Genomic DNA, 288,358 nt, shown 5'->3' with positions numbered 1-288,358 from the left:
GCCTCTCTCTTATGGTAATCTCACCATTCTTGTCAACGCGAACGTTAAAAGTGGAGTTTCATTTATTACTTAAATTTAATTTCAATTAAAACCGGGCAGCTCAAAATCAAAATGCCTTTCAAAATCCAAATTCATTAAAGTTTAAAAACATCGTCATTTGGAAAACAATTCTGATGGCAAACAGTTTCTCCGTAAAGTGTGCTCTTGAATGCAGGGTGTAATTATTAATACTTACATTTTTTTCCACGCACCTAAAGTGCACATCCAAGGACATGACCCCATGATATTATATACCCTTTGTAAAACACAATTGATTTTCTTATCGTTTATTTAGTTACACATGTAGTTTTGTAACTCTTCATGTTCGGGACCCAGATTAATTCAGCAGAAGCAAAAAAAATGGACAGGAGCAATTTAATTAAAATAAAAGCCACGAGACAAATTTCAGTCGAGGCTGTGAAATTAGTCGCAACTGCACACAGCGAATCTCACGTTATTCGAATAAAATGGTCCTATACAGTACGAATAAAAAAAGGTAATCCAACTTGGGAGGGTTACTATTTTATAATTGCCAGCTATGGGGAGCTCAATATTAATTGTATGGAAAGGGGAACTCTTCTTCTTTCCACAGATACCTAATTATGCTGACAAACGTCATGCATGACTGAGCACATGAACTTTAAAGACAACAATGACAAATTGCTTTTTTTTCTTCCAAGTTTGCGTGTTATTGTGAAGGAGCAATGCATGTCTCACTGCATGGATGATTCTCAGGCCAGCCTGCACGACTGCAGATTCGTGTTTATGGTTTCTTCTAACCTTTTTTTGTTGTTGTTGTTCATAACGTTCAACATGGCCTCGTTGTCGATAACTTGGTCCTTCTCATAAAGACTAAAACATTATCTATTTTTCTCTCTTCATATACTCAAGACATGGTTTGTCACTGGGAGCTATGTGTTGAATATAAACAGAGAAAAAATCGACTGTGTGGGTTGGCCTCTGTGGGAGCGACCAAGTTATTGGACAGATGGCCATGTTACAGGTTATATGGACCATAAAATGTTAGAAAAACGCTAAACACAAACCTGCATTCGTACATGCTGGCCTACTTGGCCACTTTCATCGACAGTGAAATATGCACTGTTCCTTCACAATAACACGCAATCTTAAAAAAAAAAATGCAATTTGCTATTGTCGTCTTTAAAGTTCATGTGCTCAGTCATGCATGACTTTGTGGACATCATTAGGTATCAGTGGAAAGAGAAAGGGTTCCCCTTTCCATACAGCTAACATTGGGTTCTCCCTAGCAGACAATTATGAAAAAGTAGCCCTCCAAATTTGGATTACCTTTTTTTTTAATACGCACTGTAGAAACACTCCGTCTTACGTGAACTTTGATTTACACAATAGAATATTAATTCACGCATGCTTAAGTCATTCAACTTGGCAAATATTTCGATTTATTCGAGGTTGAAATGTGTGAAAGACATGAGCTGATAACTGCATGCCGCCCTAGTCTTACATTGACCTTCGGATAAAAAGTAATTGCTAATTATTATAGGCCTACCTTTTGTTTTCACGCAATAAAAGAAGAAATATGGTGTGTTTTAATGAGAAGGGTTACTTTCACCAGAAAGGCGTTTTATATATACACTCAACCAAAAAAGAAAGTAAGTTCCCCCTAGCATGTTTGGATATATCTCAAAAAGCATTTTACCGATTTTCATAATTCAAACGGGATTGGATTGGGAATTTTATTACTCATAACATGAATGGCATATCATTGCCACCAGATATCATTATTGGTGTGAAAATGCATGGAAAAATGTTGCACTTTAGTGATTTGCATTGACTTTTAGACAAATAATCAAACAATCACGCATGATTCTGAATTTTTAAACACAGTTTATTGCATATTTTTCTATCTCTTTTTTTTTCATGAGCATACAGTGAAGTATTTAATAATTGATATGTCCATTCCCCATCCGCTTCAATGACCAGCCGGCATCTCTTCCTCATACTGTTAACTAAAGTTTGTACTTGGCGCTGCTCAATGTTGGCCCATGTTCTCTGCAAGATGCGCTGAAATTCTTGCAGTGAAGTGTCATCTTTCACATTCATATTGGAAAGGCCTGTTGTTTAGAAAGTATGCATAACATCTGTTTAATAGGGAAGCACATTGTACCTGAAGACACTTCATAAGTTGTTCATCACTGCAAGCGTATCCAAAAACCCACTTTGATCATAGTATTACAACCTTTATTTGGCATCTAAGATTGATATTATGACCATTCTAATTACTTTCTGTAAGACGACAATGATGAAATGAAAAAATAATAAAACAGATCTGCGTCTATTAAAACAATTGAAGAAATGCATTTTTAACTAGGGATTGTATTCGTGTCAAACTCAGTGAGTCAATAATATAAATGGCATACATTATGACCTCTCTCTAATGTATATGATAAATATCAAAACCTATTGAATTAACTTGTAAATTATCGTCCTAAACATGTGAAGATATTTAAAATTAAGATGCGCAGCATGAGTATAAGATAAGAGACGTTTTGTTTAATAACCATCAATATCCAATAGATAGAAATGCACATAACACTCTCTCCCTCTCTGTTTCTCTCTCTCTCTCTCTCTCTCTCTTTACATGTATATACACATATATAATTATGCATATATAAACATGTCAAACTCATGCATATGCATATTTATATATAATCATATATACATATAAGAAAAAGCAATGGCCTTCGTCGCCGATAGCGGCTCCAGAGCCATCTGGGCGTCGAGTCTCGACAATCTCAACTTCACGAAATTCATCGAGGAGGGGCAAGGACCCGACATGGGAGAACCAAGGGTCATCGCTTTCGACCGCGTTGACCAGATGTTATACTGGTCAGATATAAGATTGGAAACGGTCTTCAGGGCTAAGATAACTACGAGAGAGGTCGAAGTTGCGGTAGCAGCGAAGGCGAATGACTCCGGTAAAGTGTTTGGTTACTCTATTATTCTACCCTCTGCACCTGCCGCAGAGTCTCAGTTCTGACGCTATTTCTTTCTGTATGTTTCTCTCTTTCTTGCTCTCCGGACTTTTCTTTTCTTTCTCTTTTTCTCCTTGATTTCATATTCATTAAATTTATATAATGGACATATTAATAATCTCTGTATACGTGTACAGCAATATGTAAAATACATGTTGTAATAATTATAATGATTAATAAAATATGTTTCATTTTATGTCATTGTATTTCATTTTGGTTTGTTTAATTTGCTTTAATTTATCATTTATCATTGATTTTGGGTCAGAGTTTGCAAAATTAATTGATAATTTGGAGTTACAACTTGCAAAACATCTCTTTTATTAACAAATCGTGTTCACTTCAGGTACAGAATGTCAAGTCTCTTTTCAGTGAACGAAACCGAGCGCATTTCTGATATCTGTAAATATTCAACCACCAGCCGGTAGGAAGCCCCCCGCACCCCCCCCCCCCCCACCCACGGTGAATCGCTCCTCAAAAAGAATAAATCTGTCACTGAAGCATGAAGAGAATATCGTTTTTACCAATTAAGTTGCTGGATTCGGCTTTTGTCTGTCGGTGCGATATGTATCATGCATAAGTTTCTGTGAGCAGATCTCTGCTTGATTGGATGTGATTTTCACTACCAAACGCTGGTTCAAAATTCACTGATTCAATGGCTTTGTTAAAAAGTATACCTCTCGCAGAGTGGATTTGCACTGTTTCGCACGTGACAAAGGATCGTACAAAAAAAAAAAAATGAAAACGAGGATTGTATCTTCCGTTCTTTTTTCCCTAGGTAATCTACATATTTACCAAAACGGAACTCCTGCGGCAGAAGGAGAAAAGAGAAAAGGTAAATTGGAGTAAATGTTCTAAGGACAATGAAACAAACTACAGGAAAAAAAAAATTGCTGATAAAATGGTGGATAAGTTGGATATAGTATAATATAGTATAGTATAATGAAATATGATATACATGTATATATGATATGATATAACGCAATGTAATATAATATAATATACAATATGATACAATATAATATAATATAATGTAATATGATATACAACATGATGTATTATAATATAATATGATATAATATATATGCATGTATGTGATACATGTGCTTGCGTTTTATGTGTTTGTGTGTGTATGTAGAGGTAGATCGAGATCATGAGACAGACTGTATGATGCATTGATATGGTGTATCTATGCTCTCAACGATTTTAACATAAATATATATTTCCAGAAGTGCACGGAATTGCGATAGACGAAGCAAATAGGACGCTCTACTGCGCCTACATCAATCAGAATGTTATCACTGTGACTCACATCGGGGACCCCAACTCTGAAACCGATTTCCTTACGGGGCTGGCCTATCCACGAGCCTTACAGATCGACCACGTAGGAGGGTGAGTGATTGCTATATGGATAGGAATTCTCTTGAGCTTGGACTATCATCACAGCAAAAGTATATTATTTGATGATTGTTGTTGATGATTTAAATTTCTATTTCAAGTTATTTCTGGAACATTTTATTCTCGAATACACAAACGACAATATAACAATGATAATTACAGAATTTCTAAAGTAATTTAGAATTAGATTTTCTCCCCAAAATAAAGTTTTACAAAGAAATTCAATTAATCGTTTGAACTTAAAATACAGAAAATTTGTGCATTTTCTGGGTGACAATCATGTTCCTTGTTACTGGGGTAATAGACATAATGATGCTCGATCACATGATAGTTTTTTCCTCAAGACAAAACGACATTAAAGGGAAAGTTTACCAAATATACATTATTATAATATATTATTATATTACATGATTAAGTGAATGCAGCAACGTAGAACACATCAGTGAAAATGTGAGGGTGATGTCATTGCAAAACAACGATTTATAAGAACTTCAGAAAATGTGTTTTTAATGTAATACTAATTACATAGATTATGTTAAGGGAATATAACTTCCTCTGTATTCTAAAAGAAGTACGCCACTTGCTCGTTCATCATCCTCGACAAAGGGAAAGGAAATCGGATAATACTTGACATTTTGCAAATTCATTTGTAGGAAGATAAAGATTTCTAAGAAAGACTTTCACATTATGTCGCCAATAATACTGACACTCAATTTGAAGCTGTTTACGCAAGCACTACCAGTATCAATTAGTTCCATGACTGAAATACATTTATATTGATTTTTACACTCCAACCTCAACAAAACAACTACAGCTAATGTACTGTATGTCTCTTGTAAAAAAAAAACCCCACAATTCTCTCAATTGTCTTAATACCATTCTAAAATCCTTTTTCCTTTCAACCATTTCTCTTAATCCTCTATAACATTTGTGGAAATTCACATTTATCCAGTCACCATAGCCCATGCTTATCTACTTCGTAGCAAAATGAATTAATTTGAAGTAGATTAAGCAAAAGGGGATAATTTCTTTCGTCATAATCTCGCAAAATGCGTCCTTGTGTCTCAGCATCCAGGGCCAAATTGAGGTATACCCTTTTACAGCACGATTGTCATACGATGTGAGTATAGGTTCCCGAAATACCCCTGCCAATTCCGATCTCCCACCATTCCCAGCCTAAAATTGGCAGCGTTACTATGCATCTAAAAGTACTTAACCACACTCAATGTTTACTTTTCTATGGAGTATGCAGTAACATTTTTACGACAACATTATCGACATCATAGAGCGAAATGATATTTACGTCTTAGATGTCAATTATAAAGTAGATGTCACTTTCAACAGGAGAGTTAATAATTCACTTAAATGAAGTGTGTTCATTTTCAACCTTTTCACTTTTGCATTCATGACAACAAAGTGAAAATTCTTTTTCTAGCCGTATCTAACTGGACATTGTCAGTCAATATGAAATAATTGCCTATACACAAGTAAGGGTGACTTGTTTGATTGTTGGTTTGAGAGATAGGTCGGCTGGTTTTAATTCGGCATTTTTCAACTTTACAGTACAAAATGACATCATTTAACATTACTGACAACAGAATAGACAGTGTAAACAGGCCTTGCAAATCTATCATCAGCGATGACTAATCGATGTCAAACAAAATGAATATTCATGAAGGGAAAAATGCAGCAGACCAATCAACGTAAGCCTATATGTTTGAAATAAAGGTGGACTAAGAAAGCTTCAGATTATCAGATAAAGTACTATCTTACTGATGTAAAGTGATGGGACTGCATACTAACATCTGTCCAGCAAAATCAGCATTGTATTTCATGTCACTTTTCCGCTTAAAAAAAAATTCTTCATGACGTATAAACGTTAAACGGTGGAATCCCAACAATTATAGGAATTAGCAAATTAAACTCATGAGCGTAGCCTGCAGCACCACCCAATAATAAATTGCATGTAAAAGGGTGATATGTTGTCAATTAACGACGATACTTCCTGTATTAGATTTGTCCTATGAATTTGATTACCCTTTCGATTGCAACTTCAATGGGTAATTAGCAAGCCAGTCCATTATAGGCTGTTGCAAATGAGAAGGCCCTTCGGCGACACACTCATGAAATTTATGATTTCAGACCGATGTGCAGTTCTGCAAGCATTGTTGCGTTCATATTGATATCAAAATGATGTAATCTCTTTGATTAACTATGTATATTGTGCAATTATTCTTAAAGGACAAGTTCAACAGCAATATTTCAGAATACATAACTTGGAAGAAAATCAGTCAATCCGTTGTAATAAGCAAAGTTTTGAATGTCAATGTTTCTGTGCAGCCATTGCTGAATATGAAGATTACTACAGTTTGTGAAGTCACTTGCGTACAACGATAAAGAAAATGAACTCAGAATGAATTCAACACGTTTTCATCTTTCTAGCAAGTGGAAAAAAGAAATCAGGGAGAACATATCATGCTTACCCTGAACATGCGGCAGTAACGTCGTCGAGTGAATGTGTACTTTTCATAATTATTATTTTTTTTTTGGTGGAATTCTGTTGGTGTTTTCTACACATTGTTGTACATACGTGGCGTCACAATCTGTAGAAATCTTCTCATCCACCGATGTCTGCACAAAGGCTCTAAAAGTCCATAAACTTTGAGCGGATTGTACGATTACCTTCAAACTTCCACTGATGTGTTCTACTAATATTGCCCACTCTTTGAGTTAACACATTTTTGTGTGAACTAACTGTCCTTAAAATGCTTTTCACGTGCTTTCATTGTCGGCTTTTTGACGAGCTGCTCATTAGCCTCATTTGCCTAGTGTCTAGCTCGTGGACCGTATAGCTCGTGGGCTTTGTTTACCTAATGATTAGCTCGTGGGCTGTATGACTCGTGGGCAGAGTGACTCGTACACTGTATGACTCGTGGGTGTTGGGCTCGTGACGTACACCCCAGTGTTCATATTCTTACATAAACCCCTTGTTGGCAAAACATGTCTAGATGTGATGACATGAAGGTTATAAAGAAAAGGCGGAAGAAGTGGGATAACAGATAGCACAATATAAAGATCATTCGTACCTCTAATAGAGAGAGAGAGAGAGAAAGAAAGAAAGAGAGACGGGGTGTGTATGTGTGCCTGTGTGTAAGAAAGATATAATAAATGGATTATATTTCTATATATATATCATACCTATTTTATTTGCAGTCATTTAATATGTAACAAATACGATAACAAATGGATATATATGTTTTACATTTACATTTATCACAGCTGTTCCATTTGCAATCAAATCACATTTTTTTTTTGAACAAACACGATAACAAATGGATATACGTTTTACATTTGAAGGGGTCGGTGCAATATAGTGCTAACCCACACTTCTGTCAAAATTGAGTTACATGCATTTTCATCATCCTTATCCTTCACTCTAACCTCCGTGAAAATATCATATTTGAATTCAACCAACAAGATGGTAAAAAATGCATGCATTCATGTTTTATAATGTACAATGTATGGACTTTCCAAACATTCAACAGCGATTATCTCTAAATGACTATTGTGTGGGTTAGCACTATATTGCACCGACCCCTTCATTTATCATAGCTGTTCCAGTTGTAATCAAATCATATTTTGTTCCAGATACTTGTACTGGACAGGACACCATGGGGTGTGGAGACGAGCACTGAACAAGTCGGGAGAGAACACCAAACTGTACAACAACCAGAGCATGGATGGCATATCAGGCCTTGCCATTGACTTCCTTGGTGAGTATACTACCTGGCAGGCAGTAAGCGATGCTCTGCCAATAATGATAAATATCAATATTCATGATAACGATAATGATAATGGTAATTATGATAACAATGAATAATGACAGTGATATCTATCAGGAGCAATTACTCCTCTCACATTGTTATAATAGACAGTAAGCAGGGGCGGATCTAGAAATTCTGTAAAGAGGGGGCGCGTTTACAAAATTAAAGGGGGGGGGGGCGCACGCACCCCTCCCCCATTTTTTTCTTTTTATTTCTTTTGTTTCAACAAAAAATAAAGGGGGGCGTGCGCCGGTTGCGGTCCTCCCTGGATCCGCCCCTGAGTAAGAGACAATAACAACCAGAGGAGTAATTGCAGTCAGAGCAATGATTTCATTCTCATGTGTCTATACACAAACTATCAAAACGTTCAGATACAAAAACCATCATTCAATATTTCTTTCTTTTCAATTCTTTTAGTAAGAATCCTCTGACTTCTCTGCCGCAGACCCAAGTACTTCCCAATCGGAGGACCCGAGTTCGATTCCCGCCTAGCACTTACGTCCTTGGACAAGATGTTTTTACCCACAATGTCCCTCTCGACCCAGGGGTGGTATTCTGAGACCGTTTATAAATGGGTTCCTGGCAACGCTGGGGTAATGATAATAGCAGGGCCCTCTGGTAGAGCAGTGACAACACTGAAGTGGCTACCCTGGATAGATAAGACCTTATCATTATCATATCATTATATACAAAGAACTCACTATAAACAGTTGGAAAAAGACAGAGAATTATCAATCAGAATAAACAATGGACAGTGTACATACCTGCATTTGTTCTAGTGACAAGCACTCTCCTATCTTATCTTCATTCAGGAAGAAACATTCTATTTTGCGACGTAAATGACGGGAGGGCGCTGTTCATGAGCATGGATGAACCTGAAGAAGTGGTGGAACTCAGAGGTCTTGGATACCCGTTGGGGGAGGGGGAACAGATCGTATTTCCAGCCGCCTACGGAGGGACTGTCTACTGGCTCAGACAAGGACATGAAGGAAGTCCAAGCGCTGTTGGCGTCTTGACAAATTACACTTCATCTCAACTGTCATACACCCTCTTTCCTCAACGGTTTAGTGCTGACGTGAGAGGGATTGTTATTGCTGATGTAACTACCCCCTGATACTTTTCGATAATGCTAACAAATCTACAGAATAAAATAAGGTTGACTGTGATGATTCTTACGAGTAAAAGCAAAAAAACAAAACAAAAAACAGAGCAGCAAGTTTTTCATGAAGATACACCCTCTGAAATTCCCTATGCATTTAAAGAATAATAACATGATATATTGTATAAAGTACATCTATTATGTAGATAAGATATATGCATAAAAAGGAATATGTTCTTGTATATTGTGTAGTATACATGCGGTATACATTTTAATCTAAAGCTTACTTTAGTTGTGTTTGTCTTAGTGGCATTTTAATATGAATACCTCTTAATATATATGCACACAAATATCATTGTTGGTCAATCATAAATTCTATTCTTTATTCCATCAAACAAAAACGATACATAAATACAAAAATATAAATTTGTCAGACAGATTATTGAACCATTTACAAAAATAAGTACACGTCATTAATATAATATAGATTCAAGGTTCAAATTAATTTCATTTCTATAAACAAAGAAATTATATACAATGTAAAAGTAGAACATAGTTGTAATAATTGCAAATACGTAAATTGACAAATTTATATGAAAATGAGTAACAATGAAGAAAACACAATTGTATTATTTTTTTTCAGGAAGATGGGAATGAAAATGCAGGGACCCACTAAGGAGCAAAGCTTGTATGATATGGGATCCTGAGAAAATATATAGAACAGCGAATAATGAATTAGCGAAGCTACAAACCAATATAAAACAAAATATGATAAATGCATGTGTGGAGAATGCTGGCATCCCTTGCAAACATTTCTCTAATTATGATCACATTTGATAATAGTAATTATATTGTATAAATACATTGAATATATTGTTGTGTGGAAAATGCATGCAAAAATCGCAATCATGGCGATGCTTGCGTTTGTATGTAATGAATGTAATTGTATCATAATGTTCAAATTCAAATTCAAAGACTATTTGTTTGTCGTGGGTAGAATCCCAATCTGAGTAAAATGTATGCATGTCCATATTTATTTTTTACTTTTTAATCATGGCTATTGCGGGGTAAAAGACTGTACGAAACAGTTTTATCCCAAAACGAGCTAACTCCATTCAAGTTTAACTCCAAGTTGAGATATTTGTAATTAAAGCTGCTAAAGACAAAGACGGTGTATCTTCAACAATTAATAACGAAATACCTACCCTCCCGGAACTGGCGGTCAAATAATTAACAAATCACTTTTAATATCTCATCCTGTTAATACCCAATCTTACGGTTCACGATCTTTTCAGTCAGCATCTCCTCAACTTTGGAACAGTTTACCTGGATGCATAAAACAAATAGACTCGATAGACAAATTTAAATCCATGTTAAAAACGTATTTGTTGAGTAATCATACGTCCGAAGTATCTCTAGAACTGTACCTTCTTCTTCCTTCTGTCTTTCTTCTTTCCTTTTCTAGTTTCCCCATAGCGATTAGAGACATTTCATGTGATAATGCGCTATATAAATGCTGTGAATTATTATTAAAGAAAATTATGAGAACATACAGGGTATTTTTAATCATAACTTCTAGATTATTTCTGGTTATGTCACAAGTGAGGTATTACTACTAGAAGGGTTAAATTTTGCTCTATCTGATGATAAACTTACTTTGAAATGTTAAAAATGGCGCTTAGCTCATTTTGCAATAAAACTCTTCATATAATCGGTATGTGTTTAAGTAAGTGAAGGGTAATTTGTAAATCCATTTAGTGCTGCGCAAAATTACGTTGTTGAAGGATGTACCTTCTCTTCTGCGTTATTTGTGTGAAGTCAGCCAGTCTATTTTGAATTGGTGATGTACATGTACATGTATACTGTATACGTAAAGCAGTGGGTGTCCCTAAATAGGATGCGGACAACCCATGCCAGGACAACTGCCTTTGCCCTAGCATGGCTTTGCAGTCTGGACTTACCACTCTAACTATGCATATCATATCATAATTTCTATGATAAGAAGAAAAAGAAGATACGTTTTTAATTGAAAATTTATTAATCAAAACTTAATCACATACCTTAATCACAAACTTAATCACATATATATATATACATATATATATATACATATTTTAATAGATATGTGCCTATAAAGGTAGAGAGTTATACATGATGAATATTTTAAGATTGATATTTAGCAGAACCTTTTATAGAAGCGCGTGGTTCCATGCTTAGAAATTACCCATGGATCAAAATTCACGCAATTAGTGTTTGCCTATGAATATTCATATAAGAGAAGACATATAACTATGTTTTTTATGTATATATGTCTGTAAGTATGAGGAATTACTCTTGGAAGACTATTATTGGGAGGTTTCTATCAACCCCATCCTACCCCCTCTCTATTTCAACACTCTTACACGAGCATCATATTTTGCTGTATTTATGTTATTCATCATCGGTTGTCAAACAGTCAAGCTTTGTGCTTATTCTTTGATTGGCGATCATACTGCATGGAAATTAAACTGTTACGCATGTGATTATATAAGTCTGCAGGGTTCTAGGTCAATTACCCACTGGACAATTACCCCAGACCCTTCCTCCACATCCTAACTATAACCTTAATCATGAACCTAATCCTAACCCTAATCCCAAATTTTACTGTAATCCTATCACTAACCGGTATCTACGCGGGGGGCGGGGGTTGCTTTCGGGGTCTACAGTTGTATCTATATAACTATTGTGACAAAAGTTGTTGAAATCGTACAAAATGACCATACTTTGTGTAATCTCATCTGTAAAACTTGATGTAATAGTAGAGAAATGTCATAATAGAGAATAAATCAAAGTGCAACAAAAATGGTACAAGTTTCCCTATCTGCCTATTAAACAGTTAAAGGAGACTGGAACTTCGTGAATTTTATAGACGTATCCTTTGGATGATCTTTCAGTGATAATGGATTATTCATTGATGTTAATATTACCAGATTCATTTCCCTCACAGTAGCATAATTTGGTTCCAGTGCAAACAAAAGAAATGCACTGGGCCTGCGAAACGGGGGGGGGGGGAGCTTTTTTTTACATAATACATTGTACATAGTAATGCATAGGGTTTTACCACTTGTCCCCCCCCCCCCCCACACACACACACACACTTGTTTTTCCCCCGTAAGTCTTCTTTTCTTTTGAACCGATTAATCCCGGAAGTGGCACCAGAAAACATGCTTGCCAGCTGATTAAACTCGGAAGGTGGTGCCAGAAATATGAACAGCCCCCTCCACTTTTAAAAACGCATCGCAAGCCCTGATGCAAGCTTAGTGAGGTAATTATAAATTATCAGTTCAGGTAAATTTGATTTATATATTTACGGCAAGGCATAGCTTTGATATCAGACACAGAACTAAAATAAGAGACATAGAATATCGCAGTGACATAATAAGTGACAATCACTGTGTCTTGTGACAGGGTTGACAAAGGACAGGGAGCCCTAAAATTTATTTGTCAAAAAATAACTGTTGGTATTGACCACAATAGTCATGATACATTTCTTGAGTTCTGAGCCCTGTTTTATGAAGAGTTAAAGTTGATTATAGAGTTGATTTAAACTGTAAGTCTATGGCAGCCTATCATGTGATAGGGAAATTTAAAATCGATTTTACCTTTTGATAAAACGGGCCCCTGTTCTATTTTGATACCATTTATACGTGAATATATATATATATATATATATATATATATATATATGATATATGTACAGTATGATAAGTGTGTGCATGATCATTGTATATATAAATATACATATGTGTGTGTGTGTGGGTGTGTTGATTTCTTATCTTAGTTTCTGACTTATTGTCTATGGGGAACATATCTAAAAATGTGAGACTTTTGAATATCATTCCGAAAATGAAAAGGAGCGCCATCACAGTTTGACGCTTGTTCTCTAAACATGTTCTTTGCTATTGCGCTATACAAGACGGTTCCCTGATATTTCCTCCAGCGACAATTGCTCCCATGGAATATCTGCACACTCAGCCAAATATAAATTCTACCCACAAATAATCGAAAAACCCCAACACCTGTCCTAATCTTCACATCAACAAAACGCAAATCCCTATCTCAATCCTAAACCCTATAACTCTAAGTCCTTGGAGAAAAAAATAAGACAGGAGCGAGATATCATGCCATCCTACAAACTACAGTCCATCTAAGAATTCAATATTTAAAAAAACGAGTATAATATATCATTCATGAAGATCTTGAATATATCGAAAGGGTCCTTGGAAATGATACCAGACGAAAAGGAATTCCTTCGGCTAACGCTTTCATAAGATGTAAACAGCCATAATTATGTCTCTTGAATTTAACTCAATTGTAATTATAACCATAAAAATAAAATAAAGTAATACGTAATACAAAGTATACATTTATCAACTCACATTGTTAAATAAATTGGAAAAGGGAAGGAACAAGCCATGAATATAATTCAAAATATTTGTTGTGATGATTTTAAACGGGAAAGAAATGCACACGTTAGCGATAGTAACAAAGAATAAATAGAACGATGGAAATGACTGATCTACTGAGAAGCTGAGCTTGTAAAAAGTAGATCACTCGAAAATATCAACAACAATATACCAAGAGAATATATATATATATATATATATATATATATACATATATACATACATACTTGGTGATTCTATCCTTCTATGAAGAGTGGTCGATATCCTCAAAGGAAGAGCTTTAGACAGAAGTATTGGGACAAGTTCACTCGGTTGACAGTAAATACGGATGAACCTACTGTCAACCGAGTGAACTTGTTCCAATACTTATATATATATATATATATATATATATATATATATATATATATATAACATCACGATGCTAATCATATGGGGTATCGTACATAGCACTTGTTTTATTTGCATCTGTCAATAAACCAATTCAGTGTCAGCTATTGTCGCAACACATGTCCTAATCAAAGGAATAAGGTAAGAAGGAATAAGATGGGTTGGCAGAAAGCAGAGATAGCTTTAGACAAGCGCGATTTAGCAAAAGTTCAAGGATAATCAAAACTACTGAGGCAATAAATGAAAAAATAAATTCTTTGTCTCTCAGTCGGTGATGATGGAATAAAGAGTGTTTACAATTATACTATACGAGATGAAATATTAATGTGTATTATCAACAAATTAAACCCTTTAAAAAACGCTCCCTCTCTTTGTGAAAGAAATACGTTAATGCGCTTGAAATAGTAGACCTAATTTCACCAATTAATTTGCACTTAACGATGCAAGTAAATATTTAATACATGTATATTGTTTCATCACTGTTCAGAGATGACTATAATATTACTACGTCTTTGGTCGTTCCTATATAGCTTTTTCCTGCGGCCGTGGTCGCGAATGATTAATTGATGTACAGATTGGTGATGTAAGCTCGTACTCTCATCAGGCAGAACAAGGCTTCGTACCTTTCACTTTTTAGGAAAACCCTGTGGACAAATTTCATTTCTGTCTGGAATCAGAGAGTTGAGAGGGTGGATGGTATTCTGAACTTTCTCTCTTAAGGGTAAGTCTCTACATTCTCAAACATCTGTACAATGCAAGTAAGTATCAACTATGTATTGGATTCTTGTTTTTGTTTTCCCTGTGTTTGTTCGTTCGTTTGTTTCTGTTTGTTGGTTGGCTGTGTTTGGCTTGTTCTTTGTTTTGTTTGTTTGTTTGTTTTGTTTTGATATGACTGTGTCCCGTTCTGGTCTGCTCTAGTGTATATTCATGCCGACGAATCAAACGGTTGAAGCTTTCCTAGAGCCTGGATGGTATTCTGGACTTTCTCGTGAGGCCAAGGCTCTCTATTCTCAGACATTTTTTTTTTTTTGAATATCAAATTCTCTGTTTTTTCACTGTATACATGGGTGTTAATTCTTAACTCCACAAACAGCGGCCATATGAATATAAATGCATGGAGGGTTTTCCGTATCAAAAGTCTTTCTCAATAATTGTGACTGCTACAGATAAAGAACGATCGCAGTTGTTCGCTTGAATTGTTTGTCATCGCAAGAACGTTTTAATCCCCTTTGGTCAAGGAGTACTGAGGAGGTCACATCTTCTGTAGGTGCGTTATGTCTTCCTTAATGCGGGTTCCTCGACGACCTGGGTGTGGTTGATATTGAAGGAGTAACAGCCTTTGTCTAGTGATTTATCTTATTATGACGGCATTTTACAGAAAATTTACTTTTATTTACGGCGTCGTGCGTGTTGCTCTGTAGATCAGGTAAGATAGTTTGGCGAGCTCTCCAGGCCGCACTAAATACCCGTAATCGGCTTAGTCAGACGTTAGAAAAATATGAGCCAAAAAAAAAAGAAGAAGAGAAAAAGATCATCGTGTTAGACACATCAAGCAGCAATATCTAGGTTTCATAAGATCTTTTTATTTCTACTTATTCAATATTTGATTTAGTGTGCACTTGGCTGCACGGAGCGCTCTTTTGGCTTTGAATCTCTCTGATACACATTTCTGAACTTTGTCGTTGCTGCTGTTGTCCTTGATACATTTAAACTTCCTGCAAACTTCACTCATACCACACACAGCATAACTTGATGAGAAGCTGTTTCTTAAGAATTTGTTATGAAATTTTACGTCATTGTTTTGTTGTTGTTGTTGTTGGCTGACAGAAAATGGCGCCCTCATTGATCAGTCTGTCAGTTCTGGCGGTCGCAGTTATCCTTAGTAAGTGTTCAAAATATTTATACGTTTGGAGTGGAAATACGAAATATTTTGGTCGATATTGATGTCTGTATTTATGCAACCCGCGTCAGCATCTATGCTGTATATGCAGACAAGTAGGCCTACTTTAGCGGTTCAGTTTTGAGTCATATAGAATATTATCAAACATAAATGTTTCTCATTGAAAATACTTAAGACTTTACATGCATTACGATGTACATCTGTGCTTTTCTTAGATAGCTATTATATATAGTGAATTTTATCACTTCTGTTTTCACCGTAAAATCAAAATCGAATTTGTTCCTGAAATACACTGATTGAGAGTAGATGAAGAAATTGCACATAACATTGACAAGGACTTGATACATCGTCTAGGTATAACAGGCTAAACGTTAGCAGGTAAGGTTATGTACCTACAAACGCATATTGTGTGTCCTAGAATTCTGATTTACATTCACATTATTTTATAAACTCATGTACTTTATCGTGATTGTTGCCCTCGCTATATTCTACAGAAGATCCAAACGATAAAAGCTTTAAGTATCTTTAGGGCTCTCAATTTAAAATGATTTATGTCGTACCCTGAATCTTGGGAGATTTGCTGACCAAATTGGCAGTGAGTGTCACTATTTCAACATGTCTGTGTGGTTAATCTATTTTGATTTTCACACACACACACACACACAACCAAAAATGACAGTGTATAAACTACAACGCTTTCTTTATGTATGTGTCATCGTTAAAGTGATGTCAGTCATCATAATATCAACTACAAATGTTACATTCATTTTAAGACTCATAATAATAACTATATTCGAAACACCTGTACCGGTGTCATCTTTTGCAGATGACTTGATGATAGTCGTGGAACCGACTGCCTGTTGGACAAAGAAGAGTATGGAAACGGAGTCACGGCTTTGCAGCGGGATCGTCACGGCTACGAGCGGGACGTCGATCCAGTTGTCGCCTACTCTACTGGACTCATCCTACGGCCCACTGCAAGGGCAATGGGCGTGCAGGCCGCGGGTCTCTCAGTGGAAGAAAGCCAGTAGGCCTAATAACCTCTATGGCGCGAAACCCGTATTCACATCAGTGGCGGATCCAGGGAGGACCGCATCCGGCGCACGCCCCCCCCCCTTTATTTTTTTGTTGAAACAAAAGAAATAAAACGAAAAAAAGGGGGAGGGGTGCTTGCGCCCCCCTTTAATTTTGTAAACGCGCCCCCTCTTTACGGAATTCCTGGATCCGCCCCTGCACATGATTATAATATACATTAATATTATACAGTATAAATACTGACACATGATATGACTAGGATGACTAAATCGACTCTATATCATGCTACAGAACTGCAAGCCAATTTTGCCTGCAACTAGCTGAATTTTCTCTTTCTTCTCAGTGATGTGAAAAAAAAAGTTGAAGGAGCGTGGCTACCGTCTACTCTACGCATTCTATTCTTTTCTCTCTTTTTTTATGTTGACAGTATCTATATCGAAGAGGAAAGTGACTCTTAAGAAAGTGCTCAACAAATCGGCAGTCACTTTGCAGCCTGAAACAACGAATGAACAGGACGAAGGTTTGTAAAATCTTTATGCCTCAGACGTTGTTATCTGGCACTTGTCTGGGAGAAAGCGTGGTTTCCTTGACTACAGATAATCCCTGAACAAAGACAATTTCTCTGATGTAGCAAGTTCATAATGGCGCAGTGGCTGCAATTCTTTTCGATTCAAAGATTTAGCATCTAATGCCGCAAACACCGTCATAATTCCACTATAAACACTATGATCTCTGCCGTACTATCAGTAATAGACTAGTTCTGTAATGGAATGTGTTCAAGATTTTGTTGCAAGCTTTGTTCACAGAAGTTGCCCTTAATAAGCACAAAGCTCGCCGGAGGCTTGCCCTACCTAGCAACTGTAACTATTCAGCCCACGGAACTTGATGCTATAGGGAGCAGTTGAATGAAATGCTTTGTTTGTTTGTTTGTTTGTTTTTTGGCTGTAGGAAAAGGAGCATCCATAACATTATAACTGTAATACATTTTTTTTTTACAGAAACGGTCTGTCGATTTGATCTCTTGAACCTCTATTTCATTTTTTTGTGTATTTAAAAAAAGAAGAAGTAGCTGCTGTCTTCGTAACAGACCTCAAAGGTGAGAAGATCTGGGTGTCAAGGCTGGACGACCTCGTCTTTACCGAGTTCCTTACTCTTAGCTCGAACCCGAGGGCCATCGCCTTCGACAACACAGAGAAGATGCTATATTGGTCGGACGTGGCCGATGATAGGATGTATCGAGCTGATACGATCACCAAATCGATTGAAATCGCGTCGAACGCTAGCGCACAAGGTAAACGTAATCAACTGACGTTATTTCTGTCAATGGTTCCTTCTCACTGATTCTTCGTACGCTCAAGAAAATTATGATCGCGTCTCAAATTTCATTCTCGAGTTCGTCTCCTTAAAAGGATGGTACACAGTTTTGGTTTTTGGAAATCGGTTTTGAAATGGCTGAGATATGTAAAAACTAAGTGGTCCTAACAAAAAGTGGGAGCCACCTATCATTAGGACTGCTTTGTTTCGTCATTGGATACACTGTAGCTATCTCAGCCATTTTATAACTGATTTTGATCAATTGACTTTTAATTCTTCTCAGATTATTGTATGCTCTGTAATATCTTGTAGAAGTGGTTTCCAAGTACTAGTATCTCGCAAAAAGTTAAAACCTCCATCCCCATCTCAACTAAAACTATACCCTTTAAATTATCTTACTTACCATGCTTTTCTGGTGTTTCGATGTGCGTATCTGTATGTGTGTGTGTGTGTGTGTTTGTGTTTCTTTGTATTTATGCTATTCCTTTCCTGTTTGCTAGCTTGTTGTTTGTTTTCTATATACAAGGTTTACTTGTTTCGTAGGCTCTCTGATTTAATGAATCAAACATAAATGGCTCTATTTGAGGGGCATTAAATATATATTTAATTACCATTTTACAAGACGTCTTTTTGTCACATTTGGTATTTGTACATTATTCCATAGATATACATGGAATTGCAATCGACGAAACAAACAGGACGTTGTACTGCACCCACATGACTGGAAACAGCATCGCATCCATTCGAATCGGATATCCGACTTCGGAGAGAGCATTCTTGACGGGTCTGTTCTATCCGAGAGCTGTCCAAGTCGATCAGGATGCAGGGTAAGTGTTTGTCATCGCTGAGGCGTAGCAATAATGAAAACTTAATTGTTAGGTTTGGTTCTTAGGTTTAAGATTCCGCACATATCTATATGCATGTCACTGTGCGTCATCAAGCTGTAAGCCTGTAAGTACTTTCGTAAAAGCAACTCTTGAAATCTAAGAGTCAAGAAATCTAATCTAAATCTAAAATCTGTATTTTCTAATCTGTAATTGACATTTGATGAATGGGATTCTTCTGAGAAGCGGCACACTGTTGGGCCGATAATGCCAAACGACGAAATTATGGAAAAATATCCATAGATGAAGGACGTGACGTGGATGAAGTTTCCAACAAACAAGGTTAAGCAAAGAGCGTGGAAAAATCTACTTCGCAGGAAAGACCACTTCGACCTGAAGTCAGACTCGCGTATTTGTTCGAGACATTTCCACAAAGGAATGTACGATGTAGGATCCTTGGTATGATTTTCCAGAACCGCAAAACCGGAAGTATACGTCCAAGAGCGATCGATCAGATATCGGTATCGCGAGGTGATATCGCTTGATATCGGCTATATATGCACTAAGGAGAATTGCGTTCCCAGTGACCTCAGTCATATTGTACGGTCAACAAAATCTTTCTCTCTCCGATTTGTCGCTTTCCTTGCAGTTTTCTCTATTGGACACAGCAATATTCGGTCTACAGGCGAGCTCTCGATAAATCAGGAAATAACGTTCAACTGTACCACAATCCAACCTATTCCTCAATATCCGGTCTTGCAATTGACACAGTAGGTAAGTGAAAGCTATTTTCTAACTTACCCACGTTTATTGGTTGAAAGTGAACCACAGCGGGATTATCCGAAAATTAGTATGGATACTGATCCAACAACGCAAGACTTCATTCGGTTTCAAGCATCCATACACGAAGCGATGAAGCTGAGTAATCATAATTATTTACAACCGCATTAATGTATTTCAGTTGAGTTTCATGCCGCAGTTTTTAACTCAAATGATTTAATGGTGATACAAAAATTCTGTTAGAACTTCTGCGGATGGTTTCACGGTTTACACTTACAGTTCAGAATAACTTTCAGACTGTGGCAGTTTTTCTTGTTACTAAACTTATTTCAAAGGATTATTATGCGATAGATATAAGGACACATGATTGAAAGGAGAAGCTGTGGGCAAACGTTGCGACAAAACTAGGAGAAGATCACGTTTTGCGAAGTTTCAAAGGAAGTTGTGAATATTCAACTCACGACACTGCGGGGTTTTTTTTTTAAGGGTGTGAATTGTCATTATACTTTCGACATTATCTCCAGCGTCATTCTTTCATCATATACATCACACAGTGCACCACCGTAATATTGAACACGATTTCATCGAAATTCTCGTCACAACGAAGTCAAAGTTCGGGTCCCTAACTTATCAATTATATATACTGTTCGGCCGTGACGAAATTTCGACGTAACAAAAAAGAACCATCGGTCCCGAGGACTTTGTTATAATGGGATTGCACTATATAGGTCCTAAAACCATTTCCTGGGAGTGAGATAGAACGAAGTTGCATAAGCCAGAGTAAAGGTGCAAAAATGAAATCAATTCATCTGAACTTACTGTTTTAATTCCAAGAATGGTTTCACGTCCGATCCTGGACGCTTCATCAGCTCGTTTAACAATGTCAGAGTATAAAGGAAACATTGCCACAAGCATATATCAAGAAAACAGTAAATTCAGATACTGGCATGGTTCGATGGTTGATAACATTCATTTCGTTCCAGATTTCTTTAACATTCTTGAATAATGCTCAGAGTTTCACTGCTGTCCTGAATTCTGTTTACTTCATGATGGCGTTCGTTGTGGCGTTATAAGCCACGATGTCTAGACTGAAGAAAGAAATTAAGGCCCTTGCCTGCCGAAATTTTCTACCAACTCTTGTTTATTTCGTCTTTCTTTCTCTCTTTCGGCCGCTTTTTTTTTCTTTTGATGTGGGTGGGGGTCAAAGCTCTAGAAGTCAGATTATAACGTCTGAATACTCTTGTTTTCTGTGTCGGATATCATGATTATCTAATACATTTTCAAATCTTTTCCTTAGACACAATGTATCAGAGTACAAATGTGACATGAATTTCATAGACGTTCGATCGACGTTTATCTTTGCATTCGTTTAACCTGCAGAGGGAAACCTAATCTTTTGTGACGGGCAACACCGGCAGACATTCTTCATGAGCATGGATGGCGCTGGACCAGCAGTAGAGTTCGCAGGGCCTGAGATTCTGTTCGGCCAGGAGAGATTGCTTTTTCCAGCGGTATACAAAGGAACAATCTATTTTGCCAGCAGCGAAACCTTCAAAGGCGTTTCGGTTATTGCGGATTACGCTCATCCCAACCGATCTTACACTTTCATTCCGCAAAATTTTACGACTGCCGTTCAGATCGCTGTAGCTTATCTCGATGAATATTAAGTAAATTATAACGTCTTGAATCAAAGACACATTACCCGTGCATTATACGTTGACAGGAAGACATTAGGCTGTTTGCTTTTAACATTTTCATTTGAGGGACCTTTACTTTTGGGTTTGACGTTGCCTAATATCTGTACACAATATGATTCCGAGGTTGATGGTAGCCTAGTGTTAGGAGGGGCGGTTGTGCGTTAGAACTAATAAGACCAGTTTAAGTCTCACAAAAAATGGTATGTGAAGAAGGAATAATGCAACTCTGTTGACGCTTGACAAAAATCTTCCCGAATTTCCATTGTTCAACCTTAGATGAATCTAACTGTTAAACCCTCAAGTGATATCTGAATAGTAACAAACGAGATGAACTGTCAGAAAATGTACGGGTTACATAGGGTATCATTCTTTAAATGTAATTGCATTATTCTTTCTTTCTCCGTTGAAGGTTCAGTTTACCTTTGGGAGCACTGATTTGAAAAATGTTAAAGATATCACCTTTCATGCATTTGTGTATGTCTGTTGTACCACAAACACCCTCAAATATATATTTTTTCCCAATAAAACCTAAAATATAAGGAGATGTCTGTATTTTTCTCAATAACCAGTAACTGTAGACAGTTTAGTCTGGAAACACTTTTAGAACTATCGTTCACATTTTGTATATCTAACAATACTTAACATCGATTTTACTGATTCAATCTATCTCAGTGGTTGTTTCTATCCCTAACTCACATCTTAGAACAGTTTTAAAGCATTAGTGCTGCGTTTTTGTTTCATCTGCAAATGTTAAATTATGCATTTCACTAATCAGAATGGCTATATCAATTAAAAGGAGCAGTGATATTGAACATCAGATGATGGTTCGGCTAAAGAATACTTTTCTTTTTGCTTTTACTTTTTTTGTACTTTTAATTTTCCACGTAATATGAAAGCACCAGATATTCTGACTTTATCATTTTCAAAGATTGAGAGTTTATGGGCAATTCTTCAACACTGCATACAAAATAATATACCACTCAATGAGACATTGTGAAAGTGTATAAGGCTTATGTGTGGTCTACTTGATACTCTAGCAATGCGTGTGGGTATCATATTATTTCCATATACTTCTTCTTGAACTTCTCTAGCAGGTTCTATGTTCATTCATATCTTTGTTTACTTCAGTCATTAATCTTGTATTATAACACGCACCAATAATGATTTAATGGAATATCATTTAACAAAAAGTCAGCCAAGAAAGCTTGAAAACAAAACTGTTGAAAAGAATTTACATAATGCTTCTTTCATGAAGCACTTTAAATTCCCATGGTGAGCACTATTTCATCGTTTAAGATTTGATTTGATTTGATTTGACAGGACAACTCTGTTTGACTTGAGACACAAGTGTATGATATAAATCGATCCTCTATTTAACTTTCCTCAAAATTTTTATTGTACTCTTATACACACTCAGACCAGCATACAAATCATTTGAGCTAAATCTGTGAGGAATTCGTAAATAAAACAAACAAAAATATATTAAAAATACAACGTTTGTTGGGAGAACCAAAAAGCCTTTCTGAGGTTTTTAGACATTTCATCACTTAATATATAGGCTCACTAGATTATTAGTAGTGCACTTAAGTAGTATACACATTCACATCACGTTTTTGCATACTTTAATTATGTGTATTAACATTTGCATGTTTGAGTGAGTAAGCTTGTGCTTGCACAAATAAAAGCAAAAACAAAAGCTTTGCTTCATTAAGTTCATAGTATAATATACATTATATCATCTTGCAAATTAGAATACATCTATGAGTAACAGTACCATTAGGAATATTGTATAATAAGATTCTTGTGTAATTAATTAATGACAAAGAAGTTTTGTTCACCCTTACATATGTGAATAGTTAAAATATGAGTGACATAAAAACATTTTTGTTTCTGAATTTTAAATAAAATCGTTCAGATGACGCCTAACTGAACGTCTGGTGTCGTATGTAGTATGATATCTACGGGATTCTCACTGTTTATAGGCCACAATAGGGTCATAAGTAATTGATTACCTTCAAGTTCTCGAAAATAATTTCAACTATATATTAAAATCATTCTATTTTTTCTTGACATTCACGAGGAAGTCACGAGGAAGTCAAGTGATTGACATGATGTAATCAGATAACTAAAGTTCCAAAAAGCACATAGATAATCCCTTTCAAGACTATGTGGTAAGTGCAATGAATATCTATGCCGAAGATCACTTTTCGTAATGACATGTTATGTTACACTTCAGTGTACTAAACTATTTGTGTATATACGTATCTTTATGTTATTATATGTATTCAAATATGGCTTGCATAGACACCAAAAGTGACTAATCATACTCTTGTCCAATGACGAATGACCAGGGTATCATAAGTAATCACAGTAAATACTACACTATTTCGGATTTCAATAATATGTTCAAATCTTCACTTGATTCCACTGCAAGTCATGTTAATAATTCCCGTAGTAATTCCACAAATAGGAATGATGACACTAATTATAACCCCATTAAAGATTTTAGCTTATTCCACTGGAATGCTAGAAGCTTAAAGAAAAATTTTGATTCATTTGAACTACTTCTTCTTTCTTTACAAAATTTTCCCTTTTCCGCAATCGGTATAACTGAAACTTGGCTAGGGCACACGTCTCCAAATTTGTTTAGCCTTGATAGATATAAAATATTTCGCTCTGATCGTAAGAGAGGTAGAGGGGGAGGGGTAGCCCTATATATATATAACGAATTGCGAGTAAAAATAAGAACTGATATTGATATTGAAGGTTGTGAAAGCCTGTTTGTGGAAATCATTAATGATAAAATGAAAAATAAGATAATTGGTGTTATATACAGGCCACCAAATCATAAAACCGAAATGTTTTTAGAAAATTTTGATGAATGCCTCAACACGATTACACAAGAAAATAAGGAAATTTATATTATGGGCGACTATAATATTGACATGACGAAAATAGATATTTTAGCGGTAAAATTAAAAACTATTCTTTTTTCATATGCTTTCCATTCCCATATTGATAACCCAACAAGAATATCCCAAACATCTAAAACATTGTTGGATAATATTTTTTCTAATAACTTTTCTGTAAATAAATTCATTAATGGTATTTTATATTATGATATATCTGATCATTTACCGATATTCATTATTCTTCGTTATTCTGAAAACGTCAAAAGTATTTCAAAACCCAGGCCGATAATGTACAGAAAAGAATCAGACGAGAATATTGAATTACTTAATCTTGATTTAGTGAAGGAAGAATGGCAAGAAGTGTATCTTCAAAATAACGCCGATAAAGCTTATGATATTTTCCTATAGATAAACTTTTATATTATTATCGAAAAAACATTCCTTTAGTTAAGAAAAAAACACGCAGAAAGAACAAACATCCCTGGATTACAAAGGGAATCATCAATTCAATAAAAACCTGTAATAAATTGTATAAACTGGTGATTACTACCCACAATACAAAACATTTTACAGATTACAAAAAGTATAGAAATATACTCAGTAATTTGATTCGTATTTCTCGTAAAATGTATTATTCTGATAAGTTTGATAATCAAAAGGATAACGTAAATGGTTTATGGGAAACTATATATGAAATAACAGGTAAAAATAATAAGGAAACATCGTCCGTTTTTTATAATGACAACAAAGAACTCATAAACCCTGATGAAATATCTGATGCTTTTAACTCATACTTCGTAAATATTGGCCCCCAATTAGCTTCAAAAATAAAAAACAAACATGTTCGTTCAAACTTTACTGAATTTCTTCCACCAAACTGCGACAAATCCCTTTTCTTTACCCCAACAGATGAGGAAGAAATACTGGAGATTGTTAACAGATTAAAGCCAAGTAGATCTAGTGGCCATGATGAAATAAGTGTTTATATACTGAAGAAAATCATCAAACAAATAACCACACCTTTATCTTACATTTTTAATCTGTCACTGTCTTCTGGAATATGCCCAAACTCATTAAAAATTGCGAAAGTAGTTCCAATTTTCAAAAGAAAAGACGACCCTTCTCTTTTAACAAATTATAGACCAATATCGTTATTACCTAGTATTTCTAAAATTCTGGAAAAAATTATTCATAAACGCCTGTACATTTTTCTTCATGTAAATGACCTACTTATACCTAATCAGTTTGGATTTAGAAAGGGCCATTCCACCGATTTAGCTATAATTCAATTGTTAGATAAGATTACTGAATCTTTTGCAAATAAAAAACATTTTATAGGAATTTTCATGGATTTATCAAAGGCTTTTGATACCATAGATCATGATATATTAATTTACAAATTAAAAAGATATGGTATTCGTGGTGTAGCACTTTCTTGCATTATTGATTATTTATCCAACAGAAAGCAATATGTACTATTTAAGTCATCTAAATCTCCGAATTCTAATATTGTATGTGGTGTTCCCCAGGGATCAATTCTTGGCCCCCTACTGTTCCTTGTATATATTAATGATATAATAAATACATCAAAAACTCTTAAATTTATACTTTTTGCGGATGATACTAATATTTTTTACTCCCATGAGAACCTTGAAACACTGTTTAATACTCTGAACACGGAAATAGACAAAGTCTCCCGATGGTTTATATGTAATAAATTATCCCTTAATGTCTCTAAAACAAATTTTATACGTTTCAAACCTACTGCTTCACAGAACATTAACAGCAGTTATAATATCAATATTGATGGATTATCTTTAACTGAAGTAAGATTTACTAAATTCTTAGGAATCACAATTGACTCGAGTTTAACTTGGAACGATCACATTCATAATATCCACACGTCTGTCTCAAGAACTGTAGGAATTTTATATCGACTGAAAAACTTCATTTCTCAAAATTCCCTGACTATTCTATACAATGCATTGATCTTACCACATATCACATACTGCAATATCGCTTGGGGAAACTGTGGCTCAACTAAAATTAATCCTATTTTTACTCTCCAAAAACGTGCTGTACGTTTGATTACCAATTCCCGTTACTTATCCCCATCCAATCCCCTATTTCGTCAACTAAAAACATTGAAAATTGAGGATCTTCACACCTTTCAAACTGCTGTTTTTATGTATAAATATACATTTAATTGTCTTCCAAAAATTTTTGATGGCTTCTTCACTCCAAATTTCACCGTTCATTCATATCCAACACGTCAGTCGTCCGATTACCATCTCGAAAACCCCAGAATCATTTTAGCTCAAAAATCATTAAAGCACAATGGACCAGATATTTGGAATTCTTTACCCCCTAATTTAAAACAACGTACGTCGTTGAACATTTTCAAACGAGAACTAAAAAACACCCTCATAATCCAGTATACTTCTGACACATAAATATTCATACCACCTGGTCAACAAACACCCTAAACAATGAGTTCACGGCCATAACTGAAGTAACATTCACCTCATCACACTGATACACAAAATAATCACTCAACGTACAAACCAAGATTCATCCCAACACAATGCACACCGCACTGCACCACACGCCCTTCGCACAATTACTTCCCACTCAGTGAGTGGCAAGATTTTCTTTATGTATCTCTTCGTTGAGCCCATTGCACAATTACCCCCCACTCAGTGAGTGGCAAGATTTTCTTTATGTATCTCTTTACCTGGGGCCATCATCCTCGTCAAGCTTAGCTTATGATGATGGTCCCCTGCATTTCATTTTTATCATTTCCTATTGCTTCCTTTCATATATGATATTCGTTCTTGAAAAAAAAAAAGAAAATGTATGTAAGATCCAAACGTTACGAATATTAGCTGTGTAAATGACTATGTAAGTATTTTGTTGATTTGTTGATTTGTATTGATTTTGAAATGCAGAAATAAAAACTGAACTGAACTGAACTGAACTGAATACTATACATTGTATTTTACGTTATTTAAGGCCATAATGAAATTAACCTGACATAATACAGTATAACATTTAAGTAAGCAAAGGTATGTCTTTAAATTCCGACAAACACGAGCAGCATTGATGGAACAAGAACAACAACAGGTTATCTTTCTCGTTAAAGACTTGTGTTAATTATAGACTATGCCTTTCTTAAGGCATGCTTCCGCTGATTATTAGTGGTGTTTATGTTCACCTTGAGAATAATCGTACATCACAGAATAACCTAAATAAGGTACTGTTTATTTCAAGAAACGTTTTGATGGGCTATGGCCCCAACGACAGCAATCGTGAAACATTACTCGAAAGGACCACTGCAAAATATCCAATGTGTTATCATGTTCATGAAAAACAGGGAAGAGTAAATTTGTAAACTTGTGATTACATAATTGCCAATGCAGTGACTTTAGTTGTATCCGCACCACGCTTGCTGTCTTAAATTGCAAACTCGTACAATGTTCAAGTTAGTTTTAATGCAAAAGTATAATTATTTAAGCTAGGTTATAAGGATGAACGTTTCTTTTATGTGTTTTAGAGAGCAATGATATTCGGTCGGAATACATCTGGTAGTTAGTTGAAGTATCGATCAGTGTTGCCAAATCATAATTCTCTTATTTGAAAGTGTTCATTAAAATCATATTTGGCCAATTCATTTTTGTCAGATAATTCAAAAACTAGAAGCCTTTTCCCCTTTAAACGATAATATTGCTAGTTTACTGCAACACGCACACACACACACTACACAAAACATCCTAAACAAATAAATTTCGTGGAGATTGTGCGTTGGTGAATGCGCGTCTTGTGAGGACATGGCATTATTCTCATAATACTTAAAGTCTCATACTGTGATTAATAATATAGTCAATATTTCATGGAATCATGGAAACTGAACATTCCATAACATTTGTATTTCATGTATGATTTTGAAGAAATCTCTAAATATTCGATTACTCTGGTTTTAATTTGCTGACGTACAACAACTTAAACGTAGTAAAAGGACATGCATGGCACAATCGTTTCTTGTACAAGAGAGGTGAGACAATCGCCTTCTTGCTTGGACAGATTTATCGGCATCTTTTGCAGAAGAGCTGAAAGATCGTTTCCCGGATCAGTGGCTGCGCCATGGCATACGCCAGCGGGTTGAACATGCTGTTGCTGAAGGACATCCACCTCGCTACCTCGTTTAACTCTATGGTGTCGTTCACCTTGTAGTACACAGATGGAGAGATGCTGTACAAAGAAGTACTGACGGCGAGTGGGAGCCAGGTCACAGTGTAGGTTAGCACGATGAACGACAGTGTCCGCATAGCTTTGCGGCTTTCCGTTGGTGACTCGCCCTTGGTCTTCACGGGCTCTTGACTACGTTTTCCCCTGTTAGAGTAGAATAGTTTCAAGCCTTTACTTTTTCCTTCCCCATCGATTTTAGAACAAAGGCTGTTCCGTCGTTCTTGCTTCGGGGCACTTCCTGTGGTCGTATCTCTACGCTTCTCCTTAGACACCTTAGCTGATATGGTGGTGATTCCCTGTGAAGGTCCTTCGTTGCCGTTTTGCTCATAACTGTACTTTTGGGAGATCATGGCCGATGACGTAGACAATCGCACTCTTAGAGCCGTCCGGACACGAAGATAGATCCTTATGTAGAGGGTTATGACGATTACGAATGGCACTGCGAATCGGATGCAAAAGACCATAAGAGCAGAACCAAATGCCCTTGAGTGATTGGGCCTTGGTAGCCCGACAGCCGTGGTCTCACCTGTTGGGTCCAAAAGATTCCAGACCACATTCAAGAAGAGCCAAACGACGAAAGGTAACAGCCAAGTGACACAGTTGATAACCTTTGCTTTCCCAATGCTCCTTTTCGTGTAGTGCTTCATGGGATGGAACGTTGCTAGGTAACGGTCAATGGTAATAATCACCACGCCCATGACCGAAACACCCAAACTCGTATTTTGCACCATCAAGAAGACTGCTCCTTCCACATCCCCAAACACCCATCTATCGTAAAGGATGATGGTCGAACGAATGGGCATGACCATGGCGCCGACCAGTAAATCAGCAATGGTCATATTAAAGATGTAATAATTGGTGTACGTCCAGAGCCTCTTCTGGACAGCGAATGCCAGCACGATGATTATATTGGTAAAGATGGTAGCGAAGGAAAGGCACACAGTGCTTAGAAAGCTGTAGCTGACCATTGGTTCAGGAGCACTGATGGCTATTGTCCCTTCTGATCTGTTCATGATTCCTTAGAGTGAACCCTTGGAGTGATGTTTAAATGACACGGACGAAGAATTCGATTACTCAGTAAACTGGTCGTGTTGTTCGCATATGGAGTTGCTGACCATTGGAAAGAAAAAGAAATGAAGTTAACTTCCATCTTCAGAGAGCATAACGCTTTCGGATCATTCATTGAAATATGGGTGTGTGATTGTGTGTGTGCGTGTGTGTGATTGTCCTTGACTTAACTAAAGCATCAAGATTCAAGCCTTTTTTTTAAAACGTAAATAGTATTAGGGTAAATCTGTAGCATACCAGGCACATCAAACTAATATTGATTCCGACACGAAATAGTAAACCTGACTGCCTTGAGCAATCAATCGAAAGTGATCACTGTACAGTACTGGATAGCCTCGTGTAGACCTTCCTGGAGATATCAAATAGATCTCAGCAAGATACAGCATTCCGGTATTTTAGGTTATTTTATGGTATAGGAACAGACTCTTCAACGGTACAAATAAAAGATGCATTAACCTATATTCTTCATCCCAGCGGAAAAGATTCTGCATTCGTAAGAATAAAAGATGCATTATTCTCTACTTTTTGCAAGCTTTTTCTCTAAGACAAGGTCAAATTTTGGCACTAAGAGGTATCACATAAGTACGAGCTTGAAGGGACCGGGCTTAATGTATATAATTCATAAATCAACACAACTTGTAGGGTTATCTTCTACTTCAAAATCACCATTAAGACAACCAAGCATAGGCACAAAAAATACTGATGATTCCCTTTGATGTGAGAAACTCAAGAAATATTGACATAAGAAAATAGGAAATGGCTACGAAAAAAATAGGTGGTAATCGTGCCTATTTGTGGCTGAAATAGAACATATTAAATGATCACCAATATCTGCTCGTTTCCTCTCCTTTACCTGTTTTCGGAGCAATTTTAATTGGCCTCCGGTAGATCGTCTCCTGTAACAACACGTCTGTTTCTTGCTCCTCACTTGATGTCGATGAAAATGCTACCTCAGCAAACTTAACTCCGGCGTTAAGAACATCTGAACAATTATCTGGTAAATTTGAGAAAGGCAGAGGAAATATCTGCTACAACGGTTTTCTTCGAATGAGCTGGATGGCACTCTGAGGCTAAACTTCCTCGCGTCTGTCTTATATGTTTACATCATGTACCACAGACAGACATGAAATATGACCGATGACCCATTGTTACCCCCCCCCCCTCCCCACCCCGGTGAATGACAAAAAGTAGGGAATACAAACAATATTCGGTGTTTTAATGGAACTGTCAATTCATCGCGCAGCCCCCCCCCCCCCCATCATTCGTTTCTGTTTGTTCTTCGTGACGCGTGTACGTTTGAACAGCTCTGCATGCTGAAATGACTGAGTTTGCGCACATTAATTTGCATATCACGAATGCCAGAGAACATCATCTTCACTCTTCTTGAGCGCCGTTTTTTGATTGTCTGGTTCCCAATTTACTTATTGATTTCCATGTTATCAATCGAATTCCTCTTCCTTTTTTATGGCAGAAAAAAGGGCTGGACTTTGTCGGAGGGAATTTCACTGCTGCTAATCAGATGTGCGACAGCACGTTGCCTGTCATTGGGATTTGTCGAGCGCCTGTGAACATGGAGAACCACTATGGTCAATGCATCTTAAATCTGTAATCCCCTTATAAGTGTAGCTTTCAAAATTCATTGAATGTATTCTTTAACCTGAAATAATTTCTCTTTTATTTTGATTGACAGGACTCGATCGCTTCACATCTGTTTTTATGCCATCGTCACGCAGTGTCAACGGAGGCATTAAGTTTTCGGGTTGTTCGTCCATTCTCCTTTCCGTTCACAATCACGCTATTTTGTGAAAAGCGTAACTTAATCACCGTTTGAGATTTTAGAAACGAAACTTGGCATATGTATGTATGAATGGACGAAGAGTTCTGTGCTTTTGAACTTGAGACCACAAAAGCTCGAGGTAAACGCTCTTAGGTTAAATAATGATAATAATAACATAATGTATAGAGTGCTTATTACTAAAGTTTCTGAGCGCTAAACGTCTTTAATGTAGAAGAATTAGAAAGGAGAAATTAGGTTATGAAGTAAATAATATAAGATGAAACAAAATACGGAATACATATAACACACATTACATTCTTACTTTCTTTCCCCATATGTCTGCAATGTCTGAAGGTGTTTTCCTTAAACCTCACCACGTAATGATTCTCAGAGGAAGTTTTGAGGCATGGGTCAAAGGACAAAGGTCAAGTGAAAATGCTTTAAACGCTTTTCTTCATTGAAAATATTTCAGAAAGGCTCACGGCATTTCCATGACACTTAGCACATGTACATGAATGTGTTGTCTGGCAATGATTCTCTTGGTATATTTTTTGTTGTTGTTTATTTATCTATTTATTCACTCTATAATCACAAAGTACGATAAAACTGGAATAGAAAGTGAAGATAAATGGATAATGATAATAATAATTATGGAAATAATAATAATGATAATAATAATAATCATAATCATAATAGCAATGATAATAATAATCATAATAACATACCCTCGATTGCCTCTTCAGTGTTGCCACTGCTCTACCAGAGGGCCCTGCCATTATTATTACCCTATAGCGTTACCAGGTACCCATTTATACACCTGGGCCGAAAGGGACACAGTGGGTAAAAATATCTTGGGCGGGATTCGAACTCGGGTCCTCCGATCGGGAATCGGGAGTCTTATCCACAATGCCACAACGGTCCCATAATCATGGATGGATTTCCTGTATGCTCAGCTCGGCCTACATGGTCGTGCTAGTCTTCCAAGGGATCCAATCTTACATGAGTAATCATATTTGAAACTCAATACAGTGAAATCAATAAAACTATCCAAATTTGATATATACACACACATACGCATTCAAACCTACACATAATGATATCCTATAACATTGAAAAAGCCCATTAAATGTTATCCTCCCATCCCGATTGCCAATATTTCCTTCCAACCCAAACCCCACCCATAATACAACATAATCATCAACATAACATAGGGATACCTAATCACGTATCATAACCACGATAACCTCCAATGCAAAACATAAGCATTTATTGCGTTCTTAAATGAAAGGCATGATGACGAGGATGTTATATCTAAGGGAAAATATCAAACATGCATGGCCCACAATAGACGAACATGCGTTTACAATATTCTGATCTTGGCTTTGACATCGAAAGCTTTCCATAGGAGCGTAAAGAGTATTGATGTGATACTTGAATCAAAAAGCCGTCCAATGAATAAGGAGCGCTACAATTATCAATTGTACGGCCTGCTTTTAAAAACTCCCAATATTTTTTTTTTGTACGTCTGATGAATAAGCTGGCTCGAAATATCACATTCATTAAATTTTGTAAACGATCTGCATACTTTTTGCATAGACAGAGTCATAAAGTACATCTGCATAATCAAAACAAGTTTTTATTATGGAACTGTAAATTATCTTGATACAATGTTCATTGAAATTATGGCGGAGACGACCAAGAAACCTTAAATGTTAATCATCGGTAATGTGGTCAAATGTCAAGGGTAGAAGGTCAGGTTATAATGCTAAATTTACATCTTTTACCAATGAAATTATTACATGAATTGTATGAAAGAAAAATTATTACATAAATCTGATACATACATCCAATAATGTGTAATGATTCTGTGGGGAAAGATTTGGGGCATGTGGTCAAAGGTCAAGAGAAAATACTGCAATTTCACAGTTTTTGTCCATATCTTTGGAATGGCTCAAAATTGGTGTAACACCAGAAAATTATTATTTGCCAGTCATGTGGAATCACTCTTACATTGACAAAATGTTCTCTAGACTTATTGGAAGAATAACGCACTAAAAGTGGAGTTTAGCCATAATGCTCATATGTTACGATAGAAGCTCTGGACATCTATATAGCACCCCATCAACAGTGTTTTATTCCAATATGTGAATAAACGGTTCAGGAGTCCAGAAAAAATGGGAGCCTAATATAGATCATCAGTTAATGCCTACATATAAAAAAAAAATTCAGATGGTTGTTTTAAATGACGTGTTAGATTAGATACTTGTTATTCACTTTAAATCATATATTTCTATGATATACATAGATATATATATAAAGAAAGAGATAACAATTATACATATTTATGTGTATGTCTCCATTATGTATGTGTGTGTATGTCTGTATGTATGATACACATATATAACGTGTGTGTGATATGTTTGTAGTTGTTTGTTTTGTTCACGCAGCTCTTTGAGGTCATCTTATATAGCGTGGTCAGATAAACAAAGAGATGTCATTTCCGAACAGTCTCAGGGTTGCACGAGTTCGTGTCTCTTCTTTCGCCAGATTTCAAAAGACTTTGTATAGCCATTGAAAGCTGATATCGTTGGACACACAATGACCAACAGCATGAAGCTAAGTCCTAGCAGAGAGAAGAAAAGAGATACTGAGGAGATGGATCGTATCAAAGTCATGGACATATATCGAGATTTCAAATATATGGCTAACAAAGTTCAACATATAGCCGCGCCTAAGAAAATTCCTGAATCGCGAAAGTTCGTTAATAGGAGGACTTTCAGTTGAAGAAAAGTCATACAGCCATTCATTTGAAAACGAACGTTCATGAAAAAGAAAGATTTTTTCTTCATGCCTTCAATGAATAGCGCTTGTGGCTCATGACATTTTACTGTCAAAGAGATTTACCGAGTAAAAGATGCCAGATTCTTCGCTTCTTTTCTTCTTCTCCCGTGCTGTTTTGGGAAGATAAAATCCAGCTCTCTCTTTTTTCGCATGGACAATCATTCATATCCTTTCATATTTATTACCTTTCATCAATAGTAATTGAGGGCATTTTGCCTGGATTGCTTTGAAATACAAAATTGACTGAGACAGCGAATACTGAAAAGATAAGAAAATGATGAGATGAATCGTTTGTTATTCCTTCTCAAAATTATAGTTCAGGGTTTATGCGTTGAATTGGTGTCTGTTTATTTCACGCGGTTGTTTGTTTATTTATTTGTTTGTTTTGACGGTAAATTGTGGGTTTGGGTTTTCAATGAAATTTTACTTGAAATGCTGGAGTCATGTTCTCTTTCATTCTATCATGTTATCTATTTTTTTACCCGCATCAACATATCTAATGAAACAAAGCGATATGGTTTAAAGCCTTAAAGATGTCGAGCTTCTTCAGCTTTTTTCTTTGTTAAATTCTGCAAAAGATGAGGATCATCTATACTCTTCAGAAAGATTATGCAGATTTTCCATTGGGAAAGATCGTGAAAAGTCTGTAAAGCGTGAAGCCTGTCACGACTATAGTATTGGTAAACAGGTTAAAATGGTTATGGTAGAAAAATTATCTTTGACGGGATTTGACAGTCATTTCAAAACCACCATAAAGCGTATATCTGTTATGGAGAGGGGGAGGCTTTGAGAGAAAGGAGCTGAGGTTTCGACTTGACGTATAGCCATGCATGCATTTTTCCTCATCAAATTTTATACCACGTTACCGCTTACTATTCCATATTTTAGAATTATGATTCTTCATTGAGGGAAAACATTGACTTTTTCTTTGTTTTCTGACTTATTTAATGTTGGAATCATATTATCATTACTGTTGTTGTATAATAATGTTCAGATTTGTTTGGTGCATTTAATTTTGTATATATTTTTACAATCAAAAAACTGTTACGAAGATTGATTAATTTGAAGTAGTTATATGCAGAAGTTTATAAAGAAATATGTTTATGTTAGTATTCGTCCTTCAACTGAAGTGCAAAAATGTGTTTACATCTGTATGTCCATTTTGTTTGAATTGTCTGTTTTTATATTTGTCCAGACGCATATATCTTCTTTCCCTTTCTTTCCTTCCTTTTCCCCTCTACTCACTCCTCTTCTCCTTCCCTTTATCTTCTCACATTTGTCCTGCTCTCGCTTTGTGCCTCCCTTTTCTTTTCCCCCAGCCTTTGCTTCTTTTTTCTCCTCTCTCCCCCTCACTCTGTTCCTGTCTCAGCCTCACACTTCATATAGCATCCGCTGTCTCTCTACATTCCTCATTCCACGCCCCCTCCCTTATTCTTCTATACCCTCTTCATTAGCTTAAAGGGTTGTGATACGTCACTACTGGAGGATACATGTATAAGGTTCATAGTATGTATTATGTAAAACGGGTTTTTTTTTTTTCACTCAACTCTGTTTTTATTGCAATATAATTTATATACTGAATGTATTTCCACTACTGATGCTCTGATGATTTGTGTTTTTGTTGTCGTAATGATTGTATTTTGTTCGTGTTTTGTAGACGTAAGTTATTTTGTCTAATTGTATTTTTATCGATGTAAATCAGACACAATTCAGCCCTTTGGCTGCGAAGTTTGATCAATAAACCATTCCATGCCATACCATACCATACCATACATAGGTTATCGTAAGACTCGAGCATTCATCACGCAGTTTAATGAAGAATTTAGATCGTTTTCTCATTTTCACTGCTCAACAGGCAGATACTGTTCTTTGAAGACTTTTCAAGTTAGATATGCAACACGTACTGCCAACGTGTTTTTATCATTTTGATTCTTCTTGACGTTGATTAGTGATTTGAGAGAAAAAGTTTTGATTGTAATCTCTCTTTTTATATATTTTAACCTTGAAACGCATCTCTTACTTGGCTTTCGTAACTTATGGACTGTGTTTTTCCCCTCCCTTTGGCGATAGCTCTATTCAGTAACTCCATTCAATCGTAAGGTTCGATGATCTCTTCATGAGCATCGTATAATAGCTCATCAGTGTACAGTGAGCGAATTCGCTCTCTCAATAGTTGTTCTATATGGAATAAAAGAAGACTTCATGGCCTGATATTTAGATGGAAGCCGACTATATCAAGCAACATCCGGGAGAACAGGGGATAAAAGGTGTCGTAAAAGACCGCCAAGAGTTTCCTGTATATCACGTGAAGCGAGCATAACAATAGATGAAATGGCTGAGACTTCATACGGGAACAGACTGACGAACAGACCATTTGCACCGACTCCGTTATAATGACGGGGGGCAAAAATATGACGTAAGGGTAAAAGCCTGGAAAATATTTACAATGTGGACTTACACACACAGCACATAAAGTTTTTTTTTATATATCTGTCATTGTCATATGCATAATATATATATATATGTATATATGCGTCTGTATATATATATACATATACAATACAATGTTTATATTAACTATATATATATATATATATATAATGTTTTTATTAACTATTATATATATATATATATATTTATAAGTAAATAAAGTAACATATATAGGCCTATATATAGTGACTTGGTGATCAAACATGTACAATCCTTTGTGTGTGTGTGTGTGTGTGTGTGTGTGTGTGTGTGTGTGTGGAGGTAGATATCATTTGCTGCACAGAAACAAATTTTTGAAATACTTCTTAACGACATACGTCAAGCTTTCTAAGTCATAATTTCATTTCAAGCAGCTTTTACTTTGGCGCACGCAAGCAAAACAAAATTCATCTAGTCTTACATCTGCCTTCTCTGGGAGAAGATTGGGCAGAAGGAGAAAAAGAGTAAAGATTTGTAGGATTTTATTATTTCTGAAAGGAAATTACCTTGCAGGTGCACAACAAACTCTTTTGAACGAGAAACTGAAATGATGCAATATATTCGAAAAATCATATCAAACCTAGAAAATACCAAGTTCACACACACACACACACACACACACACACACACACAAATGTTATCACAGAACCTTGCTATCTACGTTAGATGTCAACGTGTTGGTCAACGTGTTGCGTTCTGGCATGCAAATAAGGAAGTGCTGCACGGCACTGCCAATAAGCTGACAATTAGCTCCATCTTCGTCCATTTGGTAAGCTGTTTTTTTGTTGTGTGTGTGTGTGTGTGTGTGTGTGTGTGTGTGTGTGTGTGTGTACGTGTGTGTGAGTTTGTTTCACAGGACTATGTCACCGCCTATTCTAGAATCTTCCCACGTAGTGTTTAAGTTTTCAAGAATGGCCCAGTGTTTCCGATTCATCTGATGTTAGGAAAGCAAAGTCCTTTTGTTAGGCACATTACACTCCTACTCCTACTACGTCATACATTTTAAATTGATTACTCATTTTGAATTTACGCACCACCTTCCCATAGAGCCTACTGCAACATTGTCGGTTTTGTCCGATATATTAATCATTCATTCGGCACGCATAATCAAATGTGCTTTGCTGGACGTATATATACTTAAATTTCAGTAACGGCAGTAGGCCTATATTTTGTCATTGAATCCTTGAATTTGCATCCTTGCATCTCATAATTAGGCAACACTTGCAAGAATATTGACTTGTTATATTTAAGCGCTTTCTCAGTTTACATCCGGCAATGCTTATTTCTTTCCTAAACACAAACACACATAACCTGGTTGACATTTTATACACCTTTAAAACGTCATTTATTTCTTATCTCAATCCACGCTTTTAACAGCTTTAATATCAAGACATCATTATGATGAGGGAAATATATATTATACATAGAAATCCTGTGATTCAGAAAATAAAAATCATTACGATTGAGTATCGTCACGTATCCTAAGGAACTGTTCTGGTTTAAGATGTAAGAAACACAAGAGCGTGAAAATAATCCTGACGTCTAATTCAAGCTGATGCTTTGACACGGACAAGATGAAGTGCTAGATATTTTATCTGAAACGCATCATGGAAATCATGTCTTTGCTTAATGACGCAGTAACTGCAACCTCGCGTCATTTAGCTCTTTCGTAGCCATTTTGATAAAATTCCATTCCATTCAATTCAATTTAGTTCAATGTTTTCTTCAACAGAACACAGCAACAGAACATAGGGACGTGACTCACAACATACCATCCATTCTTCTTTATTTTATTTTCGAACACAGGATATTATAAAGAAGACTTATGATGGCCTGAAATCCCATTTAACCTCATCACCTCATTTAATAAAACCAATACTGAACGTTCTCGTTTATGCGTCAGTTAAATAGAACTTTTGCTGCTTGCTTTATTTTGTTACTGCACCCATGTGAACCATCATTTTGATGTGAGTTTGGACTTGTTTCATTCAATAATGGTTAAAGGATATGCGAGCAGACCAAAAAAAATGCTTTTCAGCAACCTCATAAGCTAAATAACCGCGTAGCAACAAAAAAAGAATACAAACTGAATCATTACACAAAGGAAAAAAGAAAAAATTGTAAAAGTATGTATAGGCCCCTATCGTGCCTATGAATGTACAATGAAATCAACATTAAAATCATGTGTCATTACAATGGCAATAAGAGGAAAAGCTAATTGTATGGGGGAAATCGGAAAAATACTTATGATTTTGAATTGGGAGCTGTAAAATTGTTTAAAGAAGAAAGTTGAAAGAGTTTACAGGTCTGCTTTCTTGTGTAAATGGATCACATGAAATGGACCAGCCGTATGAGGTACAGTTAACAGGCCTGAATAAATTCATGATAATGTCATATTACGTAGTTTATAGGAAACTTGTCTTTTATCAATACGGACATTACAATTCATGTTAACCATGTTAACATGTTTCCAAAAGAGTTTACAAACGTGGTGATCGCTTTTCCCAGGATCAGGGAGACAATCTTCTCCTCATAGTTGTGTACAATGCTTGACTATCATTTTTCAATAGCTACACTGTTCTATGTTTTACTTCTCTCGTTAGACATAATAACGTATACTCTCCTCAAATCCTGCCAAAACGGGGTCATCCCGGCAGACGAGCACCCCACGAGTCATGTAGCCCATGAGTTCGACATTGGGAAAAAAAAGTCCATTCGAGTCATACCGCCACACGAGTCATACAGCCCATGAGCTCGACACTACCTGTAGGTATAGGGAATTTGCGTGTTTCGGATTAACGACCCTTCTTCGGAATAGCGAACCTTCGGAATAACGAACAGCACCTGAATTCTTGACGTGCACCCTCAAAACGTATAATGCAAAGACATGTAACATGCTATGTAATAACTATCCTGCTGCACAGAGTAAGACGAGTTACTATCAATAAACAAAATATTGTATAGCAGTGCCTATCATGCCTACTGCGGTCTTGATGACATTTGTTCTTAAGACAACAGCATGATAGCTATTTCACTTGATACAATTTCTGAAAAGTTACGAAAAATTAGTAATAGGTCTGCAGAATCATACTGAATTGTTAATGCTACGTCAGTAGAAAAAATGTTACTCAAAAATCTTATAGGTAAAAGTGCAGACATAATAAATGTAAAATATAGCCAGTGATGTTTTTGTTCTGTTCATTCTGAACACACGTGCAGAAAGGTGATGACGTTAAGATCAGAACATGTTTAGCTGTGAATTTGAAGTAGATGTGTTATAGTACATACGGTACACGTACTTATTACCTACTTTCACCATCATTTAGACACAGTGTTTGCCTATGGACAGGATTTTTATGAAATCTAAAATTTAGTTTTAATTCTTTTGAGAGCATCCAAAATGCGTCTTGATTGCGATATTGTGCCTAATTGATATTGCGAAGATTTTTTTCTTTCGCCAAAAAAAGAAAAGAAAGAAGGTGCCACTTTTAATGTTATCGAATATTGCATTGATCTTTTTTTTTGTCAGCCCTGTAGAAAGTGTTGACATTATCTGTAATTTCTTTTCAAACCCTCTACACACGATCAATATTTGAAACAATTGAATGGCTTACTCCAGAAATCCCATCCAAAATATCTGAATTAGGCCTTTCTTCGAACTTGCATATGCAAATCTAAACAGAAATCAGAAATTTGTCTTCTTTACAGATCACCAAATCATTATGGTTACATACACGTTCTTGTTGCTAAATACAATCTTCTCAACCCATCATGGTGTGAGTGTTCTCACCAAAAAGGGCTAGAAGCATTTAGCCATGCAGTGGCATCTCTTGCAGAATGTCAAAACAATTGTCCGACGAATCAAAGGCTGCGCCATGGCGTATGCCATTGGGTTGAGCATACTGTTGCTGTAGGTAATCCATCGTGCCACTTCTGTGTAATTCATAGCATTATTAATTTTCCTGTACGTGGCTGGTGATATACTGTAAATTGTGAAACTCATGATATTCGGCAACCAGGTCAACGCGAAGGCAACTACAATGAAAGTTAGTGTTTTCATGGCCTTTCGTCCTTCCGCGGCAGATTCGCGTTTGACCGACGCTGATACCTGGACTTTGCCTTTGGCTTCGGGGTAATCCAGGGTAGCGTTATCCCGGGGAGCTTCACAACCAGCTGGTTGATTCCTCAAACCCGCTACATCAAAATCTCCGAAGGACTGCTTTGAGACCTCCTTTGAAATGGTCGCTATTTCGGTCGGATCCGCCATTATGTCCGAGGTGCTCTGACAGCTTTCTTGAGACACATTTGATATCTCAACTCGCCAATGTCTATCTGTTGATTCCCCTCCCAAGCACATTTGTTGCTTTTGACGGAGATTGGATAAACCGCTGGCTAGCAATTTTGACTTTCGCCTTCTATGGGCAGTGCGGATCTGAAGGTATACTCGTAAATACAAGATCATGATGATAAACAGTGGACATACAAACCGAATGGTATTTGTCATCACCGCCAAGCCCAATGTCCTGGTAAAATTAGGTCTCGGTAAACCCTGGGCGGTTGTAAGATCGTTAGGGACGAGAAAGAACCACACCAGGTTGAAGAAGAACCAAAAGAGGAACGGTATGAGCCAGGTAAAAACGTTAGCAACTGTCGCCAGTAGCTTGCTCCTTCTCATGTAGTGCTGCATCGGATACATCGTTGCTAGGTAACGATCAATGGTGATGACCACTACACCCATCACAGAAACGCCAAGACATCCATTCTGCATCATCAAGAAAACCGCTCCAGCTACCCGGCCAAACACCCATTCGCCGTAAAGGATGATGGTAGAGCGGAGGGGCATTATTAGGATGCCTACCAGGAGATCGGACAAGGTCATATTGAGGATGTAATAGTTGGTGTAGGTCCACAACCGCCTCTGCCTCGCGAACGCAACTAAAATTGCCGCGTTGGTGACGACGGTGGCCACAGATAGGCTCAAAGTGAGGAAAAGCCGATAGCTCACGATAGGTCTGGGGAACACGGAAGCTGTCATCTCCGTAGTGTTGATCATATTAATGATTTATGTGTAGACTTCTAACTTTAAAGGTGATGGAATGGGGTTCCTGAGGAAATAACACAAGAGAAAAGAACGATGTTCAAAAACTCTTGCATGACCTCTTAATCTTAGGAAACGGATTGTTCATACTTAAGAAACCTCAGCTCAGTTTCTGAAATTCTAGATTATAGGACCTTATGAAGAAGAATTGGTTCCTTGACATATTCATGTACAAAATTCGTCGCTTGCCTATATAAGAGGGTAATTGAAACATATGGTATACATGTACTTCCTTTTACCTAAATTGCAAAGCACATCAGTGGGGCATTATTGAACCAAGTTTATATGATTGGAATGGGTTTATCCTACATTACCATATGTTTCATATCTTATTTTATTTGAGTATGTAATCCGTAACTATCATGAAGTACTCTGAATTAAACTCCGAATCTGTATTTGTATATTTTTATGTATTCAACTCTACAAAGGGATCACATTTGGCTCAAGCCTTTGGCTTTCTTTGTGAACTCCCCGACACATTCTACGCTGGTTATACCTCAGTTTTATGATTATCAATAAAGTGAATTGAATTAAAATTGAAATTGAAATAGAAGATAAAATTACAAATATGATAAAGCAAGTTACTTCGAAACAGGAGCTCAGAGTCTCCTGAAGAAAAAAAAAGAGAAGAAAAAAAAGCTATAGAGCAATGGAGTTGAATTCTAGCGCCTGGACCTTGGATATTACCGGACCCAAAAACTTGCTACCACACGATTGATATTCCTCGGTCTTTTTTCCCCTGAGATAGGGAAGCTCTTTTAATCGGAGCTGTAACCTCTCCAACAATTTTCTCACATCGTCAAACAAGATACTTCATCAAGATCCCCTCTCTTGAATCAGGTTTACGAAAGTTTGTTTCCAAAATGAGGTGTGTGTTTTTGTTTTTGTTTTTAGGGGGAGGGGAATTGAGATTTTTGCAATAGATTCTGCTAAAAAAATAATTACAAAATATATGATGTTTTCAATTATAGATCCAAGAATATTCCTGATAATGTAGCAAGTGAGGTGTCACTGAAAGGTAATACTTTTCTCTATTTGACAATGAACTTAAATGACACTTAAACCATTATCATGGTTATGTGATCAAACTATTCATATGAAGCGTCCATGATAAAAGAGGAATAATAATTACAGCTATACGTACCCTTAGAGAAATGTCATACACCAAACAGATAATCCTTAATAGATAACACCACGTTGCTACTTTATTAATGTTAAAATATTTGCCAAACTGTACAAACCTTTCCAAGGATGCGGTTTACCCTCTGGTGTCGAAAACTATAATGTTGCTGAACAAACAGAGTCGAAAGAAACACTGGCGATAATCACATTAGGTGTGAATTACTTATATGGAGCTCCAACGCCGTCATCCGCGCACTCAATGTGAGGAAAGTAGACAAACACGTGACCATGGTAGTTGTTACGTAGATGGATTACTTAGTACCTTAAACATCTCACCAGATGATTATTGCTGTGTGATTGTGCTCGCCGTGGCGCATGCGCATTTCGTAGTATCCAAACCTGATGTCTTGCCTTTTCTTTTTTTATCGGGTAAAAGACGCTGATGCTTTTGACAAGTTTTATGAGTTAATCTCAGTGTGATGGCGATTCTATTCTTTTAATTCGTTCTCACTATAGAGCCACAGCACGAATACCAACATGCTGAAATTTGATAATTCTGACCTTATATTATAGCTACAAACACAGAATATGAAGGGGATGGATATGTTTATAGACAGGATGTATTTAGGGAGCTGTCAGACATGTTAACTTATCCTTCAAGAGAGCTGTTTGCGACCGCAGAACTGATTCCTTAAAGGACAAGTTCATCTTCATAGACATGTGGGTTGAGTGCATGCAGCAATATTACCAGAACACATCAGTGAGAGTTTGAGCAAAATCGGACAATCCTTTAAAAAGTTATGAATTTTTTAATTTTCTGCTCAGTCACGGCTGGATGAAAAGACTACTATAGCTTGTGATGTCACATGAGTACAACGATATAAAGAAAGAATAAAGAAAATTCAACATGATTTCCATTTTTCTCGCATAACAAAAGAACACTCGACTTCTCTCTTTCAGAAGGCAGGGGGGAATAATACTACCCTTAACATACGTCAGTAGCAAGTCGAAGAAATGTGCACTTTATTAAAAAAGTAGAGTTTTGTGAAATTCCCTTTTTATTTTCCTTATATAGTTGTACGCATGTGACATCATACACTGTAGTAGTCTTTTCTTCCAGCAGTGACTTCACAGATACTTAAAATATTCGTAACTTTTGAACGGATTGTCCATTTTTCCTCGAACTTTCACTGATGTGTTCTACTAATATTGCTGCATTCTCTCAATCCTTATGTTTATAAAGGTGGACTTGTCCTTTAAATGGCCAGAGAGTTTATGAGGTTATATGTGTCTCCCTTTTCAATAGAATACAATGGTCAAATTCTAGAGTCGAAATAGTGACGACCATTCGATTGGGTTAGATACTGTTTTATGCATGTTGAACACCATGCGTACAGAATAACGGTGAAGCCATCAAACCCATGACAATTGAGGCTGCCAACATCAAAATCCCCACTAGCTTTTAGCACATATGGATCAATACATACCCTTTTTTTCAGTTTGGTCGTGGATGAAGGATTTGCCCCTGTTTTATCAACATCCAGTGAGAAATTTTTCTCGGGTATGACCTGAGCAGAATTAACAATCAAGCAACAAAATTCAAAAACTGAATTAAACATTCGATTATAAAAGCATTTTATCGGAAATTTACACGGTCCCACTTTCTGGATGTATAATGTGCTCGGAGTAATTTCTTCTACATTGGATTTAATGAGTGCAAGTAATAACGTGCTAATAGTAATATCTAAATAATAATGATGTCTTTTTCTAATGCGATTGTTTCAAAAAGATCTTATGTAAATAAAACCTTGAAGAATTGTTTCCCTTAGTTTTACTCCCTCCATGCTGGATTTCTTCTTTTTTTTTCAGCATTTAAGAGAATTTGTTTACAGTCACATTATATCAGGCTGAAATATTCTATCGATCTGTGATGCGTGAAATGGTGATACCATAATCTTGATCACATTTTATTTTCTTATTGTAATATGTTGACTGATTACTTTTGTACGAAGTAAGATATGATTTTGCACTTGACTTTTGAACAAACAAAAATCGCTCAGAGAGAAAAGTTCCCCCAAAGTACGATTCAGATACTGTATACGTAGAATTTGAGAAACGCATTTTAAGGGCTGTCATTTGCGCGGAAAATTTGACACGTAGAGAAATTTACTTTTACAAATGAGCGAACTTTTTAATTCTATTTAATCGTTCAATACAAACAGAAAGCAAATTTTCAATACCACAATGGTTCTTTTCAAAATGAATCGGTTCAAATGCAAGTAGCGTTGACATCAGTACAACGTCAGTAACCAGCTGAACTTTGAATTGCTTTGTCATCTAAAAGCGTGTACGTCGTCCATTTGCGTTATTTAGAGGAGCTAATAACACTTTAATAAGCTTTTGTGTTTCTACCGCGCTCTGCAATTACCACTGGAGGCTAAAAAGAGATGGAACCTCTTCTTTCCGCTCCTTTATTGTGAGATGTTTTATTCATGAATGCCACCATAGATGGGTCTAGACGAGCCAGATGAATTGAAGGAAACCTTTTCCCCTTTATCCGGTGTTTTTAATGGGCAATTGAATGACACACAGTGGTTTGCAGGTAAAGTGATCCCTGGATATGGATATGATTACTTTTATCTGTGGATGTGGATGTGTGTGTGTGTGTGTGAGTGAGTGTGCATGTGTGTGTGTGTGTGTGTGTGTGTGTGTGTGTTTGTGAGTTAGTGTGCATGTGTGTGTGTGGTGTTTTCTGTTTTCTGTGTAATTTATTTGCAGGCATGACTCCTGATGCTACACTGACATGAGTATAAATCAACGATGGCAACACACACCCACATAAACTTTCGCACACCCACATACACACACACACGCACACACACACACACACACACACACCATAATATCATTATATATATATATATATATATATATATATATATATATATATATTATATATACATACATATAGATATGTATATAATATATATGTGTATATATATAATATACATTCAGAAAAAAAAAGCAAACACTTTTTCAAGTTTATGTTTCTCATAGAATGTTTGGCTCAAGTTTAACGTATCAAAATATTAAAGGGGATGGCTAGTAACTGATCAGTGGGAATCAGTGGGAATACTGGAGGATGATTGTTCCAATCCTAACGGGCCGTTAACGATCGCCCCGTCACTGTACAGGCATGCTAACCTAGAAACATTAAACTGCACATTACTTGAATATGAGACCATTCTGAAGCAAATAATTTTCACACAACAATTAGATTATAATGTACTCTTAAATGAATCCCACAAAGATTGGAACAATCATCCCCTAGCACTCCCACTGATTCCCACTGTTCAGTTACTAGCCATCCCCTTTAAAGGCAATTGATTTGGCTCTCAACCTGGTAGGTTAATAAAGAGGGAAACTTTATGCATAAGTGAACACATTTATTTTTCTTTTCCAAGGCACAAAAGTAAATTGCTGAGTGTGTGTGTGAATATATATATATATATATATATATATATATATATATATACATACATACTGTAAGTAGCTACTTCCACACATATACACGCAGAAAGTTAATTATGCTCTGCGTTATTTGTTCTTTCTCTCTTTAAAATAAAACATTTCAGCTTGGTATCAGGAGAAACGCTCATGCTGCGAAATATTTGGAATTTTTTTTTGGTGTGTTCGTTTTATTTTCTTTTGTTTTATTTTTTGTTGGGAAGGGGTTGCAAAAGTGGTAGGTGTCTATAAAAACTTCCCCCTGCTAAAGACTTTGGAGGAAAGAAAAACCAAGACGTTTATCTTTACCCCATTAATTCATCTATTCTGTTTCATATAATTATGTCTAATCATATTTTGTTTATACGCAAACAAAAACAATAAATCATACAGAGTACACATGTCAATTCATACAACTAACCAATTTGAAAATACAAGTCGCAAAGTATGACACAAGATATAACTAAGAATGGTTATATAACGAGAGGCAATGTAGGCATGCACATCGCAATGGTGACAAAAAGGTAAATATAGAGACGGAAAAGAGTGATTTATTGAAAAGTGGAATTGGATCACTCAAAAAAACACACAAACAAGCATAATACATATTTCATGATATGAGTGCATGTTTCTTTGTGTACGAGTTACTGAAAGTGAGGTGAGGTATACATTATTGAAAGCACTTTTCCTCCAAAAATATCGACCTATGTTTACAAGACATGTCAAAGTGAAAGTGTTTGAAAAGCGTTACGACATGATATGAGATGAGATTTTATCACTGAATTAACAAACAAAGAATAGTTCGTTTGATGCAGCATCCCTCCCCCTCCCCCCCCCAAAAGACCACTAAAAACCGAGGCAATAAAAAAAAAAAAACAGCAAAAAGGACTCATACTGGCATTCGATAATGTCATGGCCGCATATCCTGACAATGGCGACCGAAAAAGTTTATTCTGTGCAAATTCTGGAAGATATTAAAGAGAAATTCCTTCCCAATAATATGTTGTTTGGGTGAGATAGTCAGACGAATTGTCATTTCAGTGTGACGTATGTGTCGAGCAGCTCTCCAGTCAGTTTGTACACAAGGAGTAAACAATTTTCATTTTTCTTCAGAAATGTTTTTGATAGTTGTTTTTAATTGTTTTTGATATAGTGACAACCGTTGTGCATGTCCCCCTCAGTGGATAAGTTCTGTCCGGCAAAATATTAAGAAAAATAAAATTTGCGAACTTGTGCATAAAATATCAGCAAAATGATTGGAGAACTATATAAATACTTGAAACCTCTATCGCAAAATACTAAAAGTTTTCAATTTGCCTTACTCTCTAAACTTCAATAGTTCATAACTTTGTTTGTGTGTATGATGTTTTCTCCCATTTTCGCTGATCCACTTGTGTCGGTCTCATGGACCTTTTTTTTTTCTTTTTTCTCTCTATTTTCCCCTATTGTCAGACTCATGGGCCTTGATTGCCTTATGTCGGACTCATCTCATGGGCCTTACTTGCCTAGTGTCGAGTTGGTGGGCCTTTTTGCTTGGTGCCAAGCTCATGGGCTGCATGACTAGTGGGATGCATGAGACATGGACCTAACATAAATAAAACAAACTCAAAAAAAAAATACACAGTGATCTTACTTTCACAGAAACGGGAGATCTTGTACATTGACGGCTTCATTAATTTCTACCGAAATGTTGTGAATCATCGTGTACTTAGCTTCAAACAAATAAAAGATAACACGAAGTATTGTTTGAGTGGATGCTTCGGCGTCTGTAACTTCCTCCCATGCGAATTCGCCTGTTCCGGTTACTTTTGTACAACTGCGGAAGGATACATATTTGATGCAAGGGATATGTATTCTATTTTAAACCTGAGTACCATGTTTGGTTTAAGCCATCACCTAAGTCCATTATTCTTTAAAGGTTGTGCAATTCTTATACGTGGTTTTACCTCTGTGCATTTTGAAAATACCGTAATTCCTGCTACAAAGCAGACAAGAGTCTTAAGAGGCCCACGTTCATTTGAACATTAGCGTCAAAAATGGAAATCTAGTTGTCGTTATTATGTCATCAAAATGATGATATCTCTCTTAAGTGGTTACATTAATTGAAATTCAACGAATTCTCAACTTTATATTTTCATGTTGTTTTCTTACCTTTCTTGGTATGACTTACTCTATGTTACACATGTACGCGGGTGAGTCCGGAAAGGTGATTTGACCTGATATTAGGGTTTTGTTTTGTTTTGTTTTTTTAAATTTCCCAGACGCTCAAAATATTCACAGGGCTTGCCTGTTGGTCCTGGTCACGTGACATTCTCGATATTTCTTTTTCTTATTACCACAGGCATATGGATACTGACTAACCATTACAATTCATTAATTACCAGACGTTTTGTCTCTCACCATCTTTACTGCTGAAAAGCAACCTTCACAAATATAAACTAAGTTCTGAAATCGCACGATAGTGGAAAATTGAGATGACCAATTGAACCTGAGTACCACGTTTGTTTTAACCCATCACCTAAGTCCATTATTCTTTTAAAGGTTGTGCAATTCTTATCTATGGTTTTACCTCTGTGCATTTTGAAAATGCCGTAATTCCTGCTATACATAGCAGACAAGAGCCTTAAAAGGCCCATGTCAAAACGCATCTTCAATCCACGTTTAAAGTGAAATGCCCAATATAAAAGACTTTAAGATGACGTAGTGTGGCAGACTAGCCTGATGAAGCATAATTATATTCAAGATCTTCCATATCGCCATTGACATACGACAGCTAAATTGATAAGCATGAAAAGAATGGTAGAGAGAAACAAGTGATGGTGTAGACAAAGAAATAAGGAGCATCATCTTGGCTTGACAGTAAACAAAGAAAGTAATTGAGAGGGAAAAGGAGATCGTAGAGTGAAACATGATAAAGAGCTGAAAGCATCCAATGTGTATTTCCCCTTCTGAACACAAATAGTCTACGATGAGCACTGGCAGTACAATATTAAAGGGAGAGCGCCAAAGTGGTTTCTGCTCATCAAACCTTTCAAAGTATGTGTTATCAACGGGGCCTCTGTTTAAGTTTCAATAATTCATATTATCCGTATAGCCACTCAAAACTTTGGTGGAGTATAGCTAATGCTTCGGACGCAGGACGTGCACCTTCTAGTAATGATCCTCTCACAGATAATGTACATTCTAACATCTTACCATTTACTGTCAACGGTAAACATGAATTCTGGCTGTCACTCTATAGGCATTGTAAGAGAAAGTCCACAATCTCTATGACTCTTTGCTCAGAGTGAATACAAAGTACTTTTCAGACGAATGTCAACATTGTAATCGGCCCCTGGTATAACAAGAAGACTACTGGTGTCACAGATAAAACAAGACAATGGTGACATTTGGCGAATAAACTGAAATAAAGGTTTGCGCAAGTAGAAAATACTAGGTGAAAGAGAGAAATTGGCCTGTAGACTGCGATCGCTGTATTAGAATGTCGGTTTGGTCAGCGGCATCTTTTGCAGAAGAAAGCGGCGATCGTCTCCCGGATGAGAGGCTGGGCCATAGCGTAGGCCATTGGGTTGAACAGACTGTTGCTGTAGGTGATCCACCGTGCCACTTCTGTGTAGTCCATTGCGTCGTTGATTATCTTGTACGTGGCTGGTGATATGCTGTAGATTGTGAAACTCATCGAGTTTGGCAGCCAGGTCAAGGCAAAGGCAACCACGATGAAGGTAAGGGTTCTCATAGCCTTTCGCCCTTCGGCCGAAGTCTCGCGCTTGGCCGGGTTCGTCGTCCGCGCCGATACTGTCTCTTCAAGATTATCAAGATGAACACTCCCGCCTTTTCCCCCGATTTTGCTCGTCTGTGCTTGACTCTGGAAACTAGCCATGTCCATACTTCTGTGATTTTCTCGCGACACCTTTTGCGAAATGGTTGATACTTCATGAGGATCATTGAGGGCATCCGATCTTTCAACAGTATTTCCTTGAGAGGAATCTAGCTCTGTGGTGTTCTGCATTTTGATATTTGTTGGAGTTGGACACGATTTTGGGTCCGACATTTTGTCGAGTGTTGACCATTTCTTTGCAAGTGATTTTGATAATCGTCCACTTGCCGTGGATCGGATCTGACGGTAGATGCGTAGATACAAGAACATGATGAGCACAAGAGGGCATACGAATCGGATGGTGAAGGTCATCACGGCTAAACTCAATGTCCTGGTGAAGTTCGGCCTTGGCAAACCCACTGCTGTGGTGAGGCCACTTGGGGCAAGGACGTCCCACACCACGTTGAAGAACATCCAAAAGACGAACGGAATAAGCCACGTGAAAATATTAATGACTGTCGCCAGCGCCCTGCTCCTCTTTGTATAGTGCTTCATCGGATAAAAGGTTGCTAGGTAACGGTCGACGGTGATGACAACCACGCCCAATACTGACACTCCTAGACTGCTGTTCTGCATCATCAGGAGGGCCACGCCCGCTTCCCGCCCAAACACCCAGCCATCATAGAGGATGATGGTTGAGCGGAGAGGCATGATTAGGGTGCCAACCAGGATATCCGCTAAGGTCATATTGAAGATGTAATAGTTGGTATAAGTCCAAAGCCGCCTTTGGCGAGCAAAAGCCAGAAGTATTAAGGCATTGTTGAAGATAGTTACAGCAGAGAGGGCAAGGGTCATGAGGAAGCTGTAACTCACGACTGGTTTCGTAGACTTGACGATCGTTACCTCTGTAGTCTCCATGATATTTATTGCGTCAAGACAACCCTGGACGATCGTCCTCGGTGAGAGCAGAAAGAATCCTAGGCAGAATGAATAAGATTCTAAGTGAGTGTTCAGAATAGTTTCAGGTGAATGATGTCATCACATTTTCAAATTTAAATACCTTTGCCTACATTCCTATTAATAATTGCATAGCTGAGTAGGTGAGAGTTGCCCTGGAAGTCCGCACTTGGCCATCCTGTTCAAATTTAGATTTAGATCATCATTCATATGACAGTTTCACCTTTCAAATTGTACACATGACATTCCCATTACTCCCCCTAAAAATCAATGACATTGGAATGCTTTTTCTTTTTCTCAGAATTCTATCTGTTTACATATACAAAGTTTTGTTTCATAATCTGCAGCTCATCACTGATGATAACCGAAAAGGGCATGTTCTTTTAATTTTTTTGAATGTCGGTATTGCATATTTGATCATGTGACCTAATTGAAAAGAATACACAAGTAGTGGCAACTAAACTAAATTAATGGATATAAAAAACAGCAAAAACAACAATAAAGGACCAAATGATAAATCTAAGAAACGGTCATAAATGAAAGTACATGAATTTAGTAAAGAAAATGACGTGAAATCAATAAGTTTCTATGACCCTTTGAATGGCAACAGCCAGGCTGACAAAATATAGAAAGATGGAGTAATTTTACTGCCTGCCATCTGCTGGCTAGTGACAAAGTTTTCTTTTTTAATAAGAAAATATATAGAATAGATAGATTAAAAATAGAACAGCCACTGTGGATTCCACTAATCTTATCAACTAAGAAAACAGATAATGACACGAAACTTGAAAAAAAAATGGAGTGTAATTGTTAAAAAAACCCAGAAATGGTTTGTTGTATTTCATCTCTTAATTCTGTATTGTTAGCCAATCAATGTTGAACTTTAAAATGGTGGGGAAAGGGAAAAAATTACTCACTTTTAATTGTTCCTAAGATTATACAGTTGCAATTGTACCCTTTCTTGGTCAAAATTTTAAGTTTGGCATTCTTTGACTGTTTGATTTATCCATTTGGTTACATTATTTTTCCACCAGATAATAGTATACGTCTTTGTGTCATGCTATGTAAAATATCGTCCACTTTACCTTTAGTCAAGAATGAATTCGAATATCTTGACTGATTAACTTTTTTTTCAAAAAAATTATCAAACTTTAAACTTTACTTTTGGTTGGCTCTTACTTTATTTTAAAAGAAAAATCAATTTATGTATCTTTGACGGACTCAACTTTTCAACAATCACACAAGTTTCAATTTTGCTCCACTCTAGGATAGTATAGTAGTCCTCACTATGATGACGTACTAATGAATATCTTAAGGAAGGTTTACTAAGACTCATTGCAATATACTCTACAATTTAGGACATATTTTGATGTAACGGTTTTATATCTTACTGATATTAAAAATGCTCTCTGTTTATCTTACTTTCAAGAAATGGGTTCATAGTTTTTTTCTCTTTCCGGTTTTTGTTTGTTTGTTTGTTTGTTTGTTTTTTAGTCTGTTGCCGACAGTTATAACACTGTCACTGTGTTTTAGAGACGCTACTGTCTCCAGTGTGGTCACATATACTCTGTGTCAGTGCTGTTTCTAAACTACCTAAATTGGCATAAAAGGGAAATGAAACTCAAGTAAATTTCAAATAATAAGTATTTAAAAATCATCCGAACTTTCCCATAAAGACATTTTTACTAGGCATGCAAGGACAGTTTATCTTAGTACTAGGAGACACCACATCTTCCCAATACCAACTGGGAATTTACTAGAATTTTTTGTGTTACAGTAGAGTATTATGAATTGTGATTTAACATGCACAATAAGGAAAAAACAAGTAGGCCTATATATGCTATATTTCATCATGTTGTTGATCACTAACGTGTACCGTCAAACTGGCCCGAGGTTTGTCGCATTGAATATACGTACAGGAAGATGGAAAACGTTTTACTAGAAGATCCGCCGAGAAAAGAAATATCCATAACTTTGGATTGACTATACGTAAAGCGGGCCTAAACCATGTCAAAGAGGCCCCTATACAAACATTTCTTTAGAGTTCAGGCTGTAAGAAGCAAAATGTAGCAAAGCCAAAAAAAATCACAATAATAATTATGTTAATGAAAAAAAAAACACCAAATAAATGACTAAAACATACAAAAGTGTTACCTTACGGTTGAGGCTTCCAGAAAATGACGATAACCAATGTCCAGAATCCTGACGAGTGCTTATTTGCAGTGGAAGTGAAAGTAGATGCTACAAGTGTCGTTTTGAGGCTTTTATAACCTCTGCAAAATATTATAATTTATTCATCCTCAGGACCTATCACGTGACCACTTGCCCAGGGTTGATCATTTAAAATTCTGTCCGTGTGACGAGCTCCGTATCTGGTATCCAATAGACATATGTCTAAACGTGTCTTCTGCATTGACACGTCAACTTAGATAATATGCTAATACCATTTTCTCTTATGTTTATATTTCTTTGTTACTATTCATGACACGCTGCTATTACCGTCGAACTCGTTTAACGCGAAACGCAACGTTCCTTCCAATCTCTCTAATGCTTTTAATGCGAACAGCTATCAAAACAAGCTTGCTTTTATGTACCTCGCATCATATTTTATCTCTTGTTTGTTTGTTTGTTTTTGCCTCCTTTCGTACCCCAGCATTACATATTCATTCATTCTTTCGCCATCTGATTTTGTGCTTACTTTTTTTATTTTAGTGTATCCAACACTCTGTCGAGAAATGTTAGAATAGATCGAGTGAATTAATAAATGAAATCAAACTTTACATTGCCTACAAAAGTGTTCTTTAGATAGTGCCTATTTCTTTGGGTCAGGAATTAATTGCTCATCTTCTATAGACACATGTCATTCCTGTATAGAGATTGGAATAAAACCTGTGATTATTTAACCACAAATGCAAAGTAAAAAAAAAAATTCATGACTTCCAAAGAACTTGGAGAATCATTCCGAGTGACAGTGACTTCTGTGTTAATTTTGCTGATCTTGTGAGTCTGATTATCAGAAACATAACGGTGTTTTAATGTGTGGTGAAACTATGTATGATTCATTAATTCAACTGTTGAAGAAACAAGGAAAACTTTGGTCCTGGTTAATTGTAGCTATATGATCACCTTTGATTTGGGTTTCAGGACGAATTTGCATTATTGCCTCTAAAGAATACTACGCCAAATTTGGGTTTAAGGTAAAAGTAATAACTGAAAACTACGACGTTTTGCACCTCATGTGGAAATACTGCCTTCATGAAACTCCGGGGTTCTTTATCCTACAGCCTTTTTATTAGTTTCAACGGAAAGTTCATGTAGGGCCAACATGTCCGTCAATCTTTATTTACTCTAGGGTGTCATATATCTCGTAAGCAGATTGTGAGTATTTGTTTGGTTTGAAACAACGAAAAATCTCCCTCGGTTTTCCATTGTTCAAAGTCCGTGCTTCATCACGTAGGCTAAGGTAGTGATGACAACGTAGATATCATCATTGTAAGTGAGTGTGTAAGTGTAGATACTAGTATTTTTGCTCTTTTTCACATCATGTCAGTGCCTGAAAACTGCACAGGCCTACAGTCTGTGGTGCACAATAATAGTTTATTTCTTGTTTGTGACTTGCTATGGCTTCGAAATGAAGTAGCGGTATGTTATTGTGCTTACAGGCGATACTACATGACTATTGTCTGCGCATTAATATTACTGCGATGACGTTATAGATAGATATCGCGTTAGCTATATTAATTGCGGAAATTTCCGCGTAGACACTTCGTGCGTGCGAGCTCGCGCTCACACACACACACACACGAAAAAGTGTTGTAGCGCACGCGAATCATATTCCATGATTCTTTCGAAGGCCCAAACATTACGTACACTGGATGTCTTGGTCAAAGATCGCTGACTTTAGTTAACTTAGTTCCATTCAAGTTTATTTGATTCATTTATCCTTTGCTTGTTTTGAGTACCGTCTGGCATAGAAAATCCCATATAGCAGGCTACAGACTGTCCAAAGTCCCTGACACAGAAAGACTTAAACAGCAAATCCATTTTTATAATATATGTTTCACTACTCATCCTTAAATTGGTCTATATTTTCTTTAAAACTTTCACACCCTTTTTGATTTTTTTTTTTTTTTTTTGGGGGGGGGGAGGTGTGATCATGACCTTTTTTCGTATGAGTTTTTAATCCTCCGTGTGCTGCATTAATTTCCAGTCCACAGGTATGTGTGTGTAAAATTTATGCGTATTCTGACTCATTGGCAAAGAAAGGGTTAATGCATTGAAGGCGCAGAGGAGAGAGAGAGTGAGAAAGAGTGAGCTGAAGAAGCATCATAGACACGCCCACGTAACTCTAGGTAACCATGACGCAAAGTCAGTAGAGGCAACTTGAAAGGTCAGATTATACTGAGTCCGTGTAACTTCCTTTTGTAATTATTTCAAGTCAAGGTATACGTGTTGATTTCAGAATGAGAAGGTTTAAAGATTGTAAAGAAGTTAGATAAGAAGAAGAAGAAGAGGAGGAGGAGAGAACTTTAATTCTTATAATACCACGCTAATATTGGGATGACATTATTTATACGTTCTCTAGATGGCATTCATACGGCTTTTTAAATCCTTGTTATTGTAAAGGCATTCGGTTCATTGATCATGCTCAAATATATATTTTTCATATCTTTGGAGGTAGAATGCAGAAAGAATATTATTACTTCTTCAAGAGTTGAAATACCTTCTACAGTGTTTACTTCTCCTCTCATTATATATTTAAAGGTCAGAGCAATTACATACCGATTTGTCGATGTCAGCGACTTTTTGAATACCTTTTCACCCCTAAATGAAGTCAAGGTCTTAACTTGTTTGATTCCACTTTCTTTTTAAATCTATTTCACAATGCATCAGTCACAGCGATCATCCAGCAGTGCTATTGTAGAGTGTCTTCTTCTTCTTCTTCTATAGTCACTTGCCATATCCTTCTTCTCCATATTAATCTTCTTTGTTATCTTCCCCAGGTTCCGATGCGTTAAGAATGACGTGCGGTTTATATAATTCAAAGAAATAAGTCGAGATGAATTGAGTGCATTCAGGTGTCTCTTTCTTCTGGAGCTATAGTGATGAGCAATTAACGAAAAGTACAGCTGGAAAGCTCCATTGACATCGTGCAACAACAAGAATACCGCCCATAGAATACCCCCTCCCTTCCCCTTCAGATTCATTCTTTATACTGTAGTTTTCTTTTTCGCTGCGACTCTCTTTGTGATGATGCTATATAATGGCAATGGTATGCGAAAAAGATATTGCCGTCGACATTCTGTAAAGAACAGATGATTTGATTTGATAGTAAGAAATATTTTGACCATGCCCGAGAGTGTTTCATCTTGGGTTTATTTTTCAACCATCTATCGAGGGTTTTGTCATTCGGTGGATTTCATGATTTCAAAAGAAAATTAAACAGCCGTATACCACTTACCTCAAAAGGCATATCCGACAATGAACGGCTGCATAAATATGTATGTATGCAGTCAATATTATCTATATCTATTCACAACTGTTATTATACGCATCTAGACTTCCTACATATAATGTGTTTTACAAACGATGTATAAAAACAATCTAATATCTATCTTTATGTATGTATTATATATATATATATATATATCTATATGTTTAACATGATTTATTCATATTAAACACAAGTTATGTTTGTTTATCAAATATCAGTGAGAACGACTTTGATTGTTCAAATTTCATTATTATACATATATGTATATATATATATATATATATATATAGTATTATAAAGTGTGTGTGTGTGTGTGTGTGTGTGTGTGTGTTTGTAGTGGTTAATTAAGAATCTTAGACGCGCCTGGATATATAAACAGAATGAAAATTAAAATTGAAAATAAACTTATTAGTCATACAGAAGCATTCAATCACTCATGCACGGTTGGATTGTGCCGATTTGGTGGGTAGTATCGCGCTCCGTCGCGTTGACTGGAACCAAACATGATTTTGTTCAAAGCCCCCCCCCCCCCCCCCCCCCCCCACCGGAGGGGAGGGGTGCCTGTAAAGGGTGCATTTCGAGCGAACGGGCTTTCAAATACTTTTTCTTCTTTATGTAACAACAATGAGGAAAGTGATGATTACAGGAAATTTTATAAAGTTTAAGATTGTTGAAGAGAAAAGAAGAGTCAAGTAGCTTGCTTTTCAGGACACATGAAATAATAAAGAGATATTTACAAAGTTTATTTCATTCAGGGCAAATGGAAAAACTGTATCTGAATTAAAAGTGCTGTTTGCCTGTGTGTGTGTGCGCGCGCGCGTGTGTGTGTGTGTGAACTTAAAGCATGTCTGTGTATTGTGTGTATGTGTGTACGTAAAGCATGTTTGTGTACATTGATGTTTGCTTGTGTGTATGTGTGCATTTTATGTGTGCGTGCCCGCATCCACGCGTTTCTGTGTTTACAGTTCACATGTACGTTGCGTGAATTTAGCAGTTAGGAGTGAACAAATATTCCTTCGTAGTTCAAACAACTCAAAGAAACTGGCAGAAATAAATGATGCAGTTAATGGCTTATTCTCTTTCTATAGTCTTCTGTCGTTTTTCTATATCATCTTCTTTTTCAGCCACATGCTTTCTTTTCTTTATTTCTTCTTCATCTCTTCTCTTCTCTTTCTTCTCCTTCGCCTTACCTCTCCATTATTATCTATTTCCTTGCACCATTGTGCATTTATCATTTAATCTTGTTGTATCCTCTTTCTTCCCCATTGTCTTTAAAATTTCTCTTTCTTCTTTTCTTTCTGTCCCTTACATTATACATTTACCATTTATAAGTCTTAATTCTAATAATAATGTTTCAACAGGAAATTATTGCCATTATTTTCGTTAAAACCATTCATTATGACCTAAAAAATGTTTGCTTTTATAGGTGTCAAAACGTAACGCTTTTATAGAAAATGAAAGAAATTTCCAGTCGCACATGTATAGCTCCATGGTTACATTTTACATCAACAATGTTAGTCGTAAATAATATGCAGCGTGAGTTTTTAAAATGTGACCTTTTTATTTTTGATCAGTATTTTATATAAGTTCCTTACTAAACAGCAAATAAAGATATAAATCAACGCACTCATGATTATCTGTCGTTGATTTATGCTGGCTATGAAATTAGTAAATAGATTAAAAGATAGACTTTGTTTCTCTCTCTCTCTCTCTCTCTCTCTCACACACACACACACACACACACACACAATGATTTTGAGAAAAGAACCTTTGAGCAATGTTTCATCTCATCCACCCCGACCCCCCCCCCTTCCCTTGGCAGAAACAGAAGAATGAGGCAAAAACAAATGAAAGAAACAAAAATAAAAAACAAGGAATGAAAGAACCATCAAAACTAATACTGACTAAAGTGAGCGCCCTATCACCACCAGTGACACACATCAACATGTCGAAACATTCAAAGATACAAATCATGTAGACTTTGAACTTTTGTTTTATTTATTCATCATTTTGCTGCGTTATCATCATACCGCTACTGCAAGCTATCATTAATAATAGGTTCTAATGACCACGCCCATTACTCAGTAGATTGCGTCTGATTTTTGCTCACTTCCTTTCCCTACGTCATTTTATTCTCGTTTTCCCCCTTACGAGCTGGCGGGCATTTCGCACATGAAAGGAATTTCTACTAAGTAGCTTCCCGTGCATCGCAGGTCGTTCCAACCCCTGAGATCATCATCCGTGGCGTGTCTCCGCAGAACCTGAACGCAGTTCTCGATGCCGGCGACATCGTTGGGTTCGTTGGGCTGCCAGTTGAAGTACCCGGCCGGTGTCCCATCGGTCCACTCCCACTCGCCATCGGGGTTGTTCCGGTGGAGCCCCATCCAGTAGCCGTAGAGACGTGGGTCAACCTGTGAGAAAATGATTTCATTCCAAGCGAATTCAACCCGTGAATAAAGATAAGGCTGTCTTGAACGATATTTTCTATAAAAGCAGTTATACCAGAACAAGGATGGCGTACGCCATAAGTCAAGTTCGTCAATTCCTGCATTGATAAACATAGGATGACTTACTTTTGCTCTTTTGTAATGGTATATTGTGCTTTTATTAGGCACGATAAAGGTTAACAATACAATGAGATTATATAATAGTTCTTTTTATTTGTCTGTTTTATGTGTGTGTGTGTGTGTGTGTGTGTGTGTGTTGGTTGTGCGTTTTTTTGGGATGCATGAAATGATACAAGATATTTCACACATTCTATCTTCTACAGATATAATATTATACCAAACCTTGTTTTCGTGTACTTTCATAGTAAAGAAGGTAAAGGGGAAATATTGGCTTTGTTATGCCACGTTCACTTCAGTTCAAGTTTGTTCGATGTTGTACATTCTCTATATCGATCATATAGGATAATCTGAAGTAAGTACTATGTATGAAAAGTTTTTTTTTTGTAATTATTTGCAATGTTTGTCGTAACTAACTGTAAATAGATATGGCTCTATAATGTGATTTTGGCAATTTGTTTTTGTTTGTTTTTTAAAGTGATGTACGCTTTTACAAGCTCTTTTTTCAGCACTCTTGTACAGATTTATAATAAGTCTGTAAAAAAAAAATTATGCTAAAAATGGAGCTTGTAAAGCGTATACATGACTAAAAACACAAACTGCCAAAATCACGTTATCATTTGTTAAAGGGGGCTGTACAGTACTGGTTGAGGCGGGGATTCATATTTTGAACATTCCTAAGTGAGATAATAAGAAACCTCTTATAATATGAAAGAGCATGTAATTTTAAGAAGGATTCAACGTTTATTGAAAATTGGTTTTCAAATGGCTGAGATATCCAAAAAAAAAGTGATAATAATAAAAGACTACAGGCCACGCCTTTTATTAGGATCTCTTTGTTTCATTTTGTTTTTGGATATCTCAGCCATTTCAAAACCGATTTTCATCAAATAAAGTTTACATATCCGTCAGAATTGCATGCTCTTTGACATCTCATATAGAGTGGTTTCTGAATATCTCGCGAAACGATGAAAGCTAAGTCCTCACCTCGACCAGAAGAGTACACGCCCTTTAACACTGGATATGTATATATATCAAAGATATATGTATATATCAAAGATATACGTAGATTAACTATGTACTACATTATACTAGGTAATAATCATTCAAATGCGAAAATCGAGGAATATGAAACAATTGTGAGTTATGACTACATGTCAACGAATGTTATGATAACTCCCATGTGGCTATGCCGGTGAATGAGGTAATAATGTCAAATTATGGTAATATATTTCTCGACGGTTTTTTCAGAAGAGTCATTATAGAGTGGAGTTCGGCACAAAACAGGAATATGCGTGATACTCTTCTTTGCTTTCAAGTAAGGAGGCAAAACACAGTGATGATTGGCCATAAACCAATGAATTGTCCATATTCATCAGACAGACATATCAAAGGGGAAAGAGAAAAAAATGAACGAATGAGGTGGAGACCTGCTATCACACTGTTGGACAGTGTGAAACTCCCGCATCTTACAATATGAGGTCGCACTGATATATGTGAAATAGGGGCCAAACCTGTAAGGTCCGTCATGGGAATAACTATTCAGCCATCTCCCTTTTCCCTATGTGAGATGTACCATCGCCATGGAGAGCAAACTATGGCCTTGCCGTTGGACGAGATTCTTTTCCTCATTGTCAACATACCGAGCTTTTAATTCTACTTGTTACGATTCTGATCTTCAAATGAGGAGCGCGCTCTCGCGGTTTGATCCTGAGAAGTCTGTTTAGACGATGCGTTGAGAATGTTATTCCGAATGTTTGTTATTCAGATAAGGAAGAAAGTATGTTATTCCCAAGGCCCGTTAATCCGAAAACGAAATTGGGTTCGTGATTCCTAAGAGTCGTCAACAGACCTACGCACTTTTTCATCATTATCAGATTAATGGACCTTATTTCACTTTCGGACACGTGTCGGATAATCGTGTACCTTCTGAATATTCAAACGCTCCGATTAACTGTTATAGCATCTAAATACTTAGATCCTTTGGAGTGACGATTTCTCGGAATAAGGAAACTTATTTCATATTCGGACTAACAAAACTTTAGAATAACGAACATCACAGCAATGATCATAGCAGATGAGCTAAAGGTCCACACCCACGAGCCATTGACGACATCCTTACCTTCCATTCGGGCGTGTCTCCGGCAATGGATCGGAAGAGGTCGTAGGCGAAGACGTTCTCGGCGTCGTTCGCGATCGACACCAGCGAGCCCTGCTCGTCGGTATACTCGAGACACCTCCTCAGCGCCTCTGGCTGGTCGACCCTCTCCTCGTAGTACCGGTAGCAGCTGCTCTCGAAGAGGCTCCATCCAGAGGGGCAGGAAACTGGATGACAACCAGTCCCCCGGGCCGCGCCCGCCGAGAGCGCGATTAAGAGCCCCAGGGTCACGAGGAGATGTTTCATCCTTAATCAGTGCGTGCGTTAAGGGTCCTCAAAATGAAACTGAGCTGCTGAAACGATATCCATTGACCTTCACTAATGACTACCATCATTTTTCATCAAGGAGTCATCAATATAAAAAGAGACCAAAAGGTGAAATGAAAACAAGAAAAAAAAAAAACAGCACCAAAATCTAAAAATACATATAGTGCTCTTCACACTACAGGGCCGTGTCGTGTGGAAAACGAAAAAAAAAAAAACAACTAATAATAATGATAGATAAGAATTTTAAAAAAAAAAATCGTAGGAGGAAGGCGTGATTGTCTTTGAAGTATTGCAGTGCGCACGTTTTGACTTAACTTTTGATAACATAGATATTCAAACTTAGCATATCGTTAAAGAAAAAGAAGAATGCGAAGATTAGGTCTGCGAGAGAGTTTCAACATGGACAGGCCCATGTTGATAGACTTAAAGGCATAATTTACTATTTGTAGATGAAATAAAAATCCAGCTTTAGTGCTTCAAAATAGTTCTGAAATTAGAGTTAGGGATAGAAACAACGGTGAACCAATGTAAAATTTTGAATCGTTATAATCAATGTTAACTATATTGTCAAATACACAAAGTGTGAAAATTAGTTATAATAAAAATGTTTCTAGACTAAACCGTCTACAGTTATGGTTTATTGAGAAAAATTGTGATATATCCTCATATTTTAGACTTTATTACGAAACTTTTAAATGATAGGATGCTTTGTGATATAACTGACCTACACATATGCATCAGATGTGAGAACGCGAACATTTTTTTTTTGAAATCACTGTTCCCAATGGTAAACAATACCTTTAAAGGGATGGTATAGTTTTGGTTGAGATAGGGATTCAGGTTGTAACATTTTGTGAGATGATTAAAAACCACTTATGTGAAATGTTAAAGAACATGCAATCCCAGAGAGTAGTTCACAGTTTCTTTGAAAAAAAAAAAATCTGTTTGAAAATGGCGGGGATGTCCAAAAAAAACAAAAAAACAAAACAAAACAAAACAAAACAAAGAGCTACAAATAAAGCCGGGTCCCACCTTTTCTTTTCTTCGGACCACTTTGTTTTACTTTGCTTTAAGAATAAAACTGTTGATTCCTCGTAGAAATTTTCTTTGATATTTTCACATAAGTGGTTTTGTAATTATAAGTATATCTCACAAAAAGTTCAAAGTTGAATCACCATTTCAACCAGAATTATACTGATTCTGATACGGATACTGTTTGTTATTTCTGCCTTTTCCAAATCACACATAACAAAAGAATACATATACATGATATATTTTGAAATTAACATTACACGACGCAAAAGCTAGATAGCATACTGTCTTACACATGAATTCAAGGTACACATACACTATGAACATGACAGTATTCGATGTATGAGACGTATAGCATAATACATATCACACACACACACACACACACACACACACACACACACAGAAGGAAATCGTGGAATTAACAGTTATAGATTATGTATATAATGATTGATTATTCATTCAAAATATGTCATGTCGTTACACTAAACAAATTTCAGAACAAAAAATAAATAAAAGAGGAGGATTTGAATGAATTTATTTTAAAATTGAGCATTTTTAGACATTACAATAACAGAAAAGCAGGAGACCGGGATCATAAGCAGCAGCTTGACATGGATCGGAGCCTCGGGGTAAAATTCGAAACTTAAATTCTATTTGCATAACTGTAACTATAACTGACGTGTCTAAAAAAAATATACCATCCCTTTACTTGTATAGATGATTTGAAATTCGGGTTCAGTGGCAACTATCGTATAACAATAAATTTCAATACTTTTTGAAAACATAATTATCCTGAACTCATAAGTGAAATCTGCCAACAAACTCTCTTCGGGAATACACCCAGTTGTCGTCCTCAATTTGGCTATTCCAATAACCGTTAACAGTGAAAGGAAACTCTTTGCCACAAAACTGGCTTCAACCATAAAATCAATGTTGTAGCTATGTTTAATATTGTCTCTTCGAGTTGGTTACCAGTAAACCGTGAGCTACTATATTAGTCATTTCCATGTTAAATCTGGTTTTTAAGAGTTGTAGCCATGGAAACAATACTCGGAAATGTTATGTTTGTAAGTTTCTTGTTGGAATCATTAACAAGAGTTTCAAACAAGATGTCTCACTAAATCAATCTCCAATTTTTTTATTTTTTTTTTGCAGAAAAGAACAACAAGTTAATACAAAGGAGATAATTTATGTGCGTTCATTTTCATAGCTCTGGTAAGGAGACCCGCCAGCTTACACCTCATTAAAGTAAAATTGAACCAAACCGATCCACTCAGCTCTTCACTCTGGTATAACAGAGTACCGGTCTTTCGGGAACACACCAGCCGAGTGAAAACTTTAGCAAACTTTGTCTCTTTCACGGGAGAAGAAGTTCAGAATATTAATCTCACCCTTCATCCAACTGTAATTGACCACATGGAAGATCAGCTAAGCAGCTGCTGAATATGGGCTATCAGCCATCTTCTCAGGTGGAAATGAAACAAACAAACCAACAAACCCTTCTTCTTACCTGCTGGCCAACGCTTTGTTCGAACCTGGCTGGAACTGGACCTATCTACCCCAAGTTCGTATAGCACCGCTGAAAGTTAGGAATATGGTACATTGCAGCTAAATTATTGTACTTTTAACTGTGGATACCTGTCTGACGTGTCAAAAATACCTCGCGCATGCGCAAGGCGAACAGAGTCGTGGGTGGATAGACCAGAACTATTCCGTTTCCAATTTTGATATTGTCAATCCATTTCGGACGAGAATGCTTACAGGTAGTGAATATCCGAATATACTTTCAAGTTTATCATTTGCAGAGATAAAATTAGATTACCACATCATACCCTCGCCGAACGTTAGCTATATTGTAGGGACCTATATACATCTTACAAACTCTGCTCTTTAGTAGGTCCCCTACATTCATGTTTGTAAAATTGTCTTCTCTTGTATTCTTTGTAATTACGACGCTATGTCCAGTCTTATGTTCAATCGATTGTATCATGTTATTTGTGTTTGAGATGTTAAGCCTTCACAGACCCACTCTTAATTGCACCAAAAAAAAAAAACCAAAAAAAAAAAGCAATGAGGAGAAGGAGGAGATGAAGGTAAATTGGATTTAGCTTTTACCTTACCTGTTATACTTACAATTGTATTATGAAATAGGTCTATAGTGACAGTAAACTTAAAGCAGGTTATTTGCTGCGTGACATTATTTCACACCTTTTCTTCTTTGAATTATTTCCACTTTGTAATAAACAAGGAAGAGGAGAATGAAGAAAGAAAAATCCTTTTATTTGTTAAAATGACTGAAACCTGTGTTAAAGCTGACTTTAAAGTTTAATACATTTTGTTTTTGTATGTGTGTGAAAATTCTCCAAGCATAATACGCATAATATGAAGTTTTTTTTTCTTTTTCCCTTTTCATTTCCATTTTCTAGTCAAGACAAAGTAATACATACAGTACGCATTTATTCATAATATCTATTCCACAATGTATGTCCATGTTGACATCAAGTTCTTTATTTTTCGTGTGGAATGCTGATTCTCATGTATGACCTTCAGATCAAACCCAGTATTGAAAAAAAAAATAATCAGATGATAAGGAAGAAAGGGAATAGGAAAACGATCTACATAAACCCCATTTGTTTGTTTGTGTAATGGATAGAGTTGATCACAAATTAAGATATATATGTATTTGTTGTACGAGCCCCCCTTTTCCAGTACCAACCAGGTTTAAATACATGTTTGTAATTTGTAATACATGTAGTTTCTCGGTAATCAGAATTATCATTTTATGTTTTGTTTTTGGTAACAGTTCCAGGGAAAGTTAACTCATATAATCATTTTTATATATAATTATACTTAACAAAGATAAAATGTTTGTTAGTATAATGTAATACGATAAGATTGATTTAAAGCTCTGCTACACGAAGCTGTCTCAGTAATTTGTCTTATGTTGTGTTTGTTACTTGTACACCGCCGGAAAATATGCATCCGTTTAACACTAAAGAAGTAATGATTGACAAAATTTATTACATTTCTGGAATGTTGTTATTATGAACTTTGCGGTAGCTGGAGGGGGGGGGGGGGGGGGGGGGAGGGACACGGATCACCTGTTTTGGGACACCGTCGCCCAGCAACCTTCGTTGCTGTACTACTTGGGCTTGTTTATAGGTGCTGTTTATACTCATGGATAGTTATGGCAATTTGTTGTATCATATCAGGTGATGTTGGCCCCTTGACTGCCGTTGGTCGTCTTAATGTATTAGTTATTTAAAATTCAAAGCCATAACATATTTAAAATAACTGGAGATTGGGAGGCGTTCTGTTGTCAGAACGTTATTTTTATGCAAGAGTGTAATGACGTAATAATTGTGCAAACATTTTTCCCAGGTGACAACAAGCCTTTATTTTTTCATCTATTCTCGGCTTTGCTTTTGCCTTCTTATGCACACACACACACCTGTAGACACATCTATACCCACGAATGTTATAAGTTAATTGCATAGCCGTTTTGTTCAGTTCGTCAAGATTTGTTGTCTAGATTCTCTTTTCATTCCCCCTCTCACTCACATTTTTCTTTCTCTCTCTCTCTCTCTCTCCCTCCCTCCCTCGCTCTTTTATCTAGGGTACTCACTCAGTGAGACAGATTGGGCTATCTATTATTTTATGTATTTACACATTGTGTACTCGTATTTTGGGCAATTTTGTTTGTACACTGTATTTGCATATCAGTTTGATGAAAATTTTAACAACAATGGAATTGCCTTTTTGTGTGTATGTGTTTTTGCATTACTTTGATATAATTGTTCGTACTGATTATAAATCCCAATGGTATAAGAATTAGTTATTTTGGATAGGCGATCCGACTACCAAAAAAACCCACAACAATAACTGGTTCCTTATTTTGTCATTAAGTGGTCGAGAAGTTTAATATGCTCGTGGACGCTGCCTAGTACTTTGCCTACTCTGCCTAGTCTTTGTTTGTTAAATAAGTTCATGTTAGGTATTGTATACGAGCCCATGGCCTTGTGTACCATCCGCAACGATGTTGACTCTGTGTCATCTGTGTTCATGTTCGTTTCCTTGTTTTGTCTGTGTTTCATGTTTCTCTGTACGCATTTCGGTTTCCTTTCTTCTTTTAGGTCTGCATACCCCCACGTAGCTGCTGAGTTAGGACCAGGCGGGAGGCCAGTTATTAATTCCCGAATGTTTTATATTCTAACCCATGGCTGACACAATAAACTTTGCTTTTAATTCTTTGAATAATGATGAATTCTATAACACAGTAAGACTCTCTGAATCTGATCATGCAAATATGATCTCCAGTTTATATGAAGATTACATATCCGATAAATACAATACCTCAGCACAAGAATTTGAATATAGATTTGACTCAAATGATCCAGTCCAGAGTCCATCGTGTGTTTATTTGACCGAAAATCAGTATAAAAATCGGATCACGAATACAGTTGATGAAACATTTTTGTTAGCTCACTTTAACATACGCAGTATCAATAAAAATTTTGATAAGTTGCGCTTACTCTTAGAAAACCCAGATCATAAATCTTGCTCCATCATAGGGCTAACAGAAACATGGTTGAACTCTAATATCAGTCATTTATTTTCTTTACCCGGATTCGAATTTGTATTTAGAAATAGAAATGAGAGAGTTGGTGGAGGAGTTGGTTTGTACATCTCGAAAAAATTTAAATATATTATACATGAGGAGATTAGTGTTATGAGCGATGTTCTCGAATCCCTTTTTATTGAATTGATAAATCCACATGGAAAAAATATTATGATTGGTGTAATTTACAGGCCCCCTCGGTCAAATTTGAATGATTTTTTGACAGTTTTGCAGGATTTAGTACAAAATCCCATGATATCTATTAAAGATACATTTCTGATGGGCGATTTTAATATCGATCTCATGAAATGTAACTCCCAAAACAGTTCAAAAGAATTTATAGAAACATTAATGTCTGCTTCGTTTTTACCATTAATTTCCAAGCCTACCCGTGTCACCAGCCAATCGGCTACCCTCATAGACAACATTTTTTGTAATGTTCTTCCACTTCCTGAGTCTGGTATCGTCCTCTCAGACATCACTGACCATTTTCCTATATTTGCTCAGGTTCCAATTAAACTGAATAAACAAAATAATTATTATAAGCGTCGTAAGATTACTGCAGATAATCTTACAAGTCTCCAAAACAGTTTAAAAGAACTCGATTGGTCTTCTGTATACAACACTACCGATGTCAATTTGTCTTATGATTATTTCATATCTACTCTTACCTCCGAAATCGATAACCATATTCCCCTGCGTAACATAAAAAATAGATATAAGCAAATTCCAAGACTCCCGTGGATAACCCAGTCTATATTACGATCTATAAATAGGAAAAATAATTTGTTTTATAAATATAGATGTAATCCCACTGAAAAAAATAAGAAAAAATATGTTTCATACAAAAACACACTCACCAAATTATTGCGTACGCAGAAGAAACTTTTTTATGTTAATCAGATAAGCAAATATAAAAATGACATTAAAAACACATGGAAAACATTAAAGAATGCTATGAATACACCTAACAATTCATCTAATATTTCTGAAGTTCGGTGGGGCAATGCCTCCAGCAACACTCCCGCTGGCATGGCTGAAATTTTTAATGACTTCTTTTCTTCAATTGGAAAAAATCTTTCTCAAAATATTCCTCTTTCTAGTAAATCTTTTAGTGATTTTTTAGATACACCTAACTCTAAAACTATATTTTTTGACCCAACATATAAAGAAGAAATAATAAAGATTGTTGCCAATTTGAAAGAAGGTAAAAGTCCTGGCCATGACGGAATTGACAACCATTTGATAAAAAACATAATTCCTCAAATAGTGGATCCCTTAGTACATATTATCAACTCATCGCTTGCAACTGGCCATGTGCCAAATAGCATGAAAATTGCGAAAGTAATTCCTATTTATAAGAAAGGGGAGAAGGATGATGTCAATAACTATAGACCCATATCTTTATTATCTTCTATTTCTAAGATTCTTGAAAGAATAGTTTACATCAGGACAGTACGTTTTCTTAAAACCTGCGACATATTTTCAAACTTTCAATTTGGATTCAGGGAAAATCACAGCACAACACACGCACTACTTGCCCTCATCGACAAAGTCACACACGCACTCGACACACTTTCACACACAATAGGTATCTTCTTGGACTTCTCCAAGGCCTTTGACACGATTAACCACGGAATACTTCTCGCCAAACTGTCTCATTATGGAATACGTGGAAAGGCCTTGGAGTGGTTCACGAGTTACCTATCAGAAAGATCCCAATTTGTACATGTCAACGGCTTTGACTCTCAAAGTAAAACAATTGCATGTGGTGTTCCACAAGGGAGTTTATTAGGCCCATTGTTATTCATTATTTATATTAATGATTTTCATAGATCCTCGGAGAAACTATCATTCATATTATTCGCGGATGACTCTAATCTTTTTTTTTCCCACCCTGACCCAAATATCTTAATAAGAACAGTCAATGAAGAATTGATAAAGGTTATACAATGGATATACGCAAACAAATTGTCATTAAATATTCAAAAAACAAAAGTTATGCTTTTTAGTAATTCTTTAGATAGCCTCCCAGGCAATATAACATTTGATACTACTCCCTTAGAAGAAGTTTCTTCTTTTAAATTTCTTGGTGTTTGCGTTGATAACAAGCTTTCATGGAGGAATCATATTGATAACATATGTAAAATTATTTCACGTAACATTGGCGTAATGAATAGATTGAAATATTATCTTCCTTCATCTGCATTATTAACTCTTTATTCTAGTTTGATACTCCCTTATTTAAACTACGGGATTCTTGCTTGGGGTAATACATATCAGATGTTACTTGATAAACTTCTTTTATTGCAAAAGAAAGCGCTTAGAATTGTTTTTAATTTACATACCCGAGAACATACAGATGTCAACGGCTTTGACTCTCAAAGTAAAACAATTGCATGTGGTGTTCCACAAGGGAGTTTATTAGGCCCATTGTTATTCATTATTTATATTAATGATTTTCATAGATCCTCGGAGAAACTATCATTCATATTATTCGCGGATGACTCTAATCTTTTTTTTTCCCACCCTGACCCAAATATCTTAATAAGAACAGTCAATGAAGAATTGATAAAGGTTATACAATGGATATACGCAAACAAATTGTCATTAAATATTCAAAAAACAAAAGTTATGCTTTTTAGTAATTCTTTAGATAGCCTCCCAGGCAATATAACATTTGATACTACTCCCTTAGAAGAAGTTTCTTCTTTTAAATTTCTTGGTGTTTGCGTTGATAACAAGCTTTCATGGAGGAATCATATTGATAACATATGTAAAATTATTTCACGTAACATTGGCGTAATGAATAGATTGAAATATTATCTTCCTTCATCTGCATTATTAACTCTTTATTCTAGTTTGATACTCCCTTATTTAAACTACGGGATTCTTGCTTGGGGTAATACATATCAGATGTTACTTGATAAACTTCTTTTATTGCAAAAGAAAGCGCTTAGAATTGTTTTTAATTTACATACCCGAGAACATACAGATGCCTTGTTTTCTGACCATAAAATATTAAAAGTAAATGACTTGTATGTGTTTCAACTTGGTCAGTTTATGTTTAATTACAATAGTACCTTTTTACCTAAAATATTCCACGATTTATTTCATCGAAACAGTCATGTTCATAACTATCCCACGCGACGATCCGACGAATTCCATCTTCCGTTAATGAGAACCGCACATGCCCAAAATACATTTCTTTATACCGGACCCAGACTTTGGAATAATTTAGATAATAGTTTAAAAGATTCCCCCAGATTTGTCACATTTAAATATAAACTCAGAAAACATTTACTTTCTACTTATAATCTTAGATAATTTAAATTGCTATAATTTATGTTTGAGCTTTCACCTGTCCTGATGTCGCAGCACTTGGCGTGTTCTGTGTGCAGACCTCTCTTCTTTCTTCTCTCCTTTTCCTTTCCCGTCTATTGTTCTTCGTAGACTTGTATATTGTTACCGTCTTCTCTCCTCTCGGTACTGTTTCGCGTCCAACAGTGTATATGCGTGTGGGTAATTGAATGTGTGTACGAATGTATTGTCCTTGTCATATTTCCCCGGTACACGTGGTTCAATGAACAGTGTCCGGGCACTATAGCATTGGTATTCTATATTTTTTTCCCGACCTGTGTATCTCAAAATAACTACATGTATATTGTTATAGAATAGTATATCATTCACTCATTATTTATCTAGCGATCCACGTCCGACAAGCTTTGCTTTTTAGTGGATCACTATTTTCCATGATCGAATTTATTTTCCGCTCGCCCACGTAGTATTTGTACAGTGTTCCTCTTTATTATTGTACATATATGTTGTTCTATAATTTGTCTCGTATATTACATGAATCTTTTGCAAGCGTTTGAACAATATCATTTAATGACATGTATACATTGTACTATGTTTTTGATTTTCGTTGATTGGAAATAAACTATGATTGAATTGATGTGGAACAATCAAATCAAATCAAAGCAAATCAAATTTTATGCAGGTCCTGTCTTTCCTAACTTAATGATAATGATCACAATTTTTTAATCAGAAATAAAAAAAAAAAAGAATAGATAGATGCAAAAAGAACTGAACGTTTTCTCGTATCTCCCTCCCTTGAACGTCCCCGTTATTTGTGTGAAATTCAACAGTGCTGCAACCGACACAAATACAATATAAGAAGTAGAAGATCCTGTTTATTGATCATCCTATCAAAATATCTCTTCTGTAGACATATCAATGAATGTTAGAGCACGAATTTGTCTACATGTAGACATACACACACATACACACATTAAAAATACATCCATTTGAAGTAATTCATTTCCTTTCTCCTTTCTTTTATCCGATCTCTACGGTAGTCATTCCTCCCTCCTATCTTTTTTCCAAAGTGTATCATGTACGAGGGCTGCATGCGAATCAAGCTACACTTAAGCTGTTAATGTAGCCCTTCTGCATGTATTATTCATTGTATCGCTGATTCATTTTGCTGTACATTATAAATGTAATGACGAAAAACTACTTTGTTTAAAAACGACTTACGTTTATGTATATATGGCACCAGCAATGTCATGTAGGCCTACGTGTATAATCAAATCAAATCAAATCAAATCAAATCAAATCAAATCAAATCAAATCAAATCAAATCAAATCAAATCAAATCAAATCAAAACTTGATGTCTACTGCGATAGTCAGATAGTTGATACTCAAACACACTGTCATTCTCGTTGTTGTTGCTGTTGTTGTTTTTCTCGGGCGGGTTGGTACAGTATCTCATTCTCACTTTCTCTTCTCGATCTACATCCAAATCTATGATTCACTACCCTCATATTTTGCGGGAACGAAACAGATCTTACCAATACCCCATCGAACTTGTCGACCTAATGCGATTTTCAAACGAAAATAATAATAATGATGATGATGTGGTGAAGGTACCACTGCAAGGTCTATGCGTGAATATCATCTGTTTAGTGTTAGAAATGCAATTAACTCATTGAAGAAGTTATTGTATCAATCGGTACTCCGTGACCGGTTAAGAGTGTACTCGCGACTTTCAAGTCTGTCTCGCCTTTCCACTTCACTTCATTTCCAGGTCAATGATTTATGTGGTCGCAGCCACATCCCAGAGAGTAAAACCACTTTATTGTGGATAGCCTATTATTCTATAGTTTGCCGGTTTTTAATTTGCAGAGGAATCAGATTGAAAAGATTTGAGTAAATGAGTACCGCGTACAAATATTCCAACATTTTTCATATTATACAATACTATATGGCAGTCTGACATAACATAGCTAATAGTATGTGACATAGTAAATATTAGAGATTTGGTGTCGCCATTGATGGACAAGACTATAATGTCCATTTCGTCTTGCAAGGACAATGATATTCTAAAGAAATATATTTCATTCATTTCATTTATTTGTTCAATCTCCAACAGAACTTGTAAATACATTTTTCCTTCCACATAAAATGATAAGTACATAATATGTCAATATTACAAATACATATATATGTCAATATTACATATATGTAAAGTACATATATATCAATATTCCCCCTCAAAAAGGAACATAGAATACATTTCACAAAATAAGGTGATATTACTCCCCTGACTTATAATTGAGGATAGTGAGTGTTCTTCCGTTAAGCCGAAGTGAAACTACGTTGATTTTTTTTTTTTTAAATCTGCAACATTGTTCTCTACGTGATCTTTACCAATTAACGCTTAACATTATTTTACTGATTGTTTTGATTGCTGCTTTATTATACGCGAGTAATGTTGGGATTATAGTGTTTGTGGAAGCTATAGACCTTAATCAGACATTGGAAGTGCTGGAGAAAAATTTCTGTTTTTGGTGGCATGTGAAAAATGTCGTAATTTCCAGTGATATGTGGTTTGTCTCACTTTAATGCCAATAGAATGGCAGAGAAACCGTTACGAAAGCCGATCACCACATAATGCAGGGCACACAATGAGAAAATCGGATTCTGTTTCGAAAAGCGCATCAAACGTGCATGTAGTTTAGCATGCTTCGACAAAACCGGAAAGTTTCCAGTTCCCAAATATTCTCTCCGTTCTTCCTCCACCCTCCAATTATCATGTGGTCCCCGCACCTGTACACGTTATGGTGATTGGGCCTTTTCTGTTATTTCCCCACTTCTTTGGAATAAACCCCCTTTCTATATTCGTAACGCTGAAAATGTTGATAGGTTTAAGTCATTGTTAAAAACTTATCTGTTTACACAGTCTTAATTCTGCTGTTGTTGTTGTTGCTGTCGCTGTCATGTACATAATGCCGTATTTTACTTTAACGTTATACTTTTTTCCCCCGGATTGATGAGCTTAAAAACATCATTATTAAGCACTATATAAATGTTATTCATTATCATTATCATTATCATTATTTCCATCCAATTTGAATTCAGATTGGAGATTATAATCTTATACTTAGTTTAAGTCAGATTTTTTCTTCTATAGTTAAGTCAAGTTACTCTGCAGTATTGTATTGTATTGAATTGTATTGTATTGTATTGTATTTTATTATATTGTATTATATTGTGTTATGTTGTATTGTAGTGTGTTGTATTGTATTGTGTTATGTTGTATTGTATTGTATTGTATTTATTCAGACACAAAAACAACATGTCTACGGGTGCACATGGAAAAAAATGGCACTAATACCCATGTTTGTGTCCATGAAATACATAATGCACCAATTTGCACAAGTTAAAATTAAAATCGGAATGTCAAATTCCATAATATCTTAAATACAGTAAAGTTGTACATTTACAATACAATCAAAGAAAATGGAATTAAAGGGGTTGTAGAGTATTGGTTGAGGTGAGATTTCAGCTTTTAACTTTTTGCAAGATACTATATTAAAAAACACTTCATAAAATGTCAAAAAGCATACAATTCTGAAAGGAATTCAATTTTCATTTGGTGAAAATCGGCTTTGAAATGGCTGAGATATCCAGAAACAAAGTAAAAAAATAATAATCCTAATAAAAGGTGCGTCCCGTCATTTATTACTTCTAGAGTCATATATTAGAACCGCTTTACTCTGGACATCTTAGTCATTTTGTAACCGATTTTCATCAAAATAACTGAATTCCTTTTCGCGACCGTTCCATAAGAGGTTTCGCATTATCTCAAAATATCATCGTTAAAAACATTGGAAACATTGAGCCCCGTCTAAACCGACACTGTAGACCCTACCTATGTGACAAGACGCGTTCTCTCCCTCTCTCCCCCTCTCTCTCTTTTCCCTCATTCTCATCCCCTCGCACACACACACACACACACACACACACACACACACACACAAACAAACAAACACAAACACATACGCGCTTACATGTTGTACATGCATATCTATTGTGCTTTATTTCTATCCAACAAAAAAAGTAATACAAATGCAACTCAGATTTATCTACTTACAATAACTGAATCCTTTTATAAATTTATTGATATTACGTTGTAGGCAGTATCATGTTTGTTTAAAAGTATATAGAGGACATACAAACTCGATTATGAGAATTAAGGCACAGGTCTAGACACCATTGATGAGTCGTGTGTATATCATACCAGGATTTTATAGTGACAAAATATCAATACATGCAAACGCACAGTTGATCAGGCAATGAAAAAAAAAGAGAGAATCACTTATGATGAAAAGACGCAATACTGTATATCGTAGTAGAAAGAAAGAACACGGTGACATTATAACACAATGGAGGTAAAAGATAAGTAAAATCTAAAGGGTAATTTTGAGTGATTAAAGGGCTCACTTAGTACAGTGATATATCTAATTCGATTCAAATCTAATTCAATTTTTGATAAAAACTTACTAAACTTGCAATAACATTTTTCACTTTATTTGTGACAGAGGATAATGTAAAAAAACAATGTGAATTGAACAAAGTGTTGATACAACAGTATTGAAGTCTTATAGCAACGATACATTGTAATGAATATACTGAAGTTATCAAAGCGAGATACTGAACAATATCATGCAACGTACAAAATGGGGAGAGAGAGAGAGAGAGAGAGAGATTTAGACAGAGGAGAAATATATCAAAGAGAGAGGAATGTGTTGATGTTGTTGTATGCTGTTTAACAGTGTCTCCTCCTCAACTTTACAAGGCGCAAAGAAATATTGTACAAAGTGGTACTAGTAGTATGCATATATAGGGGGGGGGGGTCGGCTGATACACCCACTATGGCTGCGCCCTGTGCCGTAAAATGTCTGCTGCCCTCAACGAACCCGAATCGGTCAATAGTCTCATTGTTTCCTGTGATGAACTCTTGGAGGAATTTCGTTGACCACCGCCAGCGGCCACTTTTAAAGTTGGAGGGGGGGGGGGGGGGGGGGTGGAGGGGGCCCACTTCCGGGTTTCATGAGCTAACAAGCCAAAAAAAAAAAAGAAAAAGAAAAAAAGGTCTTGTTAACAGCGCAAAAAACAAGGCATTACCGCGCTCACACTTCAAGGTTTCTACCTATTTCTTTCTAGTGCCACTTATAATACGCACTTCCATGGGAAAAACAAACAAACAAACAAGGCGGGGGGGGGGGGGGCGAGTCCCCCAACCCCCCCCCCCCCGGTTTCGCCGGCCATGTTTACATCAGTCATATATGAAAAAGAAGACGTGAACTGTTTAGATTCATTAAATCTGTACTAAATTAGGGGGAAAGCCCTTAAAAATGGCCATTTGTGAGAAAAAGAAGAACTTCTAAAAATGCGTTGCCAAAATCAAAACCCACCTATTCACCGAGCATTAATTAGAGACTTGAAAATATTCTGTAACGAGAACAATTATGTACAACAACAAAGTGTTTATATTAAAGGAAATTGTACTTAATAATATATGATACACTCACAAAGAATAGAAAAATAAATTATTTATGATAAAAAGATGCAGCGCCAATCATATATGAGTCATGACTATAGGGACCTACATTAATATTCTTGAGACTTAAATCACCTGTTTATACCTGATTCTCGTATTATTTCCACATTATTTTTTGCTCTGATATGTAATACAGGGTTCTTTTCACCCTGTGAAAAGTTCATTCACAGCTGGGCAAAGATGTTTTAGCATACTACTGTACGAGTAGGTAGTGGGCAAAAACCTATGGCCAGTGGTATGGTTGGGTGTTCGTAATACCGGACACCTAACGTTTTTCTATCAATAGAAACGTGAAAAATCTCACAATTTGCCTGAAATTTTACTCACGTGTGGAGAAAATACTCCGGATTCACAAGCGCGCACTGAAAATGCGATCTGAGGTACGCGCTCTTAGATGGCGGCTTCGAACGCGTGGGGTGTCCTTTTTTCCGCACTCACTTGCCCTGCTCATTTCAACCGACCACCCTGACAATACGTATAAAGGGCATTTAAATGCGTTTTTTCGACAGGCCGCTGTTTTTTTCTAGCCGTCATTTTTTCCCCAATAATATTTGAATATATTTTGAATCCTTCGATATTACTTATGAAGGACTGTTTGATGAATTTGAATTGATTTTCATTCGGAAACTTTTCATCATAATTGAAATAAATTAGATGAGTCGGTTTGTTTTTTTCACATTCATTTCTCGTTTCTGCATCAACTCGTACGGTCGTAGCGGGCGACAAAATGTTTATGTCATGTGTATGTGTAACATGTGTGCACGATCGTACAAGCGGCGGTGACAATTTTGCGGTCAAAATCGTCAAATTTATTACGGAAGGATACTCTACATCTAACAACGAGTCAGCAAAGGTAGGCCTAGTTATATGTAGTTACACGATAAACCTTATTCGATTTTGCTAAATTTCGGTAATTTAGAGGGAATACGAATAACTTAGTTGTTTTCGCCACATTTTACTCGGTAGCGTAGCCCAGTGAAGAATCGAACACCGTTGCGCGTAGTCCCATGCGTACATTTTCTTTCTGTACGCGCAATGCCATTATAATGCGCGGCCGGTCGTTATGGACCCGGTCGGTGGGTTGAACACCTACCATACTCAGTATGTCTTGTGGAAGCGCTGTGTGAGCAGGTGGTGGTTGCGATGTGTCTACTGCCATCTGCGTTCACTTGTAGATATTCCTCCATCGGTCTTTTTCCTTGGTGTGGTGATAAAGTAAGGGACACGAGTTGAGAATGTGCCGCGAATTATCCTTTCGCATTTGTATAGACATAATTTTTGTGATTATAAATATGCACATGGTGATTCTGTATGTTGTACATCTTTCAGATCATGGGTTTTTCACGAGAAATCATTTACAAAAGTTTCACAAATACACATTTCCCAGTGGTTAGATTAATACGCGTGAAATGTCTCGTGTCGTGCACAGAAACGTGCCATTCATGCCATACCCATCGCACAATCGATGCATGCATGTAGTGAACAGAGCGCATTCATGCACATGCACACACTCCACTCTAAGGCAATACATCCACGATCCACCATTGCACCTGAACTTTTAAGGACATATTATGGGCGTACTAGATTCTGAAATGACTAACGTTAGACTAATCAGTAGCTAGCTACACTGGTGCAACTAGAGTGTTGTAGATTTTTCTCAACAGAAAAATCCGTTTGCTATTTTTTTTTTTTTTTTTTGGTCATTGAGTGTTCTCTAACTGATCTGAGAGACGAAAGAACCCTCATCAGGGTGGATTGCACGGAGCACGTGAAACGATTTGGGAAGGATGGCATTTGTATTTCATTCTGCAAAATATCGCCAAATGAATGTGGGGCTTCGGAAGGGTTGTTAATTGTTTGGCGGATGTGTTTTTTAGTCTACTTTGGCCAGAATTTCAAAAAAGATTTGACATTTTTGGAAACCTTTTCTGTGAACAAGCTTGGTAACTCTAACGTTAACTTTATGTTAGTTTAGGGCGTCGGTAGCGCGATGCGCTTTGTCATCCCATTCGAAATTCACGCAAAAGTCGCGAGTTCACAAGTCATCTTTGACCTAGATTTTCTAGGTCTAGGGTAACATCCCCAGTATTCGGTCACTTAAGCTTTTTTGCAATATTTTTCTAACTAGAATAATACATACATACATCATATCTACAGCAATGTATGTGAAATATATCAAATTTCTTTAATCTCAACTTTCATTGTGTTAAATATCTCACAGAATTGCACAAAATCCCGAAATATTTCACCTTGAAAATTCCCCAGTATACGGTCATCGGCTCCAGTATTCGGTCACGCGATGTGCGCGTTCAAAGTCAATGCGTGTTCAAGGCAGCTGAAAAATGCGCGCGCGCGCTACCTTGTTGGCGCAAAATTGCATCGGGGACGTTGCGGCGACCGTTGGTGACCGAATACTGGGGCCTCGGCACTTGCATTCAACCCTTGTACATTGGGACACTGTATTGGCACGTACGGAAATTTTGTTTTTCTTTTGCGTTTTTGAGGATACCATTACACTCTAAGCTTGCGATAAGCGAAAAATCCCGCGAGAGAACGGCGTATTTTTCGATTTTTAGCGCTTTATCGGCGACCCGTACTCTTAAAACTGGGCCTTATCCGCTCGCGCTTTTGGAAAGTAGCGCCGATTCTGCACTTTTGACGGTAAAATTTGGGATTTTGGATGGATTTTTTGAGGGGGCTAAGGGAGTTTCCTGTTGGGAATGAGTGTGGAAGTATGTGAATTAGTGTGATTTGCGTGTGTTGTGACAGTTGAACTTACTGGCTGGTGACTAGTGATAAGTGACCGAATACCGGTGCCTGACCGAATACTGGTGCCCTTACCCTATATGCATCTACAGAACATAAAACTAGTTCAAAACATTTTTTACAATAAGAGAAATCTATCATATTATCTTCGATACTAAATGATATCACGAAAGTCACATTTTGAATGCAAAAGCGCTAGCATTTTCAAATAAACTTACGACTACCAGATGCGTTCAGTGCGTGTTGGGCAATGGGCAAACGTAGGGCGCGTGTTCGGTCAAAAAGTGGACCCACAGTTTTGGCTTAAAATCACCTTTCAGGCATTTTCGCGGGTTTATCCTGGGAACAAATCTCCATAAATTTGGTATCATATGAAAGCTTGTGGTGGTCTCATTCTTCTCGTCCTACGCCGAGTGTAGATATCAAGGAGTATTTCTACCTAAATTCAAATTTAAGCCTAAACATTGCTATAACTCGGCTGTTCCGTCCCACTGTGAAACTGGCCGTACATGTGTAGGAGGATTCAATGGTGCTGAATCCAAAAATAGCATTGGTTTTTCGCTTATTCCCCAGGATGAACCCGCGAAATAGCGATTAAGATACCCTTGTCAGCATAGTAACAGCATCAGCGAACTAAGCGAGGCGGGGCCTACAAGTCTAGACACGTAGTTACACGCCATGACTCGTGGTTACGGCGCGCACTTACGCAAAGCTTCATACAGTCGAGTCGGTTTTGCATGCATAGGTACGATGTTCAGCCTCCGCACAGCTGCCATAGCGCACCGCCGGTACGTAATGTGAGTTCCGGTACATGTGCGCGCCTCCATGTACTGTACTAGTATCGCACATGCACCACTACTGTGTGCGCTTTTACTCCGCCGCGCTGTTAGACCTACGTTTGTGATACGTTTGTATGTACTAAGTATGATGGGTCATCGGTCTCGTAAACCCGTGTGTACAAATTGCGTGCGAGTGCAAGTACAAGTGCGTGCCGCGGGATCGAAGCGGGCCTCGCACAGCTGGCTGGGTAGGTGTGTGCTAGCTGACAAGGATGCGCGCTTAGCCTTAGAAACACGCGCGCTTTGAATGTGATAAACGCAGTGAATAGCACTGCCCACTGGAGTGCGCTTGACAGTGAATTTCATTACGCTCGCGACCCACTTTTTCGCCAAGGTTTTGACAGCGTGAGGATGAAAAATACCCTGTTTTTATTTGCTCATAACTTCACCATTATTCATTATTATGGTGAGAAATTTTGCACATGTATTATGTTAACTATGGACATTATGGATATGTATGTTTTAGTGTGAAATGACTTGTATTTCTCCAGTTGCAAAAATCTACCAGACACCCTAGTAACAGCATCAGCGAACTAAGCGAGGCGGGGCCTACAAGTCTAGACACGTAGTTACACGCCATGACTCGTGGTTACGGCGCGCACTTACGCGAAGCTCCATACAGTCGAGTCGGTTTTGCATGCATAGGTACGATGTTCAGCCTCCGCACAGCTGCCATAGCGCACCGCCGGTACGTAATGTGAGTACCGGTACATGTGCGCGCCTCCATGTACTGTACTAGTATCGCACATGCACCACTACTGTGTGCGCTTTTACTCCGCCGCGCTGTTAGACCTACGTTTGTGATACGTTTGTATGTATGATGGGTCATCGGTCTCGTAAACCCGTGTGTACAAATCGCGTGCGAGTGCAAGTACAAGTGCGTGCCGCGGGATCGAAGTGGGCCTCGCACAGCTGGCTGGGTAGGTGTGTGCTAGCTGACAAGGATGCGCGCTTAGCCTTAGAAACACGCGCGCTTTGAATGTGATAAACGCAGTGAATAGCACCGCCCACTGGAGTGCGCTTGTTGACAGTGAATTTCATTACGCTCGCGACCCACTTTTTCGCCAAGGTTTTGACAGCGTGAGGATGAAAAATACCCTGTTTTTATTTGCTCATAACTTCACCATTATTCATTATTATGGTGAGAAATTTTGCACATGTATTATGTTAACTATGGACATTATGGATATGTATGTTTTAGTGTGAAATGACTTGTATTTCTCCAGTTGCAAAAATCTACCAGACACCCTACTACTAGTATTGCGCCTCGTATCTTCATTTAAAATTATGACATTCAATGTTAAGCTCATCAAGCTTGTCAAGTGTCGGGGGGGGGGGGGGGGGTAGAGGAAGGAAGTGAGTGAGGGAGATGTGACAAGCCTACATTCTACCTTGTAAGGGGAATAGTAGATCGATTGTGTAGAACGATTACAATCATAATTGGTGGAGCTTGATGTAGGAGGGAGAGAGAGAACAACGATGTAACGACGAAGAGGTAAAACTAGTGTGCCGTGTCTGCAAAAGTAAAAGAGAACAGATTGCATATTCCTGGTGTCGACCCTGCTCGCAGCGCCAAATGTAAGGGTTCGTTAGACAACACACAGAATGACTGATATCGACACCAGGAATATGCAATCTGTTCTCTTTTACTTTTGCCGACACGGCACACAAGCTTTACCTCTTGGTCGTTACATCGTCGTTAGAACTCTCTCAGGTCTCTCTCCCTCCCTCCTACATCGATCTCCACCAATCGTGATCGTAATCGTTCTACACAATCGATTTACTATTCCCCTTACAACCTACATCTATTTTCCATGTCATATTCAAAGGACAGGTAGTGGTTGATATACGAATACGTACACCATGTAAATAAACAGGATGATCTGTCTATTCCATACAGATATTCATGCTGTGCTGTTCAATTTCATATCTTGATTCTTCCTGTCAGTTTGTGAAACGTGATGTTCAGAAACTGCCCCCCCCCCCCTGTGATGTCACTAAACGTGGAGTAGAAAGAAAATATCCCAGAGAAGAATCGGTCATATTGTCCAAATTAATGCATTCTTGCATTGTTGTGTTTATTGCAACTGATTGACAAATTGCCCCTTCATTGACGTTAACCTCTCTACCTTGACGAAAAGCAAGTCACAATGTCGTAGCACATCTTCTCAATGAGTTCTCTCTGTAACCTTTGACCTCCTACCCAGCTACCAAGCCAGTCATGCAGATCTTTGTGAAGACGTTAACGGGGAAGACCATCACCCTCGAGGTGGAGCCCTCCGACACCATCGAGAACGTGAAAGCCAAGATCCAGGATAAGGAAGGTAAGCTCTAACCTCTAAACCTCAAGAACCCTAGGTTGTTAAGTAATTAAAGACATATTACAGGGAAGTCCTGTTATTATGAGTGCATTTACAATGAGGTGAATGGTCAACCAGGTGCTAATCAACCAACATAAACTTTCTTATCCTACCGGATAACCATTTATACTTGTGGGTGGAGAGCAACAATGTGGAAAAAGTACCTTGATGAAGGGCAAATGTGTCGGGCTCGCTTGGGCTCGAACCCACAAACCATACCACGCTAATGTCATTCAGAGACAAATGTTCGTATCCACTCGGCCATGACGCCTTCACAATTTTTAGTTTATTTACAGTTGAGGCAATTTTTTGTTTTTGTTGTAAAATGAGTTGAGTCATTATCATAATTAGAAACATTTTGAGCTTGTTTACCATTTGACATTTGTCACTCTCGATCAAATCAAACACCTTTTCATGCTTGAATTGTGTCTCCCTCACATGTACACTCACCCACACACACACTGAAGAAAATAGTGTATGAGTAGACCATTTTGGTAGTGTACTCGAATTCTATGCATGTTTTGTTCACAGAACATTCCCTAACAATCAAAAAGCTTGGGGAAAGCTTGTCCTACCTGCAGTACATGTGTAGCATCAACAAACTGAATTCTTGTCTAAGGAACTTAAAGGGTGTGTACAGTTCTGGTCGAGGTGAAGATTTAGCTTTTAACGTTTTGTCAGATATTCAGAAACCACTCTATCAGATGTGAAAGAGCATGCAGTTCTAAGGGGTATCAAAAGTTTATTCTATGAAAATCGGTTTTGAAATGGCTGAGATATCCAAAAACAAGGTGAAACAAAGAGATACTAATAAAGTTGGGGCGTGTCGCCTTTTATTATTAGCACTTTTTTTGGATATCTCAGTCATTTGAAAACCAATTTTAATCAAATAAACGTTGAATCCTTCTTAAAATTACATGCTCTTTCAAATTTCAAAAGAGGCTTTTCATTATCTCACTTAGGAATGTTCAAAACATGAATCCTTACCTCAACCAGTACTGTACAGTCCCTTTAATGCGAGGAAACAGGTGAATGAAATTCGTGAATATAAGGCTGTAGGAAGACAAACCTCTAATATCTATAAGTTGTAATATTACAGAAATGGTCTGTTGTACAGGGTCATGGTTTGTTTTTCTCCTTCGTTGTTTGTCCTCCAGGTATTCCTCCTGATCAGCAACGTTTGATCTTTGCCGGAAAGCAGCTTGAAGATGGCCGCACACTGTCCGACTACAACATCCAAAAGGGTGAGACAGACAAACTGTGCTTTGACAGCTACAGAGTCGAGTTAATCTGGAGTAGGAAATACAGTAGACTCCCGTTATAATAAAATCGTCAAGACCGGCAGTTTTCTTTCATTAATATTAAGATTTAGTTACTTAATCTGAACAAATACACAATAAAAAGCCTGGAGTGAATAATGTTGCGGCCTGAATTTTTATTTCATTGTAACCAGGACTTCATTAGAACGGTGTTTGTTATAACTGGAGTGCACTGCATGTATATAATATGCTGAGATTCTGGCTGGGAATATGTTGCTTAATTTGAAGTCATTAACACACTGTTTTGGGACAGATCACAGTTTGGTCAGAGAATTTGTTTAGTTGAAGTCGGGCAAAATTCAGCCTACGCAACTAATGCACTTGTCAATGTAATGACGCACCCCACTACCCCCGGACATGGGTGCGTCATGGTCATTTTTTGACTGACCACACGGGGTTTTTGACGCACCCCCACAGTCACTTTTTGACGGACCACAGGGGGTTTTTGACGAACACCACAGTCACTTTTTTGACGGACAACACGGGGTTTTTGACAAACACCTAGGTCACTTTTTTGACGGACATCCTCGGTACATGTGACGCACCCCCGTAAATACTGAAAGGATTTTTGCATACGCTTTATTCAAGCAATTTCATTTTCTTTCGGTTCGTAAACACAATTTGTCAAAGTTTCGGCAAGTTTCCCTTACCCTGGCCCTGTAAGCACCGTACCGTCATTCACCGTACATCACTCTGCTGCTACGATATTCCGAATGTATAATCAACGTGTGCATGCAATCCATAGTCACCTGGCCATACATATGACTTGTCTGCAGGTGCGCTGTATGTGCGCGGCCATTTCTAGTCCGGTTGAATGCAACACATGGACGATGTACGTTCGATGAGGAACAACGAGCACGCTGCTCACTTGCGAATTGCACAGCGTTAGCGAGCGAGTCGCGCACCACGAACACTCGACTTGCCTGCTATACTGCAGGTACGCGCAGTACGCACCACGCAACGGTATACCAGAGATCGTATACGGAATTCCGTATACGATCTTTGATTTGCCTGCCTTACCATTTAGTACTGTGAGGTTGAAATCGTTATATCGCTAAACAGTCCGTCTGGCTTGAGATTGAGTATGCGTGATTTCATGAGTTTGTGGGAAAGAAAATGTGAGGAGAAAGGGTGGCTTTTAAGTCATTTGCTTGCCAGATTCGGGCAAGCATTTCTCCCTCTTAGGCCTACTCCAAAACGCTTCCCGACTTTGATTTTCACTTGCCGCGGGATCGCGCTCACTGTAAATTCACTCGCGGTACGTACGTGTATCCGGTACTGGTAGCGTGCAAAAATGCGTGCAGTTTTCCATAGCCAAGTGCATACCATGACGCACCCTCGGTTCAGAATAATGCGTGTTATTTTCCATAGCCAAGTGACGTACCATGACGCACCCCTCGGTCAAAAATTTGACGACAATGATGGGATTTTGACGCACCTCTCGGTCAAAAATTTGACGGACATAGCTGGTAAAATGACGCACACCTGGGTCACAAATTTGACGGACCAAACGAGGAAATGACGCACCCATGTCCGGGGGTAGTGGGGTGAGTCATTACATTGACAAGTGCATAATACTGATACAGAGGGGACATAAATAATGTTACTGTAGGGCATTGTATACAATCTGGAACCCCTGTGTAGCACCGTTTGGTAATACAGCAGTCATTTTACTTCTGGAGGACAAACTATTTGGATTATGAATGCACGTTGACATCAAGAGATGTGTTAACTCAAAGGTGGTCATTTCAACCTATAATCATTGTCCAGTGCTTGGAATTTACAAAGATCTTGAGTACCTCTCCCGAGAATTTGTAGGGGATTGGCTTAGGAGAGTCATAGGTAGTCAGTTCAAAGTGAAAATGTCCCGAGGTGCTTGGACTATACTTTCCTGGGCATCCAGACTGTTAGCCGAGTCCCCCCCCCCCCCCCCCCCCCCCCAAGGAAATCACTATGATACCAATTGATTCTTAGATTTCTGCAGTGATTCACAAATTTCAGTAGAAGTCAAGAATATTTGATATAGGGACTTGCAAATTCTCATGCTCAATTTGCCTTGAAGTCAATGCATAGTGTTCATGGTACACCCACCTTGTGTTGAATGACTGATACAGTTGTACTTTCAGTATTAAGAATGACTTTGCTTTCAAAACTTATCTTCTCCCTTTGATTCTGATAGCAGGGTGTCATATAGTTCTGTTTTAAATAATGTCAATTGTATGAGTTCATACTTGTGTGGGTATAACATTGTACTCTGTGTTCTTTTTGAGATGTCACACATAAATTTGAATATTTTTGACCAATATCATTTGTCCTCATTATTTTCGTCATAGTTGCCGAATGTATACATCATATCAGGTTGAAAGATGTGAAGTTTACAATTTAGTGTTTTCGTGAATATCAGGTTTTACAGACTCTCCATACTTGTTGAAATGATTTTCATAAAACATACTATGTATTAGTACAATTTTTACAGTAATCATTTATTGTTGACAGCCTTCTCATAGTTAGCATTGTTGATGAGTGTTATCGGTCACTTCGCATTGCAGAGTCCACACTCCACCTGGTGCTTCGTCTCCGCGGTGGTGTGATCGAGCCCTCCCTGCGTATCCTGGCCCAGAAGTACAACTGTGACAAGCAGATCTGTCGGAAGTGAGTTTCTTTCTTTCTCTTTCATTCTCCTAACCCTTTCTGTGCCAGGGACTTTGGACAGTGCACCCAAATCTATAGGGTTTTCTGTGCTAATGCCCCTACTGTAAAACGAGGAATGTTCGCGTGCATTTTAATTTAATTTCGCGAGAGCCAAGATTCGTGAAATTAAAATGCATGTGAAAGTTCTTGTCCACACTAAACGCATTGAATGCAAGAGGCAACTCGTGAAAATTTCATGCCACGAAGGCCGTCGGCTCCAATTCGCAAAAATTTCATGCGGCGATAATATCATGTTTTACAGTATTCCACAGAAATTTCTTCCAATTGGTCACTCATTGGAAGCAAACTCTGTTGCTTCCGGCCACCCATCGAAGTATATGGGATGGCAGTGTGATGAATCTGACTTGTGTTAGTTGATTATCGGGTCAGCCTTGAATATATTGCAGGTGATTCTCACTGGACGATCTTGCCTCATCAAATCACACCCGGCGTTTCTGACACTGACCTTAATGGTTGACCAACACAAGTCGGATTCATCAGACTGCCATCTGATACACTTCGGTGGGTGGTTGGAAGCAACAAACTTTGTTTCCAATGAGTGACCGACGAGAAAAACATCTTTGTGGAGTTGGGGCATGATTAGCACAGAGTGTACACAAAGGGTTAATCAGTGCAGGGATAAGTGTGAGCTATCTCCCTGTGACACACACCCACTGCCCTTCATGCTCTAGACACTTGCTTAGAAACATGGATGAGAGTCAAGTAGAACTTTTCATGTATCCTTCATTGATGTGATATCCTTACAGAGCTCTCGTGTCTTCATAAATCTCTGCAGGGGGCTCCAGCAAATACCAAATCTTTTTGTATAATGATGTCCGCTGATAATGAGAAAGGCGTGAAGTTGCCTTGAACACTGGGCTTAGTGGCAGTTTGATGCCCTTGTCATTCTCACGCGACGATATGTATGGCTGCATTTGAGTGCTCAAAAGCGAACTGAACCATACCATACCGTGCCATACCATACCAGAATGGGAGTGTTTGAGTGTTGTGTTTAGATAGCATACCTCATGAGCTATTTTGGGACTCTGTTTAGAGGGGTCACATGTTTTGTAACCACCAACACATTTACCTGCCCTGTCTATGCTACATACAGGTGTCCTTTACCAAGAGAATCAACTCTGCATTTAACACTAATCGGGCCGGGCGTTTTTCGCTATGCCAATGCCAAAACCGGCTTCTGTTACAGTTACAGTCCACTTTTTCTGTTACAGTCCACTTTTTTGTTCAATCATTCTGTGGCTTGCTGCAGTACGTACGTGATAGTACGTTTTTTAGAGCACATGGGGAAGTGGTCCTCTTTAAGCATGGTATGGTATGGTATGGTACGGTGCACTCTGGGAGTGTAGCACTCCTCCGACAGTGGTTTGGTAGGGTACTCTCGAGGAGATCACTCAAACACACCCAAAGTCTTCCTACATTTGGAATTGTAAGATGCATGACAACAATTAGATATTACCCATGATTGCTCTTTTACACTTCTATAATTTTAATGTTGGAATGCTGGCAATCCTGCATGATATGTAAATATGTTTAGGTTTTGTTGTGTTCCCCTTTACATTCATATCTATTATGGGGCATGTTTTGATAGTATTTCTTAGTTTAGACATCTGTCTGCCTGTGTTGTAAGAGAGTAAAAGAGGATTTATCTTAACCCAGGTATGAATGCTTGATAAACTTGTGCTATCTGGTCTCTCTTCTCACAAAGTTAGGTATTGGCATTTGTGCAGGGCGTAAAGATATTGCATACAAAGAGAGTATTGTAAAAGTGGATATTTTTGTGTGGGTAAGTTTTAGCGCTCTGCTGGGCAAGATGAATTTGGCATGTTTTTTAATTCTGAGGAATCAGGTCACTATGTACTGGAGCATATGGCATGCAAAAATATTTGCGTGCTTTTACTTTCGTGCCATCTTCAGGTTGCGCGAAATGCACAAAAATTTCCATACTGCAAAAATTTCCACTTTTACAGTAATCATCACATTTCCCAATATCTTCATCCAAGATTCCACCGATATTGATAGGGGGAAATGAAGTATTTGGTGTGAATTAAAATCAGTGCATGGGGGAAAGATATTTGCAAATGAATGCATACTTCAGAAAAGATTGGAATATTTGACACTTGGTCAAATAGAAAGTTTGCCCATCAAGATCACTTCACCGTGGCATGCCAGCTGCATCTTGATCATTTTGTAGTGAAAGAAATTTTTGACATTAGTGTCAAAGATTAGCCTTTTCTTGCGTCGCCCATCTGTCTATATTACCTGCCAGCATACTATTACATTGTATCTCTCTCCCCACCCTCTTCCCTACCCCTCCCCAGATGCTATGCTCGTCTCCACCCCCGTGCCACCAACTGCCGCAAGAAGAAGTGTGGCCACTCCAACGACCTGCGCCCCAAGAAGAAGCTGAAGTAAGCCGCTCCTCCGAACTCGCGACGGCAGCAGCAGCAGCAACCAGCAGCAACCAGCAGCAACAGCAAGCAGCAACAGCAACAACAGCTTATTACCATTTCAACCATGGCATCCTGTCGTACCTGTTTAATCTTTGTGCACACTCAGTAATCTCTTGCCTTCTCCGAGTTAATGAGCATTACCATCCGCGGACACAGAGACTTTCTGGGTCCATTGCTTGGAGTTGGACCGATCCTCCAAATATGAAAAGTACTTTACAGGATACTTGCGTGTAGATAATTTGTGGAGTTCATATTTATCCCAAAATAGCAGGAAAATTGTACATTCTTTATGTAGAGGTTGTGTTACCGCGCCTCCCCTCGTTCAGTTTTGGATATCATGGATTAAATGGTATAAGCAAGAAAAAGTGAACATTCGTGTGTGTCTCTCTTTCATTTTGTTTTTGTGTATGAGAACCTTGAATGCACATTTTTGGAATAGCAGCACATATTTGAGATGGTGGAGAAAATTAAGCACTTCCTACCACCTTATCTATTTTAACAATCTTCTATCACATGGTTGGATATTTTTAAGTCTCCTCTACACACACTACACTGTTCCTCCACTTCTGTGGTACTACCAGTGCTAATTATAGATGTTATTGAATTATAAAGTGAAGTTGACCCCGTTGTCAGTCGTTAATCAACTGTAAGAGCTATTCAAATATGAAATTATTTCCCAGCAGGAGAAGTGGGGGCAAGTGTGTTATTGCTAAATTGGAAATTATTTTGTTTGCTGTGTGTGTTTGTGTGTGTGTGTGTGTGTGTGTGTGTGTGTGTGTGTGTGTGTGTGTATGGATGTCAGTTTGTTCATGAACACTGTACAGTTGAGCCTCTATTATCCGGCCTCCCTTTATCCGGATCTCTCTATTATACGGACGCAATCTCGCCGTGAATTTTTTTAAATAATTAAAGCCATACGGGAGGAAAGGGGGATTCCCAACTCCTTGAGAACTCCTACACAAACACACATGAATTACATATTACTTCCAACATGATTGACATACATATTACATCAAATTTCCTTCCAAATTGCTTACCTTCAGACATTTTAACATCCCCAAACATCCCCAAATGTAACAATGAAAAGGTTGCAGTATACACATTACTACATGTGGTACTACAATGGGCTACATCAGTACATGTGTATGTATATGTACATGTATAAAGCATTGAGTCTCCCGTATCCGGCCAAATCTCTTATCCGGATGAGCCCCGGTCCTGACTTGTCCGGATACGAGAGGTTCAACTGTATTTACTTTCATTTGGTGATACCTGTACAGTAAAGCAGGGGTGAAAGTCTTTGTTTGTTTTTTAATCAATTTCCAAAATGTAAAGCTAGACAGATGAAAGTGGTAAATCATTTCCCAAACGGAAAGCCAGATCCTGTTGGAATTAAAGTGCAGCTTGGCACTGTGTTCCAAGTTAGCTTTTATAGAGGAAGCCATGAGACAAACAAAATGACAGCAGTTGCATAAAAAAAAAAAAAAAAAAAAAACAGTGGACAATGAAGTTACAGAATTTGCCCTTTCAGATGTTTTTACCCTAAACCCACTAAGTGGAAAAGGAAATGGTGTCATGACCATATTGGTTTGTATGCAGGAATATCACAAAATCATGCTTTAGGTAGATTGATTTAACAATTGCAACCTCATCCTACATAAAAGTCCAGTTGACTACATAGGCTATTACATACAGTGTGCTCCGGTTACATTGAAGTCCTTGGGACTGCCGATTTTTTTTTCTTCGTCATAACGGAATTTCATTATAACTGGACAGCATAGTGTTATGAAGATTTAGAGATTATAATTTTGGGACCTGAATTTTGATTTTGTGGTTACAACTTATTCACTGTACAATATTACAATAATTTGGCGTGATGGGCGTCACTCGTGTATCTTGCATGTTTTCATGTTAGAAGAAGATACAAAGATTAAAATTGTGCACAGTTGAATTGGAAACTTTGATAAGTACACATATAAACAACGTCACCTCCCTCGCCTATTCAGTACTGGGTATATACATGTAGGTATGACTGTGACCACCACTTCGTGAATACACATCAAACATTAAAATTCATCAACTTTAAAAGTATTTCATTGTCTGATTTTGATGGAACTTCCGTCATTCGGGTTTGATGAAAGTTTCATTACATTTGTTCTATCCATCTAGTATTTGTCTTTTCATCAAAGCCAACATAAGTTCATGATGTGGACCTACCCTTTACTGCACTGTACATGCATGACCTTGCGCACAGCAGGGTGTTAACCAGTACCCCACCTGTTCCAGGATATTATCAAGAAGAAAACAAAAACAAAAACAAACAAACAAACAAAAAACCCTCTGACCCAATTTGGCCTGTGGCCAAATATCCAGCAGATTCAAAGGGACTGCTTAGTTCTGGTTGAGGGGAAGATTTAGCTTTTAACGTTTTGAAAGATATTTCGAAATCACTCCATGAGATGTCAAAGAGCATGCAATTCCAAGGGGAATCAAAAGTTTATTTGATGAAAATCGATTTTGAAATGGCTGAGCTATCCACAAATAAGGTGAAACAAAGAGATCCTAATAAAAGATGTGGCCTGTCGCCTTTTATTATTATCACTTTTTTTGGATATCTCAGCCATTTGAAAACCAATTTCATCGAATAAACGTCGAATCCTTCTTAAAATTACATGCTCTTTCATATTTCATAAGAGGTTTCTCATTATCTTATCTAGGAATGTTATAAACCTGAGTCCTCACCTCAAACCAATTGAATCGCCCAACAGTGAATCTTCAGGTGCCCCTGTCAATTTCATGCATGGATTTATATAGCACTCTGCTTGTGGCAGAGGTGATTTGGCAAACCTGAGCAAACAAAACAAACAAACAAACAAACAAACAAACAAATCAGCACAGATAATGATCATTTGACAATACCACGTTCTTACAATGACATCCATGTATTGTAGAGATGTTCATTGTTAAGAGATGTGTTATTGAACCCATGTTCCATGCTGCCACTCAAAGGCGACACGTACATGTATGTGCCAAACTGGATCTTCCTCACGGATAGGAAAACCATGTCACATTGCACAACGTCTAGACACCTCGAAGTGGATATCTCTCATACAGTGCACTCCTGTTATAACGAACACGGTTACCCTATAACGAAATTCCTGTTGCAGCGAAATGAAAATTCAGGCCGCAACATTATCGGCTCTATGTATTTTTTATTGTTTATTTGTTTGGTTATAACGAAATTTTGATATACCGAAAGAAAACTGCTGGTATCGAGGACTTCGTTTGAACGGGAGTCCACTGTACAAAGGCGGCAACCTGCACGGTAGCGACGCGAGTCTCGCTGGTCGCGGCTACACCGTTAAAGGGGAAATCTAGTCCAAATATAAGTTAGTCTGATATAAAAAAGAGTAAAATCTTAAAGAGTTCAACGGTAAAAATTTGACTGAAATCGGAGGAAAATAAGGAAGTTATGACATTTAGAAGTTTTGCTAATTTCTGCAAAATATTTCTTGTACAGTGGATATGAATATGCAAATGAGTGAGCTAACATGTCATACCCTCACAATTTTCCATTGATCGTGTAAAAATCTATGTTTCTGTCATTGAAGTCTGAAACTTGATGTTATTCCTGGTTGAATGACTTCAGAATAGTGATCAGTTAGATATACCAGGATTTAAGCCTCGGGCATAATTGCGTTTGAATGAAAAACCTGGACATTTCAAAATTTTATGTACAAACTATATGGCAAGTTGTGAGGGGATCGTCATGCTCACTTTGCCATTTGCATATTCATATTGACCGTTCAAGAACTGTTTCCTGAAAAAAAATTGCGAAACTTCAAAATGTCATAACTTCCTTATTTTTCCTCCGATTTCAGTCGAATTTTTACCATTGAACTCGTAAAAGTTTACTCTTTCTTATCAGAGTAACTTATATTTGGACTGATATAGCCTATATAGTGTCCGGGGAGTTGCGAGAGAAGCATGTTCGATATTTTACACGCATTTTTTAAAGATTTTTTTTTTCAGTCTCCAGCTGCATGGTATCGGAGACGTCTCCGCGACGTCTCCTCAGTCGCGGCCAAGTCGCGGGGACCAATTTTGTCCTCTCCGCTACTCCAGGGCGAATTAAGTTGTCATCTTGTTTGGAGACGCCTCGGTAGTCGCCCTGCATGGAGTCGCCTTCTTGATGAGAGCGCGAACCATTTCTTGGTCTTTAAAGAGTCGCACGAGTCGCCACAGTCGTAGCGAAATCTCCTCCAGTGAGAAAAAATGGGGCCTCAAATGAAGATTACCAGGGGCGGATCCAGGAATTCTGTAAAGGGGGGGGGGGCGTGACTAATATTTCTGGTGCCACTTCCGGGTTTCATTTCATTTCTTTCTTTTTATTTTCTTTGTTTTTAACGAAAATTAAAGGGGGGGGGGCGTGCGCCGGTTGCGCCCCCCTCTGGATCCGCCACTGATTACGCATCTTTATGATGGCAATTACTTTTTGCCATCCCGACTATGAGCTCTACATGATAGTTTTATAAAAGACACGGAGATGCGTTGATAGAAATCGCGCAAACATTGGTGAGGTGAAAAATACGACTTGCTGAACTGAGCACAATTATCCGGGAAGAAATCTGACATATTGATAATACTTTAGTTTTGAAATTATCAATTTGTTATGAAAACAATCTACACTATACAGCGATAGAAAAGTGTGGCATATTTTCGAAATATCAATTTCGTATGAAAACAAAATACACTATATTTCTTTAGGGTTTTTTTCTTTTCTTTTTTTTTAGTTTTCTGATTAATGACCCAATCGTGAATTGTCATTTAGCATGCATCCCCATTGCACTTTATGTCCGTGTCCTTGGTGTCCACAGTAACAACCACTACTGAGGTTTAAAAATACAGTGCAATAAGCGATAATGTTTATTTCTTGCTCTTTATGTTGGACCCATGGCCGGCGGAACCGCGGGGGCCGTGGGGGCTCGGGCCCCCACACTTTTTGTGCACCATACAAAGGAATACATAAGGTGTCATCACTTTGGGCCCCCACACTTTTTTTTTAACCCGGAAGTACGTAAGTGGCACTAAATAGAAATAGGCCTAGATAGAGATCTTGAAGTGCGAGAGCGGTATATGTTTTTCCGCTGAGGACCTTGTTTTTTGTTTTTTGTTTTTGTTTTTTGTTTCATTTTTTTTTTTTTGGCTTGTCAGCTAAAGAACCCCGGAAATATAATGGAAGGGGAGATGATCTGAGGATTTTTTTTTTTTTTTTTTTTTTTTTTTTTTTTTTGTGCTCGTTAGCTCATGAAACCCAGAAGTGGGCCCCCACACTTTTGAAAACGCTCCGCCGGCCCTGGGAACTATAACAGTCAAATGTCTTCATTTTCTTTTCCCGAATTAACGCAGGTCCCACAAAAACTTTGGTTTTACGCTGAACAAAGTTGGAGCACCATCAAAGTTTGAATTTTTATATTTCTGTTTGTATGTTTTTGGTGCATCTCCATAAGTTAATTTGAAGTACAAAATTTAAGTATGCATTTTTAAAGCAATTACAGGTATAATTGGTTACCAATTTTTTTAATGTATTCAGTCACAAACGCACTGAAATGTGCACCTACGAACATCCAATCCCATCCAGGAGCAACGACGCCTGATGAAGATCCATTGTTGAACGGACCGGAAGCTTGCCCATGCAACATAGCAACAAACGCTACCCGTTGGGATACAGTATAGCCACGGCCAGTGGCCACGCCTATATCTATAACATTGTTTAACGCCGGGATTCTCCGTGTATAAAATATAATGTATAACAGTGAGCTATAACAACGTCAATGAATCTCACATGGAACAAATGATTGACCAATCACAAATCTTGATATGAATGCACTTATATATTGAATATGGTTTCATACATTTACTAAATCTCTTTCCACAAGTTATTCGAGGATATTATCATTAACCGTTATTATAGCCAGCAATGACGGTATGATCCTGCCAAATTTTTATCTTAATTTTCGTTTACTGAATCCACATTGTATAAGGGGAGGGGGGGGGGTGGGGACTAATTCCCCTCTAAAAAAAGGACAATAGATTCATATAGGGGTTAAGTTGACGAGTTGATACAAAGTAAATTCTCAGTGAAAAAAAAACAACTGATATATAGCTACCCGAATTTCATGGTATACTTTTTATACGGTCTATCTTACCAAGATCGATGAACCGAGTTTTGAAATATTCAGAGGCCGCGGATATGGGGGTGGTGGGGGAGGGGGGGGGGAGGGAATTTTATTGAGTTTTAATTTCTCTCGCTCCGGCTTGTGTGCAAGATGTATTCCTTCTCTCAACTTTGCTTTTGTGGTATATGTAGCGGCAGAAGTGTGATTTTTCCTCTGTATTTGATTTATAATGCCTACACTCATTCAGAATAATGAGATGTCAGTAGAGGAGATCTGATATGTATATAGTACAAATATATTCATAGAGAGACGTGGGTCATAAGGGTTATGACAGAGGTCAAAAGAGGACTAACCGTGTCAAGATGACGAATCACTAAGGGGAATCTGCCCGACCCAGTGCACTTAGCACCACTGTCGGCACTGTTTCAAGTAGTTTCGTTTCTAGAAATCTGGTTTTTGATATAATTTGTATAGAGAAAAGGGAGAATTGGTTTTAAACAGGCGAAACCTCTGACACTTCTTCACTGTGCAACTATCGGTGATAGAAGGCAGTCAGAACCAACGAAGCAGTGGAGGCTGCAAAATACAGTATGGGACTGTATGGCAACAATTGACTGGGGTTCTCAAACAGTTGGTAAGTTGAGATAGAAGCTTAATACTTGTTATTTCAGCCACACATCAATGATTGTCCCGATTCAATTGTGATATAAGAAGAAATGTTTGTTGTCATCATCATTTGGTATAACTAAAGGTGTGTACAATTGTACAGTTGTAGTATTAAAGCTTTACAGCAATTTGTATGTCAAAATCTCAGTTATTTGAAGGAGATTCACACACACACACATAATTTCATGCATTGTTATGACTGTATTATGCAATGATTATAAACACTTTGTTCGTGTTACCTAGACAGATAGTTTATATAATGATTTGTAGAAAGTTATGAAGTGAACCCCTCAGAATGATGAAGTTATAAGACTTTGTCCGATTACATTGTAAATATCATTCAGTTCAAGTACAATTGTATTATGTTCATTGATTACTGTACTATAATCAATTATTGTTTATTAGTAATATTAGTCAAGTATACGCAAGGTGAGCTATAACGACGCTTATGCACAATTTGCAGTAGGGATTTACAGTATAATTAAAGTGTATTATGCATGTATTCCTTTGTTACAGTAAACCACTTCACCCACGAGACACTTTCAAGACACTTTCAGGACACTTCTTTACGACACTATACTTCATCACATCACTTCATCCCACGTTCGAATCTTAAGTTCACGCCGTGATACACATTGGTGTATTTATGTTCAGTTGTGATTCTTCAAGGAATGTTTTGATGAATCGATCATTAAATCAGGACGGGCCTGGATTATTGATTCAAGCAAACGAGTTGGACAGTGTTTCATTATTTTCTTGACGACTGGTCGTGTGCCGGTGATGCAACAGTGCGTTTACAAGAACGAACCCCACCCAATGTAGTGAAGCTACATTTGAGTTTACAACTATTTTGGATTTCAGTTTACAAGTGCTTTGAACTAAAGTTTTCAACTGGCTTTGAACGCTTACAACTAAGATGGAACAATCTAACCCTGTTGATACAACAATGGAGCAAGTGACCGCGCTGAAACGGTCTTGTATCGGTCACCTAGGAAACCTCACAAGGAGGTATAAAGAGTTGGAGCAGCTCTTTGTGAATTATGAAAATCAGGATGCCGTGCAACACAAATATGATCAGCTGAAAGGAATGTTTCTTCTTTATGAGAACAAGTACCATCAATACATTGCTCTGCTTAGTGGAGATGAATTACAGGATGCTATGCAGCAGTTTGAGTCGTACAGGCTTAATAAAGAGGAGTTCCAGAAGCGGCTGTCTGGCTGGATGGAGGAAGCGACGAAACAGCAGAATGGTGGAGACGACGACGATGGGCGCCGATCTGTGAGGTCGAACCAATCAGCTCGTTCCATCCGCACTGCGAGTTCGACAACAAGCAGTATGAAGCTCCGCGAGGCCAGGGCAAAGCAGAGGCTCATGCAGAAGAAGCTTGAACAGCTAAGGGAAAGGCAGAAACTGGATAGAGAAAGGCTCGAACTGGAAGCGCGCATGGCTGAAATGGACATTGTTAATGAGAAGGAAAATGCCGACCTGGAAGCTGAATTCTGGGCACAAGAAATTGCAGACGAAGGCAAGCCAGCTAACATCGCTGCAGAGAGAGACGTAGAATTTGGTAACGTAGAAGTACAATTACCTAACAATCAAGTAGTACATGAAAATGTTCGTGTCGAGAGTGAGATGTACAAGAAGACTCTCGATAGCAAGAAACCAGGTGAAACTGTTTCTACAACACAATTGTGTAATATGTTGATGTTGAGTATGAATATGCCGAAACCAGATATGATAACATTCGATGGCGATCCAATCAAATATTGGAATTTCATGAACAGCTTTGACGTCAATGTAGCAAGTAAGATTTCCGATGATCGCATGAAATTGATGTATCTTGTGCAATTTTGTGAAGGTAAAGCTAAGGAGAGCATTGAGTGTTGTGTGTTGATGGACCCTCACATGGGTTACATGAAAGCCAGGGAGATACTGGCAGAGCAATACGGGCAACCACACGTGATCACGAATGCATTGATGAGAGAAGTGCTGGATAGGCACCAAATTCGGCCAAACGATGGAGCCAAGCTCGTGGAGCTTGCTCGTCAAATGCGCAAGTGTGAAATAACCTTGACACAAATGGGTCACGCGGCAAACTTGAACAGCAGTGAAACTCTGTTGAAGATACAGCAAATTCTCCCAGTTCACATGCAAGTGGACTGGGCAAAGCGTGCTCAGACAATGCTACGATCACGTGTGGAACCCAATTTCTCTCACATGACGGAGTTCATAGAACAGCATTCACAAGTAGCAAGCAATGTCTATGGCCAGAACATAGGTAAGTCCACGAGAGACGTTAGTCAAGCAAAGAAGGGTGGAAGGTCTTCTAGTGGTAAGAGACTGACTTCCTTCTCCACTCAAGGCTGCGAAGAGAACCAGCCAACGAAAGAAAACACAGAGCGGCCTAGACGTAAATGCCCATTGTGTTTACAGGACCATGATCTGTTCAAGTGCAAGGACTTCCTGGCCAAGACGCCGAAGGAAAGGCTGCGAGAGGTGAGGAGGAAACGATTGTGTGACAACTGCCTGAAGCCGTCTCACATTGCGAGTGAATGCAGGTCTTCACAAAGGTGTAAAAATGATGGCTGCGGCATGAAACATCACACCCTCCTTCACTTTCAACGGGACAGTAGCAGTGTCAGTAACCAAACTGGGGCCGGCGCCAGCAACAATAACCCTCAACCTCAGGGTACGAATCTTTCAACAATAAAACAAGGCAAAGTGTGTCTTCGGGTGCTCCCAGTCAAGGTACGCGGAAATGGGAAAGAAGTGACCACCTGTGCGCTTCTTGACCAGGGAAGTGATGTCACCCTGTGCGATGAGAGGCTGGTCAAGGAGCTAGGACTCAAAGGGTCGGCAAAGGAGCTTGAGCTAACAACAATCAACCAACAGAATCACAAAGTAATGAGTGTCGAAGTCGACATGACTGTTACTGGAATTGGGAAAACTGAAATCATCCAACTTGACTCAGTTTGGACGGTCAAAAAATTACCAATATCGGAGAGTAGCATGCCGCATGCCGAGGATGTTGAGAGATGGCCACATCTCAAGGGGCTAGAACTCCCAAATATGGAAAATAATGAGGTCATGCTGCTAATTGGTGGTGACGTCCCAGAAGCGTTCTGGGTCATGGAAGAACGGCGCGGAGGAAGAAAAGATCCATACGCCATAAGGTCACCACTGGGTTGGACCTTGATCGGACCTACCAACAATACGAAGAGGAAAACTGACTTCAAGGTGAATTTCGTCCACAACAAAGATGAGCAACTTCAGCAGCAGGTGGAACGATTTTGGTACATGGACTTTGGGGGATCCACACTTGGTGCCAAGGTGGGAGAGTCCCTCGAAGACAAACGAGCGAGATCTAAAATGGACCAATCCATCACCAAGGTCGATGGCCACTATCAGCTGGGTCTTCCGTGGAGGCATGAAAATCCATGCTTACCAGACAACCTCACACAAGCAGAGGCACGGCTGCAATATCTCAAAAGGAGATTAAAGAGGGATCCCCAGCTCCACCAGAGGTACACAGCTACCATGGAGGGATACTTGGATAAGGGTTATGCCAAAGAAGTGGAAAAGACGGCCCAAGGAGAGCCACAGGATGGAGACTCGCGGAACGATAGAACCAATAAGACTTGGTACTTGCCTCACCATCCGGTACTTCATCCAAGAAAGCCAGACAAAACACGGGTGGTATTCGACTGCGCAGCGCAGTACAAGGGCATATCACTCAACAGTCAACTCTTGCAGGGACCAGATTACACCAATAGCCTAGTTGGTGTGCTGACAAGGTTCCGGCAAGAGAAGATAGCCTTAGTCGCCGACATAGAAGCCATGTTTCACCAGGTAAGAGTGACGCCAGAAGACTGTGAAGCGCTTCGATTTTTGTGGTGGCCTGGTGGAGACTACACTAAGGAGCCGAAACACTACAAGATGCTTGTCCACCTGTTTGGTGCCACCTCATCCCCCAGTTGCGCGGGTTACGCCCTACGCAAGACAGCAGAAGACAACCAAACAGACGAAAATGAGGCTGCTGTCAAGGCCGTACAAGAAAATTTCTATGTCGATGACTGTTTGACATCAGTTGGCACTAAGGAAGAAGCAGTGAAACTATGCGCCGACCTGCGAGAGTTGCTCTCGAAGGGAGGATTTCGACTCACCAAATGGGTGAGTAATGATCATGATGTTCTCCAGACTATCCCTGTATCTGAAAGATCAACCTCAATTCTAGATCTGCATCTCGATGACATGCCTGTTGAACGCACATTAGGAGTACTGTGGAATGTTGGAACTGATCAATTTGGCTTCAGAGTGTCTGTTAAGGACAAGCCAGCAACCAGGCGTGGAATCCTCTCGATCACAAGCTCTCTGTATGATCCACTCGGATTTGCAGCACCATTCATCTTGGTAGCCAAGATCCTGCTGCAAGACATGTGTGCAAAAGGTCTAGGATGGGATGAAGAAGTAGGAGATTCTGAATGCATGCGATGGCAGCAGTGGCTGGAAGAGTTGCCCCAGCTGGAGCGCATCACCATAGACAGATGTCTAAAACCAACGTCGGAGGTCAGTCAGTACGAACTTCATGCATTTTGTGATGCATCTATGCGTGGATATGCTGCAGCGGTATATCTCCGCACTACGTCTACTGATGGAAGCATCAAGTGCACCTTCGTCATGGGAAAGACCAGACTGTGTCCATTGAAGACGATGACAATACCGCGACTAGAATTGTCGGCGGCAGTACTGGCATGTTCATTGATGGAAGTGGTCAAAGCAGAACTCAAGCTACCGATTTCCACCACTACTTACTGGACAGACTCTACTTCAGTTTTGAAGTACATACGCAATGAGAGTAGAAGATTCCACACATTCGTTGCGAATCGTATCACAAAGATCCAAAGTGTATCTGACCCATCTGAATGGCGTCACGTGGACACCAAGTCAAATCCGGCTGACGATGGATCAAGAGGACTTCAAGCCAGAGAGATGACAAGTGACTGTAGATGGATATGCGGCCCAGAATTCCTACAGAAACCCCAAGAATGCTGGCCACAACCTCCAACTGACTTGGGTGAAAACGATGACCTGGCAGCAAGCGGAGAAGTTCTCAATGACCCAGAAGTCAAAAAGGGTCTAGTAAACCTGACAACTGCTGATCCTGTACAGAAGCTCACAGAACGGTACTCCACATGGAACGGCCTGAAGAGAGGCGTAGCATGGATACTGCGGTACAAGGAATATCTGAGAATGCGGGTGTCAGGAAACCCACTGGCAAGACAGATGAGACACGACCTCACAGCGAAGGAGCTGGAAGTTGCAGAGCTTGAAATTGTCAAGCACGTTCAAATGCATGCTTTCCCTGAGGAGATGAGAGTCAGGAGCAAAGCAGATTCTGTCAAACTCCAGCAGTCAAGTCGTCTTGCAAAACTGAATCCCATTGTGCATGATGGGGTGTTGAGAGTGGGAGGGAGACTTGCAAAGGCTCCACTCTCAGATGATGTGAAGCATCCACTGATATTACCACACGATCATCATGTGACAAACTTGTTAGTCTCACATTTCCATGAGGAAGTAGGCCACTCAGGGGCGGGAATGACTTGGACAGCCTTGAGAGAGAAATTCTGGATACTTCGCGGAGGAGCAACGGTACGTAAGGTGATCGGGAACTGCTTCAAATGCAAAAGGCGAAACTCCCCAAGAGGAGAACAGTTTATGGCCGATCTACCACGAGAAAGAGTGACCCCGAACGCCCCACCTTTCACCAATACGGGAGTGGATTTCTTTGGGCCGTTTCAGGTCAAGAGAGGAAGAAGCCAGGTGAAGCGATACGGATGTATATTTACCTGCTTGGCGTCGAGAGCAGTACATCTCGAAGTAGCGCACTCATTGGACACGGACTCATTTATAAATGCTCTGAGGAGGTTTATCAATAGGCGAGGACGTCCAAAGAAAATCCACAGTGACAATGGTACCAACTTCAAGAGCGGGTATCGTGAGCTCAAAGAAAGTCTCACACAACTAAACTCCCAGAAGGTCGGAAGGTTTCTGACACAAAAGGGCATAGAATGGGAATTCAACCCCCCAGGAGCCAGCCATATGGGGGGAGTCTGGGAGAGGGTCATACGGGCTGTGAGAAGAATCCTGTCAGGCCTTCTTAAAGAACAGTTGGTAACAGATGAGGCACTCACCACGTTGATGACGGAGGTTGAAGCCATCTTGAACGCCCGGCCACTCACCCAATTGAGTATGGACTCGAACGACGATGAGCCACTTACACCAAACCACCTGCTTCTGTTGCGCCAGAACCCCTCCCTTCCACAGGAGCTTTCTCGAAGGAGGACAGTTACCATCGGAGGAGATGGCGTCAGGTCCAGCACTTGGCAGATCAATTCTGGAAGCGATGGGTAAAGGAATACTTGCCGCTCCTACAAGTTCGCCAAAGATGGGCAAAACCCAAAAGGAACTTCGCCATTGGTGACTTAGTGCTGTTGGCAGATGACAGCAGCTCTCGTGGACACTGGCCTATGGGCAAAGTTGTGTCCACCTACCCCGACAAAAACGGTCTAGTCAGGCAAGTGGAGGTTAGAGTCGGTGCAAAACACTACCGACGTCCTATTTCGAAGCTCTGCCTGCTTGAAGCAAATGAGTAATAAGAATAATATGTGATTCTGCAATTGTCACAGCAGAGACTGCCGTGATACGTAGCTTTCAGTGAAGGCTTTTGATTGTTACATTTGTTGTTTGATTTTCAGTGCATAACATGGTACATTCATTAGGCAATATGTTTGTGCCTATTTGATTCAAGTTGATTGTAATTTTAAACGTTGCCGCTAGAATTAGTATTCATGAGAATGAGCAACTGGAAGAAGTTAGCTCATTGGGGCCGGTTATGTAGCGGCAGAAGTGTGATTTTTCCTCTGTATTTGATTTATAATGCCTACACTCATTCAGAATAATGAGATGTCAGTAGAGGAGATCTGATATGTATATAGTACAAATATATTCATAGAGAGACGTGGGTCATAAGGGTTATGACAGAGGTCAAAAGAGGACTAACCGTGTCAAGATGACGAATCACTAAGGGGAATCTGCCCGACCCAGTGCACTTAGCACCACTGTCGGCACTGTTTCAAGTAGTTTCGTTTCTAGAAATCTGGTTTTTGATATAATTTGTATAGAGAAAAGGGAGAATTGGTTTTAAACAGGCGAAACCTCTGACACTTCTTCACTGTGCAACTATCGGTGATAGAAGGCAGTCAGAACCAACGAAGCAGTGGAGGCTGCAAAATACAGTATGGGACTGTATGGCAACAATTGACTGGGGTTCTCAAACAGTTGGTAAGTTGAGATAGAAGCTTAATACTTGTTATTTCAGCCACACATCAATGATTGTCCCGATTCAATTGTGATATAAGAAGAAATGTTTGTTGTCATCATCATTTGGTATAACTAAAGGTGTGTACAATTGTACAGTTGTAGTATTAAAGCTTTACAGCAATTTGTATGTCAAAATCTCAGTTATTTGAAGGAGATTCACACACACACACATAATTTCATGCATTGTTATGACTGTATTATGCAATGATTATAAACACTTTGTTCGTGTTACCTAGACAGATAGTTTATATAATGATTTGTAGAAAGTTATGAAGTGAACCCCTCAGAATGATGAAGTTATAAGACTTTGTCCGATTACATTGTAAATATCATTCAGTTCAAGTACAATTGTATTATGTTCATTGATTACTGTACTATAATCAATTATTGTTTATTAGTAATATTAGTCAAGTATACGCAAGGTGAGCTATAACGACGCTTATGCACAATTTGCAGTAGGGATTTACAGTATAATTAAAGTGTATTATGCATGTATTCCTTTGTTACAGTAAACCACTTCACCCACGAGACACTTTCAAGACACTTTCAGGACACTTCTTTACGACACTATACTTCATCACATCACTTCATCCCACGTTCGAATCTTAAGTTCACGCCGTGATACACATTGGTGTATTTATGTTCAGTTGTGATTCTTCAAGGAATGTTTTGATGAATCGATCATTAAATCAGGACGGGCCTGGATTATTGATTCAAGCAAACGAGTTGGACAGTGTTTCATTATTTTCTTGACGACTGGTCGTGTGCCGGTGATGCAACAGTGCGTTTACAAGAACGAACCCCACCCAATGTAGTGAAGCTACAGTATATATTGGAAATAATGCAAATATATGACCAGAGACATAACCAACAGTACAGAAGCAAATAATTTTCACACAACAATAGATATATATAATGTACTCTTAAATGAATACCACGAGCATTGGAACAATCATCCCCCAGCCTTCCCACTGATTCCCACAGCAGTTACAAGCTATCCCCTTTAAAGTGGCCCCTATACCCCACCCTCCTCCCCATGTAGCGCTTCGCGCTCGTTATTTTCGCTCCAGTTTTCTTTTCTTTATTACAGTGTATAGTATTTGCCCATGTAGTTCCGTGGCCCATGCCCGTGAAATTGTGATTTGAATAGAAAAACGCCATCATTGTGTCCAGACCCACACAGCACCCTTTCTAGCTCGGCCCAGAGTTGCCAGAGTCGCAGCAAAAATGTGAAGACCTTTTCTTCTTCTTCTTCTTCTTCTTCTTCTTCTTCTTCTTCTTTTTCTTTTCTTCTTTTTCTTTTTCGTCGTGCACTATGATATAATATAAATTGTTGAATATAAATGAGAGACAGCGAGTAGGCCTTCAAGGACAAGTCCACCTTCATATATACATGTGGATTGAGTGAATGCAGCAATGCTATTGGAACACATCAGTGAAAGTTTGGGGAAAATCGGACAATCCGTTCAAAAGTTACGCTCACTGCTGGATGAGAAGACTACTAGAGTGTATGACGTCACATGCGTACAACAATATAAGGAAAGTATAAAGAGAATTTCACAAAATTTTACTTTTTGAAAAAAGTGCACATTTCCTTGACTCGTCATTGACGTATGTTAAGGGTAATATTATTCCCCTTGCCTTCTAAAAGAGGGAAGTCAAGTGTTCTTTTATTATGCGAGAAAAGTGAAAATATCTTGAATTGTCCTTTTATTTTCTTTATCGTTGTCATGTGACATCACATGCAGCTGTAGTAGTCTTCTCATCCAGCAGTGACTAAGCAGAAATTTCAAAAATTCGTAACTTTTAAACGAATTGTCCGATTTTCCTCAAACTCTCACTGATGTGTTCTATACTAATATTGCTGCATTCACTCAATCCACATGTCTATGAAGGTGAACTTGTCCTTTAACATTGAGAGATTGGGCTTGGTCAACTGTTAGACCTATTTGATAATGATGATGATAATAATAATAATGATAGTACGATATGATATCAGTATAAAAACAATGACAATGATTATGCTAATACACTGTACATAATGATAAAATAACATTTTTTTTTGTAGATATAGGCCTACATATAGGACCATATAGCGTATTTCTAATCAAACTGACCAATGCGCTTTACACAGTGAATTCGTCCCAACGACAATATTTAAAGATATGAAAACTTTTCAAGATTCTTTTTGAGGGCGTTGCATTTAACGGAGTACCTCTGACGAGGTATTTCATGATGTTGGTATAAACTGTCGCTCCCGTGATCCATCCCACATAGGTCAAAGAAATCAACTTACAAGATTTAAAAAAAAAAAAAGAACTTTACTAAAGTTATTTAGACGGAATTATATGGAAGGGATTTCACTCATATAATTATCTACTTTGCATATTCGTGTACTGTATAACCGGTACCTGTGAGATACATCAAGAAGCAAGTAGAAACATTAAATTTGTCAGAGTGAAGAGCAAATTATCGATGGTCTACTAGTATGTGATATTATAGTGTGGAATACATGCCAGTCGTGCATAATGTGGTACAGTGTACGAGTAAGTACTAGTACTCTAATTGAGTCATTGAGAGTCAATGGGACAAGTTCGGATCACGGAGCGGGTTCGGAGCTGATGATACGGCGTCTAGAGAGGTAACACTGTACCCCATTGCCGTGCGCGCCGGTGGTGCTCCGTCCTTCCGTGATGGGTTTCGCATTGTGCCATGGCCATCCCTTGATCTTTATACAGGATCGTATGGGATCCGGGAACGTAACGTACATGTACGTACCGTACGTACGTAGGCAACGTTTACTTAGTACAGTACTCAGTATTGTATTGTATAGATGGGCATACTGTGTGAATGTGATATGTACGTACTGTATGCTGTAGCTGCGTAGACGAATGGAGCGTCGTGACCCCGATCAACGAAGAGACGCATTTAAACGGAGGTATTGTCAGGAATACTCACACCGTTCACTTAATTAATAACATAGGATTCGCGCAAACAATCGAGGTACATGGAACCGAACAGGACACTGGTTAGAGGTCGGACGACTCTTCATATTGCGAAGTAATCCGTGTGTCGAAAGTGAAGATCACTTGCGGAAGGGATTATGCAGGGTGCCTGTGCAGTGCAGTGAGTGGTATGGTGCAGCTAAACGGGTCGTGACTGGGGCAGTCAGCTGTTTGCGACAAACAACTCCAAGACAACATGGCGTCAGTAAATGGAGTCGACCCTGTCGCTGAACAATCTCCGTCGTATTGCTATGCCAAGCAGAGCTGGAAAAACGCGGATCTGATGTCGACTCTAGCAGAAAATGTCAGATGCATGCAAAGGAGGAGAGAAGGCGGGCACAGTGTCGGTGTATCACCCCAAGTCCCCAGGCACAGGCCCGGGGGAAGGAGGGATGGACAGATATCGACAGAAACGTGGACGAGTGGAAGATTACGAACAGACGATCTGGAAGATGATCATGTCGATACTTGGCGAAAAAACACTTGCACAACTGAATCACATAGATCAAGGAGAGTTCCATCTCATTTAGGATTTGTAGGACGTGTTGATGTAAATTTATTGCTAGATAATTGGAGAGTGCTGTTGTGCGCAGTGGTTCTGTGCATATTTCTGACAAAGATCCCCATGTGTACAGCAAATTGCTATGGACTTGGAACCACGGGCCGTGCCATATTCACCGCACTGGAAGGTTCAATATCAGATCATCCCAACCAGTCCTATCCTGAACATCAAAAGTGCGAGTGGTTGATAAGAGGTGAGATTTAATGAAAGTTTAGAAAGACGTCCTTATGGTTATGCCTTCACCAATTTCTTTTTTTTCCTTCTTTATTTAGACATCTGTAGAAAAAGCAAACGCCACGATGTGCGGTGCAGTATTGATACAGTACATGCGAGGTTTCTTTATGTATTTACATGTAGATTGGCGAGGCCTGCGCATACGAGTTGCTCGGCGAGTACGCAGTGCGTAACCATCTAAAAGATATCAAGTGTACAAATGTACACTGCATTTGCATTGTTGCACAATGAGACAACAAGTGCCCTACATGTATTTCTTTTTATAAAATAGCGACACATCAAGTTTTCATGAATAACAAATAGAAACGGCAGTCTAACATTGGATCAAATACACAATGCATGATAGAGAAACTTTCGCTCTCTCATACTTGACTGAGGCTGGGAAGATGGACCAGGAACGTTTTCGTATTAGCCACAGTTTCTTGACCCTTACTTCTCCCTGGTTTTCATTTCTGTGTTGTTGCCTTTTTTATTTTGCTAATAAGTGGTCTCGGTCACGCAGCTGGTCTTGGTGCAACTCAACACAATACACTGTATATCACAAGAGCTGAAGAGCCACTTGGTATTGCGCAATGTCTGTACTCCCTGCGCAGAAAGAGTTGGAATGTCACATGATGCTTTTCAACAATTACTGTACCATGCCATGCTTGAAATAATATGGCTATTTTACTGACCATTTTATACAACTCGAGTCTTTACCCGTGTTAAAATTTACTGTATAAAATAATGTTGCCAATCCAGGGGTTTAGGGGCCACACACAGTTTTGACCTCTTAATAAAGTGACTCTAAGTGACATTTTTGGTCAGGATTGTATTTTCACATGTTTCAGCCTCTCGACAACAGCAATGTCATTTTGATGCAACTTGAGCCATAAAGTAAAATAAACTCAAAGTTGCGTGTGATATTTGCATACGAAATCAAACAGTCTTTCTGCAACAGACTTGTGTACGATTATGGGGACTTATGTGTGATTTTTTTATGAGTTTCTCGCAAAAGAGTCCAGGAACATGATGGGCAAGTCAAGTCCGAGATAAAAAGTACATTGTAGTTTACGCATTTTATGTAGTGTAAGGATCTCCTGCATCACCTCTTGCAAAAGAACCTATTCCACAAGAAATTGCTTTCTGTTTCTTATTTTTTACTTGGTCTTGTATCCCATCATTCGAAGCACACATCACAACAGCATGCACACCACACCACTGTGACATGCATGGACAAAGGGCAAAGGACAAAGAGTTTGGATTGCAATCGTTATCGTGCTATTTCTAATACCACGTGAATGCTTGCAAAAAAAATCTTGAGATATGGATCACTATTGTAATCCCGCTATTTTATATGTGACATGCGGCTAATAATATTGTATTTGTAGATGTCAGCTTTCTGTCAGAGTGACTTGTAACTGCAGCAAATGATGTGCTGTGCCGTTTCTGTAGGCGTCCATCAATATTTACAGCGTATACTATACACTGTAAATTAGTGACAATGATTTCATTATTGATTGTCAGATTATTCGCAGTGTACTTGGCATTGTTGTCTGAATATATTTCTGTAATGTAAAAAGTGTCAAAGTCAGGTCAAAATAGTGCATGGCTGCTAAACCATTATACTAATGTTTCACTGTAGCTTACGCACTGATGCAAGCACTCACAGTCCCATACACATTGTCAAGTGATGGGGTTGGAGGGGGGGGGGGGGCATACAGTTAAAAAGGAAGTTATGCTGAAAATTGGTGATGTTGGCTTTGGAAACAACTCTGGAGGTGTTTACCTTTGGCCCTGATTGTAATTCTCATGACTTTTTGCATGATAGGGTGTTTTTTTTTTTGTTTTTTTTTTAATTCTTCAACTCTTTCTTATGCATTTGAACGTCACCATCAGCTTTAGCAAACTCTTAAACAGTTTCTGGAATGAACTACAGTACCTTCATATTTTCATAACACATAATTTACAGTAGGTACTTGTACAGTTTGTCTGCTGTTAATCTGTGTGCAATGTCACTGGAGCTGTAATTTCCTTGTCCTTGTTTATTGACCTTCTGTGTTAAAATGTACAAGGACAGTAGTGTTGTATACGTGTACAAGTATTGTATGTGTACTAATGTGCAAAAGCACATCATGTTTTGAGTCAAGGCCAATTGTGTGGCTTCCATTGCAAAAAGCAAGTGACACAGGGAACATAAATATTGTGTATTGTACAGTGTACACTACATTTGTGTACAGTTTAATGCAAGATCATGCAAAGTACACACACCCCATTGGACCTTGGATAGTGCATTCAAATATAGTGTACATACACAAAATACACAGCATGTAAACAATTCATGTTTGGCTGATACAGTACGCTGTACCTTTATGGATCACACTCCCTGTGAATTGTTCACTGAAAAGAAGTTTGTAATTTGTACTATAATTGGAACTACTTTGTACAGTACTGTACATTATACTGTGCTCTGTAGGTTTTCGTCTCAAGTGAAACACTCTGAATCGATACACTGAGCTCTGTTAACCTGTACCATATCTCTCATACAGATCTATACATGGAGAGACCGTAAGGTATACAGGTGTTACACTCTAACTAAAAATTGCAGTCTGGACTTTTATTTTTGTATACCTTAATGACAATTTACCATTATTCCTCTTGTACAGTACACATACAAAAAATGTATACTGTACATTGTACATAATTTACAGTTTGTATCTACACCTACAATGTACATGTACATTGTACATATTGTACATTTGTACAATGTACGAAGTGTTAAAGTGTAGTACTGTACATCGTATGTAATGTTATTTAGATGAGAAACTACATGTATTTGTTTTTAACTTATTTTACTCTCAATTTATCAGGATGTACTGTTTTGGCATTAAAATGTAATCAATGTAAAATTATTGAAACCTGCCATCTACTGAAGATACCGGAAGATTGCTGTGTACAATGAGTACATTTTTTGTAGCTGCAGTAGACCTTCCAGATTTACATGAAAATCTTCTCTAAATTTGTCATACCTATCATCATCACACTTTATTGGTGGGTGGTTAATGTATTGAGAAAAAAAAAAAAATCCTGACTAAACAAGTAGGCCTACAACTGTATTCACATGGTTTGTATTGCCCCAAAATTGTGGAACAGCTCAGGCTTTTGATTTACATACATTGTAATTGTACAATTGTATACAGTCCTGAGCAGGGACATTGTAGTTCATTTTAATGGGTGTATTAGTGACCCTTGCTGGTATTGTTTAAAAACAGGAAGATTTTGTACCTCGATCTCTATTTAAGGATAATAGCGCAAGGGACAGAATTTATTTTTTTGTTATTGTTGTTGTTGTTGTTGTTGTTGTTTTTTTTTTTGGGGGGGGGGGGGTGACAGCTCTAGGAGAATTGGGAAAAAAGAAAGTCATATTGAGTCAGACATACACGTACTGTACACCTGTGTTCTATCATGATTGACAGCCATTGTGTAGGCCAAGTTTGGGTAAGTCACAAGTGGTTCTGTGCTCTTCATTCCTACGTGTACTTGCTGATATTGCAGACTACTGTACCTGCAGGCATTGTGTGAGTTCTGGAGCCTACTTCAAGGTTACACACTATTTATAGCCTGTTTGAGATTGCCATTTAGACTTGAACTCTAGAATGTGCTGAGTAGACCAACAATTTTGTACGCTGTTGATGTTTCACAACATTGTACACTTGAATGCATTGTGCAATATTGTGTACATGTATACGTGTATTAGTACAATTTGTAAGTGCATTTTCCTAGTTAGCTTGTGATTTATAGGGGAAAACTCTGCTGTGTGACATTGAATATTATCAAATGATATTTTTTATTTTGTTTGTTTGTTTGTTTCTTCTTGGTAAAGGTACAGTACAACTGTACCCCATTGATGGATAGAGAAGTTTACTTAGGACAAGGGAACAACACAAATGTACATTACTGTACATATGTATGGCCATGTTAAAGTTTTAGCAACGTCTGAAAATTAAGGAAAACAGCAGAGTGTAATGCTGAACATTCAAGATGGCAGTATTAATGATCTTGAGCAAAAGGTTTCATTTTCTGTACTCTGTATGTACAGTACTGTATATGTACAGTACGTGTAACAATACATTTGATATGTCTGTGGCAAAAAGTCTACTGATAATGGTCCATACATTGTACAATGTACATCAACTCTGTATGCAAGAGTATGATTTGTTCAGTGTATAGTGTACCGTACTTTTGATTGTACAACTTTTACATACACTGTACATGTAATACAAGTAAAGTAGCCTATGATGTGTAGGTGCAGCTACTACTGTACATTGTAGAATCTGCAGTCTGTTTGTTTTTGCTGATTACACTGTATGTCTAAGCCAAGAGCGAGATGCCGCAGCCGGCACGACAATGCTCCCCATGAACTTTCTTTGTTTTTCAATCATGTCATGCACACATGATTCACAGCCACATTTGTGAAGGCTTCTTACTAAATGTGCACAGTCTTTCAGTTTCTGAACAGGAAGGAAATCTTAACAATTCAGAAGGCACCAGGGTACACACTAAATTACATCCATGCAATACCAGAGTAAATCATGGCAAGACTTTGCTTATTTGTTTGTTTGTTTGTTTGTTTTTAGCACCAAGTTCAGACATGAAGATCATGCTGACCTTCACCTCCTTTGGCACGGAGTGCAGCTACGACTTCGTCAGCATCTACGATGGCGACTCGCATGGCAGCAAGATGATAGCCTCATACAGCGGCGACTTCATTCCGTCCACCATCATGGCTGAGTCAGGCCAGGTACACCCCCATAAAGTCACTTTCAACCATTGCCATTGGAGAGGGGGTGGGGCGGGAATTGATGGGGGGGGGGTGCACGAGGATGATAAGGAAGGACACGGACTTCAGAAGAAAAACAATGCAGAAGAGTATGAAGATGGAGAAAAAGGGAGAGAGAGAGAGAGAGAGCATACGAGTCCGAGCATTTCTTTACATTTCTAAAGAGACAATGTTTAAAGTACTGTGCAATTAAATTTACCCTGCATGGTGGCACATTAGAAAAAGGGAAACATTGAGAAAAGTTGAAAAATGTGTTGTGACGTGTTCTCGTTTGTCATTGTACGATACAGGCTGAGGAATGAGAAAGAGAATGAAAAGATAACATTCTGAAAAGTATCAATCTGTATTCATACAACTGAAGCGAGAACTTAGACTTTATAAACATTTGCAGATCTACAAGTTGTACTAAAAGTAGCTCACAGTTGATACTAGCATGATATCCCCCATCTTGTTATTGCTTAATATGTGATCAAATTTCATCTCCTGTATGACAAAAGTTTACAAAGTAAAATGACAGCATAATCTCTTCCAATTCTCTCCCAGATGCTAGTATATTTGTACAGCGATCGCAACTACAACCTGCGTGGCTTCGACGCAGCGTACGCGATACACAACTGCTCCATGGCCTGCTCTGGTCACGGCCGTTGCGTAGATCACACGTGTGTGTGCGACACCGGTTACACGGGTGAGGGCTGCGATCGCCGGAGCTGCCCGTACGAGTGTGGAAACGAGTGGAACCAGGGCACGTGCCAATTTTCGGTAAGATACATTGATTGACAGATGACAAAGATGGATTAATGAATGTGAATTTACTATGGCTCATCTCGAACAAATCATGTGGATGCTTGTAAAAGAAAGCAAGCACAGGACCAAGAGCTTTGAGTCCTTTAAAAAATGACTCTAGGCAGTGTACGTACAATATAGATGTGCACCTAAACTTGCTTTAATTTTGGAGCATATCCAATGCAGCCAGGGGGACTTGAACTAGGGATCTGAAGACTAACAATCCACGGCAACCACTGAGCCAAAGCAATACCTTGTTGGGAGAAAAGACTTGCAGCAAAATTAACGTGTGCTTGTTGACTTGCTTTTTTGGTTGAGGTTTGCAGTGATTTGTTGCTGTCAGTGAACTCAGTATCTCTGTCTTTATATCTTTGTGTTCGTCTTAAAAGACCAGTCTGGGGGCACTTATCCTCATGTTATTGTAGATAGCAACGATAATAAGATTAGCTTTGTTTATTCACATATTAAACTACAATTGTAAGCTTGAAGTTATTGAGATAGCAACAAAGCCTGCTAAAGATTTATGTATCTGTGGTTTGACCATGCACAAAACAATGCAGATCTGGGGGGCATTTCATGAAGGAACTTGTCGGATAAAATGTCTGACAAGTCAGTTATATCCGACAAGTTCAGAGAAATCAGCCAATCAGACTAAACAATTTCTCAAAACTTGTCGGATAGAAGAGACTTGTCAGATATTTTATCCGACAAGTTCCTTCATGAAATGCCCCCCAGAAGTCTTTTGTGTTTGATGTGGTAGACTAGCCAAAGTACACTGTACAATTATATGTAGGTACAGTTTACACTCAGGTAGCATAATTGTCAAAGCATGCAAAGGATTGTCTATACTTTGTACTATTATACAGTGTATTCCTGAAGGGAAAATGTTATGGGAGTGTGTTTTCTCTTCATTGTGTAGCCATTAGCTCATTTTCCTCAGTGATAATCATACTGTTACGAATCCTGTTGAGACATAATTCACGATATAGCATTTACATCATATGTTCCGTATATTCCATTTTTATTCCATTTTCTTCATTCATCTTTATGTATTGTATCGATTTACATTTGAATTAATGTTGAAAGTAAACTGAGGCTCTATATCATGTCTGCTTCTCGTCCTCGCTCTATCCTTGTTCTTTTCGTCCTTGCTCGACGATCGGCCTCTGTCATCGTGCCATCCTTGCTACTTTACTTTCTCCTGCTTCTCGTTTTCTGCTGACTATTATTTCTCCCCCACGCTTTCTTTTCATTTCTGCTCGCTTGCACTTTCGTCTCACCTTCCCTCGAGATTTCTCTGACTCTGCAACTTCCGCGTCCGCGAGCAGTGGCCTCGTGTCGTAAAAAGCAAGGACGCCGCATGCGACCTCGCTCTTACGTAACGAAAGGACGCGTCCGCATGCGACCTCGCTCTTACGTAACGAAGGGACGCGTCCGTATGCGACCCCAGCTAAGGACAGGGTCGCGTGAGGACAGGGACACGCAAGGCCACGCCCTCGTCCTCATGATGGACGGCGACAGCTGGCCGTAAGGTCAGATTGCTTTCTCCCAGCAAGGCCACTCTCGCGGCCGCTAACAGGTGACCTCAGTATAAATAGACTTGTTTATGCCTAGTTGAGGAGTCTTTTCGTTTAGGAGTTTCAGCATGTAGATCAATAAGTTTTGTTCGTTGTAATGTTCGTGGTGGAAATAACTTTCTTCACAAATAAATTGGACAAACTCCATATGATGCCTCCTGTGGTCTTTGTGACTTGTGACTCTAATACTTCTTGTTCCGCAATACCTTACAATTAATTACATAATTTCCAGTACACTGGCTAAACCGTAGGCACGCTTACTAACTACATAACGGATTTTGAGGAGAGTAAGCGAGTAAAGGAAGCCAAGTATCCTCAGCTTACCAATCGCCCTCTCCACACCAAAATTTCGTTACACTGGTGGCAGCGGTGGGATTCCTTGAACTTCAACACGTGCCTCTATTAATTTTCAATTTTAAATGAAATTTCTGAGACTCGAACTATGGCTCGGAGGAAACTTAGGAAAGCGGAGATGGAGAAGGAAATCAAACTTCTCGAGAGCGAGTTGGAAGAAGCCAACAAACACCTACCGCACGACTACGAACACGAGTTTGAACACGACCGGCATCACGCAAGAGAGACTGACAAGCAAGGGACCCGGGCGGCTTCCACGCGTGTGACTGTTAGCCTCCCCCCGCAAGAACATTACGATGGACAAGGCAGACCGTGGGAGGGTTTCATCTTCTCGTTTCGCAGCCTAGCTCAAGCATGTCAGTGGGACGAGAGGGAACAGCGCTTTCGCCTGTTAGCGTGTCTTCGCGGAGACGCTGCGGACTTTGCATTTCAACAGCTGAGCGCGGAGGTAGTCAACGACCTCGACAAGCTCATCGCAGCACTGGAGAGCCGGTTCGCTGCACGAAAGACCCCAACGGCTTTTGTTTCGCAACTCGAATCACGTCGGCTTGGGCCAAAGGAGACAATTTCCGATTACGCGGCGGACATCCGACGGCTGACAACCTTTGGCTATCCGACCGCGGATGCTGCGACCATGGAGATGATTGCCACACGGCACTTTTTGCGAGGGCTAGGGGACAACTCGATGTCGATGACGATTGGTATGCAGGAGCCAACGACTCTGCAGGAGGCTAGGGATATAGCCGAAAGATACCACCACCTGCGCGAGGAGGCCGTCAGAAACACATCTCGGGGTGGAATACGTTCAGTGTCGTCATCGGGGTCGACATCGGTCTCGGAGGAGAAATTAGTTAACCTAATGTCGACCCTCGAGACCCGAATCACGCAGCTATCTGAGGAAATACAAACCCAATTTCGACAAGGAAATAATGACTCCCGCCAATACCAGGGACAGCCCCGTGATCGACCTCGGCCTCGATCGACTCCTCTCCGCTGCTATGAATGTCAAGAGCTAGGGCATTTCGCTAGAAATTGCCCCTATCGACGGTACTCTCCACGAGACAACATGCCCCAACAATTCAACCCCGCTCCTTCTCCGTCGAATATCACCACTCAGGGGCAAGGAATGCCGCAGTGGATGTCGCAGCCGCTACCGTCAACGTCCATACCTCCGCATCACCAACAGTTCCTGCATCAGCAGTCGCATGGCCCACCCCAAGTTGCCAAGCAGGCGCGCCAGCAGCAGTCGTCAAGTGGCCAACCAGCCAGCATGGATCGCTCATCGGGAAACTGATGTCGGGCGGCTTCGTCGACCAGGGCCCCGCCCGAACTAGTGAAAACGCACCTAGGATTATACGTGTTAATGAAAGTATAGGAATAACTGCCTACATTAATGCAGATGTTAATGGTGTTGTGTGCAAATTATTGGTCGATTCCGGAGCGGCAGTAACGATTATTTCAAGGAAAATTTATGAACAAATGCCGGAAGATTCCCGCCCAGATTTGCATCCCCCATCCGAACATATCCAGCTGCAGGCCGCGGATGAGGGGCTGCTGACAGTACACGGAATAATAAAAGTAAGTGTAAATATCAAAAGGGACCAGTTTACCTGGGATGCATATGTAGTTGATGTGTATGATGATGGCCTGTTGGGCTTCGACTTTTTGCATCATTTTGACTGTGTGTTGGAAGCTCGTCATGGACTTCGAATTAATGACCGTTTGTACCCAATAGAACTCACAAATGACAGTGGTAATCATGCTGTATATGTTAAACATGCCGTGACAATTCCCCCCAAATCAGAGTTCATTGTCCCGGGGGTTATCGATGAATTACATCGTTTTCAAATGTCGCTAGCGATAATTGAGCCCATTCCGAAGGCAAGTGATAGACACAACCTCAATGTCGCGACATGCCTAGTGGATGTTACCCGGGATGACATCGATATTCCCATACGTGTCGTTAATTTGACGGACAACGAAATTAATTTGCACGAGGGCACGCGGATAGCCACCGCGGATAGCATTGATGAATTTCATGAATTTTATGATCGTGAGGACAGTACCCAGAGACGCGTTAATGTTGGTACTAGTAATGTGAAAACGAGTACAGCTCTAAATAGTGAAAGCACAACGAGCGAATGGTCGGATGATTTATTGAGTTTATACGACCGTTCGTGTGAACATGTTGATTTGCGTGACAAAGACAAACTTTTCAAATTATTTGAGAAGCACAAATCAATATTTGCAAATTCACCTACGGATCTCGGACGTACTTCTATCGTTCAACATTCCATTGACACAGGGGACGCCAAGCCCATAAAGCAGCGTCCGCGACGTCCACCTCGTGCCTTCGTGGACGAAGAAGACAAAATAATTGAAACTCAACTAAAGGCTGGCATCATTAAGGAGTCAACCAGTGCCTGGTCGAGCCCTTTGGTATACGTCAAAAAGCGCGATGGGACAACACGGCCTTGTGTTGACTACCGAAAGCTAAATGAAGTTACCCGGAAGGATGCCTACCCCCTCCCCCGGATTGAAGACTGTCTTGATTGCTTGGGAGGCGCCAAAATATTTTCAACCCTCGATCTTCAATCCGGGTACTGGCAGGTCGAGATAAAGGAGGAAGACAGGCCAAAAACTGCATTCAGTACCCGGAGTGGCCATTATGAATATGTAACTATGCCTTTTGGTCTATGTAATGCCCCAAGCACCTTTGAGCGGGCCATGGAGCTCGTTATGAAGGGACTCCAGTGGCGTACCCTAATTCTCTATTTGGACGACATAATTGTGATGAGCTCAACATTTGAGGAACACATTCAGCGTTTGGATGAAGTACTTTGTCGCCTTGGAAATGCCGGCCTTAAACTAAAACCAAGCAAGTGTCACATGTTTCGATCCGAAGTCGCGTACCTGGGCCACATCGTGAGCGAGGTCGGCATCAAGCCTGACCCCGAAAAGGTTGATCGGCTACGAATCTGGCCTACACCAGCATCAGTGAGTGAAGTAAGATCTTTCCTAGGACTGTGTTCTTATTACCGCCGATTCATTCGTGGATTCGCGACAATCGCCGCTCCCCTGAACAAGCTGTTGGAAAAATCAAGCGAATTTGAATGGAATGACAGATGCGAAGATGCATTTAATCAATTGAAAATTGCGCTCACGAGTGACAGCGTCATGGCTTATCCGAATGATCACGGGGCATACATTCTTGATACGGACGCCTCAGCATCAGGAATAGGCGCCGTGTTGTCGCAAATACAATGGGACGACATCGCCCAGTGTGAGGTAGAACGCCCAATCGCCTTCGCTAGCCGGTCGTTAACGAGGACGCAACGGAGATACTGCACGACGCGTCGCGAACTTCTAGCAGTCGTCTCATTTGTGCGCCATTTCCGCCATTATCTGTTAGGGAGGAAATTTCTCATTCGCACGGATCATTCATCCCTTCGATGGATAATGTCTTTTCGTGAACCTACCGACCAGATGGCCCGCTGGCTAGAGATTTTATCGCAGTTCAATTTCGATATCGAACATCGAGAAGGAAAGAGGCATAATAACGCGGACGCAATGTCACGACTACCATGCGTCCCGGATAGCTGCGACTGTTACGACAGGGACAGCATATTGGAGGAGCTCCCTTGCGGTGGATGTTCCGTGTGTCGAAAACGGCATATCGCGTGGTCGGATTTCTTCGAAGAAGACGACGTCGTCCCTCTTTCTGTGAATAATGTTCGATCGTCGTCTAAAATTTCTCATGGTCTGAATGTCGTGGAGCCGCCCTCTACTATTATTGACCTATCGTGTTTGGATAATGTAAATGCCGATAACTGTGATAACCACCAAACGGGGTTGCTGTTTGATGTCGGGACATTTATGTGGCTTATATCGTGTCTCGTTGTGGTGATCGGATGTTGTATTTTGCATTGTGATTTGTTTACTACAATGTGCTATCTCTTTGGATTACTTGTAGTTAGCGCTATGGGATCATGTTTTGTGTATTCAATCTGTGATGTGAGAGAGCTTGCGAAAAAGATCCGATGGCCCCCACCCATAAGGTTTTCGGAGTTCGTATCTCGAGTCGGAAGGATTCGTCGTCACCACGCAGCCGACGTTGCTGAAGCTGATAACCTGCCCTGCACCTCTGACACAGGTGCCCTAGCCGGTACTGTTTCCGGGCAGCAGGGAGTCGTATTCAACAATGTAAGCCGCGAGGAGTTGATCGCTATGCAACGGGACGACCCCGACATCGGGGTCGTCGTCGACTGGCTTTTGAAATCACAGGAAAGACCCGACCGTGGACTTGTACATAATAAGAGTCCAGCAGTTCGGAATTTGTGGCTATCATGGACGCAGCTGACCATCATTGATGGATTACTATATAAGCGTCACGATACGAATAGCAAATTGACGTCGACATTACAGCTTGTGGTTCCCGCCGAACTTCGAGACGACGTTGTTAGGTCTAATCATGCTGCGGTGATGTCAGGTCATCTCGGGGTTAAGAAAACCTATAGCCGCATCCAAAGAAGTTTTTATTGGTATAATATGAAACAACATGTGCGTTTGTTTATTGCTAACTGTGCTAAATGTGGGGCGCGAAAGCGTCCAACAACGAAACCGAGGGCGCCTCTCACTGAGTACATTTCGGGAGCGCCAATGGACAGAGTGGCGATTGACATTATGGGGCCGTTCCCGACTAGCATTAAAGGGAATAGGTATGTCCTTGTAATCGGAGATACATTCACAAAGTGGATCGAGGCATATGGCATTCCAGACCAATCAGCCCGAACTGTAGCCGACGTGGTCGTACGCGAGTTCGTCTCACGGTTTGGAACGCCTTTCGAGATCCACTCCGACCAGGGCAAGACATTTGAGTCACATTTATTTCAGGACGTATGCAAATTGCTTGAAATAAATAAAACAAGAACTACCCCTTATCACCCGTCTGCCAACGGAATGATAGAGCGTTTCAATCAAACTCTCGCGAATATGATTGCATCATTTGTGGATGAACGACAGTTAAATTGGGACGAAAACTTAACACTTCTTACTGCGGCTTATCGTAGCAGCATCCATGAAAGTACGGGGTTTTCCCCCAATTTTCTCATGTTGGGACGTGAGGTGCGAACGCCAATTGAGACTGCACTAGGCATTGATCGGCCGGATGCCGAACACGGCAACTATGACGACTTCGCGGTCGACCTCGTAACGACCATGGGGGAGGCAAGCCGCCTGGCCCGAGAACACCTATCGGCGACTTCGGCCAGGCAGAAGCGAGATTACGATGCCAGGCTTTCAGTTAATAACTACAGTGTTGGAGATTTTGTCTACTATCTAGACACTACGAGACAAAAAGGGTTTTCCCCGAAGTTAAAAGCCGCGAACTGGATTGGGCCTTGTGTGGTAACGCGGAAATTCAGCGATATCATCTTCGAAATTCAGTCCCAACCTAAAGGAAAGCGAAAAGTGTTACACCATGACAGGTTAAAGCCATTCGTAAGCACAACCATTCCCTCTTGGGCGCGGGAACTGTCCCGAAAAGTTGTTGTCGGCCTTTCCCTAAAGAATAAACGGCAGGCTGGAACACAAACTAGCATCAAGGACGCTCTTCCTCCTCGCCGATCAGCTCGCGCCTCAAGGATGCCAAATCGTCTCAAATTGTAACCCCCCCCCCCCCCCCCAGATTTGCTGAAGACTGCGTTTTCTCGGCTGGATGGGGGCAATAAACTTCCTTCACTGAATTCATGTTGCCTCCCTGATGTTTCATCATTTGAAACGGGACCCTAATATCGCGAACATTGTGTACAACCATCTGATTTTTCTTCTCCCTCTCTATTAATTCGAAATTACCAAATTGTCATGGCGTGACGCAATTATTGCCTCCTTTTGGACAATGAACTAAGTGTGACCAAAAGGGACACTGAAAAGAAAATGTACGTGTATGGTGTTCAATTCATTTATTTGGAATCATGCTTTGATGAAGTATATACTTTTCTGTCGCTTGTAAATCGATAGGCACTACTTTCCTTGGAGTTTTAATTTACCTTTGTGTCCAGTATGGCGCACTCTCGTGTCTCTCTGATGACATGTATGATGCGTTCGGAAACTTACGATGTATGGATTTATATTCAACTGTGACATACTAGAACTTTCTACTTTATTTTTCTCTTGTCTTATTCCTCTTCCCTCTGTTTTTCCTTCTTCCTCTCTTCTGTAATACTTCCTTTATTTCGTTGCATACTTTGTTTGAATTATGCGCATTATACTTTTTGTTTCTCAGTCATGAAGTTACAATTTATCATGCAGTTATTTTTGTTTTAGACAAAATATGCCATTAAGTATTTGCTGTGAAGTTTTATCGTTTACACATTTTCATGATCATTACTTGTACATAGATTTTTTTTCTCCTTTCGTGCATTCGTTCCTTTAATTGTGGTAGCGCCATTGCTCGCTCTTGAATTTCTTATATCCATCTACTTCTTTCTTTTTGTTTTCTTTCTATCTGGCCTGTCACACCCCTGGTCTTTTACTCACTGGTTCCTTCGTCAGGCTTTTCTCCTGTTTACACTCTCCGTCGTTTCACTTCTTCACTTCTCTGTCTTTTTCTTGTAATTCATCGTCGATCTTTTCTGAGGAGTACCTCGGGCTTCTCGATTTCTTTCATTTCTTTGTTTTGTTGTTGTCTTTTCCCTTGGTGCTTTCTATACATACATTTTGATTTAATTTGTTTTTATTTGATTTGATTTTATTCGCGCATTTCAAACCACGAACAAGGTCATGATATTGTTTGTGTATATTATGTTTCTGCATTTGGGAAACACTCATTTTTTTTCTCGCGTCATTCTTTTGAAAGTGTTAATTTTCGTTGTTTGTTTTTCGTTGTTCTTCCTCCAAAAAAAAAAAAAGAAAAAAAAAAGGGAGAATGTTACGAACAACTCGGCCATGGGGCTCATTTTGGATACTAATCCTCTCCTGGCCGGGGGTCTATCGGCCAACTGGAGCGCATTTATCTCGTTATTTTAGTGCGTGTTACGTAAGGAAGAATGTATCCTTGAGTGTAGTATTTCTCAAATCTTGTCGGTGAGCACCTGTAGTAATTCATTCCTTCGCCTTCGTAACTCTTCCGATGTAAATACCACTTTGTAAATAGCTGGATTTGTTTCGTAGGTTCGTTTTTTTTTTCTCGAGCTTTGTGCACAATGATGGTCTTGTTCAGTCCAGTCACGTGCTCTTGTCATGACGACTGTTTGATTTGCCGCAACGATGATCATACCCTTCCAAATTCGTGGTGATTTTCATGCTATTTTGTTTTTTATGCGTTGTTAGTACATACAGTAAGCCCGTTGTCGAAGTTGCTTTAAGTTATTAATTAGAATCGATTTTCCCATATTACTTTTGTGCCCATCTGGTTCTCCTACTTTGTTTCCCTTGCCTTCCCTTATCTACTAGTCTTTACATCCTCACTGTCGGCACCTATCTTGGTTCGCTCTCGAGATTTCATTTTGACTATTTGGGTTTTATTTAGCTCCCCATTTCCTCATTATTTGCTCCTCTTTCGACTTCTCCAAGTTCTCTTTCATCCTGCTAAATGCATTGTTGTTATTCCATCTCTATCACTGCGATGTATATAGTGTATATAGCAGTTCCTTTCGTTTGAATTTTCTTGCAACGTCATTGCTGAGGGCAGCAATATTTTCGAAGGAGGGGGATGGTGTTACGAATCCTGTTGAGACATAATTCACGATATAGCATTTACATCATATGTTCCGTATATTCCATTTTTATTCCATTTTCTTCATTCATCTTTATGTATTGTATCGATTTACATTTGAATTAATGTTGAAAGTAAACTGAGGCTCTATATCATGTCTGCTTCTCGTCCTCGCTCTATCCTTGTTCTTTTCGTCCTTGCTCGACGATCGGCCTCTGTCATCGTGCCATCCTTGCTACTTTACTTTCTCCTGCTTCTCGTTTTCTGCTGACTATTATTTCTCCCCCACGCTTTCTTTTCATTTCTGCTCGCTTGCACTTTCGTCTCACCTTCCCTCGAGATTTCTCTGACTCTGCAACTTCCGCGTCCGCGAGCAGTGGCCTCGTGTCGTAAAAAGCAAGGACGCCGCATGCGACCTCGCTCTTACGTAACGAAAGGACGCGTCCGCATGCGACCTCGCTCTTACGTAACGAAGGGACGCGTCCGTATGCGACCCCAGCTAAGGACAGGGTCGCGTGAGGACAGGGACACGCAAGGCCACGCCCTCGTCCTCATGATGGACGGCGACAGCTGGCCGTAAGGTCAGATTGCTTTCTCCCAGCAAGGCCACTCTCGCGGCCGCTAACAGGTGACCTCAGTATAAATAGACTTGTTTATGCCTAGTTGAGGAGTCTTTTCGTTTAGGAGTTTCAGCATGTTCCCCCACGCTTTCTTTTCATTTCTGCTCGCTTGCACTTTCGTCTCACCTTCCCTCGAGATTTCTCTGACTCTGCAACTTCCGCGTCCGCGAGCAGTGGCCTCGTGTCGTAAAAAGCAAGGACGCCGCATGCGACCTCGCTCTTACGTAACGAAAGGACGCGTCCGCATGCGACCTCGCTCTTACGTAACGAAGGGACGCGTCCGTATGCGACCCCAGCTAAGGACAGGGTCGCGTGAGGACAGGGACACGCAAGGCCACGCCCTCGTCCTCATGATGGACGGCGACAGCTGGCCGTAAGGTCAGATTGCTTTCTCCCAGCAAGGCCACTCTCGCGGCCGCTAACAGGTGACCTCAGTATAAATAGACTTGTTTATGCCTAGTTGAGGAGTCTTTTCGTTTAGGAGTTTCAGCATGTAGATCAATAAGTTTTGTTCGTTGTAATGTTCGTGGTGGAAATAACTTTCTTCACAAATAAATTGGACAAACTCCATATGATGCCTCCTGTGGTCTTTGTGACTTGTGACTCTAATACTTCTTGTTCCGCAATACCTTACAATTAATTACATAATTTCCAGTACACTGGCTAAACCGTAGGCACGCTTACTAACTACATAACGGATTTTGAGGAGAGTAAGCGAGTAAAGGAAGCCAAGTATCCTCAGCTTACCAATCGCCCTCTCCACACCAAAATTTCGTTACAATACTCTTTCTCCAGAGATGTATGGTTTTTATTTAAAAGACACAAATCACCCTTTTCAATGCAATTCCATTATGTGCTAAACCTCACACCAAATCCTGTATCAACATTTTATATTTCACTACATAGTGAAATGATATGGAAGTTGGTTTCAAATGGTTTTATTTAGAAGCTGCTACAATTGACATTCCCTCTCATATACTGTAATTAATGAAATCCTTGCATTGAGTTGTTTTTATTCCAACTGATTATCAAATTGCCCTTCATTGATAGACTTATTACATGAATAAGCTCCAAATTAATTAGTGTTTTTGAAGACTGATTATTTACATCGATGCAGGGCAATTTGTCAATCAGTTGCAACATTCCTTCAATTGCCTTTTTGAATTTGTGAAGAACTCATCTTAAAAGAAGGGCAGCCTGTATCTCTCACTGGAACATAATTTATAAAAAAAGTCTCTGTAATCACATACCTGGGTACTATTTGTACAGAACTCCAGCATCACTCATTGTTTTCATAACACTTTTTAAAACTCTGCTACAACTGTTGCCAACATATGTTTACAAGTAGTGTCTATGACATACAATTGTACAATGCAGTGGCATTGAGAGTCTTAACTGTGCCCTCTTTAAAAGTGTCTACGGTGTCTGAGCCTCAGTCGCATTACACTGAGATGAATTGACATTTCAGCTAAAAAAAAAGGCTACTGGTTCACATATACACGTAGAGTCTGCTTTGTTTGTGCATAGACCTTGTGAGTGGGTGCCCCATGGATGGTCATCAAAGGATGGTCATCAAAGCCAGGCGTGAATAGGCTTCGGACAATTGACCACCACTGACAATGGTTTCTAAGAATCCATAGACAAGCCATTCATTCCCCGTGCAGTGAGGCTCACCTGAAGAAAAGCAAGACTTGGCACATCTCATTTTAATAATAAAGGCAATGGTCATCTCATTCCCTCACATCTACATAATGCCTTACCCCTCCTCCTGTTTAGGTCAAAGGTACATACAAACATTGTACCTAGTACTTGCTGGTACGTGTAAATAGCCTTTCATTGTTTTTATGTGGGATACATGTATAATGAAAATGTTGTAAGGACAATGCACATTATTTTCTTGTACCCCCTCTGTGGGTGATCTCCATTTTGATTGAAGATCAAAGTAGAAGTTGTTGTCATTAAAGGGGTGACATTCCAGATGACTTGATTTCACATACAGTGTATAGTATGTACACTGTAAATATACATTGTAGTGTCATGTATGGATTTGTGGAATTTTAATTGTTCTTGAGCAGATACAGTAAACCCAAAACAAAAATACACTTAACAACTGTGATATCACAAACTGTTGTAACATACAAAATTTTGTGATGGCGCATGGATTCCATCATACAAAATGTATCTGTGAAGGTAGTTTTGAAGGGATAATACAATTTTTTCCCCCTCAAACTTCTCCATACATTTGTAGATTGTAACATTGAATTCAGGACCATGTACTATCATTAGAGAGTCCAAGCTGACTGTGGGAAAAGTTTCCTTGTAAAAGTGTAAAATTGTTTGTGAAAGGAAGTGATTAGGGGGGAATACATTGTAGCTGTAGCTGTCGAAGTGCTTGAAAACTCTCGGGTTGACTAATGCTGTCAACTCTGGTTACATTCTTCTTCAAAAGTAATGTAATATGCATTGATACCAACTTACAGTATGTATAAATATTTCATGCACATCAGTGATTTCTAGTCTGTATTTAGCCCCTTTTATACTCGTGTACCTTCAATATTTCAAGAGTTTAAGGTAATGAGTATACCCACTTCCAATCAAGGCAATACAATGAACATACCACCCTGTGCATCCTATGATTTTAAAAAATGGTTGCATACAGAAGAACAAGTTTCATCAACGATTACCTGTTTTCTGTGGATCCATTAAAACAAACAAACAAACAAACCTAACAAACAAACAAACTTACAACAAATAGACAGTGAGTTATGCATCCAGTGTGAAAGTTTTCTAGAATACAGTGTAAATTTGCAGGCCTGTGGGCATAACCACACAATTGCCATTTTAAGAATTTTACAGGAAGAATTTTTTTTTTTTTCACGAATTGAAACTCCCCAACAACTTCGCGAGTGGTTAAAGGGATCGTATAGTTTTTGTTGAGCCTTAACTTCAAGTTTTTATCATTTTTTGGTGAGATAGTGAGAAATCTCTTATGAAATATGAAAGAGCATGTAATTTCAAGAGGGATTTAATGTTTATTTGATGAAAATTGGTTTTTAAATGGCCGAGATATCCAAAACAGTGCGATCCTAAAAAGAGTGTGGGACCCACATTTTATTACGATCGTTTTGTTTTGCTTTGTTTTTGGATGTTTCAGCTATTCCAAACCTGATTTTTGTCAAATAAACTTTGAATTCCTCTTAAAATGGTGTGCTCTGTACTATTTAATAAGTGTTTTCTTGGTATCTCGCAAAAAAGTTAAAGCCTAATTTTCATCTCCACCAATACTGTACCATCCCTGTAAATTGTGATTGTGGAGTACAGTGCCAAAAGGAGACAGGTGCGTGTGCAGGTCACAGTATTGTCAGAGTAAGAGTTAATGTTTTTGCATGCTTTTATATTAGCGAATAGCCTTGCACTTACAAATTCATGAAAATAAAAACCTTGTGAGATATTCGACATATATTCAGTACTCATGTTTACACCCCTGTGTGCCTTTTTAAGATGCTGACATCCTATCTCTGTTCCAGGGATGTCCAAAAACATGTAGATCACTCCATGTATAGTTTAGTTCGGAAAAAACAAGATGGCCTACACCCTGTCGATGGCAAGATGTGTACATTACTACTTACAAATTGTAGGGTGCTCATGCGCCAACAAAACAACAAATTTTGGTGCTGGGCAACCAACAATCATTACGACAAGGAAGCAGCCACCTGCACTTGTCAAAAAGCACCCAGCTTTATCTTTGTTCATCAGCTAAATGATCCAAGGATTTCAAACAAGAGACAAAACCAGGTGTGCAATATATCAAAATAGGAGCATTCATTAGACCCTGACGTACTTTTGATAATCGAGGCCACTGCTAGTATTGAAGGCGCCAGGGGATGTCTTTATGTTGGTAGTGATGGTACTGATACGCTATACATACAACTGCAGTTTCTGATCCTAGCCTTCCAAACAAAGCAATACTGTATTTATAAGCTGTTATTTTCGCGAGGGTTTACTTTAATTTTCGGGAATTTTGCGAATCTCAGTTGGACCGTGAATTTAACAACACGCAAAAATGTCACCATATGCTATCAATGTAGTAGTGTGCTTATGTAGGCCTCGGTGTCAATTCGTGAAAACAACATCTTGTGAAAATATCCGTGACCTCCTCATTCGCGAAAATATCTGTACGCTAAAATAACAGCCTATACAGTATTGTACAGCAATTTTCAGTATTAAAAAATACAGCATTCAGTACAAGACTTCTCCATTGTTCAATTGTTCAAATGGGAGATTAATGTATTTGTTGGTTGTCGGCAATTACCTTTTTTTTGTTGCTTTGTGAAATTCACTTAGTGTACACATATTGAAAAAAAAAAGAATGTTTCAAACAGTACAAAAACTGAATTTTGTGGACCGGCATTTTTGTTGGTCACTATCATTTCCTGTATGTGAACAAACAAGTAACTCACTGTAAAAGTGGAAATTTTTGCTCGACGAGAAACTACACTGTAGCACAAAAGTCAAAGCACAGGAATATTTTTGCTCGATATATACCACTATGTTGTGTATTGTTGTAATTCTGCAAAATTCATCTTACTGGGCAGATGGCAAAGAATTGTCACGGCACTTTCAGTATTAAAAAATGCAACATTTTTTTCTACAGTATGTATGCCAGGAAGACTTTGCTCTCTATTAAGTGAGTTGTGTTCATCTAACAAATGGACAACAAAATACCACCAAGATCTCAGACTCAGCAAAGACTATTCTACTGTAGAATGACAGTTGTATGGAGTTACTGTTGCTGGATAAGGCTGACCGAGGGTATGTACATTGTACATACTTTCGTCAATTTATCAGTTCATGTATGGTTTTCACTTGGAATATCAGTGGAGAATTAGCTGATTGATAATGAATGCGTACATTTTTATACGCCTAGGATATGAATCATTTCAACTCAAAAGTGCATTATTGAATACTAACAATGTATGTTGTACCTTTCAAAGATTTTTCTGCACCAGCAGAGTATTGCAAAGTTTTTTTTTTACTTGGATTCGATACAACCAACAAATGGTGGGTGGATGACAGCTGCATGCAGTACACGCCACCCAAGTCAGGGAAATCTTGGCAAAGTGTCTGGAAACCTGTAAAAGTGTAGACTACCCATGGAGTGCTATGAAAGAGCGCACATCCGTCAGTGGTTGCTAGGCATTGGTCGATTGTTTGCTTCTAGCAGAATAATGTCGCTCCGCTGGCAATTAGATATACACACTTATTATGAAATTCTGGGGCAAGGTTGTGTCTTGGTCGACACATGTTTTGATAAAATCGACAAATTGTATCCTTGTAAAGTTAGCGTTGCAGAGTAATCAAATTTGTAGATCTATCTTTTCTTGATACCATGCAGTAACATGCATTTTAGAATTCCTTAAGTAGGTTTATGTACATGTACTTTGTATCATGGTTTCACTTGTTGAGTAAACTGTGCACCATACATTTGATGGGCATAAACATATTTTGCAGATTGGGACCCCTACATGTAGACAATTTAGTGATGAAATAGAATGTGAAAGAAAGACAGTGTATTTTATATCTCTGGCATGAGAAAAGAACTACGTTTCAGTGAAAACTAGCAATACACTAAAAATGTTATGGAATGTGTCTGTCATACAAATGTAGGTACTCATGTATGTACAATATAGTGTATGTGGGAGAATATGGATTATGAAACATTTGAACATTATATTTTGTAATATTGGAAACAATTTGCCATGTAATAAGCAATGCAGCACCTGGTATAAAACAGATATGATTCAATGTGTCGTATACAAAATGTACCATATACACATGTGCATTTGTACACCTGTACAGTGTGTACATATGTTGTACAATGTTTTACACTTCAATTTGGTGGCTATTTTCCAGTATTTGTTGAATTTTAGTGTGGACATGTTCTCAAAAGTGCAGGAATTTGATTTGCATCAGTAGTTTTTTATAGAGTTACAAATTGTAGACTGTAAAATGATTACATCAGGGTTCGACATTGAGGACCCTACTGTTCTACTGCACAGATGTGACAAGTTGTCAATATAAAGTTTACATTGAAATGTGTACACACGTACAGTGTACATGTATGTACAATGTACACTGTACACAACTATAATTTTGAACAGGTGTACAATGTGTGTACATGTGTGTATTCATTGTATGAAACACAAAGAACACATACACACACTGAAAATGTATTATTTTTGTGTATGTAAAAAGCACTCAGTTGTATACTGCAGGATGATCTTATTTAATACCAGAAGGTGCTGTTACTGTGCGTGTTAGGGTAGTCAACAGTGACCAATACACTGAACACAATGCCCTGGAAACTATTGTGTCTTGTGTGTGTACACACTTTGCATCCAGGCTACTATGCACTGTAAAGACCCTGGTGGTGATGATGTATGTGCCATTCAGTATCAAAACAGGACAAATATCTCATTGAATGGGAAAAGTACACACGTGCTGATTGGTGCCACAATGCTCCTTGCACAACATTTCTAAACAAATACTCTTGAGGACTGCTGTGGTATTAAAGGGGAAGAAAAAAACAGGTTACATACACTGTACTTGTACTTTAAAGATACTTGGATAATTAAGAGTATCTGATACAGGCAGATAGTTGTTAAAATGCAGGTTGCTACATATGCATCACTTTTCTCTGAACATTGTGGCTCAAAAAAAAAAATAAAAGGAAGAAGAAGAAAAAAAGAAAGATATCCACTGTAAAATCAATATCAATGTAAGACCACCCATTTTGCATAGTGTACTTATGTATAGTTATTGTGATCAAATATCACAATTGTATGAAAACATGTACCCTTTTTGGTGCAATTTCTTTGCTTTCTTTATTTTTTCTGATCTTTAATAATCAAGTACAATGTTGGTTTTGTTTGTGTTGGATGTGCGATAAAGTATACTCTACTACATAGTGTAAACTTTCCTGTGTACACTTTGTAATATGGTTTCTCATTACTGTTGTGTACACATAAAAGAGATTAAAAATCATGTTCTAGTCAAAATAGAAGAGGAAATAAACAAGTGAGTGATTTCTATTCTGTTCTTCCTGACTGATATCTTTATACATTGTATTATATTTTTATTCTGTTTCCCACAGCCCGCCCAGCAGTGTGTATGTGAAGAGGGCTACGTAGGGGAGGGGTGCAGTCTGTCAACGGCCAACGACTCGGGGTGGGGTCAGTCCTTCCTGGTGTCCAGTGGGGATGCAGGGGGGCTGAGCAGGAGGACCGGCCACGCAGCGGTGTACCACCAGGAGACCGACAGCCTCTGGATCTTTGGAGGTATGTATCAAAGAATATCATGCCTTACGGATGCCTTTAATCCGTTTAAGACCAGTCCCGAGTATACTTGAGCTGGTGTCTATGAGATGCGAAATGTGTGTTATCTCAAAAGCAGCCCGTCCTCATTGGGTTAAAGACCCGCCAGCATGAGGATTCATGGATGTCCCAATTCAGTTGGTACCCACTTCAAGAGTGGGTAGGCCCTTTTCAGGGCTACATACATACCCAACAAAGAATACATGCTTTACCATTAAGCCTTCTACCACCCAACGTTTTGCCCCCACAGAGGCCTTCAAAGATTTCATAGCACTAGTCAGCAAATACATGCACTGAAGGGGATATATTGCACAGATGGCTTTCAAGTGGAAGAGTTGGGAGTCTCTGTAGGTACAATGTAGGTGGGTCTTTATCAGCTTGATCTTGAAGAATAGCTCGCTAATGGGGGATCAGAGAAATATGTCCGAAGTCAGCTGAAATGTACAATCGCGTCTTCACCAGCTCGAGCTTCAGGCACAGTCAGGTTTATAAGCTCAATGCTAACACCCTCCCACCCGACTGCCTACATTCCTGCGTGGTGCGCAACGCATGCAGTGCTGATGTTTAAGCTCGAGCTGATGAAGACGCGTTAAGATTAGCGCGCTACTTTGCAAATTAGCTGGCTATTCTGCAAATAAATCCAAGATTTCTTTGGCTTAATTTCTGATAGGAATAGCCGGCTATTTCGGTCTTCATTGCAAAATTAGCGGGCTATTTTATGATCGGGCTAATTCTTTGGATCAGAAATAGCTGGCTATTCTTCAAGCTCGAGCTAATGAAGACCCACCTTAAGACTTACAGTGAGTTGTATAGTAGCCCAAAGCAAGCCGTAAAGGAGTACAAAAATGCATCACCCCGAAGAGCTGAACATACATTTTCAATAGAGAGTGTATTAAAGTGTGATAAACTCTTTCATTTTGTTATATCTTGAGCTTGTTGATTGGGTTGTAAATGTGCTTAATCCTGCCATGTAAGTTTGAGTTCTGGACATTTAGGAGTGCATTTTCTCTGTAGACGATGTGATGACTCTTTGAAGTAGGAGATCTTTACAAGTATACTTTCTTTCTTTCTTTTTTTTTGTCAGTAATGTGAAACCAGAAATTTTCGCTTGCATGAAACTTTCGCGGGGAGCCAGGATTTGCAAAAGTAAAATGCATGTGAAATGTTTTGTCGGTACACAATGCATGGCATTGAATGCCAGTTGCAATTCACAAAAGCTTTATGTGGCAATAAAGGCCGTTGGCTCCAATTAACAACCCTTTCACGATGCTTAGCATTATATGCCAGTTGCAATTCGTGAAAGTATTATGCCGCGAAAAAGGTCGTCGGCTGACATGTAGCGACAGTTTCATGCTGTAAATGTTTCTGGTCTTACAGTATATAAATGGCTTTTTTCAGGATGATGAAGAGACATTATGAAAATGACTCTCTGATGACTATTTAACGACTTTATGTCGCTGATGCACAGTCTACAATGTATCAGATCAAATGATATTGCGCACGAAATGACAATTGATTTATACCTTTTTCGTTGATGATGCCATTAGGGAATTAGAGGCGCTGTGAGGTTGAGAGTGATCATGGGTTGTTTTTTTTTTTTGGGGGGGGGGTTTCATTTTTGTGATAATTTCTTCCTCTTTCCTTTCGAAGAAAAGTTGATGTATTCCTCAGTGATCGTCAGTGTTTTATGGTGATGAGTTTTACCTGAAATAGCTCCAAATCCTGCTCGATATTTTCAAAAGGGCAGTGCTGCATTAAAGCTGTGGTTGATGAATGATCAGTAATCATGCTTATACTACAGGGCAGTAATTGCTGTATCGACGCCAGAGCGATATAGATAGAGAGCTAGCAATTGACCTTTCTTGGCTGGTTGCAGTATATGAGGCACACTGAATGATAAATTATGAAATCACAATCAGACAGGATTTAGTGTCAAAAGCAAATAATTTCAAATGAAAACAGAGCTGTAATGAGATGTTACAGTTCCATTTAAGAACAATGTATCTTTTTTAAATTTCTTTTTCTCCATCGCAACATAATCAGAAACATAATGCACAGTACACATGAAAGTAAAGAATTTCAAAATGTTATTAAAGTAGTCAGTAGAAAGGGGAATTACTGTAGAAGGGGCTCAGACGAATGAGATGGGGCAAATGATAGAAAAAAAGGTTTAGTCAGTCCCAAATATTTGTGATATATGTTTTAATCAAATATACTGTCTTTACTGATCAGTTTATATGATGGCTTGTGCACACTTTTTTTTCCCCAGATTTGTTTTCTACAAAAATGGCTAAAAGATCTGATATTCCTCAAATATGCACAGAGGGAATGAATTATTAATAGCTTCCTGTAATAATCATTGCCTGATGAGTAAGCCTGTGATCTGCAAGTTACTTCCTGAGTACTGTACAGCCGTAGTGAAAATACTTTTCTTAATGAGAAAGGACATGAAACTACAAAAGTATTTTTGACATGGGAAACATGAAATACATGCATTTAATACACAAGTTTGTGGGCAAAAATGTACCAATCTTGATGATGGTTGTTACAAATTGTATGTCCATATGTTTGTTGACATGATGATGAGACATATGAATGTATTCTGTGGAGTGTTGAAAATATTGAAAGATTTGTATGTGTGGTAGAGTGTGTGTGTATGATATGATGATCCACAGCACTTGTATGGCGCCACATATCTGTTATAGAAACATTCAAAGGCGGAATGTACAATGTGCTGTATGTGTCTTTGCAGTGTTTGCCTGAAGAGTATCAACAGCTTGAAGTATTCACTCCTCTTTTGTTGTCATAATACATTGTATTTCACTTGTTGAACATTCCCATATGCAGGGCTCGACACTAACGGTGGCCCGGTGGCCCGGGGCCACCAGAAATGAAAGTCGGGCCACCAAATTTCAAAAAAGGGCAAATTTGGTGGCCTGCCTCGGGCCACCAAAATGTTTTGAAAAGTATGTCAATAAATTCATAACTTTTTTGCGCCGGAAATTAGCAGTTAAATTTGTTCAAAGGATGGATGAAAAGGACTGAATGAATCCCTGAGAGTGAGTGTTGCAAGTATGTTGAAGTTTATTTATGAGTAGATATGTCCAGCTTCTAATTCTTACTATCATAAATCTTAATTTGACTCATGAAAAAATGGACTTTTAATGTTTTTTATTGTTTTCTTTTGGGACACCAAATTTTTCTCTCGGGCCACCAAAAATTTGAAATTTTGGATTTTGGTGGCCCCATCGGGCCACCAAACAAAAAAGTTAGTGTCGAGCCATGCCATATGGCATCCAGGTCTCACATTACACACCTAATGCTAGGATAGAGACTACTGTCATGTACTATAAAGTAATATGCAGAGAGCTATGTGTTCATGTTCTTTAGAAATGTTTCTGGCACATGTCAGTATGCATGGAGTGACGTGCTGGTTTTAGCAGCAGATCAAATCCTTGATTGCACACCAGTCTTTATTATCATTGTAGCAGGCATAGAGCCCTAGAGCCCTAGAGAGTGTGGCAGTGCGTTGCTAATGTGTGGTGATGTTTAATCAGGCCTACTGCGGCAACAAAGACATGTTGTGTCTCAAGGGACTGATCTTTGATACAACGCACACACACAACACACACACAAAACCCAAAACAGCAAACAAAATACAGAATAACAGCAGACTTGTTGCAGAGAGGCGCAAACACCGCTAATGATATGACACATGCAGTTGTGAGCTTCCGTTTGCTACCTTCCCCGCTGTGCCCATTTGGCACGAGAAATTAACTCCGTGCCACGATCGTGCTAATTCGTGATGACACAGCTACAGCAACAACAACTGCTTTCCTCCATAAGACTCTACTCATCACATCGTCGCACAGTGTGCACGGTTCCACACGCTTGCGGCAGAGAGGATAGACTTTATGATGCATGATTATCCTTTGCAGAGAAACTACGTGGGTGTGAATAAAAATCATCTTCTCTTTTTTCACAGTGAATTGCCTGAATCTGCTTTGGCCCCAATTGTTATTGCATGATGCATATTTACATGGTGTACTTTATAAAAATACATCTCGTGGTATAGATCCTACATTTTGGTTTGAAGGGACGATATAGTTTTGGTTGAGACGGGGATTCAGCTTTTAACTCTTTGCAAGATGATTACAAACCACTTATGGAATACTAAAGAGCATACAATTGTTCAAGAGAAATTCAAAATGCATTATGATGAAATTGGTTTTGAAATGGCTGAGATATCAAAAACAAAAAACAAAGTAGAACAAAGTGATTGCCTTGTTTTGGATATCTCACCCATTTCAAAACCATTTTTTTTTCTTCAAATAAACATTGAACTCCTCTTAGAATTGTATGCTCTTTCATATTTCATGAGAGGTTTCTTATTACAGCTGTATCACACACACACACACACACACAAAAACAAAACAAAAACAAACAGTTGGAAACCTTAAGTGGGCCATCTCAACCAAAACTACAACTTGTATACCATCCTTTAATGCTAATGAATGTGTTCCAAGTGTTATGTTTGCTTTCATCTTACGGAGATGATGAAACATGACATTGCTCATGTTTATACAGTGAGTGGGGCCAGAATCTTGAGATGTTTAAGTTCTAAGTGTTTGAGTTTCAAGTGTCTTATGCTGTCGCATTGGATGTTTCCATTGGCTGGGTTAGCTATGAGTTTGCACACCCATTCAAACTCACATCATGTCACAGAATATCAGTACAACAGAACTTTGTGATCAAGGAAACACAAAATACTTTGTGGCATGTCAGTAATTAGTGTTACAGAGCAACATGCTGGGTGCCATTTTGAAATTGACTTAAAAGCAAAGTTTTTCTTTAACAGAAAACCTGTCGTGGCTTCATGTGGTTGAACAGTCGACTGTATACGTCATATCTTTCGTGAGTATAAATTTTCGCAAATCGGGAATTCCCGACAATTTCGCGAATAGCACCTGACTCTTAAAATTTGCAAAAATAAAAACCTTGCAAAATATCCTCGGCGTATACAGTATTTGAAACTCCAGACCCTCACATGATTAAAAACACAGAATTCTTTGTTGAAAGTCAAGGTGTAATATCGTGGCAGCTACAGTGTAAAAGAATGCTGCTCTATCAGGCCCTGCAAGATTAAATACAGTATGGTATCCCTACATGCAGCTGCAAATGGGTAATATATAAAGAATTAGAAATAAATTTTGATTGAAAGCTAAACAAAACAAGATATTTTCTTGTTTTGTTAAATTCGCGGTCCAACAATGATTAAACGAAATTTGCTGAACTGAAATTCAAACCCTCGTGAAAATAACACCGTATTAAAGTATGGTATCATCAGCGTAGGATGGATGAAATGAGGTTTTGGGAAAAATACAGTGAAAGTGTTTTTCTGGGAAGGTGTGTTGAAGGGTGGCTATTCCCTGTCACAGTGAGTTAGATATGCCCCAATTCTTGATTCATGTTTAGTAGGCAGGCTTTTGAACTACTGCTATGAGGCAGTAAAGTAAACTGCCTCCACCTCTCATCGACAGCATACACCTCAGAACCATTTGTGACCCGCGACAACGGTTTCAGGCAAAAGTCGCAAGAGCAAATTCCCTCCTAGGCGGGGTACAAAGATTTTGACCATTATTTTTGTCGATTTAGGTTTTTTGCAGAAATCGAATCTTTGATATGTTTTCTACATCTACACTAGATTTCATAGCATAAGACTAAGTTTTTCCTATCGAAAATGGAATTTTAAGCACCCTATGTTGGATCGCACTCGTCAGTTTCGAGCTTCTTTCGAATGCCGCGCCAGTATCTCCAGTGTTGCTACGGCGCAGGGTCTCGCATGCGATTGGCTGGTGCGTCGCATACATTTACATAATTCGGCTTTCGGAGACACCAGTTGCAGCGTTTGGGGAATGCTTTGTCCACACGTGCACGATTACATGCTCCATTGTTCTTGCTATATGGCCATTTTTACAATCAGTGGTGTAAAATGCAGTATTGGCACTAATTGGTGTATAACTTTCTTATACACTGACAGATATGCATTATTTTTTCTCATAAACTTACCACCCACAGTGTCTACCTTGGGTACCTTAATGAACTTTCCTCTCTTTTTCTTTCAGATGTAGCAGGCACTTACATGCTTGAAATCCAACTCTTTTGGTGTACTCACTCTGACATAGTATTTTTGTTAGAGCTAGCATATTAAATTGTTTATTCCTTTTCATTATTTTTGTTGCTGTTGTGATAGACAGGCATCCAACTTTAAGAACTATTATGTTTACCAGGTTCTGCTTTGTCTTCTTTAAATACTGAAATTGTCCAAACTTTGTGTTTCGGAGGTGACATTTTCCGTTAACAATTAACCCCTCTTTTGAGTTAGCTCTTGTTCACAATTATAAAATTCAACTTTGCTAATTTCCATCAAAACAGAATAGTAATCAATCTGACTTAACTTTGATCTAAAGATTATTCAATTCAAATAACTTATCATTTTTTGGTGAGCGTTTATAAATTTATGTAACTTTTCCGTTAACATTTCTGTCACCTCCGAGACAACAGATTTATGTATTTAATTTTTTTATTCTTGACATCAGTTATACATTACATTTGCAAAAATGTAACATATCCCCTCACATTATCTCTGAAGGAAGGTAGTAGAAATATAGCCTGTTGTTTTCATTTCGGAGCAATTTACAATTTTCCGTTAACACTTGTCACCTCCGAAACACTTGTCACCTCCGAAACAACAGGCATATTATATTTGATAATTTCTCGAAGACAAAGCAATTTTGTTTGATTCTGTCCAATTGACAGGAATCTCTTTTGGATGACAATAGTAATATGGCAACAGGAAGTGAGAATTTTCTAGGGATTAATAAAAGATTCAATAAAAACTAAAAATTACTGTTTCGGAGGTGACAAAACACTGTTAACAAGATTTTTTGTTCATTTCTGTTGAAGAGAAACCATATCATGTACACCAATGGTTTCATTTATTTTAGTAACATAAGTCTCAAAGTGGAGAAATCAACTACCACACTCTCACTCTTTTTTTTATTACTAGACTGTACGTTTTAGGGCAAATTTACATTTTTTCACTTTTTTTTTAACAATGAGAATGCACAAAATACACCCATCTGTTGTATATATAATATTGTAATCAAGATCATTTCTCCTGCTTTAGTTAAGTAAACATATAGATGCTTTCATCTTAGAAGCTTGATTTCCAACAAGCAATTTAGTTGTGAAGATTTACCAATCACAGCTTTCCATGTAGGTTGCTTTTTCCTGTGTTTCGGAGGTGACATTGTCTGTTAACACCGTATTGTTGTGTGATAGTGAAAGGCAAGACTTCAGTTCCTTTTCACTATCTATTAATATTTTCTAATACATATTATATCTACAAAATCATCACAACAGAAGTGACTTTTGTATACATAGCTCACCAGAATTCCCTTGATACCAAAGTAATACTTGTGGCAGTTCTTTAATCTTTAAAAAAAAAAGAATAAAAAAAAAATCGTCAAATAATCAAACTCCACAAAAAGGCCACATGCCTATAGCTGGTGCACAACTTGTTCTTGAATTCATAGTTGTTGTTTTTCCAAGTACAATGTGGTAATCATAAACAAAATTATGTGATTTTTTGTTAATATGACAGTAATTATTACATTTTTCGAGTTGAACCAAACTGTTTATGACATTGTATTTTTTAAGATTATTGAAGTTATGTGACAACTAAAGTGAACAGAGGAACAACTCCCAAGGACTGGAAAGGGAAAGATTAAAAAAAAAAAAAAAAGATTTGTAGTTCTATTTCAGTACTTTTGATGAGGTGTTTACCTTGTTTTGTTATTATGTTTTATCTTAGAATTTGGCTTTAAGTACTGGAATTTCAAGGAAAAGAAAATGGTTTCTTAAAGGACAAGTCCACTTTCATATACATGTGGATTGAGTGAATGCAAATGTTCAACAGTAAAACATATCATTGAAAGTTTGGGGGAAATTGGGCAATCCATTCAAAAGTTATGGGTTTTTTAAGTATCTGCGCAATCACTGCAGGATGAGAAGACTACGACAGTGTATGATGTCACATGCATACAACGATATAAGGAAAATATAAGTGAATTTCACAAAACTTTACTTTTTGAAAAAAGTGCACATTTCTTCAACTTGCTTCTGATGTATTTTAGGGCAATATTATTCACCCTGCCATCCAAAAGAGAGAAGTCATGTGTTTTTTTATGCAAGAAAAGTGAAAATACAGAATGTTGAATTTTCTTGATACTTTCTCTATATCCTTGTACACATGTGACATCACAAGCTATAGAAGTCTTCTCATTCAGCTTTGACTGAGCAGAAACTTTAACAAGAGACCCGCGGGTCTAGCGCTCACCTGAGTATCGCAAGTTCACCTTTCACGCAGTCACTAATCTAAATTATTCACAGCTCTACCAAAATTTGACCAGGCATTCTCAAGTAGAAGATGAAACTGTACAATAAGGGCCCAAATTTTTTAAGATTCCTTAATTTGGGGGGGGGGGGGGATTGGGGCCCCCTGGGGCCCTCTGGGTGGGGCATGGTGCCCATTTTTATAAATTGAGATCCTGACCCCCTAGGGATGCTACCTGCCAAGTTTGATGAAAATACATCATGAGGTTTTCAGGAAGAAGATGAAAATGTACAATTCAGGTCCCCATTTGGACCTTCCCAACCCCCCCCCCCCCCTCCCCTGCCCCCAAGAGGGGCACCCCTTGATCTCCTATGAACAAACTTGAAAATACAGTCATTAATGTACTCACTCATAGTATTATCTTACCTCTATAACTTCTGATTCTAGAGAAGATTTTTAAAGATTCCTTCATTTTGGGGGTTTGGGGCCCCCCTGGGGGCCCCCTGGGTGGGGAATGGTGCCCATTTTAACAAATTGAAATCCTAACTCCCTAGGGATGCTACCTGCCAAGTTTGGTGAAAATGGGTCATGGGGTTCTCAAGAAGAAGATAAAAATGTACAATTTAGGCCCCATTAGGACCCCTCCTCACCCCCCTCCCCTGGGTCCCAAGGGGGGCACCCCTGATTCTGCCATGAACAAACTTGAAACTACAGTTATCAATGTACAAACTCATAGTATTAACTTAGCTCTATCACTTCTGGTTCTGGAGAAGAAGATTTTTACAGATTCCTTAAGTTTGGGGCGTTTGGGCCCCCTGGGGGCCCCCTGGGTGGGGCATGGTGCCCATTTTAACAAATTGAGTTCCTAACCCCCTAGGGATGCTACCTGCCAAGTTTGGTGAAAATGGGTAATGGGGTTCTCAAGAAGAAGATGAAAATGTACAATTTAGGCCCCATTAGAACCCCTCCCCACCCCCCCTCCCCTGGGTCCCAAGGGGGGCACCCCTAATTTTGCCATGAACAAACTTGAAACTACAGTCATCAATGTACTAACTCATAGTATTAACTTAGCTCTATCACTTCTGGTTCTAGAGAAGAAGATTTTTACAGATTCCCTAATTTTGGGGGGTTTGGGCCCCCCTGGGGGCCCCCTGGGTGGGGCATGGTGCCCATTTTAACAAATTGAGTTCCTAACCCCCTAGGGATGCTACCTGCCAAGTTTGATGAAAATCGGTCTTGGGGTTTTCAAGAAGAAGATGAAAATGTAAAAAGTTTACGCACGACGCACGACGGACGACGCACGACGGACGACGGACGACGGACGACGCACGACGCACGACGCACGACGCACGACGGACGCCGGACGAAGGGCGATCGCAATAGCTCACTTGAGCCTTTGGCTCAGGTGAGCTAAAAATCCATAACTCTGGAACGGATTGCCTAACTTTCCTCAAACTCTCACCGATGTGTTTTACTAATATTGCTATATTTACTCAACCCTCATGTCTATTGAGGTTAACTTGTCCTTTTCCAGTTTCGGTCCCTTTTAGGTTTATTTGAGACCAGTTTGTGTCCGGGACCTTCTGTGAAGTCGATGGGGAAAATTACTGAACAAAAACAAATTTTCCTCTCAAGTTCACAGAAAAGCATTATGCTGCTCTCTTCAGCTGGGAAACACAAACTGTTGTCTTAACCAAACTGTAAAAACCTGTTAAAGATTAGTATGAATTACAATCTCAAACAAAATATGAGCTGGTATCCATTATCATGAAAGAGAATAACCAAACAAAATAACAAGTAAGAACTGAAAGAAAGAGCTTATATTTGAAAATTAAAGCCATGAAGAAAGACATGAATGTTCACTAAATAGTTAACACCTGATAAGTTGGGTTGTCTCTGTGTTGTGTCACCTCAAAAACAATAAAATGTTTTTTCTTATCATATACTTTTTACTCTCAAAAGTGACTGTTAAATATGCATGATTTGCAGGTAATTTTCAATCAATTCAAAATGATATGTAAAATATACTTTAGTAATGTCAACAGTTTAAATGAATCTGGTGTGGTACATAGAAAATTTATCCCAGATGAACCAAACACCTTTCACCAGTATTATAACATTTGTATGGTGGCTATCAAGGATGATGAAGAATTCATGAACATCCTTGAATTAATCTATTTATAAAACTATGTGCAAACAAAAATGTACACAAGTCAAATAAGAATTTTTGCTTTTGGTATTCATACCGTATGTCCCCGCCAAAAAATTACAGTGGTACCCTCCGCAACAATAACTTTAAAGATAGTGAATCAATCTAAAATACAATGTAAGGGATTGAAACTATAACTCATTGCCCACGCCTTACAGAAAACCCCATTCAATTTGCTTCAGAGGTCAAAGAGAATTGAGGATTTTTGTAGAGCATGTGAGGAATCCCTTCCCTCCAAGTTCTGCATGTGTTTACACATTAATATGCAGTTCCAAGAGCATCCAAGTACTGAACTTGGAAGAATCAGACTCCTGACATCCTTTATAACAATCCACATTTCTTTGAGATCACTTAACCAAATTGACTGGGGCTTTCTGCAAAATAGAGCTAAGATGTTATAATTTAAGACCCCAAAGTAGAATTTAGTTGATTTAATCATATTGGGTGTTATCAATGCAAAAGTCTAATTGTAAATTTTTTTTTTTTTTTTTTTTTTTGGGGGGGGGGGGGGACATACTACTGTATATGAATACATGAACACAATGTTAACATTGAATGTCACCTCCGAAACAAAGTTATTCTTCCCTGGTGTTGTGGAATAAAATATTCTGAGAGTAAAGAAACATTACTGAAATGATCTTACACCCTCATTTCAATTTAAGGTAGAAAATGGAATGCCATGTTTCTTCTGGTATACAATATCTAGCTTATGTCCATCATATTCTTACTCTAAATTAATATTTGAACACAATGTTAACATTGAATGTCACCTCCGAAACGAAGTGATTCTTCCCTGGTGTTGTGGAATAAAATGTTCAGAGAGCAAAGAAACATTACTAAAATGATCTCACACCCTCATCTCAAGTTAAGGTAGAAAATGGAATGCCATGTTTCTTCAGATTACAATATTTAGCTTACATCCTTCGTCCAAATGGAAGGCAAACTACCGGTACCCATGCTAATTAATGAAGTGTAAAAAAACACTTGTTCTGTGTGGTTTATCTGCTTGAAACAGGAGTTAATTTCTTGTTCTCGAGTTATAATCATTAAAAACATTGATAAAAAGAAGAAGTTTTTGTGTTATTGTCCCTTATTCTCAAAATAAGTGAGTATTAGTATTAATGTCACCTCCGAAACATTCTAATATGTTAACTGTCACCTCCGAAACATCCATGTGTGAAAAATCCAAGTTTTAAAGAAATGATTGGAATTTCATTTAACCTACATAGGAAGGTAGCCCTTCTTAAAGACTTGTTATAGTAAGAGTTTGACCTGGCCTGCCCTCCAATAAATAGTTAAAATCTTAAAAATTACATGTCAATTGGTATTTTTCAGCAAAAATTTATAAATCTCATGTATTTTTTTTTAATTCACTTTATATTCAACCCCCAAATAGTTTTGATTCACAAACTATATATTGTTGTTAACCATATAAACTTTGCATGGTGAAGTTTGACTACAGAGTTTTGTCAATATGGTGCAATTCATGAAAGCAAAATTTTGCTTAAATTTACTTCAGGTGCCAGGGTTTTCCTTAAATTACACCAATAACCCTTCAGCTTTAAGGTCTGAAATGTTATTTTTTCAAAAATTTGAATACTTTCAAATAGGAATCAAACAGAATAATGAAAAAATATTTTGTTTGAAATTTTGACCCTCCGAGTACAAAAGTTACACCACTGATCGTAAAAAAGGCCATAGTGGTTTATATACGCTCGCTCTGTAGTGTGTGCTCTTCGTTTGGCTTTCTTTCCAAACCATTCTACCGCAGTGTTTGACAACGGAAGTGAAACAAAAATTGTGTAGCATGACATAATCGTGTGAAAAGAAAACTAAATATTCTCAAATTTGTCTACTTGTACCGCAGTAAAGATTATGACAGCAGACTGACTCAATGGAAGGTAGAAGAGAGGAAAGGAGCGGTCACATGTATTCAAATACTACACGTCAAGATCGCACCAAACTAACGAGTCATGTTTGTTTGTTTGTTTTGATTTAATTAGCACCATCGAACAAAGCAGCATATGCATGTCTTGTAAAAGCAAAACAAACAGGAAGCGTGACCCTTGCCAGCACTAGCAATTTTCTGCCTTCAAAAGGGTCGCCAATGATAAAGACAAATCAACCACAATGAAAATGTGATTTGTAAATGTGTGGATTCGCCACCGCTTCTGTTACATGCACACGGTCATGGCATGTGGATGCCATTGCGCAGGGCTGCCAACATTGGAAACTAGTTGAGAGTGAGACTCCCATGGGCCAATGCTATAATTTAGGAGTCAAAATGAGTGAGATCAGTAGAAATGCATGCCAACGAAATAAAGTTTTAGAGTGAGAAAGGACCAAAATGAGTGAGTCTCACGCTCAATGCGTGAGAGTTGGCAGCCCTGCATTGCGTAATGTGTGCACCATACACATGTACATGTACATAGCACCATACATGCAATTATCGTATTCGCCATCTTGAAAGACGTACTGGTAAAACAAACCCGAGGGAAATGCATTGTTTTTCGGCTCCATACGCTGAGCTCCGAGGAAGGTGCCCGGGAAATTTGACTCTCTCAGTGAGCCAATCAGAAGGTGATGTGGTTGCTAGAGGCGGAGCTTAACATCGATTGGCACCATCGTACGGATGGGTGATTCTCCCCTCGCATCGCCGCTCGGACATTGTCTTTGAGAAAGAGGTGAATCTTCAAAGCCTGTTTTCTCGCAATTTTGTCAGGCTAACAACTTAAAAAGTGCATTTTATTTCTCTTTCTATGCCCACTTATGGTGCCGAAGAATACAAGTGTTTTATATCAATGAAAAGCTTAGGAAATGGGCAATGTGATTCAGTGAAAAAAAGAATTTTCAAAATTCCCGACTTTTGCCTGAAACCGTTGTCGCCGGTCACATTTGCGTTTTGAAATGCAAAACATGTGCTGTATAGAGTATCAAAGATTTAGTCCCTTTTGGAAACCTGAAAATTTTATTTCTTTCATAAGCTGGTATGTAATATAAAATAGTGAAGTACATATGTAGGGGGATAGACCTTTCTTCAGAGTAAAATTGGAAACTTCTATAGGACGAAGGGGGAAACAACACTAGATTTCCAGTGTTGTCATTCACCCCCTCTGAAAAGGTCAACCGTTATTCTTGGCGCAAAATTCAACCGTATTCTTGAGTGACATGGACTTTGGAACAGTTTTTTTTTCGTATTCTGAACATTTAAAAACTCAGAGGCGTTTTTACCGTAAGATTTCATACGCAATGTTAGGATACATTATCCTTCCCCCTTGTGTTATTTTGTGATGTTTGCGAAAGGGATTACAATTATACAGCCTTTACTGATGGCGATGTACCTTGTCATGCTTGAGTGAACTCGTATATCAACCCTCTGGGGTTTTATGCATCAGCAGGGAAGATTAGTCTTTAGCAAAGGGGGGGGGGGGAGGGGGAACAGCGACAACAAACAAATATAGAACCAAAGTTTGTTCTTGTGTGTGAGGTATTACATAGCATTTTGCCTCAGGCGCACAACAGATCATAAAGCGATAACGCTATATGTACACAGTTTAGCACTCAAAGATTCAATAAACTGGTTAACCAAAGTGTGAATTATGGTTGCTGTTGATGCTGTTGGTGATCATTTTTGTGAACTTTGTACTGTAAGCGCATACCAGTAAAAATGTTTCTATGCATGATAATATATTTATTCAAAACCCTTGTATGATAGACTGCATGTGTGTGCCTGTCTATCATACATTTGTGTTTGTGTAACTTGTGTATTAGAGTTTTACTGTGCTTGCTTTGCCAATTCTTTGCAGATTTCTAATAAGTAATTACATGTGAATAGAGATTACCTAATCATCCTAAACCCTGTTTTGTCACCATGGCCTTTATGGAACAAGACGAATTGATAGGCCTCAGTGGGCTGGCTAACTTCTCATTCAAATTGAGAGGAATTGAATTGAACGCTGCTGAAAAGATCTATCCAGCTCCAGTTGGCAAAATACATACTAAATTCCTGTAAGATACAAATTATGTGTGATGTCAAATACAATACTATATGTTTGGAAAGTGTGAGAAAGTTGGAGGTAGCATAAAAGTTTTTTTTTTTTTTTTTGAGGGGGGGGGGGGGTGGGGAATTTGGAGCATGGATCAGAAGGGGTTGAGACCCAACTCTTGTACAAATGTGGATGTAGCAAAGCAAGATTTAACCAGGGAGGTGGAAGAAAGATGGAGTGTGCTCTTTTGAGTTTCCTTTGAAGTCATGCGTGGCCCCGACAGCGTTTTTTTCCCCCTCCCGTAATCCCATTACTCACGCTCGGCGCACTGCAAGTCGTAAATCTTGTGGCGGAAACTCACGACGCGAAATGCATTGTGGTCGGGGAATAAAATGGCGTCCTACGGTGTGAGCACAGAACTCTATGTGTAAGCAGTGGTGTAAGCAGTGGTGGTGGTTCTGGCGATCGTGATGTTGACGGAGACGAGTTTGTTGAGGAGGAATTGCTTCTTTAGCAAATTCAAAATCACATTGACACAGCAACTTAACGAAATTTGATTTACAATTGAAACTGAAACTCAGAAAGTTAGTTGGGCCTTGGCTTGGAAATTGGAGGCCAAGGCAAAGGCAAGGCTCAGGACACTGTTTAATAGCGCAGCGTCACCTCCACTCCTCAGGTATGCTGCCTAGCAAAAGCATACCTAACGTTAGTCCTAGCAGGGAGGTGGAAGTCTTCCACCTCCCTGGTCCTAGCTAGTAGACTCTGGTATTTCATAAACTAGAATCTAACCACTGTTAAACGTTAGATTCTACTAGCTCCAGAGGTGTACTCTACTACTTTTTAATTCAATTTTTTGTAACGTTAGCATGGGGTAGAGTCAAGCCGATTACCGGTATTTACCGATGAATGATCGAGGGAGAGTGAGGCGAAACGCTGTATACTAAGCTCTGTTTCCCCCCTAAAATATACTTACAGCATCATACATCTAGGCTTTTGTAGATATCATCTTTAATTCTCTACGGAAAATTATTATAATAAAGGCTGATATGTCTAATTTACACTTTTTAACACTCAACTTTCCATTCTAATATGTATTTACTACTAACTCAATTTCACCGAAACAACGGCAACGAACGCTGTCCCGACGCCTACGCGGCGGCCCTACAACAACCCGACGAGTACGCTGAAAAGCCCCAGCTCGCTCGGGTGCAGACGAAAAAAATCCCGCTTCGGTCTCTATGAAGCACTACTTTTACACTCGAACTGTTTGAAAACACGCTCGAACACGCTCATGTAACTTATATTATTTTGAAGATAAAGGTCAGGCCTACCTCTCTAACTATAAAAAAAATGCGGAAATGTGCGGAATTTCTCATAATCGATACAGAAACAATATGATGACATCTCTAGCGCACAAAACTAACTGCTCAGTAACTCCGTCTTTGTGTACCGATTTCGCTGGTTCAAACGGCAATCTCCTCAGCACAGTCTGCTGAACCAGCGAAAGGTATAGACATACCACGCTACCCAATTTTTGAGCCATAAGTTGTAGATTTCGAAGGGGGACGTCTTTCACTGAATGTAATAGACTGCCAAAATGTTGAATATTTAACGCATCGCTTCAAAGCCCGATTTTTACGAGCGTGTGTTTATGGAAGGCCTGGAAAGGAGATCATGTTGCGTCACTCTAGTGCGCCGGAGGGTGATGGGTGGACCGATAAGGCCAGATTTTGACATATTTATCACAGAATGAGGGTTGGATTTCAAGACGTAATCGGTGTAAGACCACTTGATTTTTTTCTCTGAGGGAAGCTCTCAGAGTGCCATCTCCATCTTTCTTCCACCTCCCTGATTTAACCATGCTAATGATGGGTCAGCAGAGTGGACATCAAATTGCCAGATAGTGCAGTTGTCACTTTCCTACCCCCCAAGCTGAGAGCAGTGTGGACGCGTTTGATAGTGCCGCAATTAATTACGCCGTCTGATGCGATTGATTTCAACCTCGTGCATAAATAAAGCATGTTGCATCCATTATTGGGGCACACTCTGGATGCTGCTGCCCTAGGGAATGCATTAGTCACGTCCATGTAGTTGACAACATCTTAAAGGCCCAGCATGAAACATTTTTGGTGGTTGAGAAATGTTGCGAGAGAGACAACCAAAAGCTATGACAGGTTCTGAGAGATTAATATTGAAATATATGCAGCTGTATAATATTCCACTTGAAGCTCTTCTTGGCTTGAAATTATCGAATGGAAGAATGTGTCCTCTCTTAATTACTGGCAGTTTTGAGATAATATTGTCCCTCAGATAGGACATAAAATGGAGGTCCCGTGTATGAGAGAGTCACAACTCATGCATGTAAAAGATCCCGCTTCATTCATTCATCTCAAAGAGCAGGGTGTTTAACCTGGTGAAGTGGTTCCACCTCACATCCAACTGGACCCCATGGAAGACCAGCTTAGCGTAGCTGCATGTGGGCTATCCAACCATCTTCTCAGATGGAAATGAACAAACAAACAAGCAAACAATGTATGCCAGTAACTGGTAATTGCAAAATCCTATTGATCACTTATAAGTAATTCACATGAAATGTTGCATGGGACCATTAAGCATCAACCATAATAGGTTGGCTATTCCTAGTTAAGGCCAAGTTCTAGGAATTGACTGAATAATGATGAAATATCACTTCTGCAAGTTCAGACTCAGTATGATTATACCTGTAGCATGAAAAAAAAACAACAGCACAGAAGACCTACAGAACAGATGAGGAGTCTTGCATGTGCTGTTACGGCACTACCACATTCAGTAAAAAGAAAAGATGAAACAATAGGATATAGAACAGCAAATCACTTGAACAAGGACTATAACAACAACACCAACAAATCCCTCAAGCTTTGTATTTATCTGTGTGCTGTGGACATGCTTCATTAGGGCTAGTGTGGGTGTTTGTTTGGGGAATTTCTTTGGTATGAAAATTTGATAGATGGGAGCAGACATTGTTTTAATACACCTTTGCGTAAGTGACTCATGCTCATTTCACAATGACCTATTCAGTATATCAGAATGTGACATTCTGAATAGATCAAGCATGAAAATGTGCTCAATACAGTTTGTGCTTCTATTTTGGGATGTATCCCAGACCTTTACAATTTGATATGGTAACAATTAGTGAAGGACGCATTAAAAATGAAATCCTGAGCGAGTTCCCTACACTTGTGAGGTTCTTTGACTTCCGGGTGGAATAAACTACAACTTGTAGTGTGCTTTTAATATAGAGCATACACTATGCAGTCTTAATAATAATAACAAAACTTGAAGGAATATATGTGATGACATTGAAATGATATCAATCTTTATACAAAGTCATATCTCTATTTAGTTTTCATATTTATGTTCATGTGATTAGTAATATTTTATGACATCAGAAATTGAGCATGGTTTGTATTGATTACGTATATGACTGTACAGGATCCTACATGTATACATTGTACATGTACAATATTATATGTTTGTCGAATACGAATTACAAGTACTAGGAATGTTCCACAGAGTTGCACCTTAACCTCCCGGAGGCCACCATTTCTAAGTACCAGTGCAGTTGTTCATGATTGATGTGCCTGTGGCTGTCTTGGGGTTAATTAATGTTGAGCAGTACTTGATGATGTTGACAGTACTTCGTGCCGTCTTGCATTCCAGACGAATGCTACCCATTCAAGTGGACTATGATTCATACCATCATTATACAGAGACTCCAACTCTCCCGTTTTCGACGGGAGATCTCCCGCCGAAAACCTTTTTTTTTGCAAAATCTCCCGTTCTCCCGTTTGAGATTTAATTTCTCCCGCCCTGGCTCTTTGTCTCCCGTTGGAAAGGATTTCTCACTTATTTCTATTGTGTGTTGAAAAAATAAGCCTTAGATAGCACAAGAGAGCATCTGGAACCCTAGGAACTTCGCGCTTCGCACCCATCAAGTTGGAGTCTCCCGTTTGCTAGGGGTTTCAGGCGGGAGAATCTCCAGATCAGAAGGTGCTTTGGGTTGGAGTCTCTGATTATACATCTTTGAGAAAGATGTCTCACTCTTTTTTTAGGGAGCTCTCCTTATCTAACCAACAAGGGTGCATCCGAACAGCCTGAGAGGGATTTCTCACTTTACAAAGAACTCGTCTGAAAACACGTTTTCCAGGGAATAATTTTCCAGCTATCGCATCGCAGCTACACTATAGCTATGCATTTTTACACCACTGCTACACAAACTAACAATTGTGTAGCAGTTTTCTTCCATAGAAGTGTACAGGATACCATTTGGAATATTGTTCATCAGCTAAACTTAGAGTTTGAAAATTGTTCCCTGTGTTTCAGAACACAGATCTCATTCCACGTGCCAATTCTTTTAGTGCAAGTCTGAATGCATGCTTCAATGATGTTTGTTCCAAATAAATGCTTTTCAAATCATACATGTATTTTGCCAGTCCTGGTGTGGCATAGTGTGTTCCAATTTTGATTGAGCTGTTTGATTCATCTCGATTTTGTGACAAATTTATTGCAGGGCATCCAGTTCACTCTTTAATAGCATTCAGTGAGATTACTGAGAAGACTTAAAATGTACTCTGGTTTCTGAACACTCATTGAGTGTACTGTACCAACAGAAACATGTTTCGAAGGCATGATAACAAACGAGTTCTTTTGCCAGTCTAAAACCTCTCGTAATCACAGTGAATGTAGCATTAGCGTTATATGAAGTATTCATGCTCATGATGGCGCCGATAGCATGCCCGTACAGTTGTGAAAACAATCATAATGAAGTGACCCAGATTTGAATTATTGGGTAGCTGTGGTTTTGTAATTTGTTATGTTTTTATTTGGCCCGAATCCAAATTCTGTGGGTGGGCTCTTCCTGTTTTAACAGAAATTTGAGTCTAAGGACCATACATGTTTGTGGTGGCATTGGGGAACGGATATAAAATAATGATAATGTTTGAAGTGGCTTGATTGTATACCAATATTACTCTGCTACAGACAAACTGAGTAGATATTATTATCAGACTTCTCTTGCAAGAAATGTGATTTATTGGATATACATTGTATATAAAAAGTACAGTGTGTATGCAATAGTCACCGGTATGCACTTGAGATATGTATGCATAAATGTATGCACTTGAGATAGAAGGGGGGGGGGGGGACAACACACACACACACACACACACACACACACACACACACACACTTTTGTTTTTGTTTTTCAACGATGTTTATTCTGTTCCATTCAAAGTAATAGAAAAAAAAAATAACAATTTTCATTTGCTACAATTGAAATGACGAAAATATACATTTGTGATCATAATAGCAAATTTGCTATTGCTGTACATAATGACATAACAAAAATTACATTTTCATGAACAAGTATCAATTTACATACAGTCACTTCCCCTATACTCTCAAAAATTGCTTAAATTTAACAGTGATAATTCAATTCTTCTATCATTAATCTTAATAATCATCCAAATGAATTATGCAGCAAAATTATACAGTAATAAATAATGGAACCATATTATTTATCAACCAATACCCGCCCACCTAATAACTCACACACACACACACACACACACACATAGGAACAGAGGGATATTTTCAAAAGTGAACCACTAACAAGAAATATTTTATCTTTGTATTCAAAATTACCAGTAGTTTGAAGTATTTTGCATCACACACAGTAGATCACCTCAGTGATACATGTGTACAGTATTGTTTGATAAAATGCAGGATTTTGTGATGGAGGCAAGAACTATTTGCTCAACAAATGATAATCTGCGTTGAAAAAAAAAAATGCCACAGAGCTGAAGAAGCTTTTGCTTTCTGTTGCGTACAGTATACTGTAGTTTCCAGGGCTGAAAATATATGCATGAATGATTTTGAATGCAGATGTCAAGCCTTTTGGGATTTGAGCTTTTCACAGTTTTGGAGTCAGAAAAGTAGGCCAACACAGTTGTGGTTTTGATGCATGTATGGTTCTTCACAGTTGTGAGTTACAAAAGTAGGCCTGCATGTTCAGCTTTGGTGTATAAAGGATGCATTCACTTCCAAGCTAGTAGTGGACTATAGCGTCGTTTTGGGGTTGAAATTATTAGCTGAAATTAGGCTGATTTTCTGGTTCATGTGGACGTTATTCTATTAGGAGACTGCTCAGTTCTATTTGAGAGGACATGCTGTACTTGACTGATTCTGAAATTAAAAAAAAAAAAAGTTCCCATTGTTTGGCTATGAAATGTTTGATCGTCTCCCCCAAGAAATGATTCAGCATGCTGTACTCCGGGGTACCATCGTAACCCGAGGTACGGCGTTGTGTAGCGCCATCTGCTCTCGTTTCCATTATCATACAGTTGTGCAATGTTGTTATGGCAACTATTTTCTCATCATCAGCGCGGGCATAAATCGGCACTGCAATAACAACCCAAATGCTGATTTTCCTTCCATGTCAACTTTTAAACAAGGAAGATTACATCAGAGCATGTACAATCTAAATGAGAAAAAAAAGCTATTATTTGCATGCATTAATTGTTGCATAATCACAAACAAGAAAACATTTTTGTGCATAATAATACTGAGAATTATTTTTACACATTTTTGGTAACCCAGGGTACAGTGCTGGAAAAAAAAAATAATGCAACAAAATGGCGGATTTTCATTTGGTACCCCAGGGTACCAAATATTGCATCATATGTTTGAGGGGAGTCTTCCCAAGAAATGACAAAGACCTCAAACTAATAACCTACACTGTAGGTTATTGATGCATTATCTTGCACACTATACAACGTAAGAAGCCCAGTGCAGATCGATCTGACTCCCTGCGTGTGTAGCATGTCTAGGTTCAGACGAGCTGCCCTTCAGCATAGTAGGGTCACCTATTACGAAGTTTAGAAGTACAGATTTAATCATTTAGTCTTATCATTTCAGGCCCTACAGAGAACAACAGACTGTTCAGACTGTATTGAATTTGTAAGTGGGGGCACAAAGAGCTCAGACAAGATGTCAGTCTTGTTTTTGAGTATACAGGTAGGCATTGTTCTGCATACACTTCTTTTTGCTTGTTGATATGCGAAACACTTCACTTTTATAAGTGTTCATGCAAACAGGTGGAGTGAGAATTTTACCATACATGTTCTTCCTACTGGAGATACTGTTCATTTATTATAAGTCTTTTATATGAAGGATACCATTTGTGTGTGTATGCTCCAAAGTGTTTGTTTGATACGTTGAGAGATTATATACATGTGCCCACTTGTCATCATATTTCTGATAGCATAATTGAGCATAATTATTCATTACATTTTTTCATCTTTTTCCTTTCCTTTTCTTGCGTAGACGAGAGCAAAATTTTGCTGTATGTGTGATGTCCGTGTACCAGTACTTAGTAAACTTTTTGTGTTGTCTTCAAAAACTTCTACATGAATCTAGTCTGATTGTGTAGACTACTGATGTCTTCACTAAGAGGAAGGGGCACATTACAGCAGACTATGCTGTATGTCATTCTTGTCGCCGTGCTCTAAATTTAGCCCCCTTTTCTCAGATTGAGTAAGAGAGACAAAACGCTGCACTTGCAGGTGTATAGGAGAAGCGTTAAAAGCAAAAGTCATAATCAGTCAAAAGTCCTATCATCATTCTTGCAAATTTCTGTGTGGCACCGAAGCCCTTACCCTTTCAGAATATGCCCTTCAAAATTGTTGAGAGCATGCAAAGCCGCAGGTCAAAAGTGTAGATTTCTGTGTTTGAGACCTATTCAGTTTTAAAACACTGTAACTTTTAATACATCGGCCTGCTGCCAAAATAAGGAGAAAAGATGATTCAGTGAGTTGAGTCAGGTGCATTGCTATGTCAGTGCATAAATCAGCTATTGTTAGGCCGCCTGAAGCTCCCCAGTTGACCCGTTGAAGACGAGTCCTAAGAATACTCGGGCAGGTGTCTGTGGGAAATATATATAGCAAATTGAGTTCATCCTCAACGGGCTAACATGGCTAAACATTTTATATGAAACAGCGCTCAAACCAAATAGGTTATGTGCAGATTTGAAATTTACATAATGTACCAGGTACAACAGTATCTGGTACAACGAAGGTGGTCTTTACAGCATGTGTCTAGTGCTGGAGCATTGTAAGAAACATTGCCCCTGCTTGCCCAAGTGAGCATTTGCGCAAGGGCCCCATATTTTCATCTTCATCTTCATCTTTTTTTAGTGGTTAATGATGGGACGTGGACATTTTGTTTCCATTGACATAATTGTACTGTAATCATACTTATGATAATACAAACACATCTCACATCACAGTTTACTATTAAATTTCAATGAAATTACAATGAAAACAAACAGCACCCTTACAAATCTATTACACAATCATATCCAGAATCCAATTTCTTTAACCCTATAGAGCCCAAGCTGTGTGGGTCAAGCCTACTTAACCTGAGACACTTCATGTCTTTTCATATTGGAGATACATATACATGTACATTTGTACTACCGTAAAACGGGGTGAATGGGGACAAATTTAAAGTTCTCATGATTGTATTTTTTTTCATGCAGCCCAGAGACTCAATCTTATGTGGGGATTTTATGTCCACATAAAATACCTTTAATTTGGTATTGTGAAAGAAAATAAATATTTGGGGGAAAAGTATGTTTTTTGATAAAATGATGCTGTCCCTATTGACCCCAAATTTGGGGTCAACAGGGACAACACTAATTTTGATCCAAAAAAAGCTGTTTGGAGGCATTTTTTTTTCAATCCATCCAATGAATTGGATTAAGGGAACAACAACAGAGTTTACAAATGTTATACAAACATTTAAGAGCAATCTATTTCATTGTTAAATCAATCTTTAACAAAAATTTCAACAGCCCAACAAAATGAGCTGATATAAAAAATGTGACCCATCAGGTCAAAGGTTAAGATTGAAAAGTAAGTCAAAACTTTACTAATCCATTGAATTGCACTCAAATATTTACCCACTTCTTCTTCAAGTGGCAAATCATGATGTACAATCTTATTCATACACTCTAAATTCAGTGTAACTTGACTCTTATGATGTCGGGGATATTTTGGGAGTTCTTACAGCAATTATAAGCTGGCACCTATAGTATGGGTCTAACCCAAATAGATGTGTTATTGGCATTAAAACATGCAGAAGACAGAGAAAAGGGTAATGAAATACAAGTGGAAAAGTCCTAGCCTGTCTTAGGCAGTGAATAAAATTCCCAAGAGGGTGGGTGGGACAGGGTTCCCAGACCCTTCCTCCCCAAGTTAGGGTTAAGACAGCAAAGTTCACTCTCATCTATGTATACAAAAGTGAAGCCACATATAAAGATCTTATTGCTCTCTTGTCAAGAGATTTAGAATAAAAATTCACACTTTTGGAAATAGTCGGACATAACAAACATTTCAGAGTAATTTATGACATTATAATAGTTAATCATACAGAAAATTTAAAGGGCCAATCAAACGACACCATGGTGTCCCTATTCACCCCAGTCTAACTGATTTTTTGCTCAAGAGAAGAAAAAATGTGCTGTCACAAATTCCTGTTGAAATAATTATTTCAAATTTAAAGGTGTGTTGTAGGACCTAATAGGCTAGATTCATGAACCTTTTTTAGCGAATTTCATTAATCAATCTCCACAGGAGCAGAAAAGTTTTGACCGCCCTGATTTTTTTGTGATTTTTTGAAAACTTTTTATTTGGACCTCCAGTACCCTTTAAAAAATTTTTAACATCAGGAGGACCACTATCTGGACACTGTTGGATGGTCCTTCCATCCTGTGATAAAAATAAGAAAAAAAGTTTAAGCAAATTTGAAACATGCACATTCAAAAAACTTTTCTCGGTTTTGTCCCTATTCACCTCGCCGTCCCTTTTCACCCCGTTTTACGGTACAGTTTTCATGGGGTGTGCATGCACAATGCTTACCAGAAATCAAGGTATATTGTGAATGAAAACCATACTAAGTGAATTACTGTGATCAGTGAGAATGAAAATGGCACCTAACAAATTACTGTCAGTGGCATTAGATACCTACAAATGTACCACGGTAAATTCTAATACCAATGCACAACACGTAAATATTGCACAGTGAATCTCAATTGCCTAGGGTAATCAAGCAAATGGGTTTTAATAGCACCTCGCTAAAATGGGGTTATCAACCAGTATTTAATCATTTTGAGGGCTGCAGACTTAATAGTCCTACACATATATTGTTGGAAGCCTTTTATTCCTTCCATATTTAAAACGGCAAGTTGCAAAGTTGATGGCCACGTATGCATCATAGATTTTACACATTTCAGTTTGAAGTCAGTTTAACCATACATTGCATAGTGAGGTGCCGGATTTGATAGCTTTGTAGAATTTTGTGCACAGCCTGTTACACTGTACATCCACGAATTTTCAGTCAACTATTCCGAATAAACTCTACAGAATTTTGCTTTAAGTGCTTCCTTAGTAGCATAGCCTTTCTTGGACTGTGAATATTTATGAATTGCAGTCAAGGGTTTGAACAAAGCAGGCATCATATAAAATTGCTCCTTAGGCTTAAAAAGATCAAATAAAAACGTGAATAGGTAAATGTGAGGGCAGGTTATAATGTATGGAACAGGGAAACCTCCATTATTTTATGACATGCATATAACTACTTGCACAGATGTGATATGTGATTCAATGTAAAAAACTGATAGCCAATACTGTAATAATGGAAATTGTTGCTTCCAGCCCATAACGTTCCAATTGTTCATGCATCAACTACATATATGTGCTGAGTGTGTGTGCTTTTAATAATAGAAACAGAACCTACAGAGATTTCAGTCTATATTAAAGTGTAAAGCATAAGTTTGGGTTTGACCAAAGCAAGCATAGGTGAGAATAGCTCCTTTTACATGTAGTTGGAGAAAAACAGCATGATACATTAACCCATTTAAGACAGACTGTTTTGCTATAACATGCATTTCCCATAGACACCTGCCTGAGTATTCTCGGGAGTTTGTCCTTGACAGGTTTAAAGGCAGGTTATTATTACAGATTAATGTTTGGAGCAAGGAAAAACTTCCATCATTTTATGATACGGTGTGATGCCTGATTCACTGATACCTTCAAACTAATACTGGAAAAGTGGAAAATGTTGCAGCGTTCGTTTAAAGTTGTTGGTGCCCTGCTTCCAGGCATGTATCATTCATATTCATGGTGAATAATTCATTAATCGGTTCGAAGACATGTAATTACATGCACTACATTGTAATAGCGTGTTGCCAGTCTATGACGTCGAAACACACCAAAGCTTTGCAACTGATTGACAAATTTCCCTACATCGACATATAAATTTGTCAATCAGTAGCAATGAAAACATCTCGACGGAAGAATTTCATGAATTTGAACACAAAAGCTTGTTGTGTATCTGATCACAGACAAAAGAAAAGAGATAAAGCTAATGAAAAAAAAAGACTGTATAAAAACAGTTACATACATGTGCAGAGATTTCAATCCACAAGCATTAGTGGGCATGCAGCTATCAAAGCATTAACATATTTTCAACATTTTGTATTATTCACCCTAGAGTGTATGTCATTGCCAACAGGCAGGTGATATTTATTGATGACCTTAAAGCATCAACCAGAGAAAATTGATAATTCAAGGTTTGCTCGTACCCTAGACCTATTGATTGCACTGCCCTGTTGCCAGGGCAGAACTTGGTGGAGTGATGAATTCTAAGGCCACATGATCCCTTTCCATTCTTCTCTCTCTCCCTCCCTCTCTTTTTCTGCGCTCGTTCTGTCTCTCTCGCTCTCTCTGGCATTCTGTCCCCCTCCTCCCCCATCTCTCTCCGTGTGGAGTTTGACACCAGTTTATCAGGGAGCTTGAGATTTTCGCAACGGGGACGTTCGGAGGAGAAATATGTTCTGTGCATGCGCAAAGATGTGCATCATGCCAATCTATTTATAGCTTGTGTCATCCGAGTTTTTTTCACTACGCGTTCTGTGCTCTTTTTACGTCCGCTCGATTCACGTAGCGAGCTACTAGTACATGATGCACCCATCATATGGGGGCGTCATTTAAAGCTACATTTCAACACAATGCAGGGAAAGAGGAGAACGTCCAACACAGTCATCGTCTCAAAAGTCCACGCCGCAAATCTAAAGCTCCCTATTATCTCCGCCAAGGAAAGGTAGTTATGTTTTCATTGGCTGTTTGTTTGTCTGTTTGCAAAATAACTCAAGTTGTGAACGAATTTGAATGAAACTTGCAGAAAAAGTTGTTAATGACATAAGGAACAAATAATTGAATTTTGGTTGTGATTTGGGTATTTTTAAATGGATTTTTGAAGAATTTTTGATCTTTTGGCAAATAGGGTCAGTGATCTTGGGAGTTCAAGTTGCACATATTTGAGCTTTGCTTACGTGCACTAGAGTGCGTGCTATGCTCAAGGCACCGTTCAGCATGCCGGAATCTGTGTGATGTATGATAACGCAGAAGGGTTCTTTATCAGGAAATCGCGAGATTTTCAGTATGCGTGTATGGAAGCCTGTGGAAATGGGCTGCAAAAAACACAAAACATGCATGTGATGGGGTTGGCCTCCAAATCATTTTTTTTTGGGGGGGGGGGGGGGTGGGGGAGGGGATGGAGCTTACGGTGACCCTTCAACCTCTTTCGCAGAGAGACCGTGCTCCTCAAATGCTCGCACTGCAGTCCAAACGAGCGCTTCTTACTGCTAAAGGAGTGATTGATTGGAACTCGGAGAGAAACCACACCTCCCTCCTTGCTCTGAAATTACGCAGAATCCACAAATAATCCACAAAGCCTTCCTCGGTCATACGTGTGAACGAACGATAATTTGAATGGTCGTAATTGCAATCTGGATGGTGTAAACCAGCTTTACAATTACGTTTCTTGGCCCATCTGAAAACGGCTTCAGTTACGGAGTGTCATACACTGAAAGGGCTCTCCTTGGTCCCTCTCCCACTCTCTTTCCCTTCTCCCATATGCAATTCCACACTTGGCAAAAGAACTTGTTTAAAGGGGATGACTAGTAACTGATCAGTGGGAATCAGTGGGAATGCTGGGGGATGATTGTTCCAATCCTTGTGGGATTCTTTCATGAGTATGTTATATATCTATTGTTATGTGAAAATTATTTGCTTCAGAATGGTCTCATATTCAAGTAATGTGCAGTTTAATGTTTCCAGGTTAGCATGCCTGTACAGTGACGGGGCGATCGGGAAACATTAAACTGTACATTACTTCAATATGAGACCATTCTGAAGCAAATAATTTTCTCACAACAATAGATAGTATCTTCCCACAAGGATTGGAACAATCATCCCCCAGCATTCCCACTGATTCCCACTGATCAGTTACTAGCCATTCCCTTTCAGTTCAGTCTGCTGTCTGCAATTAGACTGTAAGCACCTTTCCACAAAACATATAGCATGCCTATCAAATGGACAAGTCTTGATTATGATACGTGGAAGATGATATAAATATATGAACATGTAACGTTTGAAAAAAAAATTTGAAGTATGCATCATGGCGGAAATTGGTACAAGTGCGAATAAACATTAGAGGAACTTTTTAAAAGTATTTCTCGGGGGAGGGGGGGATGGATGTGATTCAGGTTTCCTTACAGGTTTACAACAAATACAACTGTTTCACAAAGATAAGAATGAATCCTGTTTCTACACACCAGCCCTTCAAGTGCTCTCCTTTTTTTCTCCACTCTACTCCCACTTCCCTTTCTCTCTCTCTCCCTCTCTTCCTCTCTCTCCTCCTCACCCTGAATACTATTAACCTACTTAATACCTTTGTCCAAGGTTCGTACTTGACGATGTTAGGAAGTGAGTGAGTACGAGGCGAGAGAACAAGGTTTCCTCCCGCTTCCGCTTCGGCGGTGAATTTCTGTTCCAGTGCGTCACATGAACGCTGAGCGCACCCCTGTTCAATGGAGAATTTCCAGTCGGTGCTCACTCCCGACCTTTTCTTCTTTTTAGTGTGTTAAAATTCGTGTGTTAAAATTCATGGATGTTTCTTTTCCTATGTTCAGCCTTGTAATGAACTATTTTTATTCACCTGTTCCTTCCAATTATGTTCCTTAGGCAGGAATTCACTTAGCAATCATCAGTTGTTACTACAGTACTGTAGGTAGGGCAAGCCTCTGGCAAGCTTTGTGGTTGTATAAAGGCACTTTTTTGTGAGCAAAGCGTGCATAGAAAATTAGAATTTGATACATTACAGAAATGGTCTATTAGGCCAGTTTAGCCTGCAGTGCCGGTCAGATAGCTGTCATTATTCAAGAAAACCTGGCAATGAGCCATCTGATACACCTGTTTCGCCATAATGCTCTTAACGTAAATGATTAGATGCTTGGCCAATGGCCATTGAGAGAGAAAGTGGTCGAACGTACTTGTCAGTATTATTGTTTGTGATTGTGTAGGCCAACATCTTCACATGTCGTAGAGATTTCATCTCCCTAATAGTCCGATGAGCTGGTGCAAAACTTGCTTAACTCCTTAAGTGCCACTCAACTCGTCGGCAGCGTGCCAATTGTTATTGAAATCAAAGAGCGCTGCTGGTGATCACAGTTTGCGATGGGAAGGATTCAGAAATTACCTCACCTTCAGTGTGCAAGTGATTCAGAGTGGATAGATAATGAACATTACACACTACAAGTGTGTGATGTGTGCATATTGCAAGAGGGTGGTAGATTCGCACCTCACCAATTACAATATGTTCAACTCGTCTCTCTTGTCTATGCAGGATTTGACCTCAACACTCCCCTGGAGGACCTGTTACAGTACAGCTTTGAGACAGACGAGTGGGCTCAAGTCACACCAAATGGGGGCGACAAACCGGTTAGTACCTTCATAACACTCCACAGGAACACATCTTCTGTTTATTGTATCTTCCATCCCCTGTATTCCCACCCCACTTTTCCATCTTCCAGTATTCATCCATCTACACCCCCATTTCCTATGCCCCATCCTCCAACCATATTATCCCCCATTCCAATCCCCCTTGCTCTATTCTGTAACCATTCATCTCCTATTTGTCATTACTTATGCCCCGCATTCACCTCTGTTCCATCTGCCCATCCCATCATTCCCCTTTCCACCATCCTCGATTTTCTGTCCATTCATCTTCCATTCCTCTCTTCCCCATTCCCATCCTTCCATATTACTATATTTTCTATCTATCCTCCATTCTCCCATTCTACCATCTATCATCCCTACCCCATCCTTCATCTTCAGATCATCCCTATTTTCCCCTTCTCCATCAGCCCATCCTCCATTCCTCATCCTGCAATCCTGCATTTCATGTCTGCCATCCTCATCCTGCAATCCTGCATTTCATGTCTGCCATTATCCCTTCCTTATACCATTAATATCTTCCACCCCCATACCTCAATCCCCATCTTTATCCCATCGTCCTCCATTCTTCCTTATTTCACCATCTTCCCGTGTTCCTCTTTCCACCATCTTCCAGTCTCCATCTGCCATTCTCCACCCCCATCCCACCATCTTTCATTACTGATAATATCAACCTCCATTTCCCATCTCTCATCCCCTACCCCCATCCTTCACCCTCTCCTACATCTCCTCCTACCATGCCCTTATCCCCTTCTTCCTCCATTTTACACCCCACTGCTTCAACTTCTATTAATCCATCCCCACCCCTGTTCTCCATCCTTGATCCCTCCATCCCCATCATTCTTGTTCTATCCTTCATCCGTTCATCCTTAATCTTCACTGCTCTATCTTGTATCCAGTCCTCCCCATTCCCATCCCCGCTGCTCTAATCTTTATTTCATCCATGCCCCTCTATTGTACCTCTCTAGAGTCAAACTTGTCTATAGCGACCACCGTCTATAGCGGCCACCTGCCCTATGCAACCACCAAACACAATCCCCCCCCCCCCCCCCAAGAGAAAAGCCATGTGACCCTGTGTATAGCAACCACCTGGTTACAACGACCACTTCCTTCATCTCCCTTGGGGTGGCAGCTGTAGACAGGTTTGGCTGTATTACCATCCTTTCTGTCTGCCGAACCTCTTACTTCTCATTCCACCATCCTCCGTCCTCTGTCTGATCATCTTCCATTCCTCAACCCCCATCCTCGCTTCCCCATGCCTTCATCCTTTCTTCATCCCTCGATCCCTTCATCTGTTGCTGTTTGTATTTTTAATACACTGTTACGTATGTATAAATGCTTTGTATTTTGTATTTTTGTGTAGAATGATGTATGTTATATTGCAGCGCTCTTTTGGAAAGCAGATTTGTAAAACTGTATAGGCCAACCCTTCAGTATAAAATTTAGATAAAACAAGATGAATGAATATTTTATATACATCCCTTCTCCATGATCCATCCTCCTATCATCCATTCCTCATTCCACCATCCTCTCTACCTTGTTTCCCTACCCCTTTGCCCTGCCCCCTCTTCCCATCTCCCATCTCAGTCTCCATACCCCAAAAACAACAGTGTTGTGGAGAGAAATCATGTTAACCAGTTGGGGACGGACTGAGTTTGCTACAACACACATTTCCCATAGACACCTGCCCGAGTATAAACGGTACTTGGGACTCGTCCTCAACGGGTTAAACAAATGTGTTGATTAGGCAGATGTCTGTACCATATTTATAAAGTTTATTTCATGAAATGACATAGACAGGCAGATTCAAAAAACAATTTGCAGTCAAATATATTAGGATTGCTATTCAGGGTATGCCATATAAACATTCATATTTTGGCGTGTGGGAGTAACACGATTATCATCTTCCAAGTTCGGAAAATGTCACATCTGAAATTTCAGAGCATTGTTTCAAACTAGAACTGGATAATGAATCACCATTCTATGTGCGTCTGAAAGTGTGGCGACCATCGAACAGTACAACTCGGCGGGGCTTAATGTGAGTGTGCGCAAAAGATGGCCAGAGGGAGGCCAGGCAGGGACTAGCAACAACATCATGACCATTAAACAACATGCTCAGTGGGAAACTGCCCATCTATACCATGTTTTCCAGAATGGCTGAGATTATGCATTTGATGAACAGTCTGTCATCTATATGATGATCATTCATATATTGTTTCTTTATCAAGTTTTGCTATAAACTAGTTTGCATCTGAACAGGGTATAATATCTCACAGATGATTCACCAAGCCCACATCAAAGGGATCAGATTACTGACTGATTACTGTCTCTTAGTCTTAGTGGTGTCAAGTTTACATGGACATTGAAAAGTGCATGCAAACTTTCCATTGTTCATGAAATCCAGTCATCGTGATCCACTGTGTAAGTTGTAAAGGCTGGAGATTTTTCAAAGGTTCAGTATTCATGAAGAGATATTCAGTTAGATAAGGCATAGGCTTTGGCTCGTTACTCTGTCTATTTGATACACGAACCCAAAAGGCGTATAATCTTTTGAGTACTTGTTTCTTGATTGTAATGCCTCTTACAGAAAGACCCTCCAAAGAAAGGAGAAGAAGAGGAAGAAAAAAGAAAATTGGAATTGAAATATATTAAAGGGGCTGTACAGTACAGGTTGAGGTGGGGATTCACGTTTGTTACATTCCTAAGTGAGATGATAATGAGAAACCTCTTATGAAATATGAAAGAGCATGTAATTCTAAGGAAGATTCAATGTTAATTTGATGAAAATTGGTTTTCAAATGGCTGAGATATCAAAAAAAGTGATGATAATAAAAGACTACAGGCCACGCCTTTTATTAGGATCTCTTTGTTTCACCTTGTTTTTGGATATCTCAGCCATTTCAGAACCGAGTTTCATCAAATAAACTTTTGATACCCCTTAGAATTGCATGCTCTTTGACATCTCATAGAGTGGTTTCTGAATATCTCGCAAAACGTTAAAAGCTAAATCCTCACCTCGACCAGAACTGTACACGCCCTCTAAAGCCTGTCTGCTTCCATAAGTATCCCCATATTTCTTCATGAAAAAAACAACAACGAACCAACCAAAGAGTGAGTATGACTTCATATACTGTAAATGCTGATATTTTTGTAGTACATTAACTTTCGCCTATTTTGTGCTACTTTTGGCAAATGCTATAACCCACAAAAATATCTTCACAATTTTATCAGCTTATTTTGAATGGGTTGGAAATTGCATAGTGGAAATTGCATAGTGCAAATTAAAAAAACCCACAAATATATATATTTTTTTATCCATTCAGCGCAAAAGATCACATGTAATTGCACAAAATATTGATGTTTACAGTATGGACAAGTAGACTTTGCAGCCAATTGTGGGAATGTAAATAGTCTTCTTTGGATCAGACATACAGTCATAACACTAACAGGGAGATAGGCCTAACTAGGCCGTGGGGACCTCCGAGGCCCCCCCCCCTCGACGTTTCGCGCAGTATATCGCTATCGCGAAAAGCTATCGCTGCAATGTTTCATAGCTTTTTTCTTTCGAGTCTCCCGCATCTTTTGACACCAAATTTGCGATGCCTGGGCGCGTGGTTCCGGAGTTGCGCGTGTATGTGCATGTCAGGTAAAAAATTGCTCAAAAACGTGAATTCGTGTACAATTTCAATGCAAACCGTGCTTACAGGCAAATTTCATAAAAGCACGATTATTTGGGAGTTTTATTGATCAAAATCAATTAATAACATATTTTCTTGTTCGGAACTATGTCGCGGACAAATTTCATAAAAAAAAACAATGAAAAACAAAGTCGAAAAAACAAAGAAATACGTAAGAAATTAAAAAAACAATAAAATACTTAAAGTTTTTTTCTTACATTTGCTAAGGACACTAAAAAGAATATTTACTCCAAAAATGTGCCTGTTTTGAGCTTTAGTGATTTACACCAAATTGTCCGATTTCATACATCATTATGCATAAATTAGCATAATTTAGCATAAATGATAATTTTTTGAAAGATTAACTTCATGGTACTTGAGATTACGTCATAGGCAATGTGTGTGCCAATTTTTGTCGCGATGGCGCGGTCGACGGCCGAGAACTGCCCCCCCCCCCCACTCTATCATCTACCAAAAAAAACCGGCCTACGGCTTGTAGTTAGGGTTAAACCCACCTCACCCATTCCAGCTTCACTCAACCCAACCATCAACCCTGAGCTTACAGGCCCAGTTTCAAAAATACTCCTGAAGAAGAGCAGCATAAGGTCTACCTTACCATCCATTTCCCCCCTTAGTAGCAGCGTTTTTCATTTTTACTGGTATTTGGGCATAGTGCTCATGGATCATGGAAACTACTTGTCAACAAGACATTTGATACCAGTGCCAGCACTTAAATGTGCCTTCACTGGTTTTTGCGGTTTCTTCAGGCAAGGAAACAATAACAAGCCTGTTGAAAAGATTATATTCATACAGTAGGAAAAACAAGTACCTGGCCAGGAAGAGAGGGAAAGCTGTGAAGAGATAGGAAGAAAGAGAATGAGAGAGAAAGAGAGAGAGAGAGAGGGAGGATGGAAAAGGAGTGGCCAGATGAAAGAATTGACAATAGCCCTTTTTACACAAGTTTGTGTTCCTTAACCCCGTACTTTCTCTGACCCAGGACTATCGTTACTCCCGTACCAAATTTTTCAGCTTTTTACACTCGCCAATAAATCCTGTACTAAGCTCTTGTCCTGTGCTAAAGAGAAAACTGACCTTTTTACACTCGTATTTCTTAGTTCCGTACTTTCTAAACCACATGAATATTCATGATTACGCTGTGCACTGTACTAAGTACACGCATGCACCGGCAGTACTTGATTTCCTCGTTTCTGATTGGTCAGTGGGGGTCGGACTTCGTCTCTTCTTCGTCTTCGTTTCTTCGTTCTGTTTACACTCGGTTGCTTGGCACCGCAATTGCGGTACTAACCCTGCTTTTTTGCACGGCTAGATAGTAGGGGATTATCGGTGGGGCTAGCCCACTTTGGCAAAAACAAGTGTAAACAGAAAGTGGGCTAAGGAAAGTCCGGTACCAACGGTGGGGCTAAGGTCCCCCCTTTAGCCCCACCGTTGGTACGGGACTAAGCAAAAATTTGGAAGTGTAAAAAGCCCTAATAATTCCTACTGGTTGTCCAGGCTTCCTCGATAACCTTGTTGTTGGTCAAGGTCTAAATTTGAACGGCAGAGCTAGAGGCACGAGGAATCCAAACCGTGTACCGTGTGGCAACTAGATTCTACATTTCCTGCTGCTGAACTTCCCTGGACTTGATTCTGTCAGAGACTCCAACCCCCAAACACATCGTAAATGGGAGATTCTCCTTGCCATGACCCTCAAGCAAACCGAAGACTGTGATTGCACAAACAGGCACACACTATGTGTGTGTAGCGCTTAAATCATGAACTCGAAACGCAATGTCCCTTGAGGCTGGGGTCGAGCTCTTGGGTTATAGAATGCTCTCTGATACTATTTTACCCTTGTTTTGGAACATAACTGACGAAACTAAAGTTGGGCAGGAGAAGCGAGAGAAAATACATCTTTTAAGTGGGAGACACACAGCTAGATTGGGAGAAATCCAATCTCAAGTGGGAGAAAGGGAGATTTAGCAAAAAAAAACTTCAAAGTAGAGGAGTTTTAGGGTGTGTTTATGCTCAGTTTGCGAAGGCAGAATCAGTGTTTTGAAACGCTGATTCAAAACGCCGTTCACGGTAGCACTGATTATGCTCGCTTTCTTCGACCTTGGAAAGAGCGTTTGCGATTTACTGACCTCAGCAGAGGCAGGTCAAATTGGGGAGCGCGCTTTTTTGGAAGTTTTGGCCTGAGTGTGTGTATTGTTCATGTTTCGTAGCATGTCTGATATAATTTTGAGTGCTTTACTAATAACACACGTACATGAACTGTAGACAATGATAGGAAATACGAGTATTTATTTCATTGACAAATTGTTGCCAAAATTGGAATGTATGATATGTAGTGAGCTCTTCATGCATTAATATGGCTGTCACCATGTACAGTAATGTACCAACAGGGAGCTCGAGGGATCAGCTTTGGTCTGCAAATTGTGTTTCGCAGTACAGTAATCGAAAGGTCGGCTGGCCTGGCGCACGCAATTTCAAGTGAACCGGAAAGGCGATGGAGATGACGTCATTTAAATGCGTTACATGTGATGTGAGTTGCGTTAATGCTTCCCTGTCAAACGTGATTAGTCAGAAACGCCGATCGTAAACGCACTTTTTTGTGCATTTTGAAACGACGTTTTGAAACAGCGTTTATATCAAAATGAGCAAGGACACAACCGCGTTTTGAACTAAATGCGTATCAAAACGCTGATTCTGGCCCGAAAAGGGGAAGCAAAAACACGGCCATAGTCTCTTATTTTCTTTTTTTTTTAAGGGGAGAGGGGAAGGTGTATGCAGTCAGATTATGTGATTTTTGTTCTGTAAGATTAGAAAGAAGGCTACATCATGTAGCAGGAGATTTTGCAAAAATGGCCTAAAAAAGCAGGAGAGTTAGATTTGTTTTATTCTCTTTTATTTTTTGCAGGAGTGGGGGGGGGGGCAAGGTAGATGCAATCAAATTATGTGATTTGTCTGTGTGAGTGTGTGTGTTACTGGAAAGAAGGCTACAGATACTGGACAGACGTAAATATTCACAATTGAATGACACACGCCTTAAAAATAAAAAAAACAACAACAAACAACACACTGTTAGGCAGTCACTGTAATAAAAGCTCTCCATAAAAGAGTCATCGAACTTGTACTGGGCTGTACCACAGGCAGAGAATGATGGCGTGCCAGTGGGAACAAAAGTGAAAGTTACTTTCACGTCACGATGTCACAATCAACTCAAATGACCCCGTTCGTTCATCAGAGTGCCTTTCCTTCCTGCATGCATGCACGCTTGCCCCTTCGTGAAGCTTGCTGCTCGTGTTTCGATTGCGCCGCTTCGGCTAATTTCTTAATGGGGCATCTGCCGTCACTTGTCAATCTCTGCAGATATACAGGTACCTGGGAAAAACAACGACGACAACATCGGAAAGGGGGATGTCTTCATTGATCTGCAGAATCGAAAGACAGATGAAAGTGAAATTAGCACTCTGAATAGGAAACGATCATATGATATATCCCGCAGAAGTGGGAGGTTGTTGTGCTTTGTGTTATATGGAATAGAAATGGCATGCTCAAAGAAGATGAACTCTTGTTATGTTTTTCTTTTACCTTGCTGGCCCTGGGAAGAGAGAGTGGGGGAAGTTACGGTCACATGGTTGTGATTTCTGCTTAGGTTTCTTGAACATACAAAACCCAGGGGTATTCATTTCATGTTTGTATGCATACTGGGCATCATAAAAGTTAATGATACACAGTTTAATTGGTAAAATTCTCTTTGTGACCAGATGCAAAAGACTGTAAACCACAACACCAGAAGTACGGTAGGCCTATTATAGGCCTATTATGGTCTGTAATCCATAATACTGTATACGCCATATATTTCGCGAGTCTAAATGTTCGCGAATCGGGAAGGCCGGACGATTTCGCGAGTGGTTGAATTCGCGATCGTGTAGTCCTGTACTGAAGGGAGAAATGTCCGGGCGTACGTCACATCCACATCAGGATCAGAGTCAATATTTTCATGTGTCTTTAATTTCGAGAATGGCACCCGACTCGCGCAATTTGCGAAAATAAAAACCTCGCGAAATATTTGCCGTATACAGTATCTGTAGCTGCAGGAAATGTGAACTGCCATGCATCCAGCAATTACTGACCTAGGGCTAGTCATTGTGATTAAAAGTGAACAAAAGCTTGCTACAGATGCACGGTAGCATGTTTCCAGCGGCTGTGGTCATTGATCATAATGGTTTGATATCAAACTTCTCCCCAGTAAAGATCAATTCACCGCTCTTGGCCATCGAGATGGCAGATTTTTCTTGACCCAAATTCTCTTCACCAAAATTTTGTTGACTCATTCTTGATAATGAATATCCAAATGTAATGTACATCTGTTCATTTTTCTTGCCACCAGAGTGGTCGATACGGTCACACTATGGAGCTTTATGACAACCAGCTCCTGGTCTTTGGAGGAAGGCTGGCCAACGGTTCGAGGTCCAACGAGCTCTGGTCTTTTGACCTTTCCACCCTGACCTGGGAACTCCTTCCTGCTGGAACCGAGTCAGTCCCACCTGGCATTTCACAACACTCCTCCTGTATAGTGGAATACTCCTATCTTGTCATTCTTGGAGGTGAGTTGGAAAAACAAGAGTAATTTCTTATAATGTGTAGGCCACAGTAGGGATTTCTTACACTGTACAGGCCACAGTACTTTAGTGATTTCTTATACTGTATAGGTCACATTAGGGATTTCTTATACTGTATAGGCTACAGTAGGGATTTCTTATACTGTATAGGCCACAGTAAGTATTTCTTATACTGTATCCCATAGGTCATCATAGGGATTTCTTATATTGTACAGACCACTTTGGGGATATGTTTTGCTGTGTAGTCCACAGTAGGATTTCTTGTGTAGTGGTGATTTCTTTACACTGTACAGGACACAGTACTGATTTCCTATACTGTATAGACCACAGATATGATTTTCTATACTGTATAGAGTATCAAAGTGTAAGGCCATAGCCACTCATTGCCATGCAAACTATGTCTAAACTATGTCTAAACAACCTCATCTGACCTGGTCTGTAAACACCATTGTTGCTAACCATGCTTCCACCTGGTTTCAACCCAGGCTGTAACAAAAGACTGGCATCACTTTGTAGGTGCCCTATTAGCCACCGTAGTGATTTCTTATGCTGTATAGTCCATAGTTTCTGTACTTAAAACCTGTAGTATTTTGCAAACTGAGACTTCTGAAAGCAGTGAATTACAATAGAACTTTCGAGAATGGTTACATTCGTAATTGAAGGCCACAACTAGTTGTCCCTTTTCCAAGTATCGTAGGTTAGCAATTTCCTGCCATGGGGATGGTTTACATTGCATTTGTGAAGTGGAATACAACATTTGCCCTGTCGTTAATAATTTGCAAATATCAATTAGTTCTTGGAACCCTGGATGATAAAACCACTGCAGAGAATATGGCACCTGCAGTATGCTGATGAATACAACTGTACGATTACTATCGACAGAGAGTCCATACTGCTCCGTAAAAGTAGTGGAGGTGTAAATGTTCAGTGAAAAACTGTTCACCAAAAATGAAAAGCTTGATCAATATGGATCAGTCAGGCTGGAATGGAAATAAGTGAGCATATACATCCTGTTCAATTGGTGTACAGGGTGCTAAAAACCAAATGCAGGCTTAATGGGCAAGTTCAACTCAACTACAAGATGTAGGACAAAAAAAAACAAACCCAATACTGAGGGGGCACTTTGCCTTTTATACGGGGCACTTGCTTAAATGGTCTTTTTGGTACAAATGGATGAAAGTCTTTAAAATTTTGCTTTTAAATTTTACCCTGCTCTGTGCAGTATAATTGCAGTTGATATGTTCAGTCTGAAAATAAAAATGAGCATACAATTGTAGATTTGATTATAACAGTGGATGGTACCCGGTAGTTAATTTGTGATTAAAGTCATCGACTCTGCGTGAATTTCTTGTTGCATGCGCTCAGTGCCACTATCACACAACATACTTCAACAGTTATATAATTTCACTCTTCATTTAATACACACATGTATTCAGTATAAACATGCTTTGATAGAGGCAAGCTGAATTTTCCGTCGGGAGGGCAGCTGCAGTTGACACGCTCGCTGTTCGCTATGCTGAGACGTCTGACATTTAAAACGCATAAATTAGCATGAAGTGTAGCTTGGTAGACTGCAGCACTGGATTGTGATGCAAGATATTTTGTAGGGTTCTGTACTTAACCTGATTGCATGTACATGTACATTATTTACTTTCTGTGCCTTCGATGGAACATGGAGTGGAATATTAGTGCCTCAAATTCCTATACAACAGGGCAGTGTAATAAAGTAACAGTCCATAACGATGAGATGATGTATCAAAGGGGACTTCAATATTTATTGCAAAACACTGGTGTCTATACATTGAAATATGCCAGTTCAAGAATCATCCGAATCCCCCATACTAACACTCATTGATTATTTAAAACTGTATCAATATACAACTTGTATTGTGTAAAGCTTGTACATGCTTGCACATACACTGAATGTACATAGTATGTACATACTGTATACATGCATAGTATGTAATGTATTCTTTGCAATATGTGTGGATGTACTCTTGTCTGTTTTAGCTATTTGTATGATTGCTCGCTATCTGGCATATACTGTGTGTATGTGTGTGTGTGTGAGTGTACATACAATGTACATTTGTGCTTGCTGAAATTTTTAAGTACTGTATCAAGCAGTACATGTACGTTAACCCTTTGTGGTTAACTAGTCAGTATGTAAAGCTGATAACTACATTTCGTCGGTTGAGAATGAGAACGGCGTTAAGTTGTCTCCAACTCTATGGGTTTTGTGGCAACTTAACAGTCTTCTCGTTCTCACCCAACAATTTGTAGTACACATATTTACCTTAATCATTTTAAGTATATTTCATTAAAAAAAAGCAAAATGATTTTGGAATGAAAAATTATTTTTGCAAGACTATTCATCTTTTTTTCATACTATTTTCCAATTACCTCAAAGTAAGAAAAAATGGATTATATATTTTTGTATCATCAGAATCTTTTTGCTTTTTTTGTTTCAATGCGCATCAGTATATTTTGATGTGCAGATGTTAGCAACACTGATAATGTGTGTTTTGCTAAAATCATGTCGTGACAGTCCATTATTTAAAGTCAAATATACGTAATCTTCATGGGCACAGTGTAAAAATATGTGAGTATGAAAATTTCCAACAGTGTTAGCAACACTGATAATGTGTGTTTTGCTAAAATCATGTCGTGACAGTCCATTATTTAAAGTCAAATATACGTAATCTTCATGGGCACAGTGTAAAAATATGTGAGTATGAAAATTTCCAACAGTGTTAGCAACACTGATAATGTGTATTTTGCTAAAATCATGTCGTGACAGTCCATTATTTAAAGTCAAATATACGTAATCTTCATGGGCACAGTGTAAAAATATATAGGTATGAAAATTTCCTCTCTTTTTCATATAAAGTCCTGTCACATGATCTTTCTTATCTTCCATTTCGTGTAATCGCAGGCGAGAGCGAAGATGACTTCTTCTTAGGGACCATCTACAAGTACGACCTGCAGGTTCCCAGCGGCTGGGAAGAGATCATTCCGGTCGGGGGCGTGGTCAGCCAGTTCAAGCTGAGGGACCACAGCAGCGTCTATCACTACGACACCAAGTCCATCATCGTCTTTGGGGGCATCCACGCCAACGCAGAGTAAGGTTCCCCAAGATTAACTAGGTTAACCCGTTTCACCTACAGGTTTGAGTCCTCACATCAAATCAGGCCGTGCAACTTTGTTGTTGGTTTTGTGATGCACGGTCACATATGTACATCGAAGTGTACGCTCGACAGTAACTTTCCACCCCAGTCGATATTCTTCAGCTGCCTGTGTAGAATTTTAATACAGCTGTACACAATTGAAGACCTGAAAATGAGAACGACCCAGGTCCAATTTTTTTTTTTTGCCAAATTCAGTTTGACATGGGAAATTGTAGCTTATGCATGGACTCATCTTGTGTGTTAATGATAAATCCTAATTACCCCCAGAAGTGCCTGAAATGAATGAGTGAAATCTTATATGAATGTAAAAATGACCCAAGTCCAGGACTTGGGTCATTTTTACATTCATATTATAGCGCCCTCTCTCATCACTTCTCTCATCTCATATAGCAGCCTATCCTGTATATGATTCAAAGAATGACCCAAGTCCATCACACAAAATGGCCTCTCCACAATTAATGTAAACGTTAATTGTCATAATGATATATATTCTAATTTCTATATACAATGTTGCCTTCCCATCGCATTTAGATAGAATATCATTGGACAAATTAAAAAGATATTAAGTTTTTTTAAGGTTACTCGAAATGGCCTTCCATGGACTTGGGATATTCAGACACTCAATTCTTTACAGGGATTCTCGAATATTAAATCCAAGTTGGGCCAGCCTTGCCACTTCATAGTAACCCCACGCTACTGGGTGTATAACCCGCTGAGGACGGGCTAATTTTGCTACAACACGCATTTTCCATAGCCCCCTGCCTGAGTATACTCGGGACTGGGTCCTTAAAACTCTCTGTTCACATAGATAGTGTCATTCCCCCATAGGGTTAATTCGCTGCCCTACTGCCTTCTACTGTAAACAGTAGATTAACCCTTTGGTGCCTAGAGATCTCCTGCAATACCATCCTCCACAGCAGCCATAATACAGCAGAAGGATGTATCTGACCTACACACTGGGAGAAATAAAACTGAGAATAGTTGCTTTAAAGTTTTGGCATTTGCATTTGCCTTAAAGCCACAGGATGAAATGTTTGATGGAGCTTGTCTGAGGATTTGCTTTTACACTTGATAAATTATTTTCTGCCATTTCTTAGTTCAGTCTGTTCATCACCATAATTAAAGTCAATTTGATCTAGATACATGTACACCCTTCTGGCAGCAAAATTTGACAAGAGCTGTATTAGTCTCTTTATGACCAAAGGTTGTAGTAAGAGATGTACACCATTTTGCCATCAAATGTGCCCCAAATGTGATAATATCTTGAGGTATCTTGTATTTCCATTTAAATGAAAAATCTAGCACTTATGTGAGTTGGCTATTACATTTTTTAACCCCATAGACACTCATCATTTTACACAGTAAACCCTTTTTGTCATATTTACGGCTGTACTCTCCAGCTGGAGCAGTCATCAGTTTCACACTCGTATCGCACACCTACAACAAGGATTCAAGGATTGGAATTAGTCATGAAGATTAGATAGCAGAATGGCTTGATGCAAGACTGATATGAACTAGGCAAACATACACACATACAAAATAATGTATTCTCAAGCACCCGCACTGCACACATACACATGTGTCCAAAAAGCTACTTGTATCTTATTCCAACAAACATTGATTTATGGGGGACTGTATTTTTTTTTTGTCCTGTTGTATTTTTTTTTCCTTTGAACATGACAGAATAACATCTTTAGTGTACCCTTTATCATTCCACAACACATGAAAGAATGTATGTATATATATTAAAAGTACCTAACCCCAATTTTCTCTGGTAAAGAGTTTTATACAGCATGCTACAGATGTTAGCAGCTGTTGAAAAGGAATATTATAAGTCCATGTAAACAATGTTGTCTTTCTTTCCAACACAGTCAGCGTCACAACTCCCTGTATGCCTTCCAGTTTGAGGAGCGCTACTGGACTGTGCTATCCCAGAGTAATTCCATCCGAGAGAGGTCCTTCCATTCTGCGAACATCATTGGAAACTACATGGTCGTCTATGGTAAGTCACAGGTACCTCTGTTCCGTTCAGGTGTGCCGACATGGATCTCTAGCTGTGGGACTATGGAAATGGAACATTACTCTGAAAGCTAATACCCTTTGCTTTCTTCAGAGATGCAAATTGTCACTTTTTTTGTTTTGCACCACTTTGTACTTTTTTGTTGTTGCCAAAAATACAATATACTGCAGGGTTCATGGAAAATACTATATTTTCCCAAAAGGTAAAACTACACATGTATATTGCAGGAAACACAAGAATACTGTTTTTTTTTTCATAAAAAATATGGGTTTTTTCATCAAAAATATGTTTGTTTGTTTTTTTCAGTCCTTTGAATACTGCAATGGTGTGGACCAAGTTGGTATCCCTGCTCCTTCAAGTGATACGCACAGACTGTGTGCAGAGATGCCAAGTTCAAAAAACTTTTATGAGTGAGATTTTTATGACTCGGTGTCTCGGCGCTCACGCGCATGCGCACGCGAAAGAGGAGGGTGTCCCCCTCCCATGGTAGGGAGCTTTTTTGAATTATTAGCTCTTAATGATGTGATCTGGTGCATACTTAAAGATAATAAAAAGTTTTGGTACCTCAAAAGCTTCCCTGAATTTCCTTGTCTTGGTTTGTGTTTCATGTTAAAGTACGTTGTCTGTGAGAATTACTCGCTCCAAAGTGCTCTCATGTCTTAGTAATCATGCAATAATGGTTTCGTACCAGAGCCGACGCTGACCAGCGTCGATAAATATTGTACGAAACCACTGACTGCGGCCAGCAGCGTGCAGCCCATTGTACGCATAGCTAACTGCGACCAGCAGCCCCATACGCATAGCGTAATGGGGCTTCGCAATGTAGCATTCAGGATCATGACAGAATTAGTATCGCGGGTAAATGTCAACTTAAAATCCAAAACATTTTTCGATTTGAAGACTTACCAATTAAGTTGAAGTATTGAAAACAGGCTTCGAACAACGTTTGGTTCTGCCAATAGTCCCTTTCTGTTTGAATTGATGACTGAATGTGACTCGGTCGAGAGGACCTTGGGAGAGCTACATACACTGGATACCATGGCCAGCGCATGCGCACACAAACATCTTATCCGTTCATGGATTTGAAATTTGTGTGCATGTGATGTGTTCGCATGCACTGGCTGTAGTATTCAGTGTACTGTATGTAGCTCTCCTAAGGTCCTGTCAACCGAGTCACATTCAGTCATCAATTCGAACAGAAAGGGACTATAGGCAGAACCAAACGTTGCCCGAAGCCTGTTTTCAATACTTCAAGTTAATTGGTAAGTCTTCAAATTGAAGAATTTATGGGATTTTAAGTTGACATTTACCCTGCGATACTAAATCTGTCATGATCCTGAATGCTACAATGCGAAGCCCGATTACGCTATGCGTATGGGACTGCTGGTCGCTATGCGTATGGGGCTGCTGATCGCAGTTAATTGCATGATTACTAAGACATGAGAGCACTTTGGGGCGAGTAAGTCTCACAGTGTTAGTTATATGAAAGGTACTTTAACCTGAAACACAAACTAAGACAAGGAAATTCAAGGACACTTTTGAGGTACCAAAACTTTTTATTATCTTTAAGTGACTATTTTTTACTATATTTTGAAAGGCAAAAGGGAAATATACCTTCAATTGCAACTATCACTCTAATCCTTTGAGCTATGCTCCTTAATTTTGGCCCAAATTGCAGACTTCACCAGATGCGTGAGAAAAATGGTTGCCATGCGTGAGATCGTGAGACAGACCCTAAATGCTTGAGTCTCACGCAGAATGCGTGAGACTTGGTAGCTCTGTGTGCGCACAACACACATTTTGAGTCATGTTTGAGTAGGGCTCCCTCAGCTGTCAATGTTTGCTCACTTTTTGTAAAGTCGAAGACATGATACCAGTCTGGCTTATGCTGAAGAAAATCAAACAGAAGATGTTTGCTTATGTTCTGTGTTTATTCATTGGCCTTATCAAATCAGACTTCACGTTGCGTCTGTGCAGGAAAGGTTTAGATAAGTGTTGCAGCCTTGACATGAAAACTTTGGCTGCTTTATCTTAAATGGTACAATTAGAGGAATGATATAGTTTTGGTTGAGATGGGGATTCAGGTTATAACTTTTGGTGAGATAAGTAGAAACCATTTATTTGAAATATTAAAGAGCATACCATTCTAAGAAGTATTCCAAGTTTATTTGATGAAAGCAGGTTACTGGTTTTGAAATGGCTGAGATATATTGAGTGGTCCTGATGAAGGTGGGACTCATCTTTTGTTAGGAAATCTTTGTTTTACTTTGTATATCTTTTTTCCCCTTTTTTCTTTGGATATTCTCAACTATTACAAAACCAATTTGGATCAATTAAACTATCAGTTCCTCTTAGAATTGTATGCTCTTAATTGTTTCATATAATTTTTTCCAGTTATCTTGCAAAAAATATAAATATATCACCTAAATCTCCATCTCTACCATTTAGCTATTCCCTCCTTTAATATCTATCCCACACAAAGGTTTCCTTGACTCTTGTCGCTTAGTCTTCCATAAAAGCTGGTAGTCTGAAAACGTGAATTCTAGACTGAATCCACAGAGGGGAATCATTCATTCGTAATGCTAAATATTGAAATAGTTTCATTCTTGAACGTGCAAATAAAAAGTTCTATGACTGGAATATTACTGAAAATGTGCTTAATTGAGCTTTAATGGGGGGAAGGGTTGGAAAAATGTATGACAACTTTCTTGAGATAAGGCTACTATCAACCTTATAGTAGAAGTCTTTCATAGATCAAGGCTGGATCAAGGATTTTTACGTTACACATGTTCCTAGCTGGAGGGGATACATGTAGGTCTTATTATTGGTAAACCTTTGTCAAGGTCTCTCTATGTTATTTGAGGAAGATTTCAGGAGTTCATTAATTAGTCTATTTCCTTTTATTTCTGTTAATATGAAAAATCATTTTCAGTATGTGACTTGAAACATTTTGTATATTTTTAGCTCACCTGAGCCAAAGGCTCAAGTGAGCTATTGCGATCGCCCTTCGTCCGGCGTCCGTCGTGCGTCGTGCGTCGTGCGTCGTGCGTCGTCCGTCGTCCGTCGTCCGTCGTCCGTCGTGCGTCGTGCGTCGTGCGTAAACTTTTTACATTTTCATCTTCTTCTTGAAAACCCCAAGACCGATTTTCATCAAACTTGGCAGGTAGCATCCCTAGGGGGTTAGGAACTCAATTTGTTAAAATGGGCACCATGCCCCACCCAGGGGGCCCCCAGGGGGCCCCCAGGGGGGCCCAAACCCCCAAAATTAAGGAATCTGTAAAAATCTTCTTCTCTAGAACCAGAAGTGATAGAGCTAAGTTAATACTATGAGTTAGTACATTGATGACTGTAGTTTCAAGTTTGTTCATGGCAGAATCAGGGGTGCCCCCCTTGGGACCCAGGGGAGGGGGGTGGGGAAGGGTTCTAATAGGGCCTAAATTGTACATTTTCATCTTCTTCTTGAGAACCCCGTGACCCATTTTCACCAAACTTGGCAGGTAGCATCCCTAGGGGGTTAGGAAGTCAATTTGTTAAAAATGGGCACCATGCCCCACCCAGGGGGCCCTCAGGGGGCCCAAGCCCCCCAAAATTAAGGATTCTGCAAAAATCTTCTTCTCTAGAACCCGAAGTGATAGTGCTTAGTTAATACTATGAGTTAGTACATTGATGACTGTAGTTTCAAGTTTGTTCATGGCAGAATCAGGGGTGCCCCCCTTGGGACCCAGGGGAGGGGGTGAGGAGGGGTCCTAATGGGGCCTAAATTGTACATTTTTATCGTCTTCTTGAGAACCCCATGACCCATTTTCACCAAACTTGGCAGGTAGCATCCCTAGGGGGTTAGGATCTCAATTTGTTAAAATGGGCACCATGCCCCACCCAGGGGGCCCCCAGGGGTCCCAAACCCCCCAAATGAAGGAATCTTTATAAATCTTCTCTAGAATCAGAAGTTATAGAGCTGAGATAATACTATGAGTGAGTACATTAATGACTGTAGTTTCAAGTTTGTTCATAGGAGATCCAGGGGTGCCCCTCTTGGGTAGGGGGGGAGGGGGGTGGTTGGAAGGGTCCAAATGGGGGCCTGAATTGTACATTTTCATCTTCTTCCTGAAAACCTCATGATGGATTTTGTCAAACTTGGCAGGTAGCATCCCTAGGGGGTCAGGATCTCAATTTATCAAAATGGGCACCATGCCCCACCCAGAGGGCCCCAGGGGGCCCCAATCCCCCCAAATTAAGGAATCTTAAAAAAAATTGGGCCTTTATTGTACATTTTCATCTTCTACTTGAGAATGCCTGGTCAAATTTTGGTAGAGCTGTGAATAATTTAGGTTAGTGACTGCGTGAAAGGTGAACTTGCGATACTCAGGTGAGCGCTAGACCCGCGGGTCTCTTGTTTTTTCTACTTTTTTTTTTTTGTGTGATAGAAGCCATGAGTGTGTATCTAATGCTTAGAAAGAGAGCCAAACAAAGCCAAACAAACAAATAAGTAAAAATGTTCCAGTGAGAAAAAGACAAATTGTCTCACAAGACGTGCATGACCTTCGCAAAGATATGTGATTGCGCTTTGTTTGAATTATGATAAATGTCAAAACCGTGATTATATAAACTGTTGACATTTCCTTCAATTTATGATATTTCTTTGTTTGCTTTTGGTGTTTGAAACTTTAGGAGGCAACGTCCACGACCACATCATAGCCTATCAGGACCTGGACCACACCGACGACTACGGGGTCCACGAGAAGTGTTTTGAGGAGGGCGTGGAGCTCTACCACCTGGGCTGTCACAAGTGGATCTCCTTCAGCGAACTGGCCCAGGACTTTATCGGTAGGACCAGTCCCAAACTTCCTCTTTTCGGTGTTTAGGAGTTTCTTGCAAATGTCAGCCTCTGCACACACTGAGGAAAAGAGTAGTCTTATTTTCTTCATGGTTTGTTTGATTTTGCACAGTTTTCGACAAATTGATCATGTAACTATTGAGATAGTAGTAATAGTACTGTAAGAGTTGTTTCTTTCGCGGTGGTTTTATTTTTGCGCTTTGAGGTTGGACCGCGAATTTAACATCACGCGAAAATGTTTTGAATTCGCTGCTTGTTACAACCTACGCTATTGCGCACATGCACACACAAAGATTCCGCGCTTTAAGTGTATTGATGGTCAACACACACACAGCGATACCGCGCAATGTAGGTACAAGCATCTTATAAAGTACTCGAGAGACGGGATTTCGGGTAAGCTTGCCTTTAATTCTAATTTCTATTTAATGAATGAAAGAATAATTGGATTATAGTTTGGGTTTTCATGTGCAAAATTAAACAGTTTTTGCCAACTGTGAATTCACAGATTTTGCCGACCGCGAATTTAAACACACGCGAAAAAGTCGGCACCGATGGAAACCGCGAAAGTATCTGTACGCGAAAGAAACCACTTTTACAGTAGTAGAAGTAGTCAGAGTGGTTGCCATCTTCTTCACCGTCATGGTAGTTGTCATTGTTATAATTGTGGTAGTAGTAGTAATAGTAGTAGTAGTTGTTGTACTGATAGTAGTGGAAGTTCAGTATACCTGCCATAGCGACCACCTGTCTATAGCGGCCATCTGCCGTATATTACTAAACTCATTTCCCCCAGTAGAAAAGTCATGTAAAAGACCCTGTCAATAGTGGCCCCCTGTCTACAACGGCCATTTTTTTTTGTGTCTCCCTTGGGTGGCCACTGTAAACAGGTGTGACTGTAGTAGTAGAAGTACATATAGTAGTCGTCGTTGTTGTTGCTGTCGCCGTGTTATCATTGCCGTCATCGTCGAGGTGGTAGTAGCAGTAGAGACCACCTTGTCAGACCCATCGACACATATTCTTACTTGTAATTTCTGATATAGAGTCGCTATTAATCTCGAGTAAAATCTCACAGCTTTAGTGCGTGCATTTGTAAAAGTCGTAATTATAATCAGTTAACCATTAAAGACTTGATTGACTGAAGTGTGCTCATTTTTGCCATATGACGTTTTTCTCTGTCAGGCAAAGTTCTGCTTCTGCCTTTACTTTTGCAGCATTTCATTTTGTTAGATTGTGGCTGTCCATTTCAAATTAAGGAGTGTTTTGTCCATATGTTTCCTTTTTTTTTTTAAGACCCTGTAGATCGTAACTCATACAGCATCACAAGTGGACGATTCCATCATGCGGCGGTGGTGCGTGACGAAACCACCCTGATCATCGTCGGAGGTTACAACGGTGTCACGCTTGGAGACGTCTTGGCCATCAAGATGCCCGGCTCAGTGGCCACCAACCCCGCGACGAGAAACGAAAGTCGGGATCTCTGCACCATGCATATGAGGTAGAAATTTAGTGGAGACGAGTGAAGGGGGTGAAATTCAGAGGAGATACAAAGTGTGATGTTGTAGCCTTGGTTACAGAAAACCTCACCCAGCCCGAGTGTTTATTTGTGCACCGGTTCCTGCGACAATTGCTCCCATGAAATAACCCTATCTGTACGTTATGCCAAACATAAAACCTACCCCAAAACATAACCTTAATCCTAATCCTCACATCTATTGAGATTGTCGAAGATGATCGTGGTTGTGGGTAGATCGTCAATTTGTGTAACAAAACTGATAAGATGTGATCCAAACAAAAGGAAGTAATATGATACTTATTATGATCATGATTATGATTTTGATTTCTATAATGATCATTGTCACAGTGAACCTCTCGTAAGTTTAATCTCGTGGGACTGACTTAACATCTTTGACTTAATGTACAAGAGATAAAACAGTAGAAAATAATGACAAGGGAATGGTTCAAAGTATCAACTGAGGGAATATATGACTTTATGTGAGTTTGACGTATGCAAGGTGGACTATATTTTCATTATGATCATAATTGTAATTATTGTTTCATACCATGCCGCACATTGCCTTTGAAATATCAACCTGTTGAGGACAGACTGATTTTTTACTACAACACGCATTTCCCATAGACACTTGCCCAAGCATACTCAGGACTCGTCCTTAACCCGTTAAAGTGTGAAGTGGCTAACCAACTGAGAGGAAAGAAAAAGTAATTTGTACCCTTGTGTGTGTAGGAGTTAATACTGAACTGGCTCATTCATATAGTGCATCGATTGCAACCCACGTGGCCTTAAGCAGTTCAGCCTCCGATCAGATGTAGTCATAAAGACAATATTGATAATCCACCAGCTAATCTACCTTCAGTGACCACTACACAAACACCATACATCCTCTGTCCTTTCATTGCAACAGCCTTGATGACCAAATGACCTCGTGAATGCAAACTGACCGCTGAACTCTGTGACTCACAAACTGACCACTAAACAGGTTGACTTGCAAATTGACCTCCGAACATAATGAGTCACAGATAACCTTTTGACCGTTACAAACTATTCTAGATAACAAAACAGTGCAGATTTTTTTTTTTTCAAAAACAAAGAATTTTTGTACATAATAATCTAAAAAAAAATGTACAACATATTCCTGCCCTGATGTAGTAGTAAAAGTGTGTAAATGCAGAATGTATAGAAAATTACCTTACAGTGTATTTGCTTAATTTGCTTGCTATAGAATTTCAGTACATTGGAATGTCCTGTTAATTAGATTAAGATGACAAGCTACAAACGTGTGTAATTTGAGTGCATTTTCTGCATAAATGGGAGGAAAACTGAAAAAATAATGGGAATTTCATGAAGAAAGTCATATTGCACATTTGATTGAGACAAATTAGGAATGACAATAGAAATAATTAATTTTACCATGCATTTATTATTTCAAAATACCTGATGGGACACAGGCACGCCAAGTTCGATCCCTATCAGTTGATGAATGGCTGGTTGGGGGGGGGGGGGGGGGGGGAGGGGTGTAAAATATAAGATTGAACTCAACTGTTATCTAGGCCATTAGCCTGCAACGAGATCTCAAGCAGTGTCGTGCAGTTGTTCACCTAAAATACAATACAGTGGAAGTTTGATAAGCTCTTCCCACACGGCTGAGAGCACTTTACCGAAACCAAACTTTTGACGGGACCAGGTTGCAAATGTAATTTAAATAACACTGAGAAAAGTTATGTCTGAAATGACACGCACACACCTATTTGTATGTGTAACACATATACAGAAATCAAAGCCGATCATAATCGAACGTTGAGGACCCAAACCTGTGTGACTTTACAAAGTCTTGCTTGAAGTACCTGATAAGTGTATTTGCTCTTTCAGCATAGTTTACAGGCACTGTGCATGGTTATAGGGGATGGCTAAAAGGGGGGGGGGGGTGATACAGCTCAAAGAAGACTTTGATAAGTTGCAGGGAATACATTTAATTTCCCCTCTCGAAACTGAATAGCAATTTTAGTTGATTGAGATATGTATTTTCAAGAATCTGGTGTACGATTTTACGTATGCATAATGAAATTGCTACACAAATAAGATTTTGTATAGCAGTCAAATCACTATGTGATACCAGGAAAATTGTTCCCTGAGATGGGACCTTGGAATAAGAGGAATTGCTGTTTTTCCCCCTCAAAGGACTAAATGTGAATAAATTTGTTCTTCCTCCCCTTTCACAGTGATACAACCTGTGAGGTGGATCCAAGCTGTGGCTGGTGCACTGAGCCGGCCGGCTGCCTCAGCTTTTCAGCGAGTCAGGTGAGTTGGGGGCTGCAGTGATGCATGCACTGATTCAGAGCTGGCAAATTTCCCTAAAGGTCCTGTTTACCTTTGCGAGCAGTGATTTCAACTAATGTTCAAGATATCACATTTGATGCATATGTGTAGGTCTGTTGTGTCACAAAACATCCTACCATATAAAATTTTTGCAATTAAGCCTAAAATATAAGGAGATATCAGTGTTTTTCTCAATAAACCGCAACTGTAGACGGGTAAGTCTGGAAACTTTCTTATTATAACTATTGTTCACATTTTGTGTATATAACAACACTTAACATCAGTTATATGGATTCAGATTTTTACAGTGGTTGTTTCTATCCATAACTCACATTTTAGAACTATTTTTAAAGCACTAAAGCTGGGTTTTTGTTTCATCTGCAAATGGTAAATTATGCCTTTAAATGTGCAGGAAGGGTCCCTTGAAAACTTGAGGGATATTTCTTCTTATCCTGACTGGAGAATGTATAGAAGTCTAATCCCCCACCCCCACCATGAGAGGGGGAGGGGTTCTCCCCTTGTAGTTCAAACAGATAAGAGAACAAAGCAAAAACAAGAACAATAGTCCCAGATTGTGAGACTTAGGGGTGAGGGGGAGTTTGGGTTTTTAGTCTTCAGGGGCTGCCCTTGTACAAGCTGGCCATTTTAGACAAAATTTGCAGAAATTAAGCAAGCATGTGACACAGGGCTAGCATCCATACATAGAGACTCTTTAGAGCTGTGATGTTGAGTGTCAAATGAACGGAAGCAATTAAGGGGGGGGGGGAAACAATTTGTAGGTTATGATGTTTAAGTATTCTTTCTGCTCAAAGCATTACTGTATACGCCATATATTTCGCAAGTCTAAATTTTTGCTAATCGGGAACTCCTGACCATTTCATGAGTGGTTAAATTTGCGACCGTGAAGTCCTGTACTGAACGAAGAAGTGTATACGTGTATGTTACATTCACATCGAGATCAGAGTCAATATTTTTTGCGTGTCTTTAATTTTGCGAATAGCACCCGACTCACGAAATTCGTGAAAATAAAAACCTTGCGAAATATTTGGCGTATACAGTAGTGTATCATTCTGATTAAAAAATGTTAGATAAGACCACATTGTGGCTCATTTCCTCATAGTCTTGGTAAATACTAGTAACTTTTACTTCTCTTTTCCTGTCTTGTTCTACGTCCACCAGTCGTGTTCCGGTGATTTCACGGCCTCAACGTGCCCTGGTATCTGCAGCACCCTGATGACTTGTGAAGCCTGCATGGTGTGGGGACAGGGGCCCCAGACTTCCACCTTTGACCCCAATGTGACACGGGTCAACGGGCAGTGCGGTTGGTGCGTGCAGGATCGGCAGTGTTACCCACTCTCAGGTAAGGAGAGGTCATGTCCCTACAGGTTGTCTGTTTGCTATATGACTTGAGATGCTGTGCAGTAGTCGAAACCCACTGAATGGGACCAGGCTGACTTTTTACCTAGTCTGTGTGCCATTTATTAGCTGGCTCCCAAACCCCCAATTTCCTGAACCCTAATCAAGCGTAGCCAAAAAAGCCCGGCCTGTTTCGGGTTAAGGGATGATGAGCAGTAAGCACATAGTTTTAACTCACTGTACTTTATACTGTATAGTTCGACCTCGATTATTCAGACTTTTCTCTCAATTGGATATCTTCAAGCAGTAAAGATCCAAAAAAACTGAAAAAAAAAATTATATTATGCTGAACTAAAACTCCTACAAAAGTTAAATGATTTACTTAGATTATTCCAAACAGAAAGATGTTGTGAATTTTACATTCAAATGTTTACATTTCTGTAATAAAATGCAGCCCATATGTATTTATCGTATATTCATCTTTCAGTTGTTGTGATGAATCGTGCCTATTGATGTTTTGTGGCCAGTAGATGAAATTATTTTATTCTGTTGTTCTCGACTTCCTTCAGCTCCAAGCGGTCGATGCCAGAGTCCAGGTTCCTCGGAAACGACGTCCGGCTGGTGGGGTAGCAGTGGGACCTTCATCTCAGACTTTGCCCAGTGCAAGACCCACGACTTCCCTCCGGGCATGACGTGGATCAAGTACAGGCATCCGCAAAACTTGTCCCAGCCTGATGAGGTAAGTTTTGTTGTGATGGTTGTCAGTGAAACACATGAAACACATTTTTTTGGTAAGAGTGTTTGTGTATAGACTTATGTGATAATGTTCTTAGTCATTTGAGAATGTAGTATCAATTGCAAAATTGAAATCTCAAATGTGAGTTCCTTCTCCTTCTCTTTCTCCTCCTTCACCTTTTCCATCTCCTCTTCCTCCCATCAGCTTGCCATCATTTCCGAGACTGTGCAGACTCTGGAGTACAGTCCTCAGTTTCAGCTGGAGACCCTCCAGGGGGGCACATACACGGCGGTCTACAAGGGCTACGTCTACCCCATGGAGGCTACCCCATCCCAATCTGAGACCCTGAAGGTGTGGCTGAAGGCCACTCGGGCTGACGCCGACCTCTACATGAGCACAGATGCAGACTCGGCTAACAAGGTGTGTTTGATCACCCCTCCTCTGTCTCCTTTCTCTCACTCTTATACTGTAAAGGAATTTTTACCTCCGCCAAGGAAGGAGGAGGGTAAGCGATCATCGGCGTTGGTTTGTCTGTTTGCAAAATAACTTCAAAAGTTGAGAAATGATGTCAATGAAACTTGCAGTAAAAGCCAAGGATGATACAAGGTACAGATGATTAAATTTTTAAGTGGCAAAAGTTTCATGCCGCGAATATTTCCGGTGTTACACTAAAGACATAGTTGCAATATTTCTGAAGTTTTATTCTGATCTGCAATCTGTGTATGTTGAGTGTGTCTTTTATTATGTAAGATGTGTATACATGTTATTCTGTATTTTCTTTTATCTTTGCCTTGTGTCTTTTGTTTAATCCAGGAGGCACCCTAGACCTTTCACGTCACATTGTTGAATAAAGAATGTTGAACAAAAATTCATCTGTTGTAAATTTCAGGAGCTGATTGCCTCCGTCAGTAGAAGTGAAGAGTCAGCCGTGCTGGCCAGCCGGGACGTCTCCGGCGAGGCCATCTTCCCAGACACATCAGCCGGCCAGCGGTACTACACCGAGCTGGTCCTGGTCCAGGAGAAGCCCATCCAGATCTCCCTGTACCGCATCCTGTCGCAGATGGAGCTGCTGTGGAATGGGGACATGCAGTCCAGCTCTTCCACCTACCAGGTGAATAGCGCCCTCTGTGGTTGAACAGTAGATAGTGTAAAACATCCGTATTTTTGTGCGATTACTTTTTTCGCACTGAGCGGCTTAAAGACATATTCGCGGGTTCTTGAATTCGTGCTGCACGATTGTCAACTCCTTCCAAATGTACCGAAAAAATCGTGGAGATATTTTCGCGGGTTTTAGAATTTGCACCGGCCAAAAGTAGCGCAAAATGCGACCAAATTTATTCACTGTCACTTGTTCTCAAGAAAGAGTTGGCACAAATCAGAAATATCCCAGAAGTATCCTGTCCAAAGCAGAGTAGTTCTCTTCACAAACGTGCAAACCTTTATACATGTAGATAGATAGATAGATAGATACTGTACGAGCTGAAATTTTCGCAAATTGGTACTTGGAGGACATTTTCACGTGTTGTTAATTTTGCGATTGCGAGGGCCTAACTGAACTTAGTTATTCGTGCGTTGTTATTTTCGCGTGTTGTTATTTTCGCGGTTCAAAGGCGATTCGCAAAATTCGTGAAAATAAAACCACCGCGAAAATTTCAGCTCATACAGTAGATAGATAGATACATAGATAGATACATGTAGATAGATATATACATACATACATGCATGCATACATACAGCTGTACATACACACATACATACACTGTCAGAGGTAGATAGATGGCTTACTGGATAGATAGATAGATGAATGGATAGATTGGTAGTAACTATATGTGGTGCATCATCGCATTACCCTGATAAAGTCAGAGACCTGACTTCTTGAAAGTCTTTTGTTATCGCGTAAGCCGTTAGGGAAATGGTTGCTTAGGAATGTCACCTAACAATAACTGTTCGAATGCGATTAATGTGAACAGGGCTTCAGCGCAGAATACATCCAACCGTATGCTTCCGACTCCTGCACGGAGTACTCCACATGCTACGGCTGCTTGACAGATGCCTCATGTGGCTGGTGTCCGCTGAGCGGCACGTGCGAGGAGCGCAACGGGGCCACCCTGGCTATGGGCCACTGCGGCACAGCCTCGCGGCCAATCGAACACTACCTCGTCATTGATGTGGAGAGCTGCGGCAACTGCAGCCAGTACTGGAACTGCGATCACTGCACCTCGGTAAGCGGGATTTCGTTTTGGGGGGCTGTTCATAATGTGTAGTCATTTTAGGCAGTGAAAATGAATATTATTTTCTCTTTTTTTTAATCATTTGATATCAAAAATTTTTAATTTACCTTTTGCAAAGTGCTTGCTGATTCACTACTTCAAATTCAATTCAGATTTGAAATCTGTTCATTTTTTTTTTTAACAGAACACAGATTAAGGTATGTAGATAAGATAAAAATACAGCGAGATCAGTTTGCTAATATCATTTTGAAATCAGTATGCTTGCCATTGTAGTAAATGGTAAGCATTAACTATGTTCAGTGAGAAAATAGAGGGACCCACCAAAAAGCTGTGCTTGTAGTATGCAGGTCCCTCAAGAAGATCCAAATAAATGGATGACGAATGAACTTTCATACAGATATTGTTATTATTTTTCGTAATCTCCGTTGTTCGTTAATATGAGATCCCACTCGCAGTCAGTTCATTCGTAGCATGTGTTTCATAGCGGTCAAGTCGCCATATTGAGCTCGAAATTTCGCCGATTTTCTGTCACTTTGCGATCTGTCGCGTTCAAGTTTTCGGGGGTTCATAGGTTATTTTACCTCCCCAATCGTTTGGTGTTGTTTTTGGAGAGCGATGGAAGTGAATTTGGGTTAGATATAACCCACAACCAAGAAAACAGGTCCAGGGCAGGACATTTGACAACACTCTAGGACAATAGACACGAGGACATGAATAAAGAGATAGAGGACGATGAATCAGTCAATTTACCTTGAATGTAAGCCAGTTCGTAATTAGCTCATGTACACATAAATGGCCCTTCTTTTTTTCTCAATTGGTTAGGCACTTCACTCATTTTCAAAGCAGCATAATGCATGAGCTTGCCTGACGTAACAATTAATGGAATTCGTATTTACAAAAAAGACTGAACTTGCTTTACAACCAGGTGACCAGAAAAGTCTGTCAGTTGACATTTTAGCAGGCATCCATTTCATTGTTTTGTATTGAATACAATAACAACCGTACGGTTACCCCTTTCTTTTGATATTGCCAAATACCAGGCTTGCTGTCGGGTGGATATGCTGGCAAGCACTGTTTAGATAAGGATGACATGAATAATCATCACACCACAGAGGCTAATCTCAATGAATTTACAAACCAAAATGCCTGGTGGTACGAATGACCCTTTTTTGCTCGTGTGCAAAGTGGAATTACGAACTGCTCTATTTCCCTTTAACTTGATTTTTGATGCCTTTTACCTCCGCCAAGGGAGGAGGTTATGTTTTCGGTACCGTTCGTTTGTTTGTTTGTTTGTTTGTTTGTTTGTTTGTTTGTTTGTCTGTGTGCAAAATAAGTCAAAAAGTTTTGCACGGATTTGGATTAAACTTGCAGGAAAGGTTGAAAATGACACAAGGAACAGATGATTAAATTTTGGTAGTGATCAGGTAATTTTTATGAAGGATTTTCGGTATTTTGCCAGGTAGGGTCAATGAACTTGGGAGTTCAAGCTGCGCATTTTTGAGGTTTTCATGCTCGCACTGAAGTGCGTGCTCTTGTTTCTGCTGGGGCGAGGCGCGCCGCGCATCTGAGGGTTTATGACGTAACAAAGGCTTATATGTATTGGGAAATCGAGTGATTTTTCAGTCGGTGGAAATCACTGATATCTATGGAGAAGCAAGATAATGGTGGAAAGTACCTGCTTGGCGGAGGTCTGCGCTCTCAAGAGTGCTTTTTTAGTTTTTTTCACTGTGTCCATTTTCTCTTTCCCTACAGGATCCCTTGTGTGAATGGGTTGCAGGTAATGCCTCCTGCACCAGGCGAGGGCGTTTCGACATCGCAGTCAGAGACGTTGACCAGTGCAACCCACGTTGCCACGAGTAAGTATGACTCCAAATGTGTGAAACCAGTGGGAACTCAAACACGCAGAAAGAAAACAAGAAAAAAGAAAGGGAAATAAGGACTTGACAGAGTACCATTAATGTTCTTAATGGAGGATTTGTGCGTTATAGTGAAAGAGTGTGGTAGAAAGATATGAGAGATGAAATTCCTGTTAGTGGAGTAAAAAATGCCATGTTTGCTATGTTAGACTCGATTGATTTATTGTTCCTGTGATTTCATACTATAATACTGTAAAAATGGATATTTTTGCACTATTAATTTTTTGCGCCTAGCGGGGTAAGATGAATTGGCCTGATCTTAATTGTGCGGAATCAGGATGTGAATTACTGGAACATACGGCATGCAAAACTATTTGCGTGCTTTTATTTTTCGTGCTAGCTTCTGGTTGTGCAAAATGCATGAAAATTCCACTTTTACTTCAGGCTACACCACAAGACTTACGGTTGATCAATTAGTTTGTGACCAAGGTAACAATAATGATTACCATTGCTGATGATGCATGGATTTACAGAATATTTACCAAATTATCAATTCTTAAGCTGTCATATTTCAAATATAAACTTTGACGCTGTTCCGAGCAATGCACCATTGTGTCTAAAATCCTTGTCAGAGGGGCCTACCCGATGATCAGAATAACAAGTTGTTTTACTCATGTTTTAAATCTCTTCCCCCCCCCCCCCCCAACAGAATCACAGACTGTAAGAGTTGCATTGACATCAAGAAGTGTGCTTGGTGTGCGGACACTGGCACCTGTTTCCATTTCAATACCTACATCTCATCCTTCGTCCATGGCGAGTGCTCCCATTGGTTTGATATGTGAGTACATCTTTCATTCCTGTCAGATTGAAATGGTTAGCTTACACACTCGGCCTGAATGCTGCAACTTTTTTTATTACTTTGTCTTTTCGTTGGCATCCATTCGTCTCAAAGAGACGATGACGTATCACATGCTTGACACTAAATTCTTTTTCTCTTGTGACCCATTCATGCCACTAAAATTATTGAATCTGAAATTTTTTTGGCCTGAAATAAAAGGAACTACGCAAATTCATTTTGAATTTTAGCTGCTTGATCAGGCCACCAAGATAGCCTTTTTGGAAATTTGATAGCCCAATTGCAATATTTAGGTGGCCCAGGCCACAACTAATGTTGAGCCCTGCATATAAGCACACCGTGCTTGTGAAAGAGAAAATATGTTTGATGGTAAGAAAGATTGTGAGGACCTATTGCATTTCTTAGAATCATTGTCTTATACATGTATATCTTTTCTTTTTGTTGCTGATGCGAACAGGGAGGATAATCAGTGCCCGTCGTGCTCGGCCCACCAGACTTGCGGGGACTGCCTCAACACTTTCCAGTGTGGCTGGTGTGGGAATGTCAACGACCCCATCATAGGAGTGTAAGTTCATACGTGTACCCGATGTTTGCCATCTTCTCAAATCCCCTCAAACTTTTTCAAGCTGTTTCAATGTCTCACACCATCACTCGTGCTTTTACAAACTGGCCTTGTTTACGATAGGAACCAACAATAGACAATTTAGCTGAAACTTTACTTTCGTAGGCGATCAATATTCTGTTTTCTTTCTTTGAAAATCATTTTGGGTATTTTCACATGATGTGATGAAGGAAAGTTAAGGAGTGTATAAGTGTTGATATAATTTTCATTCTTATTGGGTTGCTGATTTTGTTTGGTGTGATTTTTCAACAAGTTGCAGTTTGCAAAATCAAGCCCCCTTCCAGAGTTTCATTTTTACCATAATACTTCTGAAAATAAAATGAAAATAATTCATACATGCCTAAAGTAACAGTTTTGCGATAATACTTCTGAAAATAGGACAAAAATAATTTATAGATCCCCAAAGTAAAATGTTTGCAATACTACTGAAAATAAAATGAAAATAGTTGAGAAAAAAGCAGCAGTAATCCTTGCCAATTTTGATCAATTTTTAACAACAATATCAGTGCATTGCTCTCAGTTGCATGTGGAGGTCGCTTTCCATTTGAGCTCAGCTCCTAGAGCCCCCTTTTTATCTGGTTTTACTGCTCTGCTGCACCGTTTCAAATGTGCAGGTGTCACAATGGGGATTTTGGAGGCACCTTCTCCGACTCCAACTGCACGGAACTCGTCGCCGCGGCCCACAACACCAGCCTGGCCGACCCCGCCGACTGGTCCTACGCCATCTGCCCGGACGTGGATGAGTGCCGGCTGCTGCGGCACGATTGTCACGGCAACGCTACCTGCATCAACACCCACGAGGCGTACGAGTGCGTGTGCAACTACGGCTACGAAGGCGACGGCAAGGAAGAGTGCAACAGGACGTAAGTGACGATGATTGGAAGACGGGAGTCACATTTTTTTGGTGTTTTTTTATTGTTCCATATTCCACATTTGAACAAAATAAACCATAAACATAACTACACAAAAGCGTGGATGAATTGTCAAGTACTGCATCTAAGACGATTTAACATGTGAAATATGAGGAATCTACATAGAAGCATTGCTTGTAGGGTGTAGATTCTGGGCATCATAGTCTAGAGATACCAACTGCTACTTTCTTGCAGTATTTAGTACAGTTGTTTTTATTTTACCTAAACTACTGCAGGTTTCATTGAAAATACTGCTTTTTCCTAATCTTATTTCGCTACACATGTCTATGGCAGGATAGGTAGAAAATTTGCTTTTCCATTAAAAAGAGAAATATGCTTTTCAACCAGTCTGAATACTGTGATGCCGTTTACAAGATCGGCATCCGTGATGAATACTGAATATTGACGTTCATGAAATTGATTCAAGAATGCAGCCAATCAGAAGTGCTGAAAATGAGTCAGGTGCACACTCTTTATATTTTCACTAATATGTATGTAAGTGCAAAGAGCGACCAACAAGAAAAAATGTGTAACTACTCTGGGTTTTAACGCTGTTGCAGATTATGGATCCTTCCATGCAAATGGTACAAACTAATACCATTGCTTTCTTGATTTAGTCTGGCTACGTACATATGAAAAATGTCTCTCATTGATACATTCAATTTCGTGACGTTGCTTCAACAGATGTTATCACACCTGTGAGTACGGCCGCTGCAGCGGAGCCCCCGACTACGAGTGCATCTGTGACTTAGGATGGACCGGGCTGAGCTGTAACATAAGCTGTGGCTGCAACAACCACAGCACCTGTGTGAATGGTGTGGGACTATGCGATGAGTGCCAAGGTAAACAGGCTGTAGACACCATGTTTTCTCTCTTTGGTTTTGGATGTATTTGTGTTTTATACATGTATGTATGTCCTTCCAGGCCCAGTAGTGAGCTGGTGATAGTGTAGAACCACAGTTGGAGCAAAAACTACTTACACATTGTTCACATTTTGATTTTTTTTATTTGATATGTTGAGCTGATATGTTATGCATCTTCATGTCCCCCACATAAAGTCAGTCAGAGATCATAATAAAAAGAACAAGAAAAATGTGCACAAAACCATCTTTAGCAGTATAACCTTTACAGAATTCTTATATTTTTTCCCCAAAATTTTCCTTGCAATGAATTAGGCCAATTATATATTGATATAAAGCTTAACAGGTTATCTGCCGAAAAAAAATATATGTATATTTTCCTCATGTTATATGGCTCTCATGATGATGCATCACATGTGAGTTTAAACTTGTAAAAGGCTCTTTCGGCCATTAGTGCTCCACCCCACACCATAATGAGACAAGCTATCAGGAATGCTATAGAATAAGAGTTGTAAGACAGACTTCCATGAGTTCATCATCACCCCATTGTTGTGTGATGGCAGTCTTCATGTGCATGCCATGTCAGCTGCCATAAATTTGAGATAATTTCAGTGATAAGATGATAGAACAAGGCAAGCTCTGCCATTTACTTTGTTTCTGCATCCTCACAGTACTCAGAAACTGATTTATTCAAAACATGTGAATTGTGTTGCTCATTGCTGGCCAAGGATTGAATTTCAGATCAGGTTCTGCTACTTGTGTTAGATCGTCCATTAAACAAGATGATATCAAGGATTAGCAGAATGGAAAGCGTGCAAAATTTGATTCTGGCAGTTTTCTGAGATGAAGTTGAACTTTTTCTGTCATGGGATCTGCCTTACTTCACAGATTGGTCGACGGGAACGTACTGTGAGCTTTGCCTGTCTGGTAGCTATGGCAACGCCACCATGCCCGCGGGCTGCCAGGAGTGCGACTGCCACGGCCACGGCAACGCGTCGCTAGGCAACTGCCATGGACAGACAGGGGTCTGCTACTGCACGGGAAATACGATCGGGGACCACTGCGAAAGCTGCGCGGAGGGCTTCTTCGGAGAACCACAGTAAGGAAACCTTCCCAGCATAGAACTAGGAATTTGTATAAGACAGTTTCAAGGTCTTTTAAGTCGACTTCCATCATATTTCTATATTAAGGACAATATACTGTAGATAGACAGATACTGTATACGGCGAACATGGTTTGCAAGGTTTTTATGCCTCCGCCCGAAGGGTGCCGGAGGCATTATTATTTTCATGAATTTTCCAAGTTGGGGTGCTATTCGCAAATTTGAAAACATGCAAAAATATTAACTCTCCTTCTGACACTTTAAAATGTGATGTGAACGCATACATTTCTCTTTTCAGAACTGTAGTTCATGATCGCAAATTTAACCACTCGCGAAATTGTCTGGGAGTTCCAATTCGCAAAGAATTAGACTTGCTAAATATATGGTGTATACAGTAGATAGAATAGGTTGATAGATGGTATTAGGTACATAGTGTGAGAGAAGGGGCTTTCATCTTACCTCAGGAGTATATCAGTGTGTGATACAACATGATTATCATGATGAACTTAAATAGAAATGGATGGCCTTTTGTGAGTAGAAAAAATATGGAGAAAAGGATGAGATATAATGACAATGTGGTAGATGTTTTCTGCATTATCTATACAACTGTTAGTGTGGTTACAAACTGACATATGCATTTACAATGTATGTTTACCTTGCAATTTCGAGTGATACATGATAATGCATTTTTAAACTTATCTTTCACCATAGCAACGGAGGCAAGTGCTACCAGGAGTGCCATGGGCGGACCGTCATCACCTTGGCCCACTCCTCCAGCCTGGGATCGTACGAGGGGGCCGGGATGGCCGATCCCGGGCGGGGCTACTGTCTCTGGATCCTGACCCCCTTCGGCTCACTGGAGGAGGCAGCGGGGGCCACCAGATCGCCTGGTGCCGTGGTGCTCACGGTTGATGCCATTGATGTGGCGTGCGGGGTGAGTTGTGTTGTTAGCGGTAGAGGGTCACAAGTATACCTTCTTAAAGAGGCAGTACTGCCCTGCTCTCGAGTAAAATTGATTGCATAACACTGTATGAGATCATTTCCACACCAAGCAAAAACTGGATGAAAATAAGGTAAAGAGAATCTTGAATGTGTTTGGGTCAATTAATTATCAACTACATGATTGCCCTTTCCCTGAAAATTTCTATACCTCCATTCTTTCTTGCATCTCTTGTAATTTTGATTCCACAGCTGAGCAGATGTTGAAGAAGTATCCAATAGTTCGCTCCTATATTGTGTCTTGCCACATTATTTGCAAGTTATTACATTACCAAAGTCCTGTCATACCAGAGGGCTTCAAATTTGCAAGGCATGGATTACACTTGACCCGTTGAGAATGGACTGATTTTGCTACAGCATGCATTTTCCACAGACACCTGCCCGAGTATACTCAGGACTTGTCTGGAATGGGTTAAAGTAATTCCTTGCCCGTGCTCACATTGTGGTTTCTACGTAAATCTCTCAAAAATTCTTGACTTTTCACTCTTCCAATCCACAGAGAGATAGCGTCTATGTGTACGACGGCGTGCCGCAGTACCTCCACGAGGACTTTGCCGCCATGGGGGAGAGTTCGGAGATTGGGGTCTACTGTGGCCACGACGACAACAGTTCCCTCCAGGCTACGGCCTATTCCGGTGAGCTCATCGATCTTCATTAATCGGAATCGTATCCGCAATCATCATCAATCATTGTCTGTTTTTGCCCTTCTCTTTTGAGATGGGTGCCCCATTTCCCCTTGTATGGTTTTTCTCCAGGCGGCCCTGTATGTGCTAGCCACCCAGATATTTTAATGTCCTATGTGTGGGTCTCAGTTCAGGCCATATGTAGTCTGCCCTAAATGAAATAGATCAAAAGTTTGTGAAGATGTTTTCTTGCCAGACTCTGCTGATCAGGAAAGCGACATTTCACTAAAGAATTGAACCCCTCCCCTTTGCCACAAGTTTTTATTATTTTTGCCACAGGTTTGCATCAGACACAAACCACCTGCACAATGATACCGCCCCCTCTTTTGTGCAACTTTTTTAGGTGAATACTTTAACCCTAAAAAGACTGGGCTATTTTGGTAGCTCGAAAGACTGGGGGGGGGGGCCTAAAGGGCCCCCCCTTAAGATCTCGGCCGTGGATCGCGCAATCGCCGCGGAAATTTGCACAATGGTAGTGTGCGATGTAATCTACAAGATCGTATATTTAAATTTTCCAAAATAGTCTTCTTTTATTTTATTTTGATTAATTATGCTAATTTATGCGAGAAATCAGACTCTTTGATCTAAATCAGTAAATAAAGCTCCAAAAGTGCTCATTTTTGGTCTAATTATTCTTTGTGGCATTCTTAGCAAATGTACTTGAAAAAAAAATTCGGTATCAAAATTAATTTCTTATTTATTTTATTGTTTTATGAATTTCTTATGTATTTCTTTGTTTTTTCGACCTTTTCTTTTTGTTGTTTTTTTTAACAAAATTTGTGGCAGACACTTTTTGAAGCATAATACTCCTAAAACAAATTAATTCTAGCCATTGAGAGTAAAAATAAGCATATTTATATGAACCATGTGAAAAAACTCAATTTGCATTGACTTTGTACACAAAATCACATTTTTGAGCCATTTTCGGCCTCACATGCATGTACAAAAAGTTATGTAACTTTGGAACCGTACCCCCGGGCGTCACAAATTTGGTGTCAAAATGTGCGGGAAACTCGAAAGAAAAAAGTCATAGAGCATCGCGGCGAGAGCATAGCGTGTTGCAGAGTAATCGCGCGAAATGTCGAGGGGGGGCCTTTTAGGCCCCCCCCCCCCCAGTCTTTTTAGGGTTAATAAGATGTGCACAACCTTGAAGGAATTTTGGTGAGGTAGTGGGGATGGGATATGTGATTGTATGAAAGAGAGTTATTCAGGAGGTATAGGGGTAGAAATAGAAGTAGCCAAATCAGCTCAGGTAATGGTTCGCAAGAACTCACGGCCGGAATGTCTGACCGTTCTGTTGTCTTCCCGCGTCCAGGCGTGATGACCGTCGTCTTCCAGGCCAACGTCAGTGCCGCGTCGCCGACCCAGGGCTTCACGGCCATCTACGACGTGCGCACCTGTGGCGAGGACTGCGACGGCAACTGGTACTGTGCTGAAGAGGAGGACGAACCGGACGAGGAGGAGGTGTGCGAGTGCAGCCCGGGATTTGCCGGGGGCAACTGCCAGACGGAGGAATGCCCAAACAACTGCGGCTTGGCTGACGGAAATGGAGTGTGCAATGACGTGAGTATGGAGATGAAACGGTGCGGTATTACTTTTTTGTGTGCTAAATATTTCACATTTTCTGCACGGTGCATAATATTTCACATTTTCTGAGAGAAGCAAAAGAAATAATCGCTTTTCCTTCATTTTGTTAATTATTAACAAGAAAGATAGGGCAAACTAAGGCTTTATATCTCATAACACCTGGAATCAAATTCATATTATGTAGATTGTTTGCCATTATCAAGTCATCTTGTATAATATATGTATCATGTTTATTGAATTTTATTGTACCTAAATGTTCTTATTGGAATAGAAATTTTGCTCAAGAAAATAAAAAGGTACAGAGATTGGGGGATATATTTGGAGAATAAAGAACCACTATAAATTATAGAATCATCACTCAGTATGACACTTTCCAAAAGCCCCAATATGCCAGATTTGTATTGCAGTTCTTTGCGGTAAAAAATCTTCTTTACATTCCTGATGGCATGAATTCAGAGCCGAGAAAACAGACTGTTATACATGCTTTTGGCTGACCAAAATTATGGGTGACCCTGCCTTCAAATCTGTGAGCTTGTCTAGTATACCTCATGGTCTTTTTTTTTTTTTTTTTTGGTCAGGTCAAGAAAAATATCAGAAAATGCCTGCAAAATTGGGGCTTGATGGGACTGCATTCAGAATTCTTTGGCACCCATCACTAATACATCCCTGTCATTAATCCTTTTGTATTATTGTTTGATGTGTCAGTAAGATTGCTTCAAAGTTGTTGTTTTTATGCCTCCGCAACGAAGTGGCCGGAGGCATTATGTTTTCGGGTCGTCCGTACGTCCGTACGTCCGTCCGTACGTCCGTCCGTACGTCCGTCCGTCCCGTTTTGTTTTTGTCGATATCTCAAGAACCGTGTGGTGGTTTTACATCAAACTTGGTATGAGGGTATATCCTTGGGGGATAATACTTTGTGTGGATTTTAGGGTCACAGGGTCAAAGGTCAAAGGTCACAGGTTATTTTGTGAAAAAAAATTGAAATTTCATGTTTTTCTCCATATCTCGCAAATGGTTCAAGGTATCTTCATGGAACTTAGTATATATGCTTGTACCGATGGGCAGTGATTATCTAGGGAAGTTGGGGGGGTCATGGGTCAAAGGTCATGGGGTCAAAGGTCAAGGTCAACTCCTCAAAATATCTCTACTTTCCTTAAAATGCAATATGCCTGAAGGTTTTTTTTTTTTTTTTTTGACTTGATGTATGGCATGTATTACCCAATATATATTTTTGGGGAAGTTCCTTGCCAAAAGGTCAAAGGTCAAAGGTCAAGTGAAAGTGCTAAATTGCACTTTTTCCTCCTTATCTCGAAAGTAACTCAAGGTATCATCATGAAACTTACATATTTATGCATGTTCAACCTAACAGTGATTCTCTTTGGAACTGTGAGGTCAAAGGTCAAAGGCCAGGTTTAGATAATGCTATTTTCCCATTTGATACTGAAATTATACTTTTTCTCAATACCTTGAAAATTACTCAATGCATAAACTTATAAAAGGGTCAAAAGTCAAGTAAAAATCATCAGTTCCCCAAATACCTGCACTCTGACATTTTAATCATTCATCCAATTGAACCTAGTTCTAGGAAAGTGAACATTCAGCACATTTGTGTCAAACCTGTCATTTTAATATTTTGCCAATTGTGTGAAACTGTCATCACACATTGTCAAGACATTGTACTATACAATGTAGACCTATTAGGAGAACCATGCATTATGGCGGAGGCATATCAGTAGCCGTAGCGATATATCTAGTTTTTCCATTTTTTAGGTAAGGAACAGGTGTGTTTTGTTTTGTTTTGTTTTCATTTGTATGAATGTACCGATGTGTAAATGATAGTCGCTGTGCAGCTATGTCCAAGTTCTTTGTTTTCTTACTTCAATCCATAGGACTTGAACTTGTGCCAGTGTAATTCAGGCTATGGTGGCAATGGCTGTGAGCACCCGCACACAATGGCCGAGAGGGAATCGGACTCCAGGGCTGTGTGGTCAACGCTGTACGATGCCTCCCGACTGGCCAGCAGCGACCTCACCGCGGCCAGGGTTGGGCCTGTGAGCCGCATGGGGCATGTGATGGTGGCCGACGGGGCCGGAGTGCTCTGGGTCTTCGGGGGCTATGCCCAGGACGACCACCGGCTGGATGATGTGTGGAGGTGAGCTGATGTCACTGGAGATCACACAGTTAGGAAAATGCAGTGTGGATCAAAGCATTCCAACAACGAGTGCTGAAACAGATAGTATTGGTACTGATAGTAATTAGTCTTTTACGAGATGGCTGTCATGATTTTGTGATAAGAAAACAGTAATGTAAGTAGATGATGGTTAGGGTGATACAAGGGTAACATGACAATGTAAATTCAATAATGATAAAATTTGCAACATTGATGATAACAGGTGGTAGTAATAAAAATGTCATAATGATATTGGTGATGATGATACATGGTTACAGATACATGTTGTACAATGTATGCACTCTTATGGAGAGCAGCAGCAAAAGGCATCTCATATATGGTTGTCCTCTTCGAAAGAAGAACAATTCACCGATACATTCTTCCATCCAGAAAATGACGTTGATGATTATGATAATGATGATGATGATTATGCTGTCCTTTACAGTAATGCTGGATGGATGATATGGTTGAAGACATACATCTGTATTGTGTAAACTCTGACATGTCAAAGACACAAAGTTGGCATCTCTTGGTCCAACTTGTCTCTTACCACACTTTCATCACATATGTTTGTTTTTTTTACAACCTGTTTACAACTTCGCTCCGCCCCGCCCTGCCACAGCTACCAACCAGCAACATCCACCTGGACCCACCACCCCCACACCGGAGGAGCGGTGCCAGCAGCCCGCAGCCACCACGCCGCCGCCATGGTATCCACCGACACCTTGATTATGAGTGGCGGTCTGTCGGACACGGGCATCTACGGCGACTGGTGGGAGTATGACTTGACCAGTGGCGTCTGGACACAGCTTGTGGTCAGTGTTGCTGAGAAAAAGTTTAAAATCATTGCTAATACCCCTCTTAGATGTTGTAGTTCTCACCCTGATAATCTGTTCTTTGTGTATGCATCAAGGATACTCAACATATCGCACACATGAGGGGTTCATACAATAGCCCTCTGTGCCAGTTCAGTGGTACATCTAGTCTAGATTTAACAAAAAGCTGATTTGCTAGAACCCCGAAATACATCGTTGGTGGCACAACATTTGTTCCTTGGATAATTGCTCCTGTTTTATTTTTCTCCAAGGACTTCTGGTTAGGGATGTGATAGGGGTCTATAGGTTCAGAGTGATGTGTGGATTGGGATTAGGGTTAGGGGTATGTTTGTGGGTAAAATTTGTGTTTGGCTTATTGTGCAGATATTTCATGGGAGCAAGTGTCACAGGAGCAAATGTCATGAAACCATCTCAATCACAATTAGGCTGCAAAAAAAAAGGAATTTTCCCTCGAACAGATATTCAGATTAGATCTGTCTGCTATGCTTGTTTTTTTTTTTGTCAATTGTTTTGTCATCAGACCTGGTTTAAATACCTTGTTCAAATCATAGTTTCTTCATTGTCAAAAATATGGAAAGCTGTTCCATCTGTGCTATGAGCATTAGAAAAGAAGATTGTCACCGCATAAACATAACTGCTCCTACATTCCACATGAGAAAGACATTCTATTAGCTGGTAGCAGACACATGCCATGATGGACCATCCTCCAATTGACAGCCCGCATACTTTCACACACCTCTTGCTGTAACGACGTTTTCTTTAACCCTTAGGCCCCCATTACGGATCTGGAGATCGCCGGCCACACAATGACACAGGTCGACAAGACCACCCTCATCGTCGTTGGGGGCTACTCACCCGACGATGGCCTCGTGGCCAGGATCATTGACTTCGACACGTCCACACTGATTGGCCGCTACAAGAACTCTGGGGGCACACCGCCAACTGGTAAAACATGAAAAAGAGAAAAAAGCTACATTATATTTTCTCAAGAGTGTTACGACTGAAATCACGCTGAGAATGATCGCACAAAAGAACCAGTATATTAAATGTTCGGGCGGTTTGTTAACAGAAATATTTTGGGCACAGACTTGTTATTCAGTATTACTAAAATACAAGTACTTATTTATCAGAACAGTAACAATACAATCACTTGCATTATGTTACAGCTGAATGTAAAATCGCATGGTCTGAGTAATCCCCAAGAATTGTGCAAAAATGATGTTCGATGCACCAATGAATGATCCCTCTGATGTAAATCAGTGGGCACGGGTTACTGTAATCCAAAATATGAACTCATTGTGTGTGTAGAATCTGCATGACCATAAACTCTAATTCATTTATATGACACATCGCATTAAATGATTGTTCTATTGTGCCCTTGGGGCTCCTCCCACAGGCTTGTATGGGCATTCAGCCGTGTGGCACCAAGCTACCGAGTCGCTCTATGTCTTTGGAGGCTACCGCTTCCACCTGGATGCCCTGGCCGTCTCCAACAAGCTCTACGCCTTTCACTACCCCATGGCCAGCTGGAGTACTCTGCCTGCCGAGGGATTCCAGGTAAACACTGGTGTTTCAAATACTGTATACGCTATAATTTTCGCGTACATAAATTTTCGCGAATTGCCGCTGTCACACATTTTCGCGAGTGGTTAAATTCGCGATTGGGGATCCAGAGAAAATATGAGGTGGCCAAGAAAGTGTGAATTTTCAACTTACTAGCAAATAAGAATGATACTAGTTATACACTGCATGAAAAAAAAAAAACTTACCAAACTCTGCGAACTAGTAAGTTAGAATTCAACATTTTTGAAGTGGTTAAGTCCATCGCGCTAGATTTCTGAGTTGACGAGTGGTCCCCTTGCGATAATGGATTGGCTCTCTACAGTATTCGTAAGTAGACGTGGACGTGCGTAAACAAGCTTAGCCAGTATGGTCTGTTCGGTAAGCCGTGACATGGTAGGCATACAGTACTAGTACTGAAATGTTCGTATCATCAAGGCAAGGGATTCATTTTGGAAGGTAATATTTTCGCGTGTTATTAATTTCGCGAATAGCTCCCTACTCGCGAAATTTGCGAAAATAAAACCCCCGCGAAATATATAGCGTATACAGTATACCATTGCAGGCGTTATTCTTATTATGACCCTTTGTGTGCTGTGAGTAGTGCTTGACACAGAAGACCCCACAGCACTCTACACACTGTGCAAAGTCCAAGGCACAGAAAGGGTTAAAGATCATGTACCCAATGTACAGCCCACTAATTTTTATATTAGTATGGTATTTGATGTGAGAATACTGTAAAAGTGGATGTTTTCGCTTGACTAATTTTTCGCGCTTGGCCGGATCGGAAGAGTTTCGCGTGTTTTTAATTCCGCGGAATCAAGACATCACGCACAGGCACATATGGCAAGCAAAAATATTCGCGTGCTTTTATTTTCGCGCTAGTTTCTGGTTGCGCGAAATGCGCGAAAATTTGAACACCGCGAAAATTTCCACTTTTACAGTAGCATGTGTCAAAGTTTGGCTCAAACTTATTACCGCATCTGATATATTTAAATAGTAAAACAAGAATTTAAATTGTAGTAGAAAATCAAAGTAAAGTCAGGATATGTACCAATGACACAATGTATTTTGAATGTTGGTGGTGTTGATGATAAAGATATCAGATGTTGAACCTCTTTATTGCCAGGTGTAAAATGTTTCAAAATGTCAATTGCAGAGAGCTACAATCTCATTTAGTGCCTCTGCGACCCTTCTCAACGTCTGTCAAAACAGTCACCATGTAGGAACCAGCCCATTGGACAAAAGCATCCACATTCTCTTAAACTAATAATTCTTTATGGACCAATGCACAGTGAAGTAGAATGAAATGATATATAGTAATGTGGTAAAGTGAACTAAAATAATCATTTACAAAAAAAAAAAGATTCCTTGATAAAAGATGAATTAATCAGTTTGAAATTAAATTGAAATAAGTTGAATACAATGAAGTGAAATTAAGAAAAATGAAAATGAATTGGAAGGAAAGCAGATATGTGAAAACGATGTTCAGTTTGAATGAGGACTCTTATTATAATGTCTAAGCTACCATGGTCACCCTCAGAGTTCTTGAGTTTGATAATACAAGGTGTGCTTGGACATGTTCATAGTTCTCAGTCCCTCCCTATCTCCCTCCCTCCCTCCTTCCCTGTGCAGCCCGCCGCTCGTATGTACCACTCAGCCGTCACCTTCTCGGACTACCTTCTTGTCCTTGGCGGCCATGGGGCTGGCTCCGACGTCGAGCACAGCGTGGTGGCCTACCACTACGCTTGCAACAGGTGGCAAGTCCTGAATGGAGAAGGTAAGTGGTGGACCAGCCTCTCTGAGGAGGACTTCTATGCAGCACTAACACTCGCTCCTGCTTGAAGCATAAACAAAAACATATCTGTTTATGACATGATAAGAAAGTATTCAATTCAATTCAATTCAGTTGAGTTTAGCTCAGTTCTGTTCAATTCCGTTTAGTTCAGCTCAATTCAGTTCAGTTCAATTCAGGTCAGTTCAATTCAATTCTGTTCAATTCAATTTCAGTTCAGTTCAATTCTATTCAGTTTAGTTCAATTCAATTCAGTTCAATTCAGTTCTATTCAATTCAATTCAGATTTATTTAATTATTTATTAAAATCACATTCCAAATATTTACTGAGATGTACACTGTATGAGTTACATGAGGAAATCATACAAAAGCCTGGGGCTTGAAAATGGAAATGGAAATTTTCATTTAATACAATTTAGAATTAAGGTTTTAAATTAACATATTTATCAAACATAATTTATCAAAGAATATCAAAGTCCCTGATTGGGAAATTGTTTTATCCTTTGAGGTGCATGTGGACATGGAGGTGCCTTCCTCATGACTCTTTGGTATCTTCTTGATTTTGATGTGGGTATACTGTAAAACATGATATATTCGTGGCACGAAATTTTCGCGAATTGGAGCCAATGGCCTTTTTCATGGCATGAAATTTTCGCAAATTGCCACAGGCATTCAATGCATATAGTGTAAACAAGAAATTTTGCATGCATTTTAATTTCGCGAATCTTGGCGCTCACAAAATTAAAATGCACGCGAACATTCCTCGTTTTACAGTATCTGCAGCCCTGTATTAGAGCAGAGGATCAACCTCACTGTGAATGGGGCCTCTATGCAGTGAGCTATCACTTGGTCTACTCCCACTTCTTCTGATAGCCATTTAGTCTCAACCCACGTGGTTTAATTCTATTTTGTCTGTAATCATTTCGTCTGAATGACCTTTTAGCCCCATTACCAGTTCTACTTCCAGATGGCTTCCACCCATTTGGTCCAATACCCACTATATATTAGAAGAAAAGGGAAAAATCCAAGTAGACAAAATTGCTGTGAGACCATCAGGTCATTAGACAAAGCAATGATTAGACAAACTGGGCATTAGACCAAGTGAGGATCAGACCATACAGACATTAGACAAAATTGATAGTAGACCAAATAAGTTTAGCCATAGTGGTGTTAGACAAACTTGGAACAGGTAGACCATATGGTATTTGACCAAGTGGCAATAAACCCTCTATGCAGCCTTTGTTTGTGGCCAGCTATTCATGGAGGAGGTATACAGTAGATGCACTCCATTGGGCCAGGCATCTTCCACTATAAAGTATATGGCTCCCTTCCCCCCCCCCCCCCCCAAAAAAAAAAAGAAAAAAGTAAAGGATGAAAAGAATAATGAAGATCTTTACTTCTACGTACATGAGCTGTACTTCAATTTGCCTCAAGTGCAGTGAACATGCTATAAAGTACTGTAATACAAGAAATGTTTGCGTGCATTTTAATTTCGCGAATTTCGCAAGCGCCAAGATTCGGGAAATTAAAAGTCACACGAAAGTTCTTGTCTACACTATATGCATTGAATGCCAATGGCGATTTGCGAAAATTTCATGCCGCGAATATAATATCATGTTATACAGTACAATGTATTGCTAATGGAGCACAATTTTCATTTGTTGTGTTGAGCTTGTATAGCTTATTGCAAGCTCATATCTTCCTATCGCTGTGTCCTGTAGGTTTGTCTGTTGGGGCCGAAGCCGAGCTGCTTCACAGCCAGGCGGCTGTGCTCAGCGACGGCGTCGTCTACCAGTTCGGCGGCTTCGACGGGGCCACCCAGGGGACGATGAGAGCGGGCGTCGTGCCCACCGACCTCTGCACCCTGCAGTCTACGGTGAACGACTGCGTGTCCACTCCAGGCTGCTCGGCGTGCGTAGAGGGCGCCGCCACGTTGGTGGCGTGCTTGTCCAACCACGACCTGTCATCCAGCAGGTAAGTTATGATGGAGAGAAACTCGGAGCCATGCTTTTCATCAGCCTTGATCCTCCTCTGTGGGAACAAACTTTTCTTTTTTAGGGGGATGGGGAGAAGATTGATATAGCTTTCTCCTGGAACATGACATTGTCATTACATTCTTGGCATTAGGAAACTATTCCCAACCTGCACCCTCCTCATCTTTGCAAAGAATATTGTGTTTCTGTGTCATTGAGGTACAATGTATGTCATGAAGTGTTAAAGGGATAGCACAGTATTGGTGGAGATGAGAATTTGGCTTTTAGCTTTTTGCGAGATACCAAGAAAACAGTTATGATATAGTACAGAGCGTACTATTTTAAGAGGAATTCAAAGTTTATTTGATGAAAATTGGGTTTGGAATTACTGAAACATCCAAAAACAAAGTGAAACAAAGCGATTGTAATAAAGTGTGGGTCCCACACTTTATTAGAATCGCTCATTTTTGGATATCTCGGCCATTTCAAAACCAATTTTCATCAAATAAACGTTGAATTCCTCATAGAATTACATGTTCTTTCATATTTCATAAGAGGTTTCTCATTATCTCACCAAAAAATGTTAGAAACCTGAAATTAGGTCGCAACCAAAACTATACAATCCCTTTAATAGTCATATATCTGTATGCATTTTGAAGTGTGATTCGGTATATTTATAAGCCATGTGAGATATGAAGTACAGCTGTATATGAAATGTCCATTGATGGTAGACCGATATAAGCAACACATAGGGACAGGCATACTCATACTTTGCCAGAGCCCATTACACATTATTCTCTTCCTCATACCTACAATAAGATTACCAAATATATTCTCATCATTACATTAAGGAAAATTCAAATCAGTTTGTTTGTGGCATGTTTGTTTTCAATTTTGCTTTGCTTTTATTCTCTGTTTAAAATTAAGTAGATACATGGTCATTAGAGGGGAAGGAGGTTTCGTACAGCACATATCCAGCTGCTGTGTAATTATTCACAGTCAGTCTTAGGAGATGTTGCAAGAAACTTGCAATTAATTGCAACTCAACTTTCTTGCAACACCCCCTTAGAGTTGTTTACAAGTCCCTGTTATCAAGGGCCCCAGACATTTTGGCTGAATTCACAAATACAGTCAAACCTGTCTATAGTGGCCACCCAAGGGAGACTAAAACAATGGCCATTATACACAGGTGGCCACTATCACAGCAGGTTTGACTGTATATTTGAGATGAAATCCATGATGGTTTATATGCAGTCAATGGACTGAAATAAGTTTGGAATAAGCATACCTAGCAGATGTGCTTATCGTCTTATGTTCGATATTGGATGTCTGCTTGTGTATATGGTATTTCATGCACATTAATGCAGTCAAATTTCTGCGAAATCCACTGACAACATTTAAACTGCATCTATGAATTTTACCCATTCTGATGGAGAGTAAGGAAATTATCCTGTGTATCCAAATTTCATTTGCCCGTTGATTTCATTCCCGTAGCTGCCCATCACCAATGGTCCTACAAAATGGAAGCGTCTGCAACGTCGCTTACATTGAGGCCCGCGACTGCAGGGCTCAGACCATCTGCGGGGATTGTGTGACGGTCTTCCCTGCCCACATCGATGCCAACCAGGTAAGGGGAAAAGCGGAGGCTCTACAGTCCGGTCACCACTCCATTCCAAAGATGTATGTCGAGTTACATGAGTACAATAGCATTGCTGTGGCTTCTGTGCAGCCAGGTCTAGTGTAAATGAATCACATTCAAAATTTTCTCAACAGCAATGCATCTGTCATGACAAACAAAACAAAATAGAAAGAATAAAAAAAATATATTGGGTGAGATATTGTTTTTTGTTGTATTTATGATTTGTATTTCTTACACATTAGCAATATAATTTTTAAATGTGCACAATAGTGTTTGTATTTCCTTTTGTTGTTGGCTGAAGGTAAAACACAATAGAATTGTATTGAATTAAATTGAATATCTGAAATGGGCAAGAATGGAGCTAACCCACTTCAGGGTCAAACTCTTCAATTGGTAAATGTATTCTGCCATAATGCGACAAAAGGACGCATGTGACAACAGGGAGTTTTGTAGTAAATAACCAAAACATGTTTATCTCTCACATGATTATGTGTATAATTCCGTCCTTTTGACCGATCAATGTTTCGTAATAGAAAAACCAGTGACATTATTGTGGTGCGAACAGGTTAAGAATGCCTTAAACTTATCAGAATATGAAAAACTCAGTTTTGGAAAAAAAATGTCACTTACTTCCTTTTGTCAAATGTAGGGCAGTATTGGTATTGAAGTCCCATCTATTGTGTCTGCAGTGAGGAAAAATACCAAGCAAATGATATCAACATAGAACCTGATAACATGCAGACCTCCCACCCATTCTAAATTTGGAGAAAAGAATCTGAATTTTGACCTTTCCAAGCTCTTGTTTCAAGAGGAATTTCTGCTATTTTTCTTGGTAATTTTACTACACACTTCTACGGAAACTGCTCTCTCTTTTTTTTTTTTTCAGCTTTAGAGCCAAATCATCCCTATTTTTGAGTTAGAAAAGTTGGGAGGTCTGTAACATGTTACATGAAGAAGCATAACTGGACATGAATAAATATGTGTGTATAACCTACTGTACTGGCAAGGTCATTGTATAGTGGGCTGGTACTCCTCATGATCAGTCGTTGTGGCCGGTACCCTGAGTCGGTGCTCGGTGTCACTGTCGGTTACACCCATCCCTATGCCTCTCTCCCCACAGCCCTGCAAGTGGTGCTACAACTGCCCTGACGGTGCCTGCATCCCAATAGGGGCGGACTGCCTGGAGGAGAATGACTGCCAGGTAGAGGTACAGAACGAGTACACGGACCGCAGCCAGTGCTCCCAGCTGACCTGTGAGGCTAGTGACTGCCCCAAGTGCACCGGAGACAACAACTGTGTCTGGACCAGACAGTTCAAACGCTCCAGTAAGCACAGTAACCCTATTTTAACTGGGGGGGGGGGGGGGGGGGGGGGGGGGGGGGGTCAAATTGACCCCCCCTCGACATTTCGCGCCACGATTCCGCAACGTGCAAAGATTTTGCCGCGTCGTTTCATGACTTTTTTCATTGAAGTCTCCCGCATATTTTGAGACCAAATTTGCAACGTCCGGGTACACCGCGGCCATGATTTGGCAAAACAACGTATCTGAAAATGTGTGGTTTTTCAGGTTTTTGGCTTTTTAGATAAGTTAAGCCATTTTTGAACATCTGTCAAAATTTCAGCTCTCAAAGTGATATTAATTTTTAGAAAAATGCATTTAAATTTCAGCGATTTTTCAAAATAAGTCCAAATAATTTGGCAAAACAACGTAACTTACTTACGTTGTTCTGCCAAAACAGTTTCTGTCCCAGAATCTCATTTGAGCTTCTGGTTTTTCTGGCAGAATAACGCATCTTCGTTGAGTGACATGGCAAAACAACCTAACTGCAGCATGCAGCTGCCCGCCCGGTCTTAGCCGCAGCGCGGCTACTGTACCAAAACGCAGATACGTTGTTTTGCCAAATCACATTCCCTGCGTAGAATGATGCGCAGAGAGGCTGCACGCTGCACATACGTTTTTCTGCCTTGCTACTGCCGAGTACCAAAGCGCAGATACGTTGTTTTGCCAAATCACATTCCCTGCGCAGAATGATGCGCAGAGAGGCTGCACGCTGCACGCTGCACATACGTTGTTCTGCCTTGCTACTGCTCAGTGCGAGGTAAGATACGTTGTTCTGCCATGCTACTGCCGTGGTGCGCAGAACAACTTGCGTTGTTTTACCTAACCACGCACGTGATCCGAAGTTTGGGTGATCTGGCAAAACAACGTATCTACAAAAAGTCTTTGATATTTTGAACAAAAAATCTCTTTTTGACTTAAATTTCAACTAGATACTAGAAGAATGATGTAAGCCATATGTTTAAAAAAGTATCTTGGAAAATTATTCGACTGGAGAGAAATGGGAACAATTCTAGTACTTTGTGGCTTCAAAATCTAAAATCGCGAATATCTCGAAAGTACCAAAATGCAGATACGTTGTTTTGCCAATTCACGGCCGACCGTTCTGAAGTTACGCAATGTTTTGCATATGCATGTCAACCCGAAAACAGCTCAAATTCATGATTTCGTATGTAAATCCAATGCAAATTGTGTTTTTTTTGTTTAATTGATATAAAATAGATTATTTGAACTTTTAACCATTGAAATTAATCAATTCTAATGTAGATAAGCTTTAAAAAGTGCCTGCAACAAATTTTGGCCAAAAAACAATAGAAAACAAAAGGTCGAAAAAACAATAAAATACATAAGAAATTAACAAAACAATAAAAAACAAAAGAAACTGATTTTGAATGCGCTATTTTTTTACAAGAAAATTGTTCGATGTGTCTTGAGGAACTCTGACACAAAAATTTAGCAATCCTTCAATCTTTTTAATGGAGTTATAGGTGAAAATATGATTTCATGCGTAAATTTGCATAATTAATTTATTAAAGAATATGAAATAAAATTTTTCTATCGTATGACCATATAATCTTGTAGTTGACATCCGGCTCTATGTGCAGGCAAAATTTTGCGGCGATCGCATGATCGGCGGCCGAGATTTGAAGGGGGGGGGGGGGGGGTCAAATTGACCCCCCCGGAAATAGCCCAGTTAAAATAGGGTTAACCCTAACATAGTGGACACCTGTTATAACAAAGTCCTTGGGACCAGCAGTTTTCTTTCGTTAATATCAAAATTTCGTTATAACCGAACAAATTAACAAAGAAAAAAAAAAAAAGAGCCCATTATGCTGCGGCCTGAATTTTTACTTTGTTGTAACCGGAATTTTGTTATAACCGTGTTTGTTATAACAGAAGTGCACTGTAGCAATATTATGCTTGAATACAACTTACTTCTGTAGCCTCTGCCTCAAAGAAGTCATATTCTAAAAGTTTTTGAAAGCTTTTCTTCTGAAGAGCTGTTTCATTATCCCTTAAGAATTCTCAGATGCTTGTCTTTGTCTATCATCTTATTTCTAGTGTTGTTTCTTCGTTAGTTCTTATTACCTTCTGTCATTCTTAATCTTTCTTTCTCAGAACTTTAGAACCTACTTACACGTATATCTAAAGAGCCTTTATTTTACCCCTCTCTCTAAAAATCTGTTACTTCTCAGGACATTCTCTTTTTTGTTAAACCCTTTACACAGTATTTGAATTTTCTACATCTTGAGAGGCTTTTTGTTGAATCTTAAATTTTTACAGCCTTTTTGTCTGTTGTTGAATTCTCCAGTCTTTTTTCATTAACCCATGGGTTGCTTTAAATAGCTATTTAGTTTACTCATCGGCGGAGCCTTCTCATAAACCTTCAAACACTAAGAACCTTGTTTTTAACTTTTAGACCATTAACAGTCCTGACAGCTTTGAAATTGTGTTCTCTTCTGTTTAAATTTTTATTGTCATATCCTATTGGGTTTGTTTTTGTACATGCCCCCAGTAAGAGCGTGTTTATACAGAGAAGCAAAATACGCGCTCATGCCGGCTCATGCGAGAGGACCTCTCGAATTTTGCTCTGTATAAACACGGCGTATGCCGGCATACGCCGCCAAATGCAGGCTCATGCGAGAGGTTCCGTCCGCCACCTCTTGAGGTGGCCGATGCGAGAGGAGCCTCGCATATTTTGCTGTGTGTTTATACAGACGACCGAAATTCGAGAGGTAACCGGAAAGCGTGTATTTTAATATCTGTCATGATCGAACCACGTCTTCTCCTTCTTACTGAAAAAAAACTGGATTTCAATTGATCATTTGGCCGGGTGGTTGTCAAGAGGAACGTTACAAGAATGACCTTCAAGCTTGGTGGTCATGATGACTTTGCCGGTGCCATCTTGATTTTTTTTTTCATTTTTTCCCATCAAGTAATAAACTGCACTGCGAACGTGACCTATGCTTGACCCCAAAATTCGAGAGGTCCGGTTCAGCTGAGGTCCGCTCGCATCGGCTCGCATCGGCTCGCATGAGCCGGTATTTTGACTTCTGTATAAACACGAGAAATAAGCGTTCATGCGGGATGTAAAATACCGGCTCATGCGCGCCGATGCGAGAGGCTCCTGTATAAACACGCACTAAGTCAAACGAACTTGTGGAAACTGCGGTATGAATTTTAAATACTGATGCTTTGATCTACAATGTATAGAACATTTTGTATGATTTCACTATCTGACGATCCATCTGGAACAGTTCCAATGTCCTCCTCACTTGAATTGTTATTCTCTGCACCCTGTTCTGCCCTCCTGCAGGTGAAACGCGCCGCCTGCTCAACCACAAGCCCATCTACGACTGGAACTGCTTCAGCAAGCGGCTGCTGGCCATGTCGCCGCCCGAGTACGAGCTGGTGACGGTGCCACCCCAGTCCTGCCCCACGCCGTGCTCGCAGCACACCACCTGCGGCGACTGCCTCAGCTCTCTGGGTGCTGATGGCGGCTGGCAGGAATGTGTCTGGAGCACCTGGCTCAGTCAGGTGAGTGCCCAATTAATATTAGCAACTTGTCACGATAATAATTATGGCAATGTGTTCTTTATGGTGACATGACATCTGTTCATGCCACAATTACTCCAACCTTATTTTCTTCAAGGACTTAGGGTAAGGTTTTGGTTCGTGATAGGGTTTTAGGTTTGGTTTGACATGAAGATTAGTATTAGGGTTAGGGTTATACTGTATTTGTGGGTAGAATTTATGCTTAGCTTAGTGTGCAGATATTTTATAATGGCATTTGTCACAGGATCAAGTGTCATGGAAGCATTCTTGGTATCATTTACTGTGGTAGCCTCTTCAGTATTAGAAGTTCTGTGAGAGTGCCCATTACTTTGAACATTATTTCGCATGATCAGATTTTTGTGGTGAGTGGCTGAAAAACATATTTGTGGGTTCTTAAATTCATGCAGCACAATTCCGAAACAAATGTCTTCTACCAACCCACACACAAAAAAAAATGTACATTTCCGTGCATGAAAATTTATGTACATTACTACCTGACTGTGCAACATGCATACTGATATACATACATTGTGCTTCAATTGCACAATTACACACATTTGTTTTACAGTCAACACACAAATGATCCATTACAGATAGTATCGGCAAACACACACAAGTAATTAGCATTTATCTGAAGAATATATGAAGAAATGTGTGATTCATCCCATTCAAAATGTGCACAGAAAATTGTTAAGATACACATATTTTTGCCAGGTTTAGAATTTGTGCTTGCCAAGAGGAGGGTGAAATCTGCGGAAGTCAGTATACTGTGAATATTTCTACTTTTACTACAAATACAAATGGATATTATTTTAACTACTTTTTGGGAATATGAGCCCTGATATTGATGATAACAATACTTTGTTTTTCCTACCAACAGTGCATGTCACCCACGTACCTCCACCTGCGGTGCGCCGTGGGCGAGTGCGGTCCCGTGGTACAGGGAGCGTCTGAGAACTGCCCCACGCCCTGCTACGCAAACTCCCAGTGCGCCCACTGCTTGCGCCAGGCCTGGTGCGGCTGGTGCCCCATTCCCGGCGGTAACGGCACGGGGATCTGCCTCTCGGGGGGACTGCATGGGCCAACGGACGGGGAGTGCTCTGCCAAGGAAATCAGCTGGGTCTATACCCCAGGTGAGTTAAGACTTTCTCACACTGACCACCCTTCTCCTTTTTACTTCCCCTTCTTTGTATTTTTCTCTTTTTTCAATGATATAAAACTCTGTATACATGTAAACTGTACATGAAACATCTTAAAAAGTACATCTTTTTGCCGACGCTAGAAAACTTTACTACATCCCCCGCGGTGGAATTTGTGTCTTTTTATTGTTTTATCGCGTCCTAAAATTCCTCTTCATGATCTTTCACCTTTAGCACCAGATGGTTTCATTTCAAGCTGTGTATTCTTTTTTTAGATGTGAATGTTGTCATGTTACTTTCCAACTTGCATGTTTTCATGTGTATGAAGAAGAGTTTTATTGCAAACTTAGCTGACTCCATTCTTGTGAAGTTGAGATATTTCAAATGAAAGCTGCTCAAAAAGCAAAGGAAAATTTGAGAAAGTATGGGATATTTTGATTACAACTTCAAAATTATTTCTTGCTATGAAACAAGTAAGCTATCACAGGAAAGGCTTGTTACTCCTCTATCTGATGATGTACTTACTTTAAAATATCTAAAAATGCCGCATTGCCCATTTTGTGATGAAACTACACTTGTAAGTATTTTGTGTCACCCTTCCAAACAAAACCCATTCCATTCTTGCCCTCAGAGTTCAACGTTTCGACCAACGGCGTCACTCCGGACTGGACCTACTTGACCTGTCCACCAGAGAATGAGTGCCTGAACGGTCACCACAACTGTGGGGACAACGAGGTGTGCATCGACCAGCCCACCTCCTACGAGTGCCAATGTAAAGATGGCTACGAACGCAACAGGTTGGTTAATGCCAGAAAGACAATAACTGATCTTATACCCCTCATCCCTGACAAAATAGATGAAATTAAAACTCTATTTTAAACCCAGACATTTCTGAGTGCATGAAACTTTCATTGAAATAAAATGCATGAGAATGTTTTCTTCTGCACAAGCGGCATTGTATACCAGTAGCTATTTGTGAGTATTTCATGCTGGCTCCAGTTCATGAAGGTACATGCTGTGAACAGAATTGCAATGCATTTGTCTAACTAAACAACATATATTAGGAATATTTGCATATAGTTGGCATAGAGTTGCATCGTAGTCATTAATTTACATGGAAACTGGTGCTAAACAATGTCACATAGCCAGAATATATCTGTGAATGCAACAGTTGCTAACAATGTTCGTACAATCTGTATCTGGTTCAAACCCACTGCCAGAAGCCGTTAGCAAGGATGATGTCTTGTTTGAAACTAGCGCTGACCTATGATAAAAGTCTGTTATCATCACTTTGGTACACTTTAACCCGCTTAGGATGGGCAGATTTTGCTACAACACGCATTTCCTATAGACACGTGCCAAAGTTTACCCGCGACTTGTCCTCAATAAGTGAATGGCATGAAGGTGCAGAGCTGTATAATTCAAAACATGGTGATGGGCATAGTTTGTCAAATATGGTGAAAATTTGGAATGAATTGTAAATAGGTAATGCAGAAGTACGGTTTCTAATTGAGTGTATCCCCAGATTTCACCTCAACATTGGGTAGGCGTTTGGATTTAGTATGGTCGGAGTAAACTCGATACTTTGAAATTGGAAGAGAGTTTAGGAATGATGTGCCATTTTTATATGTCACACCTTTTTCCAGTGTGGATGGTCCCTGCGAGCCGATCTGCGAGCAGGACTGCGGAGAGCATGGGGTTTGTGTGGCGCCGGGCCAGTGCCAGTGCAATTTTGGCTACGTCGGCCAGGACTGCAGCGTGGAGTGCGAGTGCAACGGTCACAGCGACTGCGCTGGAGTGGACGCCACCAAGCAATGCTTGTCTTGTCAGAACAACACAACGGTGAGAAAACTAATGTTATGCTCTCTCTCTCTCTTTCTCTGCCCTGTGATTACTGTATACGCCATATATTTAGTGAGTCTAAGTTTTTGTGAATCGGGAATTCCCAACAATTTCGCAAGTGGTTAAATTCGCGATTGTAGAGTCCAGTTCAAGTCCAGTTCTGAACGTAAAACTGTACGCATACATGTCACATTGGTGTTGGGATCAGAAGTAATATTTCTGTGTGTTTTTTGATATTCGCGAATAGCACCCAAATCGCAAAATTTGCGAAAACAGACAAACAAAACAGTTGTGAAACATATACCGTATACAGTATAATCAGAGGAATCATTTACAAACCATGTGGCATTGTTGATGCGTCTGTGTCATGACAGAGGCAGAAATTGACATATATGAAAAATGCACTCTGATGCCATGATGATACAATTTTCTAACATCCCATCCATACAAAGTTTTAAAGGGGGTACATTGTACATATGAGTGTAATGGTGGTCAAGGAACTGGTTAAACTTGCATGAGACTACACATTGTGACACCAGTAGGGTCGTTGTTAATATTTGATCAGTAACAGAGATCTACAAACTCTTGATACCATGCTTGCCAACACAGCAGGAAGGCGTTTTTCTTGTAGATATTTTGTGATGGGCAGTGTGCAGTACTCTCAAAAAGGACAGCTTGTTGTATACTCTCTGGATTGAGTCGGCAAAAGGACTCGGCAAAAAGCCGTTAGCGCTCTACCCATTGAACAGGGGGGAATGTCTGTAGTTAGCAGTGAAGTGTAACACTAGGAGCAGGAGGTGGGTGCAGTAGTAAATGTTACAGAGCTGCAGCTGGTGTAGAACAAGACACGCCCCTGAATCTCACAATCTTCTTTTGAAAGATTTTGGTAGTAAATCACTTTGTATTCTCCTTTTCTCTTCTCCCATCTTATCTCTCTCTCTCATCCATTACATTCCGGTTTCCAGGGAGACCAGTGCCAGCGATGCCTGCCCCTGTTCGTCGGTAACCCCGCCCAGGAGGGCGGGACGTGCCGCCCGTGCTATGCCCTCTGCAACAACAACAGTCACATGTGTCTGTCGCGCGCGGACTACGACAGGATCGACCCTTCGACCATCGTCTCCCCAGCCAACGTGAGTCACCACCAAAGTTTGATCAATTTGCTCCCCTTATACTCACTTTTTGTCTGTTACTAGGATCTGCCTGGCAGTTAACCCAACAAATTCATAATCATAGAATGTTTCTGGTTTGAAAGCTCTGAGCTGTTGGGTATCACATGCTACCGGAGTGTCTGATATAATGAAAATATGAAGCTAAGGATGAAGTGAGGTTGATAATGATTTATATCTGAGAAACCTGGGCACCATTTCGTGAAAGTTGTCAGTCTCTGACAATTTGAGTGGAGGTGGGGGAAAAAAAAGTGGAAGGCAGCATGTTGCAAGCGTTCGTAATGAGTATTGGAAAGTTGGAAAGTTGTGTCCCATGGCAGTCAAATAATCCAATTATCTGTTGCACACTTTTTCAGATCTCAGACCTGTCCCCATATGGACCGCTGGACGATGACGTTATCTGCATCAACTGCAGCAACTTCAGCGAGGGTGACCACTGCGACCAGTGCATCGACGGCTACTTCAAGTTGGACGGACATTTCAACCATTGTCGAGAGTGAGTGTCATCTGACAAAAGAAGAGACTAACTGTATATATGCATCTTCCTTTGTTTTAAGTATTTTTCCTTTCTTTTTTGTGAGAAATTGAAGGGCATGTTTTAAAATAATAAGAGATTTTGCGGTCATAATGTGACCTGCGTTGCAATGTTTGTGAGTTTAATACAGGGTAAGTTTGTTGTGCACCTGAGCCAACCAAAGGCTCACTCGAACACGTTTAGATCCTATCACCCTTGGAGGTTACCTGCTAAATTTGGTGAAAACTTGATGATGCGTTTTCAACAAGAGAGATGAAAACATGAAAATTGGACCCTAATCCGGTCCCCCCCACCCCCTCCCAAGGTGGCACCCCCAGATCTGCCATGAACAAACTAGGAACTGCAGTCACCAATCTACATATTCATAACATTAACTGACCTCTATCACTTGTGGTTTTAGATAAGAAGATTTGTGAAGATTCCTCAGTCCGGGGGGCCCCCAACTATCAATCTGCCTACATGTATGTGTCTGTTGTTTTATTCATTGCCTTCTACCTGTATTTATCTAACAGATGTGACTGTAACGGCCATGGCAGCCTATGTGAGAAGGACTCTGGAGAGTGTAATGAGTGCCAGAACAACACCATGTCCCCCACCTGCCCCTCGGAGGAGTACTCGGAACCGTGCTGGGAGCACCAGGTGGGTGCAGGAACCAGGGCGTGGCCTCAGAAAGTTAATCGATAGACCCATGAACATGAAGTCATTGGGGCCGTCTCTCACTGCCGAGATTTCTGATCATGTATTTTTTGCTGCCAAAAATTATTATCTTGGCATCCTTTGATTACATGTAGCATCTCTGAATTTCCAGCACATCTTCGATATCAAAAACCTTAGATGGGAGATTTGATTTCTTTTGCATTTTTTTGTTTTTTGATTGTTACATATTTCTATGTTGTTGTTTTTCTTCAATGTTTCTTTTTAAGCTAGAATAGGTTAGATAACCAAAAGTATGTTACCTGAGGAAAACCAGGCAAAAACATTAATCTTACACTTCTTGTAAAACCCATACATTGTACACACAAAAGTCATTGGAAACTGCCAAGTTGGGTGACATTAGTCACAAAAATTATGCATTATGAATCTCTGCAAGCATGCCCCCAATTTCATGAATAGGGTCTCAAAATTTGTCAAAGAAAAAGAGTTTATCATAAGTTGCCAATTTAGGACCCATTATAGATCTAGCAATAAAAAGGTGTTTGACAATTTTTCTAACTACTGAGAAATCAATAGTGGGCTCTCCTCCTTTAGAGCTACATACAGTGTAATCGACCAGAGAAGCAGCAGGTGAATACTTAACTTGCAAGTTAACCGAATGTAGCTGCAAGGAAAACAAAAAATTTATGCTGTTGTTATTGTTGTTGTTAGAAAACTGTTTGTGTTCAGTGCTTATGACGATTTCTGACATTCCTCCACGGTTTCTTCCCTCTAAACAGAAATTATAGCTCCTAAAGAGCTCTCCCGTTCAGTAGTGAATACAATGTAGGTAGAATGTTTCATGATGATCGATTGTGCCCTAGCGGTTGTATTTCTCAACATGCTGCATGCGATTCTTTCTCTCATGGTCAATCGATGGATACTGCTACGGCCCAATTTGTTGATTTTAGATAATCGATTACAAGACATTACGTAGCAACCATGATCAGATATGTTCTCAGATTGCAATACTGTTGGCATACCATTTTGGCTAATATTTTAAATTTCTGTTGATTTCGTCTATCACAGCTTTTTTCATGTATTTCTCATGCATACATGTCCATTTTAGAGCAAAAATTGACATTTTCTGCAGGCATATGTAATCTGTGTTTGACCTTTAACCTCCCACATCCACAGTGTTCCCAGTGCATAAACGACTTGTTCAAGGGTACGCCCACCGACAGCCACCAGTGCTACCGGCAGATGCACGTTGATAACGACATCTGCTTCCATCCCGACAGCAGGACAGGTGAGGGGAAAAATTTTGCCTTTCTTTTGAGGAAAAAAAAATGTATTTGCATAATGTAAGCCCGAAATTATTCTCAAGAAACACTGCTTTATTATAAAAAGCAGACAGTGCAAATTTTCTTGTTGGTCTGTGTATGATACCCAGTGATGCCATATTCATGTTCATGATATCTGTTCACATCTTTTTTCTTTCAATTTTGCATTCCATTCTCTTTTTCCAGACTGCCCAATAAATGCACAACCCCTGCCCAATGGAGCCTCTTCTTTCTTTGTCATCATGCCCAAATACTCGGACCTTGACATCAGGCTGACTGTGGATATTACATATGGCGCCCTTGACGTTTACGTCACGTACGACTCCGATGTGTTTGTAGTGGAGTACGATGAAGAGCTTCAGCAGCAGATAATTAGCATTGATGAGAACTACATCAACTCCGGCTCGCAGGTTAGGCGGCGGTCCGTCCACGATGAAAGCATCCCCGACTGGGCGAAGGAGGTAGTGCTTAATCGCATGCGTCGCTCCGACAACGTCACCGTGGTGACGACCCCGAATCCCGGTCAGGGCGAACTCTCCGAGGTCTCCGCCCAGGGGCTGAACACCTTCATGAGTATCGAGGACGAGCACTTCATCACCGTGGTGCGGCAGCTGGAGAACCGGCTCGTCATCACCTTCCCGCGCCAGTACCACCAGCTGACGTCGCGGCGCTTCTACATCGCCCTCGTCGGGCACGGCGCGGCGGACTACGACGCCACCCAGGGCATCATGTACTTCCGGCAGGACCAGCCCCACATCGACCTCTTCATCTTCTTCTCCGTCTTCCTCTCCTGCTTCTTCCTCTTCCTCGCCTTCCTCATCGGCATCTGGAAGGTCAAGGTTGGGGTGGAGGCACGCCAGCACCGGCGCATGCACCTACAGGAGATGGAGCACCGGGCCAGCCGCCCCTTTGGCCAGGTGCTTCTGTACTACGAGAACCCCAGCATACAGACCCACCAGGCGCCGGCACTGGCCGGCACCGGCAAGGGGCACTCGCTGCAGAAGAAGCACCACCGGCTCGGCAGGATCCGTGGCAAGGTGGACAGTGGTGGCGCAGCCAACACCGAGGGGGAAGAGATGACCTTGAATGCTCAGGAAATTGTGAATGTAAGTCACAGCATCTTAATGAGGATGTTTGACATTAGCCATTAATCACACTGTACATAAAAACTTTGATCATTTTGGTACACTACAGTGTCCATGTAAGAGCAGAAAGGCAAACGCTCACTTGTAGTTGTCATACTGCTGTATTGTCAGTTACAGTACTGTTGATTCTTTTGTGTTGAGACTACAAGAAGTCTATTATATCTGTTTGAGGATTCTTCCATTACTTCCCTTGTCTTCCAAAAGTTGTTGGCGACTGTAAATCATATACTGGTCAGGAATGTTCCATGCATGCACAAATTGTGGATTCATTGTTATGTGGGAGGTGATGACTATTGAGTCATTAATGAAGCAGTAGAATATACTGTAGAATTGATTTTGTTTTTAATACAGGACCACATAGGAAGCATGTAGTGCTTATTAGCAAGTGACCACACTACTTGATGAAAACATAACTCTCTTGCACCATACAACTTCCCCGTTTTTGAAACTAAAGCTAGTACACAATTCTGATTTTTTTCGTCATCATACAGGTTCCTGCAATGGTTATGATTACCCTTTAAAAGAGAATGTTTGCAATGCAAGGTTGCTAGCAAACTTCAGGTGGAACAAATTAATAAATTGGCATATTGTGTTCTGTTCTGGAGAGGGAATATTCATTTCTTGTTTATCACTATTTGATTTCTATAAAGTGTACGTGGATGATTCAGATGTGGCTCAGAGAAATTTAGGTGTTCTTTTGAGTATAGCATTGAATGCAATATATTTTTGTCTCAATTTTGAGAATGAGAATGAGCCCTTTGAGTCCAATATTTGGAAGGCAATAGGGCCTCCTACCATTGGAATAGTGTTTTAATCATTATCCAACTTCCAGTATGATATACCAAGTTTAAGCAGTGATTGAAGGGGCAAAGTTCTAATCATTGTGTAATGCATTATGTCCTCTTTGTTCTCTCCCTCTCAATGCAACCCCGGCAGGAGCGCTTCTTACCAGGCCTCATCGCCTCGGAGCCAACAGATGATGGTATGGCCACCATCGGGACTGTGGTCATCGCCCTGCCCGGCCAGATGCGGGCCCCCGTGAGGGCCTGCCTGGGCTCGGCCCTCATCACCCTCAAGACGGTGTCCAAGCCCGGCCAGGATGGGCAGACCAACGCACGGCAGCAGCGGCAGACGAAAGCTTTCAAGTCCGGTCTCCTTTTCAACATCAATAACAGGAGATAGTATGCCCCTCTGTCGCCTGCATGAAATATTCGAGAGACTCAACCTGTTTTGTTTTGTCTATATTCAAAATATATGAATATATGAAAAAAAAGTATATATATATTTTTTTTTTCTTTTTGTGCTCCACATGTTGAACATGGAGGGATTTATCAGACCGTTTGAAGCTTCGTTTGAAAGGGAGCGGGAATTATTGACTCGACATTTTGAAAAAGAAGGAAAATGTTTTGAGCTGCCTTTGAGTGCCCAGCAGGCAATACCTGAACGGATTTAGATGAGAGTTGTGAAATCATGTGCAGCAGATGGATGGTTGGGATTTTTGAGAGAGATGGAGATGCGGCTACAATTGCAGTGAAACAACTTTCCTCTTTTATCTTCGAGGAGTATCAGTGTGAACTACTCAGGCTTGTGCATTTCACCTCTTGAGGTTTAACCGCCACTTTGAGGAGCGGGTGGAATCCGATGGACTCGACGTTAATCCGACCCATTCAGCAGTGTTTTGTGTGTGTGCATTGTTCTAACACACTGTTACGGACGGCATGTGTGCCCCGCCCACCGATGTGTGCACTGCTTCTAGCATTTCCTGTGTGACGATCGCATCAAAATGTCCCGATCTCTGCATGAACTTTTTTGGGCAGGAAACTTTGGTGGTGACCTCTATCACTACCGCAGACCATGTCCATCCCAATTCAAAGCGTGCCAATGGCAGCACATGGTATGTCGTACCACGTATTGTATATGCCATATATATTTTGCGAGGTTTCTATTTTGATAAACGCAAACAAGAGGATACTGACCAGATATGAATGTAATCCATTAGTGGAAAATTGAGCAATGAAAATGGGATTCACAAGTTTCGGGAGTCGGCTGCTGCCATTCAGGAATTCAACAGCATGCAAAAATATTAATTGTGCTCCCAACATGAATGCTGTGTCCATGTGTACATTTCTCTGTTCATAACTGCACTTTACAATTGCAAATTTAACCGCTTGCAAAACTGTTGCAAAATCCTGATTAACGTGAAATTAGGCTCACTGAATATATGGCGTATGCAGTACCCTACCCTGTATGTGCAGAGTTAAACTGCGAAGAGAACTACTGCAAATTATTTTTTTTTTCCATCTCTCTCTCTCCAGCACATGTCTGTGCAAGATGAAATTGTGCAACATTTATGTGTCATGTGATTCATCATGTGACTTCATTCTGTAAAGATAGCCTAAATGTGTCATGTGATTCATCATGTGACTAGCTTAAAAAGCCTTTGTGAAAGTTTGATGTGAAGATCATGTGCAAGAGTGTCAGTAATTTTCTTTTCATTACTGTGTATGTTACTGCAGTGGAGTTATTGTGATTGGAGATTCTCTCTAATTTCTTGTGTGTGAGAGAATGGCTCCAAAGTCTTTAATGTCGACTTTTTAACCACGAACATGAATCGAGCGAACAAACTTGTACCATAATGTGAATAGGCTATATTTTGTATTGACCGCAAGAGAGAGAGAGTGGGAGTTGGATTGCCGATCAGGACGACGAAAATGAAAACGGGTGTCTACATTTTGTGGTGTATAGAGGAAAAGGAGAGAGAATCATTTAAAAAAAGACAGAAAACAAAACATTCAGTTCCAGGTAATGGTCTGTGGAGAATTCCTTTGCGTACTTGCATGTTCTCCAAGAGCTTGCGTGCAGCCATTTCAGCTGCTCATCCTGTACAATACAGATTGTGATTCTTGTTTATGTTTGGCTTGTCCATAGGACAGACCAAAGTTTTGCCCCAGTGATTCTCTGCCTGATGTGCAAACACAGTAATGAAACCCCATTCTGTGTTTGTGTGAAGTATGTTTGCGTCACAGCGAAATCCTGATTCAAACCCCATTTTAGGTAGGGTGCTGTAAAAGTGGAGATTTTCTAGGTGTAGAATTTTGCTCGCGCCTTTTGCGCAACCAGAAGCTAAGGTGAAAATAAAAGCATGCAAATATTTCTGCATGCCATATATTCCAGTAGTTAAATGTCCTTATTCTGTAGAGAACATTGCAAAATTGGCGGGCGCGAAAAATTACTCACGCTCAGGCTCTCCATTGTGGTGATCATTGTTACATCAAATGGCATGTCAAATTGCTGTAAGGACATTCTGACTTTATCATTTCATAGACAACGATTGTATTCAGAATGGTGAAACGACAAATTTGTTTATTCTACAGATGTACGATATCATTTATGTTAAGCCTGTATTGAAAAATTGGGACATTGTTTTGGCATGATTAAAAACACAGTTCAGGAACAGTATATACACTGTACAGAGAGATGAGCGGATTATAAAAGTAGAAAGTCTGTTAGAAATTATCCCGAGCCACTGCCAAACTGAACTGACAAGTACATAGATAACAGGGATCATTTGAAGTGTGATATTTTGTGAAGCTGAAATTTTTTTCATGTTGGAAAATTGTGACATGAAAAAAGCAGGCATATGAGCTGATACTGAACTGCCACAGCTCTTCCGTTATTGTATTTGTGTTCTGATCTTAGATTTGCGTTGTTACAGTTGCTCGGTAGTTGCCCCACATGCACACAGGACATTCTGGTGAAAAATTACAAATATGTAAAGAGGATGGTAAACACTAGATAGAAGGAGTGAATATAAGATATACGTCCATAAAAATATTCCAAAAGATATAAAGAGAATAAGGCATTGCCATAAACAGTGTTCATCCAGGTTGGTCTACAACTTATTTTATTGAAACTCAAACACATTTTATTTTGTTTTTGGTTTTTTTCATCTGTGGTTGGTTTTTATGCCTCCGCCACGAAGTGGTGCCGGAGGCATTATGTTTTCGGGTTGTCCGTCCGTCCGTCCGTCCGTCCGTCCGTCCTTCCGTCCGTCCGTAATGACTTTTGTGGACAGGGTAACTACCAAAACCTTTTAAGGTATCCTAATGAAACTTGGCATGTATGTGTATTAGGGGGTGAAGTTGTGCCTATCAACTTTTGGGTGCACATGCTCAAGGTCAAAGGTCAAAAGGTCAAGGTCAAATGCTTAAAATTTTACTATTTCCCCCATATCTATGCAATGCCTGAAGATATTTTCTTGAAACTTAGTGTATACATGTACTACCCAATTAAGATTCTCTGGTGAAAGTTTGGGGTCATTAGGTCAAAAGGTCAAAGGTCAAAAGGTCAAGTAAAATGTTAAAATTTTACTTTTTTCTCTGTATCTTGGAAATTGTTCAAGGTATCTTCATGGAACATAGTATATATGCATCTACTGACTGGCAGTGGTTATCTAGGGAATTTAGGGTGCATGGGGTCAAAGGTCAGGGGTCAAAGGTTAAGGGCAATACTTCAAAAAATTTTACTATTTTCCTTATACTTATGCAATGCCAGCAGGATTATTTTTTTAACTTGATGTATGCATGTTTAACCCAATTAAACACAGGTCAAAGAAGGTAAACATTCAATGCATTTGTGACAATCATGTCATTTCAATATTTTGCCAATTTTGTGAAAATGTAATCACACATTGTCCACATGTACTATAGACCTATTAGGAGAATCATGCATTATGGCGGAGGCATACCAGTCGCCATAGCGACATTTCTAGTTTTTTTTTAATCCAAAATAACAGGCAATACTTCCTATTGTCCTGTTATCATCTAATTGCAAATTTAGAAAACAGGTGTACTTAATTTAAAATTGGTGAAGTGATTACTGGGTCATTCTACATTGCTAGATTTCATTAATGTAAAGCCCCTGTGATGAATGGAGACTGTTTTAGCATGTATATTAACACATTTGGGATACAGAAGTCTTTCTATTCTATTTTTTTGTTTTTGTTTGTTATTTACACTCAAAAAATGGATACATTGGAAAAGGGGCAATGTTGTCATACATAGCTTTCCAGGCTCTGCTTCCACAAAGGCTATATCCCATTTTTGCTGTTAAAAGCCCTGTGAATTGAGAGAAAAATATGTTCATATATCCCATGGATTGATGCGTGTATGCGTACTTTTAAGTAGTTGTGAACAATTTTGGTTGGGATGGCATCTGTTCAAATTACACCCGACCATTTTTGCTTGTGTAGTAAGTGGGGATGTTTTAAAGAGTAGAAGCCTGAGGGCATGTTTTTATACGAGGTGAAGTGTCGTTCCTCACGAGCAAGATTTCATTGTGATTTTAACAGAGTGTTTGCCGGAGAGTGTGTCCGAATATTACATTTCGCCAACAAGGAATTATACAGTTGTAGGTGTTAAGTGCACTATTCACTGCATGTCGCACACATGTGTATTAATGTTGAAGTGAGCATGATGCTATTGTGTAATATTGTGATGTGTTGCTGCAGGTAAGTGGTATATATGTTATATACACCCTACAGTCAATGGCTGTGAAGGCTTTAGTGTGGCCAATTTGGAGATCGGCAATGACTATACATCAAACCGATGTAGGGAAAAAAATAAAAATAATGTTCAAAGTGTTTTTTTTTTTTAATCTGTTGAATGTAGATATCAAATTTTATGTAATTATCTGTCCATCTTTTTGTTATTTCCTTATCTTGTCATATGAACACGTTTGCCCGAACCTGTGCTTGCAATGTGAGTTTTTGATGCCTCCCTCTTTTAACAGGGCTAACTGCGGAATTTCGCCATTTTCTAATGAGAATAGACTGAAATATAGTCTAGTTATCACGACACTCATATACCTTGAAGCGGAAATACGATACCAGCTAATAGTCAGAATCGTGCCGGTGAACGTCCAGTAGAGGTGTTTGTACTGGAAGTCAGCGCGTGCATGTGATATATAGATTTGACTGAGCTTACATTCAGTGGCTGATCACCAATCATTGTGTGCATATTTGTATATAATTATATAATCATGTCAAATTTGATCTAGTATGTCTCTTTTTTCTTCTTTTCTACATCCTGTGTTACTACTTTCACATAGTGCCACATTTACAGACCTCTCATGTTCATGGAATTATTCACGCCAATACCCAATATTTTCCCCTCAAATTCCACTGATTATCATCATCTTTTTTACTTTTGTTTTCTCCAGCAATGAAACAAATTCCATTATGTTTTAGTGAATTGTATTTGTCCAGAAAATTTTGTTACAATTTAGTCTTCTGTAATGGAAATCTTCAGGGACCTCGCTTGTCCTTGTGTTAAACTCATCATCAATGTTTCGTACCCCCTTTTTTTTAATGCATTTTTTTGTTTGTTGTAGTGGGTTATTGTTCTCCCTTATGTGGTTGTGTGTGTGTTTGTGTGTGTGTGTGTCCTTGCCTGATCCCCTTTGTGTAATTTTTTTCTAAGATGAAATCCCATTTTGTACTCTTGTTTTCATGCCTATGATTTATTATTGATGATGTGAATCTAGCAATCTCTGTGTTCTGTTTTTTTAAATAAACATCTCTAAAGTATATGATATGGAAAAAAAAAAGGTAACAGACTCCAGTGTTTTATCTTTGTGTTGGTACATGTGTGCCAGTTATACATTTTGGTTGAGCGGGACATGTGTGGTGAAACATTCATACCAGTGTGAATGGAAAATACATTTTAGTCATGTACAGTTGTGAAAGAAACACACACACACACACACACACCATCACACACACACACACGCACACACACACACTCATAATAAGCATGCACACTCAAGTACATGTACGTTTTCTTCTCCTAGTGAATGTGTCTACCTGTCACACTCAAATATTCTCTTATTGCTGTGAGTGACAAACGTAAGTCAAACCTGCCTCCATTACACATCACAACTAGAAAAGCACTCAGAGAACACCGATCTCTGCCAAGCCAGCAACTCACTTCCACCCTTACACGCATGCCATTTTGTTGCAAAGCCTTTTGTTCATTGCATGACGCCTTGCCCGCGTAAAGCGCGCATGTAAACCTCCTGTACGTGCAGCATGAACCCAAAGTTTGTTGACTTGATATGCTAAAAAGATGAAAAATCCTTCAAAAATTCTGGATCACTATCAAAATTAAATTAGGTGTTCCCTGTGTCAATACCGACCTTTTATGCAAGTTTCATTTTAGTCCGTATACAACTTTTTGAGTTATTTTGCAAACAGACAAACCAACTCCGATGATCACTTAATCTCCTCCTTCCTTGCCTACTTGTCGTAGGTATTTATGATATATGAGAAAATGACTTACTCTTGCACCCGTGATGGCAGTAAATTGGTTTGAGTAACAATTCAATGTTACCATTACAATCAGAATGTCACGGTCTTTGTTTTCAGTGGGCCATAACATGGTTGCCAAACTAGGTTCAACTATGATACCGGTACATTGTAACACCACAAGTACCGGTACATGAAGCAGGGCTGCCAACATTGGAAACTAGTTGAGAGTCAGACTCCCATAGGCCAATGGTATAATTTAGGAGTCAAAATGAGTGAGATCAATAGAAATGCATGCAAATGAAATAAAGTTTTAGAGTGAGAAAGGCACCAAAATGCGCGAGTCTCACGCTCAATGCATGAGAGTTGGCAGCCCTGCATGAAGTGTTGATATTAGGACATGTGGGTATTCATTGTAACTTTGTCTAATGACAGTGTTTAAAGGACAAGTTCACCTTCATAAACATAAGGATTGAGAGAATGTAGCAATATTAGTAGAACACATCATTGAAAGTTTGAGGAAAATCAGACAATCCGTTCAAAAGTTATGAATTTTTGAAGTTTTTGTGCAGTACCCGCTGGATGAGAAGACTACTGCAGTGTATGAATAACTTAGATGTCACATGCGTACAACAATATAAGGAAAATATAAAGAGAATTTCACAAAATTCCATCTTTTGAAAAAAGTACACATTCCCCTGACTCGTTACCGACAAATGTTATGCGTAATATTATTCCCCCTGCCTTTAGAAAGAGGCAAGTCAAGTGCTCTTTTATTATGCGAAAAAAAGTGAAAATATGTTGAATTTTCTTTTACATTTTCTTTATACTGTTGTACGCATATGACTCACAAGCTGTAGTAGTCTCCTCATCCAGCGGTTCCAACACAAAAATTTAAAAAATTCATAACTTTTGCATTGATTGTCCAATTTTCCTCAAACTTTCACTGATGTGTTCTACTAATATTGTTGCATTTTCTCAATCCTTATGTTTATGAAGGTGAACTTGTCCTTTAAGGTGATGATAATGATACAGATGAAGATGATGATGGTGATGTTGATGATGATGATGTATGGTGATGGTGGTGGTGATGATGATGATGATGACAATGATGATGATGGTGATGATGATGATGATGATGATGATGATGACGACAATGATGATGATGGTGATGGTGATGATGATGATGTAGGTGATGTAGATGATGATAATGCTGAAAAAAATGATGAGGATTATGGTGAAACTGATACCGGTATACATGGTACCATTGTAGTGATGATGAATAAATCAAGTTTTCTCACAACTAAGGCAGCCTAACTCAATGGGTGATTGATTATTGATTATCCATGTATCAATTAATCCACATGTAGAATATGAATTTAGGTTTTTTTGTTTGTTGTTGTTTTTTCTTTTTTTTAAGGGAGAAGATACACAGGGATGCCAGTTACAATGAAAGAGAGGGTCTGAAATACATCTATAAGAAGCTGCTTTGTACAGAGCCTGAAGAGCCTGAACTTTGATACTACCAGGGCCAAAATTCAGGCTTTTGCCTGAAAACTGACATCCCTAGATACAGTTCCTTTAGAAAGAAAGCTTTTACATGCTTTGATAATAAACCACACTGATCCTAGACATTCACATAAACACACTTAAAGACACGTACAGCAAGACAACCAATTCAACTGCAAAGACTAGCCAGAGATTAAGAAAACATTGTGTATTTCCAAGTCTTCCGCTCCTGATGAAAAGATTACCGAATTTTTGACATCTGGGCACGCGATGACCATTTATTGAATAAAATCCGCACGCTTATTTGTAAAAACCCATTGGAAGCTATACCGGTAGTAGCTTTTGAAAGGACTTGGTACCGACTGCCGTGACTATAAGTTCTATTCTGGTTGCTGTAGATCAACACGGAGCGCGCGGCTGGACTCAAGGCTAAACACATAACAGAATCGAGTGTGTTGTGCAATCATGGCGGTTCGGCGAGCGGACGTGGTGGTTTTGGGAGGCGGAATATCGGGTCTTGCGTCTGCATTCTACCTAACTTCACCGCATAATACTGGAGCGTCTAACAGGCAAGAGGGACACAAGAAGGTGAGACTAATCGGTAATGGCATAAATGTCTTTGCAATACAATAAAAGAGTCGTGTCAGCACCAGGCGCCTTAGCGGCAGCGTACGGTGGCTTGCAATATTCTTCCCCCGGAGTTTCGGCGATGTGAAGAAGCAATTTCCGTGCTGTGTGACCACGACCGTGTGTGCGTGCAGCAAGAACGATGGTCACCCCAGGTACTAACCGCAGCAGCGACCCCATACGGACAAATACGTACCGTTATAAAGGGCTGTTACTGTGTTACAGCGCCCCGCGACGGGGTTACCCAGGTACCAGGGCTCCTTGTTCGAATGTAGCTGCATAAGTTTTGATAGACATAGTTGTCTTATGCAGGTCATTCATACCAGATTCTGAGACTAAACATGAAATTTACATGTATTATAGCTACCACCTACCACTGTACCAGCGTAAACTTACATAAAATGACCGAAGTTATCTTCCAACCAATTGCAAACATAGCTCTGAAAATGAACACCAATTTGAATTTTGAAGATCCACTCATAAGTCTTATGCTTTTTCAACATCTTCTGCAGCTGATGTTCACATGCTTTTGTCTCAAGCGTTAATGTTTATACGTGTCAATGAGTAAATCATTTCAGACTGATTCAGAATATGTATGAGCAGTGCTGTTAACTTTTCAGGTGGTAATATTTTTATCTTCTTAAATTGTGAAAATTTTTGTGATACCTAGGCCCTAGTGGAATTTTGTGGAGCCTTCAAACAAAGTGAGGAGAGAATGAATGTGTGGCAAAGACGCTATCTTTGTTTGATTCCCCAGATTGTACTTTTGGAAGGAAGCCCGCGCATTGGAGGATGGATCCACTCACATTTGACTCCCGAGGGAGCTGTTCATGAAAGAGGAACACGCAGTATCCGTCCAGCTGGCACCGTGGGAAAGAACACCCTTGATTTGGTAATGAATGCTAATTACTGTTCTACCAACTTGATCCTTGGAAGAGACATATATAGTTCAATTGTTGATTCTTGAATGTCCTGTCAAACATATTATGTGGCTGCCCCCCCCCCCCCCCCGCCTTATTTATGTGATATAGGGGCAAATGAAAGGTAATCTGACCCTTTAAAGTGCTATTAGATTCATTGATGGATATCAGCTTCTCAGACTCAATACTGAATACAATATGTGTCATGTAAACACACACACACACACACACACACACACACATAGGAGAATGATGAATGGCACAAGTTTTAGTTTTGACAAATATTCATGATACTGCCAAACCAGAATTCTTGGCATGAAACTTTCCAGAGCCTTCATGGTCGATATTAGATGCACGACATATGTGTATGTGCGCCACTAAAATTGCATTGTTTGGAAGCGCAGTTGTAATCGTATTTGAATATGTGCTAGGCTTAACTGTAACAGCAGCAGTACAAGTCAATTTACTTGTACACTGCTGAACAGCACCATACTGGCATTCAATGCATCAATGTGTGAACAAAAACGTTTGCGTGCAATTTGCTTTCACGAATCCCCTTTGTGAAATTCATGAAAGTTTCATGCATGAGATAGAATTTCTGGTCTTGCAGTACATTAGCCATGAAATCTGCACTCCAGTGAGTCTAGCTCAAGTGCTAGATTGTAATGTAGTGCTTTCAAGCCTGGGTTTATCATGCACACTTTTTACACAGACAAAGACAAAAAAAAAAGTAAAACAGGAAAAGAAAAAATAAGACATGATCACTGCATTATTTTGTATTCAAGTCCACACACTTCATGTGCACCATTTTCACATGTCTTTGGGAGCGTTCCCTTTCAACTACCATTTGATTAGTCTTTTCTCTGATGTTGCTGTTGGCTCTGCAGGTGTCAGCGATTGGTATAGAAGACCAGGTGGTTCCGGTTACGAGGAGTCACCCAGCCACCCAAAACCGCTTCATCTACACCCCCGGAGGGCTGCATCGCCTCCCCTCATCCCTGGGGGGCTTGGTGAGGCGGCAGACACCATTCTCTCAGTCTCTGGCCGCCCGTCTAGCGAGGGAGCCCTTCGCCCCGCATTGCCGCGAGGAGGACGAGACTATCCACAACTTCTTCTCGCGCAGGTTGGGCAGAGAGGTGAGACCGCAGTGGGGATGATAGGAAGAGTTGTGTTCAAAACTTCTCTATCGCTGAAGTATCAGATCTGAATGCCATAGAAATATTTCTTGTCTACTAAAGAATCTGCTGAAATGTTTACTAATAGCAGACTTTTTTATCAAGGTTTCGAAAGCTCATATACTGTGCACATGTGACTCCCATTATAGCTGAGTCCTTGGGACTAGCAGTTTTTCATTGATGTACAAATATCGTAATTTTGTTATTAACCAAACAAATAATGGATGAAATGAAAACAATTCACATCTTAATGTCATAAAAATATTTTTTTTGTCTACTAAAAATCTGCTGAAATGTTTTCCAGTAGCAGACTTTTTATCAATGCTTGGAAAGCGTATAATTATACTTTGCACAGGTGACTCCCAACAGAGTCCTTTGGACTGGCAGTTTTTCATTGAACACAGAAATAGTGAATGTAAAGATTATAATTTGGGATCTGAATTTTTACTTTGTTGTGCAGAAATTTCTTAAAAACAGTGTTTGTTACAATGGGATCGCACTGTACTAAACACAGAGAAAGGAATGTTTGACATTACTTCATCTTTCTCTAAAAAGGATACGCAGATTGAGGGACCATGGGAGAGTGTCTCTTCAACTCTGTGCACACATGCTCCAGGTTGCTGTTATGCAATGATTGTTTTGTATGTGATGAAATCAACTGTTACATCAGAGAATGACCAATCCTATCATAATCTTGACAGTAGATGGACTAGGTCAAGGCAGAGCAATGCCCTAAAAGTCAGTGGCGCCTGGTTAGTTGTCAGTCAATGCCCAGCAAAAATTGGTTAAAAACTTGCCACCTGAATGCCTAGGAGACTGATTTTGGGGATTGTGACCGTAGCCTGATAGAGAGAGGTGTTGATGTGGATGTCTGATGTTGATAATCTTCAAAATTTTTGATCGATCAATCACTTTTTTTAACCCGTCGAGGACGAGTCCCGAGGATACTTGGGCAAGTGTCTATGAGAAATGCGTGTTGTAGCAAAATCAGTCCGTCCTCGGCGGCTATAAGGATTGTCGTATAAAAATAAGTTGGAAATTCTCTTACATATCCGTATAATGTTCTTGTGATGACTTCTCATGTTGCCTGTAGGTGGCCGAATTTTTGGCAGATCCGTTCTGTCGGGGGATATTTGCGGGCGACTCCAGGGAGCTCAGCATGAGGGCGTGCTTTCCCGCACTTTTCGACGCCGAGCGAAAATACGGTTCCATCATTCTTGGCAGCATGCGCAGTAAACCTGGTATGGAGTATCATTTTGTGTGCAATGTTGTTTCTCCATTATAGTACACCTATCCAGACTTTATTGTGCTGTTTTAGTAATCTGTTTGGGAATGAAATGCAATATTCTTGCATGCCTTTTCATTTGTTTATAAAACTTATTGAATGCAGGATATAGACAGAATTCAACATACTCTCATATTTCTAGCAAAATGAAAGGGTACTTGACTGTTATATACCTCTTTCAGAAATCAAGGAGAACAATGTCACCCTTAGCATGAGTCAGTAACAAGTTGAGAGAAAATGTACTTTTCATACAAGATAAAAGTTTGTGGAATTCTCTTTTGTATTCTTTTTACGTTCTTGTCCTCCAGTAATGTCACAAACTGTAGCAGTCTTCTCATCCAGCAATAGCAGCACTAAAATTCAAAAGATTCATCACTTGTGAACGGAGTGTCTGATTTTCTTTAAACTTTCACTGATGTGTTCTTTCAATATTGATGCATACACCCGATCCACACATACATGTATATTTCGTATCAGGGCAATTACCCCCTGGCTAAATACTGGTTAGTGATGAGGTTGAATAAAGATTAGGATTAGGGTTAGGGTTAGGGTTAGGGTTAGGATTAGGTTCAGGATTAGGATTAGGGCTAAGTCAGGAGAAGGGTCCAGGGTAATTGCCCTACACCTGTATATTTGGGTGAAATTTGTCCTTTAAAAATGATATGAATAGAATCACAAGTCAAAGTTTGTCTCTTTGGACCTCAGAAAAAGTTCCGGATGTTGGGAAGACCAGATTGGCACAGCGAGCCGCGGAGGAGAAGTGGGCCAGCTGGACCTTAACCAATGGGCTCCAAACGCTGCCAAATAGGCTCTCTGATTGGCTCATCCAGCAAGGGGTCGAAGTTCACAGTTCTACTCCATGTGTCAAGGTGGAGTTTGGTCATAGAGATGAAGGAGATTTGTCCCGGCAGGTGAGAGAAAGTGTAGTCTTCTGTTTAGATGATGTCAGAACAGAGTTGCCAATTTGTGTATCTTTGCAATATTTAGTGATTTTTTTTTCAGCCTGTCAGAATACAGTTTAGAAATGGAGAATATTTTTTATGATGAAAATTATACAGAGCATAAATTGTATACAATTTTCCCATTTTAGGACCAAATGTGTGTATGTGTGTGTGTGTGCGTTTTTGTTTGTTTGTTTGTTTTTTTTTGCATTTGCATTTGCAGAGTGTGGCATCTCTGTCTTAGTTAGTGCTGTATCTAGTACTTTGATAACAATGAGGGAGAATATCAGCCGTCCACCATCGTACATGTGTGTACATTGAGAAATGTATAACTATTTGTAAACTTTCGGTATCAAGTAAAGACTCTATAAAGGTGATTGATAAAGTGTTTCTGTCCCTCCTCAAGATTGACATTGGACATGCCAGTTGGTTGAATGTGGCAGATTATCAAATTGTCTCCTCTCCCTCACCACCCTTGCAGGTTGCCCGGGTTACAACGGAGGATGAGGTGTGGGAGGCTGAGCATGTCATTTGTTCAACGTCGTCACAAGGTATCGAGTTTTGTTTGCAATACCTTCTTTTGGGGGATTCTTTGTGAGCATTACTCTCTCTGTATAAGTACCAGAAAAAAAGGTGCCTGTTAAAAACCAATTCAAGATCTTGCAAAATGTGGTTTAGAATTACAGTGGCATGAGCTGATCCAACTCATCAACTAATATGTACAGTGCACTCGCATTATAGCAAAGAGCATGGTTAAAACGAAATTCCAGTTACAACGTAGTAAAAATTCAGGTCCCAACATTATCTGCTATATGTTATTTATTGTTTATTCATTTGGTTATGACAAAATTTCAATATAAAGAAAGAAAAGTGCCAGTCCCGAGGACTACATTATTACAGGAGTTGATTGTAATCAACAGTGGCTGTACAATCTTATATACTTTTACAATGACTTGGAAACCTGTATCATCTTGAGTATGAACATACCTCAAATGTCTACTTGTACTAAATGTTAACTTACATGTATGCCTGTGATAGCCATATACTTTTTCAGCATTGCTTAAAATAAAAAACAGGTGCTGAACATGCTGGACAAAGCACCTTCAGTGTTTGGCATGTATGTGCTGGATGCTCAAGAGTTCCCTTCAAGGGTTAAACCTTTCTGTGCTAGGATTTCAGGGACAGTGTTTTCAATATTATAGTGTTTTCTGTGCCAATCTGCACTCAAAGGATGCAATGGGTTAAGCAATCTTATACCCTATCAGCATTTTACTAAACATATGTGTGTATTAAAGGGAACGCAAACCCAAAGAGCAATGTGGATTGAGTGAAAGCGGCAACATTAGTAGAACACATCAGTGAAAGTTTGAAGAAAATCGGACAATCGATGCAAAAGTTATGAATTTTCAAAGTTTTTGTATTGGAACCGCTGGATGAGGAGACTACTGGAGGTTATGACGTATGAGTGGACAACAATATAAAGAAAATATAAAGAAAATTCCACAAAAACTCAGTTTTCATGAAAATGACAAATTCCATCAACTTGATACTGACATAATGTTAAGGGAAGCAATTATTCCCCCTGCTTTCTGAAAGCGGTTAGTCAAGTGCCCTTTCATAAGGCTAGAAAAGTGAATTTTTGTTGAATTTTCTTTATATTTTCTTTGTATTGTTGTCCACTCATATGTCATAACCTCTAGTAGTCTCCTCATCCAGCGGTTCCAACACCAAAACTTTAAAAATTCATAACTTTTGCATCGATTGCCCGATTTTCCTCAAACTTTCACTGATGTGTTCTACCAATGTTGCTGCTTTCATTCAAGCCGCATTGCTCTTTGGGTTTACGTTCCCTTTAAGCATCATAATTAACTAATGCTACATGTATCATGGCTTAAATTGAGCATTGTTGTGAGTGCAAGGGTTTCCATCCATAGCTGTGGCAATCCAGAAGTCTTGTGTTTGAATCCAGATGGAAACTCATTTTCTTTGCTCATTTCTTACTTATGTTTTGTGTCTGTTTGGTCAGTTTCTCTTTGGTTTTCATTTATGATTTAAATTCCTATGAATTTATCACATCTGAACATGCTTCATGATTCTTCTTGTAACCATCACTAGTCACCCAGGCCTTGCTGCCGGCTGAACACAGCCATCTGTCTGACCTCCTCTCCACCATCACCAGCTGTGCCGTGGCCGTGGTCAACCTGGAGTTCGACGACCTCCGGCTGCCGGTCAATGGCTTCGGCTACCTGGTCCCGTCCTCTGTGCCCTCCAAGGTCCTGGGTGTCGTCTTCGACTCCTGCGCATTCCCTGAGCTCGACCGCAGGAAAGACCCCACGACGAGACTAACGGTGAGTTAACCCATCAATAACTGAACCACCCGAAACTGCCCGTCTTAACCCATTGAATAGAATACTCATGCAGGTGTCTATGGTAATTGTAGTGTTATAGGAACATTAGTCCGTCCTCAGCAGGTGAATACTCCCCAAAATGAGTCCATCCACTTGTTATGCCTCCGCTACGAAGTGGCCGGAGGCATTATGTTTTCGGGTCGTCCGTCCGTCCGTCTGTACGTGCTAATGAGAGTATGCTTGTGTGGCTAGGAGAACAATAGTGCACAATAGATGGCCTTTATTCCGTCAGGCTTGTGTGGCTAAAATTTTTGCTTGTGTGTCTATTTTAACAAAAGGGAGAACAAAGGGGTAGACACACAAGTATATCACCGTAAGGTCGTCCGTCCGTCCCGTTTTGTTTTTGTCGATATCTCAAGAACCGTCTGGTGGTTTTACATCAAACTTGGTATGAGGGTATATCCTTGGGGGATAATACTTTGTGTGGATTTTAGGGTCACAGGGTCAAAGGTCAAAGGTCACAGGTTATTTTGTGAAAAAAAATGAAATTTCATGTTTTTCTCCATATCTCGCAAATGGTTCAAGGTATCTTCATGGAACTTAGTATATATGCTTGTACCGATGGGCAGTGATTATCTAGGGAAGTTGGGGGGTCATGGGTCAAAGGTCAGGGGTCAAGGTCAACTCCTCAAAATATCACTACTTTCCTTACATTTATGCAATGAATGAAGGTTTTTTTTTAAAACTTGATGTATACATGTATTACCCAATATATATTCTGTGGGAAGTTTCTTGCCAAAAGGTCAAAGGTCAAAGGTCAAAAGGTCAAAGGTCAAGTGAAAGTGCTGAATTGCACTTTTTCCTCCATATCTCAAAAGTAACTCAAGGTATCATCATGAAACTTACATATTTATGCATGTTTAACCTAACAGTGATTCTCTTTGGAACTGTGAGGTCAAAGGTCAAAGGCCAGGTTTAGATAATGCTATTTTCCCATTTGATACTGAAATTATACTTTTTCTCAATACCTTGAAAAATTACTCTATGCATAAACTTATAAAAGGGTCAAAAGTCAAGTAAAAATCATCAGTTCCCCAAATACCTGCACTCTGACATTTTAATCATTCATCCAATTGAACCTAGTTCTACGAAAGTGAACATTCAGCACATTTGTGTCAAACCTGTCATTTTAATATTTTGCCAATTGTTTGAAACTGTCATCACACATTGTCAAGACATTGTACTATAGCCCTATTAGGAGAACCATGCATTATGGCGGAGGCATATCAGTCGCCATAGCGATATATCTAGTTTTTTAATGGTTTTGTGTGTTACTATTTTTATTGTTTTCATATAGAATATATAATTACATAATTTTAAAGAGATCAATGGTCAACAAAAGTACAATGTATGTCAGAATTGCTTCTCTGACACAATACATGTACCATTCTCTTGGTAAAATCTTTATAGGCTTTCAAATAAACATAACTTATGATAGACAAAAATAAACATGCAGTGAGTTATTTTACATGATTTACAAAGTTGTCGAAATGAGAGTAATATTGATGTACCTTCTAGGGAACAATAAGCCATTATTTATGGAATCTTCAGTTGCTAAAGGGTTGATTATGCAGCGAGAGCTCCTAATGGTAACACACGTGTTCACAAAACTCATACTAAATGGCATTACTCTTTGGCGGAATTAAATTTCAACAATAATTTGCCAAATATTTTCCCCAAGCCACCCCAATCAGTAAGGCATGCCAATACCTGCTCAGTGCTCAGGGTTGGATCCAGGAATTCTTTAAAGGGGGGGGGGGGGGGGGGGGGGGGGGGGGAGGGGGGGGGCGCAACTAATATTTCTGGTGCCACTTCCGGGTTTCGTTTCGGTTTTTTTTCGTTTTTTTTCTTTTTTATTTTGTTGTAACCGGAATTTTGTTATAACCATGTCCATAAAAATTCTAGTTATATTGAAATCTATGTGCATGTGCGCTTACCAAATGCTGTGTTTTATTGATGAGTACCGCTTGTTTCACCAGGACTATGCCCAAGGTTTACAGACATATCGTCGCTTGGGCGACAAGACCTCGTATCTACAAAATGTCAATGTTCGGGAGAGCGAAAAAAAATGGCAGCCAAAGCACTGTATCGAATGAGATAGACATTCCTTTGACATGCCATATTGGCCTTCGTTTTTTTTTATGTAAGACAGCTAGGATTTGGACAGGACATCAGTTAACTGATTATCTGACCATCAATCCAAAAAAGTGAATGTCACCAAAATTTCAGATACAACCTGAAGGTCTTGTCACCCCAGCGACGATATGTGAAGTAGTGCTATGCAAGGAAAGCACTTAAAGAGAAGTGACATGCCTGTCCCCAACTCATCCCATACCTCAACACAAAGAAAAAAAAAATAAATAAGAAATAAAAATATTTTCACACAGTGCATGATGGGAGGAGCTTGGTTCAACGAACTCTTTGGTGACCCCAACCATTCCGATCTGGATGACCTTTTGCACTCTGCCCTGGAGGCTATTAAGAACCAGATGGGCATCAACCAGCAACCAGCCTACGCAAAGGTCAACATTTTGCACGACTGCATCCCGCACTACAAACTGGGACACACAAAGCTTGTAGGTGAGGATTTTAGACTTTTATTAGCCTTCTTCAAAGGAAAACCCCTCTTTTTTTAGCATGGGAGAAAACTAAATTTAAGCTGAAGGAAATGCATCTCAAAGGGAAACCAAACCCAAAGAGCAATGTGGATTGAGTGAAAGCAGCAACATTTGGAGAACACATCAGTGAAAGTTTGAGGAAAATTTGACAATCGATTTTTCATGAAAATTACACATTTCATCAACTTGATACTGGCAATAACAGGGGTAGCAATTATTCCCCCTGTTCTTTGAAAGCCGTTGATCAAATGCTCTTTCATCATGCTAGAAAGAATTTTTGTGGAATTCCCTTTATATTTTCTTTTTTAATTACTACCGGATACTTTCTTTGGCTTCAACATTGTGCATGTGGCATTGTACAGCATGCTCTATCCAGTGTGTATGTAATATCAGTGGGTACAGTTCCACTGCTGACATAACTTACGTTGTTTTTGTTTTGTTGTTGCTGTTAACTCAGACGACATCCAATCCTACATCAAGGACCATCGGTTACCTCTGACCCTAGTGGGGGCGTCCTACCGTGGGGTCAGCGTCATTGACTGTATAATGCAGGCAAGGCAAGCGGTTCAAGCCCTGGACATATAAAGAAATGGAGAGAGATATGGATTGCTTCGAATTACATTGATATACGGAATCTTTACGTACTTCCTGAGCATGTGTTGTCTGTGGCAAACCAGTGGCTTGCCTGTCTTAGCAAATTCTACCTTAGGCCAAAAAGATTTAAAGAACTTACTACAAACTTGTATATGCTTCTACCATATTTTATGTACCTGTTTTTGTCAAATAGAAGAACATATTTTTGAAAGAAAAATTATATTATTGATTTAACTTTGATGTAGTGTGTTTACATGTAGTATGTGCAATTTTCCATATTCTTTAAGCAGAATTATGTTTTTATCATGCCTTCAAAATGCATTGGGTGTTTTGTGCGTATGTTGCTGTGGTGATTTTGATCTACAACTTAACCAGGATGCCGTCAAAGAAACCATGTTGAATATGAAAAAGGCAGTTGATAGCTCTTTGCCAGGTACCAAGGCCAGAAATCACTGTTGCATATGATTCAAATGCTACGAGTGTATTACATTGGTCGAGAAATGAGCATGGACAATTATGCCATGTTTGTAGGAATGAATGTGGTACTGAAGTGCTATTTTTGTCATTTTGTACTTACTACTGTACAATTGTACTGTATCTCCTTTTCAAATGTGCATGGGTAATACAGCATGTCCATAATCGTATTAGGGTAATTACCCCCCCCCCCCCCCCCCCCTGCTTAATACTGGTCAGTGATAAGATTAGAGTAAAGATTAGGGCTAGGTTTGGGTTAGAGTCAGGGGAAGGGTCTGGGGTAATTGTCCAGGGGCTAATTGCCGTAAACCCGTCCGTAATTTGTGTAAATCTTGTGCATCATGTCTGTGATGTCTATTAACTGAGATTGATAAATATGACTGAAATGAAAACTAAGTCATGACTCCGGTCAAAGGTCATGTTCGAGCCCTCATAAAGGAACCAAACCGAACCTTTCCATACTGTATCATACCTTACCGTACCAGCACACTACCATCTGCTGTGGTGTCATGATACCCAAAGTTATAACAGTCCCCTTCCATTCCACTATGATGACCATCTCCTCACCTCCGGGCAGGCATCGACCTCTATACCAATATACTCCGTGCCTCCAGTGAGTCTCTGTCCTCTGTCATCCCTGAAGTATACCACCAGAATATATTGAAGAATGGTGCCCTTGTTCTCTCACATTATCAGACAACGTCCAGCCCCATCTCCCAATTATGTAGTCCCAAGTATTCTGTACTGTAAAACATAATATTTGCGGCATGAAATTTTTGCAAATTTGAGCCGACAGCCTTTTTTGCGCCATGAAATTTTCGCGAATTGACACTTCCATTCAATGCATATAGTATAAACAAGAATTTTCATGCGCATTTTAATTTCACAAATCTTGGCGCTCGTGAAGTTCGCAAAATTAAAATGCACGCAACTGGGTTGAGTCAACCATAAACATCCTGTCCTACCCCAGCCATTATAGAGGACTCCCATTATAACAAAGTCTTCGGGACCAGCAGTTTTCTTTCATTATATCGAAATTCCGTTATAACCAAACAAATAAGCAATAAAAAAAAAAAATAGAGGATATTGTTGTGGCCAAAGTTTTTATTGTGCTGTAACCAGAACTTTGTCATAACCATGTTCTTTATACCGGTAATCCACTGTACTTTGAAATGGTGTAGAGTTGAACCACCCTCAAACCAAGGAGGTACTACCCCCTTTGCTGAAACAAGTTCTGACTTTGTTTCTCGAACAACTTAAGTTTTGCCCAGTTGATTACCTTCAAGGCTCCATCCCCGTTCACCTCGTCATAGTCCTGTATGTCGCTCAGTTGTGTGTATTTGCTGTATCTTGTGAATTATAAGGTTCAGGAAGATTTGACTCTTGGAGTGAAAGGACCACAAGAAACCTCTCAAATAAAATACATTTTGAAATATATTCACTTTGTGTCGCAAATCATTCTTCAGCGCACCTTCTAAGAACTCAATTCCCAATACATTGTACATACCATACCATATCATAAAGGCCGGCAGAACTGGGGGAGGGGGGATTGGGGGCCCTCACTTTTTTTTGCACCATACAAAGGAATACTAAGGTGTCACCACTTTGCCCCCCCCCCCCCCCCTTTTCTTTTTTTTCACCCCAAAAGTGCATAGAGGCCCATGCAAGCTTATATTTGCTGTTTCTTTTCTTTTCTTTTCTTTTTAAAGAATAACATGCGGCACTTCGTGCTATAATACAATGCAAGTGTTAATACTCAAAATTGCCACCGACCTGTTTATAATGGCCAACTGTTTACAGCGCCCATTTTTGTCATTTCCCTTGGGTAGCTGCTATTGACAGGTTTGGTTGTATTTCTGGATCGAGTGAGAGGGTTCATACATTCTATACAGTATGTCCCCCCCCCCCCCCCCCAAAAAAAAAAAAAAAAAATAAGTAAATAATAATAATAATAATAATAATAATAATAATAATAATAATAATAATAAAAATTAAAAAAAATAAATAAAAAAATTGCAATCAAATTTTCGCATTGATAACACCCAATATGATTAAACCGTCTAAATGCTACTTCAAGGTCTTAAAATATATACATCTTAGCTCTATTTTGCAGAAAACCCCATTCAATTAATTTTGGTTCAGTGGTCACAGAGAAATGTGGATTGTTGTAAAGCATGTCATGGGTCTGATTCTTCCAAGTTTAGCACTTGGATGCTCTTGGCACTGCATGTTAATGTGTAAGCACAATAGACAGAACTTGGAGGAAAGGTATTCCTGACATGCTCAACAAAAATCCTCATTTCTCTTTGACCACAAAAGGCAATAAAATGGGATTTTCTGTAAGATGTGGGCCATGAGTTATAACTTTAGTTTCATACCCTGAAAATGTATTTGGAGTGATTCACTTTTTTTCAAAGTTATCGTTGCGGAGGGTACCAATGTATTTTTTTTTTTTTTTTTTTTTTTTACAGTATGCTTTTGGAACACATCAGGTAGGCGTAATGGTCCACTTATACACTAGCTGAATTAACCATGGTACTTACACGTGTTTTCTTATTATTTAGGCATATTTCTAGGTATTGTTGAATTGGGAATTTTAATGTGTTTTGAAATGATGAACTTTATTTCATTTTCGGATTGATGCAGCTCAAGGAATAACGAACATCACCCCGGATCCATATTTGAGATATCACTGGTTTCACTTAGAGAGAGCTGACAGACAAGTGCAATAAATGCTTATACACCTTGTACTATACGTTATTATAAGCAGGGCTGTCAACTACTAGTATCGTGCAATTAGTATGAGACTCGTGCCATTAAAGGAACTGTTTCGGCCTACCATAGGGAGCAGTGATTTAGAAATGTTCAAGTTATCACATTTGATGACGTCGCTTAATGCATATTTATTTACATTCGAGTTAATTCATTTACATCGTGAGTGTACCGCTCTGCCCTGGTCATTCAACAAATTTTCTACCTGTTATATCTCTCAAATCAGTGCAATGATTGTCTGGTAATTGTCGCTATCAATTCATTTTGAGAGCGCTGTCCTCATTCGGTGCGTAAGAGAGAGCACAAGATCAAAGTGCAGTACTATCTCATGAATACGTATCAGTATAATCGTTTTCTATACGCGATTGGCTGAGCGCCCAGCTACGTAATACTGTACTGCGGAACGTTCGAGAATAGGCCCTACGCCCCGCCCACACTACCAGTTTCGCTTTGTAATATACATGTGTTAAATGTCATAATAACCGGCTGCGTAATGAGCGCAGCTCATTCGCTGTGTGGACCACATTCGGGACCGGATACAGGATAAATTACGGATAGGTGTTCTCCTCTGGTGTATGATCCTTGTTTTGTTGAGATTACAAATATGTTGCTACTCAAGACAGTTGCCATTCTTTTAATATTTGATCCTACATTTGCCTTTACGCGCGCTCCTAACATCACCCATGTTATGATGGGTGAGGAGGCAAAAGTTTGTTGCTGGGATAATCGTCAGGGAGCATATGCCCTGGCATGGAGTAAAAATGGGTCTTCAAGCAGGGACACGACATTTGCGACCTGGGCACCACCACCTTATAACTCATACACTGAGTTTCCCAATAAGTATGGGCTTGAGGACAACGGCGGCTGTCTTCTTATTTACGACATATCGCGGGAGGACGAGGGTGTTTATAAGTGTAAAACCCATCGCCGTGCTGATTTATATAAGACCTCCCAGTATCTGTTTGAGGTGAAAATATACGGTAAGAAAACACCTACCTGTATCTCTTTGTTATTATCATTTTCACTGCGACAGTTTTACTGGACAGAGAGTATAGTCAAAGAACTTGAGTAAAGTAAACCATTTTAGGATTTCGACCATCATGATGATATTTCATTTTAATTACAACTGAGATATCGTTCTATGTACATCTTTGAATGCTAATGGTATCAATACCAATCTTCCTTTTGTTAGTTGACTACCAAAAGAAAAAAAAAGAATGTTTATGCTGTGCAATGGCTCCGTGTTTTAATTTCTTAAAGAGTAATCCGTGTGGCTCCTTCGAAAGCAAAACTTATGAATAAAATCAGCCAACCACAAGCAGAGTAATTTGACGAAGAAGACGTATTATAATCATAAAGACACAAAGAGACAATGCAATGAAATGGTTCCGGTTTGATTTCATTCAAACTCTGAAGTGTCCAATGACCTCGTTTCTGTATAGGGCCTGTGTATACTACAGAGTCTGGTACCACAACCAATAACGTGGAGACCACCACACAAGCAACAAGTGTCTCGACTCTGGGCTCTACAGGTAAGTTACAAATAGTGCAGGTTACTGTCGCGGAACATAATTTTATACCATTATATATAGAGAGATATAGATATGTATTGTTTATTATTATTTTTGTTATTATTATCATTTATTGTTCCATACTCCGCATTGTCATACAAATTTTTTACTTCCCATTTGATTTCGAAATACATGTATCAGTTAAACAAGACAGTCAATTTGAGATGGCTCATTGAAAAAAATTTATTTAAGGACGTATGATAACGGGTAATATGATAAACCTATATACCAATAAAATTTGAAAACTTGCAGGGTGTATGCTGCACATGTAATAACATAAACATTTAAAACAACGTGTAAATGACGAGTAGGAAACACAAAATTGGGAAAATATGTCATGAATGTAATAAAATTTACGGAATGCACAAATTTTGAGCAATTTCTCAAGGCCGATGTTCCGTCATTTAAGTAGTGTTTGTAATAATGAAGATGATTAAAGATAATGCAATATTGGCTTTGGAAAGATATATTTCAGTTTGTGAACAACTCCAACATTTTAACAAAGAATTTACATTAATAATCATCACGAACTTTCTAAGATGAGTTACTATCAATGTAGATACCTAAAATTTCGTTGAGTCTATCTGGTTTGACTGTATTGCAGTCACTAATGCTTAACCTGGAGGGGTCTTTTTTGTGTGTTACTGTAAACCATTAGTCTTAATTATACTGCCATTCATTATTAAAGCGATACATTAGGATTTGAGCCAGAATTTAATAAAGTTTTAAAATCTTGTGTCATCCACCTGTCCACGGACAGAAGAAAAGACGGCAGAGAGGATGAATTCCGGAAGTCATTGATATATTTTAAATAAATAAAAGAGGACCTGTTGGAGCACTGCATGTGGTACACCACAACAAATGGAGTTTATTTCAAAGTCATGATTATTCACTGTATAACGAATTGAGTTCTTCCAGTAAGATAGCTTTGGAACCACTCCAAAGTCTTTCCACGAATACCATAATGATTTAGTTTGTGCAAGAGAATTTCGTAATTTATCATGCAAAATGCCCTGGGGTAGTTCGGAAACATACCGACTTTTAATGCGACTTGTGTCTATTGTGTTTAAGTTACAACCAGTAATAAAAATGTCACGAATGCTTGCATGTTATTGTGAAACCCGAATTGAATATCATCTATAAAATAGCACATTTACAAATTCAATTAAACGATCATAAGCCACCCGAAAAGGAAGAGAATGATACTGGCAGATAATTTCCTATAAGTCATCCTCTCTTCCTCGCTTATAAATTGATATAACTTTAGCAATTTCCATTTCAGTCGACACAATACCAGTAAGTAAGGACAAATTCAAAATATGAAGTAATGGTTAAAATATTTCATTGCGAAATACATTTCATGAGATGATAAGAAAACCCATCATGACTTGCACCCTTCTTGGGTTTAAAGTGATTGTACAGTTTTGGCTGAGACCTAATTTCAGTTTCTAACATTTTGTTGTTGTTGTTGGAATAATGAGATACCTCTTATGAAATATGAAAGATCATGTAATTCTATAAGGAATTCAACGTTTATTTGCTGAAAATTGGTTTTGAAATGGCTGAGATATTAAAAAAAGAGCAATTCTAAGAAAGTGTGGGACCCACACGTTATTACGATGGCTTTGTTTTACTTTGTTTCTATTAATATCTGTATCAATTACAATGCATTCAATTGAATCTGACATATGGGTTATCATTTCAATTGACCCGTGTACATCATACGTGTACATACCTTCTAATAACTGATGAAGTGAAATTCTCGGGTGCACGTCACGAGACCGACACCCACGAGTCCGACACCCACGAGTCATACAGCCCTCAAGTCATGCAGCTCACGAGTCAAACAGCCCATAACTTCGACACTAAGCTAACAAGTCCCACGAGACCGACACATTAAGCCCCGTGTTATATCTGTCGAACTCGTGGGCTGTTTTACCTAGCGTCGAACTCATGGGCTTTATTTGCCTAGTGTCGAACTCATAGGTTGTATTACTCGTGAGCTGTATAACTCATGGACCTGTTTTCAATGTTGAACTCGTGGACTGTATGACACGTGGGTGTCGGTCTAGTGGGATATTCTCAGCCATCCAAGTTTCACATAACCCCAGAAGGGAGAGTTTTACATTCATAGTATCGAGAAGAAATTGAGATTGATCAATATTTTCAATCAAAGAATTTAGAATTTAGAAATTATTTATCTAAAGAAATAAATAATATTGGATATCATACCAGGAGCCAGTGCCACAATCGCAATCACTTAAATATAAGTTGGTTTTTTTTTATTTCCTCCTTTCATAGCTAAAGAAAATCCTGATGACAGAGACGCCCCACGCAAAAACCTGAAGACGATCTTATATGCAACGTTGGTGCCTGTATTCTGCATTTTCTGTGTGGTAGCTGGAATTATGTGGAAATGCCGTACCAAGACAGGTATTTTTTTTTTCAGCTCGTCCATATAGAGAGATGTATACTATATAGGTTTGCCCTGCCAATTTAATCAGATTTGCATTCTCTTTAACAATGCGATTATTCATGTTTGAGTGAATTTGAATGATCACCGAGTTCATTCAGTCAAATATCATCAGTTTGTGATATCATGAGTTTCTCAAATTAACATGTGAAAAGGGCATTCTAATTAATAGTTCACGTAGAACGCATTCAAATTCCCGTCAGCATCGTCGTGAAGAAGGTTAAGGAATTCAAATTCACGATAAGGCAAACATCTACAATATAATTGGCAGTGTTTTTCATTGTTTCTTATATTCTTTGTAGTTACCCATCTATTTGAATACGCAAACTTAATGTATCTTGTCATGGGACTTTTGCTTCATAATACATGTAGCTAATATAGGGCATATGAAAGCTCGTGTAATTCCTCTTTCAAACACATACATGAACATTACATTCATACACGACTTTCATGTTGCTAGAACAGAGTATTTGAATGGGGTCGTCCCACTAGACCGACACCCACGATTCATACAGCTCGCGAGTCCGACATTGAAATCAGGTCCATGAGTCGTACAGCTCACGAGTCATACAGCCCATAGGTTCGACACTAGGCAAATCAAGCCCATGAGTTCGACACTAGGTAAAACAGCCCACGAGTTCGACGGATACAACACGGGGTTTAATGTGTCGGTGTCGTGGGCCTTGTTAGCTTAGTGTCGAAGTAATGGGCTGTATGACTCGTTGGCTGTATGACTCGTGGGTGTCGGTCTCGTGACGTGCACCCAAATGAATATCTCGCATACGGACAGAATTTGTGGGCCAAGCTTTTGACAACTGTATATAGCAAGACTATATCACTGGCGAAACCCTTTGGTTGAACAGGTCTACATCTGAGCCGATTGTGGCAACTTATGATACGGACACGGAGAATATAGGGATAGAATCAAAATGTAAATTTGAATGTAGATAACATTTTGAGATTCAATCCTTTATTGTTACATCGATATTGTACAAGAGGGTAATTTGAAGATGAAAGACAAGATTATACAGACAATACAATTTATAGAACTAAACTGAATAAGTGAAACTTTGAAATTAAATTGTAATTCTAGACCAGAATCCAATATAACATAGAGAAAAAAAAACACACGAAAGAATCCGTGGAAATGCATGGAAACTTCTTATGTTGATTCAAAGTGCGAAGTTGTATCCCCCCTATACAATTGAAACTGGTATTTGGGACGAAATTTAACGTCTATCCAGCTGACGCGAAATTGATTGCTTACTTTGAGTTGTTAAATTAAATGAATTTCTCTCTAAATTGAATGAAGTAAAATCTAAAAAGAATGACATAAAAGGAAATTGAATGCTCAAAGAATCAAAATTAACCATGAGAGTAGAGCAGTGGCTAAAATTGCTTGAATTTGAACACCTTTTCATTATTTCGAATGCAAATCTGATGAAATTAGGCGAGAAAACCCATATTTTATCCTTTTTTTTCAAAAGGTTTCTATTTTCAAAGAGGTTTCAAGGATATCTGAATGCAGTAGTTCTGGAGTTGCATCTCATGTAATTTACTTAGCTTTACTTTATGAATTTGATTGTCTGTTACCATAAACAGGGAAGGGTCTTGCAAGATCGACATTTTTTTTTCTGCCAAGTTCAAGATCAAATGAGGACCGTTGTGACATAATTATGTGTGCATATGTACTGTATTATTATTACTGAATTATGTTTATATGAAAATATAACGCAGGGTTCCTCATTAGCGGTTGCCGCGACTAAAAATTTGTGACAATTTTTTGGCCCGGACGGCACAACTATAAGATTCAACATTTCATACTTCTGCTTTTATAACATGCCACCACAAATCTCTTTCGGGCACACAATTCTCAGATTTAGAGATTTTAATGGCCCGAATGGCCAAGTCAAGCCCTAATATAACTATATATGTATAAGAAATACACACAAGCACACACACATGCACACACATGTTCATATGTTTATATATATATATATATATATATATATATATATATATATATGGTATTATTATCCGCGTGTTGGAATAAGAGCATGAAGGCAATGAAGACAAACAAGTTGACATAATGCATTAGATTCCAACTTCATTTATTTGTAAACCAAATTTTCGACCCTTGCACGGATCTTCCTCAGGGTAACAGTGATATTTGTATAAGTACAAATATCACTGTTACCCTGAGGAAGATCCGTGCAAGGGTCAAAAATTTGGTTTACAAATAAATGAAGTTGGAATCTAATGCATTATGTCAACTTGTTTGTCTTCATCGTCTATATATATATACATATATATATATATATATATATATATGTATATATATTTATTTATTTATAGTATATATAGATGTATATTGTATATTAAATGTGTATGTGTGTGTGTTTTGTGTGTGTGTGTTAGTTTTTCACAAATAAACTGTTGATCACACACAAAAAGAATATACTTGAATCCGTTACCACGTAAACACGTGTAAAGCCATAATAAGGTATTAAATTCTAATACATTTTAATGCATCGCAAATGTTTGTTTTGCTTGTCCACCGCAGGCTAGAGCTTTTGATTACGTCATATCTTCCACAGCATGAATTAGCATACTGATGATTCTTCCCATTTTACTCCATTCTCTCTTGCCTCGTGATGTTCAATTCTCGGGGAAAAAAAAACCCAACACAGTAGACGGAGAGAGGAGCGAAAGTTGGGCATCGGCTTTCTTCCCATGTTTTAAGGTAGGCATTCGATTTTACCTGTCTTTGCTGTATGTTTTCTTCCGACTGCCATAATTTATGATCTCACTTTCGTCTAGAAACATAAACAAGAAACCGAAACAATTTTTTTTTTTCAAAAGAGACCTCTCCCTGCTTTTTCTTAATGACTTCTTCCTGCAAAGTGCATAGATACGACATCCGGTATCATGCTGCCTTTTTATGAAAGACCGCAATTGATTAATGACATGGTATAAAATGATTACTTTTGACTTGTAGAAAATGTAGTTACAATGTATTTGACATTCTATCAAGCAGAACAAGCCAGATAGGTGTCAGATGTTTATTTCCATATTGAAAAGAGTCGGTAGAGATTCCCACAATAACGAAACGGTACGCTCTTTATTTTGCTGACATTTTTAATTAGTTGGCACGAAATTTGATACAAAATGATAACTTCATAATATGGACTTCTGAAATAGATTCGTAAACTTTTCGTCTTTCTTTGGCAATGGGATAGCTACTGTGGCTTCCGCTGTAAATGGTTGAAATGTTGAAAAATATAATGTATTGTCTATACTCATTCATCCATATCATATATTTTTTTATTAAACTTTATTTTTTTTGTATTTCTTTAACAATACGATATATCGAAATACATATCTTGTCTTTTACCTTTCATGGGTGGATGAAATTAAAGCACAATTGAATTGAATCGAATGTTCCATTCAAAAATACTTCTCTATGAACTATCATTCTGTTTGTGTGTTGTATATATTTTATAAAGTTGTCAGGTTTAAGGGACACAAAACGTACATAGAACATTATGACGAGGCTATACAGTATACTTTTCTGCTATAGTGCTCTATAATGTCCGTAGAAATAACAGTATGTTATTTCTTTATCTCATTGTTTGTAAAATTCCCAAACTTTGCAGATTAGAAGGGAAGTTTCCCGTGAAACTGAAGAGGAGGTCTCCATGGTCTAGGGGTAAGTGCGTTGCAAATATCAGAGTGCTTAAAGTCGATATTAGCTTAAAGGGATGGTACAGTTTCCGCTGAGATGGGGCTTCTGCAGGTTTCCAACGTTTTTTAATCATGACTCTTTGAGAAAATGAGAAACCTCTTATGAAATCATGAAAGAGCATACAATTCTAAGTCGTTGCTTTTTGTAATGGCTGAGATATCGAAAACAAAGCAATCCTAATAAAAAGTGAGACCCACCCTTTTTATTAGGATCGCCGTATTTTACTTTGGTTTTTTTTTATATCTCAGCCGTTTCAAAACAAATTTTTCTCAAAAACCTTTGAATTTCTCTTAGAATTGTATGCTCTTTCACATTTCACGAAGTGGTTTCAGGTATCTTGCAAAAAGTTAAAAAGTGAATCCTCTCCTCAACCGATAATACATTGTATATACATTCCCTTTAAACCAAAAGCTAAAGAGTCACTGTAACGGCGATAGTACCGCAGAATCATTTCATTTTAGTTTCATTTTATTTCAACCCTTGCTCAGCCAGCTATGGGCTGTTATTCTGCAAATCCGTGCATACCATATAAAAGAAAAAAAAATGGTGAGCCTCATCAGACTAAAAGGCGATAAGGCTGACATTGACACAAAAGGGGGAATACCGCGGTATGGGGATTGAAATCAAAGTTGTTTGTGTTGAGTTATACAATACCGTGTGTCTATGGGAGAATAACGCGCAGTGTAGACAAAAGGTACCACCTGTTCCAGACACTGAGCATGACGCATCCAGCTAAAACGCGACGTGCACGGTCAAAGCTCATGTTGCAGTGTGTACATGCGTGTTAGGGTGGGATTTCACGGAGCACGCGAACGATTTGCGAAGGACGCGAATGGCAAAATCCAGCATTCGTATTTTAGTCTGCAAAAGTTCGCCAAACGGTCGTGAGCGTTCGGAAGCGTCGTCAGTTGTTCGCGAATGTCGTTTTTACTTCGGCGAGAATTTCAAAAAAGTTTGAAATTTTTTGCGAACCTTTTCCGCACACTTGGTCGTGATTTGCTCGTGAATTGTTCTCGAAATTGTCTTGAAAGCTTCGTCATATGCGCAAGACCTTCGCAAGACACGCGCGATGTTCGCAAAATGTTCGTGAAACCCCAAACAGACTCCGAAACTTTGGAGAATGTCTCGCGTATGTTACGCGAAATCTGCGAAGTTTTTCCGATCATTTTACGACGTAATCGCAAACGGTTCGCGTACCTTTTGAGACATTCTCGCGAACGTTTAGCGCACGTTTGGGTGATGCATGACTTATACGTTTTCTGCAGATAAAAATTGTACAATACATCTAAACATCAAAGAATTATTAACAACTATAGTAACAAAAGAAATTAAAGACTAGCAAAGATAAAGAGATGTTTGATATACAAAAAAATCGCAGAATACACTTAGAATATATCTTAACTATGTAAAATTTCATTTGAACTATAGAGATTATGTGTCGGAGGAACTGAAAAAAAAAAATCAAATGCTCCTTACTATAGTGGAGATAGGTATTAAGAAAAAGAATGTAGGCAAGCACACGATAGAGAAATGAGAGAAAAAGAAAGGAGAAATAGAGGAAAGAAAAAAATTCAACTCAAGACAGCTTCCACCTCTCCTTGGGTACATTTTCTCCCATGATTATTGAAAATTTTTCGTTGTTCGCATTTCCGTCGCGTGTTCTTCGTGTACGTAACATGCTGTACTTTAGCAATGATACACACGACATTCGCACATACGTCGTGGAAACTTCGCACAAATTGCGCAAGAATAGTTTTCGGCTTCATTGTCGGAAAACATTCGGAGAAAAACTTTTCCGAATGTTGGATTTTGTCATTCGCGTCCTTCGCAAATCGTTCGCGTGCTCCGTGAAATCCCACCCTTACCCTATACGCTGAACATGATCAGCATTTTGTAGGCCTAGGGTACCATCCAGTGTCAGGCGGAGAATTCATGCGTGTACTTTACACATGAATCTGAAAATACAGTGTACAGCGATTATGGGTGTTTGCAAAAGGAGAATGATACTTGGGAGGGATTTGATTGCAGAATATTGATCTGAGGTGTAAAAATGGGACGATAATGATGCTGATATAGCTGCTCTAAACACAAACCTGTTAGGATATTGATGCCTTTATACTCTCTGAAAAATCGAGTGAAAATACAATGTATATGTTAACTCTTGAAGGAGTGAATAAAAAAAAGAGTGTATTTAGAGTGAAATATTTTTTTTTTTTTTGTATTCACTCCTTCAAGAGTGAATATTTTCACTCGATCCTTTAGAGAGTATCATAGGAAATACATCACCCGCTACGCTTTTCTCGTTATTCCATAAATTTCGCAAAGCATAACGTCGGTATTAGGTGTGCATTTCATGATACCGTAATAAATTGTGTGCTTAATGATCTATGATAATTGTAAGTTGGAATAATCTTTAGATAATGATGGCTCAACTCTAAAATATCATACTGCAATGTCCCATGAAAGCTCTCATGAGAATTTCTTTTCCTTGAACGTATGCTCAGGAAGTTAAGGGTGTTGATATAAATGAACACGTTCTAAGGTGCATTCAAAATAAGAGAGAGACATAAAAATGTAAAGGGACCGTATTTGTATGTTGTGAACCTTTGAACTTGTTGATCCTTGCGATGTATTACAGTAATGGAAAGACATAGGATTGAACAAAATTTAATGATGATAGTACCATAATCCTATTAATGTGTGTGTTGGGGGAGGGGTGAGGGAAGGGCTGGTCTTTAGGAGTGGAATAATTCTCTAGAAGGCACTGTATAATATCCCAGCATAATCGGCATTAATTGTTACATGTATTTACCTATTCTTTCTTCAGGGTCTGAGAGTGTCTCCTACCCGCTGTCTTGGAGCCCGCAGCCTGCATCAAGATGTTTGAAGATCTTGGAAGTTGTTGCAGAGCTTGAATAAAAATATGAATTACTTTGATAACCCGAGTATGCAGTCTTGTTATTTTGGCTTGAAGTATCGGAAATTGGAAAAAGACATTGTAAGCAGAATTTAGGTACTTACCACATAATGTCATATAAAAAAGATAAGAGCGTTCACGTACGTACCCTGTACGTACGTTTGTATTATATATGTGCGTGTGTGTATGTGTGTGTGCGCGCGCATGTGTGTTCTGGCCTATGAGTGTGCCCGTGTAGAATACATCAGAGGCCTATGAACAAATAGATATAAATATATTTATTACATATATATTTGTAATATATATACGTAGATAATGAATAACACACACAATCTGTGTGTGTGTGTGTGTAATATGAAACTTAAGTGTAGGCCCTATATTTGCTACCATTCTCGAATTATAATAAACTACTAGAGTACAGTATCACCTTTTCATCCAGGTTCTGAGCTTTTTCCCTACATTCATTTTCACAAAACCTGTTTTCCTCTTGTACACAACGTGACACATGACACATACAGTTTTGATCTTTCAGTTAAGTAAACGTAAATAGAGGGAAATATGTGTCTATGTAATAGGATGATTATTCAAAAGGTAATGAGAGTAAATGTGAGAGAAAGGGAGAGAAGAAACTGTTGATGTGCATGGTATTTGTGTTGTCAAGGTATTTTTATTGTTTACCATTTGCAGTTGAAACAAAAACCTAGCTTTAGCGATTCAAAATAGTCAAGTATGTTAGGGATAGAAACCAAAAGTGTAAAAGAAAAAGTTAATCAGAATATGATATATCGCCAAATATACAAAATGTAAACAATGGTTATAATATGTAAAATTGTTACCAGATAAACTAGTTGTATCGATAGCTATGGTTTAATGAGGAAAATAGTGATATCTTCTTATATTTTAGGCTTTACTACAATTGTGTTATATGGTAAGATGTTTTGTGATACAACTGACCTACACATATGCATAAAATAATGCGATAGCTCGAACTTTTTTAAATCACTGCTCCCAATGGTTAACAGGACCTTTCACTGGCTTATTTCCACTCGATTTCGCCAAAGGCGGACAGGCAACTACACGCTTTCCTAAATAATGGCATTATAGCAAGCACAAACAATGTATAACCCCGTGCTACCGGGATTACTTTGCACAAAGAAAAAAAAAATGATCATAAGACGACCCATAAAACAACATGAAAATAATGACCTAGAAACATTTTCTTTGCATATCCGAGACGATATAAGACCCTCCAACAGCATCTAAATAGAACTGTCGGACACCAGTTTGATAACTGGTACATTTTCATTAGTTCTACATGTCAGAAATTAACATATCACTTTGCATGATATATACAAATTCATTTATCATTATGACTATTATACAGCTTTGCATAATATGAGAAAATAAGAAAAGATCGAGACAGAAAGCATTAGATATACATAAGCCTTCAGAGAAAATCGTTACCATGCAGCATGATCCCGAACAAGCAAAACCTAAAATGTACATGGTGTATGAGCCTTCATTCAAGTCATTGAAAACACATGCAGGAAAACATTATTTTTTTTTTAATCAATAACTATAACTATCAATGTAGCCCTACTTAGCAACAACAAAACAAACTTTCACAACACAAGACAATAATAGACATCTTCACAAGTGATGATAGAGAAAGGAATGGACAACAAAAATTGTAAAGTCAACGAGAAAGAGCAGAACTAAAATAGAAAGATATGGAAAGACTCCTCGTTCACTGGACAATAAACAGTAGGTGCAGTCATGATCGTCACATGCTATTTTTACTCCCTTGTGGGACTTTCCCGGACAGATACTCGTTGCTCAATGTGCGAAGTCAAAAAAACAAAAACAAAAAACAATCGGCAGTGGGTCGAGCATTGCTATACAAGCCACATTTCACTAATATGCATTGCTCACGTCCATAATATTACAGGTGTATTTGTGTATTATGATTGTGCTCGTCTGTCACGTATATGAGTGGGTTTGTACACAATTTGCGTCTGCGTCTGTTTGTCGGTCTGTCTGTTAGTCACGTGCGTTCCCCCTTTGTCACTATAGGATCTTTGTTGTAGGCTCGCACACTATATAGGCCTATACTTTAAATATTGCGAGAACAAAACAAAAATAAAACAAAAAACGAAGGCATTTCTATAATCGATATTCTTGTCGAAATCATTTGATAGCATTGATCATTATTATTATCAAAATTATCAGCGACAATAACCGTAGTATGAGTATACACTGCAGTAAAATAAAATGATGGCGACATGTGACATGTGGCTACTTTCTTATAATGATATAGGTACCGTAAGTCCCCCCCCCCCCCAAAAAAAAAAACAAAACAACAACAACAACAACAACACACAAACACAAACAAACAAACTAACAAACAAACGAACAAATCTTGTTTCGATAACTTTACAAAGAGTGGATGACGGTTATGTGTATGTGTTCATGGTTGCAGGAACCATTGCAATAATACTTGTGTATATGGCATTTGGTGTGTGTGTTTTCTTGCACTCCTTACGCCTACGCTGTTTTTTCTGTTTGTGTTTTTGTCTATAGCGACCTCCTGCTTATTTCATCCACTGAAAAATCCCCCGCACGAAATTGCAGTTCTATAGACCCTTCAATATAGAGCGCTCATCTCCTTAACGCGGACAGCGGCCACTTATTTTGTATCCTGTGGTGAATGTCTGAGCATGGACCCTACCACACTGAGCATGGACCTTCGTTGTAGGTCCATCATGGTCTAATATAAGTGTGTATAGCGGCCACAGAAATTTTTAAGTCAGGACTGAGTTAGTTATCTCACGGGCAGATGCAAGCGCCATTTTAGGAAGCAAATCGATCGATTTTTACGTGACCCTCATTTTCATGTTCTCATTTTGAGAGAGGCATACAGGGTAAATTAAGAACTTAGGACCTCATTACGGCATTTATAAGTATCATTCCTGCCTAAGAACGAAATATAAATGAAGGAATGCTCTTTATTATCCATTAGATTCGAGCTAACTCCTAATGATATATAGGGAGTATACCTAAACCATGGTGTGTGATATGCATGTGATGCTCACAGCTTCAGAGCCTTCTCCACCCTCCCTCTCCCTCCCTCCCTCTCAACTCTTCTCTTGGTCAACGATGTAGGCTAATATACCATGATTTTCCCAAGAACAACCAATAGAAATCATTGTAGGCGGTCAATAAAATTTCCTTTCTGTAAAGTCGTTTCCAAGAATGCTGCAGAACACTATTCTCTTTCTTCTTATGGGGGTTATCTTTCTTTCTTTCTTCCTTCCTTTCTTTCTTTCTTTCTTTCTTTCTTTCTTTCTTTCTTTCTTTCTGTTTTAATGGGGGGGGGGAAGGGGGGTAATGTAGACATCTTGATACATATGAGCTTTTTTGCTGTGTTGCACTTTTAAAATTTGTGAATTGTACGGTATGTCCCCCCCCCCCCTAAAAAAAAAAAAAAATTACAACGGGGCCCTCCGCAATGATATCTTGAAAGATATTGCATCAATCTAAATACAAATTCAAGGTATGAAACTATAACTCATTACCCACATCTTACAGAAAATCCCATTCGATTTGCTTCAGTGGTCGAAGAGAAATACGGAATTTTGTAGAGGATGTGGGGAATCACTTCCCTCCAAATTCTGCCTATTATTCACACACAAGATCATCGAAGTGCTAAACTTGGAAGAATCAGACTCATAACATGCTTTACAAGAATCCATGTAGGGATTTCTGCAAAATAGTATCATTATCTTATTTTATCATAATCGTGATCCTTTGCCGCCGTCACCCCACTTACTTTCACATTACTGATCCCTGAAAACAACGTCTCTTGTTAATTGTATCAAATGTTCATTCTTGCCCAAATACAAACATATTCCTGGGTAAAGTGGCAATGTATAGTGATGTGACTGTGTGTGTGTGTTGGGAGGGGGGCGAGTTGAACGTACATTAATCGCCTTTCTTGGCCATAATACATTAAGATCGTCTCTCTTGGCCGCAAATCATACCTTTTATGAGGATTGTCTATACCCACTGCCCCCTCCGATCCATACCGTCGGAGCTTTTGGATTTTTCTAGAAAAATTCAACAATCTCCGTGCCCACTTTGGTGGAATGATATTTAAATTGTTTTTAATCACAGATATTCTGGGACAGTGATCCTTGGCTGAGATAATTTGTCATCCTCTACGTTGTCGGTCTTCACAGTGCACTCTGTGTTGAAGTCGACAGTTAATAGTGCGGCCCGGGCGGGGGGGGGGGGGGGGGGGGGGGGGTTGTGGGGGGCAGAGGATGTCTTCCTCCCAAACGTGGGAACTTTTGTATTCTCAGAATTGATACTTTGGTGCACACTTTGGTGGACTATTTGCAATTTTTAACTAAGAAAGGGAGGATATGTAGGGAAAATGTGGTTAAAAAAAAAGGTGTGATATAAGGCCAAAAAGGCAGGGGCAAAAGAGAGGGAGAGGGAGAGAGAAAGGCGTTTCAGTAGTGCTATATAGCTCGAACTTTGTGGGACTACAGATTCGAAAATAATGGAGATCTCTTCATTTTTTTTTTAATATTTTGGCATAAATGATGCTTCTAAATGGAAATTTGAGATCTTAAGCACAGCTACACCGCATTTTGCCTCCTTAAAAGGGAGAAAATGAAGGGGAGCCAGAATTCACTCCTCACGTAATTATACGTTCGCGATCATTCAGCGGTTTGCGTCCTAAAATGGCCGCCGCCGGGCTCCACGGCGTACTACACAATGTCATTTTACGTGTAAAATCGCGAGAGTGCACCCTCTTAGGTTTGTACGCTCTTAGCCTTTTGTCAAAGCCCTCTCGCTGTAATGGGCGAGCGAGGCGAGCCCAGCCGAGCGCGACAGCGCGACCCCACATATATCAGTAACAAGTTGGTTGAATGAGTAATTTTCATTAAAAGATATTTTTTGTGGAATTCATTTATTTTCTTTATGTTGTCCACACATGACGTCATCAAACTCAAATAGTCTCCTTATCCAGTCATATACAACACAAAACTGTAAAAATCGATAACTTTTTCAGGTGTTATCTTTTGTTTTTCTGTAATGATTATGTAGTTTTACATTTTAATCGAAGAATATTTGTATGATTATGTATGTTATTGCAAAATGAGTGTACAAAATTCTGCAATTCAGCCTTCTCCATGGCTGCAAATTGATTTTATTTAATAAACCATTACCATTACCGTTACCATTACCATTACCATTACCATCGTCCGATTTTCCTCAACTTTCACTGATGTGTTCTTTTAATGTTGCTGTTTTCACTCAATCCACATTGCTCTTTGGGTTTTGGTTACCTTTAAATTCGAGCGTTTTAACGCTGTGAGCACATTGTGAATTATCATTCACAGCTTAGATATAGGCCTAACATTTTACATTTTTGACTCTCTTTGAAAAATTATACCATAGTGGGAAATTATCCTCTCACTGTTATAGTCGAGGGTTTCCACACAGCTGATTACAATGTAGGCCCTATGTGACGCATTGTGAACACACTGTGAACACTTGATGCACACATTATAGGGCACTGTGCTCTTTCCAGGAGGGCAAATCTGATCAAAATGTATTAAGTTTTAATGCTGACAGTCCCAGTGATTTTTCCAAATGGGAAAATCCGAAACAAACATGGCATTCTCTCCCTTGAGCCTGCAACGCACCAAACAGATTTCCGATAATTGTCGAGTATGCTTAGACGTGAAAGAGTGAGATAAATAGTGACAAAAATCTTTATGAAAGTAATATGAATAGGATAACAGCAGCTAATCACTCTTCTTGATGAAGATGGCCTACTTGTTCTTGTTGTGGAACGTCAATCGAAAAAAAAGGATAAAGGGAACCAGTACCTTTATCGCATCATTTGCACCATACATATAAATTGTTGTCTCGTCATTTATGGTTGTAGAAATACCTGCTGACGGAGACGACCCAACTAAGAAATCGATGTGGATGATAATAATATGCGTAGTGTCGGCGCTCGTAAGCGGCAGTGTCTGTGTGTTGTTTGCCTGGCTTCTGTGTTACAAACGACGTCCCAAGACAGGTATTTAATCAGCTCTTCCAGAGAGATGTAGATAATGATAGATTATTTCTGTCCTTTTGTTTTTACCAAAGATTTTTTTTTTCAAAGTGATTTCGAATTTGTATGTCTGAATACAGCAGTAACTGCTGGAGTTGCATCTCATGTGTACTATAAATAGTAATTCACTTAGCTTTTCTATACTTTGTTCATTCAATAGGCCGACATCGATGCAAGATAAGCATTTTATTTACTTAGATGAAGATCATAATACTGTGATTAAGAAGAATGTGAATACATATGTATACAGTGTGTATAGAACAAAATTTCAGATTTAGTGGTCCGAACGGTCCACAAAAAAGGGGAAAAAAGATTAGTGTCGAGCCCATGTGTGTGTGTGCGTGTGTGTATGCATGTGTTGGAGTGTGTGTGTATTTGCATGTGTGGGTGTGGGTGTGTTTTGTTTTACAAACCTATAAACTGTTAATCCCAGACAAAGATAGGATATTTGAATTTATAACCTGACATATGAAGCCAAAATTGAGGTATTGTCTCACATTATTTTTAATACACTTCAAATTATATCTTGTTTGTCTAAAGTACCGCTTATAGAGCTGATAAAAATAATGTCATAGCTACCACTGCACGAATTCACATATTAATGGCTCTTCCAATTTTATTTCATTATCTCTTGCATCTTTCAATTCGTGAAAAACAGATATAGAAAACGGAGAGAGGAGCGGATGTCGGCCATCGGAGGTAGGCATTCGATTTTACCTGTTTTGCAATACATGTACAAATGTATGTTTTGAAAGTGCCATATTGTCCCCCCTCCCCTAGTGTAGACTTGTCAATACGAAGCAAAAACAAGATATACAGACCTTTTCCTTCTTTTTAAACGATTACTTCTTCGAAGTGTTTGTTTGTTTGTTTGTTTGTTTGTTTGTTCTATATCATTTAATCTCGGGATGAAATGCCCTTGATCAGCATGTTAAGGCCGTTTGTCAGAGAGAACAGTGAATCGTGTATCGTGTATCGCGTATCGATACAGTTTCCGATATTACACTGCTACACTGCACATTTTACACGGTTACACACTATTACACCTTTTCATGAAGGACCTGAAGGATATGAAATATTGTGACAACGTATTAACATGATAGTTTTTTACTGATGAAAATATAGTGATGTACCTTCTAGTAAGCAGAACAAGCAAAGTAATTGTCACGTGTCAAATGCCGTATTTCTACACTGAAAAAGGATCGATAGAGACTCCGACAATGACGAAATGGAACACTTCTTATTTTGCTGACTTTTTTGCTTAGTTGCCACGATATTTGGTACAAAATGATGGTTTCATACTAATATGGACCTCTGTTATTTCGAGACACGTATAAAACTCTTCTTCTCTGCTTAGCCATGGGATACTGTGGCTACCGCGGTATGGTTGAAATGCTGAAAAGTATGCATTTATTGTTTTTACTCATTCGCTTATATAATTTTGTCTTAAACTTTATCATTTCCTTTAAACTGTTAAAAATACAATTAAAATCAAAATACTTGCTAGTCTTTACCTTTCGCTGTTGGATGGAATTAAAGCACAGTTGAATTGAATCGAATGGTCCCTTTAAAAATGATACATTTAAATTATCATTGTGTGTGTGCGTGTGTTTGTGTTTGTTTGTTGTATACATTTTATATAAAGTTATCGGGTTTAAGGGATACAAAACGTATATCTGTAATAGAATATTATGACGAGGGTATACAATATACTACTCTGCACGAGCTCTTTAATGTTCTTATAGAAATAACAGTATGTTGTTTTTTTCTCATTTGATTGTAAAATTCACAGACTTTGCAGAGTAGCAAGGAAGTTTCCGATGAAAATGAAGAGAAGGACTCCATGCTCTAGAGGTAAGTGTTTTGCGAATATTAGATGATTAGAGTCGATATTAGCTTAACTGAAATTTTAAGAGTCGCTGTAATGGCAATATTACCGCGGTATCATTTCATTTTAGATTCATTTTATTTCAACGCTCGCTCAGCCAGGGGCTGTTAATCTGCAAATCCTTGCCGCATACAATATAAAAGAAAAAAAAATAGTGAGCCTCATCAGACTAAAATGCGATAAAGCTGACATTGACACAAAAGGGGGAATCCCACAGTATGGGGATTGAAATCAATTTTGTTTGTGTTGAGTTTAAACAAGCGCGCAGTGTCAACAACAGGATCAGTGTCTATGACAAACGTGACACATCTACCTATAGCTTGACGTGCACGTTCAAAGTTCATGTAGCAGTGTGCACGTGCGTGTAGTTTCCCTAAACGCTAAACATCAGCATTTTGTAGGCCTAGCGTACCATCCCGTGTCAGGTAGAGAATTCATACGTGTACTTTACACATGAATCAGAAAATACAGTGACCGTGGTGTTTGCAAAAAGAGAATGATGATACTCAGGAGGGATTTGATCGCAGAATATTGATCTGAGGTGTAAAAATGGGACGATGATGATGCTGATGTAGCTGCTCTAAACACAAACCTGTTAGAATATTGATGTTTTTATACTCTCTGAAAAAAATCGAGTGAAAATATATATTAACTGTTGAAGGAGTGAATAAAAAAAGGAGTGAATTTAGAGTGAAATCTTTTTTGTATTCACTCCTTCAAGAGTGAATATTTTCACTCGATTTCTTAGAGAGTATCATAGGAAATACATCACTCGCTACGCGTTTCTCGTTTTTCCATAAATTAAAAGTATAACGGCGATATTAGATGTGCATTACATGATACCGTAATAGATTGTGTGTTTAATGATCTATGATAATTGTAAGTTGGAATAATATCTAGATAATTATTGCTGAACTCGAAAACATCGTACTGCAATGTCCAATGAAAGCTCTCATGAGAATTTCTTTTCCTTGAACTTATATGCTCAGGAAGTTAAGGGTGGTGATATCAACACGTTCTAAGATGCATTCATAATAAGAGAGAGTCATAAAATGTGAAGGGTATGTGTACTTGTATGTTGTTGACCTTTGGACTCGTTGATCCTGACGATGTATTACAGTAATGGAAAGACATAGGATTGAACAGATTTTAATGATGATGCATAGTACCATAATCTTATTAATGTCCGTGTGTGTGTTGGGGGGGGGGGGGGTGATGGAGGGAAGGGCTGGTCTGTAGGAGTGGAATGATTGTAAAGAATGCACTGAATATTATCCCAACATAATCAGCATTAATTTTCATTCACCTTTTCTTTCTTCAGGGAACATGGTCCGAGGGTGTCTTCAAGAGACAAGCTGTCTTGGAGGCCGATGTTTGAAAATTTTTGATAATGTTTGAAAATGTTTGAAAATGTTTGAAAATGGTTGATAATGTTTGAAAATGTTTGATATCGTTTGAAAAGCATGAATAAAACATGTGAATTGCTGTAATAATCCGAGTATGCAGTGTTCTTATTTTGGCTGGGAAATTGTAAATAGACATTGAAAACATAATTTTAGTACATGTAGAACAGATAAGAGTGGTCATGTATAGGATGTATGTTTATGGATAACAGTTTATATAATAACAGTTTATATATATATATTTTTTTATCTATTTATTTATTTATTTATGTGTGTGTGTGTGTGCGTGTATGCATATGAATGTGCCCTTGTAGAATGTATAGAGAACAATAAGAGACCTGCACAAATGTACAGTTTGTTATAACGTATATTTTGTTTATGTATATACATACATGTTGTATATATATATATATATATATATATATATTTATATATATATCTACATTTACATAATGTACGTTGTATATATATATATATATATATATATATATATATATATATATCTACATTTACATAATGTACTTCACAATGTGAAATTATGATATACTACAAACGTATCACCTCTTCATCAGGATTCTGAACTTTTTTTTTTCCACAATATGACATGTACGTCGATCTACACAGAATCTGTTTTCCCCTTTACACAACATGACTCAGAAATATATGTTGTGAATGTAGTTTAATAAGTAAACACGGCTATATAGGGAAGGTGTATCAACGTAATGAGTAGTTTTAATTTGAAGTAGACATAAACAGAGATTTATGTGTCCTTGTATAATGAGATGATAATTTATAGGTTGTGAGAGCAAGAGAGTTAGTGTGTATGGTATATTTGTGTTTGAATGGCTTATTAACCCTCGATTTTGCCACAGGCAACAGCACTCGCTGCTTAAAGAGGAAATCTCCTCCAAAATCAACTTCCAAATAAAGAGAAAATATTCCCGATAGAAAGATACAAAAAATGACTAAATTCGGGTAAGAAATAAGGTAGATATTACACTTTGAAATTTTCTGGAAAACATCTTCTTTCTTTTTTTTTTTTGACTAGGCCTCATGAATATCCAAATCAGGAAGTTGACGATTTCATGCTTCCACAATGTCTTGTACATTTTATGTACAGACATGACGAAAATCTCATATTTCAGCTGTAGGCAAACTAACCAAAATAAAAAAGAACAAAATAACTCTGACATATCTTGGTATGGGAATATGCTATTACTTGTCTAGGCTAAAATTATTTTTTTCCAATTTTCATCTCTATAACACACATGAAATATTGTGAGGTATGGCATAATCAACTCGCTCATTTGAATATTCATAAGGACTTGTCGAGAAATGTTTTCCGAAAAAAAATTGTGAAATTTCAAAATGTCATACCTTCCAATATCTCATCCGATTTTTGCCATTTTTGTATCATTTTGTAAGTAATATCTTTCTCTTTCTTTCGAAGTTTATTCATTTTGGTGTGGATTTCTTATTTAATATACCAAACACATAAACCCGTTATCACCTGGACCACATTACATACGAAGAAAATGATAAGATGATATTATGTAAGATAATGAGAAAACAATAACCTAGTAACATTTCCAATGTATATTCGAGATGATATGGCCGTCCAACTGCATCTAAATAGAACTGCCTGTGGCACTAGTCTGATAACTGGTATATTTTTCATTTAATTTATTATTTCTGCATGTCAGACATTAACATATCACTTCGAAAAATAATAATACAAATTAGTTTGGCATTCTATTATGGTTATAACTTTGCATATGAGCCAATATATGAAGATCATCGTGGAAGAAAGAATACCTTAATTATGTAGCCTATATACGAAGAAATTCAAATCACGGCATGCAGGAGGGTCCTCAGCAAAAACAGCTGAATTTAAATGGATACACAGGAAAGCAAAATAGTTTGAATTAACTATCAATAAACTTGGATACAGCAATACAACAAGCTTTCATGAAACAAAACAAAACAAAATAATAATAGACATCTTCTGAGGTGATGACTATAACAGAAAGGAAGTTACAATGAAAATAAAAGTTAATGAGAAAGAGTAGGATTAAAAGAGGGAGTAATGAAAAAAAAAAGACTACCCATTCACTGTACAATAAATACAACAGGTGCAGTCACTTGCTATTTTTACTTCCTTGTGGGACTTACCCGGGCAGGTATACATTGCTCAATGAACGAAGTAGGCCTCCAAATTTGTGCAATCGGCTGCGTAGTACATGATCGAGCACCACCATACAAGCCACATTTTTTACGAATATATTATACATTGCTCGTGTCCATAATGATATACATGTATGTGTGTTTGTGTATGTGTACGTCTCTGTGTACCAATATGTGTCTGTACACAATTTGTGTCTGTGTTGTTTGTCGGTTTGTCTGCCAGTCTTTCTACCCATTCCGCCTTTGTCACTGTAGGCTTGGAGGCTACTAACTGCGAGAAAAAAAAAATGAAGGCACGTGTATAATATTTTCTCGCAGTAATGATTTTAATATGATAGCATTGAATATTGTTATCAATAACATTTCGGTTATAATCGACAATATAGCTGCGATGTACGTGACACTGCAATTAACATAATGGCTACATCTGGCATACAATGCCGATGCAACACCGTTCGTCTCCCACCCCCCCCCCCCCAAAAAAAAGAATACAGTCGGACTTTCTGCAGCGATAACTTTAAAAATAGTGAATCAATTGGGAAGTTATTTGAAGCTATAAAACAATAATTGATAACTTTCATCCTACAGTAAACCCTATCCGACTTGCTGTGGATGTAAGGCCTACGGATCGAGGGACGGGGGCTATGTCATGGGTCCGTTTCTTCCAAGTTTGGCCTTCGGATTCTCGGGGCACACCGATCAATGGGAACATTTCTGCTCACAACTGTGTGATGCATGAAGGGGGCTCGAAGGACCTGCTCACAGGGGTGTAGCCATAACAACACGAGCTCTTGGGGTTATCATTTCCCCCACTGGGCTTATTGGGATGGGACATGCAGTATAGAGTGTCCCCAACACCCTTCCCCAGATCTCACCCCATGTGATTTTTTTTTACCTCTTGGGGTATTTGAATCAGAAGGTGTTTACATCATTCTGTTAATTCGAAGAACATGCCCAACTTGAGCCTATGCAGGTTAGAATCCGTGACGAAATCATGACGTATGTGCAGAACATGCATTGTCAGGATCCAATGTATGTGTACAGACGTGCATGGTGTAATTCATTGTTCATTTCGCTATGTCAAAATGAAAAGAACATTATACGAAGCCACTTTTTCAATTCAGCTCAGAATACCTTCGTATTTGTAAAGCGTGAACACAATAGACTACGAGTCTCCTTACAATAATTGCACGGAATTGCACGGATAATTGCTTTATAAAAAATCCCTATATTGCTCCGTGACCTCTGATGCATATTGAAAGATGTAGGTATATATATTGTTTCATACTCAAATCGCATTATAGCTACCTTTAAAGGTATAGCTTCAAAAATTCTGACTGTGTAATTTTTCTTCCTTTTTTTTTGGGGGGGGGGGGGCGGTTTGTTTGTAAATCCTATACTGAGTCCCTAACGCTAAATCTGGTTCTTTTCATTACATATTCCAGACGGACAGGTCACAATATAAAACACAGAATTTTAGAATAAAATTATGTACTATCTCACACTGCCACTTAAAAGTAAATTCCCCTCTCCGAACATTCAAGAATCATTTCCCCACCAGTTCTTCCGCTTAGCAACAAACCATATACAATATATTGGCTCAGTGTAATGTAAATTAACAATCATAGCATGTGAGAGTGCAGTCCTCTTGTTACATGAGTCTCAGCTCGTATAGATATCTGAGAAAGAGCGATAAGTGCTATGGTGGATCCAGTAGACGTTATTTTCTTTTTTCTTTTTTACATGATGTACTTTTGTAATTGCACAACCATTGATTGAAATTAGGATGATAATTCTCGTGATTCTACAGGCGTCTTCCCAGTTGTACTTCTGTAGTTGTTCAATCGAGGAGCAGTTTGGGAGAATTCATTTAGAAAGAGCAGTTCACCGGCAATAACGGAGTAATGAACCATTTCAGTGATGATAATGGGTGCCAATGATGTGATTTCAAGCGCGACTGCACCTCACTGACACTGGAAGGAAATCCCCATATCATTCTAGAATGAAGGTTCCCACTCCAACCAGTTGTTCGATTAGCCTCACATTTTTCAATTTCAGTCATGCTCTAACAGGAGTGTAGTCTTCATTGGGTACACGATCATGTATGCTTTACATAGATCGAAGCACAAGAGATAGGGGGTTTGGTGAACAGAGGGTTTTTTTTTCTTCTTCTTTTTGAAGAATATTGTATCAAGATATTTTCTCTAATCGTGGAAGTCCTGCACCCCTCCCCCCCCCCCAAAAAAAAAAAGTCTAAGGGGAGGGTGTTACATTTTGGATAGGCGTAAAGACTGGAGAAATTAGAGAGTGAGAGAGGGAAAGGGAGAGAGGGAGAGAGAAGTGTACCTAGGGCTGTTCGTATGCAACTGCATATGAATATGCATAAGTTTCAGTCAACTGTCATGTCCAACCATCAATCGACGCAAGGAAGAGGGAAGCAAAGAGCGTGCGCCTCCCCACCTCCTTGATCGACGCTTCCAAAGCGATGGACCATGTGATCCGCACTGTATCTGCGAACATTCGAGAATCATTTCCATCCCCCCCCCCCCCCCAACCTGTTCTTCCAAGCAAGCCGGAACCAAGGATTCATAATTGGCTGTACATTGTTTGCAAACAGTATAGACAGTGCAGTACGTCCTCAGGTTGGTTTACGGATACATGTCCTTGCTGTAGAGGCACTGCAGAGTGGATCGAGTAGACGTATTCTTTGGACAGTTGAATTGTTATGGACAGTTGAATTGTTACGATGCTGTTTCCCATGATCCCTATGGCCTTACTCATTAGCATCCTTTTGCATGTGGTAAAAGGTGATCAGAAGGCAACAGCAGACCTATGTTGTCTGTTTAAGAATCCGCGGGATGTCTGGCTGCTATACTGGAGAGCAAACAAAACCGACGAGGTGGTGGCAACCTGGTCGCCAACTACAAATTCACATACTAAATCTTTAGATTTGACAAAATATCATGTTGAGCGAGACGGATGTCTGCGCATTTACAACGCTACGAGGGAGGATGGTAGAGTGTATGCATGTGACATCATTTACAACGATGGCTCTGTGGATACTTCTTTTTACAACGTGATGGTTAACGGTAAAGGGGGTATCTCACTGAGCGGCGAACGTTTGCGAACGTAGCGAATTTGGGAATTCGCCAGGGTTCGTAAACGGTTGCAAAAGGTTCGTTAACATTCGCAAGAAAGTTCGCAAACGGTTTTTATTGTCGCAAACAGTTTTTCTTGTCGCAAAGAAATTTTGAACATGTTCAAAATTTCTTTGCGAACCTTTGCGAATTTGTATTTTCGCTAACAGTCGCAAACATTCGCAAACATTCGCAAAACACTCGTAAGAATTCGCAAACGGTCGTAATACGGTGTCGCTAACATTTTTATATGATTCGCCACTGCTAGCAAACAAGTAACCACATGGTTCCTATATAAAAGCTTCTGAAACAGACAAGGTTCCACTCTAAGAAAGTTCTTGAAGCTCTTGACATCTCCATCATGATTGTAATTGCTTCAAATCTTTTCATATTGACTAAAGTCTGTCCTCTGCAACAAGCACTTTCTGACTCTCTTTCTTTTCTTCTTCCTCTCTTGTTTTTCTTTATTTTATTTCTCTTATGCTGCACAGCTCTCTAAAAAAGAAAGAGTGAAAATGTTCACTCTTGAAGGAGTGAATTACAGAAAAGAGTGAGTTTTGAGTGAAATTGGAGTGAATTTTGAGTGAGAATGAACGTTTTCACTCCAAAATCACTCTAATTTCACTTGAAACTCACTCTTTTCTGTTATTCACTTCTTCAAGAGTGAACATTTTCATTCTTTCTTCTTTAGAGAGAATAGCTGTAGCAGCAGCCTGACAAAGCAGCTCTTCAAGGATAGCAACACCTTGAGCCTCTTCTTGGCAGAAATTTATTTCCATATCCTGGAAATCCATCTTGAACGGTTGTCACAAGAGATCTGAATTCAGTGGAAGGTTTTATGTCGTTTTATGGGTCTTACTATACACAGTCGCCTGGTACTTTTCTAGGTCTAAGAACATTCGCAAAATTGTCGCAAAGGATTTGCAAACAGTTGCTAATATTTGCAAAACTGTCGCTAACATTTGCAAAATTGTCGCTAACATTTGCAAAATTGTCGCTAACATTTGCTAACATTCGCTAATAGTCGCCACCTGTGTTCGCAAACACTTTCGCAAACATTCGCTAAAGTGTTGCTAATTGTCGCTAAACATCGCTAAAAGTCGCTAACTGTCGCTAATGGCAGAAGCGAACTTTGATTTTTCGCAAACATTCGTCAGAAAAGTTGGCGAATCTCAAATTCGCTACGTTCGCAAACGTTCGCCGCTCAGTGAGATACCAGCTTAAGCAACGAATCGATACCTGCTATATAATTGATTGACAAATTAACCTTCATCGACGTAAATATTAACACTGATTCTTTTTTAGTGGTTTGAGGACGATGATGTATGGGCACACATACTCTGGTGAGATCCCAGCCAATTACGTATGAATGAACATCCCTGAATAATACTAGGGGGTTATGGGGCTTTAAGACCCCCCCCCCCCCCCCCCCCGGTCAAGTCATTTGACCCCCTTTTGTTCTGTTTGTCTTTTTTTTTTTTCGGGGAGGGGTTAGGGAGTTTCACCGCCCCCCCTTTCCCAAGCTTTTCATGTTTTTTTTTTTTAATTTCCATTTTTTCGCTTGTCAGCGGAGAAATGGCAGCTAAAAAGTTATTATCATTATTATTATTATTTTTTTTTTTCGGGGGGGGGGGGGGGCTTGTCAGCCGATTTTGTGGCAGCAAAAACAGTGTGAAGACCTCCCCCTCCCTCTGTTTGGCTTATCATGACCCAAATTTATGCCCCGCCCCCGAATCTGTACCATCCCTTTAAACTCGGCTTTTTACCAGTCCTCTCCACTTCCAATTGTGATGGTTAACGGTAAGCAACGAATCGATACCTGCTATTGATTGACAAATTAACCTTCATCGACGTAAATATTAACACTGATTTTTTTTTAGTGGTTTGAGGACGATGATGTATGGGCACACATACTCGGGTGAGATCCCAGCCAAGTGCGTATGAATGAACATCCCTGAATAATACTAGGGGGTTATGGGGCTTTAAGACCCCCCCCCCCCCCGGTCAAGTCATTTGACCCCCTTTTGTTCTGTTTGTCTTTTTTTTTCGGGGAGGGGTGAGGGAGTTTCACCCGCCCCCCCTTTCCCAAGCTTTTCATGTTTTTTTTTTTTTAATTTCCATTTTTTCGCTTGTCAGCGGAGAAATGGCAGCTAAAAAGTTATTATCATTATTATTATTTTTTTTTTTTTTTGGGGGGGGGGGGGGGCTTGTCAGCCGATTTTGTGCATGGCAGCAAAAACTGTGAAGACCTCCCCCTCCCTCTGTTTGGCTTATCATGACCCAAATTTATGCCCCGCCCCCGAATCTGTACCATCCCTTTAAACTCGGCTTTTTACCAGTCCTCTCCACTTCCAATTCATTTGATTCGTTATTTGTCAAAAAACTCCCATATATATTGTCTTTTAGTTCACAGTATTTCCTTGATTAAATGTTTCATTGATTTTGTGCCATTATGTGTATTAAAATGTTTATGTGCAATTGCATATTCGTTGGATATGAAATAATGAAATTAAATGACATTATGATAAACTATGTTGTCATCATTATTGCGCGTATTTATAAATATCTTTACGAATAAAAACAGTTTTTAAGCATCCAGACATAATTTGATAAATTGGAGAAAACGGACAGAAGATAATGCAATATGCGGAGGGAGCTAGCTTTATCTTTATTTCAAGCTTTATTTCTGTATTTAATGTTGTGTAATGATTCCTTTTTCTATAGAATATACCACATCCAGAGTGGAAACGACATCAGCACGGGCATCAAGTTTCTCAACCAGTCTTGTCTCCACAGGCAAGTTACAAATACTGTAGCACATATTAGTGGGTATAGTCCATAGAGTTTGATTATACAGCTCTATGGTATAGTCCCACTGGTTCCTTTTTCCGACATGTTCGTTAATTTACAGATCAGCAGTTGCGATCTTAAAGGAATCGTACAGTTTTGGTTTAGACCTAATTTCAGGTTTCTAACATTTTTTGGTGAGATAATGAGAAACCTCTTATGAAATATGAAAGAGCATGTAATTCTATGAGGAATTCAACGTTTATATGATGAAAATTGGTTTTGAAATGGCTGAGATATCCAAAAAAGAGCGATTCTCATAAAGTGTGGGACCCACACTTTATTACGATCGCTTTGTTTTACTTTGTTTTTGGATGTTTCATTCATTCCACATGCACCCGATTTTCATCAAATAAACTTTGAATTCCTCTTAAAATGATATGCTCTGTACTATATCATAAGTGTTTTCTTGGTGTCTCGCAAAAAGTTAAAAGCCCAATTCTCATCTCCACCAATACTGTACTATCCCTTTAACAAATTTATTTCGTAGAGGGAGACAAATTGAAGTAACTCACACCTGAGCCTGACCCCTCTGAATATCTTTCATTTAGTGCAGACTAATCTCATGAAATATTCATTGCATCATATTTTATCGAATTAAACGAAGTTCATTAAACCTAAAAAGGAACTCTTCACTATAAACTTGAGAGATGTATTCACAAAAGTGAAGAACACAAATACAAATCTGTTCAAAATATATTTACGATCGATTTTTGTCTACTCTGCAACATTCCCAAAGAACGATAGGAAAATCAGAGGCAAACAATTGTACCGGCCTTCCATCCAAACAACTATCGAGCAATCGTCGTAGATTTACCTGTTGAATAACTAAATTCATGCAATTTTATCTTTTTTTTTCTTTCGGGTAAATTGCATAATCATGAAATTTTATATTTTGTATTCTTTTTTTCGAGTTTGATATATAATTAGACTTGAGGGAGTGAAATAAATCATAAAGAATACAAAGAAATAGTAAAAATTCCAGAATTCGGGAACCAATCCTCCCTAATCAAGCTTGATTAAGATGAACTCTATTTTTTTTTTCTTTTGGAGTGGAACTTCAAGAATAGAAAGAAAAGAAAACAAAGCTAAAATAAACTTTCAATGATAATGTGCGTACAGGAACCAAATTCAAAAACTATGGCCTTATCATCACTTGGAATATAATTTTTTTTCATCTCCTCATTTCTGGCTAAAGTATCACCTCGTGACGACGTAGACAAAGGCGAGAAACCGGCCGGGCTCATACTTGCCATCGTGCTGCCTATTGTGTGCTGCTTTCTTATCAGCATCTTAATTGGGTTCGTTGGATGGGTTGTGTGGTGGAGAGGTCGTGTCAAGACAGGTAAATAATTATCTCATGTAAAGCTTTGTAGATCTAGGAAACATGTATAATATTTTGATCGCAAAACAACTAAACCCCAACATTACCCAAGTCACAGAAAAAAACAACAACCACACAGTTCATTGCAGTTAATGATGAAAAGGATGCGATATTTCTGTCATTACTTAAAGAATTTTCTTTGTTAGGTGCAAGTATCAAACGAAGTAAGAGAAAAAAAATATTTTATTATGCTCTTACTAATAATGGACTTGACTTAATATGCCATAGAGAATGACGCTAAGCCCGTTTTGCTATATAACCCTTCATATGTATAAATATAAATAAATAGATTATATATATATATATATATATATATATATATATATATCACCATAAATATATAAAAATGAATAAATATACATATATATATATATATATATATACTGTATATATATATTATATTACTTTTTTTTGGGGGGGGGATAATCGAAGATTTCATATTCAAAGGCTCAAAAATATCTTAATACAATGGTTATGCACGTCGAGTTGCATCTCATGAAATTTAGATACTTATTCTGTGTATTTGATTGTCTGTTACCACTGTGTTACCACTGTCAGAGGGGACAGTTTTTTTTTTCCCCCAAACACCGCCATTTTGTTTATCCTTGTCATGTGAGACCGACATAAGGGTTTTCGATGCATTAAAATACACCCCCAAAATATTGTGTCTGTCCACCTTTGCAACTGTTAATATGTCTCTTTTCACGGTGTAATTTAGCATTTCCATGCTCTCCTCCATCTAGCTCGATTCATTTTGACCTAAAATGTTCGATTGTCAGGAGAAGCAGAAGACGAAGAGATGAACACAAGTCAGACATCAACTGTCGTTCCATTAGTTGAGGTAGGCATTCTATTCAAACAATATCGTCAAAGGAAACAAAAAGCCAAAGAGCAACGAGGATTGAGGGAAAACAGCAACACTAGTAGAACACATCAGTGAAAGTTTGAGGAAAATCAGGCAATCGATGCAAAAGTTATGAATTTTTGCATTTTGGTGCTGTATTGACTGGATAAGGAGACTACTGGAGTTTATGACATCATGTCATGACGTTGTCGTGACATTCACTCGACCCATATTGCTCTTTGGGTTTCGGTTTCCTTTAACATTATCTTGCTACCCGCATGTTTTATAGGCTTTTTTTTTCCTTTTTTTTCCTCACATCGTCGCTTCGACTAGAGATCGCGCAGGAAAACCTATCAGGCTGTCATATTGGTCTTTCTTTCTGGCAGACACACCTCAGAAACGAAACCAGATCAAAAGCTTCGATGGGAAGGCACATGCACAAGAAGATTAATAAGTACTTCTTTTAAGGTTTCAAGGATATCTGAATGCAGTGATTCTGGTTTTATTTATTTACTTCATGTATTTGATTGTTGCCATTAAAAGAGGCATTTTATGTGTGGTTGGGGTATTTTTTTAACCAGTGCAGTGATCAGTGCAGTTATATTGATCGCAGGCAAACAGATAGGCCTACTTTTAACACGTTGTAATGCACCGCAGATATAGTGTTTGTACCCTTCAAAGAACTATCAATATGTCATGATTTTCAGTTAGGCCCTTTATATAATTTAGGATTTCTTTTGTTGTATTTATGGTTTATTAAAAAATTATACAAAATCACACTATTTACATTAATTTACATGATTAAGATAACACAATCACTCGTAGAGTAATTGTTGAAAAAAAATTGATGTTCTCCTTTGACTCTGTTCATGATTAATTTCTGCCCAAAATGTTAGATTGTCAGGGAATGTTAGATTGTCAGAAATTAATACACGACCTGGCATCGACTAGCTGTCGTAACATTTTTGGAGAGACTTTCGCTTAAACCTCAGTCTTGCTACATATTTTTGTTTCAAGTATTTTTTGCTATAAGCCTATACCAGGTTGTCATATTGGTCTTACTTTCTGGCAGAAGCACAAGAACGAAACCAAAGCACAGACAAAGGAAAGCAAACCCTTTCTTAATAAAACTTATGTATAGTACACCGATCCGATTTCACGCAGCATCTGAAGGATGGCAAATTCTTCGACCGGAAGGCACGAGCAGTTTAAAACGTCAATGGGGAATGACTGCCTAAATTATGTTGAAGTCATGTGTTTATGCGTGGTTATGGAAACAAAGCCTTAGTAATTGACCTTCTACCCGACATATTATTTGCTGTGTGTCATGTTACCGTTTTAGACGCAGTTTCAGTTGCCGGTATGTTGCCTCTCAAACGGATCACACTGTTAAACTGTCATTGATTTTGTACATGTGCTAGTACGTGTAAGTGTGTGTGTGGGCATGTGTTGTAGACATGCATGATCGTCCATCTTTTATAACACATCCTAAAGAGGCAAAAAAGAAGGAAAGAGAAATAATTCTGCTGATGATTTGATCTGATTCGATTTGATTTGATTGAATCTATTTCTGCATTTTCACAAAGTATATAGGCCTACAACATAACAATTTTCCACTACTATTCACATTATATCCAACACAAAATGAATATAAATGCAATCATATATAATGTACCAGTAATGAATTATTGTATAGGTGAATTAAATTAAAATCATTAAAAAATAATTGGAAAATCATTGATTGTTATTAGAATGGTTTATTAGGTAAAAATTCAATCGCATTAACTAATACAAAATGCATGAGACCGTTATCTTGAGCTGAAGCTTGAGTATCAGTAAAAATGTTCGTATCAGTTAAAAGGAAATAGTTTCATTACTTCTCTAATTGTTTGTTGATGTCTCTTACGTTGCAGAGTAAGACCGAAGTTCCGGTTCCGGGCTCGAAGGAGGAAGAGACCTGTATGGTGTAGAAGAGAGGACCATTGACCTTTGACCCAAACCCTTTACATTCCGTCAACTACTTCCTTCTCCAGCATGTCCAGCATGTCCTTCTCCAACTACTCCCTTCTCCTTTGCAATTGTCAGAGTCAGACGATGTATGGACAAGCCTTGGATCTAGCCCGGGACAATCCGTCCCAATCCACCAATCCATCGCCGTTCGCAGAACCTCCGGCCAGCCCTACACACATCACCATCTTGATACTATGAAAGTAACATGAATCAAGAGAAAATAAATGAGTGTAAATGGCTTACCACTTCAATAACCAGAGTTCGCAGTCTTCTTATTTTACGAGAAATAATATTGTATGAAATATGAAGTGAGAAAGCGAAAATTGACAGCTCGTTTTAGTAATGAAAAATAGATAACTGATTATACACATATACAGTTGTATATTGTATAATATCATACATACAGTTTAGATATAGATAGATAAAGAGATAGATAATTGTATATGTATATATATTCATTTATATATAATTATCTTTCTATCTATACCTATCTATCTATATATAAATTATATATCATACCACAGTTTAGATATAGATAGATATATAATTACATATATATATATATATATATATATATGTGTGTGTGTGTGTGTATGTGTATGTGTGTATGTGTGTGTATGCGTGTGTGTGTGTGTGTGTGTGTGTGTGTGTGTGTGTGTTTGTGCCGGTGAGTGTAGAGTGAAGAGAATACATGGAAGACTATACGTATGTAAGCATGAAGTTCCTAGAACAAGTATACTTCCAGTGTCGAATGACCACAAAGCAAATTCTCTCTCTCTCTCTCTCTCTCTCTCTCTCTCTCTCTCTCTCCTCACAGTCACATTAATACTCCAAGTATCACTTTTACACATTACACGACGTAGAATGTCTAGGTATAATGTGAATGAACTTACGGAAGCTTGGCTCTTTTGAACTAATGAAATGGATACAGGATTGATATGTATCATTATTATTACTTGAAAGTTTTTTTGTGTGTGTTACTTTCAGGTAACAATAAACTGCGTGTGTCTACGTGATAAGATGACCATACTAATCTAAAATTGGATTGTGTGAGAGAGGGATAGATTGATAGTATATTGATAGACAGATAGATAGATGTTATAGATAGACAGATAGATATTAAGAGAGAGACTCGCCTGGGTGTGTATGCGCGTTTGCGTTTGTGTACATGTACATGATGTGCTGTCACGGTCATAGTGTTTTAATTTCAATACCTTGTAGGATGAGGATTCCATGGAGTGGAAAGACTAGCCCTGTTCGGATGTATTCAAGAATCCTTGTAACGAATCGTGTGTAGCTTTCACTAAACACTATTGTGTAAAATACACACACAGCCAGCCGAAGAATTCCGACTGGAGTCGAACATTACCGATGATCGTACGCTTCGATGCACATTACATTCGCCGACTGGCGTAGCTGAAAAATCACTGTTTACCACTGGGAGCAGAGATTTAAAAAATGTTCGTGTTTTCGCATTTGTTGCATAATATGTAGGCCTATAGGTCAGTTGTATCACAAAACATGCTACCATAGAAAAAATTCGCATTAGCCACAAATATAATATTATGACGGTAATTTTCTCAACAAACTACATGTATGATATCTAGGGATGGTTTATTCTAGAATCAATTTTTATCAAACTTCTTTTCTTATGTTTAACAAAACTTAACCTTCAATATACTGGTTAACAACCTTATATTGTTTGCTTCTATCCGCAACTCTCATTTTAGAACTATTTTTGGAGCACTTAAACTTTTCATCTGCAAGTAAAATGGTAAACAGTAGCTTTATCTTTTCTTGGCTTTCAAATGTATGCTGCTGGCAGAGAAAGAATCGGGCTACCAATGAATTCCCACACTATATACCGGGTCTTCCATTTTTAGTTATTTTTTTCTTTTTTTCTTTTGCCACAAGAAGCAACACATTTCCGCGGATATACCAAAGACTGATGTCAGCGACCGTACCATTATGATTATACTTTGCTTACAAAGAAAATGATAAAACAGTTGTTGTCAAAGCATGCTCGACAGAAGAACAAAACCAGAAAACGATAAAAAGAACTGCTCATCACGTTTTCGTCCGTTTGAACTACTGACCAAGACGTGTGTGTAACTGTTTCTCCTTATAAATGCAACACGGGGCATCCCCAGGGATTACATACACCTACAAATTGCGAAATACCAGTTGATTTGGGGAATGCCATACAGCGTTACCATTTCATAAATATTCATTTTCTTGATTTGTGTGTACAGTGTGCGTATATAATACATGTATACTAATAGTATAAGTGTCTATGTTTGTGTGTGTGTGCGTGTATCCTTTTGGTCTGTGTTTTTTTTTTGTGTGTGTGTGTCTCGCTATGCATTCTTGCATCACCACGGAATCCGCTGCCCGAACATTCGAAAGGAAAAAAAAAGAATATAAACGAAGCAAATAACAGTAGGCCTACAATAATAATTCATAAATCGTGTCCTTGCGACTGCAACGAAGCCTGACTATCAAATCAAAGCTCAGGGGCCCGTTTCATAAAACTTGTCATCAGTGACAACTGCCAAATTTCTATGACAATTTTGCTCTCAGCCAATCAGATGCAAGGATTTCAGTAGCTTGTCACATCTATGACAATTGTCACTGATGACAAGTCTTATGAAACGGTCCCCAGATAGTCACTTCAATACGCATGTTTTTTTGACTGAGCAAACTTGCGAACGATGGCAACAGAACTGTTATAGCTCCCTCTACCAATGCCTTCCGTTTTACTGCATTTGAAAGAGACAAGCACCTGATTGTGGTGGATATGTGTGAATGTGTGTGTATATATATATATATATATATATATATATATATATATATATATATATGCTTATGAGATATGAGAAAGGAAGGAGAGCATATGAATATATACATATATACATTTTTTCAGCGCATTTTCATTTCATTCAATGCCTTATTGGGAGTGCTGTAATAAGTTTTGGTGTTTACTTGTTTGTGAGTATGTGACTGTTTGTGTGTAACAAACGACAACTTAAAAATATTGAATGAATGCAAATATACAATATCAGGATATGAAATTATAACTTGTTACCCACGTCTTAAGACAAAAAATGCTTCAGTGGTCAAAGAGAAAGGAGCATGTCTTGAATCCCTTCCTTCAAAGTTCTGTCCACCGCCGGGGCCACGCTTTTAAAAGTGAGGGGGGCACTTCCGGGTTTCATAAGCTAAAAAAAAATGGCCTTCAGTGGGATGGGGGGGGGGGGGGGAAATTGGTGACACCTTATGTATTCCTTTGTACGGGGCAAAATAGTGGTGCATACATTAATATGCAGTTCCAAGAGCACCCATGTGGTATATAGGCCCTCATTACCTGGAAGAATCAGACCCATGACATGTTTTACAACGATCCACATTTCTATGTGACCATTTAACCAAATTTAATGGGGTTTTCTACAAAATATTGGTATTTTCAGACCTTGAAACCGCATTCAGTTACTTAGTAGTTTATTCATATTGTAATTTATCAATGCGGAAATTCAATTGTGTTTTTTTTTTGGGGGGGGGGGTGAGGGGAGGCATATTCTATACTCATACACTTGATACCCTGTACTTTGGGGTTTTTTTTATTTGTTTGAATGCCGATTTTTAAATCCGATTTAATCTTGTTTTTTTATTGTTCCAGGAAATGACTTGCACATTCTGTAGAATACATTGGCACATTTCACGTTAAAATTGAACATTTTTATGCATTCCAGTGTTGTTTGCATACTTTGCAATTTTAGAGAATGAGCTAGTACACATCCAAGGTGTTTCAACATACTTTTTTTTTTGGCAAATTAGCAGGGTTTCTGGCCACACAACCCATCACAATGAAAATCGTTAATCTAATATAGGAATTCCTTTAAAAAAAAATCATGTAGAATTTCAAGCTAACCTTTGTTTGCACAGCCAAATCATCTCTGTTTTTATCACCTTTCATGTATGTGTGCTAAAATCGATTGCTTTCACGGGCTTTACTGTATATCAATTTATTTTAGCTAAAATTTTATATACCGGGGTAACATACTTGCAAAATATCGAGCAAACTGAAACCAAAAACGTCGCTGTAGATGCTTCAGTTTAACATCATTGAGACATGTCTTCATAAGTATATCGTTTGAATAATGAACACAAACCGGCTCAATAAAATAAAAAAAAAGGAAAACAACAGAAAGAGGTCTTGTTTTTCTGCATGATTTATTCATGAATTATTGAATAAAAAACAAATGTATTCTTGCATAATTCTTTTCATGATAAACACCTGGAAGATAAAATATCTTCGGCCTTATGCCACGACATGATTGCATAGATTTATTTTCATATCACAAATGTTCCTATATTCAAGATGGAAAACACCATAATATTGTGATTAAACTTGGAGATCAACTAAGTATGGCACTTGTAAATATACATCAGTGTTATTATATTAAGGCAGACACATCTACGAAGAAACCTGACCCTTACTGCTCTAGTGAAGAGTGTAGCCTTTCAATTTTAACATCATCATCAGAAATGGCAGTTGCAACTTTACAATAAAGTAACGATGCCGCCAGGAGACATGATTTTAATGATTTGAAGGAATTTTATGTACACCATTTAGATGCCCACTGTGCTTATTTCATTAGCTTTTAGTGCGTGATTCTCTTACACCAGTGGTGAGAAGAGAGAATAAAAAAGGACTTTCTTCCTTGTGAAATCGTCTATTCCGCAAAACAAAAATCGACCCACTCTTGACAGGTACGAGTTTATCAAGGACTTCCAAAAAAAAAGTATTTACATAAAGCCAGAAGAAATGAAATACAAAAGTTATCAAAAATACAACAATAGAAAACTATTTTAGTCTCAAAAGCTAGAATGTTTAGCAGCTATATACAGCCGAGGGCTTTGCGGAGAAAATAATAGAATAATTTACGACATGGAACGATCTGCACTCGGTATCAGCAATACATGCAGACAACAGGTCCACTATCTAAACTGAAAAGAACATAACAAATAATACCTTAACGACATTAACAATTAAGGCAACTGCACAGGTAGCAACTGTATCCTTCATCAGTAACCCTATGATTACATTTGCAATTACAAAGAGACTTTATATATATTTTGTTTGTGAGCATGCCAATATATGTCATGAGATGTATATATATAATATAAACTTATTTTTGATGGAGTCAGGGTTAGAGTTAGTCAGAGTTACAAAACACACCCACTGGGAAAGATTGGTAACGGTTTACACAATTATGTTCATATTTTGAATTTCAGATTCTGTAGAAGGAATACAAGGTGTTCCTATACGTCGCTTCCTTCACCAACGGATATCAAACATTACTTCAGGCAAATTTCGGCCAATTAACGGCCCGTTAACGTTAACTGTACAGGCATGCTAACTTGGAAACTTTAAACTGCACAATACTTGAATATGAGACCATTCTGAAGCAAATAATTTTAACACAAGAACAGATATATAATGTACTCTTAAATGAATCCTACAAGGATTGGAATAATCATCCCCCATCATTCCCACTGATTCCCACGGATCACTTACTAGCCATCCCCTTTAAAGTTTTTCGAAGAGATGGTGGCTGATCTGAAAATGCGTTGAAGGAGAGCTGCTAAAACTGCGTAACAGATTACCTTGATAAATGTATGATATTATTCCGGATTAGCCATGACTTCTCCTTTCAAAATAAAACAATCCTAAAAACACAATTCTGTCAGTGCAATTTATCTCGATCATGTACACATCACGTTATTCTGGATAAAACTCTTTGAGTTCGAATCGTGTCAAGTGGTTAGGTCTGTAGACAAGATGTTTTACCCACGATGTCCCTCTTGATCGAGCAGTGAAAACGGGTGGCTGGTATACAGATTGTAAAATAGCAGGGCCCTTTAAAAGAGCAGTGCTAACGCCATTTGAGATGGTGTAAATTGTGTAGATTATGTCATGCCATTATCATTATCAGTATTATTTTAGTTTCATTTCATCATTATTATAATTTTCATTATAATTATTAGTATTACTATTAATGGTAGTAGTAGTAGCAGTATTTCATTATTATTAGTAGTAATAATATCATTTCATTCTTATTATCATTATTATCATCATCATTATCATTAAATCTACTACTACAACAATTATTATCATTTATCATATTATATATATTAGAAATAAAAAATCAATACCGAGGAGCAAGTGCAGTAGAGTGAACTGAGGGAATACAAAAGGTGAATACGGAGTGTGCGAGAGAGAGAGGGAGAGAGAGTTCCAGCGCAATGAAGTCGAAATGTCAAATGTTTAATATAGAATCATATCAACCATGTAAACAGTTAAGAAGACGAAAGTCAAATTTTCTATTGCTACATGTACGTGCATAAGATACAGTCATTTACATACTTATTATTAGCTTAAGTATAAACACCCATTTCACATTGCGCTCTAATGAATAGATAAACATAGTATATACATTATGTATACATATTCACTCAGCAAAAAAAGAAAGAAAGAAAGTAAACCCTCCAGGGTTATATTTCTGATAGAATATTTGGCTAAAAAACAATGTAGGTTCCTGATATGTCACCTTGTGATTCAGAGTGTAAGCGTGGAATGCGCGGAATCATATTTTGTCTAGGCAAGCCAGGTGGAAAAAGGGGGGGGGGGGACAGCAGAAGAAAACATCATGGAAATTCTGAACCGGGCAACCAGCTGGTGGAGAAAAAATCTTAATGGTCCATAAGAAAAGACAGTCCAGAAGTCAAGAGGGAGGCTCGGCTGAGCTATGGTAGAATATCAAACCTAGAAGTAGAGAGTTGGCAGGGAAGAATTTGTATTAAAAAAGGGGGGAAACAGTTGGGAAAACACTATGAGAGGGTAAAGCAGTTGAAACCAAACCACCGTAAAGGGTGGAGTTACATTAGAGGTACGTGACAAGGAATGTGGATTTGGAGGAAAAATCAGTTGAATCTTAACATGTCTGTCAGAGCAGGGAATGGGTATATGGTATTCGAACTCACTTTCGTGATAATAGGGTATAGAGATAGCTAGGTAGCCAGCTGATCAATAGGGCTACAGTACATTTCAGGCAGGAGAGTAATGGCACAGAAGCTCCATGCATACGGGCAGGGCACGCGCGAGACATGCTGCAGGCTCTCACAACAGCTGGAGTCTCCTCCTCACCATTACTTCTGTGTCTGAACACATATCCCAGAAATCGAACTGGGCTCGACATTCCTGTAAGTTCGAGGACAATCTCCAGCTCGGCAGCATGGGATTATATGTCAGCTCTATATGTGCCCTTCTTGGACTCTTCAGATTCCAGTTGTTTCTACTGATTAGAGTGCCCCTGCAGTAATCTGTCATACTCCGATATGACTCCCTGGGCCTGCTTTTCGACTGCAGTGAAAGTTCTTCTTAGTTTCCTCTAGCCTTGTCTTGGTTGACTCAAGCTCCTCCTTGGTCACCTCACGAGCAGTAACGGCTGCCACAAGAACAGTCGCCATTGATCCGGGGCGGGAGCGTTTGTTTCTTGTCTCCAGTAACATTGTATACTGTGGTTCAGTACTCACATGTGCGCACGTGTTTGATTTCAATACTGTCAATACATGCAATACGGGGATGATGACGATGGTGGTGACAGCCTCGTCAGCTCGACAACATCTCCGTTACCACCGCGACATCCACGCTACCTCGACATCCTTGTTGTCTCGGCGACATCATACGTTACTTTGACGACGTCCTCGTCACCATCCTCATGGGACAGAATTGAAAGCAAACCAATGCGCACATCAGAGTACTGAATCACAGAAATTGGAGACAAAACGCAAACGCCCGCACCGGATCAATGACGGATGTTGTTGTGGCAGCCGTTCATGATAGTAAGGCGACCAGGGAGGAGTCAACCACGACAGAGCAGCCATAAAGAAAACCAAGAAGGACTTTAATAGGTGAAGTCAAAAAGCAGGCCGAGGAGTAACATTGGAGTATGACAGATTACTGCAAGGGCACTCTAAACGGCAGAAACAACAGGAAGCTGAAGAGTCCAAGAAGGACACATAGAGCTGGCATATTACAATACCATACTTGAAGTAAATTGATTGTTTAAACTGGTAGGTCAATAAAAAGAGAAATGTTTGCATGAGTGGACACATTCATTTTTTTCTTTCACGGCATTTATGCGTAATGAAGTGCTCTTCAATATTAATGAAAACATAAGACAAATTTAAGACAAGGAGAAACATGATTTGATCTGCAAAAATAAGCCTATGATCTCTTCAATTTCCTTGTAGCCCCAAAGATAAAGAAAGGTTAAAAATGGAGGAATGTGAAAAAAATTTCTGTCAAATTCCGATTCAAATGACGATGGAGAAGAAACAATATCAACAAACATGGTAGAAGTATGTTGTTTCAAATCAGTAAAATTGGAAACAATGGGAAATTTCATACTGTCTCATGAGTTCTTGATTTCGTACATTAAAAGAATAAAACTTAAGAAATTCTGTCCTTTCAATCAGCTTTGTGATTTGACTCCCAGCTATGCCATTTGAATTTAAGTTTGACAGAAAATTCTCATTTCCGCTCTTATTTTTCCTACTTTGTTTTTGTTTGAAGCTATAAAGAGATTTAGTAGGACGAAAACTAATTTGTGATATTTCATTCATGTTTTTCGTTGTGTGTTATTGGTCTTTTGCTATCTTTGTTATCTTGACGTACATTTTCAAATGAATGACCTTTCATCAATTTTGCCTTTTTTTTTTTTTTTACTTTCTAGCCCTGGAGAACAAAGACGAAATGCATTCACTCATCCGTAAATTTTCCCTTTGTATACTGACCTACCAGGTTGATAGGCAATAAATCTTCCGTTAATATGGTATAATAATAAAAAATACATTGATTTGTATCAAAACATTCTATGAAAAATATGAACTGAAAGTGTTCACTTTCTGTACATCTTTTCTAGCAGCATTCAATTTACTCATACACTGACATTGGAGCATAGAATAATTTCGGTGTGTGTATATGTGTGTGAGCGTGTGTATGGGTGTGTGTGAAAGTATTGAGTCAAATAAGATGCAGTTGTGGTTCTGACAAAACTCGTCTCCTCGCAACGGACTCCTTGGGTCTCATCGTGAGTCCACCTGTCAAAGCAGGAACCTCAGGTGGTGCAAAAATGATCGTCATCAGAATATTGTACATCAAAATTTCCTTGTTGATGTCGTCATGCATGCGGCCAATCGCCCTGGACCAATAGTTGATAATCTCCCCATTCCGAGCACTGCTGCCTGCCATTTCAACATTCTTTTCTCCACTACGAGGACGGAAAGGTGAGGTCTCTCGAAGCAATGGCTCCTGCATTCGGAGAATGAAAATGATTACATAGAACCTTGGAACTTCAATTACAGCTAAATATTTTAAACACACACACACTCGCACACACACGCACACACACAGACACACACATAATATAGACTTGCACAAACAAAAACATAATAGATAGATTATGATGTGTGAAAAAGAAAACCAAGCAAAATATTGTAGATCATGTAATTCGAATGATTAAAATATCAGGCTGGCAGATTAATTGTTTCTGTTGATCCTGTTTCAATAGTGTTGACAAAGGCAATCATAACGACTTCTCCATATCTGAATATTCATTTGATATAGATCAGAATAGATACGGAACTTAGATTATCAGGGTCTGCAAAAATTTTGTTCTAATGCTGGGCATCCCTACTGGAAAGTATACAACGTTCCCCAGTGTGTACACACTGTTTTCACATAGTCGACGATGGGGAAAATGATTTAATTTAACAGTGTGAAGATTATTTCACACTGTGGTGTGGTTTTCAAAGGGTATTTTCATTGCAATGCTCTGTTTCCAACAGTGTACTAATAATTCATATAGTGATGTGAAGATTCACAATCTGTTCACGCCGTTTAAAACGCTCAAAAGTAACAGTGTGACGAGATTTCACATTACGTTTTCAAAATGTGTTCCCACTGTGTTTCACATAACGGTACACTGTGTCCTTCCCAGCAAGGACCATTGTTTCACTGTTCATTCACTTTAAACTAATTGCAGTCATACCCACATTTTTACTGATATCCTGTAAATACTCATTTCAAGCTCAGTTTTGCCAATGAATACACGTCTTGACAGAATACGTGGGACTTTATTTGTCATGAAATTGATTAATGTATCTACTACTTGAAAACAATAGAAAAAATGCATTTTCTTTTCCCTAACATTGTATACTCACATTTTTAAAGCTTTTCCATTAATTTCATATGTATTTCTGCCGATATTACACCGCTAATCTCGGAAGAGATTTTACATGTAGTACGACGGTGACGTTGTCCCTATATCCCAGCCAAGTGTTAGCGCATAAAATATTGCTAACTTCATATTTTCTAGACGATCATATAATTTCTCTTGTTTTAAATGATTACATCCGGGGATATGCAAGAACTGTGACGTTATTTTACTTTCATCTAAACTTAAAGATTGTCTTTCGTCACAATCATGAGTCAAGAAGACGAAGAAAGAGTCTTTTGATTGTAGAAGAAAAGAAAAAGAAAATATACTTGACACAAATGTACAAGGTCATATCGTGTGAAAATGTCACTAGTAAGTATAAGAAATATGATGGGGCCTACATAAAAGCTTTAAAGCTTGTAAAACTGTAGGTTCCCGAGTTCATAGGCATATAATTTTACACGGAGAACGGATATGTTTGTCTTGACCAACTAAAATTACACAAGTACAAAAAATCGATGAGTAATAAACTAATGAACCACATAGATATCGCACAAACCAGACTGCATACAAATCTCGCAGTGTTTGAATAACAAAAATGCTATATTATTAAAAGATGTATCGGTACCATGAAATAACTTGAATGACTTGGTGCTGCGGACAAGGACAAAAGACTGGGAGCATAAAAGGGTTGCTAAAAACTTGGTAGTGAGTATCCACTTAGTAATAACTGTTTTAATTTGCGTTTGAAGGTGAATAAAGATAAGGAAGAAGTGATATCTAGAGGGAGATCATTCCAATATCTGGGTCCAGTAAATATAATTGTTTTCTTTGCAAAAATAGTGCGAATACGGGGAAGGTGATAGGCGTCACTCTGGCGAGTGGGATAACAGTGGATAGAACGATTCCTTTTAAACATGTGGATAAAAACAGATGGTAATTCATTAGTTGTCAGTTTATACATGAAAATTCCGAGATTGTAATAAAATAGGTCTTGAATTTTCAGAATTCTGTTTTGATGGAAAAAACAATTTGTATGGGCAAAATATCCGGCGTGGTTTATGATTCTTATTGCACGCTTTTGAATACGGAGAAGGGAATCTAGTAATGAGTGAATTGCATTTCCCCACGCCAAATTGCATTTCCCCACGCCAAATTACATTTCCCCACGCCAGTCAACGTAGGTTCGTTTACAGTAACAACCTACGTAACGATTAGGGTAGGCCCCACTGAGCAATTGAATTGTACACAGGCGACGCTTCACCGACTTTTTACCATGAAGAACATTAGCAAAAGATCCCTGATATCATACTGGTGTTGGGCATATTGATTATATAGAATACCTTCGATTCTTCTACGCTTTGTCTGTCTTCTTTCAGAAACTGCAAGTAAGCCCGCATTCGTCTGCTAATGCCTTCTGTAATGGAGAACACTTCTTCGTCGGTACGTGTTTGAAGCTCTCCGCGTAGCAATTCATCGAAATAGAACTCGAGTACCAATGAACGGTAACTGCCTGTGAGTTTGGATTTGCCTCTGACCTAGGAAACGAATCAATGTACATAGAAGTGTTGATATTATAATTCTTTCAATAAATAAAGCACACATGCATACTCACAAAACAAAACAACAACATCAAAATGGACTGAATTATGTAACAATCATTTGTGTTCATATTATGATTACAAGTACACTCTGAGGGCGTGTGTGTACGTGTGTGTGTGTGTGTGTGTGTGTGCGTGAGTGTATTTGTTGATTATTTGATTAATTTGATCAAGTTGATTAAGATGGCTTTTTCTAGGAGTTAAGAAGAATATCATCTAATCTTTGTGTCTAGGGTATGCTCTGCAAAAAAAAAAGTATGTTAAAAAAGAAAGTGATTCAGCAGCACTACTGTTTGCATATGGAAGCAAAGATGGATTGACTTGATTAAGTTGATCAAGACAGTCCTTTTTTCTGAGATTGATGCAGAATATTATGTCATTATTTTTATACATGGTATGATTTGCAGAGAACAAAATAAATACTTCCAAAAAAAATGTGAGAACAGACATTGCCTCTTTTTCTTTTTCTTTTTTTTTGCACAAAATACGCCTCTTAGCAAATCCAGTGAGTCTGCATTGATGTATTTGCAGTAAAGTTGCCTATGATACATATTGTCATTCTGATTTTAACTCTTACGAGCAATAAACTCCACATAACATTTACGACTGTAGTCTGCTTCTTGACGAAAATTCTCTATTTAGAAAAAATATAAACGTGTTGGATAGAGAGAAATTTGTTAATGGACATGAAAACGCTCTCACAAATGAAGGATTCTCCTTTGGTAGTTCTGGTGGACAATTGTCAAGGAGTTCTAGATTCCGGAGACACTCCTTCCTGTCGTCAGAGTCAACCATGCCAGCCACAGATGCTGCGCAGAAGATGGCGAAGACCACGTCATTTCGTTGGTACTCGACTGTCAAATGGCTTTTGAGAAAACTTCCCAGCTGGCCTCGAATCTTGATGTTTTAACATCGGGTTCAGTGAAAGAGACATTTGGAAGGAAAATGAAATGGCGACATTACAGTATTGAAGGATTAATGTTTACAGAGAAATTTCTCTTAGCTTCATAATGATGAAACCATTGCTCATATTTTGTGCGCTATTTCAATAATATCATGTTATGTAGTCACGATGTGCTGTCTTTGAATCAGAGGCCTTAACTGCATTTGTTTTCAGCCCTTCGCAGCCTTAGGTTCTTTATTTTATGGCACAGTTTTGGTAACTAGTTTAATAAGGGTGTACCTACCAGATCGAAGTCCCTGACCGTTTCAATGTGGACTACGTCATCATACCGTCGTCCGTTGGCACGTCGTAGATAGCCGTGTATATGCTGAAGCATGATCCTTTTCCTACCAGTCATTTCCGTGTTTTCAGTTGAGGATTTAAGATGACATGCAGTCCACTCCAGAATGGGTTTCGGTAGAAGATCATCCAACAAACTTTCAAACTGAACACAGCAGCAACATATATATATATATATATATATATATATATATATATATATATATATGTATATATATATATGAAAGAAAGATATTATTAAGAGGGGTGAAGGTTCAGATGAGAGTTTCCTCACTTTGTCTCCCTCTACAAATTAAATTTGTTAAGATCGCAACTACTGATCTGTAAATCAACAAACATGTCGGGAAAAAGGAACCAGTGGAACTCGAACCTGTCATCTGCTGCTTTCCGGGCAGCGACACTACCACCAGGCTGTCCCTGGTTGCCGGCAGTGACACGATGAACATGGAACAACAATTGATACAAGATCCGAAAATCTGACAGATATGATATATATAGCAATATATATATATATATATATATATATATATAATGGCGTCCACTGTTTTATATTCGTCGGCCTTTTGCCAAAAGGGCACTAATAATAACAGAGGGAAATTCAAAGGCCCTTTTGGCATAAGGCCGACGATATACATTTTGTTTGTTTGTTTGTTCGATTTATTTTTCTTCCAACACAATTTCATACATAAATCAAGATTCTTTTCAGTAATATCACATAGAATATCAGTAAGCAGATTACAATATAAATATATATATATATATATATATATATATATATATATATTATATATATATATCTGTATTGTTTGTTTGTTTGTTTCCTTTCAATATTTATATTTATAGCTCTTAATGTTTTCTGCTAATTTTAATAAAATGCCCATTAATTTGCTGGTCTCATTTTCTTCTTGGTGTTACTCAATGTTAGCTTACACTTTTTTTTTGTACTTTTTGTACTTTTAGTGTTCCTTTTGTAACTTTTATTGTGCGTTAATCACTCACTACAATATGTGTACTTGCAGACGAACAGCTTTGCCGAAGCAAATTGCAGTGATTAAATAAAACAAGCTGAAGCCAAAAAATAAAAAATAAAAGAAACTGAAACTGAAACGTCAGCTCATATGGAATAATCGCTTTCCGAACGCGAAACTGAATAGGTCTTCCGCGGAGTGTTTTTTTTTCTTTCTTAGAAAAAAAGTACCTCTTCAAGTATTCTATAGGTGTGGTGATCATACTGAAATTTCACATCAAGTGCCCAAAATACTTCCTCTGATCATTTTATATTTTCTTCATTCTATTCCAAGTTGATCTTGCAATACCAAGTGTTTTTACGCACCTTTACAGTTTGACGACAGCTGCTTTCTGGAACGGGGAAACAAGATAGATATTCAAGTAATTTTGCAATTGAACAAACATTGTGAGGAAACAGAAGAAAAAACGGTATACATAATGATAAATAATTACGTATTCTATATATATATATATATATATATATATATATATATATATATATATTAATACAAATACAAATAAAGACAATTAATAAAATTGATAGTAGTATTATGGGTATTTTAATCTTGATATACTAAGCAGTAAATCATCGCTGCGGGAGTTTT

The 288,358-nt window shown here is 38.9% G+C and overlaps 10 protein-coding genes across 12 annotated transcripts; 6 read left to right on the top strand and 4 right to left on the bottom strand.

Annotated features, from left to right (window-relative positions):
- Positions 1-28,750: 28,750 nt before the first annotated feature.
- LOC139711003 (muscarinic acetylcholine receptor M1-like) lies at positions 28,751-29,926 on the bottom strand. The gene has a single exon (XM_071622919.1). It carries the CDS (start codon positions 29,924-29,926, stop codon positions 28,751-28,753), a length of 1,176 nt encoding a protein of 391 aa, XP_071479020.1.
- Positions 29,927-40,867: 10,941 nt separating this feature from the next.
- Positions 40,868-42,103, bottom strand: LOC139711002 (5-hydroxytryptamine receptor 1A-like). Its single transcript, XM_071622918.1, has one exon. The coding sequence runs from the start codon at positions 42,101-42,103 to the stop codon at positions 40,868-40,870; it is 1,236 nt and encodes a 411-aa protein (XP_071479019.1).
- Positions 42,104-50,288: 8,185 nt separating this feature from the next.
- Positions 50,289-51,359, bottom strand: LOC139711001 (muscarinic acetylcholine receptor M1-like). Its single transcript, XM_071622917.1, has one exon. The coding sequence runs from the start codon at positions 51,357-51,359 to the stop codon at positions 50,289-50,291; it is 1,071 nt and encodes a 356-aa protein (XP_071479018.1).
- Positions 51,360-59,048: 7,689 nt separating this feature from the next.
- LOC139710991 (C-type lectin domain family 19 member A-like) lies at positions 59,049-64,677 on the bottom strand. 3 transcript variants are annotated; one of them, XM_071622907.1, is made up of 3 exons: positions 64,598-64,677; positions 61,750-62,110; positions 59,049-59,474 (listed from the first exon to the last, which is right to left on the bottom strand). In XM_071622907.1, exons 2-3 carry the CDS (start codon positions 62,029-62,031, stop codon positions 59,211-59,213), a joined length of 546 nt encoding a protein of 181 aa, XP_071479008.1. In that variant the 5' UTR covers positions 62,032-62,110; positions 64,598-64,677; the 3' UTR covers positions 59,049-59,210. The 3 variants fall into 3 exon arrangements, with proteins under 3 accessions (XP_071479008.1, XP_071479007.1, XP_071479009.1); XM_071622906.1 differs by having other exon boundaries at positions 61,750-62,075; positions 64,598-64,667; XM_071622908.1 differs by having other exon boundaries at positions 61,750-62,078; positions 64,598-64,666.
- A 17,752-nt stretch (positions 64,678-82,429) lies between these two features.
- Positions 82,430-89,083, top strand: LOC139710994 (ubiquitin-ribosomal protein eL40 fusion protein). Its single transcript, XM_071622909.1, has 4 exons — positions 82,430-82,543; positions 83,737-83,823; positions 86,448-86,550; positions 88,929-89,083. Exons 1-4 carry the CDS (start codon positions 82,441-82,443, stop codon positions 89,020-89,022), a joined length of 387 nt encoding a protein of 128 aa, XP_071479010.1. The 5' UTR covers positions 82,430-82,440; the 3' UTR covers positions 89,023-89,083.
- A 7,768-nt stretch (positions 89,084-96,851) lies between these two features.
- On the top strand, positions 96,852-102,317 carry LOC139711000 (uncharacterized). Its single transcript, XM_071622916.1, has one exon. The coding sequence runs from the start codon at positions 96,852-96,854 to the stop codon at positions 102,315-102,317; it is 5,466 nt and encodes a 1,821-aa protein (XP_071479017.1).
- Positions 102,318-106,178: 3,861 nt separating this feature from the next.
- LOC139710999 (multiple epidermal growth factor-like domains protein 8) lies at positions 106,179-178,183 on the top strand. The gene is made up of 9 exons (XM_071622915.1): positions 106,179-107,046; positions 111,704-111,867; positions 112,450-112,665; positions 130,108-130,291; positions 159,705-159,799; positions 167,885-168,101; positions 171,049-171,235; positions 173,173-173,303; positions 177,990-178,183. The coding sequence occupies exons 1-9, from the start codon at positions 106,488-106,490 to the stop codon at positions 178,181-178,183; spliced, it is 1,947 nt and encodes a 648-aa protein (XP_071479016.1). The 5' UTR covers positions 106,179-106,487.
- Positions 178,184-179,337: 1,154 nt separating this feature from the next.
- Positions 179,338-212,143, top strand: LOC139710998 (multiple epidermal growth factor-like domains protein 8). The gene is made up of 27 exons (XM_071622914.1): positions 179,338-179,647; positions 181,888-181,966; positions 183,164-183,344; positions 183,910-184,079; positions 184,281-184,496; positions 184,966-185,187; positions 186,047-186,298; positions 188,060-188,163; positions 188,873-189,001; positions 189,477-189,584; positions 190,256-190,504; positions 191,237-191,394; positions 192,301-192,511; positions 193,226-193,448; positions 194,013-194,148; positions 195,512-195,759; positions 197,673-197,935; positions 198,576-198,768; positions 199,560-199,734; positions 200,186-200,346; positions 201,985-202,129; positions 203,866-204,118; positions 205,612-205,744; positions 206,877-207,081; positions 210,412-210,632; positions 211,531-211,783; positions 212,118-212,143. Exons 1-27 carry the CDS (start codon positions 179,577-179,579, stop codon positions 212,141-212,143), a joined length of 4,785 nt encoding a protein of 1,594 aa, XP_071479015.1. The 5' UTR covers positions 179,338-179,576.
- Positions 212,144-214,116: 1,973 nt separating this feature from the next.
- LOC139710997 (multiple epidermal growth factor-like domains protein 8) lies at positions 214,117-219,635 on the top strand. The gene is made up of 7 exons (XM_071622913.1): positions 214,117-214,134; positions 214,597-214,761; positions 215,154-215,293; positions 215,845-215,971; positions 217,163-217,274; positions 217,495-218,414; positions 219,390-219,635. The coding sequence occupies exons 1-7, from the start codon at positions 214,117-214,119 to the stop codon at positions 219,633-219,635; spliced, it is 1,728 nt and encodes a 575-aa protein (XP_071479014.1).
- An 8,095-nt stretch (positions 219,636-227,730) lies between these two features.
- LOC139710996 (protoporphyrinogen oxidase-like) lies at positions 227,731-237,824 on the top strand. Its single transcript, XM_071622911.1, has 9 exons — positions 227,731-227,853; positions 228,650-228,784; positions 229,700-229,948; positions 231,081-231,228; positions 231,978-232,183; positions 232,695-232,764; positions 234,329-234,561; positions 237,009-237,201; positions 237,697-237,824. Exons 1-9 carry the CDS (start codon positions 227,731-227,733, stop codon positions 237,822-237,824), a joined length of 1,485 nt encoding a protein of 494 aa, XP_071479012.1.
- Positions 237,825-288,358: the final 50,534 nt, after the last annotated feature.

The sequence above is a fragment of the Diadema antillarum genome, unplaced genomic scaffold (assembly GCF_040938485.1).
Source record: "Diadema antillarum isolate AM-2024a unplaced genomic scaffold, OU_Dant_1.0 seq00001598_RagTag, whole genome shotgun sequence".
In the NCBI taxonomy this organism is placed as follows: domain Eukaryota; kingdom Metazoa; phylum Echinodermata; class Echinoidea; order Diadematoida; family Diadematidae; genus Diadema; species Diadema antillarum.
Note: the sequence above shows the minus strand (reverse complement) of the source record. Positions and strands in the feature narration are given on the sequence as shown.

Bases quoted from the DNA above. Each gene is read 5' to 3' on its own strand.
- LOC139711003 (XM_071622919.1), bottom strand. From the start codon at position 29,926: ATGAACAGATCAGAAGGGACAATAGCCATCAGTGCTCCTGAACCAATG.
- LOC139711002 (XM_071622918.1), bottom strand. From the start codon at position 42,103: ATGACAGCTTCCGTGTTCCCCAGACCTATCGTGAGCTATCGGCTTTTC.
- LOC139711001 (XM_071622917.1), bottom strand. From the start codon at position 51,359: ATGACCTTAGCGGATATCCTGGTTGGCACCCTAATCATGCCTCTCCGC.
- LOC139710991 (XM_071622907.1), bottom strand. From the start codon at position 62,031: ATGAAACATCTCCTCGTGACCCTGGGGCTCTTAATCGCGCTCTCGGCG. The intron at 59,475-61,749 runs GTAAGGATGTCG...ATTTTCTCACAG, and splicing joins GAGACACGCCCGAATGGAAG to GTTGACCCACGTCTCTACGG.
- LOC139710994 (XM_071622909.1), top strand. From the start codon at position 82,441: ATGCAGATCTTTGTGAAGACGTTAACGGGGAAGACCATCACCCTCGAG. The intron at 82,544-83,736 runs GTAAGCTCTAAC...TTTGTCCTCCAG, and splicing joins CAAGATCCAGGATAAGGAAG to GTATTCCTCCTGATCAGCAA. The intron at 86,551-88,928 runs GTGAGTTTCTTT...ACCCCTCCCCAG, and splicing joins GACAAGCAGATCTGTCGGAA to ATGCTATGCTCGTCTCCACC.
- LOC139711000 (XM_071622916.1), top strand. From the start codon at position 96,852: ATGGAGCAAGTGACCGCGCTGAAACGGTCTTGTATCGGTCACCTAGGA.
- LOC139710999 (XM_071622915.1), top strand. From the start codon at position 106,488: ATGGCGTCAGTAAATGGAGTCGACCCTGTCGCTGAACAATCTCCGTCG. The intron at 112,666-130,107 runs GTAAGATACATT...TGTTTCCCACAG, and splicing joins AGGGCACGTGCCAATTTTCG to CCCGCCCAGCAGTGTGTATG. The intron at 171,236-173,172 runs GTAAGGTTCCCC...TTTCCAACACAG, and splicing joins GGCATCCACGCCAACGCAGA to TCAGCGTCACAACTCCCTGT.
- LOC139710998 (XM_071622914.1), top strand. From the start codon at position 179,577: ATGCCCGGCTCAGTGGCCACCAACCCCGCGACGAGAAACGAAAGTCGG. The intron at 204,119-205,611 runs GTAAGTTATGAT...TCATTCCCGTAG, and splicing joins CACGACCTGTCATCCAGCAG to CTGCCCATCACCAATGGTCC. The intron at 207,082-210,411 runs GTAAGCACAGTA...GCCCTCCTGCAG, and splicing joins CAGACAGTTCAAACGCTCCA to GTGAAACGCGCCGCCTGCTC.
- LOC139710997 (XM_071622913.1), top strand. The intron at 214,762-215,153 runs GTGAGTCACCAC...ACACTTTTTCAG, and splicing joins CCATCGTCTCCCCAGCCAAC to ATCTCAGACCTGTCCCCATA. The intron at 215,294-215,844 runs GTGAGTGTCATC...TTTATCTAACAG, and splicing joins CATTTCAACCATTGTCGAGA to ATGTGACTGTAACGGCCATG.
- LOC139710996 (XM_071622911.1), top strand. From the start codon at position 227,731: ATGGCGGTTCGGCGAGCGGACGTGGTGGTTTTGGGAGGCGGAATATCG. The intron at 228,785-229,699 runs GTAATGAATGCT...TTGGCTCTGCAG, and splicing joins GAAAGAACACCCTTGATTTG to GTGTCAGCGATTGGTATAGA. The intron at 237,202-237,696 runs GTGAGGATTTTA...CTGTTAACTCAG, and splicing joins GGGACACACAAAGCTTGTAG to ACGACATCCAATCCTACATC.